Source organism: Corylus avellana, chromosome 11 (assembly GCF_965113065.1).
Source record: "Corylus avellana chromosome 11, dhCorAvel1.hap1.2, whole genome shotgun sequence".
Classification (NCBI taxonomy): Eukaryota; Viridiplantae; Streptophyta; class Magnoliopsida; order Fagales; family Betulaceae; genus Corylus; species Corylus avellana.
Window position 1 is genome coordinate 18,780,490 of NC_142500.1, and position 285,860 is coordinate 19,066,349.

General features: G+C 35.5%; 25 protein-coding genes, 1 long non-coding RNA gene and 8 pseudogenes across 47 annotated transcripts; 13 read left to right on the top strand and 21 right to left on the bottom strand.

Moving 5' to 3' along the window:
* Nucleotides 1–5,036: 5,036 nt before the first annotated feature.
* On the top strand, nt 5,037–7,857 carry MUR3 (Exostosin family protein). Of its 2 annotated transcripts, none has more exons than XM_059576344.2 (2): nt 5,037–5,268; nt 5,388–7,857. In XM_059576344.2, the coding sequence occupies exon 2, from the start codon at nt 5,719–5,721 to the stop codon at nt 7,516–7,518; it is 1,800 nt and encodes a 599-aa protein (XP_059432327.2). In that variant the 5' UTR covers nt 5,037–5,268; nt 5,388–5,718; the 3' UTR covers nt 7,519–7,857. The 2 variants fall into 2 exon arrangements, with proteins under 2 accessions (XP_059432327.2, XP_059432328.2); XM_059576345.2 differs by having other exon boundaries at nt 5,391–7,857.
* A 3,787-nt stretch (nt 7,858–11,644) lies between these two features.
* LOC148583184 (uncharacterized) lies at nt 11,645–14,080 on the top strand (annotated as a pseudogene).
* Nucleotides 14,081–16,928: 2,848 nt separating this feature from the next.
* LOC132166610 ((-)-germacrene D synthase-like) lies at nt 16,929–19,188 on the top strand (annotated as a pseudogene).
* A 3,096-nt stretch (nt 19,189–22,284) lies between these two features.
* SDD1 (Subtilase family protein) lies at nt 22,285–24,896 on the top strand. The gene has a single exon (XM_059577130.2). The coding sequence runs from the start codon at nt 22,593–22,595 to the stop codon at nt 24,894–24,896; it is 2,304 nt and encodes a 767-aa protein (XP_059433113.2). The 5' UTR covers nt 22,285–22,592.
* A 539-nt stretch (nt 24,897–25,435) lies between these two features.
* PSB28 (photosystem II reaction center PSB28 protein) lies at nt 25,436–27,263 on the bottom strand. The gene is made up of 2 exons (XM_059576971.2): nt 27,123–27,263; nt 25,436–26,166 (listed from the first exon to the last, which is right to left on the bottom strand). The coding sequence occupies exons 1-2, from the start codon at nt 27,193–27,195 to the stop codon at nt 25,688–25,690; spliced, it is 552 nt and encodes a 183-aa protein (XP_059432954.1). The 5' UTR covers nt 27,196–27,263; the 3' UTR covers nt 25,436–25,687.
* Nucleotides 27,264–32,818: 5,555 nt separating this feature from the next.
* On the top strand, nt 32,819–37,211 carry LOC132166120 (bifunctional TH2 protein, mitochondrial). Its single transcript, XM_059576885.2, has 6 exons — nt 32,819–33,245; nt 33,371–33,479; nt 34,539–34,829; nt 34,961–35,420; nt 35,558–35,824; nt 36,456–37,211. Exons 1-6 carry the CDS (start codon nt 33,073–33,075, stop codon nt 36,890–36,892), a joined length of 1,737 nt encoding a protein of 578 aa, XP_059432868.2. The 5' UTR covers nt 32,819–33,072; the 3' UTR covers nt 36,893–37,211.
* A 3,263-nt stretch (nt 37,212–40,474) lies between these two features.
* On the top strand, nt 40,475–44,227 carry LOC132166446 (Leucine-rich repeat transmembrane protein kinase family protein). Its single transcript, XM_059577262.2, has 2 exons — nt 40,475–43,172; nt 43,675–44,227. Exons 1-2 carry the CDS (start codon nt 40,502–40,504, stop codon nt 44,079–44,081), a joined length of 3,078 nt encoding a protein of 1,025 aa, XP_059433245.2. The 5' UTR covers nt 40,475–40,501; the 3' UTR covers nt 44,082–44,227.
* Nucleotides 44,228–44,527: 300 nt separating this feature from the next.
* IAA11 (indole-3-acetic acid inducible 11) lies at nt 44,528–49,476 on the bottom strand. 2 transcript variants are annotated; one of them, XM_059576418.2, is made up of 5 exons: nt 48,840–49,476; nt 46,398–46,735; nt 45,769–45,886; nt 45,062–45,123; nt 44,528–44,970 (listed from the first exon to the last, which is right to left on the bottom strand). In XM_059576418.2, the coding sequence occupies exons 1-5, from the start codon at nt 49,226–49,228 to the stop codon at nt 44,921–44,923; spliced, it is 957 nt and encodes a 318-aa protein (XP_059432401.1). In that variant the 5' UTR covers nt 49,229–49,476; the 3' UTR covers nt 44,528–44,920. The 2 variants fall into 2 exon arrangements, with proteins under 2 accessions (XP_059432401.1, XP_059432402.1); XM_059576419.2 differs by having other exon boundaries at nt 46,398–46,732; nt 48,840–49,474.
* Nucleotides 49,477–54,694: 5,218 nt separating this feature from the next.
* On the bottom strand, nt 54,695–58,529 carry LOC132165725 (cytochrome oxidase complex assembly protein). The gene is made up of 4 exons (XM_059576398.2): nt 58,373–58,529; nt 57,550–57,684; nt 55,340–55,527; nt 54,695–55,126 (listed from the first exon to the last, which is right to left on the bottom strand). Exons 1-4 carry the CDS (start codon nt 58,429–58,431, stop codon nt 54,936–54,938), a joined length of 573 nt encoding a protein of 190 aa, XP_059432381.2. The 5' UTR covers nt 58,432–58,529; the 3' UTR covers nt 54,695–54,935.
* A 1,412-nt stretch (nt 58,530–59,941) lies between these two features.
* LOC132166469 (hypothetical protein At1g04090) lies at nt 59,942–63,495 on the bottom strand. Its single transcript, XM_059577285.2, has 2 exons — nt 63,167–63,495; nt 59,942–61,907 (listed from the first exon to the last, which is right to left on the bottom strand). The coding sequence occupies exons 1-2, from the start codon at nt 63,387–63,389 to the stop codon at nt 60,301–60,303; spliced, it is 1,830 nt and encodes a 609-aa protein (XP_059433268.2). The 5' UTR covers nt 63,390–63,495; the 3' UTR covers nt 59,942–60,300.
* A 2,029-nt stretch (nt 63,496–65,524) lies between these two features.
* LOC132166612 (uncharacterized) lies at nt 65,525–69,142 on the top strand. 2 transcript variants are annotated; one of them, XM_059577458.2, is made up of 4 exons: nt 65,525–65,727; nt 67,212–68,115; nt 68,418–68,590; nt 68,703–69,142. In XM_059577458.2, exons 2-4 carry the CDS (start codon nt 67,318–67,320, stop codon nt 68,830–68,832), a joined length of 1,101 nt encoding a protein of 366 aa, XP_059433441.1. In that variant the 5' UTR covers nt 65,525–65,727; nt 67,212–67,317; the 3' UTR covers nt 68,833–69,142. The 2 variants fall into 2 exon arrangements, with proteins under 2 accessions (XP_059433441.1, XP_059433440.1); XM_059577457.2 differs by having other exon boundaries at nt 67,262–68,115.
* A 738-nt stretch (nt 69,143–69,880) lies between these two features.
* On the bottom strand, nt 69,881–82,007 carry LOC132165372 (Nuclear transport factor 2 (NTF2) family protein with RNA binding (RRM-RBD-RNP motifs) domain-containing protein). Of its 4 annotated transcripts, none has more exons than XM_088511685.1 (9): nt 81,641–82,007; nt 81,413–81,547; nt 77,153–77,462; nt 76,350–76,606; nt 75,419–75,620; nt 74,926–75,047; nt 74,779–74,844; nt 73,225–73,306; nt 69,881–70,487 (listed from the first exon to the last, which is right to left on the bottom strand). In XM_088511685.1, the coding sequence occupies exons 1-9, from the start codon at nt 81,677–81,679 to the stop codon at nt 70,309–70,311; spliced, it is 1,392 nt and encodes a 463-aa protein (XP_088367811.1). In that variant the 5' UTR covers nt 81,680–82,007; the 3' UTR covers nt 69,881–70,308. The 4 variants fall into 4 exon arrangements, with proteins under 4 accessions (XP_088367811.1, XP_059431887.1, XP_059431886.1 ...); XM_059575904.2 differs by having other exon boundaries at nt 69,881–70,422; nt 76,350–76,600; nt 81,641–82,006; XM_059575903.2 differs by having other exon boundaries at nt 69,881–70,422; nt 81,641–82,006.
* A 2,206-nt stretch (nt 82,008–84,213) lies between these two features.
* PRP39 (Tetratricopeptide repeat (TPR)-like superfamily protein) lies at nt 84,214–97,981 on the bottom strand. Of its 4 annotated transcripts, none has more exons than XM_059575756.2 (14): nt 97,897–97,981; nt 95,391–95,890; nt 94,869–94,972; nt 93,327–93,556; nt 92,503–92,670; nt 91,627–91,990; nt 90,995–91,138; nt 89,140–89,292; nt 88,931–89,047; nt 88,216–88,296; nt 87,952–88,101; nt 86,460–86,759; nt 85,679–85,792; nt 84,214–84,612 (listed from the first exon to the last, which is right to left on the bottom strand). In XM_059575756.2, exons 2-14 carry the CDS (start codon nt 95,854–95,856, stop codon nt 84,499–84,501), a joined length of 2,505 nt encoding a protein of 834 aa, XP_059431739.1. In that variant the 5' UTR covers nt 95,857–95,890; nt 97,897–97,981; the 3' UTR covers nt 84,214–84,498. The 4 variants fall into 4 exon arrangements, with proteins under 4 accessions (XP_059431739.1, XP_059431738.1, XP_059431736.1 ...); XM_059575755.2 differs by having other exon boundaries at nt 84,214–84,609; nt 94,869–94,978; XM_059575753.2 differs by having other exon boundaries at nt 94,869–94,978.
* Nucleotides 97,982–100,320: 2,339 nt separating this feature from the next.
* Nucleotides 100,321–102,076, bottom strand: LOC132166798 (uncharacterized). The gene is made up of 5 exons (XM_059577684.2): nt 102,014–102,076; nt 101,452–101,562; nt 101,188–101,277; nt 100,860–100,955; nt 100,321–100,669 (listed from the first exon to the last, which is right to left on the bottom strand). Coding segments are annotated over exons 1-5 (528 nt in total). The 5' UTR covers nt 102,015–102,076; the 3' UTR covers nt 100,321–100,439.
* A 3,271-nt stretch (nt 102,077–105,347) lies between these two features.
* On the top strand, nt 105,348–106,017 carry LOC132166326 (mitochondrial import receptor subunit TOM9-2). The gene has a single exon (XM_059577129.2). The coding sequence runs from the start codon at nt 105,411–105,413 to the stop codon at nt 105,726–105,728; it is 318 nt and encodes a 105-aa protein (XP_059433112.1). The 5' UTR covers nt 105,348–105,410; the 3' UTR covers nt 105,729–106,017.
* Nucleotides 106,018–110,813: 4,796 nt separating this feature from the next.
* On the bottom strand, nt 110,814–112,898 carry PDLP1 (plasmodesmata-located protein 1). The gene is made up of 3 exons (XM_059576878.2): nt 111,936–112,898; nt 111,264–111,413; nt 110,814–111,083 (listed from the first exon to the last, which is right to left on the bottom strand). The coding sequence occupies exons 1-2, from the start codon at nt 112,705–112,707 to the stop codon at nt 111,274–111,276; spliced, it is 912 nt and encodes a 303-aa protein (XP_059432861.1). The 5' UTR covers nt 112,708–112,898; the 3' UTR covers nt 110,814–111,083; nt 111,264–111,273.
* A 3,470-nt stretch (nt 112,899–116,368) lies between these two features.
* LOC132165822 (homeobox-leucine zipper protein ROC2-like) lies at nt 116,369–120,343 on the top strand. The gene is made up of 9 exons (XM_059576504.2): nt 116,369–116,461; nt 116,634–116,837; nt 116,947–117,264; nt 117,645–117,758; nt 117,865–118,077; nt 118,238–118,415; nt 119,474–119,721; nt 119,827–120,229; nt 120,324–120,343. Exons 1-9 carry the CDS (start codon nt 116,369–116,371, stop codon nt 120,341–120,343), a joined length of 1,791 nt encoding a protein of 596 aa, XP_059432487.2.
* Nucleotides 120,344–121,985: 1,642 nt separating this feature from the next.
* LOC132165890 (putative inactive histone-lysine N-methyltransferase SUVR2) lies at nt 121,986–131,648 on the top strand. 7 transcript variants are annotated; one of them, XM_059576584.2, is made up of 11 exons: nt 121,986–122,233; nt 122,366–122,459; nt 124,270–124,503; nt 124,608–124,643; nt 124,738–125,236; nt 127,079–128,313; nt 128,463–128,725; nt 129,530–129,596; nt 129,717–129,767; nt 130,351–130,447; nt 131,124–131,648. In XM_059576584.2, the coding sequence occupies exons 3-11, from the start codon at nt 124,321–124,323 to the stop codon at nt 131,150–131,152; spliced, it is 2,460 nt and encodes an 819-aa protein (XP_059432567.2). In that variant the 5' UTR covers nt 121,986–122,233; nt 122,366–122,459; nt 124,270–124,320; the 3' UTR covers nt 131,153–131,648. The 7 variants fall into 7 exon arrangements, with proteins under 7 accessions (XP_059432567.2, XP_059432566.2, XP_059432565.2 ...); XM_059576587.2 differs by having other exon boundaries at nt 121,987–122,459; nt 127,079–127,287; nt 127,492–128,313; XM_059576588.2 differs by having other exon boundaries at nt 121,987–122,459; nt 124,741–125,236; nt 127,079–127,287; nt 127,492–128,313.
* A 939-nt stretch (nt 131,649–132,587) lies between these two features.
* On the bottom strand, nt 132,588–138,045 carry CESA4 (cellulose synthase A4). The gene is made up of 12 exons (XM_059576581.2): nt 137,921–138,045; nt 137,064–137,262; nt 136,843–136,961; nt 136,548–136,605; nt 136,302–136,452; nt 135,483–136,095; nt 135,220–135,357; nt 134,798–134,923; nt 134,484–134,696; nt 133,883–134,395; nt 133,446–133,796; nt 132,588–133,357 (listed from the first exon to the last, which is right to left on the bottom strand). Exons 1-12 carry the CDS (start codon nt 138,002–138,004, stop codon nt 132,776–132,778), a joined length of 3,147 nt encoding a protein of 1,048 aa, XP_059432564.1. The 5' UTR covers nt 138,005–138,045; the 3' UTR covers nt 132,588–132,775.
* Nucleotides 138,046–141,836: 3,791 nt separating this feature from the next.
* On the bottom strand, nt 141,837–156,745 carry LOC132165545 (protein PHOSPHATE STARVATION RESPONSE 1). 4 transcript variants are annotated; one of them, XM_059576162.2, is made up of 9 exons: nt 150,004–150,202; nt 146,703–146,757; nt 145,948–146,589; nt 145,627–145,846; nt 145,465–145,541; nt 145,310–145,349; nt 144,481–144,538; nt 143,412–143,481; nt 141,837–142,566 (listed from the first exon to the last, which is right to left on the bottom strand). In XM_059576162.2, exons 3-9 carry the CDS (start codon nt 146,581–146,583, stop codon nt 142,216–142,218), a joined length of 1,452 nt encoding a protein of 483 aa, XP_059432145.2. In that variant the 5' UTR covers nt 146,584–146,589; nt 146,703–146,757; nt 150,004–150,202; the 3' UTR covers nt 141,837–142,215. The 4 variants fall into 4 exon arrangements, with proteins under 4 accessions (XP_059432145.2, XP_059432146.2, XP_088367778.1 ...); XM_059576163.2 differs by having other exon boundaries at nt 146,679–146,757; XM_088511652.1 differs by lacking the exons at nt 146,703–146,757; nt 150,004–150,202 and adding an exon at nt 156,714–156,745.
* An 8,363-nt stretch (nt 156,746–165,108) lies between these two features.
* On the bottom strand, nt 165,109–167,784 carry LOC132191324 (receptor-like protein EIX2). The gene has a single exon (XM_088511607.1). It carries the CDS (start codon nt 167,782–167,784, stop codon nt 165,109–165,111), a length of 2,676 nt encoding a protein of 891 aa, XP_088367733.1.
* Nucleotides 167,785–184,466: 16,682 nt separating this feature from the next.
* LOC148583185 (receptor-like protein EIX2) lies at nt 184,467–188,576 on the bottom strand. The gene is made up of 3 exons (XM_088511889.1): nt 187,646–188,576; nt 185,515–187,504; nt 184,467–184,835 (listed from the first exon to the last, which is right to left on the bottom strand). The coding sequence occupies exons 1-2, from the start codon at nt 188,451–188,453 to the stop codon at nt 185,520–185,522; spliced, it is 2,793 nt and encodes a 930-aa protein (XP_088368015.1). The 5' UTR covers nt 188,454–188,576; the 3' UTR covers nt 184,467–184,835; nt 185,515–185,519.
* Nucleotides 188,577–195,543: 6,967 nt separating this feature from the next.
* Nucleotides 195,544–197,010, bottom strand: LOC132165818 (acid phosphatase 1-like; annotated as a pseudogene). The gene is made up of 3 exons (XR_015909408.1): nt 196,638–197,010; nt 195,912–196,130; nt 195,544–195,783 (listed from the first exon to the last, which is right to left on the bottom strand). The product of XR_015909408.1 is annotated as an acid phosphatase 1-like (transcript).
* A 2,682-nt stretch (nt 197,011–199,692) lies between these two features.
* Nucleotides 199,693–202,795, bottom strand: LOC132165817 (uncharacterized). The gene is made up of 2 exons (XM_088511724.1): nt 200,620–202,795; nt 199,693–200,336 (listed from the first exon to the last, which is right to left on the bottom strand). The coding sequence occupies exons 1-2, from the start codon at nt 202,793–202,795 to the stop codon at nt 199,951–199,953; spliced, it is 2,562 nt and encodes an 853-aa protein (XP_088367850.1). The 3' UTR covers nt 199,693–199,950.
* A 300-nt stretch (nt 202,796–203,095) lies between these two features.
* LOC148583186 (receptor-like protein 41) lies at nt 203,096–203,999 on the bottom strand (annotated as a pseudogene).
* A 9,090-nt stretch (nt 204,000–213,089) lies between these two features.
* On the top strand, nt 213,090–214,688 carry LOC148583187 (uncharacterized; annotated as a pseudogene).
* An 8,630-nt stretch (nt 214,689–223,318) lies between these two features.
* Nucleotides 223,319–225,037, bottom strand: LOC132166335 (acid phosphatase 1). The gene is made up of 3 exons (XM_059577137.2): nt 224,582–225,037; nt 223,865–224,074; nt 223,319–223,719 (listed from the first exon to the last, which is right to left on the bottom strand). The coding sequence occupies exons 1-3, from the start codon at nt 224,968–224,970 to the stop codon at nt 223,542–223,544; spliced, it is 777 nt and encodes a 258-aa protein (XP_059433120.2). The 5' UTR covers nt 224,971–225,037; the 3' UTR covers nt 223,319–223,541.
* A 24,871-nt stretch (nt 225,038–249,908) lies between these two features.
* On the bottom strand, nt 249,909–253,508 carry LOC148583188 (uncharacterized; annotated as a pseudogene).
* A 1,658-nt stretch (nt 253,509–255,166) lies between these two features.
* LOC132166706 (uncharacterized) lies at nt 255,167–264,449 on the bottom strand. 3 transcript variants are annotated; one of them, XM_088511729.1, is made up of 4 exons: nt 263,654–264,422; nt 261,344–263,581; nt 260,846–261,113; nt 255,167–255,405 (listed from the first exon to the last, which is right to left on the bottom strand). In XM_088511729.1, the coding sequence occupies exons 1-4, from the start codon at nt 264,420–264,422 to the stop codon at nt 255,279–255,281; spliced, it is 3,402 nt and encodes a 1,133-aa protein (XP_088367855.1). In that variant the 3' UTR covers nt 255,167–255,278. The 3 variants fall into 3 exon arrangements, with proteins under 3 accessions (XP_088367855.1, XP_088367854.1, XP_059433558.2); XM_088511728.1 differs by having other exon boundaries at nt 261,344–264,449; XM_059577575.2 differs by lacking the exon at nt 260,846–261,113 and having other exon boundaries at nt 255,167–255,664; nt 261,344–264,449.
* On the bottom strand, nt 259,046–259,831 carry LOC148583189 (uncharacterized). Its single transcript, XR_015909448.1, has 3 exons — nt 259,759–259,831; nt 259,361–259,504; nt 259,046–259,240 (listed from the first exon to the last, which is right to left on the bottom strand). It is a non-coding gene; the product is annotated as an uncharacterized LOC148583189 (long non-coding RNA).
* A 7,459-nt stretch (nt 264,450–271,908) lies between the features above and the next one.
* LOC132165379 (uncharacterized) lies at nt 271,909–276,029 on the top strand. The gene is made up of 2 exons (XM_059575912.2): nt 271,909–275,228; nt 275,541–276,029. Exons 1-2 carry the CDS (start codon nt 271,940–271,942, stop codon nt 275,924–275,926), a joined length of 3,675 nt encoding a protein of 1,224 aa, XP_059431895.2. The 5' UTR covers nt 271,909–271,939; the 3' UTR covers nt 275,927–276,029.
* A 1,028-nt stretch (nt 276,030–277,057) lies between these two features.
* On the bottom strand, nt 277,058–280,309 carry LOC132165380 (uncharacterized). The gene is made up of 3 exons (XM_059575913.2): nt 279,477–280,309; nt 278,687–278,936; nt 277,058–277,865 (listed from the first exon to the last, which is right to left on the bottom strand). Exons 1-3 carry the CDS (start codon nt 280,277–280,279, stop codon nt 277,671–277,673), a joined length of 1,248 nt encoding a protein of 415 aa, XP_059431896.2. The 5' UTR covers nt 280,280–280,309; the 3' UTR covers nt 277,058–277,670.
* A 1,603-nt stretch (nt 280,310–281,912) lies between these two features.
* Nucleotides 281,913–283,895, top strand: LOC148583190 (uncharacterized; annotated as a pseudogene).
* Nucleotides 283,896–285,777: 1,882 nt separating this feature from the next.
* The window catches only part of LOC148583191 (MDIS1-interacting receptor like kinase 2 pseudogene), a 984-nt pseudogene continuing 901 nt past the window's right edge, over nt 285,778–285,860 (bottom strand).

Consider the following 285,860-nt stretch of genomic DNA (forward strand, 5'->3'; position numbering starts at 1 on the left):
ATTTCCACGGTCTCCACTTGCCTTGGTGCGTCCAGTCCTACACTTAAATTCTCACACAATAAAAAGTCACTACCCACTCTTGTCTCTTGCCATGCATGTGTGTGCCCATTTATTCTCATTTCCCAAATCACAAAACAAGTGAATAGTGGTCTTTTTTCTCTGATTCTAGAAATTTTGAAATACAGGTTTTGTATGAGTAAGGCCATAATGCCCAAAAAAAAAAAAAAAAAAAAAAAAAAAAAATTAATGGGTATGGCCCAAAAAATTTAAGAATAGGGCCAACAAAATTTAAAAATAGGGCCAAAATTTTTTGGGTAAGGGACAAATGAGTAAAATTAAAATTTTACTTTTTTTTTTTTTTTTACTTAATTATAATTTTTTTTTTTTCCTTATTTTTTTTTGGGGTGTTTTTCTCTGAGTTCATTGATTTAACCTGGAGATGGAGTCCTAATGCTAACCACAAAGTCCTAGGGGTAGTAAGCACATGGCAAACATCCATGGTCCTACGTGCTAAAATACAACAAAATAAGCACTTCATCCCTCTTCCACATGCATATGTATATATAATTATCAGCAAGAGTTATATATAGATATATATAGATGTTGATCAACAGAACTGCTATCCCACAATGTGTGTATGGAGTTAAACAGCTTAATTAGTGGCTCCCCACTTTCCCTACCTATCAATAAACTCTGATGCCCAACCCCCAAGCAGATAGCTGCTCACCCTGAAGGCTACCTGTAGGTTGGTACCACTACTGTCTAAGGTACATCAAATGTTAACTTCTCACCTCTTTTTTTTAGAAACCCTGTTTTTTTTTTTTTTTTTTTTGTCGATAGCTCAAAGTGTGGGGTCTACTTGCTCGGAGTAGATATATCATGCATCCACGCAATTCCGACAACGATATTGTAGGAGATTTCGATTCCTTGCTATATGGGTCTAAAACTTCTTATTTTTTTTATTTTTATTTGTTGTGTACACCAAATCGTGACCGACAATGTTTTTAAGGAAATTCTTTCAACTCAGTCTATAAAATTGGCATATATCCTATAGCATGTAAGAAAGAAACACATTTTTTTTTTCTTTTTTTCTTTTTTTCTTTTTTTTTAATAGAATTTCTTTCAATTATGTTAATGTTATTAAAAAAACATGTGTTTCTAACATGTTAAAAGGGACAAAACTTTTATAGACTAAATTTGAACAAAAAAAAAAAAAAAAATCCAATCCAATTTACAGGAAAAGTGGAAAACTCTTGGAAAATTTGGAATGGTGGCTTATGTAAAGAGGTTAGGGGAAACTTCATTTTGGCCACCTGATCTTCCAAATCTCTCATTTTGGACTCCTGAACTTTCAATTACTCTCAATGTGGACCCCTCCGTCAGATTTTAAACGTTACATGACGTTTATACTCCTAACTTTTGTATAAAATTTCAACTTTCAAAACGTTTTTTTTTATTTTAAAAAAAAATGAAAATCAAGGACATTTTGGTCTTTTTTGTATTTTTAACTGCTAAAATTAACGGAAGGGTTGAAAGTAATTGAAAGTTTTAAGGTTCAAAATAAGAGATTTGAAAGTTCAGGGAGATTGTAAAATCAGGTGAAAGTTCAGAAGACCAAAGCGAAGTTTCCCCAAGAGGTTATTATAGAATGCCTAAAATTAACACACTCTTTCTGCTAATTCAAAGGCTATTTATGTATGCATATAATAAACTAGAGGTCAAATTCAATAGAATAAAATAAAATAATACTACTTTTTGTCAATCCAGAAAGCTCATAATTTTCAAGCCCACATTAGTGAAATCATTTTACACTTTAGCACATAGAACTATCATTATTTTAGTATTGATGTCATTAAATTTTCAAAAGTGACATTTGGGCTTCTCAAATTATCACTTTGTGTCAAATAATGAACGTTTCACGTCACGTTTGGGTCACTTGATGCCATCAAAGTTGACAAAAAATTCAAAACCGCAGAGACTAAGTGAAAGTGCCTAATAATTTGAAGGATCAATTGTAACTTTTTAAATTTTAAGTGTAATTTTCACTAAATGATAATTCTAAAGTTACTGGGGACTTTTTGCCCATTCTTGAGCTAAGAGGCAAGGGGGGATGGTCTCATTTGGTCTTCAATTTTGCTTTCAATGATTATGAGCATAACACCTTCAATTAGTCACAAAAAGTTTGACTATAATAGTGCTGATTGCGCATTTGATTGTGGAAAAGGCATATACCAAAGAGATGGCATGATAATGAGGCAAAAGCATCTCAAAACAAGTGCATCAAGCCCTTTTGGCTTTAGGTGACATAAAGATGTGAAACTTGCCTAATTAATAAGGAAGAAAGTAACTAAAACGAGAAGAGATAAAATAGAATACAAGAAGAATGTTTAGGGAAAGATGCTTCTGTGAGGGGGTGACACTGACATATACATTAAAAAAAAAAAAAAAATTAAAAAGAAGGAACAAAAAATGCTTTTGTGGGGGGTGACACTAACATGCGTACCTTATTTTGATTCTTGAGGATGTTTGTTAATGTATTTTGAGAGTGTTTTTTTTTTTTTTTTTTTTGAAAAATAGTGTTTTGATATGATGTAAATGTGAACATAATTTTAACTGTTTTGTGTTTTAGTTTGTTTATTGATGATTTTGCTTTGACTTTAACAAACATCAAACTGGATTGAAGGCAATTCTTCTAATCAATCTATTGAACTGACATATGTCCTTAAAACATATAATTCTCACATGTATTTTTTTAAAAATATACGTGAAAATCACGTATTTTAAGAACAAATGTCAATTTAATAAACTGAATTGATAACGTAATTTGGAGAAAACCTTTTATCATAAAAAAGAAGAAGAAGATAGTAATACACATAAACAATTTGTTGGATTTTACTAGCTAGGCATGGGGTTCCATTGACCCCTTCAGATCATGGCCCTCACTAACCCTCTAGTTGACCTTAATCAAGGTATACTTTGCAGCATATGATTGGCCTAATGAACTACTACATTAGGGCTTGTGAAAAAGATGTACCCTTTTTTTTTATTTGAGTGGAATTTGAAGTCTTCATCATGTATTTTCATTTTATATCATCAACATAAGTCAATGGTTGCCTAGTTGGTACTAGAGTTTAGGTTTTCCTTCTCTTAAATTACCCTAATAAATTATTTATCTGCTAAAAAGTCAAAATAAAAATTAAAACTTATACATGACCATTTCTTCAAGGATTTGATTTTAGTCCTATTTTAGTGGGAATATGATGAAAGTTAAGAGAAATTTGATTCTATTACATATTACACTACGAGCATTTATGTCATAAAAGAAACAAAATCAATGAGACAAATAAGTCGTTTCGGTTGTAATTCGTTGCTTAATACATGTATCCTAAACTATTTTGAACTGGTAAACTACACACCTGCCCTCTTTATGAGATTATCTAACCTACATGCAATTCAAACAACGAATTGCATCTAATTCCGATTTAATTTTAGGGTTTGGGATTCAATCAATGGTGAGCATAGAAATAATGAGACCTAGCAATAAGAAAATTACCCTTTGTTTTCCTAGCGGTGGCCCTATTCCTATTGAGTATTCTTGTGTAGATGTAAAAAGGAAAGGTGTGTCTGCATTCACAATCCATATGATACGAGCATTTCGAATTTTTCCTCCTTATAAGGATCGTGCTCCTCACGTGCAATTACAAAATACAATGGTCACAAACCTCAAGATGGTGCCACGTTCGGCCAATAACTTTCTTCCTTGGAAAAAGAGCTGGCAATCACTGTCCCCTGCTGCCGTTATGATTGTTGTGTTTGGGTGATGAGAATTTGATGGTTGAATTTTAATCATGCAAATTTCCAATGTATTATTTCCTCCTAGGAAACACATTGTTTTCAACTTTTCATGCACAATAATTTTTTTAAAAAAAACATAATTTAAGTTAAATTGAGAAATATTATTCAATAAAAACCTCTCTTTGCTGCCTTTATTTCTTCTACAAGGGCCAAATGAAATGGCTAATGAAAGTTGGAGGCATTAAAGCACACAAATGATATTGAATTTTGGTTGTTAGGATATGAATTAAATTAATTATTTTTTTAAATAACATTCAAGTTAGAGTGCTAAATTCACATTGTGCACCGACAATGACGGACCCAGGGGGACTAGGAGTGGCCCTGGTCGCCCCCAAATCACAAGAAAAAAAAAATTTAGGCAAAAAAAATGTTTTTATTTGCTATTTGGTCCCTCTCCAAAAATATTTTAGCCCTTAGTCCCTCCCCAAATTGAAACCTGGGTCTGTCCTTGTGCACCAACTCCTTTATTTAACAAATAATTGTAGCTTTTGGGGCCAGAGCATATACAGAAATAACCCATTATACAAACAAAAGCAAAAATGAAGAATGTGAATGTTTTTGTAGTAAAGTAACCAGTATTCCTTTTCTTTCAATAAGTAATGAAAATGGCCAAGTCACCTAATTTTGTTACACACACTATGTAATAACTCATGAATCCACGCATTTCTTTAAGGTTGTTTTTGACATAACTTACGAATTTGACACAAATTAGCAGGTTAGAAATTGAAATATCTTATCTTTTTTAATTAAATAGGTCGTGTACTATTAAAGTTGCACTTTATCATACTAAGATTTGATTACATCGACAAGTCTTACCTGTTCGAATAAGTGTTCGGACAATTCAAACAAATAAGATTTACCATGCAAGTGATACTCTTACCTTGTCCAAATACTTGTCTGAGCACCTATCCGAACAAGTAAATCTTACCCATGCAATCGCATACTCGCGTCCTATTACACTGCCATACCATTACATGTTTGCACTATGAGAAATGATACACTTCTCAAAAAATTTTCTCGATTTCCAAATGATACATAAGTTATGACACATCATATTTTGAAGAAGAAAGAAAAAAAATTGAACACTTTTCTTTCAATATATATTTATCCCACTTTACCATCCATTTTCATTGGAGTGTCTAAATCTAACTCCTTAAGATTGACAAAGACCATTTTGTTCTCTTATTCCAACTCATGCAACGCAATTTCGGGGAACATCGGTTTCCTCACACCGACACGTCAACCCCACAAGTCCACGCGGCGCAATCTCACCGGCTACCGACAAGAGACAACTCCCGGCGCACGTTGCTAACGTGCGCATCCTCCGTCATCCCCTCTCCCATATACAGTACTGAGACTCTCCTCTCTCTCGCAGAGCAAAATTCTCGATCTTTCTCAGCAAATGAAATCTCAGTAAGTCTCTCTTTATCTCACTCTTTCACGTATCCTTTCGTTAAATCTTTCTTCAATGTTATATTTTCTGTGAATGTTGTGGGGGGTTCGATTTGTTAAAATCTTCAATTTTGTTCCAGAAGATCCGCAACTGTTCGAACGAACTCGGCGATTCCTCTTGATTCGTGCTCATTTTGTTTATAAGATTTTGTGTTAGATTGGCTCGTATAGTTTCGCTATAATCTGTCACATTATTCCTGATCCTGTACTTACTGTTTGAGCTCAAACAGTTGCAAGTTGGTGCTCAGAGTTTTCACCCAAAACTATTACTTGCATCAAATTTGAGGTTAGGGTTTGTGGATTTTGGTCAAAAGACTTGAAAGTGCTGGGTTATTGAATTGGGGGATTGGGTTTGTGTGGAAGTTTGACGAAATGGGTGTTTCTTGATTTTTTGATTGGGATTGGGAGGTAATGCGACGCCGTACGGCGTCGAGTGTTCCGTCGGAGCAAATGGAGAAGGGGACGGGGAAAAATCATAATACCAGGCTTTGTTTCTTGGTGTCTTTGTCTGCGTTCTTTTGGGTTGTGTTGTTGTACTTTCATTTTGTTGTGCTTGGAAGTAGTACTGTCGATGAATCAGTGAAATTGCAACCTGGTCCGGTTAATGATGAATTAATCCCTACCCTTGTGACCGATGCCCATCCAATTGACACCCATTTGGAAACAGCCCCAAGTCGTAGAATTGAGAATTACCCCGAATCGATCCCTACCCATGTAACCAATTCCGGTCATATGAACACGGATTTAGAATCTAGGCCTAGTCGTGAGGCGGAGAATTACCCATTTATAAGAGCATTGAGAACGGTGGAAAACAAGAGTGATCCATGTGGTGGGAGGTATATCTATGTTCACGACCTTCCTTCTAGGTTTAATGAGGATATGCTGAAGGAGTGTAGGAGTTTGAGCCTTTGGACAAATATGTGTAAGTTTACAACCAATGCGGGGCTTGGCCCGCCCCTTGAGAATGTTGAAGGGGTGTTCTCTGATACTGGTTGGTATGCGACAAATCAGTTTGCGGTTGATGTGATATTCAGTAATAGGATGAAGCAGTATGAGTGCTTGACACGAGATTCTTCTATTGCTTCGGCGATTTTTGTACCCTTTTATGCGGGATTTGATATTGCCCGGTATCTTTGGGGGTACAATATCTCGAGGAGGGATGCAGCTTCACTTGAACTGGTTGATTGGCTTATGAAGAGGCCGGAGTGGGGCATAATGGGTGGCAAAGACCATTTTCTTGTTGCAGGGAGGATCACGTGGGATTTTAGGAGACTAACAGATGAAGAAACAGATTGGGGTAACAAGCTTCTGTTCTTGCCTGCTGCAAAGAATATGTCCATGCTTGTGGTTGAATCGAGCCCATGGAATGCTAATGATTTTGGCATTCCATATCCGACGTACTTCCATCCAGCAAAGGATGCTGATGTGCTCATTTGGCAGGACCGGATGAGGAAATTAGAAAGGAAGTGGCTCTTCTCTTTTGCTGGTGCCCCACGTCCTGACAACCCCAAGTCGATTAGAGGGCAGATCATTGATCAGTGCAAGAAATCCAAGGTTGGCAAGTTGTTAGAATGTGATTTTGGGGAGAGCAAGTGTCATTCTCCAAGCAGTATAATGCAGATGTTCCAGAGCTCTCTTTTCTGCCTGCAACCTCAGGGTGATTCATACACGAGAAGATCTGCTTTTGACTCTATGTTGGCCGGTTGCATACCTGTCTTCTTCCATCCCGGGTCAGCATACACACAGTATACTTGGCATCTTCCAAAGAACTATACGAAGTATTCTGTGTTCATTCCAGAGGATGACATCCGTAAAAGGAATATTAGCATAGAGGAAAGGCTTCTTCAAATTTCTCCCGAGCAGGTGAAGATCATGAGGGAGGAGGTTATAAATCTCATTCCAAGGCTGGTATATGCAGATCCTCGCTCGAAACTGGAGACTCTCAAAGATGCCTTCGACGTAGCTGTACAAGCAGTTATTGACAAAGTTACAAAGTTGAGGAAGGACATCATTGAAGGTATTACAGATGATAACTTTATTGAGGAGAACAGTTGGAAATATGAATTACTGGAAGAGGGACAGCGTGAGGTGGGACCTCATGAATGGGATCCTTTCTTCTCGAAACCAAAGGATGGCAACGCGGATTCTGTCGATTCATCTGCAGAAGCTGCAAAAAATTCTTGGAAGAATGAGCATAGAGATCAATCATGACCGAGAGGCAATGATATGCCAGTATAATTTCCGGTAATGTCTCAAGCATATGGAGACTGCAGCTTAGAAGAACACCAGAAACCTTAAGAGAGTGCTTGTATGAAGCCTTATCCAGGCTTGTCAAGAACTCATTGTAGAGTTTATTATCACATATATCAGCCCATATCCTTGTTTAAAGCCAGAATATAGTCAACAAGCCAAAACACATAGTCTCTGCTTATATGTTTTTATATAGGACTTTTCACTTTCCGCATTTTTGAATCTGTTTAGTGATTCTTTTTAATGTATTGTAGCTGAGCTTTCATTATATCATCAACTTTATGTTATTTCTCCGATCAATGCATACCGGAAATAATCATGCATCAATTTTATTTCCAGAGCAATGTGTTAAAACCTAGTTACATCGAGTGATTACTTTATGCGTTTACAATTTTGCTGATGTTTGGAAGATCAGATTGAGTGCTGAGACCTCTAAAAGTTAAAAGTGTTGCTCCAGTTATTTCAACATTGCACTGCTTCAAAAGTTTCTATAGGCAGTGGTATTATTACAGTAGAATCTGTCATGCATTTTATTATTTTTGTTTTGACTGGAATCTCAAAAGATGTTAACCATTACGACTAAGTATAACTGAATGGAAGGAGCTATTGAGTTTGCTAGTGGATCTCCTTGCACATGATCATAATTCAGAATTGTTCTGTATTCTTTTTCTAGAGATGAAGCATCATCTTCAAAGATTTGCTAGCTTTTTTTTGATGTCTATTACCTGTTGGGCCTTATTTGTCCCACAAGAAGTTGTGTTACAATTTTCAATATGGTTGAGAAAGTAACGGGACAACTGGACATTAAGGGTGACAATTCATGTTCGTGTGTCGGGTCATGCCCTTAAACTCTAATCCACTTATTTCGTATTGAGATTTTATCAAAAATTGTCAGCTTTACTGTAGATGTTATGTAAAATCTCAGTGCTGAAATGGTCCTTATTTGTGAGTTTAACTATTAGGAAATGGATGTGCTTACTGCTCCATCAAGTTCTCATTTTTGGTTTGTGGTAAGTCTTGTTACTACTCTATCCTTCTGGTGCTAGAGCTGTTTTTTGGGCTTCTTAGTTGCGCCTTGATGTTGTTCCTAGTCCTTGAAACCCTTATCCCTCTGCAAAGTAACTGCACTGCAGTTTGCACCTGTCCTTGCAAAATGTTCCATATAGAACAAATGTTGTTTTAGTCAATACTTCATAGTATATTGAGCAAAATTATCTTCTGCTATTAGTGTTCTCTTTTAGTAGATGTAGCCAGAAACAAGAAAGAAGAAGAAAAACAACCAACCAACCAAACAAAGGTTTCGTTTCCTTAATTTTGCCTGACCACCAACTTTTAGGTCGCTTGTAGGTTCAGCTTAAGTTGGTGAGCATTTATATTTCGTTCATTTTAGCTAAAACGACTTTTTTTTTTTTTTTTTTTCTGCCTATTTAACTATCAACTTTTCAAAAATAACCCACTTCCGACTTTTAAAATCTTTCTCAATTCCATTTAAATATTTTTCTTTATTTTTATTTTTATTTTTATTTTTATTTTATTATTTCCTTACAAAATTACTTCAAATCCATTTGGCATAGAGGAGAGAGAATGGTAGATAAAAAAATCATATATTTTTTTATAACAATTATTTAGCATTGCTATGTCATTAGGTGTGATAGTAGTAAGGTAAAAGTATGGCTTTTAGCGTTACTTTATTTCTATGACAAGTGTGATTTCATGGTTACATAATATTAATGAACAGAGTACTATTATAAGTACTATAACTTTTACTATAAGTTTCTTACCAATTGACGTAGAAGTACACGTGACACTTATCATGTAAGCTTCAATTATTCGTTTATGAACCTTTTTTCTTTTTAATTATTTCCTAATTGGCACGGGCTTTCTTTATTTCGCATATGAGCTAAAGAGTCTCATATAACTGTTTTTTTTATGCCTGCTCAAAAAGCTGACTTTTTGACCGGTGGAAATGTTGCAAAAGTTTACTTTGAGTTTGATGTAGGGCGATATTTACTATATTTTCCGTAAAAACGAAAATAAGAAAAATATCTAAAATAATATTTGAGCACTCTTGATCAGAATTTTATCCGTTCTAAAACAATGAAAATACAAATGGAAAGATTGTCACGATTATCGCTGATTGTTAATTTTATATTAGGATTTTATTTTATTTTATTATGACTTTATTTCATTTTCTTAATAGGGTTAGATTTGCTTTAATTATTTTACTTTCCTTATTAGGATTATGTTTACTATTGCTACTAGAATTATGTTCATTTTCTCTACAAATATTTATTTTCTATAAATAGGCTAGCTTATAATGTAAAACTAACTTATTGAATCATTATCAAATCAGAGAATTTTCTTTCAAAACTCTCTGGAGTTTGTCTTCTTTTCTCAACCTGCAGGTTTGAGTTTATCTTTGAGTTGAAGACGAAGACGCTTCTCCTTACAGAATCAAAGAAGCTGCTATTTGAGTAGTTACTTTAGTCTTTCGCTACATCAGAGTCAATGAAATTCTTGGCTTAATTTGGATAACATACTTGCCAACTTCCGAGGATGGTTTCTGGAAATAAAGCATGCACAAGTCGTCGAGATGGGTGCTAGGAGGGTTGACACGGGACACCATCACCATATGTTGGGTGGGATGGCGCACATCACATGTGCTCTGGAGTCTGGAGTTATCATGCTTCAAGAATAAATGGTGTTGAATGTTGATGGCTAAGTCGAACGACCATTATTTGGTTATAAGGCTTTTTTATCTTTCTTTTCTTCCTACCTCGACTAGCTAGTTAGGCTAATGGGATCTTTGGAACCTTCAAGTCTTCTCTTTAATAATTGAAGATAACTAAGAGATTGGGCTCTTAAAGTACTCTTTCTCAACTCTTAAGAAAACATATCTAATGTTACAATATATATATATATATATATATATATAAGAAATTATTCAAATCCTTTTGTAAAACTCTATAAATAGAAGGGTACTTAATTACATTTTTAGTACCTAGATTTGTACATTTTTATTTTTTCCCATCCAAGTTTCAAATCATATATCAAATAGTACATGACTTACGGAAAAATACCAATTTAGTACTTCCGTTAGGTTCTGTTAGTCCAAATTAACAGAATGCCAGATGTCATCACATACAAATGCCAAGTGTCTTAAACCCTAAAATAATTTAAAAACTAAACCCTAATTTATTTTTTTGAAAAATATAGGATGGTCGGCCACCTCCATTTTGGCCATTGGGGGTGGCTCCAATGGCCAAAACATGTCATGTTATACAACTATGTCACACCTACTAACATGATGGATTTTAAGTAGTTTACATTTTTATTTTTTTATTTTTAAGTTGTTGAAATTGGAAGCTACTTAAAACATGTCACGTTAGTTAATGTGACATAAGTACGATAAATAGATATGAAGAGTTACTAAAGAACCCATATAAAATGAGTGTAAAGACTAATATTAGAGTATTCACAACAACCTAGCCAAAATGCTAAATGGGCTATAAATGTCTGTCCATCAACTGAAAATTTTCTTGAGCATGCATGAACTGTGATCTATGCATTTGGTGAATACTGTTTATTCGACAAATAAGATCTTATTGAATAAATATTAAATAAAATTATAATATTTAGCGTTTCTATTTTTAATTGGGACATATCATGACAGTGTCATAGGGGTGCATGATTTTCCACACAACATCCTCCAGTCCAGGTTGCAACATTTTTACCTTGAATTAGCCTTATAATTTAAGTTTTAACCGATGGAATTAACTAGAAGAAGAAAAAGTGTGGCCCGATGCTTACTGTTTTAAGATGAAATTAAGACAAGCTAATTAAATTGCTGAATCTTTATGGACAAAACACACAAAACACAAAACATGGTTGGTTACCACTTACCAGGAAAAGAAATGAAAGTGAAAGGCGATATACAAAGTTCGGCAGATCGAGGGACCATATTCTAATGTTGACAACCTTTGACTATGTTCACACTTCTTTACCAATCATGCAACATACATTTATGTTATAACTTATAACACTACGTATACTCTCCCTTCCTTTCTCTCCATCTGTGCTGTAAACAATGACATGTGAAACTCATAAGGCAGACATAGCAGTAAATCCCAAGCCTCCTCTTCTTTTACTTCACCTTCTCTTTCTCTCCATTCTTCCATTACCGATCACAGCATCACCAGCAACACAAGCTGAAGCTCTTGTCAAATGGATAAACACCCTTTCCCCTCTTCCCCCTCGTTCTCCTCTCACTTCATGGTCTCTCGCCAACCTCAACCACCTTTGTAACTGGAAAAGCATTGCCTGCGACTCAACTGGAGTAGTCTCCGAGATAACAGTCTCAGGTGCAAATCTCAGTGGAACACTAGCCCACTTCAACTTCACCCCATTCCTTAACCTCACCCGCTTCAACCTCAGCCACAACAATCTCAGCAGGTCAATACCTTCGGAGATAGGCCGGCTAACGGAGCTTCAGTACGTGAGTCTTCTCCACAACTATTTCGATGGGAAAATCCCATATTAGATTACCAATCTTCAAAAGGTACGTTACTTAGACCTTGGATCAAACCTCTTACTAAATCCTGACTGGTCTAAGTTTTCAGCCATGCCTTTGTTGACCCACCTTGCATTTAATCACAATTATGGACTCACTTCAGGCTTCCCAGGGTTTATACTTGATTGTCACAACTTGACCTTCTTTGGATTTGTCCCATAATAAGTTCAATGGAACAATACCAGAATCTTTATTTACCAATCTAGCCAAGCTTGATTGTCACCAAACATTTCCCACCTTTCCAAGCTCAAATATCTTCGTCTAGGATTCAACCAGTTAAGTGGTCGAATTCCGGAGGATATTGGAGCAATTTTAAATCTTCGAACTATAAGCTTGTACAACAATTCATTGGAAGGGAGAATTCCTTCTTCAATAGGCCAGCTCAAGGGCCTCTCGAGTCTCGATCTTAGCTGGAATCGCTTGAATTCTACAATTCCTTCTCAACTTGGGTTTTGTACAAACCTCACCTTCTTGGCCCTGGCTACAAATTCATTCACTGGGGAATTGCCTTTGTCCTTGACCAACATGACTAGAATTAAAGAGTTGGATTTATCTGGTAATTCTCTCTCTGGTGTGATCTCACCGTATTTTCTCTCCAATTGGACCGAGTTAATCTCTTTGCAACTTCAGAGGAATTGTTTCACTGGAGGAATTCCACCAGAAATAGGCCAATTGACAAAGCTCCAATTTCTTTTTCTGTTTAATAATAGCCTTTCTGGTTCAATTCCATCCGAGATTGGGAACTTGAAAGATTTGATTAAATTAGACCTTTTAGAAAACCACCTCTCTGGTTCGATTCCTCATACCGTTTGGAACCTCACAAACCTTCAACTCTTACAAGTGAATAAAAATGAGCTTTCTGGCTCAATTCCATCAGAGATTGGGAACTTGAAAGATTTGACCTTTTTAGCCCTTTCAGAAAACCACCTCTCTGGTTCGATTCCTCAGACAATTTGGAACCTCACAAACCTTCAACTCTTACAAGTGTTTAAAAATCAGCTTTCTGGCTCAATTCCACCCGAGATTGGGAACTTGAAAGATTTGAAGGATTTAGACCTTTCAAAAAACCAGCTCTCTGGTCCAATTCCAGTAGAGCTTGGAAAGTTGACTCAACTGCAGGTTTTACAATTGGCCTCCAACGAATTGTCCGGGAAAATTCCAACTGTAGTTGAAAATCTAAGGTTGCTGCTCTTGCTGGATCTGAGCAAGAACCATTTGATAGGAGAGATTCCTCGGAATCTAGTCAACTGTACAAGCTCAACTATACCTGAGAATTGTGAAAGCTTATTGAACAAAAACTTGAGAAACGACCACATGAACATGGTGGACCTCAGCAGCAATAGACTCTTAGGAAATATTCCTCAAGACCTTGCAAGGATTTCATCATTGAAGAGTCTTAATTTGTCACATAACCAACTTTCAGAGGAATTCCCATCATCATTTTCCGACATGGTTAGTCTAAGCAACATCTTTATCGATTTTTCCTACAACAATTTAACAGGTCCGATCCCAACTAATTCTATTTTCAAAGATGCACCTGCAACAGCTTATGTTGGAAACTCAGGTTTGTGTGGAGATGCAAAAGGACTAACTCCTTGTTACACACAATATTCCAGAATGAAAAAGCATTCTAATACGTCTCTATTAGTTATCCTCATTCCTATCTATGGCCTGTTACTATTAGTACTACTTGCAGCCATTGTTGCTGGACTCATAACATGTTACCGGAAGACCAAACTCTTGGAACAAGAAAGCAGAGCAATTTTAGAGTGTGAGGAGAAGGCCGAGTCATTGATATGGGGAAGAGATGGGAAATTCACATTCAGGGATATTGTGAAGGCCACTGAAAACTTCCATGAGAATTATTCTATTGGAAAAGGAGGATTTGGAAGCGTTTACAAGGCAGCATTGTCGACAGGCCAGATTGTTGCAGTTAAAAGATTTAATGGATGATGAATTTTGGCACTTCTTCTCGTCCGAACGGTAATTGAATGGATGATGAATTTTGGCACTTTTGGTCACCATTTTGCCTACCGAATTAAGCCAACAAGAACTTACACAATTGATTAGAAGTAAAACAATAGAGCAATTAAACCATTAAATTGGGAAATATTACATACATGAAACAAAGTTGCTAATCATAAGTGAGGCTTCATCTTTAACCTTAGTTGAAGGTTTAGCCTCTCATGTTATTGAAAGACAAAAACAAAATTGATTGAATTCATAATGTAAAATCGAGTACTTACAAGTTACAAATAAGAATCACAAAGTAGAGATCCAAAAGCTAGGAAAACCTTAAACTCTCTTCTTTCTCCTCTGCAATCTTCAAATTCGTAGCCCCCTCAACTAATTAGATAATTCCTTATTTATAGACCTAAAACTTAAGGTTTTACAAGTTGAAATCGGATAAAATTCGTCCAGGTACCCTTTTATTGCGGGACAATTTTAGAATAGTAAAATTCTGAATTAGGAAAATCTTATTTCACAATGAATTATATTATTTTGAGTTAGCTTTCCAATGCCACTTGAATCACCTCAATCGGATATGTGAACGAAAAGTTATTGTCAAAATACTGAGACATGTGCAGAATCTGAATTTGAATTCAATCCGAAATTTTATCCAATCTTATCTTTAATCCGATTTAACCATTTCTTGGATTTGGTTAAACTTAACCACATCATCTAGGTCTTCTCAAAGTATGTTTTCTTCCAAAAAGTAGTTTTTCTTCAACACCTACAAAATACTAAAGGCACAAAACTAACACAGAACATCAGATAATAACACAGCTAAAAGATTAACACAAGTAAATTAAGGGGTCAAAATATACAATATTTGGCACACATCATACATCATAGACAAAACCACCGGAGCCACTGTTTTGGTTGGTTTTGGAGACTCCGATATTGAGGGCTTGGAGGTTTCAGTGGTGGATGGTGGGTGTTGGGTGTTGGGTTAGAATGAGTAGAAAAGTTCATAAGATTGATTTGGATTAAAAATACGGTGTTTTCATTTCTATTGTATTTGGTGTTTTTATTTGATGTGTTAAATTTCTATTGAATGTTGTAAAAAATAGGTTTTATACCGCATCCCAATAGAAATGGCTCTCAATATTTAATCTTTACTTATTCATTTACCCTCTCTATATGATTTGTTTGATTTGCTTCTTATGGCTCGAACTCCAAGTTTGAGCCCATGTTATCCCACCATCAGACTCTTCTGATTTCTTTTGAAATTATAGATTCTAAAATTATAGGGATTCAGACAATTTCTTATGAGAATTGAATATATTTTTATCGGGTTCTTACTCTTTATTTAGTAGAAAACACACAATAAAAAGTAATTGGATGTTTAGCAAAAATTAAACAATTGCCCTCTATATTATATTTACTCAATGTATTACAATGAACTTTTATATTTCACTATATTCTATAACAAGCATTTTACTTTTAAGCAAAAACTAGCATATTTGCTGGAGTTGCCAACTACTTTTTTCGTGAGATGATACAAAATGTTTTATTATTAAAAAGTTGTGAATTGATTTGATTGCCGAATTGTTTAGCAATACCAAATATTAAATACTATACTTCCATCGCATTCTTATTTTATTGAGTTAATGTGGCACTTTGATCAACACTTGTTAAAAACAAAAAAATCTAAGAATTTATGAATGCAGCCACATCAACCTAATGAAATAAGAGATATGCTATTGGTTCTCCCCCATCCAACAATTGTAAATTTACTATTAAATTTGTGGGACCCACATGTGGGTCTCACAAATCCAATAATAGATTTGCAAGAGTTGGACGTGGGAAAAGACCAATGGGAAGGAAAAGAATTATCTCTCATGAAATGAATGTGAGATAGTGTAGCATATCTATGAATTTTTTTTTTTCCTATTCAAAAAAGGTTGGAGGGGGAGACTAATTGTGGTTATTCTACTTGACATGACCATAGTAGCACCAACCTGCAAGGGACTTCTTAAGAGGGACCTAGACAGCGGAAACTGCAGGCGCACCCTCAAGACCAGCCGAGCCATAACTTAACCACCCGCCCTACCAAGGTATCAATGGGAACCAAGGTGGTTAATACTAATCAGGCATGGAGATTCTCCATTACGGAGATTCGAACCCATACCCTAGTACTTACCTAACCACTTGGGGGATTACCTTGGGCCATTGAACCACCACCCTTGATGGCCATATCTATGAATTTAGTGTGCCCATCAAGGGTAGTGGTTCAATGCCCCAAAAAGTTTTTCTGGCTCCTTTCACTAATCGATTCTTTTTTGACACCAACTCCTTCAACGCTTCTTTTCTAGCGGCTACTCCTCCGGTATCTACTTTTCCGATCACACTTCCAGGTGAACATAAGCAATTGCATCAATTTTTTATGCTTTCACTTGTGTAGAACAACTCTCTGCAAAAATCATGGCATGCCTATCACAACTAGGATGAAGAGCAGACCTAAAAGAGCCTTCAATGATTGGCATGATAATGACATAAGACCTTATTTCAGGGTGAGATTCTGTGTTATCGTCTTAAGTCATTCTGGTGTTCTACGCTAATGTGTTTATCTTTGAATAGATGATACAAAAGACTTGATTTGTATCAGGTCCTATGAAAATTATTCTCAATACCTAGTCTTTCTCTTATTTCTTTAAAATTTAGAAAAAATAACTTCCAGAATGTGTGAAATGAGGTAGAAATTTTCTAGGAATGTTTTACGGTGGTTTGTTCAAAATACTTTTTCATATAACAATTTGTATTCTTCAATTTGCTCGTACAGGAAACCGCTGAGAAAATGAAGCAACAAGTTCAGGAATTGAAGGGAAACGTGAGGAAAATGCCAATGGCTCCACATGAAAAGTCTTCACAGAAACTGAAACTCGTTGATGCAATCCAACGTTTAGGCGTGTCTTACCATTTTGAAAATGAAATTCAAGAAATTTTGCAACAATTACACAACAATACACTTCGTGACTGTGATGACCATGAAGATGATGATGATGATGATAACCTTTACACTGTTGCTCTTCGGTTTCGGTTACTTTTTTTTTTTTTTTTTCTAATTTAAAAGGTGGGAAGGGGCGACCAGTGTAGTTTCCCTCCTTGGGCGTTACCATCGGGGTTCTCACCCGCTGTGGAATGTCCGGTTTGAACCATAGCTACTGCCTGGGAAGGCGAGCCCGTCACCACAACCCCACAAAGGTGTGAGCCAGTAGAGCCTCTTCAAAGTAGCATCTGGTTCACGCATCTACTACCGCAAGCGGATTCGAACACGCGACCACTAGGATGAAATGAATTCTTCTACAAACTCAACTACCACCCTTGTGGTGGTTTCGGTTACTTAGATAACATGGTTATTATATTTCTTGTGGTATTTTTTTTTTTTTTTTTCCATCACAAGTGCATGTTTCTTTTTATTGCACAAACGTTTACACTCTCTATATGCTTATATTGTGAAGCAGATATGTTCACCAAGTTCAAGAACAACAAAGGGAATTTCAAAGAATCACTTATCAATGATGCGCAAGGAATGTTAAGCTTGTATGAAGCCACACATCTGAGGGTGCATCGGGAAGATATACTTGATGAAGCTCTTGTGTTCACCGCCACACATCTTGAGTCGGTAGCATCCCACTTAAGCCCTCCTCTTGCAGCACAAGTAAGCCATGCCTTAAAGCAGCCTATCCACAAAGGACTACCAAGGTTAGAGGCAAGGAATTACTTTTCCATCTACCAAGAAGACGCTTCACATAATAAAGTCCTTCTTACCTTTGCAAAGTTGGATTTCAACCTATTGCAGAAATTGCACCAGAAAGAACTTTCTGAAATTGCAAGGCTAGTTATTAATTTGAATCATGTCAATGTACTTGAAAGTATGAAGTTTGTCCATAACTCTATGTTAACAATATGATTATGCTAAATTATGTTTATAGGTGGTGGAAAGACTTGAATTTTTCAAAGAAACTGCCCTTTATAAGAGATAGAGTGGTTGAGGGCTACTTCTGGATATTGGGAGTGTACTTCGAGCCTGAATACGTTCTTGCTAGAAGAATGCTAACCAAAGTGATAGCCATGACCTTCATTGTTGATGACATTTATGATGTGTATGGCACACTTGAAGAACTTGAGCTCTTTAGTGAAGCAATCGAGAGGTTGATCAAATTTACACACTTCCTCAGTTTAGCTATCTTTGAGTAGAATTTTGCATGTTATTTCTACTGCTTTATTCTTCCCTTTAGTTACATTAAATGGAAAAGTCAATTCACAGAGTCTACATACTTTACAAGTGGGACATTGGTGCCATAGATCAACTCCCGGAGTACATGAAAATGTGTTACTGGGCCCTCTTAGACGTTTGCAGTGAAATGGATCAAACAATAGGTGTAGGAATATCATACCGTGTCATATATGCAAGAGAAGCAGTAAGCATCATCATACATACTACGAAAATACTTCTTACATTTAAGGATCCCCCTCTTCCCCTTCAATTCTCACCGGGAACCAAAAAAAAAAAAAAAAAAGACAGAAAGCAAGAAAATGCATGTTTGTTGTCTTGTAAAATTAAAATCTAATTGTTCTTGCTTGTTGTCTCAGATGAAGAATCAAGTTAGAGCTTACTTTCATGAAGCCAAAAAGTTCCACCAGAAATACACCCCCACAATGGATGAATATATGCACATTGCACTAGTTACCTCTGAATACTCGATGTTAGCAACCACATCCTTCGTTGGGATGGGAGACATCGTTACAAAAGATGTCTTCGAGTGGTTGCTCAACGACCCTAAAATAGTTAGAGCTTCAGTAGTGGTTTGCCGTTTGCCGACTCATGGATGACATTGTGTCACATCCGAAAAATTCACTTAATTACCACCCATGATTTTTTATCACTTTTACAATCATACCCTTAAACTTTAAAAAGTGTCAATTTCGGATTACCATCTTTTATAAGTTTGCAATGTCAACCCTTCTGTCATTGAAATTCAGAGTTAAATCTAATTGTTGATGAGTGAAATTCCCCAAATACCCCTAACATGTTTATAGAATTACAAAAATATATTAAATTTAGACGGATATTTTGGGGGATTTCACTTTCTCTATTAGGATTTAACGATGAACTTAGACGAGATGGTTGACATTGCAAACTTCTGAAAAATTGTAATCCTAAATTAATACTTTTAAAGTTTAAGAATATGATTACAAAAGTGACGATATATCAATGGTAGTAAGTAAAGTTTTTCCTCTGTTACATATGTTTAATAATATATAGTTGTAAGTTTAAATCCAACTTGATTGCTTTAGCCTTTAATATCCCAAAGTGCATGCGCAAGCCCAAGACTGCAATCTGCAGTTCATAAGAAGAAAGAAAAAGGACAATTACGGGCCAAAACTAAACGAAAAGAGACCTTTTTGGCCCATAATTGAAGCTTTAAAGGATTGGCCCATGGGAGAGAAAAGGATTGTCCCAATATGGGCCCATAGTTTTGTGCAATTGTTTTGCTTTATCTGATGTGGCAGCATATCATTGGAGGATGTAAAACAACCCTTTTACGCCTCATCCAAGCCCAAGGTTTTCTCGAAAAAAAAACTATATATATTCATAAATAATTAAATATAAAAAAAATTTATCAAGAATAACAATATAAATATTAAAATAATTAATTTAAAAGAAGAATCTAAGTCTAAATCTAAATATAAAAATTTAATTACACACTTCAATATGAATTTCACCAAGAATTTCTCCTATGTTAAATTCAATGTATGAATAAAGCTTATCTCCTTCTTCAACAATTTTTTGGACTTCAAAATCTGTAAAACCATGTACAGTGTGGAAACTAAGTTGTATATCTAAAACGTCTCTACTATTTCTCTCAAAATAAATCTCAGCATTCTTACTTTTTACATTATATTAACTATTTTATATTACTATTTAAATAAAAGAATTACTACAAATTTTTTTTTTATTTTTTTCACTTTTTGGAAATCAATTGAAGCCTCGAGGTCAAAAATAAGAAAATAAAAATGGATCACCTGGCAAATTCCCTGGGCTCCTGTTTGAAGAAATCAACTACGGGAATAAAGCCAACTTCTCCATCATTCCCAGTGATCTTTAACTTCAAGAAGTAGTCGATGATTTCCAATGGAAGGAAGACACATCAGCTAAAGCATAAAAATTGCACAAAAATACCCTAGAACAAATACAGCAGATTTCGGACTCAATAGAGAGAAAGTGTTTTTTTAAATTTTAATATAATTTAAATTTTTAATATTTTTAATTTTGTATATAAACACGTGTCAAGATTTTAGAGGTACTGACGTAGATTTCTATCAAAATTTTGGACGGAAGTTTGAAGGAGCCGTCTTTATGTAAACCCAATGTACCTCCTATGATAAAAACTAAACCCTAAGGGGCAAAAAATAAAGTTGTTAAACCGGCAAAAAGGTATTTAACCAAAAAAATAATAAAATATTATTTAAAGATTAAAAATAATAAAAAAATAATGGTGTGGCTGGCCACCCATATTTTTATTAGAGTATTCTCAGCATACTTCCTATAAGGGAGTCTATTCGCTATGTGTAGGGAATATGTCCAAAAAATTGCAAAAAATGTCCCACAGCAGACTCCCTAAATGAGCCTCAACCATGAGGATCGCTACAATGGAACCCAAAATATAGGGTTCCACTATTGCAATCTTTATGATTATTAAAATAAAAAAAAAATATTTCTCTCTCTTCTCTACTCTCTCCTCTCCTCTTTCCTCTTACAATTCTCTCTCCTGTCTCCTCTCATATATATAATACAATTAAAAAAATAAATATTTTAATAATATAGGGAATGATTAAGGGAAGCTATTGGGGTGTATTTTAACATAGGGAAGCAAAAAGTAGTTTGGATCCTTAAATGTAGCGAAAATGACGAGGAAGTTGCTGGAAATGCTTTTATGAAAAACATGTGTCTCATTTATGGCCATACCAACCATGAATTAGATATCCTCCAGTTTGGATCCGTTGCTTGGGGGGGGGGGGCATATGCCGCATAACATGGCATAGGGAGAAATTTTACCCTAGGTAAGGAGAATTTTTAGGAGTCGACCCCCCTCCCCCCCTCCCATGGTGGCATTAGAAGTTATGATGAGGCACTCAAGGGAGCTCTTATCTTCCCTATCATCATCCAAATCAACAAGTTTCAAAGAGTACATAATTTCTTCTTAAGGACGTGTTAGACCAAGGACTCCCACAACCCACATGCCTAATTGCGCAAGAGTTGGCATTTGTGGTGACTACAATGCGTGAGTAACACATTAGAGTCACGACCCACCATATGTTTTGTGACATAAGAATTGTCGACTCGGATCCAAGCTTGCAATTCCTATCCAATCGACATGATGACCATTAGAAGTTAGCAAGCTCACAAGCCTTTAGAAATAAAACAAATTGACACTCTGGTAGCAACTAGTAAATGAAATTGTTGGACCTCAAGGCTCCATATAATATATATGTATACTAATGTAATCTTTTGTATTTCTGAATAATCTCATTAAAAAGACATTCAATATGTTAATCTCTTCAATATACCCAAAGACTTTTTCTTCTACCTATTCTCTTTCACTCTCGGAAACTTCCTAACCATGTTCCCTCTAGTCATCACAATAAAAAATTAAATTTACTTTGTCAAATTTTGTTGGTTAATTTTTCTAGAGAAATCTTATATACCAAGCTTTTATCACACTTTCATAACGTGACACTGCCAATCGGTCCTTTTAAAAAAAATAAAAAATAAAATAAAATAAAATAAAATAAAAAAGAAAAGACTTAATGGATGATTGGTAGTACTACATCAGCAAAGTGTGATAAAATTATTGTATATAATATTATTGTCTTTTTTTTTTTTTAATCCTTTAATTATTGTCAAATAAGTTTGTAAGAAATTATAGTAAAAATAGTAGTAATTCACGTAAAGTGTAGTTTCTAGCCTTACACTTTTCCATAATAAACCATGAATGAAGTCAAAGGAGGAGTGACGCATGCACAAGGTGCAGGAGGAAAGGGAAGCCAAGAAGCAAACCAGAGAGCGTGTGCATTTATTGACAACCATTTTCATTCTTTTGTCAGTACACTTTTTCTCGCTGAAATTCCAAAAACATTAGGTGTGGAACAAAGATTAACAGAATTTGAATCTAACGGGCCTCATATTTAATGTATTAAAGCTAACCAAAACATCTCGTGAAGCTTATAAGCAAGCAGCTCTCTCAGCTCCTCCAAGAAACCAGAGCCTAGCTAGCTCTCTGTGTCTGATCCCCAACAAAGGATCCTCGTGATGGAGAGCTCTTATGTTTCACGAGTTTCATATTTCACACTCAGAAACCCAGATTTGAATCTTCTCCGATTCCTTCAAATACCTCACAATTCTTCCACAACATCATGCATCAAACTCCAAGCATCTTTGTCTTAATCTTTTACCATGGAAGCCAAAATCCAGCTCTGCTTTTCTGCCCTTTTACTCTGTCTTGTTTGCCTCAATGCCAGCCCTCTCCAAACCTACATAGTTCAGCTCCACCCACATGGTATAAGCAGCTCTTTGCTCACCTCCAACCTTTCATGGCATCTCTCATTTCTTGAACAAACCATTTCTTCCGAAGAAGACGCTTCTCACCGCCTTCTCTACTCTTACCATTCTGCCATGGAAGGTTTTGCAGCTCAGCTGTCTGAGTCCGAGGTGGAGTCCTTGAAAAAGTTGCCTGATGTCCTTGCAGTAAGACCTGACCGGCGGCTCCAGATTCACACTACATATTCTTACAAATTCTTAGGACTCAACCCCTCAAGAGGAAGTTCTTGGTATAACTCCGGATTCGGTCGAGGATCAATAATAGGGGTGCTCGATACCGGAGTTTGGCCTGAAAGTCCGAGCTTCGACGATCATGGAATGCCTCCAGTTCCCAAAAAATGGAGAGGCATTTGCCAAGAAGGGCAGAGCTTCAGTTCCTCAAATTGTAACCGGAAACTCATCGGTGCGAGGTTCTATACTAAGGGTCACCTAGTGGCTTCCATGTCGCCATCACCAAATATTGTTCAAGATTATGTGTCTCCAAGGGATGCCCACGGCCATGGAACGCACACATCCTCAACAGCTGGGGGAGCTGCAGTTGCAATGGCCAGTGTTTTAGGCAATGGAGCTGGTGTGGCTCGAGGGATGGCTCCCGGTGCCCACATTGCCATGTATAAGGTTTGCTGGTACAATGGCTGCTATAGTTCTGATATCCTGGCTGCAATGGATGCTGCTATTAGAGATGGAGTTGACATTCTCTCCCTCTCTCTAGGCGGCTTCCCACTGCCAATTTATGAGGATAGCATTGCAATTGGCAGTTTTCGAGCAATGGAGCATGGAATTTCAGTCATTTGTGCAGCAGGAAACAATGGACCAATTGAAAGCTCAGTTTCTAATGAAGCTCCTTGGATTGCAACCATTGGTGCAAGCACACTTGACAGGAGATTTCCAGGTATAGTTCGAATGGGTAATGGAGAAGCCCTCTATGGAGAATCCATGTACCCTGGGAACCGGTTTATGACCACTGGAAGAGAGCTGGAGCTGGTTTATCTGACAGGTGGAGACAAGGGAAGTGAGTTTTGCTTCCAAGGGTCTCTACCAAGAGAAAAAGTTCGAGGCAAAATGGTGATATGTGACCGAGGTGTCAATGGACGTGCTGAAAAAGGTCAAGTTGTGAAGGAAGCTGGTGCTGCTGCAATGATATTGACAAATACAGCCATCAATCTGGAGGAGGATTCAGTTGATGTCCATGTTTTGCCTGCAACACAGGTCGGTTTTGACGAATCTGTTCGCTTAAAGGCTTACATAAACTCTACAAGAAAGCCTACAGCTCGAATCGAATTCGGGGGAACTGTGATAGGGAAGTCCAGGGCTCCAGCAGTAGCTCAGTTTTCAGGAAGAGGACCAAGTTTTACAAACCCTTCAATCCTCAAACCAGACGTGATTGCTCCTGGTGTCAACATAATTGCTGCTTGGCCTCAAAACCTAGGCCCTACTGCCCTTCCAGAAGATCCTAGAAGAGTAAATTTCACTGTCATGTCCGGGACTTCCATGGCTTGTCCCCATGTCAGTGGCATTGCTGCTCTTATCCACTCAGCTCACCCCAAATGGACCCCTGCAGCTATTAAATCTGCAATTATGACAACTGCTGATATAACTGACCATTCAGGGAAACCTATAATGGATGGTGACAAGCCAGCAGGAGTTTTTGCCACTGGAGCTGGGCATGTGAATCCTGGAAAGGCCATTGATCCTGGGTTGATATATGACATCAGGCCAGATGAGTATATCATTCATCTATGCACACTTGGGTACACAAAATCAGAAATTTTCTCTATTACTCACATGAATGTGAGCTGCCATGAACTTTTGCAGATGAACAGAGGTTTTAGCCTTAATTACCCCTCCATTTCGGTAACCTTCAAGCGGGGAATGACAAGGAAGGTGATCAAAAGGCGACTAACGAATGTGGGGACTCCTAATTCCATTTATTCAGTGGAAGTGAGGCCACCAGAGGGAGTCAAAGTGATAGTTAAACCTCGAAAGCTAGTTTTTGAACACATAAATCAAAGTTTGAGCTATAGCGTATGGTTTATATCAAGCAAGAGAGCAGGAACACAGGGTGAGTTTGCACAGGGGGATTTGACTTGGGTGCAGTCCAGCAATAGTTTTTACAGGGTTAGAAGCCCCATTTCAGTAACTTGGAAGGCTAAGCAGTAGGGCTAATAACAGTAGTAGCATGACTATAAGTCTGCTCATTTAGGAAAAATAACCTATTGTTATTACTCGAGGATTTATGTTCATGAAGATTTGATGCAAGAGTTTGTTTTCTGAGTTTTTGTAGAAAAATTCAGAACAAACTCAAAAAGAAAGTGTCTTTCTGCCATCCCGCAGAGACAGATGAATTAATTATATGAACTTCTTGTTTTCTGAAAATCTGTTTGGAACTTTAATGTTTTCACTTTAAATGTCTCTTTATGGATCCCCTTTCTAATGAAGCAAATAGGCTGAATGAATGTGCATAAATCTGCAAAATTAAATCCACATATTCCTATCATCTTTATTCTCCATTCAGCAGAACAATCTATAAAATTCCACACACACACAAAGTTTAAAGAAAAATGAGACAGATACATATATAAGCTGATATATTGAGCATCAGGGCTGCAATTGGAAAGAAGAAGATGAGTTGACCATAAACGCTCTTGATCAAGTAGCTTAATCCGCAGAAATTTAACAAGCTAAAAGAGATTGACAAAAACCATGTCATTGACATAAAAGGCAATAACACATTAATTAATTTGAAATAAGAACTATCTCTTAAGTCGTGTAAGAAACAAAAAATGAATTAAACATCTCCCAGACAGTGCAATTTGTTAAATAAGGAGCATGCAGTATTTGAATATCCACATGAACCAAGTCCTCCCAAGCTTCACTTGATAATTTACAAAAATCAACATCATGACAGATGAAAGTGAAGATTACGACAAGAGAAAAGGATACAAGTTGCCTCATTTTTTGATGAACTGCAAGCCATTCTCATCCGAGTATCTCTCCATGAATCTCATGAATCTGTCCCACTCTCGCGGAGTCCGCATTATATACTTGGCTTCAATTCCTGCAGGCTTTCCGTTGACAAATTTGGCATTCACATCAACTGACTGAAGAACCCCTTCCTCATCAATCATGTAAAAGCCAGTGATATCACCAACTTCACCGGACGAATCGAAAACCGAGGGTTGTTCAAACCTGAAGATAGCCATACCATTTGTGCCATCTTTTGACTTGGTTAGCCTCACATCTGGAACCGTCTGTTCATCAGTTCCTTGGATGAACTGAATCTTCGGTTTGACCATCATTGTAACGGGCCCACGGGAGTTCCGTCTTAGCGTAGTTAGCCTCAGACGCGGCAGGTGAAGGCGAGGCAGGTGAAGAGATCGGCCATTGAATGAGGACTGTGCACTTTGATGAACAGCCCAAGATACTAGGCCTACAAACATTAAGTTATTGAGTTTAACCTGGAAGGATTGCCAATTTCTACTATTTCATATCTTCTAGTGCTATAATGACATGTCCAAATCTCCCACTTGAAACACACTCATTGACATAGATATATTACAAAAACCTCCAACATGGAATATGGGTGTAAAAGATGCTCCTCGTTTTAAAGGCTGAAAAGGTTCATATATTGAAAAGGTTCTATAAAAGAGTCCTAAAATTGGAGGGATCTTATAAGACAAAGAGTTCCATATCCCCTTCAATATTTTTTATGTCTTCTGTTGCTTCCTCAGATTGTGTAGTTTTTCCCCTGAGACAGAACCTTTCTTCTACACGTGTGATAATTATTTCTTTGTTAAATTCATTACCATAGTACATTTACATAGACACCTAAATACACGCCACCAAAACTCTTTAGAAGACAAAATATGTGTGTGAGACGAGCAACCTCCTCCTTGCAGGCCTGTTTAGTGCCAAATCTTCCAACAGAAGTGAATATTTTGATGTTTCACCAGTAATTTTGGAGTAAACTGATGTTGTTCTTTCTATGATAGAAAAGTGGATGAATTTCCGTACTACAACATTATAATTTGTTAGATATTTATTGAGTTTAAATCATAAGGAACCCATATCTGATAAACCATTAGTTTCTCATACTACATTCTCATCCACTAAGACACCATCAAATTCTTGAACAATTTCAAGCAAAACCGACAAACCCATTTCACCTATACATGTTCCTTCACCTCTGGCTCCCTCCATCCCCCCAAAAAGTGGAAAAAAAATTGCATTAAAAGAGTTCAAACCATGCCAAATTTAGCAGAGAAGCAACATAAAATGCAGCATCAATCTTAAAAACCCAAAAGTGAGGATCACTTAATTTTCCATCTATACATACCAGAAGAAGATAATGTCAAAAAAAATATAATCTTTCTTGAAGGGAAGTACCTGAGGAAGAGCGTGGCTGCTGCAAATGGTGTGAGACTGGAGATGCCATTGCAAGAGATTGCAGGGTTGCCATTGTCTGAGTGAGAGAGAGAGAGAGAGAGAGAGAGAGAGAGAGAGGGTTATAAAGGAAGAGAGTTGGTGTGGAACTGTGGATTGTAGGCAGTGTGGTGTGTAAAAACGACAGCCATTCGCTTGGATACATTCTGAGCTTTGCAAAATGGATTGGTCGGAGAGAGAAAGGCACTGAGCTTATTTCGGGTACGCGCCATGCATAGTCAGTCAAACCACTATAACTGGACACGTGGCACATTACTATGTGTTGCCTCAAATTATATATATATATATATATAAGATTTAAATTATTTAATTAAAAATAATGATTAAGATTGTCTTTAGCCCCCACAATTTCGTAAGTCAAAAGCGCATTTTTAAATAAAATTGTAGAAAATATTTTGTTTGAGACTGAATACAAGGAAGATTTGAAAATGTAGATTTTTGACACGTTCAAAAAGCAGGCAATGTGGTGTGTTTTTTTTTTTAAATAAAATAAAGCCTGCACGATTTTAAATTTTATCATCTTAATATTTATCAAAATTAATATATCAAATAATAAGATTTAAATTATTTAATTAAAAATAATGATTAAGATTGTGTTTGGCACCTCCATTTTCTAGGCCAAAAACACATTTTTAAACAAAATCGTTAAAAAAATGTCTCATTTGAGAGTGTATTTGAAAACAATGACAGTTTGAAAATGTAAAATTTTCACACATTCAAAAAGCGCAAGCACAATTTTAAATATTGAACTGCGATTTTTAAATTTAATTTGAACCATGATTTTATCAAATACATAATTATGTTTTTATTAGCGGAATTTTGAAATCTTTATTTTTCTAAACCGCACATTTTAAAACCGTTAAACCAAACGGTCACTAATTTAATACTATATATTTTATTTTATTTACCTTGATTCGGATTAGGTAAATCAACCTAAAAAATCATAGAAAATGCTAGGTATTCTTCTAGTGTTTTTATTGTGTTCTCTCAACTGTGATGTGGCTTTTAAAATTACCAATAAATTAAAAATCAATAATGATAATTTCAAATTGAATTATAATTTTAAAAGTCACATTACAGTTAGGAGAACACATAGCATTTTCCAAAAATCATTGCTTCAATGGTATAAAGATTTGGGCACCAACAAAAAGGCCTAGTCGATGGCCCAACTTTATTTGTCCCTTGTATTTTATTTTTTTATTTTTACCTATTCTATTAAATTTGTACTTTAGCTTAAGGGCAATGATGTTATGCACTAATGAAGAAATCCTAGCACTATGTTTGAGAAACATGATTAGTCTAATCTAATACATGGGATGATGTGATCCTTCCTCCTAACCCCAATTGCTCATTCATTATTTTATTCTTTCTTTTCTTTTCCTTTTTCACTTTTCACTTTTCTTCTTTTTACACTCATTGATGATGATATTATTCAAAGCAATTATTGATGGTGACATAAACATTGTTTAAGAAAGTAATTAAGGTGAGGCATCTCTATATTTATCTTTTAATTACAACCGTAAATCCCTTGTTCATAGCATAGATATCCAAGTGGGTGACATCAACTTTACTCACTCTTTTGTATACTTAACAAAAGTCCACTTACTAGATTATGAACAAATGACAATTGAGACAAGATTCGGCATTTTTAAATCACCGCTCGGCTAATCAACTAGCTAATTATTAAGTAATTAAGAAGACCGGTGAATTTTGAGGCATAATAAGGAGATAACTTTAAATAAGACATATTTTTATATATATTATAATTTATATATTTTTTTCCTTTAAAATCAATTCTTCTTATTTTACTAATTAAGCATTCTCTACATTATAACTGCTATTGGAAAAGTTAGCTCAGCCGGCATCAGATACTGCAAGGAAGGTGGGCTAAGGGTTATGTTGGTAATTTTACTTATACTTCCAAAGTAACAAATCCTTTTTATCATACCATCAAGAAAAGATCCTTTGCTAGTCATACTAATCAATGGCTATTGTCTTTCTTCTTTTTTTTCTTTTTTTCTAATTAAAAAAAAGGTTGGAGGGGGAGACCAATTGTGGCTATTCTACCTGAGCATGACCATAGTAGCACCAACTCGTGGGGGACTGCTCAGGAGGGACCTAGATGACGGAAACCGTAGGTGCACCCTCAAGACCAGCCAAGCCATAGCTTAACCGCCCGCCCCACCAAGACATCTTGTCATTGATTACAGACTTAACATAATCATAACCTTTCATTCATTTCTCTTGAACATAACTTTTGAGACAACTAGTTATTTTTAACATAACAGTGATTTTGAATGTGAATTCTGACTCAATAATTTATCTCAATTTTAGTTAAATATATTCCGTGTTGAACCTTATTTGTTCAATAAGAGTTTAAACCCATACGTGAGAATTTGAAGACGCGGTCGGAACCAGAGAACCCTGAGAAAAGGTTGGGACTAGAAAACCTAGAGAAACGGTCAGGACCGTCTCGGATTTGTAAAGATAAAGGCTGCATGGTGTAGAGGTTATTGGTTGATGTACCGAAAGGAAGAGAGGAAACGTATTAAGCCTTACTTGTTGAAGAAGAGTTTTATTCTACACGTGAGAGAGAGAACTGTTTTCAGGGTTTAATTTATGTTAACCATTTGATTAACAATGTGAGATAAATGGACCATCAACTTCAGTTGGCAGCTTCCAATTTCAAAGCTTGCTAACTTTTGAAAGTTCCATCTCATCTTATGTGTAGAGTGTACTGTTTACACCCCAGTAGATGGGGCATTTTTTTATGAGAAGAGTAGCTCCATATATATATTCTTGACATAAATTATTACCATAAAGAACACATGAATTATACTGCTGTTGACATAATGTCAGTCACAAGCTAATTGGGCAGAAAATGTGATGGAGAGTGGGGTTTGCTGGGGCTCTTTTCTGTTTGGGCAGAGATTCCTTGCTCGAATTGGGGGCTCTAGTCCAAACAACTTGCGTATGCAGTGAGCAAGGAGCCCTCTTTCACATGATTGCTGCAATTCTTCTGTCCCGTCTTCTTTGGAATAGGATTCTCTTCATTTCATTTGAAATTAAGAGTATTCATTTAGTGTAAAATGAGGAGTAATTAATTCTAAATAGATTGTTGTTACCGAACACAACAATGATGAATAATATGAAATCGAAAAAGAGAGAGATCAAAAGATAGTCAAAATACAGATTTACGTGGTTCGACAAAATGCTTACGTCCACAAAGTGCTTATTCTTTTACGACAAGAATCCCCGTGCTTGCTTACATACAAAGATAAATCCTAAACACTTGACTAGATCCTAATTAACCCATGTATATGACATAAATTTGAAAATTTAAAAATTTAAAACGACACAAACAATATGGGGAGCACGACAACTTGCTGACTCAACCATTCTAACCGATTTATATGAGATAAATTTAAAAACTTAAAACGACACCAACATATGAGGAGTACGACAACTTGCTGACTCAACCGGTCTCTTCAGGCTATATAATATATATATACACATAGATATATATAGTATACACAATATTACAAAAGAGGACATTTTTTTATATGAATACAAAAAAGTACATTTTACAAAGGCGGATCCTTTTCGCTATCAAGAGATATTATAAATATAATGAAAAATTTCTTTCATCCAAATTTTATTTATGTTTTGTTAACTCTTTGAATGTCATTGTCCAAATTAATTTACAGATCTGCAGCATAGTCTGACAGATCACGTCTCTAGCTGTTGTTCGGTCGATCACAACGAACGCAATTCCTTTCTCTTCCATATGTCTGATAATTCATCGGTCAGTGATTTACTCCCATAAAAGAACCAGAGAAAAAACAAAAGATAAATCGAAAATCTAAGGTCGTTACTCTTAAAAGTTTTGTGTAAACAAACCCTTAAAAAACGGCTAAAAAAAATCGAAATCCAAACCACACCTGTCAATTGCTGCGGAAAGCAAATCTTAAAACAAACAAACAAAAAAAAAAGAGTGAAATTGGTACAGAGCTTTATCATCAACAGACTCGCAACTTCTTGCGCTTCCATGATTGAGTCAAGTGGCACCAAAACCTTCTTTTACCACGTGTAATCTGGAAGCAGTTGAATGAAGTTTGACTCTAGAAGCCGACGATGAGCTTGTAATACATACGGCCATGGAAAAGTTCAAAAAAGATTCAATTCAGGGCTAACAGTGGACCATTCTGTATGGTCTAGACTCTAGAAATTAACCGAAAGAAGTACGTTTTGATAACTTTATTAGGACGGTCAAGATTGCTTCAGCAGCCATGAACTCAAGTGAAGCTGACTCATTGATGACGATTTTTAGGAGCGAAAAGGCCGGCAATAATAATCGCTCGTTAATTGCTAATCGCTAATTGTATAAATTGTATTAATGGCTAACTACTTTTAAAGGGGATTATGAAAAAATGCTAACCGCTTAGGCAGTTGCAGTTAGCAATTTTAGGTTTTAAAAAAACCGTTAACCGCTAACCACTAACCACTTTTATGTATATTATATTATATATTAAAATACATTAAATGAGGTTTTTGTGTTTATATATATATATATATATATATATATATATAAATGATCTCGTATGTAGTAGGGTATTATCATATTACCATAAAAACGACGTCGTTTTTTTTTTTTTTTAAAAAAAAATAACTTTTTAAAATTTTATTTAAAAAGCGGTTAATGGTTATTCGGGTTATTAACTGCTAACCGCCAGTTAACTGCATAGGCGGTTAGTAACCGCCTAAGCAGTTACGGTTAGTGGGTTACGGGTGATAATTTGTGTTTGCGTATCAAGTTTGTCTTGTGTTGAGGCAATGATAGAAGGTTATGTAAGTCAATCAAAATTCGACTTATTTCATTAATTATGTGTTGGGTTTATGAGTCATGTAAAAAATTGTTAGCTTATATATTGTGTGCCGAGCAATGAGACTATAATAGAACCATCCTTAAAAGCGCTCTTAGAGTGACACATGATAGACACAAAAATCATTTCTAAAATTACTCAGCAGAAAATGTCTTTAACATGTAAAGCTTATCAGAAATCTTAGACCTTAATCCTAAATAATACTTAATCTTAATACCCCTAAAAGATTCTAATTTATTCTTTCTTTACACCCTTTAACCTTGATATAAAATCTGTATCTATCAAAATATTAAAGTTTGATAAATAGCATGATTTAAGTAAATAAAAATAATAATTTCAAAGATATCCTTGGTTGGAATATGGAAAATGTAACAACAATATTTGGAATTTTCTTGTATTAGTATTTATTATTTTATAAATTATGATAAATATATTAGGGCTAAATCCTTTTATGTTTAATTTTCCTTTAAACAGCAAGTATTAGAAAACTAATTAATCCAAATATTGAAGTAATAAAAAATAATAAAATGTTTCGTAGTCATACCCTTTCTACGCCCAGCAATGCATGGGGGACCACGTAATGGCCATCGTTGACATCGGGCACCGCGGATGCGCACTTTATCCGAGTCAGCAGTCCCAGTGGAGCCTCCTACATGACATACGGTCACACGTATCGTACCCCTGAAAAAACTCCCATATCCCCAATATACCCTTCCCTTTAACACTCGTCTTCTTCTTCCACCGCGGTCAGTCCCATTGGTTGACCGCCGGCCCGAGAGTCTCATTTTTCCCGCAAATTTGGACTCTTATAAAACCCAAACGTGAACCACAATCCAATCCACCAAACTCTTTCCCTCTCTCCTTTTCTCTCTCTCCGTCTCTCTCTCTGTGAGATCCTGTGTTGTGTTTGTTAGTTAACGAGTCTATTCTCGCTTCTTGGCGATTTCTTGGAGGATTTTGGAATTTTCGGAAGATCGGCCGGCGAAACGACGTCGTGGAGGGGGATCGCGATGGTGGAGGAAGAAGGAACGGCGAGGCGGCTCTGGATCAAGTTCCGAAATGACTCCGTTTTCGTCCTCTACACGCCCTTCTTCGTGTGTCTGGCCTCCGGCCACCTCCACTCTCAGTCCTTTTGCCGTTGCGTCTCTCAGGACGTCTATTTCCTCAAGGCCTTTGCTCAGGCGTAAGCCCCTTGATCGATCATAGATAACATGCATACATATATACATATTATGCATATATCCATACATCATACATACATGTATGGACGTGTGGTGAAATCGGAATCTGAGGATTCTTGGATTGTAGGTACCAAATGGCGGAGGACTGCGCAGACGATGATGATGACAAGAGCGCAATACGCGACTTGAGGAAACGCGTGGTGCACAGGCTTAAGGCGCACGATACTCTCGTCCGAGTAAGCTTTACTATCTTTCTAATTCTTAATTTTCTTTTTCTTTTTCTTTTATTTTTTAATCTTTTAAAGTTAAATTCACTAATTTTCTGCTTTTTTTTTTCTTTGTTTCTTTATTTTTTAAAAAGTAAATTTATGATTTTTGTGTTTATTTTCGTGATTTGAATTCGGTTTGTCTGTTATCCAATTGTGACAGAATCTTTTTAAGTAGGCCCTGTTTGGCTCCCGAGAAAACTGAACCGAAAGAACGAAACTAAAGTTCCAAGACTGAAACCTTTTCTTTTTTTAATACAATACTGAATTTTTTTTTTTTTTTTTTGGGCACTTGATCAGAGAAAAGAAAATGGAGGATTAGGAAAGCAATCGGAGATTTCTAGATCCTCCTGATACTTCTTTAACTACCCAAATCTTGGAATTCGGCTCGTTGTTACACATTTCTGACGATTTTGTTTTCGTTGTTCATGTTTCTTTCTTGAATCTTGATGCTTAGTTTGTTACTCTTCTGCATTCTCACTCCCAGGGGTTTAATGAACCATCAATTGGCTTATGTTTAACATTCGGCAAGATTTCTATATTCGATCATATGTGTGCTTCTTAGATATGGTGTTGTGACATATAAGCAATGTTATCTTTTAAGACTGTGAAATGTAAGCAATAAAATGATAGATTTGATCATGATTATTATTGTCATTGCCATCATATTCTGATTAATGAAGAGAATCAGTGCCAGTAATGTCATAGGAGTATATGTATTTCTAGCCATACATTGTGTCAACTACTCAATGGATGGAAGTGTTATTTTGGCATTGGTCTCTGCCACATTGTCCGTTTGTAGTTATTATGAACCCATTGTCCTAGATTTCATTGACCATGGTGATGGAATTACTGTGATTAGTTTTATGTTGATTAGCCAATGTCTGTGGGAACCATAACCAGTCTATCTCGCATGGGCTTACTTACCACTAGGGTTGAGAAATGCTGAACTTCATTCGTACATGCTTCCTTTCTGCCTATAGTTTTGGCTATCAGCTTCAGTATAATATTTACAAGATTACCATGCAGGAATGGGGCTTTGAACTCCCAGATGAGAGCATTTTCGACAATGCAAGAGTAAAATACATAGAGTTCTTATTGGCTGCAGCCTCAGGAAGAGTCGAAGGAGAAACAGTTCCTGGTAAAATTGCAACTCCTTTTGAGATGACAAAAGTTGCTTCTTATACTCTTGGTGCTATGGCACCTTGTATGAGGCTCTATTCCTTTATAAGTAGGGAGATCCAGGCTCTTATACATCCAGATGATAGCAGTCACATTTACAAGAAATGGATTGAAAGTTATTCTTCTCAAACTTTTGAGGTCCGTCTTATTATCAGCTGCATTTACCTTTTCGTTCAAACCTTTGGCCAATCAGAAAAAAAAAATATGTTGTTGAAGTTGTCGCTGAAATATTTGTCATTAGTACTTAGTAATCTTCTTTCTGAATTCAGGCATTTGCTTTGCAAATTGAAGACATGCTGGATAAACTTAGCATTTCTTTGACAGGCGAAGAGCTTGAAGTCATAGAAAAGCTTTATCATCAAGCTCTTAAACTTGAAGTAGATTTTTTCGCTACTCAACCAATTAGTCAGCAGACCATAGTCCCTTTGGCTCGTGTGCATGACCCTGCAGAACATCGTCTTAACATATTTTGTGACTTTGACTTAACATGCACTGCTTTTGATTCCGCTGCTGTATTAGCAGAGATTGCAATTATAACAGCACCACCAAAGGCTATAGTAGCAGAGATTGCAATTATAACACCACCACCAAAGGCTGATTCTGATGAATCTGAAACCCAACTTGTTCGAATGTCATCAGCTGACTTGAGGAGCACATGGGGTGCTCTTTCCACCCAGTATACTGAAGAGTATGAACAATGCATAGAAAGCATGATGGATGGCACAAAAGGTTTGATAACTGATTTGTAGGATTACTTCTCGATTTATTTATGCCTTATACTTTGAGTGTAATATGCTGAAACATTTTGAAAGTTATCAATCGAGATATTTGGTGAATAATGACTATACTGTTGTATGTATTTCTAGCGGAAAATTTTGATTATGAAGGTCTGCATAAAGCCCTTGAACAAGTTGCAGATTTTGAGAAAAGAGCAAATACAAGAGTGATTAACTCAGGAGTACTTAAAGGTTTAAATCTAGACGATCTAAAGCGGGCTGGCCAGAGTCTCATTCTTCAAGAAGGTTGTAGAGAGTTCTTTCAGAAGGTTGTGAATAATGATACTCTGAAGACTGAAGTTCATGTTCTCTCATACTGTTGGTGCGGTGATCTCATTAGGTCAGCCTTTTCATCAGGTATAATTTTCAAACATACATGTAGATTTTACTGTGTAGAGATATTTCTATGCATGACACATGCAAAGAAACATAATGTCAAAAGAACCCCAAAAGAAAATATTTATTAATGTCCTTGATTCATTTGTACATGAGGGTTATTGCTGGCAATATTTAGCTTGATGTATAGTTTTTTATCTGGATATGCTCTTCTGAGCTAAGATGACACCTGATATCTTCTTCATTATCCTCATAGGATCACTGCCCTTACACACTACATGAGCTATTCGACCCTTACAGAAAGGTGCTTTGGGAGTTCTTGAATAGTGAATGATGCTTTCTTGATCAATAATGTGCTGATTGACAAGTTCAAGATAAAAATTTTATTCATGAAATTGATAAAATGAAAACATTTATCGACCTTGATAATTAGAGTAGGAATGGTGATGATGATGATGGAACAACAATAATAATCATGAAGCCTATGACCTGGTTTGATGCACATATTCATATTCATTAGTTGTTGCTACATATTCATATTCATACTCTCTTTTCTTTTTTTTTAGGTTCTTTTTTTTTTTTTTTTCTTGTCTCTCTTCTTCTTACGTGTTGGCTTAGAATGATTTAAGTTTCGTTCTATTTCATTGAACAGGAGATCTAGATGAGCTAAATGTCCATTCAAACGAGCTTAGTTTTGAAGAATCTGTCTCTACAGGTGACATTGCTATGAAAATTGAGTCTCCCCTGGATAAGCTTCAAGCCTACAGTGGCATTCTAAATGATTCCAACAGCGAAGGGAAGCGCTTGACAGTTTACATCGGTGGCGATGTGGGGGACTTCCTTTGCCTGCTTCAAGCAGATGTGGGCATTGTAATTGGCTCAAGTTCAAGCCTAAGGAGACTTGGGGAACACTTTGGCGTTTCTTTTGTCCCATTGTTCTCTGGTTTGGTGAAGAAACAGAGAGAATTGGTTGAAGATGGCTCCTGTATTTGGAAAGGGCTATCTGGCATTCTTTATACAGTCTCAAGTTGGGCTGAGATACACGCATTCCTTTTGGGCTCAGACATAGAGCAAGTTGGGCTGAGATAAAAACCTCTCTTTCGTGTCTTGTTATTGTTAGAAAAATCCCCAAGTGAATTCATTACACCGTAGGACATACATAGAGTAGAAATGGTGGCTACTTTTATCCAAGGACCACAGGTCGGCCCTTAAGTCTTTTTTTCTTCAGGGGCTACCACCCAGAAATATACAGAAGCTTTCCTAGAGTAAAAAAAAAAAAAAAAAAAAAAAAAAAAAAAAATTATAGGTATAAAATAGAGTCAGATTACTCATAAGAATCTCTCTTTTTTTGTTCATTCATCTCCTGTATTCACCTTCATTGTTGTATGTGACTTTCGAAGTTTCAAACTGTTCATCATGATAAAGATTTCAGTAGCAACTTGTTTGTCTGATTAGCTTTTTTTATACTGATAGATGTTATGATCTGCTGCGACAAATGAGCCAGCAGATTCAACTGCCTAGAGGCCTCAAAGATTGGCAAATAGAATTAAGCTTCCAATCTCTGAGGTCCCTGGCTCATGAGATAGGAGGAGAATTCACCCTTTTATTAGTCTTTTTTTGTGGTCACTTTCTATGAGTTTATGGCAATTAGACATTGTTACAAATGCATTCCAATCTTGCAATAGCCAGTCTTAAGGCTTGAGATTGATCCTTCATTTTAACCTACTGGAGATATTTTCCCCCTCAGAAAACAAAAAAAAGATTCAATTTCAGTAGGACTCAAAAGACATGGTAAATTAGCAGAATGAATATGACATTTTTCTTTAGGAAAAAAATTTCTTCAACTCAGTCTATTAAATTGATATTTATCTTAGCAATTTTAAAAACTACAAGTGAGAATCATATACTCTTTAAGGACATATGTCATTTTAATATATCTGGTTGTCCTATGACTACTCAATGGCAATGATAAGGTCTTCAACGAAAAATGGAAACTCTAGTTGGGACTCAAAGGAAAAGTTACATTTTGAAGAAAAACTATCAAGCAATTTGCAATATTTCTTTGAACTTTCAGTTTGTGCAATGTCTTCCCTAAATTATTATCGGGGTTGCAATGTCCCCTTTATGCAAGAAAAATGACCAAAATACTATTTTTATGAGGGATATTGCAACCTAATGTGGTTTGGAGGGAGGGAAACATTACACAAATTAAATCGGGTTGATGGAGTTGATTTTTCATAATTCTAAACTATAGACTCTCTGGCCCAACATTTCTTAAGAATGAGCCCAGAAAATGATCGACTCCATCGGGCCATAAGCCCACCAATCCTTAACACCCAACAAAAAATTAAAAAATAAAATAAAAAGAAGTATTCTTTGATCCATGATCAGATTTGTCTTTTTAACGTGGGTCCCAGGTACATGCACGTGGCACATGTGCAATCACCACCAAAATGATCCCATTTTCACCATCCTCGTCTCCAACTCTTCACAACTATGGAAAGAGTGGGGCTTGGCATAAAGCCATGTGGACGCACGTAGGCCTTCAACCCCCCTCCAAATCCAATCATAGGGAAGGAGGTACTTCCCGAGGAAGCTGCTGTTTCACATGGCTGCCTCTCCATATGTTCTTAACAGGTAATATTAAAAAAATGCACCCATTTTCACTCTGTTTTTTTTTAATTTTTTTTTTTAAATCCAGCAGCTCCATAGTCCACATGGTGTGCATGTGAAAATGGCATGGAAGAGGAAATGGCAGTTGGTGGGCTCAGACCATGATTGATAATGGGGCATCACTTTCTCCCATTTCCTCCTCTCTTTGCTGCTCCCTTTCTCTGTCTTTTTTTATTCTGCTTTTGATTTTTGCACACCCCCATTTTTCTCTCTTACATGCCCTCAAATTAAAAGGTCAAAATTTATATTCCTTCAAGCTCGTAGTGATTTATATAATACCGGCATGCATAGTGTTATAATATTATAAAATATAATTAAAATAATATTTAAACAATAAAAAAATAATATATATATATATATATATATATATATAACAACGGCATGCATACGGTTCATGCACGCATGTGTTATATAAAGTACTACTCACATTTTTAATAAGACTAACAGAATCGAAGCAAGATGAAACATTTCGGGTTCGTTCCTTTTTATTTCACTTGAAATTGAGAGGATCGTATTTCATAAGAACACGTGCTCTAAGAATAAGGTCAATTTGATAGACCTATTTAGAAGAATTTCCACTAACTTAAATTAATTTGAAAGAAAACTGTCTTATCTCTCTTCCTCTAAAATACTCATTTTGATATAGGACCATTAACAATTTTATAATGTTTTTAGATTATGGGTAAATGAATCTTTTTTTCTTTTTTTTTTTTCAGTTTTGAATGAATGGAAATGCTTTATTCAATATGGAAAAAGAAACCAAAGAAAAAGAAAAAGGAAAAAACAACTTTTGTTATATATTAAGGGCAATTGTAAACCATTAGGATGCCTCACATATAAACATTTGATGTGGCCCACATCAATTCATCTTTTGACAAAGAGAAGAGTTTTGTTTTTGTTTTCTGTCTGCTTCACCCTATAACATGGAAAGATTCCTTTCTCTTAATCATAACTAATAACTAACCTGCTCATTGAGCGATCAAGGCCAATTAACTATTAAGTGGATGATGTGTCTGATCTAGTGGTGCTCTTAAAATATTTCCAGGATAACGTGTATTTTTCCATTTATGATGTCTACAATAGTGGTGTATTTTATTTTTGGTTTGGAAAAGTGTTCTGATGTGATATAAAAGTGAAAACAGTTTTCGTGTTTTGATGAGCGTTTTATATTTTGGGTTGTTTGCTAATGTATTTGACTTAATAACAGAAAATAAAGTCGTTTACAAACATCTTGGGGCTAGTTTAATCAAATAATTCTCATCATCACATGGTTTTGATTTTGATGTTAGGTTTGATCACATGTACATCAATGTTCTTTGTTGGATCCCAACTTTTGATCTTTATGCTTCATAATGTGATTGTGGGTCCATCTTATGCATCATTTCTGAATCTTTGTCATACTTAGAAGTTACCCTTTACCAGTGGGCTAACCTAAGATGAAATCTAAATCATTTGAGCATGCAGGGCTTTGAGCTCCACTTCCACACTCGTGTAAGATGCTTAAAGATAGCTTTTTTCACAATAATCTATTCCATTTACTAGGTGAAAAGCCATAAGTCCCTTTTTTTTTTTTTTCTCTTTCGTTTTCTCTTTCTTTTTCTAAATGTGGAAGAAAAGAAAATAAATGCTGGCTATTAACCCTTTAACTAGATGGGACCCTTTGTAGAATAGGGCATAGGCATTGGATCGGGATTGGCCAGTTGACCATGATAAGAGAAACAGTGGAAGCAAAAACAATAATGCACTGTTTCTAAGGACACATTCCCTCCCCATGTTTAATGTCGGAGAAGCTTCCAATAAGTCCAAACTTCCCCCTCATTAGTTGCTGATTAACAGCTGTTGCAGAGCGCAAGACCTCACGAGCTAATCATTTAGTTTTGTTAATATTTATATACCAACTCCTATGCATTAATCAACTTCTTTCCACCCTTCCTCATAAAACAAACACTCACAGTACTGGGTTCTTTCAATCTATCTAGCTGTTTCAGCTAGTGGAAATGGTGGCAAACTGAGAAATTAAGAGAAATGAAGAAGAACAACATGCAACTGAAAACCCAGTTGTGGTTCTTCATCTTCTGTTTCCTCTACTGTTACATTGGTTGTTATTTTTTCGGTTCTGTTGCTGCAGTTGATGATGAAGTAACAGTTCTACTTTCCATAAAAGCGGGTCTTGTTGATCCATTAGACAGCCTCCAGGATTGGAAATTGCCAGAGAATGCAGCCCCGAAGTATGCAGCTCACTGTAACTGGACTGGTGTGTGGTGCAACTCCAATGGGGCTGTTGAGAAGCTTGATCTCTCCTACATGAATCTCAGTGGCCTCGTGTCGGATGATATCCAACGGCTGCAAAGTCTCACTTCTCTCAACTTGTGCTGCAATGCATTTTCTTCTTCATTGCCAAAATCAATTTCCAATCTCACAGCATTGAAGAGCCTTGATATCAGCAATAATTCTTTTGTTGGAGCTTTTCCAGGAGGAGGCCTAGGAAGGCTAACAACCTTGAATGCTTCAAGCAACGATTTCTCGGGTTTTCTTCCTGAGAATTTTGGAAATGCTACTTCCCTGGAGAGCCTGGATCTCAGAGGGAATTTCTTCCAAGGCTCAATTCCAAAGTCCTTCAAGAACTTGCAGAAGTTGAAGTTTCTTGGCCTTGCTGGTAATAACCTCACAGGCAACATCCCGGGAGAGCTTGGGCAGCTTTCATCACTGGAGAAGATTATTCTTGGGTACAATGAATTTGAAGGTGAAATCCCTGCAGAGTTTGGGAATCTCACTAATCTCAAGTATCTTGATTTGTCGCCGGGCAATCTTAGCGGCAAGATTCCAGCTGAATTGGGGAGGTTAAAGCTACTAGAGACTGTATACTTGTACAAGAACAATTTTGAAGGCAGTATTCCACCAGCTATTGGCAACATAACTGCATTAATTTTGCTGGATCTCTCTGATAACATGTTATCAGGGAAAATTCCAGCAGAGATGGCTGAGCTGAAGAACTTGCAGCTCTTGGATCTAAAGTGCAACCAGTTGTCAGGTCCAGTTCCTATTGGACTAGGAGGTTTGACTCAATTACGGGTTCTTGAGCTGTGGAACAATTCTTTTTCAGGTCCATTGCCAAGTGATCTAGGCGAGAATTCACCATTGCAGTTGTTGGATGTATCATCCAATGCATTCTCTGGGGAGATTCCAGCAACCTTGTGCAATGGGGGCAATCTCACAAAGCTCATTCTTTTCAACAATGCCTTCTCGGGGCCGATTCCAGTTGGCTTATCAACATGTCTCTCACTTATCCGTGTTCGAATGCAGAATAATCTTCTTTCTGGGACAATTCCTCGGGGCCTTGGCCAACTAGGGAAGCTTGACAGGTTAGAATTGGCAAATAATAGTCTCACTGGTCAGATCCCAGATGATATGGGTTCTTCTACATCGCTTTCTTTTATTGATTTCTCTAGAAACCGCCTCCAGTCTTCTCTTCCTTCCACCATTCTTTCCATTCCAAAACTGCAAACCTTCATGGCCTCAAACAATAACTTAGAAGGTGAAATCCCTGACCAATTCCAGGACTGTCCTTCACTTTCTGTTCTTGATCTCTCATTGAACCATTTCTCTGGAAGCATTCCAGCAAGCATTGCTTCATGTCAGAGATTGGTTTTTTTAAATCTCAGGAACAACCAACTGACTGGACAAATCCCAAAGCCAATTGCGATGATGCCCACATTGGCCACTCTTGATCTATCCAATAACTCTCTTACTGGTGGAATACCAGAAAATTTTGGAATTTCTCCAGCCTTAGAAATGCTCAATGTTGCATACAACAAGCTAGAAGGTCCTGTTCCAACAAATGGTGTGCTAAGAACTATAAACCCAGATGATCTTGTGGGCAATGCTGGTCTCTGTGGTGGTGTACTCCCTCCATGCCATGGAAATTTGGCATTCAAAGCAAGCCATGGGAGCTTGCGCGCAAAGCACATAATTGCTGGATGGATCATTGGAATTTCATCTTTTTTAGCAATTATGTTTGCTCTTTTTGGTGCTCTGACTCTGTATAAAAGGTGGTATTCAAATGGAAGCTGCTTTGAAGAAAAATATGAAACAGGCAATGGGGAGTGGCCATGGAGATTGATGGCATTCCAAAGGCTTGGCTTCACAACTGCTGACATTCTAGCTTGCATCAAGGAATCAAATGTAATTGGCATGGGAGCAACTGGGACTGTGTATAAGGCTGAGATGCCTCGACTGAATACAACTGTGGCAGTCAAAAAGTTATGGAGATCAGAAGCTGATATTGAAACCGGAAGCGGAAATGATCTTGTTGGAGAGGTGAATCTCCTGGGAAGGCTAAGGCATCGGAATATTGTTCGGTTATTAGGATGTATTCATAATGACACCAATGTGATGATAATCTATGAGTTTATGCAAAATGGGAACCTTGGGGAAGCCTTGCATGGCAAGCAAGCAGGAAAGTTGCTTGTAGACTGGGTTTCTCGGTATAACATAGCACTTGGAGTCGCGCAGGGGCTTTCTTATCTCCACCATGATTGTCACCCACCAGTCATCCATCGAGACATCAAGTCGAATAACATACTGCTTGATGCAAATCTTGAGGCAAGGATTGCAGATTTTGGGTTGGCAAGGATGATGATCAGGAAGAATGAGACAGTTTCAATGGTTGCAGGATCCTATGGATATATTGCTCCAGGTCAGTTACTACTTTTCAATCAAATTGTCTCTGATTTTATTTGCAACAGTTAGAAACTGGTTAATTGGTCATGCTGCTAGAGATATGAAACTAGTGAGATTCAAAAACATTTCCTTGAGCCCTATTGATCTGTGAATTTCTCAGCACATCAAGATGAGGAGCTAGATTGAAGGGTCACCATAGATAAGGCACCAAAGTTATTAGAATATTAGTGAAATGATTAAATTCACTATTTTTTAGTAACTGAAATTTTTAGAAGAGTAGTGATTTAATATGGTATCAAAACAAAAGTTTTGAGTTTAAACCTTGTTTCCCTATTTCGCCTTTCATTTTAATTGAATATTCCACGTGTTAGAGGAGTTTGAGCCTCTACACGAGGGAAATTTACCATTTTCTATCCGTTAAAGTTTTTATGATAAATGGTAATTTAATAAAAAAAAAAAAAAAAACTTTTACTTGTCTGACAGCTAACAATTTTGAAATTTTTGTGATTCCTCTGCAGAATATGGATACACCTTGAAGGTAGATGAAAAGATTGACATATATAGTTTTGGAGTTGTTCTACTGGAGCTTCTCACAGGAAAGAGGCCTTTAGATCCTCAGTTTGGAGAGTCTGTTGACATTGTGGAGTGGATACGATGGAAAATTAGAGACAATAAATCATTAGAAGAAGCCCTAGACCCCATTGCAGGAAATTGCAAGCATGTTCAGGAAGAGATGCTCTTAGTCCTCAGAATAGCACTTCTTTGCACTGCCAAGCTCCCAAGGGACAGGCCCTCAATGAGGGATGTCATCACAATGCTAGGAGAGGCAAAGCCTCGGAGAAAAAGCAGCAGCAATAACGATGGACTTACCTCTAACAAGGAGAAACCAGTATTTAGCACATCACCTGTAAATGGCCTTCTCTAGGAACTAAATTGTGTTCCTTCCCAGTTCCCCCTCGGCTGTCATTTTGTTAAATTTGTTCTTTTGTATGTAGATTTGTCTGTTAATGTTTGTAATCACCGTTTCATATTGGTGTCTAAAAATTAACGGGTATTTGAAATTAGATTTTCCTTGCAAATAAAGCACCATTTTGTGTTCATCTCTTGTATAATTGTTGGTATATTGATTCAATATTAAATTTACCATTTTCTATTAATTTAAACAAGCTTTTTAAATAAGTAGTAACGCATTGTCTCTGTAATTTGTCTAGCATATTAATTGAATATTTTACATGTATATTGGGTCTCATTGATGGCGTTTCCCAATATCCTTCAATAGTTATTGTCCAGCTCCTCCATAATGAATAGAGTTTTTACAAGCACCCGGAACCCAGTTTTTACTGGCACAAGACAAAATCAAGAGATCCTCTATGCTAAATGCAGCCCATCATTCATTCATTCTTTCCTTCAAGCACAATCTAGTGCGCAGAAAACTTAAAACAAAAGCATCAACACTGTATTTTCAGCATCAACAAACAATATTTACTGGACTATGCATGTGTATAACACAGTAAGACACTGAAAACTACCATTCCTGTGGCTTCCAAAAAAGCAGGGAGAGATCTCTCCCAGGGCAAAATAGTGTAACAAAAACAACTGAATGAAAAAATATACATATTTGACAAAAGAACAACCCAAAACAAACTAAGAGCCGTGGATTAATCATTACTTTGGAAAATGCTTTGACTATGCAGTATCCTTTTATCTCTTTCGTATATTACTTTCAAGCCATATATTGGGTGCTTCTAGTTCCGAAAACCGGGTCTAGATGGGGTTGGTTCTTTGCCTCCCATTCCTTTCTTCTGACCTTGGAGCTGCAAATTAGGAGTTATCTTAACAGCATGAGATCAAGTAAATGTGCAGCTTCAAAAGATGAATCCTAATGTTGAATGCAAATCTACTTACCAAGTCCATTAGCTTCAGATGTCCTCATAATTCTTAGCCTCCTCACAGAGCTAATAAACATCCTGAATACAATTAGAAAAGCATTATACAACCAGACCAGATAATATGACCTATAACAAAGACCAAACAGTAAGAGGATAAAATCACCAAGTGAAAATAAAACTTACTAAAAGAAGACACATACTTGGCTCATAGTTCATTTCTCTGCCTCTAGATTATTTATTGAGTAATACTTATCAAAAAAAAGAATTATTTATTGAGTAATGCTACATACTATCCCTCCATCTCACCCCATCCACTAGACTGATGTGACAGTATCCATCAGCTCTTGGAAATTTTTTTTTTTTTTAAGCAAGGGTTGATCTAAGAACTGATGGGCATTGTCACATCAGCTCAGTGGGATGGGGGTGGAACGAAGGTGTAGTATTTAGCATTACTCTTATTTTTTTATCAATTTTTTAGCTATCATATGTCTCAACATTTTCTATTCTTCCATTTGTGATGGAACATAAATCCTAGAACAAAACCGAGAATGTCCACTCAAAGTCGATGACCCCAAGGATTATGGTTGTGGTAATCAGGCGATGCCAAGGCAACGCCTAAGTAACAAATAAGGTACCAGTTGGACATGACAGAATCATAGTAGTCAGAACCCTATCCACATGAATGAAATTATTTAGGCTGATGATGAAACATATTATTCATACCCCCAAGGAACATCTCCAACGAGCATCCAGTCTCCGTCTTTGTCTTCATATGTAAGCACAAACTCAGATGATCCATCCAGCAACTTTGATGGTATGTCATCTTCCTCTCTGCTTGATCCTAATCACAGATTGATGCCACCACCACTCAGAAAAAATAAAATAAAATAAAATAAAAAAGCTACCACGTCATAACTAACTACAAACACAAACTCCAGAATCTAGATCAAATCAATGGAGGACTTGATTTAATGGAATTTCTTAGATTTGACATTTTGCTTCTATTTTAAATAACAGATTTTACTGTTTCAAGGTTTATAAAACTTTCAGCTGTTCAGAAATGAAATTAAAAAGGAAAGGGTGCAAAATTTAGGAATCTGCTTTTGATTGGGGAAAAAAAAAAACTAACGCCAAAGTGTAACACTCCGCTGCTTAATTTACGTTAAGGTATAGTAATAACACTATAGGTTATCTTTTAGCTGGATAATTTTGGGGGCATTTACATACCCAATCCAGCTAGGGCACGATGACACAAAAGTTAGGAGACCTGGCTTTAGAGACCATAAATAGTTGTTGAAGGGGTTCTTAACTCCATTCTGAAATTCAAAATATAAGGTATAAAAAGCACTCACGTATTGAATTCATTATTGTGGTGGATGTCTGGAACATATCCTCCAGTTTTTGCGATAAGGCTTCATAGCAACTGTGTGCACTCAGATCAACCTTCCTTCCTATAGGAATTCCATCCATATTCACCTTCACAAACAGAGTACTCCTTAACTGCCCCCTTTCTTTAGAATTACCATTGTTCTTGTCACTGCCATTGCTAGTTCCCTTTCCAACAACAGTGTTGCTGTTTTTACTTTTCCCAATCAGTGGGTTGAATACTTCAGCGGCTGGTAATTTTGCTTGGTTGACCAAGCTATTCATTCTATATGCCCTTATAGGAGGCCATCCCACAACCTGACTGCTTTAAGAATTTAACATGAACAATCCCATCAGTGAAGAAACAGAAACTAAGATAAATAGGTTCCTGAAATGCAATCACCAAATTCAATAATATGTAATACAAGTAGAAAGATCCAACATCAACAAAACATCAATACCAGAAGAATTAAGAAAAATAACTGTTTTGTATAAGACAAGATTTTTCTGATTCATAAAGACAAGCTATTAGATCCTGAAAAGTGATGGCAGAAATTGATGGGCCCTGGAACCAGAAGCAAGAGGGCTCCTATAGAATAGGCATAATCTCCCAACAATCTACCATACATAAAACTATCCCAAACAACAAAAATCTGATACTCAAAAAAAATTCAGATGTTGCCAGATAACTTTTCAAACATATGTTGGCTGGCCACTCTTGATGCTATCAAAATCACATACAATGCCACTTTTGGACTAGATCAGGAAAGCCATCAGTTCTGCTCCCTAACAGTTGCAATTTTTTTTTTTTTTTTTTTTGATAAGTAGTAATCATGTTTTATTAAAAGCGTAAGACGCCCCTAAGTACACTGGATATATATACAATAGAGAACATCTAGCTAGAATAAGAAAAGCGGATAAGAAAGTCGGCATAAGTAATCGACAATGGGGCAAGATATGCCTCAGTCCATATGTACAAAGTATGCAGCAAGGAGTCAAGAATAGCTGTCACGGTGCAATGAAAGACATGAATGCAACAACTCCAGCCAGGACTTGTACTGGCCAATTATACACTATTGGTCTAGAAGGCTAACTGTCTACATGCTAATAGTATACGCTTGACGGGAAATAGAAAGGGCAAAGTGCTAGTTTGGTCATATACCAACAAGAGGACAAATCAGTGACACCAAGTTGCTCAAAAGTTCAGCACTAACTGCTGATTAAGGAAGCTCCAGGCAAGGTTGCAGTTGAAAGCAAGACCTTGCCAGATCCAATTGCAAGTCATTATCGGTGGAGGCTGAGGGGTAACTTCCCCTGAATTTTTTGAAATTGTTATGCAATGAATATTCCAATGTGAAAGATAAGAAGATCTAAACCCCTGGCTGATTATTCAAATTTAATATATTTTTAAAAAAAAAAATAGATCAAAAAAACAACATAACTGCAAAAACATTCCCAAACTTTTTATGCCTTTGAAATACTCTGTTGCTGTTTAATTCTACGTGATGCATCTACTTATTGGATCAATTAAATGATTCGATTTGATACATAAAGTAAATGAGTAGATGTTAAATCAAGATATACAGCTACCTAAGAAGTGTCAAGTCCAATAGCTTACACAGTAACATGCACTTGCGCCTTGATTTCATGAGGCCAAGCATGTATTATAATGGAGGTGACTATTTATTGGATTACTCACTTTTTTAGCCCAATAAAGAGAAATCTTGGGTCCTCCACTGGGAAAAAAAATACAGCAAAGATACAAGCCACATTGTTTCCATAGCCTAAGTCTTAAGATACATGCACAGCAAAGACTTTCAAATGGCCAAATGGCAAAACAAATAATATTTGCCAAAAGACACATTATCGTTCTAACAATTAAGGCCTATTAAATAGAATCAATATGTTGTGTAGTAGGAGGAGATGTAGAGATCATTGCAAAACAAGTGAAAAGGGAATGGGAAATTTTTCAAGCTTCCTCTGGGATAGATGCCCAAATATAATGTCATTTGGGCTAATTAGAATTGCAAATTCAACCTCAGATAAGCGAATTCAATTATTTATCGGTATAAACCTCAAATCAAAGGTAAGCACAAGCCCCATATGTTTTTGAGCATCAGATCCATCAAAATCAACTAATACATAATCACACATCACAAAATTAATATGTGGCAGATAAACAAAGCCAGAAAAGAGGACTGGAGAAAAAACAAAGGGGAGATCAAAGTTACGAAATGGCAAGCTGAGTAAAATAATTTTGATTAAAGGCACATAAATCAGTTAGTTTGAAACTACAAAAAGAATAGAACAAGGCATTAAAACCCTTAAACAAAAACACTAAAAATACCAAGAGCCTAGACAATCGTGGGTTAAAAAAAAAAAAAGTTAATGAACAAAAGGCATATCCTATAATCCTAAGATCTTATTACCTGGCACCATTAGCAACAGCAACAGAATCAGCACTTCTCTTTGTCCCAGCTGTAACATTAGCTCTGCTCAATGAAGAATTAGAACAAGAAGAAGAGGATGGTGATGATGCAGATGAAGATGAAGAAGCTGAAGCTAAAGAACCCAGATAAGGAAAGTCCTTGGCCGTCAAAATCCTCGCATATTGACCCCGTGGACCTTGTTGGGTCCGGCAAGCACCACCAAGACTCAACCCAAGACCCAGCTCAAGCTCAGACTCATCTGGGCAAGAAGAAGAATCCTCGGATGACAAGACAAGGTTGTCCTCCTTCGACACGGTGGACATCGACCCACCACTCGTAATAGACCCTCCTCCTCCAGACACAGCTCCACCACCACCAACACCCTGCATTGAAATCTTCCTAGTTTGCGAATATCTCTCAGACCCAGAAGAGATTTTCAAGAACAGAGACCAAGATCGAGGCAGATTATAGACAAAGAGCCAAGGTTGGGAGGGTTTAAGAGAAAAAAGGGGAAGGAGACAAGCAGCAGAAAGAAGAGAAACGTGGGGGCTTTGTTTGGTGGGTATTGGGAAAGGAAGGGAAGCAAAAAAGCAGAAAAAAGGTTGGTGTGGTGGTGGTGGTGGAAAAGGCTTGGGGTACTGATTGCTGTATGGCCCCACCTGTCTGGTTTATGCGCCTCCATCAACACTTGTTCTAGATCTTCTCCTACCATTTTTTTTTTTTTTTTTTTTTGTTCTTTTCACTTGGCTTATTACTCTTCAACTCTCTCGTCCTTTTAGTAGAGATATTTTCAATTTCTAAAAAAATAAATAAATAATTTAAGGGGATAAAAAAAAAAATTAATTTTTTTTTTTATATATGTAGATGAGAGAAATAAAGACAAAAATTGCATGAACCCTTTCCTAGTGTAGGAAATATACAATTGGAAATGATTAAAAAAATAAAATTATTTAGTATATTATCATACAACTTGATAACGTGTAAAAATTAATTATTGAATTAGTAGTTATTAAAAAAAAAAATCAAACATTGATTTTATAGTCATGTTATTCTAATTATAAATCAGTTCTATAACAGTCTACTAAATAGTATTATTCAAAAAAAATTAATTAAAACTACCCATTTTATTATATTATGAGCACAAAATCAAGTATTTCACCTAAGTGGATCTATTTTTCATATTGTTGGTGCTATTTGAAATCCTCAAGGTCATATGATGCTTTGTTAGAGACCAAAGTGGCTAGAATTTATGCATGCATGGGACTCATTGTCATACAAAAATAAAGATTAGGATTTAAGTTATCTATGGTTAAGCCCCCACACTAGAGAACTGTCATTATGACATTTGAGTTTATTAAAGCAAGCCTATATTGAGCAAAGGAATATTTGAGCCTAATCTATGTGCCTAATTTTACCTAACATTACCTAATCTTTTATTAAATGGTTTAAGCAAATTATTTAAGCTATATATATATAGTCTTAAATCCAATCTAAAAATAAAATTACTATCAATCTAGTTCTGAAACTTTTTAAAATTAATGATTAAGTCCTTAACATATGTCTAGATTTTTCGAAGTTTCATGATTATATGAATAGTACAATATTCCTAAACTTATAATTATTACGGGGAAAAAATAATGTTAAAAATTATATTTTATCCCACTTCAATGTTAAGTCATAATTAGTACTTAAATAAAACTCAATTACTTCTTGAAGAGCAAAGGAATAATCATGAAAGAAGACCTTTTTTTTTCTTTTTATTATTATTATTATTATTATTATTATTATGGGAAACTTCACTTTGACCCTATGAACTTCTATCCGATTCTACAAACCTTTGAACTTCCAAATCTCTCATTTTAGATTCTTGAACTTTCAATTAGAACTCTTCCATTAATTTTAGCCGTTAAAAATACAAAAAATACCAAAATATCCTTAATTTTTATTTTTTTTAAATTAAAAAAAAAAAAAAAAAAAAAAAAAAAACTATTGGAAGTTGAAATTTTTTACAAAAATCAGGGGTATAAATGTTATGTAACGTTTAAAATCTAACGGAGGGGTTCATATTGATAGTAATTAAAAGTTTAAGAATCCAAAATGAGAGATTTAAAAGTTTAAAAGATTTGTAAAATTAAGTGAAAGCTAATTGAGTTAAAGTGAAGTTTTCCTCATTATTATTATTATTATTATTATTATTATTATTATTTGTTTTTTTTGTTTTGTTTTGTATACAAAGCAAGCCCAAAAGTCTTCTTCACTATCAAACGGGGAGAAAAACTAAAAAACCTTCGAAGAAGGACCGAAGCTCCAAACGACAACCCGACAAGGTGGGGGCCCATACGACACACGGCTCAACAAGTCGGAGGTAGGACCACCTGGGCCCCGCTTCATAATCACGAACCCAGTGACACGTGGGGGACCACCGACCATCGGATTTAATGTAGACAGCTCAACGAACGACCAAAAAAAAAACGTTAGGCCACCCTTTCAAGTCCGCCAGAAAAAAAAAAAAAAAAAAAAAAAGGCTTTGAATTCCGTAGTTGCCCTGTCCGCCCGCGTCTTGCCACGTGTCGACTCGATCTAGACGTGCGCACGGCGCTGTCGTTCTCCTGGGGGACAGAGTCCACAGTTGCCTCAAGTGAGGGCCCACGAGAAAAGAGACTTGTACCCTCGCTGTGACGATATTTTCCACCACCCCCGTTGATCCTTTGACACGTTGAAAATTAGATTAAGCAAATAGAGAAAAAAAACAAAGAAAAATCAACGGATTTAAGTAATATTAATGGACATGATTAGAACACAAGCCCGGTCAGAATAGCAGGCTTAAGCGTTCTATTTTGAACGTGTAAAAGCAGTTTAAGGACAAAAAGAGCACACTGGTTGTATTCTGAAATTCAACTTTTGCGTGTAGCTGATGTTGATTTGTTGCCTGCTCTTTAATGAGTAGTGTCGGGTTCGTTTGTTAATCTGTATATTTTTTATTTTTTATTTAAAAAAATTGTTTTGATGTTTTATATTTTAAGTTATTTATTAATATTTTTGTTTTGAATAATGACAAAAAATAAAATAAAATTTGTTATCAGCTTCCACATAACTGTTTTGATCGTTAGCATGGTTGTTAAACTCTATAGATCTTTCTTTATCGATTTAAATTTTTCGTGATATTTGTTGATTTAAACACAAGAAAAACAAAAATACAGAGGAGGGAAGAACGGCTTCGCCCCCTTGCTTATCCCTCTCCCTCTTCTTCTCCTAGTAGTAGTGCTCTGTCTTTTTTGCAGTCTCTTCCTATCTCCGTTTTGGTGTCTTTGTTTTATATGATAGCCTCAAAAAAGCATGTTGAAGCTTTGATATTATAAACAAATAATAATATTTTTCTTAAAGCATGTTGAAAGTCTTTATGCAAATTTTTTTTGACCTTATTAAAAAATATTTTTGGCCTTAATTTTTTTTTTTTTGGGTCTTACAAATCTGAGGCTCTAGACGCCAGCCTAACTCACCTAGCGGTTGGGCCAGCCCTGTTTATATCAAATTTTTAGATCTAAATATAGTTTTTCATACTTAGATCTATTTGACTCGGCTGACTTCTCTATTTTCCGTTGCTTATGCGCCGATCAACCAATTGAGTCTTGCATGTCGGAGCGTGTTTCTCGTGTATCGACGCTTGGATCTCACAAGTCAAGTCATGTCTTCACCGGGATGTCTACAATGTCGTACTCTTCTGCTGCAGCTTCTGGTGGGGTTTTGTTGTTTTTAGTTTTTGCTTTGATTTTTTTTTTTTTTTTTTGTTCTTTTTGTCGTGACCCTTGGGTCGAGGACGTGAGTTGTCTTATGACCTTTGGGCCGATGTGGATTAGATCGGTGTGAGGATTGTCTCTCACGGCCGAAAAATAAGTTTTGGAAATTTGAACTACCAATGTCTTACATTTAGTTTACCCGGAGCAGATTTGTTTCATAACTGAAGTTGTACATGGGTTAGCAGAAGCTAATATCATAGATAAAATTTGATTGTAATAATTTTGTGATTATATCTATGACTTCGTAATTTTATAACACTTGGATATGTTTTATCAGAGCTTTATACTCTGTGATGTAAAAGTTAATTATGCTCTTAATCTTTTATTAATGGAATATGAAAATTCTCCATTAAAAAAGAAAAAAAAAATTCAAAAAGTATCGAATAATTGGCCTCTTGCTCTATGCATTTAGTTTCGCTTATTGAAAGGTAATTTAAATTCAAGGGAAATGAAAAAAAATATATATATATTATTATTATTATTATTTGAGATGATTAGTGTTTTAACATCAATCATTGAGATTTAGATTTGTTGAAATTTCGTATTCCAATTTCAAAGAACTTGGACAAGAAATAAGAGAGCATATAAGACCTAGCAAGTTCCTAATTGCTCAAGAAGTGGAGCCTACTTGGTCGACATTCTAAAAATTTGCACCACTCTTTCTTTGTTTCTCATATTTTGACCCAATTTTAATAAATTCCAAGAAAAATGTGAGTGGTGATAATTGGATATTGGAAAAGAGTAGCTTGGGAGGAAGGGAGGGAGGGTGTGTTTAAATTAATTGGACAGAAAATGTTGGTATTAAATGTGAAATGGACATTTACTACTACTTAGTAGATGATGTAAACATTTGTCGGGTCTACACCTGCCATTCCCTCAATCAAAGCTTGGTCATATCAAACCTCATTTTGTGGCTGCTGATTTATGTAATTTTTGTTTTTCTTTTTAATGATGCTATTGTGACGTAGAACTATGCTCACTGTGAAGTATAAATTTTTAACAATTTTATTTTTCGAGTCGTTAATAATTTAGATAACAAATATGAAAAAATTAATGTAAAATTTACTTGTTCAAGTGAGTGGTGGGTTCTGTAAGGATTAATAATCCGAAAAGCAAATTATTGGAGATTCAAATCTATTCATTGTTGCTTATATATTTTAGAGATACATATAAAATGATTAACCAAAAGGCTAAAAAAACATGTTTATCTAATTCAATCAAATGCATTTTTCATTTTAGTCAAGTGTTTCTCCAAATGTGGAGAAGCACTGTAGAGCAATGTATAAGGGTTTTGTATTTCTCTCTCTCGACTCTCTTTTCGTTCTCATTTTTTTTTTTTAAAAAAAAAAAGGCTATTTTCGGGATCATTTTTGACGAATTCAGATCGGGCGCAATGAAACTGCTCACTGTATATTATGTAAGAGTATTCTCAAGCCCCATTTGCTTGAACAGGTAAAAATTTAAATTGTCCGAACATTTGTCTAAACAAGATGAAACATCCTCATCGCAGCCAATCTCTCCTCCAATCTTGGCAGCTTTGTTCAAAGTCGGCCAAATCAGTGCCTAAATTACATCGTGCAAATTTTCGTCTTTATTGAAATGTCAAATGGTCCCAGACTCCCAATGCCATTTGTTTCTTTTTGTCATTTGTGTAGTTTTGTTTGTTTTCCTTTTCTGGGTTGGTTTCCGCTTGTGCAAAGCATATACCATAAACATAATCTCGTTGGCTGCACACGGTGAAGCTAAAAAGGCACACATTTTTTCATTGTAAACCATCCCATAGATATAACACTATATAGATCAATTTTAAAGCGACCCATTTAATTAAACGAGTTAGACTCGTCAACCCCAATTCACTAATTTCGTGTTAGATTTGTGGGTCATGTCAAAAATTATCGGCACTGCATAAAAGATTAACAAAGGAAACTTTTTTGCAGAATGCGATTAAACCAGTAAACCACAAAGCTAATCATTTGTAACACTTGATGCTTTGAGTCCCTCTGGGAATGGGCAACTACATTTTCTAACCAAATATACTGAGTCATTGGTATGGAGAAGAAAATAAAACAATACAAAAAAAATTGGATCTTTCATTTATTTTTGTTGCACTACATGCCACAACTGATCTCACCAAATTTTGCACTAACATATGACAAAAATTTCACAAAACTTAATTCATAAACATATCAAGTATGAAGCCCCACTCAGTTTGGTTTACCAATCTTGGAGTGGAGGAAACTTATGTGAGCAAAGAATTCAAATGGGGAAATGTGTTACCATAATCAGCAGAATATGACTTTCATTTCTGCTCTGGATCCTGTGACTCTTGAGGTTTGCAATCGGTGCACGCCGTAAAAGCTGGAGGAGGGAAGTCAGAAAGAGTAACCCTCAATGTTTGATGCTTCTCATCATTGGCAGGAACATGGAGCAGAGCATCCATGATTAGGATGTCCCAATCACGAGGCCTGAGAAATGAAAACCAGGAGCCGTCTGTGGAAGAAACCCAATGGCTCTGTTAATGAAGTAAACAATCAAGGAAATTCAAGCGATATAAGCAGCTGAAATCATGAATTGTACAGAAGAGTCGGGATAACTTCCAAACAAAAGCTTTTGCTAGCACAAACTTTTATTAAACAGTAAGGAAAAGGTCATCAGCACTAGTAAAAAAAAAACAAAAACATTATTTTGAAGGGGACTACAAACCTCCATCACGAACTGCCTTCACATGGAAGACTCCCGAGCCTTGCGGTCCAGACACGGGAAATGTGCAAGACACAGAATGCCGTTTATGAGCTACAGCGAGTGATGCATTGTACCATGGACCCCTTAAAATAGGTTCCCCAATGGCATCTATGACTGCCTGGTTCTTACTGGCTTTCTCCAAGGCCTTGCTGCAAAAATTTTAGGCAAATGATTAGCAACCTTGCCTTATTGTCAACCTTTATTTCCTCACACCTTTATCACTTGAGCAGAAAGTATTAATATTATGTAATGTGCATCTCAAGCCTGTACTTTAGTTCCAACTAAATTTGGGTCAACTTCATGTAACCTTTTTCAGTAAATTGGGGTTGTTACATATGTCTTTTTCCACCATTCTGCCATACTAAAGATCATACTCTCCCTCACCTCCTCCTTTATCTAGCCTTCAGTCTAATCAGTGCTCCAGTACCAGACTCATCAATACCAAGCCCTAGTTCTAGGATCTTCCCCAGGTTGTCAAAAGACCTTGGTATATATATATATATATATTCTTTTTTTTTTCCTGATGAGTGGTAAATATATCTGAGCCTAAAATTTAACGACGAATATGTCACCATCTGTCAAAATGATTTAACATTTTAAAGTGCTCAAGTCTAAGGATGACTAAATCATTAGTACAATATAGTCTCTTACTAGCGCAGAGAAATTTTCATCACAGCAGCACCTAAAACAATTGGGTACACCTTGCACAGGTGAATGACTGTAAGTCTTCATCATTTCTCCATTTTTTGAGCCTCTTGTTACCAATAAATGCTATATCCCAAATCAATTGCTAATGTCTATCATAAAGGTACCTGAAGCTCTTAAAGACATCTCAATCACAGTACAAATCCTTAATAGATTCTTTAGTACATTATTCAGTACACAAGTTCAATCAAGAAACTCAAGAGAATTTTGTTTCTTTTTCTCTATTTGGAGGATATGAGGAGGAGAAAGAGTGAGGAACTGATGACACCAATAAATAATATAAAGGTATTTTTGAGATAAATCCGTGAGTCAATGTGCCAAATCAGATCATACCTTAATTTTATTTATTATTATTTTTTTTAACTGCATAAGTTCTTCAAAAATGTGAAATAGATCCTTCCGTTGGTTTTCGGTCCGAAATAGTGCCGTCCGTTAGTGTCACGTCAACAATTTTTTTTTTTTTTTTTTTTCACATCACATTAAAATAATATTTTTTAAATAATTTAACTAAAAAATCAAATCTTAAAAAAAAAAAAAAAATTAAAATTAAAAAAGAAAAAGAAAAAAGGGTGGCCACCAGTAGGGCTGCCACCCCCAACCCCCCTGGGGTGGCTTGCAGGCCACCCAAACACCCATGGGGTTATGGGCTGAAACCCATGTGGACAGGTGGATAGCGGATGCGGAGCGGTTTTTAACCGCCTACTTAAACACCCCTAGCCACCAGCAAAGGCTCATGCATACAGAATCCATGGTAGAATTATTGACCAATATGCTCAAACATTCACAACACAACTTTGTGATTTCAAAATGGGAAGCTTATAAAGCTGCGGAAAACATGGGCAAAGAAAATAATGCAACGTCTTCATATGAGGCCCTCCTATGTCCATAGCACCTCATTGGTATGCTATAAAACCCAAATAAGATGGGTTCCTATGAGTGAGCAGCAGGTCATATAAGCACCATCATAAGATTATTAACAATGTGATTTGCATTTCTACTCTCTTCTGACAATGTTCTAACAAATTTTATTCCAATGTCAACAGATATTCAATTGCTGGATATAATTGACCAACCAAGGAAACAAGTACACCAGTCATCTAAACGTTTATAACGCTAGCAAAAAGCCCCTTCTAGTTAAATGGCTTAAAAGAATCCCAAGTCCTGATTTCAAATGTTCAATATCTCCACCCTCATGTGCACATGGTTTCAGGTTGGGAAAAAAAAGGGGAATGGGTTTGTAGAAAGATAGAAATAAACACTGAACATATGAATAGCAAGCTTTTCGGGTCTTTATATCACTAAATAGCCTAAATTTATGAAAGATAAAAGCAAAAAATTCACAGAAGAAACATTTTTTTACTAAAATATCTAATGCAAACCATGTCTAGTTTGATATTAACCATTTAATCAACAAAACTCCTAGTTTCTTAGATGCAAAAGACACGCCTAAATACAATGTCACATACCTGCTACAGCTACTATATATAACAAGGTCATCCAAAGCACTCAAACCAACGCCACCCGTTACAGTAAACAAAACAAAAGTCACTGCCTTTCGACCCAACGACTTGCTCTTCCCTTCATGGTCAGACTTTGCTGAGCTGCAGCACAAAATCTTATTAGTTATGTATCATTGAGCTAAACTTCCCAATTCAAATAATTGAGTAAGTATGAAACCTTGATTTCTTTGAACTTACAATTCATCTTACATGATCTCAAGACAATTATACAGAAAATGGGTCTCTTCTCACAAAATTCAACCTCTCAACTCTTCAAATGCACCCTCCTCTTCCCATTTTCCATTTATCTTAAGTTAAAACCTATCATTGGTTACTCGGGGACAATAAGACACTAAATTTAAATAGTATAAATGCCTTTTTAAAAAATAAAATAAAATTCCTCATTTAAAAAAGAAAGAGAGAATAAAACACCCTCCACTCAACTGAGCCTAACAGAGAAACATCAAACCTCTTTCCTTCATTTTTCCCTAATCAAAACAAAAAAAATAATAATAATAGGCCCATAATAAAAAAGAAAACATAAAAAAGGCACAAAATCATCATTCCCTAGCCTTTTTTCTCCCTATTCTCTGCTACCAAACAGAGTGACGGTAAAAATCTAGTTGGAAAGCTGTCAAAGAAAGAAACTTGAAGAACCCAGATCAAAATAATTCCACAAAAGAGGTTCAAATACAGTAAAAACTCTTAATTTGATCTATTAGTACATGATATTCACAACTAATCTACACCCAGCGAAAAACAATAAGAGGGCTGGCAAAGTATTGTGTACCTGGAAAGCTGTGACGTTGGGGAGCTTTTGAACAAGGAAATTAGTCTCCTCCCTAACATTTCCCTGCTTTTCTCGCACCCTGTTTGCTGCCCTAAACCCTTCCTCTTCTTGTTACGTGGTGCACCGCTTGCCCAACCAAAAGCGGCAAAACCCGGTTCAGGTTTTGTTGGACAAGTAACAAGTTACTCTTTTTTTATTTATTTTTATTTTTTATTATTTTGTGAATATTTTGTGAAGATGAATTTGATATAAAGTGATATGGAAGACTGTATTTGAGTGGAGTCATGCCACGGACAATGTTTTTCTCTAAATTAGGTTGAATGAATTTTTTTTAATTTAATCTATAAAAGTGATATGTGTCCCTTGAACATGTGAGATGCACATTTTTTTTAATAGTAAGGACAAAGTTAGAATGACTTTTATTAAAAACACATATTACATGTTATTAAAAAAAAAGATACATGTCACTTTTATAGACTAGATTGTGTCCATGTTTAACTTTTGATTTGTTTAATTTATTTTGAATATGAATCAATTTTGAGTGTATTTTTTAGCTAAATAATATGTTCAGACTATTTTTTTTTAAATAAAACTTAAACTTGTTTACGAGAATTAATTTATTCATTCTTTGTATAAAATAAATATAATTATTGTTTATATTTTCCATAAATCCATACCAATAATTAGTAACTTCATTCTTAGATAAATAATTTGTATTTATAAACTTGTAAAAATTAGCATCACCAACCTTATATTTGTAATAAATCATATAATTTTTTATTTTTTTGTTTTTATCATGAAATCTCCTAGAGAAATTAAATCTTATAAAACCTTAAACAATTCAATATTGAGTTTATATGTATATATACTTTCATTATATACACTAATACACATAACACACACTCTAAAAAAGATTTTGTTTTTCTTCTTGTTAAAATACTTACAATGTTCTCGTTACAAAGTTAAAAATAATGTAGAAAAATTATACAAGTTAGAGCCAAATTTGTATCTCTGTTCTTAAAGCACGAACAGTAGATGCTCTATATGTCATTTTCTTATGTTTAAGGAAAATTTTAAAAAATTCACTCATATCAAATTCCCTACATCAAGGGTTTGCTAATTTTCCAATGTCTTTTCTAAACATTATTTTAATATAAGAATTTCTCTTTCCTCTTTCATCTTTCATATTTTTGTTTTTAATTGAGAATTGTATTGAAATTTTGTAAAAAAGTGAGGGTAGATAGAGAACTTGTATTTTGTGAAGAAACAATATTTTAATAGTATAAGAAAAGGTAAAGAAAACTATTGTAAAATATATTTTCATAGAGAAACAAAGAATAGTTTTGTACCATAAACTTAAAGAAAATCAAAGAGAAACTGCTGCGCTCTTACAACCCCCCCCCCCCCCCACAGACTTCGGACTTGTCATGGGCTAGTATAGGGCTTATAGCTCTGTTTTCAAGACACTGGATTCATTTATGCTAACAAAGCTCACAGAAATCAGGTGATTTGGTCCCTGCCAATCCAGACAAGTAAGACTCGGTGCAAAAATCTCTTAGAACACTGATAATTCCGATATACATAGTGGCAAAATTTGCACAATTTGAAACTCATTCAATATTGATTCTGATATATATATATATATATATAACATCCACATCTCACCATTATACAAATCTACATCTTGGAGACAAACCCAATAAAATACTCTGCTTCATCCACCCCTCCTCCCTTCTCCTTCCAAGGATCCTTAGCTCAAATTAGAGCGCCACTCAAGTCTATCTAAGAATACATATACAAAAAATGACAAATATACAGAGTTTAACAAGACCAGCCTCCAAACAATTCTCACTAACCATGTATGTATATGACCATGAACAGCAGCAGATGAAGAAGAACAACCATCAAGGTGGTTCTGAGACAAATCTCTAGCTTCTTTCATCTCCCACCCAGTTGTTCTTCTCCTTCGGCCCAGTAGGACCTTCCTCCCCATATAGCTCCACTGGAAACTTGTCAAATATGTTCTCCACTGAATATCGAAGCGTCACAGGCAATACATTGATTATCTTATCCAGCTCGGTTCTTGAATCGTAGACAATAGTCGGACCCCACTCTCTCATAAACTGCAACCAAAATGGTTCTGTAACAACCTCATCTCCAAGATACTCTGATGAAACAAGGTCATAATGGATGCTTGAATCCACATAAAAGTCACTTCGAGCACAATCATTTCTCACTCCAACTCCAAGCTTTGAGGACCCCTGGATATAGGTTCCTGGATGAGGGTAACTTGCATGCCCACTTTTTGATGAGTAAACAATAGCTTTATTTCCCTCTATGTACTCTAAATCATAAGCATCCACCCAAACACCACCGCTGTGCTGTGAGAAGTATATACTCCAAAGCTCACCCGTGAAGTTGCAAATGCGGAGTGTGAAATGCTCCCAGTCACCCACATGCTGTCCGATCTTGCTAAGAGCAATATTCACTAACCCAACTTTAAGTGTAACCGGCCCATTGAAGGGGCAGAAAACCCACATTGCAATGTCAGTAAAAGTACCACCTAGAGCTGGCTTTACATGAACATAAAGTTTTGCACTTTCCAAGTTACCATGTTTGACAAGCTCTCTCTGATCACCACCCGGCAAGTCAATCCAAAACTCCCCATCATTTGTTCCCCCGACTGGCAAATTTGAGCCGCTTGCATCAATAGCCTCACCATATAAAATGCCAGCTCTGAACAACAGTGCTCCATTTTTGAAAAACCATGAGAGGGAAGACGGCAAGAAGAGCTCTTCAGGATGAAAAAATACAGTGGGTCCATAGTGGTGGATTAGTGCATGAATCTGATCATTGTTTGGCATTGCAGGTAAAATAGGATTTAGATTCTTCAAGCAAGCAATATGCAGATCTTCTCTAGTGTCCCAGTAGCCACTGCAGAAAAATGTCCCTACAGAAACTCCTCTCCCGAGCATTCCCCGGTGCAAGGGCCTCGTTTCCCAAACTTGAAATGGAAAATTTGGAAATTTAGGACTAGCATCAAATATGAGGCGGTTACTTTCGCATTTGTCTGTTAGGTCAGCTCGAATACATCTTACTTCATCCAACTCAGGCTTGTCTGGCTTATTCGTAACCAAATATCCCACAGGCTTGTAACCCTCAGGTGGCTGAGGTAGCCAAACATAACCACAGCCATCATACTTTCCATCACTCCCCTCATCAGAAGTCCATACTAAGGCATAATCAAGGGGCTTTTGAAGAGCTGGTGACTTATCAGGGTCAAACGCATTGAAAGTTTCTGGCAGATAAGTACCTACTTCCCTAGCCACAAGAACAAATCCGCGTAAAGGCTGGCTGTTAAGTTGGCAGTAGTGGCCAAGGCAATAGAATCCATCAGGTATACCCACTGGTTTATAAAATGAAATACCCTTCTTATTGTCTTGCATCAGATCATAGCCCCAAATGTATTCAATCCTGGTAATTTTCATAACTTCTAATTCTCCAAGACTTATTCTTCCAGAAGCAAAACTTCCACCTAAGAAGGCAAGCAAACAGTCAAATAGATTAACAAAGCAAGCTCAATTTCCGTAGTGAAAAGAGATTAAAATGCACAATAACCTTGAAACATGAAATCAATAGATATGTGTTTGAGCATTTGTGTGTGAAACAACGCCAATCAAGTACAAAGGATTCAGAAGTGCCAGCCAACTATCATGATGGATGTTTCTGGGTTTAACCAACTTGAAAAATAGAAAGAGGTTATGGCACAACTAACAGACAAAAGCCAAAGTGCTGGAACAATCATGTTCTAAGAATAAATTTACAAAACAAAGAACACAAATCCAAAGTCCAAATTCATAGCATGTAGGAATATACCAAAGAGTTTACAGTTCCCAAAAGGACACCTTCTCCACTAGTTTCGATAGACCAAAATGTACCCATCAAGGAACATAAAAAAAAAAATTAAAAAAAAAAAAAAAAAAAAACTCATAAGGAAAAGAGATAATGAAAAAAAGAAAGAAAAAAAATCGTAAGATCATTTCGATTTTATAGAACCTTCATAACTAAGAATAATCATTGCACGGTACCAAAAGTACAACTTGCATGAGAAAAAAGAACAGATCAAAAACCGCTTTCCATTATTATGTATATAATCAACTTTGAATATCTTTTCCACAAAAGCACACAAGTCAACAACGATATAAGTTTAAACATGTTCAAGTACGCAAGTAGCATACCGAGTACATGAGTTGGCATTTTCCTTTTTCTTTTTAACCCTCAGGTAAGCTCAACTACAAAGATAGCCTACGGACAAAATTATACGAACTGCCTTGCCAAAGGAAAGAAATACAGCTGGAAAATGAACAATGAACAAGGCAAGGCAAAAGGCCAAAGGGAAACATTACTAATCAAGCTCAAGCTCAAACAATCAATAAAACTTCAGATTGACCCCTCATATAGCAATTCAAAGAAATTGCACGGTTTTGATCATTCGATCCATTTGAGCAGTAGAAATCTGATGAAGCAAACAGTAAAGTCGAAAACATTGACAAACCACTGTTACCAGAAGAAACAAATGTCACCAGGAAACAACTTCAACCCATGATCCACTCCCACAAGCAAGCCATAATCTAACGAAATCCAGAAACACCCATTAACCAGAAAAGCGAAACCCACAACCGCAACTGACCCAAAACACATATCCATGATTTACCAGAAAACTAAGCAAAACCCACATTTTATTTCACAAAACAAATCAACGCTAACAAAAAAATTTGACCCAAAAGCTCGTACCTTCCGGCCATTTGGGAATCGGAGCTGGCAGCGAGAAAGGTTCGGGCTCAGCAGGCGGTGAGAAATCGGTGACTGTGTTCCAAGAAAAGCACTTGCACCCAAACATCATCGCCAAAAGCTCTCTCGCATACAAAAGAACCTTAAATAAGATGGCTTTCAAAGCTTTGATCTTTAAGGCCTCTAAACCTGATCGGAGTATATGGGTGCGTGGAACTCCCAGCATATTCCAAAATACTTAATGTGATTGGAGATTTGGAGGGTCAGATCATTTAGTGGGACCCTTTTCTGTATAAAACAGAGAGATGTTTCCTTTTCCCTTTCAAACTCTGTTTTTTTTTAGGCTTGGGGATTGGCTTTGTTAGGTAATTGGGTTCAATATAATACATTCATTGGTTGCCCAGGGAAGACAAAAAAAAAAAAATCAATCACGTTGGGGAGTTTAGGTTGGGTTGGCCCTTGGCTCTTTGATGGGTGGCGTATAGCCTGTAGGCTGTTGGTATTGGTGGGTGATTGTAAATGATGAGGGGAATGATTTTTAAAGCTTCAAGTGGACACCTTTCCATCCACTCATAAGATGCCTGCACTAAATTCAACGTTTCTACACTACTTTGTCCCGTGAATTATTATTTTGGGGGAGAGAGATGTTTTGTAAGTTTTAGTTTTGTTATGGAATTTTAAAGATTAATAAACTCAATTTGCTTATTTTTGGCAGACATCAAATCAGGAAAAAAGTGACTTATCCAAAAATAAATAAAAGATGGAATAGGATCTTCTATTTTGTTACTTAAAATCTAATTTTGTTGCATCATTTAATGATAATGTCATATTATTTATAATTTTAAATTGCATGACAAAATAAATATCATTGAATTTATAAAATTTAATTTGGACCAATAAATTGATCTCTCTAAATATGCCATTAGACACAATTTGGAGAAAAGGGAAGCACAAGATTATATTCTTTCCCAGACTGGCATACAAGCTTCCATTAGCTTTGAAAATATTTGGGTCTTCATGCATGGTGGGGAAGTCAAAAACTACTATTTTCAAAGGAATAAAAAAGAGAATTTGGGAACGTATTAATGGGTGGAAAAAAAAAAAAAATCGTGTCACAAGTTGGAAAAGTAGTTTTCATGCAGCCTAAAGCTTTATGTTGGGATATTAGTTTTCTAATGCTTCGGTTTTGGTGGGGTCATAAGGAGAATGTTTCAAAAATTGCTTGGACGAGCTTAGAAAATTTGGGAAAATCTAAATTGATGGGTGGTATGTGGTTTTGAGAGCTTGAGTGTTTTAATAAAGCTTTTTTTTGGCTAAACAATGGTGGAGGTTGATCCAACAACCAAATTAAATGGTAGCCCAAGTTATTCAAGAAAAATGCTACCCACATGACGATTTTTCGGCCTCAGCTTTGGGAAATAGGCATTTTTATGCCTGGCGAAGTATTTGGCAAGCAAATAAATTGTTGGAGTCAAGTTTGGTGTGGCGCGTGGGAGACGGCTCAAAAATAAAAATTTGAGAGGATATATGGCTACTCAATCACACATCCTTCACATTGCAATAGTCAGTTAAAGGATTGGGAAGAGAGGCATCAGTTAAAGAACTTATTGATGAAGACACAGGGTGATAGAATATATCTTAAGTAAAGAACATTTTTAATGTGGAAGAGGTGAAAAAAATATATAATATGTCAATTAGTTCTCATGGAAAAAATAAAATCCCTAATCCGACACATAATATAATAGATAGCATATTTGAATGAGAATTGATACAAATCATTATTTTAACTATCTCCGTATGTTAAATAAGTGAATTTATTATTAAATTTTTGTGCGACCTATATGAATTTATAAATTCAATGATAAATTTATTAAATTTACAAAAAAAAAATAGTTCAAAAAATAATACGTAATATGTCTCTATTTATATTAAAGTTTGTTTCTTTTAGACTATCCTTTTGCTTTTATTTTCCTTATTTTTCCCAAAATAGGGAATCTATCTCGTTTTTCACGTGCATGCGCACACCCCACACAAAAAATATCTGTATCTCTGCAATCCTGCATTGAATAGTCCAAATCAAGAGAAAAAGTTTGAGCCACTTGTACAGTCTAAGATTCAAGGACAAGCAGATCCAACTACCAAACAAACAACACGTGTTGATGAATAGTCCCTCGAGTGATGACCCACACGATGTTTCATCAGCAATACAGAGCATTCAACGGAGCATATGCGTTAATGGCCCATCGTGAAAGCGCGTGTGAGCCACGTGGGTCAATTTAGAATGGGAAGATTACAGGCTGTCAGGGTGCTTCTGTGGCCCTTCTTGAAGCAAAACAAACAAGTTGATATTTTTTCCTCTAGATCAGTTTCTTTCTCCACCATACACATCTTTTTCCTTGTATAATTTTTCACAGAACAAATCAAAGTTAAATACATTCATCTTCCTCTTATAAGAGGGGATTCTGCAGAGGACTCATTGGTTTGAGTTTCTATAGATTCTTTTAGTTTTCCTTCTTTTTCTTTTTCTGGGTAACTTTTTATATTGCTCTGGGATCTCAAAAGAGGTAAACTTTCTTCTTGTTTTTGCCTCGTTAATTTCCATTTCTCTGCAAGTATGAAGCTTTTATGAGATTCATTAAACATGTCACATTTGTATATCACTTTGTGAGTGCAATACATTGAAAACTAGTAATATGTTTGCAATACGCTACTAGAAATGGCTTATGCTATTGTAATATTATTATTATTGTTATTATTTTTTCTTTACGCCATGAATTCTGTTCTCTTTAGGAACCGACACCCCCATATGTTGTTTTCATTGTATTAACAATTTCAGTTGGTAGGACCGGATTGAGATTCCATGTAACACGGGTGCAATAGCTCTTATTTGGGCCGTTTATTTAAAATGAACGCTCAAAACGCAGTAACACATACGAAAGAAGAGGGGAGAGGTGACTTGCACCGTAAGGGGTGGCTGAAGGGGTAGTGCAGCCACCCAAACTGACCAGAAGGGGTGATTTGGCCACCCAATGGCTGGGTTGGGGCAGTAGAACCACCCCTTTTCGCTACGGGGATGGTTCAACTACCCCAACCCGATCTTTGGGGATGATTGATCATTTTTTTTGTTACCGGGTTTGGAAATCCCAACCTAGCTTATTAGGAGAGGCTCAACCATCCCAATAACCAAAAGGGGTGGTTTGGCTACTCCAACTACATGGCTTGCATCGCTCTCTCACCTATTTGCATCGATCTTTGGGGATGATTGATCATTTTTTTTGTTACCAGGTTTGGAAATCCCAACCTAGCTTATTAGGAGAGGCTCAACCATCCCAATAACCAAAAGGGGTGGTTCGGCTACTCTAACTATCGCTCTCTCACCTATTTACCATCGTGATTTTGGCAATTTATTTTAAATAAACTACCCATAATCGATGCACAATGCCCTAGGTATAACGGACGATCTCAATCTGGTAGCACCACTTTGAATGGAGCCGGTTTTTACGGTAGAGGATCTATGTGTCATTAAAGCTATTGCTTGGTTAATGGGAGAATTTCTTCAAGGAGATAAGCACAACAAGTGTTTGTAAAATTGTGTTGCTCACTTCACTTTGAGTTGTTGGGTTGCATACGGCATTTATAATATGTGTACAAGATAGATACAAATAAACAGAGATTACATTTGAACGAAATACAAGTACTATTGTTGCAAAGTTCCATGTGAATGAATGACTTTATCTTGGGATAGAGTTTTATTTTTAGTATGCAACTGGTGTTGCATTCTACGAGTAATACTATAAATTCATCTTGTATTACTATTATGTCTCTTTAAGAATTATGTGGCTTTTAAAATCACTATTGGTCTTATGATTGATCATTATTGAATTTTGTTCAAATTGTGATTTTAAAAGTTCTCATTTTTTGAAGGATACAAGATTGATACAAAATGGACTTGTTTACATTCTATATGATTCTATATCTGTTGAATAATAGGTTAACTCTACTAATTATGTAATCAACCTAATTGTACTATTTCTTTTGCCTCGTATAGCGTAAAGATTAGCCTTCTCAACCTCACTCAACCTCTCCTTTTCTCCACAGGATTTGATATCCAAATCAAAAGACAGCCATTGAAGCTATTTTGTCGAAGAAGAGAGATGCTGCTCAGAAGCTCTTCAACACCAGTTCTTGGATCCCTCCTCCCCTCCTACTCAGACAGCCCCAACAACAACAGCTATCACTATGAAACCAATACCACCATCAAGCACCCACCAAACATCATTCACCCAAACCACAACAAGCTATCCTCACTCCACCCAACTGGGTCTCTCAAGCTATCCTCATGCAGCTCCTCTCCAATCTCTCCCTCTATTGCTGACCTCGACCGCAATAAAGGCTTTCGAAGAGCTCAGTCTGAAGGAAACTTGGAAGAACTAGCCTATATTTCTTGCAACAGCAATGAAGACCAATTCTGTGAAATGAACCTACCCAAGAAGTTTCTCGGCAGACACATGTGCTCCATGTTGCAAACTATACCGTCTTTCCAAGGTGGACGTGAAGAAGATGAAGAAGAAAGTGATTTAGAGGATGACGAAGAGAGAACAGAGTTGGAGGAAAATGAAGAACTGTTAGAGAGGATCATGGCTGTGGAAGCACAAACTTCCAATTCGGAGAACAAAACGAAAAACATGAATTTGACAGAGGTGAATGCTAAGAACGAAAGTTGGAATCTGGGTTTTGGAGATGTAGAGCTTCTTGGTCAAGAGATGTTCCTTGCAAGAGGGCTAGGCATTGGTGGTGGTGGTGGCAGTGGTGGCGGCAGAGAGTTCAACTCAGCAGGCTCTGGTGGCGATGGCGGGGACAATCCAGATGTTGAGGGGCATTATAAGAAACTGGTGGAGGAAAATCCTGGCAACCCTTTATTTCTGAGGAATTATGCTCAATTTTTGTACCAGGTTAGTTTTGTTATCTCTCTCTGTTTACCTGCTTGTTTCTTTTCATGTTCATCAACGCTGTGGCTGTTTTTTCAATTTGTCAAAATGATCAACATTTTACCTCTTTATGCGCATATTGCTTTCTCAATCTATGCAATGATAAGGCATATCAATTTTATTAAATTTTTTTTTCAAATTTTTCAATGATGGATAATCGGATACTAAATAAACAATTGTCAAAATGATTCCACTGCTTTAATTTCCTGAGTGGAACTCAGCTTCATTTGGGCATTATTGGTTGCTTACATTCATGATTTTGACAGACAAAGAGAGACCTTCAGGGGGCCGAGGAGAACTACTCTCGTGCTATCCTAGCAGACCCCAAGGATGGTGAAATTCTATCTCAGTATGCTAAGCTAGTATGGGAGCTACATCATGACCAAGATAGGGCTTCAAGCTACTTTGAACGAGCAGTTCAAGCTTCTCCTGAAGATAGGTATGTATTCCTTAAGAGTACCAAAATTTTATATGCTAAAATGGAACTTCTTGGTCAAGTAGTTGTCATGCATATGCCAAACACTATTTAACTTTCGAGTCTTTGTTTGCAGCCATGTTCAGGCAGCATATGCTAATTTCCTCTGGGAATCGGAGGACTATGAGGATGGCTGTGATGTGTCGAAAGATCTTGAAGCCGTGCCACCACATTTTCATGCAGCTGTGGCGTCTGCAAGTGCTTAAATTGTGGGAGCTCTAGTGAACAAAGCAAGTAGATTGTGAACACATTAGAGCATCAAGCTGTTGAAACCATGTCAGGGGGGTTAGAGAGAGAAGGGAGGGAGAGGGTTTCCTTTTCCAGAATGACTTTTATTAGATGATAGCAACTCGCTTTTGATTCCTCCATTCATACGTATTTCAAACATTACATATATGGAGTTAGGTAAAATTTCATGTGATGTACTATGTAGGTAAAGTGAAAATGCATGCTCATGCAAATTTTACTCATAACTTAGAAATTCAGATAAAATAACAGAGTTAATTTTCTCCAGTATTTTACCACATTCACAAATCAGTACACTAGCTGGAGAGGTAATTTGTTGCGGCAAAAATACAACTCCAAATATAACTGAATATTATTCAGAAATAAACTGGAGAGAAACTTAATTCGCACCGGCGTTTTCTGCATTACTTGCCATTAAACATGCAGTGGTGGAAGGCCTCAACTATATCAAATTTTCAGGGGATTTGCAAATCGTAGGGCTTGTTTGAGAAGATGATTCTTTCCAATTCTTCTCCAACTTTTTTCTCTTTTTTTTTGTTGATTTGACTTTACTAACACTCAACTCAAAAATTTTCAACTTTATTCAAAATTTTATATTCTTTGAACAACTCAAACATAACTCTTTTTTCTCATTTTCAACTTTATTCAAAAATTTTATAATCTTTGAACAACTCAGACGTAACTCTTTTTTTTCATTGATGTTCATAATTTTTGAATTCAATTCAGTAGAATAGAAAAAAATTGCAAATCTAAACGAGCCCGTAGTTTCTGCTATTCTCAACAAGGATGGTCTTCCAAATTGGCAATTGGATCCATTTATCGCCAAAGCCCACCAACTCTCCCAAGTCTCACTCCTGTTGGGTCTATTTGAATTGCCAATTGAACTCGGAATAATTTTATTTTTTTTCTTTTTTCTTTTTGTTGTAGTTGTTTGGTTCCTGCTTTTGTTGTGCTGTATTTGCCTAGGAAAAAACAAAACAAAAAGTACGACCATCATAGAGAACAATATTGAAATAAGTGAATTCAGAAAAGTATGAATGATCAAGTCTCATATACTAACCCATTAGACAAGCATCTTGTTTTCCTGAAAACATGGGGCCAAAAAAATAAAATTCCCCACTTGAATTGCATGATAAAACTCATTCAAGGGGAAAAGTAACATAGCTATACCCAAACAAGAAACAACACAAACAAGTCTCTCACCAATTCCATTCATGTAAAATGACACCTCAAAAAGTAGACCATACTTTCCTGAAACCATCATCACAAGGAAAAAAGTTTGATTGGCAAAACTAAAGAGCCTAAATGGCTCAAATCACCCTCAGATCAAAAAACTAAGTTTTGACCCACAAATATTTCTGCCCATCTGTAGATGCTTGATTGCTTAAGGCCGTTTTTGTCTCATCGTGAACCACGCTGATAAAAATCATTGCCTCTTATTCTGCTGTAGTCACCACTATCCTGATTGCTTCCCCTGCCCAAGCTTCGTCCGCCAAAACGCCCCCTTGGGGCCTCTGTTTGATAACTTCCTCTTCCTCTTCCACCCCTTCCTGGTGAAGACAATTCAAAAGAGATGTCAAGAGACCACAAATTGAGACAAATTCATTTTCCAAGTCTACAACAAAACAGAAGAAAGGCAAATTGGTTACTCCAACCACATCATGCCAAATGGAAAATAAAAGTTATCAAGTATTGAATTAGGTGCATACAATTGTAAGAGGTAGCTCTTTTTTTTTCTTTTTTTTTTTTTTTTGAATCAATCAATCCTGTTGTTACCATTTGGTTTGACATGAATCATAAAACAAATCCTAGGCAGACACAGCAGTCATTGTTTATTGAGTCTGAAAGCAAGAAGTGTCCTTATTCTTCTCACTACAATAACCACCATGACTCATAATCATCACTACAAGTCTACAACAAAGTAGAGATCAAGGGCCAGCACAATTGCCATAGCCACTACAGTAGTTGCCATTGTGTCCAAGAACACCAATGATCCTACTGTGGCAACATGCCGCCATCAAAAGTTCCATCTTCCACTCCAAAAGCACTCATGCTTTCTATTTCTTGCTTCTAGTAATATTAATTGTTGTGTACAACAGTACTTTCATTCATTATGGGGTCCCAACTATTTATAAAAATGTACCCATTTTTTTAATAAGTAATTAAAATATTATTAAAAAGTGCAAAAGGCGCAACTCAGGTACCCATGAAGTATATAGGAGAATACCTAACTAGAAAGAAAAAAGGGTCAATAAAATCATGAAAAGAAAGCAAATAAGGAAAGCCTAAAGAAGTTGCCTAGTAGAAAAGAGTATTGAAGGACTTTAAATCCACCACTCACTCTTGCGGCCATCAAAACTCCTATCATTTTTTCCCTTCCATACACACCACGAAAGACCGGACGGGACCATCTTTTATATTGTTGCAGCGATTGCCACTCAACCCTCTCCAATAGCAAAAAGGTCAACCACTCTTCTAAGTATTACCAAAGTTAATCCAGCAAGACTAAAAATAGTACTCTGTAAGGCACTAGCAATCTCACAGTGAAGAAAAAGATGATCCACAAACTCCCCACATCTCTTAAGCATACTTTCCCAAGAGAGCACGATTGAAGAGGAGCAAATTACAAACCTCCAACCTCCCTTCAGAAAGAAGAGAACTAACCTTGGACTACTTTACTAGGTGAACTCTTCACCAAGTCCACCCCACAAACTTTCTTCGGATTGAGAGCAATGAATGTGGAACTTTTTTCAAACTTACTTCTGGCATGAAAATCATGGAACACCCCCATAATATCTTCTTTAATCGCTTCCCATCAAGCTAGGAAAAAAGCTATAGAAAAACTATCAAGATCTGGAGCCTTGTCACTGATCATAATGCCTCTCATCACTTGAAGCACCTCACTCTCTTCAAACAGCCACTCCAACCAAAATTTTGCCTCCTCCTCAACAGAATCAAACGCAAGGTTGTCCTACTTAGGCCACCAACAAAACTATTCGGAGAACAATCTATCATATAAACGCACAATCTGTTCCCTAATCTCAGTTTGATATGAAGAAACCGAGCCATTGACCAACTAAATGGAATTGTTTCTCCTATTCGAGTTAACCACTTGATGGAAAAACTTCATACATTTGGCCCCTCTCTCTTAACCAAAGCAATTTCCAAATTACTAGTAACTTCTTTTTTTGATAAGTATTGTCGTATCACTAATAACTTCTTTCAGTTTCTCTTCAACATTTAAAGCTCTCTCTTCCTCCAAACCATCAAGAATGCATAGCTCATCCAACAGATTCTTTCTTTGGCACTCCACATTAACAAAAACCTGCTCATTCCAGAGTCCTAAATCAACTTTCAAGCCAAAATGAAGCTCAGGGAGCCATTATCTTACCTTGTCCACAAAGACTTCGGCCATCGGCCTTCAACCACATATTTTCGAACGTAAAAAATCTTCTACCACCTTGAATGCGCCACAATGAAGCAGGATAGGGAAATGGCCCAAGGAAAATATAGGCAACCTTTTTTTGAGACAAACTAGGAAAGTGGGCTTCCCATTCTGGACACACAAGAAACCTAATTATTATTGACCAAGAGGGAGGATTCCACTTGTTTGATCACGTAAAAGACCCTCCTACAAGGGGAATAGTCATGAGGCCCTGATTAAAAATAAAGTTCTCTAAACTTCACTATAGCTGGGTAAAGACAAGCATCACCCAATCTTTCAGTAGGGAATCAAGTGACGTTAAAGTCTCCCCCAATGCACTACAGCATGTTCCACCAACTAATCAACCTAGCCAAATCTTCCCATAAATTTTCTATCACAATCAGAATTAGGCCCATATACACCCACAAAAGCCCAAGAGAAACTATCTTCGATGTTGCAGAACAAGCACGCAATAGTAAACTCCCCACACTCTTCAGTTTTCTCCACAACCCTCATATCCCACATAAGCAAGATACCACCGGAGGTCCTCTAGGAGCTGAATAACACCAGTCCCGTTTAGTTACTCGTGTTTAATTCCAAAGATTTTTGGCAAGTTTTACATTCCAAAGATACAATTCCAGCCAAAACTACCATAAAGCAATCTGCAATTCAACATTAAAACTAAAGACAGCATATAATTAAAGAATAAATGACGGGACCGGAGTTTACTCTGCAGGGGTGGGTCCGTAGGGCCCTGCCTTGGAGAGGTTTCCCGACATAAAAAAAAAAAAAAAAAAATTAAAAATTAAAAATTAAAAAAATAAAAGAATAAGAAGAATACAACTGCTGGAGTACATTTTCTAAGACATCTCCAACCATGCCTGAGTTATAAATACTTCTAATTAGAGGAAAAGATTAAGGCACATACTTCCACCTCGATAACTAATGCCGCTGTTTGGTCTCCTCTCTTCGATGTAGACTTGCCTTCCAGCCAACTGTATTGGAGATGCCTGCAGAGGAAACCATTTTAGACCTGGCTAAAATTATTTTACAGTATTGACATTTAAAATAGAAATCATTCCAAAATTTCAGCAGATCATTAAAGCCATTAATTACAACATAAGGCAGCTGGTTCTTTTAGGCACCATGAAAAACAAGACAAACATACAAAATACTCGATCAATCCCAAAAACATTATCCCGTCTGACCCAAAACACATTTGAAGGAAAGAATACTAAATGATATCCATCCATGAACCATATTTACTTTTGATGAAAAGTGAAAAAGTATCAAAAGTCGAAATTGTATGAACATGATAAAAGGGGTATTATAGGAAAGTGAACATGGACAAATAACATGGGGCATCCGCCGCATCCCAAAATGGCAATGTTTACTATACATATGGGACAGAAAGGGTAACATATTAATGCAGCTTCCAGGAAATAATAATTAAAATATAAATATACTATACAATCATATTCACATTAATGAGATAATAATAATAATCAATTCACAAAATCTGGTAACTACCAGAAACATAGCTTTGTTATTTTTCATAAGCTTCGATGAATAGGGTACCTGTCTGTGCTTAGGCAAGGGCAAAATCCCCGACACCCAACACCAACCCAACTGTTCCAACCAACCCAGATCCGAAATGGTCAGTTTCCACGATTGGCCAGCAGTGATTGGTAATGGAAACCTATTTCTGCCAGGGTTTGCCCCAACCAACCCCTGCCACCTAAATCCGGCGGCAGATGTGCGAGATCTCTGTCAGCAATCTAGCTGCAGGGTGCAAATTCTCGCACCTCTGTCGCCAGATTTCACAGCGATCCTGCTGTGGAATGCAAGATCTTGCACCCAGTTACAATCTTGACAGCCATCAATGTCAGCTCGGTTCAGACGGCCCGAAGCCGTCAGTCAGTTCAGGTGGTCTTCTTGAGCTTTTGACCACAGTCAGTTTGGTTACCAGGGGTGCCCACCCCTATCCATGTTACATTCAACTTGTAACACAAATATCAATTAAGTGTACTGACATTAAATAAATAAATAATAATGATGATGTAGGCTCAATCAAACGCCACTTTCTTTCCTACCCATACTTTTGGTTGGACCAAATAAATGATTAAATAACAAAATCCAGAAAATATGAGCAATTAAGAACTCCAATGCAACTAGGCCTTTAAGGTTTTAAATAGTAAACAAAATAGAACGAATTACAAGCATATATTTCTATTCACATTCACAAAAGACGCTAATGAGAAAAGCAAATAATGCCACCAAAGTTACAAAAGAACCCAATTAACATATATTTGACAGAATAAAAAAAATCATGTCACAGGATTGGGTAGGTAAATGGTAGAGGACCAGAGGTAAAATGACAATCATCAAACAATGAGATATTTGCCTCAATTCCTTGAAATTTTTTTGAGCAGAATTGAAAATATTAGGGAAAAAAAAAAATAAGGAAAAGAGAAATACAAACCTTGAGTGAATTTTGAACACCAATAAGGTCTTCAAACTCAACAAAAGCATAGCAAACTCCAATTTCCTGTATAAATAAATTCCTATTTTAGCTTCTCTCAAGGTTACATACTAAGAAACTGGATCAAAAGTACAAAGAGAAGCTCACCTTGCGTAACCTAACAAAGATACCATCAGGTATAATTGTGCCAAAGTTCTTGAATTCCTGCTCGATTTCTGCTTCAGTAACAGTAGGGGGCAAGTTTCTCACATAGACAGATTTTGGTTCACCTGGAAGGATGACCAAGGAAAAGATCAACTTAAAACTTAAAACATGAAAATGCTCAAATGTTTCAACTTAATTGCATGAGCTAACCTTCTCTAAGTCTCAAACTTAATTAAATGTAGTATCTCATAAATGGAATGTCAACAAGTACATGTAAACTGTATATTGGCACATACCATACTAAATGTCAACAAATGTTTGGACCCATCACATAGTAACGAAAAACATCAGTAAAATTTTCAAATATTCTAGGATGCAAAACAAGGGGAAGATTAAACACTACAGTCAGCCAAAGACCAACAATAAATTTAATGCTATAATGTCATCAATCAAGTCATGAAAGACAAACTTGTAGAACATGAATCAAGAACTCAACCTTCTTCTTCCAGTGGCAGACTCTCCTCAGCTGCCTCTACCCCAGATTCAGGCACATATGAAAATGCAGAGTTTGAAGGCTGAGCAGGAGGCAGTGGCGTATGATTCCACTCTGAAGTAGCTGGAGTAATAATTGGAGCATTTCTGTAGACAGGTAGCTGGATAGCAACTGACGATGCAGGCTGCCCTCTCGAAACTCGCAGCTAGCAAGTTCCAACCATTGAAAACAACACAGGTAATAAATAAGTCAATTAATCCAACACAAACTAGTAAATTCCAATTTTTTAACTATCAACAAGAAATCCAGCACTATTCATTAAAAAAAAACAACAACAACAAATTCAGCACTAGTAAAATAAAGGATATATACTACATAAATACAAATAAATACATACAAATACATATAAATACAGGTTCCACTCCTGCATTAATCTGTTTCTGTAATAACCAATGGCAAACACCCAACCCCTCCTATGTTGACTCACAAGCATGTTTCTGTTCCTGCAATTCATTTATGTTCAATTTGCGAAAAAAGCTTCTACGACCCCAATTTCTTTCTCACATAGATGGGTTTGTCCCCATCAATTATGCCCAGCACTTCAAATTATTAACGCATCCAACAACGTTTGATGAGACTCAAAAGGGTTGTGTAGCTCAAACAAAAAACATCTTTTGACCATTTCATGTAACGTGCTAAGACTGAATCAAATAAAGAACAAATATACAAGTTAAAAGCCAAATGGAATAGAGCTTCAATCAGGGAAAATAGCACATGCAAAGGCACAAGTGAAACCACACATGCTCACACACACGCAGAGGCACATTAGCCAAAGACATGTGCAGCAGTACATTTGAAAATGCACACAAAGAGGGGCACAGGTAAACAAACCCCCAAGCCACCCACACACTCTTGTAATGGAAGAGGTGCATACAATAGAAGCATAAGTTTTCTTTGGTGCCTCTCCCACAGGTTCCTCCACAGCTGCAGCTGGAGCTTCATGCAAAGTGTTTACCACGCTTTGAAGTGAAATAGACGTCTCCTCTGCAGGAGTTTCCTCCACAACAACTTCACTCTCATAGTCCTCTTGCAGCTGTTGCTCTGGGAGACTATACTTATCAACTGGATCGTCTTCTATATGGATTGAATTCACGTACTCCCGAGCCTCGTCCTCCAAAACATAGTCTGAAACTGCTAAAACCATGGGGTTAAAAGAAAACAACGAAAAGAAACGAGAACGGCAAAAAGGAAATATTTTCTCCCATTAGAGAATCTAGAAGAGCTAGATGCAAATAACTGCGAAAAAAAAGGAATTTTCATAGAGATTAGGATTGGTTGTATAGTTCAACCAATTATGAATATGTCTACCTTCCATATTACTATTCTAACAAAACGGAAAAAATTAAATGCTTGCCCACAGTTGACAAGAAAAAACATACCACCTCAACTAAAAATATTAGTCATGACTTTGATAGTTAAGTTATGCCTTACATTAGTAAAGGCAAAAAGAACTCATGATCCTATTAGACTAAACACATGCAAAACTATTAAACATGGCCTAGAGCTGGGAAAACTTGGTAACTGAGTTGAAAGGCCAAAGACTAGGTGCCTAGGGCACTCAAAACTTGTGGACTAGTTTAAATGGACATCTGCATCATAGACTTAGGTTAAGCAATGCAATTACAATATCTTGCACAATAGTAATTAACCAACCTCACAGGAAAGTGCAGGCATTACCTGGTGGCTCTGGAAGAGGGCTAGAAGCATCCAGTTGGGTGTCAAATTTGCTTTCTGATGGAATGGGTACTTGATGTTGGCATGTTATTCCCTCATCAATGAACTGAAAGATGTCATTGAGAACAAAGTAACCTTTCTCTTGAGGAGCAAGAAAAAAGGTCTGAACAAATTTTCTCCTTCCACTGAAATCCCTGGTTTTAACCAATCCTGAAACCATCACCAGCACACCTCCATTCCAAGATTCAAGAGAGTTGAGTGTCTTGATCTCAATTGCAGCAAAATTTAGTGACAGTATAAGTGTGTGAATTTCCTGCAGAACAGAAAAAACCAATATTAATTAACATGGAGAAAATATAAAGCGCAGATTAATAAACATATTAGTTCATGAAGCAAAAGACACAAGGAGAGCAAAAGATGACAAAATTAAAATTCTAAGGAACAGCTATGGTTGCTACTCAACATCCAAAAGGTATTATACCACAACTCCATTTCCACTAGATATATAACCAGCCCAGTTCATCACAAATTAGTGACAAGAAAATTAGAATCAACTGGTGATGTGAAAGCCTTTTAATTGTAGGTGCGAAAGCATATGGATGACACATTGGAATATTGGGTCATCAATGAAACCAGCTGGGCGACTACATACAAGGCAATAAGATCTAAATTTACACATGCAGACAGGTACATGCACAAGCAGACACACACAACAAATATAAACTCAGAAATATCACAATATAAATCAGAAAACCACCATAATAATGATACTAACAATTACAGTGTCTTTAACAAAGCTTAAATATAGTCACATTAGTGCATAAACAAATAAGCGTGCACTTAATTTATGTAAAAGCGCATTGTATATGCAATAGGGTTTGAGAAAATAATGCTAGCTTTTGAAGAGAAGGCCATTAATTCAAAGGCTCATGCAGATACCGATTACGTAGAGTGTAGATATTTAATTTAAGTCACATATCGCAAGCATAGCCAAGCATAGGAACCCCTTGCAATCTTAATTATGGCAAGCAAGAACCATTTGTAGTAACAAGCTCAAGTGGAGGTCGCATGTCTAAAGTACACACAAAAGCCTGACCAGTTGGGGAACCAGATGACCACCTTAACACTTGACCCAGTGCATTCAAGATATGTGAATAACTGGTTCAACAGTTACGTTTTCAGCCAATAATAGAATTCTCTTTAATATTTGCAAAAAATCTATATTAAAAATGACTCCACAAAAGGGAGAGTCTCAGAAATTTTAAAGCATTGAGAAGGTGATTCTAGCAAGTACAGGTGGATACTTGAGGGATTTGAGGCCAGAAAGGAGCCCCTTAATTGAGGAACATGATCCTCTCCAATTCAAATGAACTGTATTTGTCTTTTTGCTTTTTGATGGGACAAAAATACCCCTCCAATATAACTAACTGGGTATTCTCCAATTCAAATGAACTAGAGAGGATCCTAATTCCTTAATTGACTCATGTTCAGCTTCCTAATAAATCTCCTCTACTTACCGATGCTACTCGCACTAAGTCAAACATTTAATTATATACTCCAACAATATGATGCAACTTATGTCTTGAAAGCATATATAAGCTAAAAAAGACAATAGGAGATGTGGGCATGCCGAAGTCTGATGATCTAACTGCTGACTATAGATACCGCGACAATTCTTATGGGAGGAGGAGGTACCATTTGAGCCAAAGCTCATTGGCGTACAAATTGCATATCAAGATTCCTCTCACTACAAGTTATGTTCTCCTTAGTTACCCCTATGGACAAAATGAAAAGGTATGGAAGAAAATTGCATACATAGAAAAATTGTTTTTTAGCAAAAAGCAGGAAACTATAATGAAACATGCTATTTCTAAAAGCCTATCTATTTTCTCTCTTTTGGCTTTTTCTACGTCTACAATTGCAAAGATGATTGTAACAGATCCATAGAGACAGTCTTCAAACAGGTAAGAGAGTAGATATAGTTCCTAGGAGCAACTTGGAATGTGGTATGTAATGTAAAAAGAGAGCAGACAAGGGGCATTGGACCAATCGAGAAGTTCCACTCAGACTCTTCTGTAATAATGGATATGAAGATTTAGTCAATTGCACCTCTTGTCACAATAAATGAATCGCTCACAGGTTGGGGTGGGCAATAATAGATTGCAGCAATTGGAATCAAGTATTCCCTTCATCTCACAATAGATGAAAATTTACAAATTGCACAGTACTTTTACGAAAACCCTTTTCTTAAAATGCCCTTAGAAGGACCAAGAAGTGTGGGTTTAAATTTGGAAAAAAGAAAAAGTAAGATCAAATTTTAAGGGTAACAAAGAAAATTTTTGATAAGGATAATATAGAAAATTAAAAAGATAAATGCTTTCATTTTTGGAAACTTTCATCTAATGAAACAACCCAAAATGGAAGCACGCCATCTATTATTATGAGACAAAGGGAGTACTAATTTTGGGAAGATACCTGCTATGAAAACTTTCCTTTTAAGTTCCAATACACAAGTACCATTGCACAACTATAGAGAAAGAGGAATACTGAGAGGAACTGTAATGCATAGATTGAATTAACTAGACATTGACAAGTTTGCTAGTTAATATCATTGAAGGTAACTGATTTTGGAGCCGACCTCATAGCTTAATAACTTCATTTCAGGGAACTAATTCCCCAAAGGATGAGTGTTATGAAACTAGCCTATACAATAATCACTTCTACCATTCTCACTAACATATCGGCATGAAACCCTGAGGCAAATCCAGCATTAGGAGTTGGTTGAAAGCTGGACGGAAATGCTTGGAGTTTGAATATTCAGATAAAGAGGGAACATTTTTCATTGTGGGTCTTTAAGAAATTCAGCAAGAAAGCAGGACTTGCTCAGGAGATGAAGCAATATACTTTATCTAAATAAGAGGAAGAAGAATAGTATCAACAGCCTCTATCTCTTCCAAATCCAAATTTATTTAGAGATACTGTGACATTAGAAATGTTTTCTTAAGAAATCAAATCTCAAGTGCCATGGCTTAAGCGAATTAATGAATGCTAATAACTTCTTAGTGAAAATTATGCTTCCAATTCTTCTGGACTGCTGACGTGGCTTGATGACACCGATGTAAGGAACACCAAAGAGGCAAAGATGCTCATATATCATTTGTCCCCGTTAATACTATCTTTCATCTCAAATCCATCCAAAGGGAAAAATCCAGCATAGCCTTTGTAGTAAAAACAAGTGCCAAAAGGTCAAGATACACACATCATTGCACACTCCTCTCCAAAACCACATCCTACTTTGCCCCATAATTACACAGCAACAAGAAAAAGTTGTAGAATCAAGAGAATCTTCACATATTTTTAATTAAACACATGCATATAGAGCCCAAGCCCACAGTTGGGCATCACTTGGAAAATATAAAATCTGAACAAACTGTACAGAAAATTTGAGTTGGACAACCTGTGGACATGACACTCATGTTGACCCATTTCAGAAGCTTGTATGGATGCTAATAAGACTTTCCTATAAACAAGTTTAAAACAACAGGAGTGTAAATTGTTTTTTTCAATACTCAAGAAACCTACAACATCTACTATATTCATCATTGTTTTTCTAACTGTCAATCTCACGCATCTAAACCTCATATAGTCATGCCCCAACAAGTTGTCTCCAACACCGTAGGAGAACGTTTTTCAAGTTATCTCATATAAGAGAAGTGCATATTTTGTTATTGGCGATCAAAAGAAAACCCCTCTCCTACAAAAACATAATCTTGCAATACCAAAAGAATCAAAATTGATAACCACAAAACAAAAATAGAAACAACTCAACAACAATTTACCATAAAAGAAAATTAGAAAATCAATCTATACCCATAACATGATTAATTACTGCTATATAAAATTCTTTCTCAATTTACGAGACCATAAGATGATTATTACTTCCAACATACAATAATTTTATCATCGTTTTATTATTCAATTAGCAGAGGATAGAATTCAAACCACTATAAAAAAGAAAACAGATTCATCTTTAAAAAATTTAAATAAAAACCATAAAAAGAATCCACCTTAAAAACGCATGGACACATAAAACACAAGTGATAACACCTTACCAAATCTGGTTCCTCGAACAAAATAAAAAAAAAATAAAAAAAGGAACAACCAAACCTCACCCAGAAAGCACACCAAGACATTCACATAATACACGCGCGAGCATACAACATAAACACATTCATATACATATAAACACACATATATATATACCAGCATTGCAGAGGCAGTGTCGATTGATTCGCCATCGACCCGAGTCATGGTGCTGGATTCGGAGTAGAACTGATGGACAACATCAGGATTTTGCTGAAGAACCTGATAGTACTGTCCCACAAAGTACGAGCCCACCTGCAAAACACAACACAACCCCATATACCCATTAACATCAAAACGTACAGAAACACATATAAACTCACATATATATATGGACATGTACAGTACCTGAATGGCACTGACACCGCCGGGATATGAAGAGGCCATTCTCAGAGTGTCTCTCGGTCGCTCTCTTTGTTTAGAAAAGCATGCAGTAGTGGAAAAGCTATGATTTTTGGTCACAGATCCACCCAGAGGCAGAGTACCCACAACCCTAATCTTCGAGAACCAGGGTTTTGAATGAAAGTTTTTTGTGTCAAAGAAAACCCAGTTCAGAGAAACAGTCCTTGAAGATTAAAACTTTAGAGAGAGAGTTTAGAGAAGAAAACAGAGGAAAAAAAAATATTAAGGAGAATGAGAGAACTTGATGATAGATCTGTGACCACCGAGAGAGAGAGAGAGAGATAGAGAGAGAGCTTTGTCTGCTGCACTGGTGCTTTCTTTGTAGACCTTCTGATTCACAGGTTTTATACCATGTTGCTGGGGAATGCCACACAAAACCAGAGCCGTCGGATCAGGTGGTGGCTCTTAGTTAGAGCTGCCAAATCGAGACCGTCCAATGTAAAGCAAAAGAATTTTGTCATCATCAACGGCTGTGATCATTTCATTTGAAATGGGTCGTCAGTTAAATCAAAGGCTGAGATTTGATCAAGGGGAAAAAACTGAAAAAAAGTAAAAGTGGTAAGCATATGATTCTTCTCTCATCTCAGAGTTGCAACCTAGGAGTAGGAACTGTGTGTGTACTTTACCAAATGGACTAAAAAAGTAATTTGGATTCCATTTTACGTGTGGCAGAAGTGGCTGAGTTTTGCTGAGCAGGGAGAAGTCAGAATTTATGTTGAGGTTGGGGGGAAGTGGAGTTTGGGGTTTCCTGATTTGGAAACGAAATAGAAAGGAAAGTGAATGTTTGTTTCAAAGACATCTCACATAAGTTAATCAAAAGGGGAAATGTGGTTTTTAGTGAATGTTTTTGTGGCTTCCAATGTTGATGTTTCACAATCAATCATATAGAGGATTACTTCAAATTGGCCTCCCAAATTGGGCACTTGAATTTACAGTTACCAAACAAGACAATGACAATTTTCAGCAACCAATTGTAGCAACAAACATGTTGGTTATTCATTTAATATATATGAAAACAGGATTGTAAACCAATTAAGGTAATATAACGGTATACAAGAATACTACCTCATTTAACTTTATAGGGATAAGTGCATTTTTTTGTTATCGTGGTTTCGAGTTATGACACATAGCTCTACAAATTTTAAAAAGTAATTAAATACTATTTGAGATAGCCAGATAGGCAAAGAAAAATAAATTACTCTCTCTCACTAGAAAAGTTGACAGAATTCGTTAATATGATAAATAGAGGTGGTCGAACCAATTCCAATGGCCATGATGATGGTTTGGCCAGCCTGATTCGTGCTGATATGGTACATTAACGGGTTCTATCAAGTTTTTTACCAATATGGACTAATTTATTCTTTTTTGCTTCCCTTAGAAAGTAATTACTCACTTTTTAAAACTTAGTGAGCTATTTGTTAAAACTCCAACCCACAAGGACCAAAAATACATTTATTCCAAACATTTATGGTTGAGATTTGTTTTGTTGCAAATCACAGTGCACATAATGCCAAGTATGGAAGGAATCATGAATCCCCCCCCTTAATACCTTTTAACATTTTATAGTAATGTATTGAAGTAAAGACTAAGGATGCTACCAAAGGCAAGAAGCTTCATCAATTCTATTTCATTTTTTCTTAAAAAAAAAAAAAAAATTATTTTGTAAATTTTGACAGGAGTAATATAAAACTCTCAAACTACAGCAAAGTCAAGCTTGGTGTCTTTTGCAGCAAAGTGATGAAACATTTTCCCAAAAAAAACCTTTTTTAAAATTTATTTTTCTTCACACTTCAAAAAAATTTTATATATAGGTTTTCGGGGAAATGATTTTTTAAAGTTAGGAAATTTGATTAAATTCTAGTGAAAAAAAATTGGCCATTACTATGTTGACTGACACCAAACAAATAAATAAGTGGTCATTCCATTCCGGCTTCTTATTTCTTAGTAATACCCATTCATATTCCTAAATAATCATCATTTCCATATACCGAATGTACCCTTAGTCTAACGAGATTAAGTTTGTTCAAACAAGAAATAGGATTTCACAGTTTTGAATGTCACATTTGCACAAACTCCAGTGGGACTCCAACCAAAGCAATTTGTGATCCTTTCATTCGTATGAACTCTAAACGAGCTTTAGAACGAAGCTCTTTAGAACACCTTCTGATCTTTTGTTCAGTCGAAGTGCGACCAGAATAGCAATAGAAGCATTCTGAAACTTATCACAATATTTCATTCAAACCAACATGAACTCTTGGATTTTCTTTCTTTTTTTAACTCCAAAAATGTATTGGCTCAATCCTAAACCTAGAAAAATATTTTGACATTGAATTTGCCACCTAAAAACCTAACAAGTGGTCGCTAAACTCTTTATACCTTCCCTCACGTCCGTTCACTGAAAAAGGAAACAGGAGAACGGTTCAGGCTGGTAAAGAGGAAAAGACATGGCTCAGGCTTGAATCAAGGGCCTGGCAAACACTAAGCCAACTGATCCTTAGCTGTTCGACTTTAAACCCTAATGAGGAAGGCACGTCTATATATATATAAAGAGAGTTGAGTATAAAAGGTCACAACACAAGCACATATTTCTCCAGAGAATACATGGAAAAAAAAAAAATTAATACAACTAAAATACAATTGCTAGTATCACAACTAAAACAGAGACCTCTCTCCCCTTAGTCTTGTTAGCTACACCATACCCATGTCTGAAAAAACTCATGGCACGGTCAGGTCTGTGAAGAGACCAAAAAGTTAAAAAGAATAGAATACAGCCGGCAAAACAGTGCAAGAAGAGTCTTGCCATTTCAGTAGTAACTCCCATAATAGGCCTGAGGAACTGAAGCAGGTTGCTGGGCTGGGGCCGCCATTGTTACCGCTGCTGCAGTGGGTTGTGCATAACTTTGTTGTGGGAAGGCCTGCTGAAAATTATAAGCAAACTATCAGCTTTAGAGATAACGAGGGGAAAACCAATAGTTTTCAAAGTCGAACTGCCTTTTTTTCCTTACTGTTACAAAGATTAACATGCACCAAGGGGTTAAGGGTGTAATTGTTACATATGAAACATTTTGGAATAATATCCTCTTCATTTCACTTGAAATTGAGATGAGTAATTTCATGGTCATCATTTAGCGTTGTTGCATCTAACGGTATAAATGATGCACATGATAAATATGTTGGCACACCATTCAAAAACTTTAAATGATGTGTCATCATTTATACAATTAGATGCAACATTAAATCCTCCTCTCCATTTCAAATGGAAAGGATTCTTGTCCAAACAGTTCTTAATCCCACAAACGTCCAAAATCATAGCAGGGTCCCAAAATTGGCTATGCAGACCAACCGTAAACATACTGCATAATCAGTAGAGAGGTCCCAGAATTGACAATGTGCAAAGTACCAACTAGAATAAAAAAATGGAAATTCCTCTCTGAAACATACGAGAAAAAAAAAAAACCCCCCATTTTATGTGGTTCCACATATATCATCATGCTGTTTTTTTTTTTTTTTTGGGGTCGCGATAAGAGGTGCAACTCCTGTTAAACAAACTATAGAAGACAGAAGGTTAAATAGAACTATAGAAGACAGAAGGTTAAATGGTGATGACTCCAACGCCGGCAAACCTAAAGGCTGTTGGCCGACACCTGTCCAAAGGATACAAGGCTATAACCCTAATTCCCGTGTATTTTCTTGGCAAACAGTAGACTGCATATTCTCTCTAGAATAAAGAATTTTAAAGACCATAAAGCAGTTCCAACGTGCCTAGCAAATAAACCATCAAAAGAGAAGAGAATAAAGGACAAACAAAAAGAAGGAAAAATGAAAATTCAGACCAAAAATAAAAACAGTTCCAATGTAGTATCACAAAAGAGATCGTCAATGAGTAACTTAACTCCAAAAAGTGATCATTAAGCAGCTTGCAAAAAAATAAAACATTAGAAAAATTTGAACCACAACAAATAAATGACAAACAATACTAGGTACCTGTGCAGGATATGTAGTAGGATAAGTCCCATAAGCGGCACTTTGTGGTGCTGATGTTGCTACTTGCGGATTGGTGTAGCTGCTTCCATAACCACCATATGCACTGTATGCAGCCTGTTGCAAGATGATATTTTAGGAAGAACATCCATGACAAAGGAAGGTCTTTCAAAATGTTTTGTGCTAGTTTAAACAGCCTGCCTTATGCACATGCAATTGGAAAGCTATCAAAACATTATCAGCACGTTTAATCTTGAAAAGGGGGAAATGTTGTCATTATTCATGATAGCAGATTATCTTGGGAAAACCAAATTCACAGTTAGGAGTCTCTTGTTTATTATGAGTGAAAATAACATCCTGAAGGACCTGAACTACCAAAATTCTTGATTCATTCAGGACATGGAAACAACACTTAGCACAATGGCTATTGAAGATAAGGGCATAGTCGAGGTCAGTTGTTTTGAGCACAATAATAAGCTTTTTCGGGAGTTCTAAAATAAATACTTTTGCAGCGACTAGAGAAACACAAAAAGAAATAAATTCTCCCCAATATAAATGCATTAACGCTTTTACCCCTTTGATACATTACTTGGCAAACTATTTAACCAACAAAACGCAATAATGGGAAACAGCTAACACTAACTATGACACAAAAATCCATGTAATGTGGAAACTCTAGGCTCTAGCAAACTAGAAAAAGATTTTCCTCAGCCAGCCCATGTCAAACAAGTATAATTTGTACAAATAGATGTAAACAAGTTAGTATTGAGAAATAACAATCTACCTGTTGGGTATAGCCAGGGGCCCACTGTTGTCCCTGTGCTTGCGTAACTGGTGGCCAAGCTTGAGGCTGTGCACCATAACCAGCTGTCCACTGGTTTTGTGCACTAGGATATGCGCCCATCAAGGACTGTGCAGGTGAAGGAACAGAATAAGGCTTGGCCATCTTGGTTTTATCTGACGCTAGAAAATCCTCTGCATGGCGCTTTTTCAACTCTGAGGTGCTTCTATGGGGTAAGAAAAGCTTGGCATGCCGATCCTCGGCCTTCTTGATAGATTGTACATCTCCATAGACGTTCAGAAACTGAAAAGTCCATTTAAGCACATGAGATCTCGAAGCAAGTATAATTCCTTGAAGGAAAAAAGAATATCAACACAAGGGAAATGGGTGTTTGCCATTCTCGAAGATGTTCAACTTAGATGCATATTAATTCCTAAACTACGCACTTATCGTTAAAGAGTGACAATTATGGACAAAAAAAATGTATAAACTCCATTATAACAATATGGGAAATTACTCAACGGAACAAAAATAATTATGATGCATTGAACATTAAAAAGAAAGAAATGTTATACATCACTCCATTATTCCCCTTCCATCCCCTAGAGTTGATGTGGCATGGTACCCATAGCATTTGATGCATGGGGATTGGTTTTTGGTTGAGAGGACCATGCCACATCAACTTTGGGGGGATTGGAGGGGGATAATGGGGAGATGAATAGAAGCACTCTTAAAAAGACTTCAGCCTAAAGAACAAACAAGTTACCATCCAGCCCAAACCAATCCCATCAGACCCAAACAATAACTCCTTACGTAAGGAAAAAACATAGAAAGCCTAAATCAAAAATCAAAGACTTTTTTTTCATTTTTTTTATTTTTTTTATTTTTAAAAAAGTCTTTGATCAAAAATCAAAGACTTTTTAAAAAATAAAAAAAATGAAAAAAAATAAGAAGTTGAACAAAACATTGGAAATGCTTATTGAAATTCCACACAACTGAGGATCTTCTGTTAACTGCCACAATGCCAAGATAGAAGACAAGAAAAAAGAGCTAACTTTAACTAAAGAAGTGCACAAATTTACAGCTATTGATTTGCTTGGAGCAACTATCAAATCTCAAACATACAATTCTCAAACGGAATTAGTAGAATAGGAGCAAATAGTTTTCAGTAGATAGTCTGAAATTACTTCAATGGAAAATTGTGGATGAAACTGAACCAACAACTTCACCCTCCATTCTGTTCTTACAAGGAGAGGAAGTGTTATTAGAGGTAGAGCTCCAAGTTCACCCTCCCCTCTATTATTCAAATTCAATTTCTTTAAAAATAATAATAATTAATTAATTAATTAATTTAAAAAAAGAAAAAAAAAAAAAGAAAAAAAGGATGCTGAAGAATTGCCCACCAAATCGTCAACAGAAAACTAACTCATAATACTCCTATATTTTCCACTCAAAAAGCCATGTAATCATAAAGCTTCACTGCTAAGCAATTTACCTCCAAAAAAATGCATGATAACTCTTCCCTATCAGCTGGACTAGCAACATTGGAGCTCTCCAGGTCAGAAACTATGAACTTAACAACCAAAGACTCTAAATAATCGATTCGCTTTGGTAAGGTCTGAATTGCCTCAAAATGTATTAAAGCCTGCAGGTTACGGAAGCAAAAGCGACATGTTAGCTGAAAGAACATCATCGGGATGATATTTGAAAAAACAAAAAGTGTCTGCAAGCATGCACACAGAGAGAGAGAGAGTGAGACCTCAAGCAGTGGTTTTGAAAGTTGTACGTGCTCAAGTGCTTGAACTAGAATTTCCCTAGCTTTTTCTGCATTACCAGAAACCTGCCAACAAAATCAAAAGGAATGAGAGACATCAGCTACAACATATTGATATCAAAACAAAGATTAATCACCAATAATCATATCACTAAAATGTCCAAGGGGAAGTACCAATGGATGAATACAGTAATAGGCTTAAGGGGGGCAATATCAAGAAATTCAGTTCATTTGAATTTCATGTCATCATAGAAACTCTTTATTTTGTTTTCATTCACAGCAAGACAAAGAAGAAACAACCAACATCTAAAAGAATCAAAAACAAAAGGTTATTCAGATTGAAACATCTAAAATAAGGCAAAAACAAAAGGTTATTCAGATTGAAACACTCGTGCAGCAAGTCCAGGTACTTTTCCCTAAAGCTGAATCTGGTAAGTGTATTTTAGCCATGTTCACCTTGAAAATGACTCAAAGAAAAGAAAAGAAAAAAGTAATAAGAAACAAAAACAACCGCAAAATCTTTGAAGTTTAAACATGCATAAGTTGTAAGGAGTGAAAAGATTGAAAAAAAAAAACAAAAACAAAACAAAAGACGGAATAGCAGAAATACAGTTAGGTCTTGAGAATCAAACCAAACAAAAATCATTATATCTATAAGCTACACCAAACACACAACAGACAAAAATGTTGCCCAACCTACCATGTAGACAAACCGAGAGTATTGTGCATACAACATTGGTAACGTTTGTGAATGTTCTTTTCCCTTTTCAATTGCAATCGCCTGTTCATACAAAGAGCAAGCATCTTCCAGATTCCCCTGCCATAAAAGAGAAAAGATTTGAGTGGTAAAAAAAAAAAACCTATTTGTGGGAAATTGGAACCTTAAATAGCATTCTTTGTCCAACATACCAGCCGATGTTCCATATTTGCATGCTTAATAATTGCTTCAATAAGACCAGGTGAGATTTCACCATTTACTAGTTGATAGGCAGCTCGAGCACCAGGTGTATCCCCATTTTGTTCTTTAAACCGAGCAGAAAAGAGGTGAATCTCCGGATGTCTCTGTTATAAATTTGGTGAAATAAAAATATCACATACAAGGGAATTCAATTAAAAAATAGAGACAGAATATAACTGTCTGTCAAATCTCATGGCTGAACGCTAACATAGGAAGATGAAAATACATACGCTTCATTAGCAGACAACATTGATGGTTCAAATATACCGTGTTTCTTTTATAAAAAAATCTTGATAATATGACCAGAAAATATGAAGGAAGCAAATTAAATTATCTATAATTAAAAGAAGAACAATTCTTGGAAGGCTAAGAACTATATGATGGTTGAAAGAGTCTTCCAACCCATAATCTATTTAACTAACAAAGAAAGGGAAAAAGAACACAAGATGCCCACCCTTTATAATCTTTGATTGGCAGAATTGGGGGGATGGAGAAGGGGAAAAGTGAAGAGAAGGGAAACCCTTCACTTGGTAGGTGGGAGACGCACAAACCCTTTGCGCCCACCAAACCACTTCATCCAACGGTGGGAGAGCTGGCTTCCTATAAAAGTTTGTGACATTTCTTCTTTACCATCAGTTTAAACTATTTAAACAGTGGAAAAGTGAAAAATTATTTCTGAGAAGCATTTTGGGTTTTAATAAAGGTAAAAATTGAGAATTGATCTAGTGGGACTACATTTGAAAAAAGTGTTGTATATGAAATCCATTAACGAATCGTTTGGTAAAATTTTGAGAAGCATTTTTGAAAAATAAAAAAATTGAAAATGTGTTCCCCCAAAATAAAAGAAAAAAAAAACTATTGCAGTTTACACTCCATGGTAGCTACCACAGCATCTGTACCAGACAGTCCCAGCAGCCACTGTAGGGATGCCGAAAGTTCATGGTGGCCACCGCAAGGCATTAGAAGTTCATGGCGGCAACAGTAAGACCACCAGACAATCATTGTGGTCATTGTGGGGCCGCCAAACATTAATGGTGGCCACTATACGCCACCAGAAATTAATGGTAGCCACAGTGGGGCCGCCGGACATTAATGGAAGCCACTATGGGGCCACCAAAAGTTCATGGCGGCCACTGCCGGGCAGCCGGAAGTTTATGGTAATTATTTTTTAATTTTGGTACATTTAACCAACATCCTCCACAGCTGAAAAAAAAAATTTGTACATTGATAATCCATACACATGGAAATAATATATATTGAGAAATGTTGTGTTTTGGAAAGAATTTTGTGTTTTGTTTTGAAAAGTGTGTTAGTGATAAGGTCACATCTGAAAATCCGCTTGGATAACTAATATTTGAGAAGTGAAAAGAGTTTTGGAAAAGTTTTCCAAACAGAAATATTTGAGAAGAGTTTTTTGCATTTGAGAAGCGAAAGCCAATTCTGAAAATTTTGCCAAACACATGCAGCTATACTCCTTTTCTTTACCCTTCCCTTCTGCCAAACAACATTAAGGAAACTAAACTTCCCTTACTTGTCACTCCTCTCCTTTTCCCCATCCCTCCTACCACAAAGAGTGTTAACACTAGGCCCTTATCTGCAAAAGAATGATAGCCAGAAGAGAAGTAGGAAAATTATTGTCCTAATCTTCAATTCAACACAGCCAGCAAGGCATGTTGCTTCCTCTTCATTTCCTCTGGCTCAAATAGACCCATCCCAGACTTTATTTTCCAGTCTCCTGCTGCCCTTTACTTCTCTATCTCTATCCCACTGTACCAATTAAGAATATTCTGATAAAGAATTTCCTACCTTGACAAAGACTTGGGTTGCACGAGCAAGTGCATTATTTGCAAGATCCAAGCAACTACTAGCCTCCATGCATAAAACATATCGTATCCAATACTCAGGATAATTGGCACAAGCAATCAGGCATCTTTCATATAACTTGACCACCTGATTCACATTAAAGAAAAATGACATCACATTATACAGCCATCTTCATTAAATTAATTAAAGGGATATCACAAAGCACAAAGGAGATATGCATAAGATATACTCCGTTAGCGGAACAGAGGGGCCCCTCAAATACGAAGGGAGGGACCCTCCTTGCCTGACAGACAGATGGTTAGGAAGATAAGAAGACACCTGCATGCATAACATTGGAACTTTAAAAAGAATAAAATTTACTATACAAACACATCATCAACCTGGAACGTCCACTGACAAATGAGGGTTTGAAGTACTTAGCCTTAAAGAAACCAAATCGAAGGCCCATGCTTTAAGTCTCAGTTCAATTTCCCGTTTAAAAAGTTGCTTCATCCAACGGTTTAGCCAATAAAGGATATCGGGCAGCAGATATTACTTAACTGTGAGTCAATTGTAACAAGGAGGACAACTAAAAACTACAAAACAGAGAAACAGAAAACAAACAACTCAAATACCTTGTTAAAGTCACCTTCCCTTTCCATAAAATCCAAATAGCTATGCCAATTTTCAAGCTCTGCAACATTGAGGGGTCGCACATGAAAGTATGGCCTCCTAATAGCTGTTTCAAAACCAATGATCTTAGAATCGAACTCTTTAGCTTTCCTATACATCTCTTCTCTAATGGCGATATACTTCTGCAACTCCTCTGCTTCTGTTAAGCCAGCACTTACAGGTTTAGGAGATTGTTCCTCAGCATCAGGATGAACCTCTCCCTCGTTTTCTTGGACACTAGCGTCTGAAAGTGCAGCTGCTGCTGCAGAAGCTTCCTCAGCAGTCCGTAATTCAGACAAAGGTCGACTTGCAGCTAACTCTTTGAAGCTGTAGAACCATAGGCACCAGGGATGTATATAATTATTCAAAAAGGAAATATTATGCAAAATAACAAAGAAGTGGTGCACATCACCTTATTTCAATAAACAAGACATGAAACCACACAAAAATATAAAAAATAAGACTCAAATCTTGAAGACATCAGGGGCTCTTTGGAGAGACAAAGATGTTGTAATTGATGACATATACGGAAGATTACAAAATCAGCAAATTGCAAACTGGCAGGATATGTTCATAAATCCAAGGATATCAAGCTTAGTACAAAAATTTTCTCTCAAAGTTAGTGAACCAGCAAAGATCACAATTAGGAGTGAGGAAAACATCCAACCATACTAATTCCAAAACCTGCCACAAAGACCTTCAACCAACCCACAGGTGCTCAATGCAACACTGTAAGTTTACAGGAAACAGAGCTACGATAAGAAACCTACGCCCACAACTAAGGAGTATGAGGCTAACAAATAGATGTATGGGCAAAGTAAAAGGAGTCAAGGAATTACCTGTTAAAATAGCGATCCAACTGTTGATTTGGATACTCCAAAATCCTGGTGTAAATCATAGCAAGGCGGCCCCATTCCTGCTGCATGTATTCATATTCAATATATTTATCCCAAAGAGCGAAAGACAGGTAATCTGTTCCAACATAAGCTAACCCTCGTTCAAAGAGCCTGAAACACCATAAAAATAAAAGGTACTGTGATTCTATAAGTAAAAGCATCAGCTCAGTTAACACAAGCACATCCATAAATGGGTGACAGTGACACTATGACAAGGAGAAGAAACAATTCATTGTAACAGCATATCACTTCCAAACGCTGCATTTACCTTCCTGAAAAAAAACCATACTATGTCCGAGAAATGGAGCAGTGAAAGAGGCCATCTTAGCCCTTAACCTGACGAGATCTTCCCAGCAGCAAATTGCATATTGATGCACCTCAGAGTGTCAAAGTTAAAGATAGCCATACTTCAAAGATAACTACATTACTATTGCACAAGCCTTTGGAGAAAAAGGCAAGAAGAGAAGGGGTATAACGAGAGACAAAAGAATTGAAAATGATCCTAAAAACAGCTACCCCGTACAGTAGCATCAAATCAAGGGTTTGCACATCAGAAACAAAGCATTTCTGAAGTGCATTCCCATCAAATCTTTCCGCCATAAATGTGAAGAATCACTGTTGCAGGCATACTGAAATGATGTTAGCAGCAAAAAATACTATAGCCTTGTGACTGAGGAAACCATGCAATCATGATCTCCCAACGCCGATTAACAAATAACAATAATAATAATAAATAAATAAATAAAAGCTAAATCAACATCTATTACCTTCGGACAGTGTCTGGATCTCCATATGTGCTTATGGCAAATATGCAATAATGCAACCACATGTCCACCGAATAGGTCACTCCTTGAACTGCCCGTTCATAAACCTCCACAACTTTATCAACTGAGCCTAGGTGAGCCTCGTGGTCTGCATACTTTTTCCAATAACCATAACACAAAGGAAATTCTGCCAGAAAAGCATCATAAACTTTTCGTATTTTCAATATGTTCTCCTGCACGAGGGATATAGAGGAATATGTTAGTTCAACCGGGATCGGTCCTCCAAAGCGCAGAGACAAAAAATTATATTAAAATAATAATAACACCAACCACATAAATCAAGGGGCAGGAATCTAGAAAGCAGAAGTCTGAAGAAAAAAACTAGAAAAAGCAAATATCGAGGGAATTCTCATTGGAAGGATACTAAATTTTTTATTAACAAAAAAAAAAAAAAAATACACATTACAAAATTTCCAAAAGAAACCATGTTTGTTACACATTTACTAGTACACCATATTACACAAACCCAAAAAAAGGAATCCATCTAAACAAAGAAAATCCAGATTTTTGCAAAAGCAACAGCCCAAAATACTTGACATATTATTTTCACATATGCTCACAATGGCACTCTAGGAAAAAAATTCTTCTCAGGGAACACAGAACTATATGGCTATAGGGCCTCTACATTCAAAAAAATTGAAACTCATATATAACAAAACTTGACATGTTATTTTCAGATTTTTTTTGGGGAAATTATAAGAATTTATTAGGAAAATTACAAACCTCAAGTACATGCACGACAGAAATCGGGAAAGTTTAAAAATAAATTATGTTTTGAATTCAATGGACCTTATTGCAAATTCGTAGTCACTATCTGCAAAGTTAATATCCCCATTCACAAGACAGATTAATAGAAATTTTTTTCCAACAAAAGGGTGAGAACATATTAACACCTAGGTATAAAAATAAGCTAGTGGTGTTTCAGACAGCCATAATGTACATATAAACTAAAGTATCAGAAAGCTAAAGAGAGGTACAATACAGGCCATCTTTGAAATTGCATGCCATCCTGCCAATTTGTAGTCACCATCTAAAAAGGTGATATTCCCTTTCACAAGACATGTAAATAGAGATTTTTTCCAAACAAAAGGGCAAGAATATACTAACACATAAGCATGTTATTAGACATGTAGATTGACCTGCAACAACTAGCTCATGTAAGTTATTGGAAGTAATACTATACATCACCCGCACCCCCAATTTCCCAAAGCATACATGGTGTGGTCCCCCCAACCAAAAAACCAATTTTCATGCACCAAACGCTACGGCAGACTACACCACATAGGCTTGGAGAGGATAAGGAGTGATGTATAGCATTACTCAAGGTATCAAATAGATAAAGAGATACAACACATGCGATCTAGCATGTAAATAGATAAGCACATCAAAACCACATAGCCAATTTGTTGAGAACCTTCCTCACCATAAGAGATTGGCAAAATCAACCAAATGATTCATCATACATCTGAATTAATGATCACATACCTGCGCCACCTTCTCAGTCTCTTCAATCAGGGAAGTCCATGCATTAAAATCTAAAGAATTAGCCCTCACAATGTTCCACAGTCGATCTTCTTCAGCGGACATAGCTGGTACTACAAATAAAAATGAAACGGGTTTAAAACAAGATCAATCAAACCAAGACAATAAATCCATGGAACAAAAATCATGAAGTTCAATATCAGATGCATCTGTCTAAAACTTGTTTTTTCTATAAACAAAGATCAATTAAATGCTATTTAAGCAAAGAGGTTGATTTATTGGCAAATTTAGCACTTACAAGAAAAATAAAATGTACGTAAAATATAATTCCAATGAAGGAAGATATAATAAGTAGTGCTGGAACTGGCTTTTCTAGTTATTTAACAAAAACTTTAAAGATTTCCACATCGTGTGCTTAGTATCATGTGCTCGTGATTTATGATGAATATAACAAATAAAAAATAAAAACCGCCTTGCCCATCACAAATCCATATAACAAAAATTGCAGAGGAAAGAAAAACACACCAAAACCATCAAACTGTTGCTCATCAACAGCTCTCCCCACAATATCTGAAGCATTTCCGTTCTCAACTGCCAGATTTCCCGCTTCACCAACACTAGCATTAACGGAATAATTAGTACCAGCTACTTGAGACAACTTTGTTGCTGCGTTTTCTGGATCAGTAACTTTCTCACTACTAACAGTTGGCTCAGTTTCAAATGTTGTATTCGCATGAGCTTCTTGCATGACAGGATTAGGTTCTGTACCATATACATTCCCGTCTCCTAAATCAGAACCACCGGGAAGAGTTGAATTTGCATCAGCTTGAGCAGCAGAAGCAGCAAAATCTCCAGTAGCCTCGGAGGGGGAAGCATCAGTATTGGGAACAACATTTGAGCTTGCATCAGTGTAGCCAGTGGAAGTATAGCTTGCAGGTTCATAGCCCATGGCAGCAGACGTTTCAGAAACTACTGTTTCACTGTCTCCCATACTTGATGAACAGATTATTACTCGGTAGTATACCCTGCAAAGCTAAAAATATTACAACTGTAACTTTTGATAAATTCAGGAAAAGCATGCATAACATCAGAGCAATAAGCATTCAAATGCACTCCTACTGCATGTTTTTGCATCAATTCTTTTCAAACAAAAACGATTGCAATGGCAATCCAAAAAATATTTATCAACCACTTTCAGATTTAATTTGGAAAGGAACAAGAAGGATATTGGGGGAGGGAGGCAGCCAGGCAGCTGAGGGGCTAACATATTTGATGCATGTGATGTGTAGAGTAGCAAATCAAATGAAGAGTAACACAAACAAGAGTTGCTTTTTTATTCTGTTTGCTAAGCCAAGCAAACAGAGCTCAAGCTAGAATTTTAGGCTAGTAAAAAAGGCAAGCCAAGCCCTAGAAAATTTTTCCTCGGTAAGAGGAGCAGGCAAGCATGATAAACGATTATATGCTAAAAAGTCCAATTGGAAAGCAACAGTCATGTTATTAGGTCCCCAGGGTCTCTCAGGATCATAAATGACTGGACGCACACCGTTGTCAAGTGAGGAACTCGTTAATACACATCATGATATCAGGGTGGTGAATGAAAAGTATGAACTTGCCCAAAATGTCAAAAGTTGATACTTTTCTTTTTTTTAACCAATGTTAGTCTTAATTTGCATATAAAAGAGGTCAAGAATAAAAGAACAACTAAAAAAATAGATGTTGGTAGAACACGTATCACAAGCACGTTCTATTATCAGATGTCTATTACTTATTAAAAGCAACAGTATCTTGTGACAATGATCTATAACTTCTCTTCGCACTAGGAAATCATGTTCCCATGTGATTCATGTACAATGAAAATGACCCACTTTTTCCAAACAATTGGACTTTTGTAAACCCGAACTTATACCACTCCTTTTTTACAAGTAACGCATTTCATCAAAAGCACATAGGGGTGTAACCCTAGTACACAAGAAACATACAAGAGAAAACTCCCTTAATGAGAAAAAGAATAACAAAAATCTTATACCACTCCCATGTTATGCTCAGCTGGTATCGTTTCCATCCCCAGAAATGTAGTGGGACCAAATCACAGCAATAGAGGTCAAGGTGTTGCAACCAATGGTATGGCAGCAGTAAAGGGAGGAAAAGAGGTGCCACATGTTACATGGTTAAAACTTAAAAATGGAGCTCAATTAGTTGCAGTGCTGGGATGGCAGTCATGATGCAATTGAGGAGCTGCAGTGGTAGTTCAGTGGTCGCAGGCAGCAGCAACAACTACTTAGATGTGTTGCAGCAGTGGTGGTGCTGCGGCAACAGATAGAGGTATTGCTTTGGTGGTGGGGGAATTCTTGTTAACTTTTTTTTTATATATAAGTAATTCAATTTCATTAGAAGCGTAGAGGGGGCGCAACCCAAGTACACATAAAAATTATACCTCTAATTAGGAAGAATTCTGATCAGTTTTGCACCATTCATAAAGTCCAATAAAGTTTTTACATTAGAGTCACAATTTCCTAATTAAGTTTTCACGAATATGATGTACCAAACAAGCCCCATGAACAAGCCAAAAATACAGAAATTTACCCTATATCTAGCCAAATGCATAACCCAATCATCTTTTTTCCTGGGCTATAACCCAATCATCAAAAACAGTAAGTTTACTTGTTCAGCACAGTAAGTATTCAGCATTTGACATAATCTCACTGTTCCTATACATTGGAGCAGGATTAAAACATGAAATTAAGGACCACTGAAACATTTCTCAGCTGTAAATATTGCTGTGAACATTGTGAACTAAAAGTTAACAAATGCTCCCAGTCTACAAAAACATTAACCACCAAAGCTACACAAAACAAGCAATAATTTCACAAAAACAAAACGCGCGGTTCAGATCCGTACACAGAATCACAGACCAATGTTTTCAGAGCTACACAATAAACCTAGGGTTTCGTTTCGCACTCTAAACCCTAATTCGTACTGCGAGTATCCGAGACCGAAACAAAGGGGACAAAGAAATGCTTAAGGGGAGTACCTGAGGAAAAGGCAAAACGGCGTCGTTTGCAGAGAGCTCTGGATTTCGCTTCGAAGGTTTTTGGTTTTGGCTTGAGGTTTTGTAAATTGTGTAGTGGCAGTAGTAGGGTATGGAATATGGGAGAAGATTTTATATCGTGGATGGCGGGGTGTGGGCGGGACTATGGTACCTGATGCTGGTGTGGGATCTGGGCCGTTTGAAAAAACGGACGGTTTGATTTGGGCCGTGAGGATAAAGACGAAGAAAATGCACTTAACAGCAAAAGTCATCGACTCATGGGTTGTAGCTAGGGCCACACAACCGATTGCGGTTTGCGGTTATTTATAGCAGAAAGTCATAGACTCATTGTATCTAGAGCTGCACAAGTAGTCACGATTGGTGGTTATTGCCTATAACCACTGTTAGTGATATAAATCCTTTTGATTAATGAGGATTTGATTTGTGATTATCCTTTTGATTTCACAAAAGGATAATCACAAATCAAATCCTCATTAATCAAAAGGATTTATATCATCAACTGCCTTTGGCAGTTAATGGTAATTCAAATTAATAACCGACAGTTTTATAACCACTTTTTTTATCTCGGCTTTTGGGTTTTCTATGTTTTAAGCCTAAGTGTTCTCAAAAAGATGAAAAGAACATGTTGTTTTTTGGGGACGGGCAATATTTTTGAATAAGGCTTGGCCCAAAACATAATGTACCACATTATATTTTACATGCATACAATAATATACGGCCAAAACGACGCCATTTTTTAATGTTATATATATATACTCCTAAAACCATTAACCGCAACCACCCTAAACGAGTAGCGATTGGTGGGACAATTATAACTACTCCGTTTGAACACCCCTAGTTGTGGCCCCGTTGATTTGTTGGGTTTTCAAATTTCAAATAGTTGAAAAATTCTTCTCCAATAAAAAATCACAAAATTCTTTTAAAACAAAATATTTTTTAATAAATAAACACGAAATGTTTTTCATTAGCTTTATTTTTTCAAATGTGGAGACTGTCTATATAATTTTTTAAGATGTAAAGGTTATCTTTCCACACCGCTTTAATTTGTTTTGGGTTTATTGTTGGAGAGCCTACCCTTTTTTCGTTTTTAGGATTGTCCCTCCTTCTTCCTTTTGGATCATGAGTGGAAAGGAACCATTCTTTATTCAACTGGAAAAAAAAAAAAAAAAAAAAAAAATGAAGGCTATCTTAATTTTTTTATTCTGTTCAATACTATTTCATAAACACTTCTGACAATTTTATCATACACTTTTTTTAAACATGAGCCCCACTAAAATAATGCTCAATATTGACCTATTGTTGTTGTCATTGCTCTATTATTATAGTGGCAACTATCACTATTAATGCTACAATTATAATACCATTGCCATTACTATAACCATTATTTCATTATTATAATAGTATTGTTTTTATAATTTTTAAATATACTCTTCCAAACAACGAAACTAATTAAATTGATGGATCTATCGTTGTTTTGAATATTCTAAGAGGTTTTCATATTCTTCAAACAAATGTTTTTTTAAATGAATATTGATTTTTTCATCAAGGGAATAAAGTATGATCACATATGGAGAATTTCCAAATCACAATTCGGGGTAGCAATTAAAACCGGTTCAATAAAATAGGGTTGCCCGCTCATTCCTTATAAACATGTCCAAGATCTTGTCCACAAGCAATATGAGATTATTTCTCAACACCCTCCCTCACGTGTAAGCCAATATTTTTCCTGGTCATTGTTACGGGGTAAATAGTGTGGGCTCTCATTCTTCCTATGTTAGTCTCCGATACAATGAAGAAATTCGTAGGCCTAACTCATCTCATAAAACCAGTTTAATAAGAGAGAGTTGCTCATTCCTTGTAAACATGCCCAAAATCTTGTCCACATGCAATATGAGACTATTTCTCAACATTAATTATAATGAGTATTTTGTTAATAAAAAACTCACTTGAGATTTAAGCATTACTTGCATTTACTACAATTTCTTTATTAATTTACTGTAACACTCATATGAGTGCCATATAGAATATCACGAGCGAAAAAATTAAGTAATAAATTTTGACAAGTAAATTTAATTTAACATGGTATATATTAAAGTTAAGGTCATAAGTTCGAATATCGATTCTACAATTTATTTATTATTTCAATTAAATATTTTACGTGTTAGGTCTCACGTATGAATTAAAAGTTTGAGCCCACATGTAAGGAGAAACGTTAAAATATTAGTTAAATGATTAAATTCGTTATTTGATATAAACTTATACTTTTACGGCAAATAGTAATTTAACGTGTATCGGAAAAAAAACCCTTAGTTCAAACATTATCACTGTTATTTACCTTTCATTTTCAATAACAGAAGTAATGAGTTCCATCTCTAAATTTCACTCCATTTCAATTGAATATTCCCAATACAATTCAAAAAACATTGCACTTTAAAAAGTTTAAAACCAAGCATCAAGAAGCCACCCAAGGCATTTGGCATATTCAAAATTAAGCATGAAGTTTCTGAAACTGCATAAAAGCAAAATCATATAGCATTGGGGCTTGATTTTCCTTCTCTGAGATGTGGCTTCTGTTCATGAAGTTTCCTTTGCTTAAGGCTACTCTTATTATCTGATACTTCCTTGGAGCCCTTTTTCTTGCTCAGAGGCCTTGCTGCCTTCACCTTATTTTGGCCTTGCATCTTCCCATTTGTACTAGAATGCCAAGATTTCTCTTCCATCAATTTGTTTCTACTTCCAATCATCCCATCATTGTCTGCAAACAGAATACTGTCAAATTTTAGTGTGGAAGAAGCTTTTACGGGTCAAAAAAAGACCGCACGGAATTGCTGCCAATTCAGACAACCTTAAAAGGAAGACAGATGAGCCTCGCACCTCGAACTGTCCGGGACCTCACTTACTCTCTCTGTGGTGATTGTTCAAATTGACCAAAATGTAAATATTACCTGGACTGGACAAGACAGCTCGTGGGGGTGGAACTGAATTAGCTGTAATATTCGATTTGGTATTTGTATGACTTTGTCCATTGTTCTTCACTGTTCCTGAGAAGAAGGATGTTTTATTTGATAAATAAACACCAAAACATCTCATCTGATGTACATTCTACATCACCCTTTCTTCCATTAAATTGCTTAGTAGTAAGAAGAAAAAAGAAAGCAAGGCATATGTGTGAACATTACTGAACACTCCTGATTTTAGCTTTCTTTAATAACACTTTTTTATTCTCCATTTTATTTGTTATTTTCAATACAAAATAGTCGAAACTACTTTTACCTTTGGAGGTATATATAGATTGAGCTCCGAGCTTTGGGACGTGAGCCTTTGTGATTCTGGCAAGAGATGGTGGAGAATGGCTCTGATTGTCTGTGAAAAAAACACATATTAGAGTTGATTCGTTTAATCCAATTTAGAATAAAACTTTGTTTGATATTGATATATTACATATACAGCCTTCCAAAGAAAAAAATATTACTATAAATTAGAAGTTCATAACTACAATTTGAATGTTAATGGATGATAAAGCAGGGCAACATATACCTCTAATGGATAGGGAGTCCTTAATCCTCAAAATCAGCAATGATTCACCATCATTTGGGAGAGAAAATTGATCATCTTGTTTGTTTGCCCTCACCTTCGCACTTGCATACACTTTAAAACCCCAAAACAAAAGGCTTAATTAAGTATATCATTCTACTAAATAGCATTACTCTAACGATTATCATATATGAGATCACAAATTTACAGCAACTATAATCGAAAGAATATACTAATATATCACTATATCATAATAAAACAAGGAAAAAGTGAATAACCGGGCTATTTGGAAAAGATTCACTTTTCACATGATAAGTAACAAGTTCAAACCTCTATATATATATATATATATATATATATATATAATTTACCCCCTTTTCTTATTAACTTACGATTATGACAACGAAGTAAGAATTGAGTTTGAATCTTATTTCCGTTATTCACCTTAAAAAAAAAACATACCCGCTTGTTTTATGTTTTGTATAAAACATATCATTTAGAGAGAAAAATAAAAGAATAAACACTAAAATGGAAGATGAATAGATAGGTAAAGGAGGGAACTCACTTACGAGGTTTCTTTTCTAGAGAAGATGAAATCAGAAAACCACTTGTTCTTCTTGAAGCATTGATGCCTACGTATAAGGAAGTATATATCAATATATGTATACTTTAGGAAGAGTGTAGACTAAGGCAGAAGTAATTAACAGGCACGTGGAACGTCTGAAAAGGTGCCATTTCCATTTCTTGGCTTGGAAACCAAGAAGAAAGGATTCTCGGGCTCAGATTTGCAGCGAGGGCCCTTTAGAACACGTAACTAGGCATTGTATATGGGGGCTGCAGAGATCATTTTATATTGTGGAGGATTGGGTGTGAATGGTTTTATGGTATATATATATATGGTGTTGGTGTTGAATCTGTACCCTAGCCTTTTGATGATGGAAGATGGTTTGATATGGGCTTTTGATTTCGAAGGTGATGATAATATTGGCCATCCTCATAGGGGGTGGCTAAATGGGGGTGGTCGGGGCCAAGAGATGTACTTTTTAGTCATTTTCATTTGGCTATCTGGGATGGTTCAACCACTTCTAAACCGATTATAGAGAGTGATCAAGCCGACTATAGAGGGTGGTCGAACCATCCCTAATTTTTTTGAATTTTACTTATTATTATTATTTTTGTTATTAAAATAATATTAATGTTGCATATGAGAGATATGGAGCCCACTAATAGGTTTAACATGATAGGCCATTAAGTTTTGTTGATAGAATTTAACACAAGTACCAATTGTGTTTATAAGATGCCCACATGTACTGTTTGTGACATTTTTGCAAATTGAGGTGTTTATTCAATAACGAGCCAAAAGCGCATGTAGTAAACAAGTATTTAACCCCCCCCTTTTTTTTAATAAAAATGTTTGGGCTATTACAACTTTTACTTTAATATTCTTATAAATTCTTGGTTAAGTTGGTATTCTTCATCCATTATTGGTATTTTTTTTCTTTACCTTTTTAGTTAAAGGTGGATAGAGCATACCAACTCACCTGGGAATGTTGAGAGAATGCTAAATAGCCGTTGTCTTTCAAAAGAAAAATAATAATATTACATTTTTATTTTAGAATTATCTCACAATGTTAATATGACAATCATAACCAATCGTTGGATTTTTTTGTTAACAATGACGAATCATAGGGTTTATTGGAAGTGTCACGTCAACATTGTGAAAAGTATTGTTATACACCAATTTTGTATCCAACAACTATACGGCGTGACAACTTCAACTAACCTTTACATATCTCATTTAAAAAATAAGAATAAACTGATCCAAAGTTGAATGGAATTGTCAAGTTAACATTGTGAGATAAAAATGAGATTGTTAACATTACTCATTGTGAAAAGAGTACTGTTAGAATTTACATTTGTATCACACAATGTCAACATGATAGTCCAAACTACCCCCTTGATCACTCGACAATCATCATTGAAAACATAAAAATTTATAGGGTTTGTTGGAATTTTGACATCGATATTGTGGGGTATTTGTAAAATGTGTGTGTTGTATCATGTGTGTAGCATTACTCTTGATAATTTCTTAACTATTTCTTTTAAATAATTGGATTAGTTATTGTTTTTGGAGTAACCCTACAAATTATAGTTTTAATTTACAAATGTCAACAATGTTAATGGGCAATTTCGAGATTATCAAGCAACTTTTAGACCAATTATTGTTAAAAATAATGAAAGTAATGCTATTTAGTAATTACTATACAACTCGGATAGTAAGGACTTTAATATCCAAGGGTAGCTCAATCGGGATCACGCCTCATGAAGTTAAGATCACTGCACTTTAAATAAAAATAAATATTAGTTAATTTTTATTGTCACATCATTTTAATTATAGGATAATTATATGACAGTCGAATAATAGTTTATATACCTTAATGGTACTCAATTTTCAAACTCTTTAAATTAAAAATAAGGGTTAATAACCTTTTTAGTACCTGAATTTTAATGTTTTTATTTCTCTCTCCCCCCCCCCCACCCCTTAATTTTTAAAACATGACAAATCTAGTACATCAGATTTTGGAAAAGACCGAATCACCACCTTCGTTAATTTCCGTTAACCCCCCACTAACAGAAGACCACGCTATCTCCACGTAATCACGTAATATCGTGACACGTGTCCACCTTAGAAAAAAAAAAAAAAAACTAAACGGTAAATCCTCGTCAATATAACATTAAACAAAAAAAGTGAAATAATTTGACATTTTTCCCCTTTATCCCATTTTTCCCGTTCGTGTTTTCCCCCAAATTTGATGCGATTGCGATTTAGGGTTGTTGGATTCTCGTGTCGGTCTAGGTTTACCTTATTAATCGCTGTTGTCGTCCCAACTCTTCCACCCTATCCAAGAAAACCTTTTAACCTGTGCGAGAATCAAAGAGCTTGCAGGGAGATCAATGGCGTACGTGGACCACGCGTTCTCGATAACGGACGAGGACATAATGATGGAGACATCTTATGTGGTGAACAACAAGCCTCCCATCAAGGAGATCGCTCTCACCGTCGCGCTCCTCGTCTTCGGTGCCGTCGGCATCATGAAATAGGGTTTTAGATTGTGGTTCTGCTTTGTTCATTTGATGCGAGATTAGTGGACAATGGAAATGATAAAATAAGAAAACTGGGAAATTGGCCACTCGATTTTGAGCTTAAAGCCTACTAATTTGGGTTTGATTTGCTGAAAGGAAGAAAAGAAAAACAAAATTTGAGAGTTTTTGCAGCGAAATCGATCCCAAAGCGAAGTAGTGCCTTTTGTGGAGGTTCTTGTGTAATTTTGATATGTTGGGTTTAGAGCTCGTGGTCTACGGTTCATGCTTTTATTGGCCGCAAATGGAGAAGGAAGCTTCGGTTTGAAGAAGAAGGAGATTAAATCATTCCACTTTTTTAGTTTAATGTTATATCGACGTGGATTTACCGTTTAGTTGTTGTTGTTTTATTTTTATTTTTTGAAGGTAGATACGTGTCGTGATATTACATGATTATGTAGTGATGACGTGGACTTCCATTAGTGGCAATGTGGCATCGAGCTTACATGCTATTATTAAAATAACAGCATGTATGCTATAGTTTAATTAACGGTTAAGATTGAATTTTAAAGTTAACTTACTTTTAGAAACTTTTAATAGGAGAAAAAATGAAGAGAGATTTTGAAAAATTTAATTTTGACCGTTGATTAAACTATAACATATATGCTGTTATTAAAATAACAGCATGTAAGCCGAATCCCTATTAACAGGGGATTGATGAAAATAAACGGAGGTGGTGATTCAATATTTTTCAAAATCTAAAATACTAGATTTGTCATCTCTTAAAACATTGAATGAAAAAATAAAAACATTGTACCAAAAATAAAAACTCTTTGTAGAGTTAAAAACCCTCGTGTTCAGCAGCCACCTACTCTCTCGCTATGGCGTCCCAACCCCGAAGAGGCGGAGTGTCCCTGCCAGAGAGACGGGGCGCGAAGAGCGGCGAGAACAGCAGCAGCGTGATCGCAAGGCTGAGGGAGTCGCCTATCGTATTGCGGGGCAGGCAGGCGGCGTGCGACGCCGCGTTCGTGACGAAGAAGCTCCTGAAGAGCACTGGAAAGGCAGCGTGGATCGCCGGCACCACCTTCCTCGTCCTGGTGGTGCCTCTCATCATCGAGATGGACCGCGAGCAGCAGCTCAACGAGCTCGAGCTCCAACAGGCCAGCCTCCTGGGCACCCCATCCCAGCCCCCGAAGTGAACCCAGAACAACCACGTTGGTACCGCTCTTCAATTTGATATGTGAGTCTGGATTTGATATGGTTGTGTACTTCTAGGGTTTGGGGTTTTGCAATTATTTACATTATGTTAGTCTTAGGGTTTCTCTTCCGGGTTAAAAAGGCGGGATTTAACTGCTTAACCAATAACCATGTATTTTTCTCAGATAAATTCTCTGTGATGTATTTTGAGAAGTTAAAACGAGGAGTCGAATTAGGAATTTATGTAATTCTACAATTTATGCCAAAACTTCAAGGTTAAAATTGTTTTCATTATATGAATGCTGTTTAGGGTTACAAGAGACCATGAATTACTTCAGCATTGCAGTATGAGATGATTTAGCGATGATGAATTGTGTAGTCAATTAAAATTTTGCTAGTATGCTTTGATTTTTTTTTCCTTTTTTTGGGTTCAGGAATTGGAATCATATTATGATGATTACTATGTCACTAATAGAAATTTTGGTTGATATTCAAGGAATTTTTGAATGTAGGTCATCGTTGTAATGTAGTAATTTCTATGCAGAGTCCATAGTCAGTTCGTTTTCTTCTTGATTTGTAATCAATTGCATGCTCCGGTTATTACAGTTTGTCCAAAGTCATTGATTGTTGCCATCATTATTGAATTGATTAGATTTTGAAGTACAAGGAATTATGGACTTCAGGGAGTTGAGAGGTAGGGGGACACAAGTTTTTAGGATTAATGCTTTGTTGTGTTAAATTGATAGAGGGTGAGACTTGAGAGTCATTGAGAGACTTAGGTGTTAGTGGAGTTTATTAAAACCGAACTATTCATCCCACAGGCTGTGAGGTCGATTTCTTTAGGTTTGGACTGATGGGTTGAATTGGTGAAATCAGAAAATTCAGTTCATTTCTTAATGTTGTAATCAGTTGCTGTAATTATACATAATGGAAACTTGCATTGAAATTGAGGTTTATGATATAGTTCTCCTTAAGGTGTACTTTTTTTTTGAAGAATAATAATTTGTAAGAAGAAGAAGAAAAGCTCATGTAAACGAAAAATATGCAAAAAAAGCAACCCACTTTATTGGGGTTGAAAATCTAAAAAGTTAACAAAGCCTATAAGATTTGGAGGAAGAGAAATTAGAAACAGACGTTGCACAGCCCAATATGAAAAGGAACTCATGAAGGAGGATTTTAATTGTAGCACATTAGATTTGCGGTCCTTGAAAAGACGTCAATTTCTCTCTCTAAATGTTCCCTGTTAGTAAAGTAGGGATGACTTTCTATATGGCCTCTTTGGATTGTCTCCTCCCTTGTGTCTTCGAACATTGAAGTAGATCTAGAATATTGCTAGGCATGACCCGCGAGACTCCAAATAAGATGAGAACTAAGTGCCATATCTCGCTAGTAAACTCACAATGGATGGGAAGGCATGCAACATTTATATACAAACCAATTAGCCTCAAGCTTAGTTTATAGTGGTTTTCATGTAATGTGTATGATACCACCCTATATTATTACCCATTTCAAAGATCTTTAAATAATTGTCGGATAGTTTCTTATTGTCCTTCGCAAAGTTTGAAAGTCTGTCTTCTTTAATTTTAGTCTTAAGATCCTTGATTTTTGTTCGTACTCATAACAATTGTCATCTGCTACGCCTTCTTGTAAGATCACTAGCAGCAGATTTCTTATATCCCATTCTCTTCTCTATGTTTAGGAAAAATTTCAAAAAAACACCCACATCAAAGGGCATTTATAGTGTTTCTCAATGCATTGAAAAATACTGTAGAGTCTTTATGCATTATTAAATTATAAAATATCTCATTCTCTTTCCTTTCTCCTCTCTCATTGGTTGTAATGATAAAAAGAAATAGTATTTAATTCATTTAGGAAAAAATAAGGGAGTTTATTGTGAAGTGTTTTTTTTATAAGGAATCAAAAAGTAGTTTTATTTCCTAAATTGAAGAAAAATGGTTGAAAAGCTGCTGCTAGTGCTCTAAGGACCAGCGACCTGTGTTTGATTCTCAAACATTGTTAATGGTGAATAATGCAATGGTATACGTGCAACCAAAAAAGAATGGCCGAGAAATACTATTGTTAATCATGATTTCTTGCCATTATGTCAATTTACTACCACAGAGATCTAAATTGTGTGAGAATTCTAGGGGAATGAGTGGGTAAAAGATGGGGATGAGAAGTAGACTAATTTCACATGCAAATGCTTTTTTCGACCCTCTGCTTTTTGTGCTTGTTCTTTCTCCTCCTTTTTTTTTATCTATTCTCTTTTACTTTCTTTTTTCTTGGGTTGGTACAGAAATCAAAAGTACGTCTTAAACGTAGGTGATGCTTGAGGTTTGAGGTACTTAGAGTGAAAAAAAAAACCTTGGTTGGCCGGAAATTATAACCTCTTTGGCAGAGATCGTTTTGGAAACCTGAATGTATTACTGTGTTCTCTGAACTCACTAGAAACTTGAGTTTCTAATGAATATACCCGTAAAAGGCTTTTCATGCGGATCATTCAGGGGGTGTTTTTGTACGTACTGTACATACAATATAAACATTCCTCACGATTGGTTTGGAACTTCCATTTGTGTCTTTGATAGCGTTGGAAGGAATATAATCATATATCCAATTAGTGGAATAAGATCACTTTACAAAGAGGTTTATTTACTTTTGTCAAATGCTTCAATAGAGGATAGATTTATATTTTTTAAAGTCCTATGTTATAGATAACTCAGGAATAACATATCCACACAACCTTCAAAACTACAATTTTAGTCTCTCCACGACATATAGTAATATTCGATGCTTCCGAAGTTTGAGAAGGCTGAGAAGCTATGGGATGAGGATTCTTCTTATTAAGAGAGAGAGAGAGGGGATTGTAGGGCTCACCTGTCCCCAACAACCTAGGATGCGAGACTCACTTATATGGAGTAGGTAAGTTTTGTAATTTTCCTCTCATAGGTTGCCCAAGAAGTAGGTGGGTTTCACAATTTTCTTCTTTTAGGTTGCCCAAATTTTTATGTAAAGAAATGCTATTTTTTTCTTCTCTTGTCTAATTTCTGTCCAATTAATTCTATCCAATTTTTTTTTTTCAAATATATTATTGAATTTGTAGTCCTACAGATTCAATGGTAGATTTGAAAAAAGAGTTGGACAAGAGATGGAAGAATAAAAGGTCTCTTGTGACGTGGGAGCTTATAATCATCAAAAGCCTTTCTTGTACTTCTGGACTCACATAGTAAGCGTTGTTTGAACATGTGAGAATGATATACTTTTTAATAGCATTAACAAGGTTTGAGGAAATTCTATTAAAAAAGTTTGTGCTTCTCACATGCTATTAAAATAACGTATAAAATCGCATACTAAGAGACACATGACAATTTTATAGACATTTTACCCATATAATATAAAGCATATTATAATAATAAAAGACTGGTCTTGAAATGTCTAATTGACCGGATAAAATAGACTAGAGGACATTCTTTGCTTTGGGCTTAGATGCTCATGTATCATGAATGAAAAGGAGATGAAACTTATCAAAGTGAACAGTAAGTTAATGTTGTACACTAGTTGATTTTGGATCAAATAGAAAGCTTGGTAGTGGCCCTAATAGACTTGATGGCTTTTATGGTAATTACGAAGATGAGACAGCTGGCTAGCGGCCTGCTTCTCCTTTAATTACCAAGTGGCCTCTATGTGAGCATACTTTTTATTGATTAAGACTTTAGGGTAATGACTTTTTATTGATCAAGTAAAGTAGAAAAATAATGACTTTCTAGTATGAAATGGGAAATGGATCTTTGAAATGGAGGGCAGCCATTTTGATAAATTTGTGGGATAAAGTTGTCATAATTGTAAAAGATGAGGACAATATAGTTTTATTTCTTCATCCTTTTGCCTAAATGGCTCACCTCAATTTCAAATTGAAAGAATCTATTTCTTATAAAATGCATACTTATCCTGAGTTGTCATTTACATCAAACCGCGTTTTGAGATATTTTAATTTTTATTATAAATTTATGTGATCATTTATATTTTAATAATTTGCGTGTTAATCTGTATTTTAATGACTTATGTATAAGCGTCACATCAGTTTATAAAAAAATCATAATAAAAGCTATAATGCTGTAACAACGCTCCTACTTAAGTCCAACAAAGTTGGTTCTAAGAGTAGTGGTGATTGTGATGTTCTTATTTTCTTCTTTTTTGGAAGAAATGCAAAAGGTCTCAATCATTGCCAACACACAAAGACAAGAAAAATGAAAGAAAAAGATCATGCATATGGCCCATCTCATTTCTTAATTATGAAGGGATGAGGTAACAATCTTGCTTAAAAAAAAAAAACATCCTAGAATCTAATAACAAATTGCCAACCAAGCATGGAAAATATTGAATATTCAATGAATCAATGGTTTGTATACTTGGCCAGAGAGTAGGCAATCTTAGCATGTACTTTCTCGAAATATTAGGCAGCCCTTTGGGTCAAAATTGACTATATTGATTCACAAACATCTTAGTTGATTGTAAACAAAGAAAAAGAGAAGGTGACACATCAATTGATGGGACCCCAAAACCCTAAGATTGGATACAAAATTATGAAAGAGAAATATTCAGTGACATATTCAAAGTCTACTTACTACACCTTTACTTACTATAATTTGCCCACCATGCAATGTGTGTTATAACTTGTGGCTGAGGGAACAAACCAATAGATGCTTTCTAACTCATTCTCATACTTGGCTGGAGTTTAATTTAAGAGAACTTAGTCAAAAGAAAGTGTTATTGGTAGTGCGATTATAAGTCTCTTAAACTGATATGACAATTCATGCGATATTGATCATGTAAATCAATAATATATAAATTGACATATGACAAATCATCTGACACTTATTACCATTACAAATTAATATAGTAGTTCATGTGACACTTATTATGTCAATTACTAAAACGAAAATTGCCACATGATGGCTCAAGTGATATTCATTTTCATAAAATATGAATTGTAATAAAAACTATAGGACCAAGCATTTTCCCACAAAAGAACACTTGGCACAAAAACTTGCAGCAGTATGAATCATGAAGCAATATATACTCTATATTAAAAAAAAAATGTAAAGTTTCCTTTATGGATATACATCCAAGTAGAGAGCAAATTAGCAACTAAAACTGGATTCACATTCAGTATAGCTCAAAATCCTTCGTACATGAGAACAAACTGCTGCTAAAGTTAGTAGTATCTTATCCCTTTCACATTCCCCAATAAAATTCTGCCTAACTTTACTTTCTGTTCTCTCATATAAAAGCTACTGTCAAAAAATTAGACCCACCGATCTCATAAAGCATTGCAAACTTCAACGCCCTCCTCTCACCATCTGCATGTAATTACATAATTATCAAACAAATGTTATTTAGTAGGCAATTACACGCCTGTATTACGATTAAAATGACGTTGTAAGCTTTTATTAATATTCAAAGACCACTAACACGTCATTTTGGTTATATAACAGTGACTTAGTAATATAATTAAGGGCAAGAGAGACAGGAATACTGACATATGAGCAATCAAACAAAGCCTCCATGCTTACCACCTCGTTTCTTAATCAGTGATTTAAGAAACAACAGGCAAACAATAACAAAGGCAAAAGCTGCCAAACCTCCTACCGCAATAGCTACTGTCCTCTGTGTTGGTTTTTGCCCAGTCCCTACACCAACCAAACATGTCACAGGCATTAAAGCTTTGACTCAAATATGTCACCACAAGAGTAAATATAGAACTCGAGGACCACCAATACCAATCACACATAAAGACCCAGATCATCAGTTGGTTTTTAATTTTCAGAATAATTAAAAAAAAAAGAATATTTTTATTATTTTGATGAATGAAAATTCTATAACCACAAAACACTGAAAACACCACAATCCAGCAAGCAAGCTGGAACAACAACCTTTACAAATCAAACAAAAGAACAACCAGAACCCATAAACACATCAATATCTAACCCATCAACAAAGCTTCTGTCAAGATACAAAGACAGAAAGCCAACAGAGAGCTACCTCATTAAAACAAAACATTATGTACTTTATATTTACTTCAATTCTAGAAAAAATGAAAGGTGAGGATCCCCCTCCCCCCTCTGAAGGTATTTTCTGGCCTTCCAATCATGAATATCAACTTTATCTGTAAAAAGAGTATATGATAAAGATTTTTGTCTATCTGACTTTACCTGATGCTGAAGATATGCTTGGGACGCCACTTGGGTAATAGCTATAGCTAATATAGCACTTTTGGAGATACACTTTGGCAGAAATTGAATAACCACACTCAGCTTTTGACCTCTCTGCAGCACTCTTCACACAATCCACACAACTGTCGGTGCCCAAATCACCCTCACACTGCCCCAACACATACACCGACTCATAACTTCCTGTGTAAAACAAACCCCCAGAAGCACCACCACCATCGCTCTTAACCCCACTCTCCACCATATCAAAAGCTGTGTCCCTTTTCTGCTCAAACCCATTTTCACTTGATTGAGTTGGTCCACACGCCTTGTACAACAGCTCTGTATCAGAAACTTGTTTGAACCCAACAACCTCGTACCGCAGGTAACACCCGTACAGTTGAATCCTAGCAGCTATGGCTTTGCCACAGAGGTTGTCAGCCATGGCTGATACCTTGCTCACACAGTTGTTGCAGTCAGAGACAGTGAGGTCCCCTCTGCATTGGTACAGACCCAAAATGTCATTTTGGCCTCCACCAGAGGTGGCGTTGGAGAAAGGTTTCTGTGAAGATTGGGAAACCAGAGAAGACAAAAGGGTCTTGAGGTTTTGAGAGTAAATCCCAGTTGAGTCTTGGAATTTTTGATCTGCACAGCCCTTGTAGACCAAGTTTGTGTCGTCTGCAGCAATTATAGCAGAGGGAAAGAACAGGAAAATTGTGATGAAGAAAAGGGAAGAAATAGAAAAGAGAGAGAGAGCTTTCGGTGGCAAGCCCATTTGGAAATTTGTTTGGAAATATTCGGGCGTTTCTAGAGAAGGATTTGGTTGAAAACAAGGGACACAGGGTTTTTCTATATAGACTGTTGGCTTGTGGGGTTTTGGGAACTTTTTGGGCAAGTTTTTGTCTTGGTTGCTTTCAGTGTCTTTAAATGTTTTGCTAGCTCCACCTCAACGGTTATATTAATGGGTGAAGATCAATAATAGTATTTGATAAGCATATTACTCTCACTGTATAAAAATTGTATGAAGATCAATAATAATAATAATATTCTGATCTTGTTGTGGCCAAGGATTAGTTTAGTATGGGGTAGGTCATGGGCTATAGATTCAATGATTAGAAAAAGCAATATACCGGAGTCTGGAGATATACAGAAAATGCACTCGTCGCAGCATTGTTTTATATAATTGAAACTTTAGTGAAGTTAGGTCAGATTATGGTAAAATTCTTACGACTCTTTTCGTGTAAACCCTTCAAGGGCATTAATTCTCTAAATGATAAGAATTAGAATGATTGCACTCAAAATAATGTCTCTTTGACCTATCATCTCTCCGTTTGCACGAAAATTTATTCACTTACTATTCATTAATCAATCTTTTCTCAGTTTTCAAAGTGCACTTAATTGAACTCTAGACCATGGTGTTACCATAAACAATGGCTTTAATTCTCTAAGCAATAAAATTACTTCTAATATAGGGTTGCTTCAGGCAACTCTTACGATAAATTTCTTATAAACTTTACATGTCACTTATTACATTAGTCGTTAAAATGTGAACTAATGGTCCATATAACACATATTTTAATGAAATATGAATTACCAAATAAGTTTTTGCAGTATTGTAGTTGACATAACTTTTTGAAGAGGCAACTTGTTGATTAAGATAACAATAAAAGAAGAATCACAAAAGGAAAGTTTTCAAACACGTGCTATGAAAGCAATCTATTATGCAAAAGCCTTAGCAATTTAATTGATCAAAGCACCTATGGTTTGAAAGAAAATGGTATGATTTAAGACAAAAAGCAGATATTATAAGGCCTTGTTTGGTAATGGGTATGTATAGTGGGTTTTTTTGTTTGAAGGTGATTGATGTGACATAAAGTAGATAGAAGTTTTGAAAATTTTTGTATGAAAAAGCAAAAAAGTTTTGTTTTATAGTAAGTTTTTTTGTTTAAATAATAAAAAAATAATTGATTTGATATAAAAAGTAAGAATGTTGAGAAATTATATATATATTTTAAAAAAAATTTAAATTTGTGAAGTCTTTTGTAATTTTTGTAAGAATGTATTTTTTTTTTTGTATATATATTTTAAAATAGAGATTGTGGCCATCCTCAAACAATAGAGGAGAAGGATGGCTATGCCTCCACCACTACATCTGGCCTGGTAGGGTGGTCGCACAGCCACTCCTGTTTTCTGTTGAATGTGACCATTCAACGCCTTTTTTATTTTATTTTTTATTTTTTATAATTTATAATTTTTGTTTAATAATAAGTGATTCCCCACACCCACATTATCAAATATAGCAAAAAATATATTTGCAATTGCTAAATATTCATCTTTAGTAGGTAATGATGACTTCTCTTATATGCTAAGTTTATGAAAATCTCATATAATAGCAAATAAGGTGTTATGGCTCATAATCCCTAGAACTAGAAACATGGCTAATGCCAAAAAAAGAAAGGAAAAAAAAAAAAGAAAAAAAGAGAGGACACTTACAAAATGGTATTTTTTATTTTTTTATTTTTTAAGGGTGTTGAAAATTAAAATTTTATTTTATCCCCTCTTAAAATACAAATCACGTGCCACTCACGTGATCTCCCAACTCCCAAAACTATATATATAACCAGAAGCAACGTACATGAAAAAGCTCAAGGCGGGAAATAAATCAAGCAAACAGAAAGGAAAAGAAAAAAACCCAGACACCGATTTCCCTCTCTCAAAATTTAGATTGAGCAGTCACTCGGAGGTACTCTAACAATTTTTTTTTTAATATCTTTCAATTCTCTTTCTTTTTTAGCATCATAATCTGCTTTGAAAAGTTGATTCTTCTCTTCTCATTTTTTTTTTCTTTGAAAATAGTTTTTTTTTTTGTTTCTTGTTACTCTAAGAGTTTGCTGTAGTTTTAAGATTCTTGAAGTTTCTGTTTGAGTTCTAAAGTTCAGAATTAGTGTTATTCACCAAGAAAGACTGCGTCTTTGTATTGTATTAATCAGTTTGATTATGGTGGTTTTCTAGACAACTTCTTATTCTGACTTTGTGCATGAGATTTTGTAATTCTTGTTTATCAAGAAAACTGATTCTATGCCTTACTCTGAGTATTGGGTTAGTTTTAAATGGTGGGGTTTTGTAAAAATGTAAAAATGGTTTCTCAAAGAATTGGTGCGTTGGAGGATTTTCGAGGTAGGATTTCATTTTCAAAAGAATTGGGTTTCTTTTTCATTTCATTTTTTGTTTTTTTTTGGAAAAATTAAAATAATTCACCACATGCTTCTTATTCTGATTAATGGGTTTGAGTTAAACATGGGCTTTCATTTTTGATATAAATATCTCAGTTTTCATGAATTTCTTTGTTTTCAGGGTATAATCTGTTAGTTTGAAAGATTGGTCTCCAAAATATGTGTGTGCGTGTTTGAGTGTCAGCACGCACGCATGCATGTATATGTTTCTCTGCATAAATTGTTTCTTTGATTTTTTCTTGAACTAGTTTCAACTGTCAATAATTCACAATCAGATGTGATGAAAAGCTGTTCAATTATGAAATATTTGAATACTCCAACAATAGGATGCAACACAATTAAGATGAGCAATCTTGTTTGAAGTGAAAAAGATCATTCTCTGCTTTATAGTTTCCAATTTATCTCACTTTCATTATCTGTTCTTGGATTCACCAGTTTACATTTTGAATTCTATTCTTTTCTTTTTTCACTTTGTCTATCACTCATTATGTTAATACCATAAGATGAGAGTGATGGTTTTAGGTAATTTAGATTCGCTACAAATGAATAATTGATAATTTCGAATCTTGACTAAACCTCACCTCTGGGTTTCTGTTCATATATTTGGTCTTATATGGAGCTTCCATTATTTGCTTCTTATACACCACATTCTTAGTGGTGAAAACAAGAAAAGTACCTCTGATTAATTGTCATTAGTTTGAGTGCAAATTACATTGCCATCATTCATATTACTGTATATTTATAGGTTATATCATTTTGATCTCTCTCAATTTGGAACTTATTAATTGTCATGATTAGTGTATCAGTGGAAAAAAAAGGGCTTCCATCCATATATCAAGCACACACCTTGTGGTTCTCAAATAATCATGTTCTACTTTTGTATGACTGCAGAAAACTTTGGTCTTTTTGTGTCCCTCAGGTTCTTACTTCATGCAAGTGGTGGAGATCTAATCATCTAAGATGGAATCAGGAGAGGTACAGTATGTGATCAATTGGCAACTATCTTCTTTCTATGAATGCCTGCTACATTCAACAATGTATGCTCATTTGGAAATCAAATTTGTTTTGTCCTGGATCCACTGCTGCTGCATGAGCCTTTTAATTTGTTCATAACAGATATATTTAAAGTGACAGTGGAAGTTTATGATTTGTTATAAAAGTGGTATGAAGCTATGACAAACATGTGTAATCGTTAATGGAGAAATGTTTGCATGTCCTGTCCCAAGAAGTCAGGATATGCTACTATATAAGCATCAAAAGTACAACTGCTACAGCTCTGTTTCGGTTGTGCTTGAGGTAGTATGTTCATTAAAGTATTGCTTGGTTGTCACATTGGGAGTTCTCAAGCTCTGCAATTTACACCAAAAATTAGGGTCTATAAAAACTGCAATTGTCAATAAAGGAAATTTTACTTTTGTTGTATGATTGACATGGAAGTTTATTTAATTATTATCTTTGTTCTTTACAGTTGACAAATTCTGATATAGAGTGGTTGGGGGATGAAAACTCGGGAGAGGGGGTTGAGTCGGAAGACGGGCTGCTACACAGGATAAATTCGTGGGATCGTCAAGACTTAAATATTCAAGTTCCTAACCATGAGCAGTTTCATTATAGAGAAGAAGATTATGCACAATGCTCCTGGAGTAGTGCTCCAGACAGAAGCAGAGGACTGGTCTGAACAAACCAGTTGAAGATTTTTCTAAATTGCAGCTCATTTGTCTTGCCCAGTGTAATTGGTTTGACACTAGTAACTCTGACATGAATTTATACTTATGTGGCAGGCTTTTGGACAATCTTCTAGTTGGCATCCAGTTCAAGCATCCATAGATAGAGACATCGTCTATAACTCTAGGGAGAGTAGTGAGTTCCTAGAACTGCAAGAGGCAAATAACATCTCCAAGGCAGCTTTCAAGGAAATCATGTCGATGGCTTTAGAAGCAAACACTTGGGTTGTTGGCACTCCAGCATTTGGTTCAATTGAGGAATTGCAACAAAGGTTCAGGAGTCCACCTCCGCCTGGAATGAGAGTTGAATGTTCCATTGAGACTGCATTTGTTCCAATTGCCCCTAAGAGTCTGCATTCTACCTTCATGGATGCGGTGAGATTTCTTAACCCTGGGATTAAGATAGTTACAGTCTGGCATGACCTGTCTGCCAAACAAGACTTATGACTGGAATTACAGAATGGGATGACCTCCAAATCCACCACTTATGGTTCATCCAATTTCCTATGAAGCTTAAACTCCTAATATACTGAAAAGATTAGTTTAGTAATTCAGCTACATTTTTCTCTTACTCCCAATGAAATGATTTGTGCAATTCTTTGTATACAACATGAAAGCATAACTAAGCATGGTAATGTCAATGTTAATATAGATTTATTCAGGGAAAATAAATACCAGCTAAAGATTTGAATTTCTTCGTCCTTCTTCTTTCTCCTCCATATATGTTTCATTCTTGCTTCTTTTTTCCCCTTTAGGATGTATGGGCTTCAACATTTTCTGGCATTGTCCATGATGGATCTAGCCATTTGCCAACTGGTGTTTTGTCGCAGTTGATTGATACTGATCGGACAATCATTGATATAGTAGTGGTAAGCTTTCTGGGCCTCTCATTTGGAGGTTATAATGCCTGATCCATTTTGTTTAACCCTTGTATCCATTGTAAGCTCTAATAATACTTATTAATATGTTTCCTAGGTCAATGCTGAATGTCAATTGCCCACACCATTGGTGCCAATACGGAAATTCCGTTTCTTGAGGTCCCTAAGAGAGATCGCACCAGATATATGGGCCATAGTTGATGTGTCGAATGATTATTTCCACCATGAACCTTCTGATTCTACATCGGCAGTGAAGTGTCGGCGAAGGCCTTCTGGGGTGATAATCAGAAAGCGTGGCAATGGCTCTGAGGTTAGTGAAAAGGCACCAATATTTTGCCACAAAAAAAAAAAAAATTGTGTTATTGAGCATAGAATTTAAGATGTGATAGAAGGGTCCTTCTGATTATATTGATTAGTGTTTAATACTCTAAAGGGTTTTTTTATCCAATTCTGGGTCTCTACTGGAGCAGGTTATATGGATTGAGAATGTGGAAGTGTATGAGCACCAAGTCCAAGAAAATATGTACTCAAAAATAGTCAACTCGAACCTCGCATTCTGTGCAAACCGTTGGGTTAGGCTATTGTTGCAGAAGTTTAAGCGAAACAAAAGTACATTTTTCCATCCTCAGATGCCACTGGGATGGCGAGGTATGCTGTTCTATAATCCAAGTTGGGATGTGATATTTGGGTATATAATGCATTTGCTTAAGAGTAATAATAGATGTTACCCTTGTGTTTCCTTTGTATCAACCCAAAATTTATGTGACTTTTAAAACTACAATTGAATCAAAATTCAGTAATGATATATTACAAATCTAATGGTAATTTTAAAAGCCACGTTAATTTTGAGTGGACACAAATAGACATAAGGGTGATGCCTATCATTACTCTTTACTAACTGCACAATTATGCATAATATGCATTGATTTGTTATATTTTTGAACTCATGTTACTTCCATAACATTTACATGAATATAAACTTTGTTAATGCTGTTTCTAATTGTTAAGAATAAGAGATTTGTACATAGTACATTCTGGCCCTCACCCTAAGTTACTTTCATGGAAGCAAACTACATCATTCTAGAGGAAAGGAGAGCTGGTACAATAGGGCCACCTCATGGTGACAACTCATAGGGACTGCTGGTCCTTTCTTTTTTTTTTTTTTTTTACTACAATATTACCGTCATTCTCTAACACTTCCTTTCAAGTTAGAGCATATGTATTACGAGACTGGGGCGAACCATTAATCGCCCATGTGGGACATAGCACTTCATAAATGTCTTTGTAAATCACCCATTCTATGTGAGCTACTTAACTTCTTAATATGAAACTTGAGGTGTTATATTAACATTTTGAGCTTTTGACTCCTGTTCAATCTATTTCCATTTTTTCACATGGAACCTTTGGTTTAGAAGTTAAGTACTGCGGAGGTGATTAAATACTGGAGGTTAGGAAGCGCTCATGCAATGGTTGTAATGTTTATCTGTTTTTACAACATAGAAATTAGAGCTTGGAAGCATGGTTATAAGTGGGAAGTATCATACATTTGTCTCATCTCTTATGTGTTTGTTTGATAATATTGGTCGATATATCTCTCATGCATGTTCAGATACTTTCAAGTGGAGCTGGATGCTTTCTAATGTTCCATGTGTTATGATTTCTCCAAAACAAATATTTGACTACTGATATTATCACGGGTTTCACAGCTCATGTATATCTGCTGAATTTAATCAAGTGCATGGAGAAGGAGTACTTTGACTGCATTAGTGAGGCTCCTAACAGAAGGAAATGGGAAATTCTGGCTGATGAAGGAATAAGGGTTTTGAGGGATGTGACTGTTAATCATGTTGAAACACTGGGCTCAAATAATTATATTGCCTTGACTAGCTTCCATGTTCAAGCAGCACCTCTCTTACTTTTCCACTTTCTTGTGAAAAGGAATTTCCAATTACAGGTTCACTGCTATCTTTACAAATATGCTAAATTAAGTTGCTTGCATGTCAATCTCCTAATGTATCCATTTATGTAGAAAGCTAACATTTTAGTATGTTGCATGCAGTGGCCAAGCCTTCAGGAAGAGTCTGAAGAGCTTTTTACATGTGCCACAGAAGATGATAGTATCTGCATCACTTTACATAAGAAAGTAGTTTCACAGAACAATTCCACAGAATATCTGTTGCAAGAGGATTCAGACGATGAATTTTGCCACTTCATTATATCATCACCAATGACCAAATTAGCTGTTGACGCTGCTCTTTTCTCTGGAATATGGAAAAATGATTTCTTAAAGCCGTCAGGGTTTGCTATAATGCCTGATGGCTCTGGTGGCCTCCAATCTGATGGCTCCCTAGTAACCATTGCCATGCAACAAGAGCTTGATGTCCTGGACTTGGAGGAGGGTCCAGCCATTCAAACCATGAGCAATATTATCAGGGGAATTGTTGGAGAGATAAAGGAAGCAAGTAAGTGCCTCTAGACTTCTAATGGGTAAAATATAGTAGTATTCATGTTATCATCTATTATTCTAATATTTTTTTCCTGTCCTTTTTAAGTCAGATTTGGAGAAGAAAGAGTGAGATTTTGAAATCAACTTATCTTGGAAATCAAAATGGTTCTTGTATATATAGTCTTTGATCTGTTTTGTGTATTCTTCCACAACCTCATTCGTTTAGCATATATTGAATTTCAATTCATTGATATAAAATTTGTATATTACTGGTTATTCACTTTTGATATGAATAAAATGTCACAATGAATCTTAGAGAGTTATATGTGGCCTCTGGCTGCCTCTTTGGTAGGGTTCTCAAAGCTAGGATTCTTCAATGATGATGGGTTGTTTGGTGGTACAATTCAAAGACTTCAATGATTAATGTATAATATGTATTTCATAGAGGCTATAACATGAAGGTACAGAATGCATCATCTTTCATGGATCTTTAACAAAGAGGAAATAATAAGAAAAGGAATTAGTGATTCATGTAGATCAACATCTTCACAAAATCAACCTCTATTAATTTTTAACCTAAATAGTCCCAAAATTGAAGAGCCATTTCAGGTTTCAGTGCAATAGAGTCAATTTGTTTGTTAGTTGTAGCGAATAGAAAAATATTTGGGGTATCACAGTTTTTTGTTACAACCCTTTACAAACTCATGTGGCAATTCATACGAGTGCCACGTGATACAACACGAGTGAAAAATTGGAAAATACTCGGGGTACTTACTACAATTTTCTTACAATATCACACGGTAGTATCTTAACGGTTAAAAAATTAAAGCAACAAAATCTGACAAGTAAAATTTAATTATTTAGTAGCTGACGTAGTAAGTGTCACATGAACTGTCACATCAATTTGTAAGAAACTTATAACTGTAGTGCTCTCTTCTAGTATTCTATGGAATAAACCAGTCTAATTAGTCTAGGTCTGTTACCAACCTAAGCCCTAGGTTGAATATTGCCTCAAATTATGGCATCAAATTTAACTTTGGATAAGGTCTAGGTTTTTTTTTTTTTTTTTTTTTTGTTCTTCTAATTGAATTAGGTCTAGTTAGTAGGAGTCTAATTCATACCAGACTGACTCTCAACATTGCAGCCCACTAATCCAATTATGGGCTTCAAAAGATCCAATCTCATATCAACCATGGATCAAAGACTCAATCAGCCCAGGAGGGCTTGAAAGTGGCCTGCATTTACATCTGATTGTTCAAACTTCAAAACTTTCTTCAAATTATGAAGAACAATTCCATTTTTTCTATTTTGAAAAATCATTTTTGCTGCATAAAAATAAATTTTTTATGAAGAGAGATCAGAGTAGGAGGATTTTTTTCTATTAGGCTTAAAAAGAGAAAAATTAATAAAATATAAGATGAAGCGTTTACAATGATTTTTCATATACGAAGCATCGTTAATGAAGGATATGGAATAACCCGAATGTAAGGAAATTTTAAGGTGTGATTCTGTAAAATTTAATGTAATTATGGCCGTGACATATATAATAACTTAATGAGTCAAAACGAGTTTAATTGAATAAATTATATAATTCATAGGAGTGTATCTTATTTAATAATTAAATATATTTTTATGTCCATAGTTTTCTTATTTATTAAATAAATTGAGACCGAATGAGTTATCCGGGCCGGACCCAAGCATATTCGTTTAACAGCTCCGGCAGTAAGTGCAGCCCGTTGCATCACGCTCTTGACGAGGCCGTCTCTCATCCCAACGCATCACGCTCTTACGTAGACGCGTCAATACACGCTCCCGCGCGCAACAGTCCCTCACCTGCCCAGCACTTGTGCTCTTCACGCCCTTCCTTGCGCGTGACATATATTTTCCCCCGACTATTTAAACCTCCGGGAGCTCATTCTCCTTTCCTCTTCCTATGTTTCTCTCCCCCCCCCCCCTCTCTACAAAATCGATTTCAGTTCAGAATCTGCTCTCCGAAATCACCCTTTAATGCTGGTGGCCGGTAAGTTTTGCTTTCAAAATCAGATTCTATAGCCGATTCTGTTTTTGGAACGCAAAATGTACGTTTCGTTTTTGTCTTTTCCACTTCTTTATGGGCGAGAAAAAGTCCTTTTTTTTGTTTTTTTGAATGTAGTGCTTGTTTGGAGAGAATCTATCACTTCGGCTCTGTTTGGTTACTGCGAAAGTTCTGGAAAAGGGAAGAATATTGTTGCATTTAGAGATTAGAAGTGAGTTGGTTTCTTCTATGTTGTAAATAGTGCTTTTCTGCTTGTGTTTCTCAACTGAGTTGTGTTTCTTTTTTGTTTTGGGACTTTGGTTAGGGTAAGTTTTAGGTTTCAGTGGCTTCTTTCTTTTTTCACTTCTTTATCGACGAGAAATTCTCGGTTTTTTGTCTTTTCCGAAATGTTGTACTTGTTTTGAGAGAATCTATCAGTTCGAAGGCTCTGTTTGGTTGTTGAGAAATTTCTGGAAAAAGGAAAGAAGTGTTGGTTTCTTCTGTGTTGTAAAGAGTGTTTTTGTGCTTGTGTTTCTCAACTGAGTTGTGTTTCTTTTTTCCTTCTTGGGGGCGTAAGGTAAGTTTTAGGTTTTAATAGCTTGAGATTGAACTTCGATAATTTGGTTTGGCGAGATTGTTGTTGATTGATAACTGTTTTTGCGTTAGCATTTTGAGCGAGTGTGTACGGTTGTTAGAGCATTTCCAATGGAGAAGCTTTATGTAAAATGACTTTTCAAAACTCACTTTTATTTAGTTTAGCTAAGTTATTTTTAAATGTCTCTACGTCCGATTAGCTATATTTCTATTAATTCTATTAAAATATTATTAAAAGTAAGAAAAGTTTTGAAAAAAATAAAACATGTGAGAGGAAAAATGAGAAAAATTTTGGAAAAAAGAGAACCTGCAAAGAAAAAGTAGGAAAATATTTGGAAAAAAGAGAAAACAAGTGAGAGAAACAATGAAAAATAAAATAGCTCCCTTGAAAAGTGCTGCTACATTTAGTTTTTATTTTAGCTCTTCCAATCAAATATCTATTTTACATTTTTTTTGGGCTAATCCAATGTATGAGCTTTTTTAAACATTTGATGAGCTATTTTTAGATAAAAGTAACATTTGGCTTTTCCATTGAGAATGCTCTTAATTGATAGCTCCTTTGCATTTAACATTGTGAGTGTGTGTGAATGCTGACCGTACTTTCTGTTGTTGTTTAAAACTTACCAAAAAAGAAAAAAGGTTAAAGCCTCTATGCTGTTGTACTTTCTTCTTGCGTTTCTTTCTTGATGTGTTTTTTCCCCTTATTGCCTGAAACTTTATAACCTTTTAAGTTTCAATTTATTATCATTAATATTGCATCCTAATATTTAAATATATGGGAAAATTTAAGGAATGCTAGGTTTTTGGAGAAAATAGTATCATGTTGCTTATTGTGCGATCACAATTTGCATTATTTACATGACAAATCTATGGGATTACTATCATTATGTGAAGCTTGAAATAAACGTGGCTTTCCAACAGGCATAGATAGCAAGATTTAGCTATAATTGCTCTGTCTTCTCTATGGCTATGGCTGTTTATAAACCTGGCTAAGTAACAAGGTGGGTGTAAGTGGCTTGGTGTACCAAACTATATCACCAGTTAATCTGCTGTTGCATTCAACTTTGGCCTAATAGAAGAGTTTTTTTTTTTTTTTTTGGTGTTGTTTTTCTTTCAGTTTAGTGTGAGAAACTGATACAAAGAAGATTTTGAAGAAGTAAGAAGTTTTGGGTCTCGACATATCTCAAAGGGAATGCTGTTTTAGGGTCAATATTAAATCTGCTGAGGCAAAATTCAATATTTTCTTTTAGTTGGGAGTTTACTTCTTATAATATATATTTTTTTATTCTCTATGATTATCGCCCATCTTTGAGTGCCCTGACATGTGTTTAGAACTGTTGTTTCTTTGTTCTACATTTTAGTAATTGACTTGAAAAATATGCTGATGAACTTGTACATGTACTTTAAGACTCTTATCCTGACACTCTTTTATATATTGGAAAGTTTAGGTGTACTCTGCATTTGAGTCTCTTGTATAAGTAGCTGGTGAATGATCATTGATGGCACCGAATCCAAGAGTTGCAGCAGCCTTCCGGGCAATGAGGGACATTGGAATTAAAGAAGATAAAGTGAAACCAGTATTAAAAAGACTTCTAAAATTGTATGAAAAAAACTGGGAACTTATTGAAGAAGAGAATTATAGAGCTCTTGCAGATGCTATATTTGAGGAGGAGGACAATGTGGTACAATTTTCCCTTTTGTTACTTAGAATTTAATTGGGTGCTGTTTTACCCTTTTTCCCTTTGTCTAGCTTATATGTTTATCTAACATTGATACTATCAATCAGGTTGTAGAACAGAAGAAGAAATGTAAGAGTACTGATGTATGTCACTAATTTCTCTTCTTTGCATTGTTGTTCCTTTATATTTGTTTGTGTTCTCGATTTTCTGCCCATGCTGACTTGCCTTTCAAACTAGCAGGAGGATGATTTGGAGGAAGAAGCTCAGACACAGGATGAGCCTGAACGTCCCCTAAAGAGGTTGCGCAGAGGCCAAGGTGGTCCGGGTTCGTCATCTGTCAATGCATGCAACAACAGTTTGGGTGGAAGTCCGTTGAAAAGGCCTAAAGTGGAGGAGGGTGAACCACTGGATCCTTGTTTGCAACAGCGGCCTCAGGAAATGACTGAGAAACCTCAGTCCATACTGAAACCCATTGCACCCCAGCATGGTACTGTTAACAAGGGCAAGCAACCTCTCTTACCTCAAATTGCTTCCCCCGGGAAAAGATCTATGTCCGAGAGAGCATCTCATGTGTGCATTAGAGAGCCGATAGTTGAACAAGGCATTGTTCTTCTGCCCAAGCAGAAGGTTCCTGATACTCATTTATTGATCAAACCAAAAGATGAGCCTTTCACTGATGACATGCTTACTGCAGATGTTCCAGACTATGAGGTTCCAATTGCAGTGATCCATCCAGGTGCATATTCATTCCTCTGGGTCAATATGTCTGGACTAACATAGCTCATGTGTGCAAATACTTTTTAGTGTTCGGAATTTTTAAAACTTGGATGTCTTTATCATCTGTGTTCTGTTTTTATTATCCCCTGTTTCCACATTTTTTCCTTTTCCCTTTCTGCTCCTGGGTTCCACTACATGTCTTATGATATAGTCTATATTTGTAACATCTCATTAGCAAAAAAGGCACTTTCTTTGTATTAAATTTACCATTTTCCTAAGCTTTTGGTACAATATCTTTCATCATATCATAGCAATAATCCTTTAGAGATTGTAGTCTCAAGAGTAAAAAGCTTGGCACTTTTCATCTTTCCTGTTTATCTTTCTGTGCCAATCTGGGCTTTATCATGACTCCACGTCCTTGGAAGCCTTCAACTATGTTTATGGAGTCAAGGGCTTCACCGTTGATGTGCTTGATTTGGTCTCTAGGCCTTCTCTTTAAGGCGATCTAGTGGTTTGTATCTCCACCGCCTATATAAAAAGGCAAGCCCTTTGCATCTCTGTTTAGAGTAGAGTGTGGTAGTGGCAGCTTTTACTGGAAAAGTTATTGCCGTTGGTTGTGTGGTTGGGATTTTCTTGCAGTGTGTGATTTCATTAGATAGGTTGTTTTGGTTTGATGGTTCATAGATTTGGATCCTTGGTAAACATTGGTGATTATGCTGGTGTAATCTGTTTTTCTTGAAAACGTTGGTGGAATAATGGCTATTTTGTTGTGTGGAAGAAGGGGGAAGATGTTAATATAATGGTTAAACGATGAAATTTATCATTTCCTATAAATTTAGATTTTTGAGATAAATGGTAATTTATCACCATATCATTTTCTGTGTTAGGCCCACTCATGAGAGCTATAATATAGGCCTACACTTTTTTTTTTTTTTTTTGATAAATATTGTTGTATATATCAAAAAAAGCGCAAAGCGCCTCTAAGGACACGAGGAAGTATACATCAGGCCTACACTTGAGATGTTAATGTGATGGTTAAACGATTAAATTTATCATTTCCTATGAATTTATATTTTTGAGATAAATGGTAATTTATCACCATATCATTTTCTGTGTTAGGCCTACTCATGAGAGCTAATATAGGCCTACACTTGAGGAGGAGCATTAGAATGTTGACTAAGTGGTTAAATTCATACTTTTTGTTTAGCTAAGGCTTTTCGGACAATTAATACTTTATTAAAGTTGTTCATAATTTCTTATCATCTAATGTTTTATTGCAACTTTTGCTAATTTATTGTTGCATTTAATAAAATGTATGGCATACAATTGATATCCATATTTTCTCCAACTTATTGGTCACCCTACTCTCTTAGGAAAATTTTGTACTCTTTAGGTTTGGGCCACTTGGGCTTTTCCAGGACTGGGTTAATCTGATTTACTTAATCCTATGTGTGGCAGTAACATAATTAATTTTGGACATAAGTTGATTATTACTTATCAAAAAAAAAAAAAAAATTGGACGTAAATGTATGTGTGCTTTATTCTATCTATAATGTGACCCCTATTGGTCTAATTAGGAAATCAAGGCATAATGAACATTTTGGGGTTTTCCTATGAAATATTTGTTTATTTTAGTTAACAGTGGATATATGACGTGTATATAGTCACTTCTAAGATTTATCATGCTTTGGTTGTTTCTGTCAGTTGGACCAAGAATAATCTCAGTAACATGCCTAACCATGAATGATACATTTAAATGACTGCGAAGCATTGATATAAAAGGCTTGGTGCTGTCCAATAAATTTCGTTTAATATTAAAACCGCAATTCATGCTCTTCTAACCGACTGGTGTTGCTTATAGCTCCACCAAGCAAGGTGGGTTCTTCAGTTGGAAATGATTCAGTTGAAAACCATGGTCCAGAAATTCCAGCATCCCAACGTCTAGCTGAAGGAAATGGAATTGATGGTATTCTAGCTTCATCGAGTGAGAGGGGAACCAACTGCAAGCTTGCAACCATCCCGGAGGAATCTCCTCCTGCTTTAGAGATTGCCTCCTCGCCCTTAGGAGAGGTAAAAATTTCTCTGAGCTGCGACTCCACTCTTGGAAGACCAGATTTCCATATGCCTAGTCGCGATGAGGTTATAAAACTGATGGAGGATAAGTGTTTGCGGACATATAAAATCATTGACACAAATTTTTCTGTCAAGAAACTGTTGAATGATATGTGTGAGTGCTTCTTGGAACTGGGAACTTACTCCACTGATGAATCGCAGGAAGGATCAATAAATATAAGTCCAACTCTTGATGTGTTGAAGGAATCTTCTGTGCAAGACGCTGGAGGCAATGAACTAGGTTTGTGCATGCCATCTTCAAATGGATCAGTCAATATTCAATGCTCTGCTGAAGTGGCTGAACCTCTTTCAAGACTTCCCACATCTCTGAATGGACTTGATGAACACATACAAGCCAGTAAGAAGATTATTCCAAATGGCTATGCTGAAAGTGAACACGAAAAGGAATTGGAAGACCCTGAATCAACAAATTCGTGTTGTTTGGTGGTTGTCCCGCAGCAAAAAAATCCTCCTAGTGATTTAAGGTCTCTTCATGATGTTAATGACATAACAAAAGGAGAGGAAAGGGTCAGAATTTCATGGGTCAACGAAATCAACAGTGAATGTCTACCATGCTTTAAGTACATACCTCGAAACCTTATTTTCCAAAATGCTAATGTTAACTTCACCCTCTCTCGGATTGGAGATGAGGATTGTTGTTCAGCTTGTTTGGGTGATTGCCTGTCCTTATCTACACTTTGTCATTGTGCAAACACAACTGGAGGCCAGTTTGCATACGCAAAAGGCGATCTTCTTAGGGAAGAATTTTTGGAAGAGTGTATCTCTATGACTCGTGACCCGCAAAGACACCAGCACTTATATTGTAGAGAATGTCCACTTGAAAGACTGAGGATTGATGATTGTTTAGAACCATGCAAAGGCCACTTAAGGAGGAAGTTTATCAAAGAATGCTGGAGCAAATGCAGCTGTAGTAAAAACTGTGGCAATCGAGTGGTGCAGCGAGGTATATCTTGCAAGTTGCAGGTGGGGACTGTACCTTGGTCTTTCTGGTAGAATGTGGAGTTATATTGTTGTTTTCCTATGTTCACTAATAGTTATTCTTGAATTTGCTTTTGAAATATCCTGTAGTTTGTTCTCATGTAGCTTCCGTGATTGTTTTGCTCTGTATTTAGGTGTTTTGCACTCCTGAAGGAAAAGGGTGGGGTCTCCAAACCCTAGAGGACCTGCCAAAAGGTGCATTTGTATGTGAATATGTTGGAGAAATTCTAACCAGCTCAGAGTTATACGAGAGGAACTTGGAAAGCAACAAAAGTGGGAAACGCACTTACTCAGTGCTGCTGGATGCAGACTGGGGTTCAGGAGCTCTGAAGAGTGAAGAAGCTCTCTGTTTGGATGCTACATTTTTTGGCAATGTTGCTAGGTTTATTAATCATAGGTACTTGATGGCAAGATTACCACGCATGTTAAGTTTGTTGCATTGCCATAGAATTTCATGCATACTGATTTTGATGCACAGTGATATTGCCAGAACTTGCTGTAGATGAGACTTATATAGTAGTTAGCACCCAATGATTATTTATATTACATACAAACTATTATAGCAGGGCCATCAAAAGCATGGCATAAAAGCAGGCTGTGCTGATGCACTAGTAACATAAGAGAGGACCTAGCTATCGGCTGGAGAGATTTTGAGGATGTCAAGCCTGAGTGTTTGGATGCTTGCACCAAGAAGAAAAGTGGACATGACATAGAGCTGGAATCTGAAGCTTTCCATCTGAAAATGGGTCCGTTTGAACAATCAAAGGCAGGAGAGTAACTGAAGAAAATAATCAAAATGCTCCACCTACATCTTCTCTTCCCTCCCTCCATCTTCTCCCCCCTTGGTGGCGTAATGAGACAACTAAATGAAATCTTTGTGTTGCTTCACACACATCAATGATTAGTCCATAGGAGAAATGTTTTTTTGGAATGATTATGATGTGTGAATGCCTAGGTGAACTAATTATCCAAACAACATATGAGAAGACTGCATGCAAACCTGTCTACTCAAGTCTCTTTATTGCAATAAATTTTTATTTATCACGGAAAAAGAAAAAAAAGAGAGAAAGAGAGACTGTATTGCTATCTGTATGCAATAGATGGTGACAAATTGTGGCTTGTGCCTCAACTAGCTAGATAACTGTTTTACCCGTGATTCCATTTGCAGAACATCTGATCAATTCATTCTTTATTTCACTAGGTGTTTGGATGCGAACTTGGTTGAGATCCCTGTTAAAGTGGAGACCCCTGATCACACCTACTACCATGTATGGAATCTTTGAAGCTTTTATTTGTATTTTCTGCAATTTCCTTGCTTGCTGATAGCAGACTTAGTTATATTTAATAGCAAGTCTAATGGAGCATTTATTTGTCTATTTCTAATGTAGTTTGCCTTCTTCACTACAAGAGTGGTGGCTGCCTTGGAAGAGCTTACGTGGGTGAGCAGAGTTTGTTATTAGATTGTTCATGGTTGTGCATATAGCATGATTTGGTTTATATTGTTATTATGTATACTGCTGCCAAATGAAGAACATAGATAGCATGAATGAAACAAAATACAGTTCCATGTATGGTACAAAGTGTGTCAACACATCCTACGGGATTTTTTTTTTATTTTTTATTTTTATTTTTATTTATTTTTTTTTTTTTTTGGGGTATAGGCTGGAGAATCAACTAAATAAAGGATGGAAGCCTTTAGCTTTAGAGAGCTACTATTTGTCCTCCCATACAACTTTTTTGAAAATCAGCCATTGGATAAAGAGAGGACATTTAGACTTTCTCTTAACTTTATATCTTTTGGTACATGTGCTTGCACGCTTGAGTTTGTACATGCAGTTGCGCATAAACTTGGCCCTGTTTTCTTTTTGGATATATAGATTCAGTTGTATCATGCTGTCTTGTCATTAGAGAACATTTCATATTAGAAGTAATAAAAGCCAACGTTGAACTTAGTTTATGTATGCAACAAATCTTGATTCTCTATTTGCCCTCTGTTAAGCTGCTATACATGATGTGTTGCAGGATTATGGGATCGATTTTGACGACCATGATCAGCCTGTCAAGGCGTTCCGGTGTCTATGTGGTAGCAAATTCTGTAGAAACATGAAGCGATCAATTAGTAAGTATATTTTATCAACTTTCTGATATGCAGTGGTCACGTATCTTTCTCTATGGAAGCATCATCTTATTGACCTTTATTTTCCTTGTTAATGATTTTGTGCACTTGTGGTAGCTTGAGTTCATTGCTTGTGATTCTGAGCTAATTTTTATGCTTATGCACATTATGAAATTATTAAAGTGTCAGAGGAAGCTTTCATATTGGAAGTCAGACTATATCTTTTGTTTAGATGATGTCATCATTAAATTAATTGCAAGCTTTAATGTCAATGATATTTTTCATGTCCCTTTTAAGAAGGTGATATTTAATTAAGAAAAAAAGAGTATAGGATTCAAATGAAACACTATATTGAACTTTAAAATTACATTAACCAAATCTTGCAATTTTTTTAAATGGTTTGAGGAAATATGGCCAATATTTGCAGAAAAAGATCCTCTCCATTTCAAAATCCATCAATTTCCTCCATTTAGTGCATTTTGAAAGATAGTGTTGTCCAAAAGTTTTAATGATGGTAGTGCATTAAATGCAATACCCTTCAAAATGCACTAAATGAAGGAAATAGAGGGATTTTGAAATGGAGAGGATCCTTTTCCAATATTTGCTTCAATTCTTGATTGTCCTGATTACTGTTGCTGCTACTGCAGTTATCGATGACGTTTGTGTTTTCATGGCACAGGATCTAGATCTGCAACTATTGCAAGATGAATAATGGCGAAGGGGGATTGTCTACCTGCGACATTTGTTGATGTAATAGCCTTCCCACAAATGAAGAAATTTTGATGAAGCAGATTTTACCCTACTGAATTTGCTCCTTCTAATTATGTCTAGTGGCCGAGTATCAGGATATTGGCAATCTTGTCAATCAGTTGAACGCTGGGATTGAAGTGTGAAGCAAAAGGGTAGTTTTTTAAGATGCATTTGTACAGGGATTTGTAGATAGACCATAGGTGATCCAAAGCCGTTGGCCATCCATGCAAAAATCTTGCCACTAAATCTCAGGCTATTGTACTGCTGGAACCATAGGGCTTTGTATTTCGGCTGCTGCTTTAGAAGGGGTGTAGATAATGTAAAAACAGAAAAAAAAGCATCTAGTGTGCTCTTTTAATTAAAGCTATAGCGGGCCTAAATGTTTATTTATGCCCCTCTCCCAGTTAGCAAATTCTAGTGGCTCATAATATAAGACTAGGTTGTGTTCTTTTAATTGAAGTTGCTGTTTGAGGAATGTGGAGAAAAAGGTACAATTTGAAGAATTCTGAATTGAAGATGATTTTTTGCAACAATTTCATGAAAAGGCCGAAGAGGGAAACATAGATGATTGTGGAGATAATTGAAGTTCTTACTGTCGCAAAGATCGGGAGATAGAAAATGTAGAGGAAATTGTAGAAAATCCAAATTGAGATTGATGTGTGGTGAACCCATAACCTAAAAAGATTGGAAGATCAATTCGGATTTTGTGCTCAGAATATTTTTAAAAGAGTGATATGAGTACTTGGATTTTATGCTCTAATCCGAAGTGATTCATGCTAATCATGCAACACTCTCAAGGAGCTAATGAATTTCAGCTTAAAATTCATGTCTTTTATCCAGTGTGATTCATTATTAGAATCAAATTTAACTAAATATCCTCAATCAAAATTCTAATACAAGTTTTCTTGTATATTGTGTTGTGTCTAACTGACCAATTTACTACGGTTTGGTACTTTAAACCTCTAATACAATTTTTATTTTCTTTTCTATTTTCGGTCCCTGCTTTTACTTAATTTCTTTCAAGTAGTTACGTTAACTTGTTTCTTTTATGATGCAAGATCTAGCTACCACTTTCATAGCTGCAGAGCAAATATTTCAAATTTGGAAAATGCTTGGAGTAGAATAATTTTTACTATAACTTTTTATAAACTCGGTTAGCGTGGTAAGTGTTGCAAGTGTAAGAAATTTATAGTAGAAGTTGTAATACACCTAGCAACACTCTTAAAATTCAAATGTTATGAGACTACCAAAACATGTTTCAATAGGCAAGGCAACCCAATATGTATGTGTCTAGGAAATGTGCATGATTCAGGATTATAATACATAAATGTATGGTAGCCACAAAATGCAATTCACAGCACAGGAAGGAAGAAAGAAACTTTTGTCATGATAAAAGTGTTTCTTATAATATTTGTAAGTGAATATGCCAGGGGCTCCCCTCTTGTACATTACCAACAAAATCTCTCTGAAATGACTATTCACAACAAACTCTCTTTGGAAGCTTAGGAAGATTGGAACAAACAACAAGAGGCATAAACTATAATGGGAATCATGTAAAGGGAAAGGCGAATCAAAGCATGTCTAGCAGTCCACCCCACATTGTTTAAGGGTTGGTCCGGTTTGCTTAGGCAAGAAAGGATCAATTCGAACCCAAATCAATGAGAAAATTGATGCAAGCAGTACAGACCAAAGTACTACTATGGTAGGAGTCCTGTTTTGCCTTCCCATTAGACCTTTGAGGAAAGGATAAAGATGCACAATGACCCAGAAGGCGAAAAACAGCTTCCCGAATAACGGACCCCATGAGCCATAGCCGTTGTTAATGGCGTCGGAAACTCCGGCCACGACTCCCACCATGTTCAAAATTATAAGAGTGGTTGGTGGGATGAGAAGGGTTGTCCATTTGAATAGGTAGAGCTCCCCAAACTCTGCATCATCAGCTGACTTGGATGTCACAGTGAAGTTGGTGTCAACTCCAGCAAGGACCTTGAGGAGGCCTTGAAAGACAGCAAAGAGATGCGCTGAGACGCCACCGATCACCCAGAATTGCTCATTACGCCACAAGTCTTCAATGCTCACGCCGCTCCATCTGAGCTCAAGAATGCCCGTTGCTATGATGGAGAGGAAAAGAGCCATAAAATATATGCTAGCAAGGTTTGTCAGCTGAAGAACAAATAAGTTATCTGGTTAGAGCTTGTGTGCATGGCTAGATGGGAAGAATACAAATCAAAATATTTTTAGTGCTACTTACAGTCGGGATGATGAATTTTCCAGTCAGAAGGCAGACTGCTGGAAGGGTGCAGTATGCAAGCAGAGGGATGGAAGTGAAAGGGTAAACAATGGTGTTAATGTAAGCCAATCTCTCCAGACATTTCAGCTTTCCTCCATAAGCATACCATAGAGGGCAATGGCGACTAAGGAAAATTTCAACAGAGCCGAGAGCCCATCTCAGAACTTGGTGCAAACGATCTGATAGATTGATTGGAGCTGACCCCTTGAAAGCTGGTCTCTTTGGCATGCAGTACACTGACTTCCATCCTCTGCAGTGCATCTTGAAGCCTGTCAAAATATCTTCTGTGACAGAACCATATATCCACCCAATCTGCAAGGGAAAGAAATTAATCATTTTGTGATCTTACAAGTCATAAACTCCTATAAATCATGTAATGGAGCTAAGAGCTAATATACCTCTTTGCCCCATTCCGTTTTCTCTTCATAGCCACAGCTGATAACATGAATGGCCTCCTTAATAAGTGATGTTGGACTAGTTCCTTCAGGAAGGCCACCCTCTTCCATAAGAGTGGAAGCAATGAACACTGGTGATTGTCCAAAACGTTTCTCAAAATTCTTTTGTGACATAAGTGATGATTTCTCCAACTCATCATAGCCTTCAAGCCCTTCTTCAATATCTTCAAGATCAAACATGGATCCTGACCCTTTCCTCACATAGTTCTTCCCCATCATTTTTTTCTTCTTGTTGTAGATTCTCCCAAGCAGGCCTCTTTCATCTTTCTTCTTTGGCTTTGACTTCCTTGAACCACCACAACAGCAGCAGCACCACGAAGGCAAGCAGTCACATGTCATCTTCGGCCGCTTCTCAGACACCGGTGGATCATAGCCATACAATGCCGGTCTGTTGAAGACAGTTCCAGTGCCGACGTACACTGGACCTTGGATGCCATCTAAGCCTTTCATGTTAACCTGTAACCAAAGAACAATGAAAGTCTTGGTCAGACATTTGTGGAAATTGTTATGCAGATCAACAGATGACAAAGCATTTAAGACTTACATCGAAGAACACAATATTGCGATTAGCATATCTATCGTGTCGATCAATGCCATCGAATCTTTGAGGAAACTGGACATAGCAGAGTTTCTTTCCGAGCTGGGGATCCATCAAAAAGCACATGGCTTCCCTTACAGCCTTGCTATTGTTGATGTAGTGATCACAATCCAGATTCAACATGAAAGGTGCATTGGTAAGCACTGCAGAAACTCGAACCTATTGATCACATACACAACAATATCCAAGTTATAAGAATTGGTAGATATATATCAACTGCACCACCCAGCTTGACATTGTTTGAATAACGAGCTACCCACCATAGCATTCATGGCACCAGCTTTCTTGTGGTGTTGATAGCCTGGACGTTTCTCACGGGAAACATATACTAGCCGTGGCAACTCCTTACCTTCCACATCTAGTGCACCCTCACTTCCAAGATATACCTGCAAAGCAGAGTTTTAGCAGTTTTAGGCAATAGACCCTCTCAACTAATTAAAGTAGCATAGTGTTTGGTTGTTGAAAAGAATAAGGGAAAATTTGGAAAGGTTAAAAAAAAGAGTCAGCAAATTCTTCAAAAATGAAGATTCCAAGAACCAAACAGAGGCTAAATGTCAATTAGGAGTCGCATTTTGATGACATATAGTTATCCTAGAAAAAAAGTGTTAAATCACTTGTTGTCCCAAAAGCTTAAGATGATAGAAAATGATAAATTTAATCATTTAATCAATATTTGTTTAACCTGAATCATGCCGGGATGATCGCGAGTGTTGTTTCCTGGCCACGGGGTACCGTCCTGCATCACCCATCCTTCTTCTGGTTTCTTAGTAGCCTTTGCCACCAATGCATTAATCCTTACTTTGAACTCTTCATACTCTCTCTGCAATACACAACACAAACACACTTCCTTAAGCCTCATTTGGTTTATGGGGAAGTACTGTTGCAAGAAAGCTGATCATTAGCAAAGAAAATTTTTCAGTTTCCTTAATCTGTTGAATTGCTTACTTTCATAGCCCTGCGGTCCTTTACAAAGCTGGGCAGCACCTTGTCTTTCAAGTAGTCAATCTTCTGAGAGAAGTAAAACTCAGGGGCTCTTGGCTCAACACTATATTTCTTGCAAAATGGCACCCATCTTCTTGCAAACTCAGCAGTTTCTGATAGTGTATCAAAAAGGAGCATTGATGCACCATCATCCGACACATAACAGCTCACCTTCTCAACAGGGTAATCGACAGACAAGATGGAAAGAACAGTGTTTGCAGTTATGATTGGCGGTTCCTTAAGAGGGTCGACAGTACTCACAAAAACATCAACTGGGGATAAACGGTTTGGTTCTCCCTCACGCTCAAACCTCATGGTCAAGCGGTCCAAGTAAGTCTCTCGGGTGATGGGGAACCACTTAGGGAATTGGTCAAGAATCCAAGAGAAGGCAAACCATATCTCGCAGATTACAGAGATGAGCCACAGGGGATAAGCATCATATGCTGGAGTCATAACTCGAAAGCGGAGGAAGAAAACAAGAATGAAGAGCCGGAGAACAATGACTATGCGGTATGGACTGATTTGACTTGAGGCAATTGGTATTTTCCTCCACAGCGGTTGCCTGGCCTCAGCCAAACTGCAAAAGGAAGCTGTCATTGTTGGTGCATGGTTTGAACAACATAATCTTCAATATCTTTTATGGGTTTGTGATTTCAAGACACGCAATTTGAAAATGTGGTTTTTAAAAACGCAGTTTAACCTTTGGTAAAATCTCAGTTTAGCCGATTTATAAACGCACCCAAATAATACATTTTTTGTGATTCGGTTTATAATCACACTTACAGGTAGTCATCTTCTTCGCCTTGATCATTATTTCCATCATCTTTGTTCACCAAACCTCTCTTTTCTTGCCTGACTTTCCACTTCTCTATTCTTTCTTTCCATTCTGCATTGCTGTAGGCATCTTTCTCGCCTTCAAAATCCTTACCAGTAACTACACATCCAATTCAACACCACCCAAAAATGCATAGATCAATAAATGATCATGGAAGAAATAAATTAACCCCTTTATGTTAAAACATCTCTTACCACTTCCCGCAAAAGAACCAGTAGGATGCCACTGCGGGTGATTGTAGTCCCCATTTTCCTGCAAAACTCACCACCTTAAGTCCTTTCCTACAGTTTGAATTCCCTTGAATCTTTTTAATGGACTGCTATATATATAATTTCTATACAACCGGGATAACATGACATAAAAATTAGCTTTTCAATCAACAAGGAATTATAAAAAAGAAAAATCGAGGGCTAATTTTCGCTATCTCATCATCCACAATTTATAACAGTATGCTAAATAATATTTCTCATATAATTTATATGATATTACCGAATGGACGGTGACATGCTGCCTATCGGAATCATCATGGCGATTCTTAAGCTGAAACTCATCATCAAAATCATCTGCATCGAAGTTGTCGTCGTCGTCTCCAGCAACTCTAGGGCATCCTGGAGGGAGAGAAAATCAGAAAACCTTATGTTTTGAGTCCCATTTCCATTGAAAGTCTGAAGTTTATAGGGTTAAAATGATGAGAGCTTAATTAAGCTAACCCTTATGGCGCTTATAGCGAGTGTTGCACTGAGGACAGCTCTGGTTCCCTTCACTCCTTTCATAGTCATAACATGGCCTGCAAACGGGGAAGCCGCACACATGACACGCCACAAACAACTCACCATCTTCTTTGTATCCAATCTCATCGCCACAAACTCTGCAAATTTTTGATGCCGACTGACGGGTTGGAGGCCGTTGCTGCCATCAAGAACATTCGTAAGAAAAATCTTGACATAAACTTATTTCACACTATCTTTCTCATCATGCTTTCAAAGTAACATGGTTGTTCAAAAGAAAAGAAAAAAAAAAAAAAAAAAAAAAAAAAAAAAAAACGCCTAAGAGAAGTGAAAATTCGAGTCCGTTTGCCTTGCGATTTTGCCGGCAAAAAGTGTTTTTGAAAAAAATGACAGCTTTCAAATTGCAGATCTACAAGCGGGTTGTGTTTTTTTTTTTTTTTTAAAAAAAAGGTCCAACTGTAATTTTACTAAATGTTTAATTGCGTTTTTAAAAATCGTATTTTCATTAATGGTCCGTTTAGGTTAGTGATTTTAAAACGTGCGACTTGAAAAATGTCATTAAACGTTTTTTTTTTTTTTAGTAAATGACAGTTTAGCCCTATTGTCTGACGTTTTCAAATCAAATCTTTTATTTTATTTTTTTTAAGAGATACATTTTTTTTGCAAGTTGGTTTAAGATTGCATTTTTTTGTCCGTGAAATCTCAGTACCAATTAAACACATTCTTAGTATGCTTTAAAATCTCTATTTTTTTAAACTACATGTTTTGAAACCGCTAAACCAAACCGACAAAAAGAAATGTACGTAATGAAAGAGATAAAGAAGAAGCTTAATAATTACCTCGTCACCACTGGGCAAAACATGGAGTTCGTTTCGGGTGTGAGAACCAGCAACAAGGCCGCCGGTCATGGCGTTGGAGGCCATGACAAGCAAAAGGGAGATGAAAGCAGGAAAAAGAATGTGGAGTGGGAGCTGGTGAGAAGAGAGAAGTGGGTTGAAGGAGATATTATAGCGAAGAAGAGGTTGGAGGTTAACATGTGTGGGGGTTCGAGAGTCTCTACCAACTGTGAGTTGGGAAGTCATATGTTTGAGTCTAAGAGACGTTAGCGAGCGATAGGTAGGGGGGATCGAGTTGGTTTTCCTTGCTTTCTCTGCTGCATAGCTAGCTTGGACTCAAAGCCTTTTAAGCCTGACGCTACCCTCTACAACCCAACTACCATATATTATCACAAAAGTGTTACATGCACACTTTGCATGTGTCACAATTAGGGGTCGCAATTTTTGTTTGAATTCAAGCTTGCATCGAAGAGTACATGTTAGGTATAATATTGTATAGGTTAATTATAATTTGATTCATTTGATTAAACGGATTAGACTTGGCCTTAATCCGAATTTGCGAATTTCGTGTCAGGTTTGTGGGTCGTGTCAAAAATTGCCAGCCTTAAATATGGCACGTTGGGTTCGTGTCGAGACATGGGTATAATTAAAAGGGTTAGCGTGGATCTTACTCACAGACACGTGTCATTTTCTATGCTCTCCTCTATTCGTGGCTTCTCTGGTGCTCCCCGCTGTTGCCTCCCTCCGCTGCTACTGGTGTTTTGTGGTTTTTTAATTTTCTGCTTTGTATTTCTTTTGTGTTTGTTGTGTTATCTTTGCTTTAGTTTTCTTGTATTTCTGTGTTGTTTTGTGGGTTATTTGGGCTCTTGTCTCCCTGTTAGGTTTTATTTTGGAGACTTTTGTGCTTAAATTTAGGGGTGTTCTCTCCTCTCCAACGGCTCCTGATGGAAATGTAATGCCTCTTCAAACAGTTGGTCAGCTTCTTCAAACATCCTTTGTGGTGCCCTTTCTTGGGTTTTCAACCAAGATCTAGAGGACCGGGCTAATTTTTGGCCTATTTCTTATTATTTGCTTGTATTTCCTGCAATATATTTTTATTTTGGGACTTTTGTTGAGGAGCCCACCCTTGTTTTGATTTTAGGATTGTCCACTTTTTTCTTCATTTTGGATCTGGAGCGGAAAAGATCCTCTCCTTATTTGATTGAAAAAAAAAAAAAATTATGTTAAATTATCAATTATCTTGAAAACTTAATATGATAAGAAATTGTGAATTTAATTATTTAATTAATATAATAGCAATTTTATTTTTCTATATTATTTTAATTAAAGAATAATATAGTAGGGTGAGTAGCATTGACTGCACTCTTTCCTTCAAATCAAAGATATTCCAATATTACACCAAAATGTGAACCTTGACAAACTGGAAATAAATGAAAAGAAAAAGAAACAGAAGCATTAACATCATCGGACAATTACTCACCAAAAAAAACCAAAAAAAAAAAAAAAAAAAAAAACATCATCGGACAAGAACCTGCCAACAACAATGAGAACCACAAAACTTCATTAATTTCTGCGTTTGTTGTGGTGACTGCAAACTACCCTCTTTAATTAGAAGGCCATAATGCTTATTAATTTTTCCTCAGTCCTATATATATATATTGACCAATTAGTAGCCTCCATGGAAGTAGGAATATTGAACTGTGAAATCTGACTTCGTCACAGCATTGGTTTCAAATGGCTGGCTGAGATTATATATATTCAAAACCCATGAAGATCATCGACGAAGGAAAGCCCTTTTGGCCTTAATTTCCAAGATATCCTCCTCAGCTGCTATGAATGAAGGTATATTTTTACTCTAGAGTCTAGACCAACAGATCGATGATCAGCAAGCTCTTGGAAGTAGGAAAGTGCTTCAGCTCAGCAAGCTCCTTCTAGCATCTTCGCACTTGAAGGAGCTTTGACCTGCTGATCCTCTTGCAATGTCACAAATCTGTCAAGCCTTTTTAGCTACCTGCGAACAACAAATTTGAGAAACCACTTGTACGTGAATGAAACAATTGCATGCACTTGTCCAATCCAAATAGTGAGATTCATAATTAACGTGGTTGCATGCAGATTGTGTAGAACAATTCAGGCAATGGATCTCCTAGCCATCTAGCGATATCATAACCCATAATTCAGATTATATATATAAATTCTTTCAACAGGATCATATCCAATTGTATAATCCACTTGAGTTGTTACTTCTTAATTATGATCAACATTAACGTGACATCCCAAAAGTTAGTCCCACGTATGGTAGGCGGATTGCCCATATTGAGTAATAGGATTAATTATAGAAGTGCTTATGGGTACTAAGTTTCACATTGATTTTTTAATATGTGAGACTAAGTAATTTTAGAGAGTTCAAATTGCAAGTACTTGATTATTTATTTTTAAGTGATAACACAAATGTGATTAACTTTTTATGACAAGGTTTAGTCAAGTAAAATACAAAATAATAAGCATATATATATATATATATATATATATATATATATATATATATATCAGTAAGGAAAATAATAATAATTGTATATGCATAAATAGCCCATAACACTTAAGGGGTAAGGTTAGACACAACAAGAGAATATGCTAAGATCCCCCTCTCCTGCATTAATTAGAAAAAAAGAATAAAGAAAAAAAGAAGAGAACATGCTAAGATTAAGGTCGCATATTCTAAACATATGTTAGTTAAATAGACTGGATTGAAGAAAATTTTATCATCCTCGATACATTTTTTCTGACCGCTCGAATATGTTCACCCGTATGGGTGATGGGCGGATTTTAGGCCCCTTACCCTTGGGGTGGGCCCCCTTTTCACTATCCCCTCATTTAATGTAATAAACTTTTCTTTCAAAATCTTTAAATTTAGTCTGTTAAACTGTCATAATGCATGTAAAAAATCACATTCTAAGTACACATGTCAGTTTAAATAGACTAAGTTAAAAAAAATCTTACTCGGTCTAACCGCTCGAATCCACCCCCTCATAAGGGTAATGGATGGATTTTTGACACATTACCTCGGGCAGATAACAGTATATGGGCATGTGGGGGTGGATAATATCCACCCAACCGCATGCCCATTATTTTATATGCATGTATATTTAGTTTTTGTATTTTGATGATTTGGGTATCGGGTTTGGCGTTGTTGATATTATATTTTGATGAACCAAAGGAGGATTTGGCGATTTGTATTTTGATGAATTTTTTGGGCGTTCTAGAGCTTGAAGCGTGGAAGAAAAGATGATTAACAAGAATGGATAATCACAAATTATTCGTTTGTTGTGGGTGAATAATAGATTTCACCCCTATGGATGGGCTGCCGAATAGTGAAAACCAACCCCTGCTGAGAGCCGACATGGAGGTAGATTGGGGCTAAAATTAACATTTGTTCATAGAGCATGTGATGTGATGCTCACGTACATTTTTAGTATAACATGTAAAATTTACATACATTTTAGTATATTAAATTGACATGGGCCTAATGTAAATGTTCACATGCTTTTTTTTTTTTTTACTTGCTTTTAAGACTAATTTCAGTTCAATAGTCTACGTGAAAAAATGTCATGCAACCCGAGGAAAACTTTGTTCCTTCGGAAATCACCGGAAAAAAATATTTTTGTGGGTTTCATTAGAATTGAAAGCATGCAAACATATCACATGCCAACGAACGCCATACTACGGAAAAATAATTCTCTCCATTTCAAATGAAATGTAGAGTATTCGGTCAGTGTTTTTTAAAGAGATAAAATTGTCAAAAAAATTAAAATGACAATTTTACCCCTCTAAAAATATTAGCTATATATTGTCGATTTCAAATGAAATGAAGACGATCCTATTCCCCGAAGAACAAATGATAAATGAGAACATTATAACAGAGTGAAATGATTCTTGATTCTTGATAGCTTAAAACTGAGGCCACAGATTTTTACAGCAAAATAGACTCCCATGCAGGCATAATCAGCAGGATTCTTGCAACAATTCTTTATGCGTCTTCATCCTTGCTTAACTTAAAGCGTACAAATGAGAGGATTTGTACGGTTGAAGAAAATTATGATCAAAACTTGACTCAACTTTGTTACTGCACATGCAAATTGTCCTTGAGAATCATATGATATAATAGAAAGACAAGAGAGGAACCCCAGCTCCAGTTCCAAAGCTCTATCCATCAGTCAGCTATGTCTCTCAAGAATAATATTTTCCATTAATAAGTAACCTCTTCTCAGTCCAATGCTGATTTGGCCGATGAATATGGGCTATTCATCCTTTCTTGGACGCTTTGAGGGTTGAGAATTAGCTTCACAAGCATCGGGCTCAGAATTCTGAGGAGCTTTAGTTTCAGGTGCCTTTTGCTCCGGCGAACTTTCTTCCATCCTAGTGTTGGCACTGCCTGGATCAGTTATTGTTTTACCGTGGTCTACCTGGGAGGCTTCCGGTTCGCTTTTGTCAGTGGAACCCGGTACTGCATCGGAAGACGCAGCAGAGGGGTTCTCCAAAGTGGATGCTGGTGCCTTTAGCTTGTCAATACCAGACTTGCATTGCTTCTCAAACATCATTTGGAGGCATCTTCCTTGTTCTTCTATTCGCAACTGTAGATTTCTTTGAATCTGCTCAGAGCTTAAAGATAGCAATATTAACACCACAAATTACATAAACAGCAACACCGAAACTAACCGAAAATATGTAGAACCGAGAAAAAGAAGGGGTGGGATTACAGCATGATGGATACGGCCTCAAAATATTCATAGTAATCAATGCTCACAAGAAACAACCTTACGTTTTATCCATGATTCAATGAGCAATCAAGCCAGTAAAAGGATAGCAGCAACCAACAAAAATTGCCAAGTAAATGTTGCAATGAAAATGTCCAAATAAACAATGCAGCCCCAATATTTCCCATGTCAGGTATATCAGTATTACCCGGTCCCAACATTAAACCTGCAGACTAATAAAAGTGGGGCAAATTAATCTTCCACTGTCAACACTAACCCGACAAATGCCATTTGAAAAAAAAAAAAAAAAAAAAAAAAGGAAAGAAAGAAAGAAAGAAAAATATCATAGCTACACTATACTTGAAGTGCAGTGCTACTTCTCTAAAATGAGGAAAAAGCTAAAATGGTAGATCTCCGATTCCTTTTAGTGCATCTTAGGACTTCCCATGAAAATCAACCGCTTCATGTGAACAAATTATACGCAACTTCCTTTACATATCAATGATTTGACTAGGGCCATTATCAATATTGCAGCACTCATGACAAAGAACAATAATAATAATAATAATAAATCCTGAAACTAATTCCCCCCCCAAACAAAAAGAAAGAAAGAAAGAAAGAAAAAACGGACCGTGCCATTACAGTTTCCTTTCTTTTTTACAAGTCTATTATAAAAATGCCAACAAGGTGCAATCCTCTATACATCTAGTAGAAAAGAGACCACCTAGACAAATTCATACCTCGAGCTGTTCGTGAAGCCGCTTCTGAACTTCCATCTGCAACCGCAGAGCTTCAGTAATCTCAATACCTCTGTAACAAAGCAGAGTTCATAGATCAATTTAAATTTAGAATAGTAATTCAATAGCTAATGTGAGAGATTACAAGCCAAAACATGTATAAGCTCGAATTATTTGAAACTTGGGCCCCCTTTGGACCTAATCCAGGCCCATTGAATCATCCTCAAAAACAGCCTACCCAGCCTGTAATCTTAACGCATTATGGAAGCCCATAACCATATGTCTGGCTTACAGAGCCACTTCGGCTGAAAACATCAATCATAAAGGCTTGCCAATAGTGACTGCACAGAACACGTTCAAGGGGCTAAAGTTGCTATAGAATTTACAAACAAGTTTTGCTCTTGCTGGATTCAGTCTTAAAAAATGAAAGAGCTGGCTAGAAAAATTGTACATACAACTTTCCTCTCCTCACGAAATAGAATTACCGCAGAAAAGGCATGAGAACTTACCGATGGTACAACTTACAACTTAAAGCACAACATGAATGTATGAGAAATATCCATCTACTTATAGGAACAGTATTAATAGATTTCAACCTTGTCGATTTCTACAACCTTCCTTGTGGTTCTGGGCTCATGCATACTATTAGCAGAGCCTTAGATGGCTTAAAGGTTTGGAGCATAAACAATTTTCAAATTTCACCAAATTCATTAAGAAAAGGAGGTATTCATTTTTTTAATATTTTTATAAAATCATATCTCCCATCAGGAAAAAAAAAAATCCTATGAAAAGGAGAACCCCCAAGCTATACCATTGCAGTGTCTCGTATAACTGGAAACTGCCTATCAACACCCACAGCATCCCTCTACTCTATTAAACATGAAGGCCAAAGTCAAGTCACCCATGTGGAAACATAGTGAGCGATATATAATAAACCATGTTGTGCATTACGTGTTGTAATAAATTTCTCAGACAAGACAAAATTATGCAATCCCGCAAGCCAAAGAGTAAATGTAATGCACCAAATGATACAACAGAAATTCCTCCAGCTATTAACCAATAGTTGACTTACGTTTTCAAGTCAAGAGATGACATTTCTTCTATAGGAGTCAATTTTTTCTCAGAGGATCCTGTAAATAGAATTTAACAACCCATTGCATTAAATATTTTAGAAGTAATTTGTAAATAGTAAAACAAGTCAACATCTCTGCACCAACCACAAAAAACATCAGTAATGAACTAGCATAAGCTGGAGCAAACAATAAGCAAGAAAGGATTAGTAAGAAAACTTTTACTTCCGTTTATGGCATAATTATGTTGAGTTGAGTCAAGAAATTAGTGAAGAAATGTTCATTTGATGGTATAAGAGAGTGGAATAATATTTTAGGGACGTTTCTTAAACACAAATTATCTCCAGCAATAAAGCACACGATACCCTGCTAATAACAACTTCAATAATCCTCCAGATTATAACAAGTGAGTCTCATTTTATATTTGGGACAGAAAGTTTTGTCCAACACTATATGTTTCTCTCTTTACTTTCACATAATGCAAAAGCCTCAAAAACATAACAGACATTATAATATGCATTTACCAAAAACATGTCCTTTTCAAGACTTAAAGATTTCCATGCAAGCATAAATAGGGGCTAAATGCATACTTAAACATCCCACCCCCTTCTTCCCAGCAAAGGAAAAAAATCCAAACAGAAAGGTACTGATACAGTAAGGTATAACACCCCACCCCCTATTCTTCCCAGCAGAGGAAAACATTTAAATGAAAAGGAACTAATACATTGAGGTCAAATGAAAGCAGCACAAACATAACAAAAAACAGGAACAAGCATGTATACTCATACACAGGAACAAGCATGCATACTCATACACCCACACATTATATACCTTCTACCGACTCTGGTCTGTATCTGGCTGTCCTATATTTCTGCAATTAATGGAGCAAGATCTCCAGTTAAAAGTGAACACACATGCAAAAACACACTCACACATTGTTTTAGCAGGAAACTAATCTCACGGTAAAATAAGTAAATCATAAATACCTGCAAATGGCTTTTCACATGATAGATTGTTAACCCTTCAACTTTCATGATCTTCAGCACACCCTTTGGAGTAGCTCCTGTAAAATGAAAATAATAAACAATTGAAGAAAAAGTTACATAATTTTACGCTAAGAGTGCAGTGAGAGCATCAGTGTTACATACTTTCACTACCACCAAGTTGATTGACTGCCTCCACAAAGGCTTCATGAAGTTCTGGTGTCCAACGCATGCGTGGCTTTGCAGGGGCTGAGGAAGAGGCAGGGGCTGAGGAAGAGGGGGCAGCAACAGCATGAATTTCTCCAGATGGAGCAGGAAACTGCAGATGAACTTGGGACTGGTGCGATTGAAAATTTGGAGATAGTTTGGGCACCTGGTATGCCATCTAAAGAAACAAACCCAAAGCATTTGAAAATTAATTCTACTAGAAATTATCCATTTCACTTGTGGGTGTATATTAATCATCATGTCTTATGAGGATCAAACCTTTGGTTCCAACTCTGCAACATTGGTGTCAGCAAGAAGCTCATTCCAATTAGAAGCCAAAGCATCTTCATCGGTGATTAGCTGGTCTGCCCATTTACTAAATTCCTCAGATGCCAGGACAGCACTACAATTACTGTTTTCTACCTGACCATTCTCAATAGAGGTATTTACAGGAAAATCAAGAAAACTTGGAAGTGAATCAGTATGCCAGGAAGCAGTGTTTTCTTTAGGATAATGACTTGACGTTGTAGATTCAAGAGGTTCTGAATGAGAAGAATGTGTGAATGGTAAAGATGCCCCATTAGTTGATGACTGAGAAATAAAAGGACTGTTTCTTGAAAGCTTTTCATGGGGTGAATGAGATGAGTAATGAAGATCTGAAGAAAATCCCGAGGATGATGAAAACATGTGACCAACTACTCCACTGTTCGAGGATAAATGACTCACATGGGTAAGAGGCCTTGTTACAAGTTCTCTTTCCATGGAAACCTGTTGAGAGTCTGGTAGCTTAGGATATGTTTCTTCCAAAGGGGTTGGAAGGACTGGTAAAGATGAAGACAGTGTTCCAGAAATCCCCATGCTACTGAGCTGATTTGCACCTGATCTTCGAATGGATACAGCAGGGCGTGCCTCCATTTTGTCCTTAAATCAGAAAAGAAGAATGTGTCAGTTATATAGTCAATTATTAGTTTAGTTTGTGCGGTCCACACTAACATGGTAGAAATACTCGCCAACTAAAAACCTAGAGAACGCACCCTGGTTGCTCGTTCTTGATACTCACACCAAGGAAAATTTCATCAAATTTTACATCTGCAAGCAGAAGCAGTACATTAATGTAAACTACGAACAAAAAGGAAGCACATTGTAATTAGTGTTTCTTGGTGGAGAAGAAGATGAGAAGCTTTCAGTCAAGATTGGGAATTTGATTCAGTCATCTGAACTCTAATATTATTTCGTCTTTACATCTAAACAGGCATTCAGATTCCAGTTCCACAATCAACAAAAGCAGCAGTCAATAAGCAAATTTGATTCTTATGGAGGATGTATGGGACATATATATGGGATCAGCCCCTTGAAACTATGGTGAGTGAAGAATTGATGATCATAAATATCATCATCTTGTATAAAGAAATATGTAGGGTGTTAACTCTGGATCAGATCCTGGTACTCATTAGACATGAATAATATTCTAAGCCAGACACTAAGCATGCTTGACAATCCTTCAGATGTTGTACCCAGAGAATAGTTGAATGAAAAGCTCCTGATGCAAGACATTCAAAAAGATACTAGTCCTAAAACAACCAAGTCCAAGTCACCAGATTATACTAGGGATCCAAGCTCGCCAAACTAGGATATCCAGGATATCTAACAAATAATCCAAAGGGAGATGCCTAAGCTTGTCACTATCAGCTTTACTTACTCCAATGAAGAACCAGAATTTAGATTCATGAGTCCTTAGACCATGAACAACACAATATAGTCAAAGAAAATACTAGGCATATATCCATAGTCACATCTATCTTTCATTTTATACATTATATTCTATCAACCTATACGTCAGCTATATCAAAATACAAATCTAAGAAAGTCCAAAATATACCCTCGAAGCTTTAACCTACGGTTCCCATGTTTGCTCGTCCTTTGCCTCAATATTGACAATTTTTGTAAAACAATGTTTTACAAGTGGAACTATGAGTCCATGGCTCAGTAAGTGAAACATATCCAATCAATTGTGTGTGATGAGAGCTCTTATTTGATAAAAAATCCTCTCTCTCTCTCTCTCTCTCTCTCTTGTTTTAATGAAAGCCTTAAAACATCATGTTGTTTTTCGAAAGGTCGTTAAAACTTTTCCTTTAACACGTGTTCTGTCTTTCAAAATACAAAGGTATCGCACCAAGATTCTTTTAAGGTAAACACCAATGCTTCACATTTCTTTAGAACCAGAGAGAGACTTTCTTTTAACTTTGAACATTAAAACTGTGCATATAACTAGGTTTTCCAATCTCATGCATAAAACAAAATACCATACATTGCAGTGATTGAAAACTAGCACATAACTATAGCAATATTTAAATCAACCGTGCTTCACAACTAATCATAGTTACTTAAGCATATTTCCTTTAACTTCTATAATACTTTTATTTTTCTTGACCTTCCCTTTAACTGCTTTGTTAACATTCATTTGATTTCAAAATTAATCAAACCCCCAAGGATGCACTCTCATGTTAACTCTCGGCTCAAGGGATGAAGGAAAACAAGAAACCAACATTTGGCTCTCGGTCTAGATGCTTAAATTGACAATTTTATGTGGTTACTGTTCATCATGCTTGAACAAGATTAAAGTTTGTTCAAACAAACTTGCATTAAATGTACGTAGGTGTCTCGTCTCACCTAATTCCATATGCTAAATGGCACGTGGAGATGCGATGTTGTTCGAATGAGATTGTGTCTGTTCGCTTTTTTCCTGTACTTTTTTAATTGACATGTGGAAGATGCAATGTCGTTCGAATGAGATGTTACCTCATTCGAATTTCCGCACATTCTCAACTGGCATGTGGAAGATGCCATTTTGTTTGAACAAAACCTCACAGTTTCGAATTTCTTTTGTGTTTCCATCTCTTTTTTCACATTGTATAGATCTAACGCTTACAGAATTTTCCGTGTCTAACCTATTGTTGCTCGTGACAAGTATTCTATTTGTTTTCTTGTTAAGTTTTTAGGACTCCAAAAATTCTTATTTTATTCCTGGGTGTTATAATCATGGTAATCAGACTCAAATCTCCAAAGACCTACAAATGAGAAAACAGAGGATGAATAGGAATATTTCTCAAAGAACATGAGACAGAAAAGTATACACAACACTGGCCAACCTAGTTGGCAAGTCTTGCAAGTCACAGGTGCTAATTCTGCCACAAAATCAATGTCAGCACTAACCAACACCTAGGTAGACGATAACATCATACTTGCCTGAACAAAGTATACTTTTAGACTACATCATGGATTCTTTAAGTTAAAGTTGCACATATTGATTCAATTCACTATGATTAAAAGCAAATAAAGTAAAAAAACTGTTTCCTAGCACTGGATGAGGCACTGTATCAATGTGATTCTAGTCCCGCAACACTATTCTACCAAAGATTTTGCACAACGTTACAGGTTTTCCAGTGCCATTTCCAGAATCAACTTTTTCTCAAACACTTAATGGAGCCGTTAAATTCAGACTTTATGAGTCCAACTTGATCTGAATGGCTCTCATAAATATCTGAAGACTAGCAACTCCATTAAGGCTGTCACATACTTTTACATCCTGTTCACCAATACCAATCAAAGTAAGAGCAAGAGACCATGATATCATTACTTCCCAACCATATCAGACCAAAAGTTCACATTGTGGATCATCATTAAAGCACTAGTAAGTCTCACTTCAAAACAACGCAGAGGATATCTCTCAAATGTCAACAAAAGACACCCTTAGTCCACATATTTCTGGTTGGCCAAACATAATTTCCAGTCAAACATTCCACCTTATCTGGAGCCAATTCTTACTTAATCATACACAAAACATATGGGTTTCACAAGATAAAAGCTTTCGCCATTTACTCCATATGGGTTTAGCTCTATCATAAGCTATCATCTATTGAACCCAAAAAAATCACAAAAAAGAAAAGGAAAAAACGTCCAGAAAAAAGTGGTAACTAGCTCCAAGAATCAAATATCACCAGCACACCTAATCCACCCAAAACCTGAAATTCACCAAAAAATAGCCACGTACCCCACCATGCAAATCAATACATATCACAAACAGTGTATAGGCATAAAAAACGATGGAAGTAACAACACATTATCTACCGACACACCAAAACAACATCAAATACCCATGGAAGAGAGAGATGACCCAATTCAATTTGCCACAAAACAGATTGAGAAACACCAAAATTGAATCAAACTCGAAATGGGTATCCCAAACTGCACAATAGCAACCAACACAGCCTTCAAATTTCACCAAAAAAACACAAAATTGTACAAAATCATCAAAAGGGTACACCGAATTCTCACCTAAAAATTCATAGAAAGCTCGGAAAGTAGGACACGAAAGGCTCAGAATCGATTCGAAACCGAGAATTTGAGCTCAGAAAATGGAGATAGTGCTGTAGAGACAGACGGGTGTTTTAAATTCCGTCACCGGCGTGCCCAAGGAAGTGAACGGTGACGAGTGCGCTTTGCGCTCTCTCTCTCTTGGCCTGGGCAGGCTATTGGCCACTGCGATATAAGGAACAGTAGATGGTCCACGCTCCACAACAGCGCGTGTTGGAAAGTGTCAGGGAAGAGTTCAGTTCATATGTGGTGGGCCCACGCTTGGAAGTTCCTTATTGGTGGGCGGTGGTAATATCTGATGGGGTGCACGTGGGGCTTATGATTTTGCCGTTTGCACCGTACGATTAGAGAAATGCTCTTTCATCGCCTTAAAAGGCCCATAGGGCTTTCTTCTTTTCCTTTCAGACACAAACATGGTCCATAGGAATTTTGCCTGGACGCGTGTCAATATGTGGATGGATAATTTTCTTGGTGGACTTCCGTGCAGGCCAGAAAAAGAAAAAAGACAAAAAGTATATGAGATAGTATATTATATTTTCTCATCTTAGGTTGCAGATAAGGCAGTGGGTCGACTTGAATTTGATATAGAGCTTGTTTGATACTGTGTTTAAGAAATAGAGCTTTTAAGTTAAAAATAATTTTTGGGTAAAAGCTTTATCTTCCTTGCAATAATTTGGGAGCATTTTGCGAGAATTTGACGATTATATTTTGTCAAGTGGCTGATAAAGATGAAGATAAGGGAGAGTTACGCACGAGGTAAAATTTTGGGGATATAAAAGATTAGGTTAATTTACTGTAGCTGTATGACGTGGAGTGAGAGCTGGTGTGTAATCTTAGTTGGCGTCGTAAAATAATGTAAAAAATCTTAATTGTCATTTTTGAAAGTCAGAAATTAATAATAACATGTGTCACATTTTTATTGGGTATAACGTGACAAAGTAACAGATTAAACTGTTATTTTGGCATACCTTGAAAACCTATAAATTATTTTTTATACCATAAAGAGTACATGATTTGTAATTTAGGCCAACTACATTACTATAATGACCTATAAATTATTTTTTATACCACAATGAGTGATTTGTAATTTAGGCCAACCACAATGATCAATTTAGCATTCTATCAATTATTTAAAAAAAATTAAACTGCTAAAACAAATATAGACTCAATCATTTAAATTAATATTCTTCCACCCATAAATTGTTTTTGTCACTCGACCAACACAATGACATGGACCTCATGCTACATGCCTTGTTTTTTACATGCCCAAAATATTTTAAAAAGAAAGGAAAGACAAAAAAGTACATGAATGATTTGTTTATTGTAAACATGAGGTGTTAAGTTGATAAAGAATGCTTGCTATGAGTTCCACAAATATAAAGAAGTACACAAAATTGATGGGAGATGGAGGGGAGGGGGGAAAAAGGTAAAGATTAAAGAAGTGATCAAAACTTTTCTGCACCAAATATTAATTAATATATAAACAAAAGCTGATTTTGGGTATGAACACCAAGTGGAACTGCTCAAACTTTTCACAAGATATAACCTCATAATTTGTGATCTTTAATGCCTAAAACTAGATATTCTTTTGGTGAGCTTCCACAAAGTCGCATCTAATTTTATATATGTATCAACTTGCCGCTATGTAAAGCTGACAAGTAGATTCTATTATTAAAGCTTTGTTTGGCAGGAAGAAGTAGAAAGAGAGAGAGGATAAAAGACCTGATAAATTGTGATTTGTTTACATTAATATTAAGGGATTTGTTTACATTTACACAATCAAATCAATGAAGAAAAGATGTAGCCTTTAAAAACTTTGATCATGATGTTTATTTGTGCAGAAAAGAGAGAGAAAAGAAGAAGAAGAAAGAGAGCATAATATGGCATGGTTTGGTTTGGGCAAGTATCAAATTCTTTGTGTTTAACCACCATCTCTCAACCAATATTCTTAAGAAATGTAAGGATAAAGCTATCTTTCTAAGTTGGCTTGGCCTAAATTCTTCACATTCAATGTATTAAATTAATGTGTTTCCTTACTGCGTGTGATTCTTATATGTATATTTAAAATGCAAATGATTTGTTAATACTATTAAAAATGCACGTAAGATTCACATGTTTTAAAAACAGATGTCATTGAGTGTTCTTTCTGGACCTGGAAAGTCTCCCTAGAACTGCTCCACTTATCAGACGTTGCCTTCTATGTGTCTTTTGTCAACTAAATTATTTTCCTAATTTCCAACCTTAATATAATCTGTGTTCTTTTTCTTCTCTTTGGTTGCTGATGTACATCATTGAAATTCAGATTGTTTTGTTAATCAAATTGCTCGGTGAAGTAAATCAACTGTTGATTACATTAGAACAACTGAAAAAAGTAGTTGGAAAATTTATCATAATCATATTTACGAAGAGGAAACAAGAAAAATCAACCTTGAACTTGAGTAAGAGGAAGGTTTTATCACAAGCCTTGAGTAAGGGCAAGGCTTGTGTCCGGTCTCTTGTGTGCACAAGATGCAAAGTAGGGTTGTCACCTTAGCAATTGAGGACGCGTGACACCTCAACTTATGTATTGTGTGTGGCTCAGAACACAAACTAAAGTCCTGAATAACTTGAAAGAATTATCCTAAGATCTCGGATTCTTTTCTTAAAGGAGATGATCAATCGGATTCTTCTTAGAGGGGATGGAGATGGCTTTAGAATCATATATATATATATATACCCGCAGGCCACAGTACAGGAATAGATGCATATTTTGGAGACATTAGACAAGAACATTTTCTGATATCTGAACTGTACAATGTAGAAACAGACTTTCTATATCATAAAACCAGACACTTTGACCTAGATATATAGACAATTGGTTAGAATAAATGTCTTTCCAAATTGTATGGATGGCATCTCCAACTTTCTATTTGATAAGATTAGACAACTCCCACTAGAGTGGACAATCTGTTGGGTCTAATCCAAATACAACTTTTTTTTTTTTTTTTTTTTAGATGAAGATATATTACATAGTGGGAACTAGTCAAAATCTAGCTAAATTTTAGTCAGAAAATCAATTTATTATTATTATTATTATTATTTAATTTAGCTAGCCACTTTCCAAAAGTACCAAACATCAAATTCTCTAAATATATCGCTACTTTATTTAAATATTCTTTTTTATTGGTTTTAGTTGGTTGAACTCAACTGCCATGAAGAGGAATAAATGAAGTCCTCTGTTTCCTCCAAACAGTTGCACTTTGCTTCTCATTAAACCCACACAGAATTCTCTCAATATATGGTTGCATTCTTAGTTATGATAGTCAATTTCTCCCCAAATAAGCAGGGCCTCTTATTGTGTCAGGCAGCCATTCAATTTGATCCATCAACTTGTTCTGAAGATTGAGATCTTGAGTGCCTTTTTTTGAAGACACTTCAATTAAACTAGCAAGCTTTATCAAACTCGATTATATTTTGTAAAGAGATAATCTTATAAAACCCTTGCTTCAATCGTATTACACTGAGATTCGGATTAAATTGTTTAGTGAGATAATCTCATAAAACCCATGTTTAGTGAGCGATATATAATAAACCATGTTGTGCATTACATGTTACCTTAAATTTCTCATACAAGACAAGATTATGCTATCCTGCAAGCCAAAGAGTAAATGTAGTGCACCAGATGATACAACAGAAATTCCTCCAGGTATTCACAAACAGTTGACTTACGTTTTCAAGTCAGGAGATAAAATTTCTTCTATTGGAGTCAGTTTTTTCTCAGAGGAGAATTTAACAACCCATCACAGTAAATTTTTTAGAAGTAATCTGTAAATAGTAAAACAAGTCAACATCTCTGTGCCAACCACAAAAAACATCAGTAACGAACGAGCATAAACTAAAGCAAACAACTAAGCCAAAAAAGATTAGTAAAAAACCTTTTTTAGCTGCATGCTTGAATCAAAGGCAGTGCCTTCAATGACTGAAGCCGATATGTGTTAGTCACACCAAATAGGTGGAGTGAGAATCTTTTAAATATGTGAGAAGGAAATCAAAGAAGAAGAAGACCCAATTCACTTCGGATTATGGCTTAGTTAAGTTGAGTTGAGTCAAGAAATTAGTGAAGAAATGATCATTTGATGGTATTTCACCATAACAAACTACTAAGAGAATGGCATAAGACTTTAGGGACGTTTCTTTAGCACAAATTATCTCTAGCAATAAAGCACAGAACACCCTGCTAATAACAAGTTCCATAATCCTCCAGACAATAACAAGTGAGTCTCATTTTATATTTGGGACAGAAAGTTTTGTCAAACACTATTTGTTTGTCTCTCTTTACTTTCACATCATGCAAAAGCTTCAACAATTTCTTGACATTATAATATGCATTTACCCAAAACCTGTCCTCCTTTTTGAGACTTAAAAATTTCCATGCCAACATAAACAAATAGGGGCTAAATGCATACTTAAACATCCCACCCCTGTTCTTCCAAGCAAAGGAAAACATTTGAACAGAAAGGAAAACATCCCACCCCTGTTCTTCCCACCCCCACATTTTTCCCAGAATAGGAAAACATTCAGACATAAAGGAACTGATACATTGAGGTCAAATGAAAGCAGCACAACAATAACAAATAAAGGAACAAACACATATACTCATACACGCACGCACGCACGCATGCTAAACACACATAGGGTACTTGATAATTGATATATACCTTTTGCTGACTCTGGTCTGTATCTAGCTGTCCTATATTTCTGCAATTAATGGAGCAAGATCTCCAGTTAAAAGTAAACACACGAAAAAACATACTCACGCATTATTTTAGCAGGAAACTAATCTCACGGTAAAAGAAGTAAGGCATAAATACCTGCAAATGGCTTTTAAAATCATTGATTGTTAACCCTTCAACTTTAATGAGCTTCAGCACACCCTTTGGAGTAGCTCCTGTAAAATGAAAATAATAAATCAATTGAAGCAAAAGACTAAAAGTTACATAATTTTACAATAAGACTGCAGTGAGAGAGTTACGCACTTTCATTACCACCAAGTTGATTGACAGCCTCCACAAAGGCTTCATGAAGTTCTGGCGTCCAATGCATGCTTGGCTTTGCTGGGGCTGAGGAAGAGTGGGTAGCCATCGTGTGAATTTATCCTATATTAGGAGAGAACAATGAACAAATTGAAGTTCAAAATATCTTCATGATTCATAGTAACTGTATTGCCACATAATGCAACAAGAATATAGAAGATCAACAGGGAAAATACTGAATAATAACCATTCGGGTTCTGGTGACCTCACCCCTTTAAAACAGCAAACACTCTGAATCAGAAAATAAGAACAAGCATAGCAATGCATCAACGCCCGCCAAAATAGATGCAGTAATTTGCGTGAGAAAACATTTAAAAAAAAAAAGAAAAAGAAAAAAATTTGCAGGAGAAATGCGGGGGATACTAAATTGTTTACCAAGAGAGGCTTACCAAACTAATGTGTAGCTCATTCATTGGAGATGAGTAAAATAATTAATTAAGAAAAATGTAATAGGTACTAATGAATCAGCTACACATTAGTTTGGTAAGCCTATCTTGGTAAAAAATTTAGTACCCCTAGCGTTTCTCAATTTGCATTTATCCTTGTTGCGCTACTTCTATTACCTTACAATATTAGAGCGGAAAATGCCATCTTTAAAAAAAAAAAAAAAAAACTAATTACTACCTGGCATAAATAATAAGTTACCAGAACACTATTCACCTTCTCTGGAGCCAATTCCTACTTAATCATACACAAAATATATGGGTTCCACAAGATAAAAGCTTTCGCCATTTTACATCATATAGGTTTAGCTCTATCATAACCTATCATCTTATGTAAAGCATTTTTCAACTTGTAACGTACGTATGTCTCCGTAATGGTGGGAACTGAATGGTTATGGGTTATGAGTGTTGGGTAAGATGAATGATGTTGAATGGATTATGGATCATGAATTGTAAAAGATGGATTATAAAGGAAATGGGCACTTCAAGAAGCCCAAGATTCTCCACAGTTGATTTGAGAACAGCTTGTCTCCAAGAACCTCTTATGAATATTTCTTTATGTGATCATTACAGAAGTGGGCTTGGGTTGGGTTTATATTCACCCAAAACTAACCAACCATTGTCTACCGGCCTATCATTCGGTTACCCAAAACCCACCCTAACTAAAACATCCAATTCTAGACCCATTACATTTTATATGGATCTTACCAACAATTATATGGATCCTATTAGATCCATTACACAAAAAACCCAAAAAAGAAAAAGAAAAAAGGTGGTAACTACTAACTAGCTCCAAGAATCAAATATCACCACCAGCACGCCTAATCCACCCAAAACCCGAAATGCACCAAAAAAAATAGCCACGTACTCCACCATGCAAATCAATACGTATCACAAACAGTTTAGAGGCATCAAAGACGATGGAAATAACAACACATTATCTACCAGCAAACCAAAACAACATCAAATACCCATGGAAGAGAGAGATGACCCAATTCAATTTTCCACAAAACAGATTGAGAAACACCGAAATTGAATCAAACTTTAAATATATGGGTATCCCAAATTGCACAACGGCTTCCAACACAGCCTTCAAATTTAACCAAAAGAACACAAAATTGTACAAAATCATCAAATGGGTGCACCGAATTCTCACCTAAAAATTCATAGAAATCTCGGAAAGTAGGACACGAAAGGCTCAGAATCGATTCGGAACTAAGAATTTGGGCTCAGAAAATGGAGATAGTACTGCTGTAGAGACAGACGGATGTTTTAAATTCCGTCGCTGGAGTGCCCAAGGAAGTGGACGTCATGAGTGCGCTTTGCGCTCTCTCTCCCTCTCTCTGGGCCTATTGGGCACTGCAATACAGGTGAACGTCATGAAGAGTGCGCATGCAGTTAGTGTTGGATTGTTGCTTTGTGTAGTGTTGTTTGGGCCTCAGCATAACAAAAGAGTCTCGCATGTTATTTTCATCACAAGTTTTTCTTTGTTTCTTTGTGTAGTGTTGTATTTTTCTTTTTGTTTCTTTGCTGTTTCCCTTCTGTTTGTAATCTCTTTTGATGTTGAATGAGAGCAGTTTCTTACAAAATAATAATAATAATAATAATAATAACAATAATAAAAATAAAGGAAGACTTTCACACACCATTGTTATATCATTAATTATTTTAAAAGTTAATTATGAATTTAATAATTTAAATTAATATAAAATATTAAATTAGATGAAAAGTAAAGTGTAACGTTAAGGTTTAAATTCATGAAATATCTACTTTAATTACTGCATGTGTTAAATCATAAATTATCTCAAAATGTTAAACTGCATCAAATAAACTATGCTCGACCAACACGAGGACATGGACCTCATGCTACATGCCTTGTTTTTTGCGTGCCCAAAATATTTAAAAAGGAGGAAAAGACGAGAAAAAAAAAATGGTACATATATATGATTTGTATTATATATAAACATGAGGTGTTAAGTTGACAAAGAATGGATTCTTGCTATGAGTTCCACAAATATAAACAAGTATACAAAATTGGAGGGAGATGGAGAGGAGGGGGAAAAGGTAAAAATTCAAGAAGTGATCAAGACTTTCTGCACCAAATATTAATTATTTGTGTGCACAAAACACAAATAAGAATCTTGAATAGCTTGAAAGAATTATCATAAGAGCTCAGATTCTTCTTTTGTTAGAGGGGATAAAGATGGCTTTAGAATCATATAGAATGCCATATATATATTTGGAGACAATGCTAACCTAGTTAAAGATTATCACATAGCTAACCTAGCTAGATTTGAAGTCTATTTGTATTCAACATGATTCTTCTATAAATAAGGAGTATGTTATATTATAAATATTACTCAGAAAAATAAGAACTTAATGCAGCCTTAGGGCTTGAGCTTGTGGATGTAGGTCATAGACCGAACCATGTAAATCTCTGTGTCACTATCTTATTATTATTTCCGCATTATGAAATCTTATATGGTATTAGAGCAAATATGCTAACACCAATTGTTAGATTCTGGATTGCAATTTTCTTTTATGTTTCTTATCATTTTTTTTTTCGATTGATTTCACAATCACGAAACCCTTTTATCTATAATGTTTTATTTTTGTTGAAAAAAAAAAAAATGTCGTCAGTTAGATCCACGCAGAGTCAACCCACTTCCTCTAGCCGACCCTTACATGGCCATTGCCGGTGTTGTTCTCAGCCCTTATGTTCTCACGGCTCATTCACCGGCAGCCCTCACAACCTTACATACTTAGAAAAATAAGAGCTTAATGCAGCCTTAAGGCTTGATCTTGTGGTTGTAGATCATAGACCAAATCACATAAATCTCTGTCACTATCTTATTATTATTTCCTCATTATGAAATCTTGTAGTTAGCATGTGAAATATATAATGAGATAGACCGCGCATGTAATGTAATTAGTGGTCCGATCCCCAATTTTCCAAAAAAAAAAGAATTGCTAGGCATATGTGTCCAATTTTCCATGCACATTCCACTTCATTTTACAACAACTTTTACTTCAAGAGGATTTAAACAATTATTTTCTGCCGAAATTTGTTTACTTGAATCAAGACAATTATTATAATTCTCTACTACTTACCCTCTTGGTTTTTAACATTTTAATCTTCCGGCATCACAGGATAACACACTGTAGACAATTAAGCAATCGAATAAGTAGTGATGGGTTTTTTTTTTTTTTTTTTTCCCTGATATTTATAGAAGGATATTCACAATGTTAAATTTTAATTATTGGGGAGGTAATATTATTAATTACACTGCACTATATGACAAAATTTTTTTTTTTTTTTTTTTTTTTTTTTTTTCTGCTTATAATTAATTAGTATCATTGGAATATTTGGGTTTCAACAACTTAACCACTTATATATACTCGGATGATCATTTCGACCAGCTATCTTCTTGGAGCAGTGAGGAGAAAGAATATTGTTGCAATTAAATGGGAATTAAGGAATTGAATGCAGCAATCGAACAGGTCATGTTGTCACCCTTGATCTAAGTAATAAAGTTTATCAGGTGATCGAAATAATCTCTTCATTACTTGGTTTGCAACATTTGACTTATTTGGACTTAAGTTTCATTAATGAATATATCATCCTCCCAAAGTTCAATGCATGCATGGTTCCTTCGTTAAATTACAATATATCTCAATCTTTCCAACAACTGGATGATCGCGTGGAAACATTCCCCCGCAACTTGGAAATCTCTCAAGCTTGATTTCTCTTAATCTCGGTTGGACTACAATCTTGATTGGCTCTTTCATCTCTCCTATTTAAGACACTTAGACATGAGCCAAGTGAACCTTAGCAAGGTAGTCAATTGGCTGGGTAAGGTTAATATATATGCTCCCTTCTTTATCATACTTGCGTCTAGGTACTTGTCACCTTCCCATGCCGGATTCTCATGCACTTTCCAATGCTAGTTCTTCACCAATTTCATTTCTTGATCTCTCTTACAATTATCCTAATCTCAACTCCTCAATATCTCCGGCAACCAAATCTCGGGTACCATACCTTTTCAATGGTTTTTGGCAAGATTTATTGCTCCTTGTGCAATAGATTTGAGTTATATATAATGGCTTCAATGGTCCACTGCCACAAATTAATTCTAATGCATTAGTGTTGAATCTCTCCAATAATTTGTTCCAAGGAACTATTACATTCATATGTAAGACAAATGGATCCTTGGAATACCTTGATCTTTCGAATAACTTCTTATCTGGAGAGCTCCCCAAGTGTTGGCCAAGTATGACGACATTGAGATTCCTTAATTTGGCAAACAATAATCTCTCCGGGAGAATACCTAAATCTCTTGTTGGAATTTGTGTGCAAAATCCTCTTTTCACGTTGCATTTCCAGAATAACAATTTCATTGGAGAACTGCTTGTCTCATTGATGAACTGCTTAGGAAAGTCTCCCTAGAACTGCTCCACTTATCAGATGTTGCCTTCTATGTGTCTTTGGTCAACTAAATTATTTTCCTAACTTCCAACCTTAATTAATATAATCTGTGTTCTTTTTCTTCTCTTTGGTTGCTGATATACGTCATTGCAATTCAGATTGTTTTGTTAATCAAATTGCTCGGTGTAGTAAATCAACTGTTGATTACATTAGAACAACCGAAAAAAGTAGTTAGAAAATTTATCATAATCATATTTACAAGGAGGAAACAAGAAAAATCAACCTTGAACATGAGTAAGAGCAAGGCTTGTGTCCGGTCTCTTGTGCGCACAAGATGCAAAGTAGGGCTGTCACCTCAGCAATTGAGGACGCGTGACACCTCAACTTATGTCTTGTGTGTGGCACAGAACACAGACCAAAGTCCTGAATAACTTGAAAGAATTATCCTATGATCTCAAATTATTTTCTTAAAGGAGATGATCAGTCGAATTCTTCTTAGAGGGGATGGAGGTGGCTTTAGAATCCATGTATATATATATATATATATACCCACAGTACAGGAATAGATGCATATTTTGGAGACATCAGACAAGAACATTTTCTGATATCTGAACTGTACATGTAGAAACAGACTTTCTATATCATAAAAGCAGACACTTTGACCTAGATAGGCAATTGGTTAGAATAAATGTCTTTCCAAATTGTATGGGTGGTATCTCCAACTTTCTATTTGAAAAGATTAGACAACTCCCACTAGAGTCGACAATCTGTTGGGTCTAATCCAAATACAACTTTCTTTTTTTTATTTTTTTTTTTTTCCCTTTTTTTCTTTTTAGATGAAGATACATTACATAGCAAAGAACTAGTTAAAATCTAGCTAAATTTTAGTCAGAAAATTCATTTTTTTTTAGCTCGCCACTTTCCAAAAGTACCAAACATCAAATTCTCTAAATATATCGCTACTTTATTTAAATATTCTTTTTTGTTGGTTTTAGTTGGTTGAACTCAACTGTCATGAAGAGGAATAAATGAAGTCCTCTGTTTCCTCCAAACTGTTGCAAAAACAGTTGCACTTTGCTCATCATTAAACGCACACAGAATTCTCTCAATATATGGTTGTATTCTTAGTTATGATAGTCAATTAAACTATAAAGTTTTATCAAACTCAATTATATTTTGTAAAGAGATAATCTTATAAAACCCTTGCTTCAATCGTATCACACAGCGATTCGGATTAAATTGTTTTTTTAGAGAGAAATGATCATGTTTTGTCTCTACAACATGGAGTAATTGATAATCTTTTTTTTTTTTTTGAAAAGTTCAATCTCATTCATTGATAAACGAGTATAAAGCTCAAACAATACAGAGAAAAGTTCTGAAGCAACCATAGTTGAAGCTACAAGTTTACAAGCGTCAAAGATGACGTATTACATTCCAGACTCATACAAAATTCCTAACCCATGACTAATTTTCAAGTTAAACAGCAGATCTATGCCAAACAGACTCAAACTAATGCATAAATAACTCTTATTCTTCGGCATTGAGGGCAGAGAATCCCAAGCCAAAACTCATCCTCCACTACCCGAAAGCCAGGATAACGTTTATATCCACAACCCAAAGGTTTGGACCAAATCAACTACCCTGAAGGGCATTAGGTGGGCAGATCGAGAGAGAGGACTGATCATTATTACAAGCAAAAACAAAACAAGACAGAAAGAACAAAAAGATGAAAGCTAGACAAAATTATAGGAAAATAACCAACAGAAAAAGCACACTAAGAAGTTGACAACAGCCAGAAAGAAGAGCCGATCGCGCTCGTCGGAAACCGAAAACGGAAGGGGGTGTTGGAAGCTCATCGTAGTGGGGGGCGCGAGAAAAAGGCCTAGCAGAGGACAGTGGGCGGCGGAGCAAGCACGGAGAAGATCGACGGCGCACTCAAACGGAGGGGGAAGTTTGAGTGAAAGCCCATGAGCATCACTCACAAAGAGTACCTAAACAAGTAGAAACAACAAAAGCAAAAATAGAAAGAAATAAACACAAACTCTAGCAAAAAACAAGAAAAGGAGAAAATATAAGAAAATAAAACAAAGAAACAAGAAACCCAAAATAGAAACCACATCGGGGAGGAAGGTTGCCAAGGGAAAATTGCTGGAATGTAAAGAACTTGGACGGAGCCGAAGAGGACAGGTGGAGGGGATGTGGGTTCAGCAAGGATAGTAGATCGTGCACAGAATGGCCGATCCAAAAGCCTAGAGCAAAAAAAGGGGACCAAAGGAGGGGGAAGAGGTGGAGAGGAAGGAAAAGGAAAAAATCGCCCAAAGAGCTAGGGGCATCAGATAAATAGGCTAGCTCTCTAAGAGAAGGAGGGCGATGGGAGGGGATGGGGGAGGCAGAAGAGGGAGAGAGGAGGAGGGCCAGAGGGGGAGAACAAAGGTTCTCCCCCTCCTATGGTGCTCTCTGCTAGAAATGAAACCCTAGCAGAGATGAGAAATTAATTGTTGAAAGATGGTTGAGAGAATGATTTTTATCAACTGTTAATTGATAATTTTGGATGTAGTTCTTAATAAACGTTATGTTAGGATAATTTGAGTGCCTGTCTAATTAATGATTTACTAGTCAAGGATATGCAGAAAAGGAAAGTAATCGCTAGTGGTTTTCCCTCTAAGGAAAGCCAAACACGAGCTTTAAAGGACTTGCCTTTGAGTAATGCTACATATATATACTACATTCTCATTTCACTACATTGATTCATTAGCTTTTGATCAGCTATTGTTTTGTTTTGTCTTGTTTTTTTTTTTTTTTTTTTAAAAAAAAAAAAAAATTGAAGGGTTAATAGACATTGCCACATTAGCCAAGTGAGATAAGGGTGAAACGAGAGTGTAGTATTTAGCATTATTTTTTAAATTTTTGCTATGTCATGTCAATTAATTACATATGCCTCAATAACAACACAAGAAAACCAAAAGAAATATTTAAAAAAAATATGAGTAACATGTTTAGTTTTTTAGATATGAATTAAACATCATGGATATGATGGTCTACCTGGGAGGTTTCTGTTTCGGTTTTGTCCGGAGACAGAACTAATTACTGTGAATTTCAATCCCCAAACTACCCATAACAAAGCAGCAGCCAGCAGTGGTACATAAAGTTGAACACACACCAAAGTGGCCATGTATGATGTAACAGTCTGCAATTGAAGCTGTCTTTATTTACAATAATATATAGTCATACATTCCATTCTTGTGTTCCCTAACCCTTTTATTTATATGATATTCCAAAAGCCACAAATGCTATGTTTGGGCTTTTGTTCAAATTTTCTCATCACTTGCAGCCATTCTCGATCCGCTTCAAACTCATCTCAGACGACCCCTCATAGCAGCTGCAATAACATAGTAAAAATTGCAAGTTATTTGCATCAAAATTTGATTTGATATTATGTAATATGTGTCATGTGTGTGCATTTATATATACACGAGACAAAGTAAAATATTTGTAGACAAAAAAAATCATATATTATTCTAAAAATAATATTCAAATATTAAGTCTAATTCTTTCCATTCTAGTGCTAATTTTATTTTGTCAATATATTTCAATTTAGTTGTGATCCCAGCATGGGCCGATCACATATAGGAGTCATGGATCTAGGACACGTTGCAATAAGAGAGTCTCCAATGAAAGTGTGACATGTGGCGGACGGTTACAACAAATTTGTTATAAAGTGTGGCAGACACCAAGTAAAAAGAGACTTTCGTCTCCTTAGTTTCATATTGGAAATATGAGTAGTTTATATAGACCGGATGGATTATAAAAAACACACGAATGCTAAAAGCATTCTTATTGAGATCTTTAAATTTGGCTTTTCTTTAAAAAATTTAAAAAACTTATAAAAATAGTCATTTAATAAGCTTTTTACTCTATTTCAAGTTTAACTTTGATCAATAAGGCTCTCTAAATACCAAGTGCCAATAAGTGAAAGTTATTTAGTTTTTTAAGCTTATATATTCACTTTCCTTTTCTCTGTCATCTACCAAGAACAAAAAAATAATTAAAAAGTAATAAAATAATAATATTTAACTAAAATAGAGGAAGATATAGTGAGTTTGATATTTTGTTCATTTTAAAAATAGCTCTCTAAATTTAAAATGTAAATTTTTTCTCTTCAAATTTAACTTTTATATGAAGAACTCAATAGGGATCCTCTAAGTCCTATATTGATTCTTAATTATGTAATACTGAACTTTATAAGTAGTTTTAGGAAATTTTAAATTAACTAATTCTTTTGAAGTAATAGCTTAAATGTGGCTATCATTTTCCCTAATCATTACATAAAATGTTTTGCCCTGTTGCCTTCAATGAAAATATGCTAATTGACATTGGATTTTGAAGTATGAAAAGCATCAGTAATGCATCTTAGCATGTGCAGCTAATAAAAAAAATGGCAAATATTAGAGATCTTCGAAAATTAAGTATGAACCGTTGAAAAAATTATAAGAAATTTCTAAAGTTTTTTATTTTTTATTTTTTATTTATTTTTTTTAAAATGTACCACATCTCAACCAGATCCTCACAAACCACATGTACGCGTTCGAGGTGGCATTTGGTAAGGATTGAGCATCTCTTGGAACTAGGTTTTTCTTTTTTTTTTGGTATATATAAGATGAGACCAATTCTTTAAAACTTTGGTTGCATTTTGTTGGGTTCCAGTTTGATTGTTTTGAACAATTATTGGTGGAATGACTAAAGTAAATTCTAGACTAGTTATTGATAGCTTAGAAAAACAGACTAGTAATGGACAACAGCATTGGGTTTAGACGAGAGGCAATTAACAATGTTTTTCTTGGGCAGCATTGATGAAGTAAACGGACAAAAAACGTAAAACATTTTTTCCATGCATGTATTCAAAAAGTATACTTTTTTTTTTTTAAAAAAAAAAAAAATTATATGAAGAAGGTTTTTTTTTTTTAAAGGAATTTTTTTTTTTTTTTAAAAAAAAATTAAATAGAGCAAAGCAAAAGTTAAAAGCTACAAAGACCGGAATTTGTACTATTTTCTTAAAAGACAATGAATGGTCAAACATAATTATTTTAAGACAAGGGAACAACTGAAAATAACATGCCTACCTCTGCTAAATGTTTTCATGGTAGCACCGAGTTTTGAAGTTCCTCAGTAGTGTGGTCATGTTGATAGCTATTGTTACGTAAATTCTGTCTCCCATTCTTTCCAAAAACTGGAAATAGGCATGCCTCCAAGAACTCTTCAGTATTAACGATCCACAAACTCCCCAAAATCCAACAATGAATCCAATTGCAATGCTCGTATAAAACCATAGATGTTCATGGGAACTTGCACGTTCTTGAATATTGCCTTCTCCATGTGCGCTACTAATTGGAGGACCTTGAGCTGCTTCATCTCTCAAACACATTTTTAGAAGAGGCAAGCCACAAAGATCTCGGTTACTTGCATATGAAGAAGGATTGAAGCCCTGGAGTTGAGTACCTGTTGGGATTCTACCTGACAAGTTGTTGTTTGACGTATTCAAAAAGCTCAAAAAGCTCAAATTAGCTAGGCTCGGGGGAATTCCGCCAAAAAGGTGATTGTTTGACAGGTCCAGAGACTCTAATCTCTCAAGGCTGCCAATACTCTGAGGGATGATGCCACTCAACAAATTTTTAGATAGGTTTAACCCAATCATTCCAGATAGGCTTGTTATTTCGATTGGAAGTCCTCCTCTCAATTTATTACTAGAAAGATCAATGACTTTAACTAGTCCAAGAATTTTTAAATAGTATTCGAGATGCATTCCTTTTGTATTCACTGATACATGCTCAATGTAGGGAACAAAACTATGATAATATTGTTCTCGGGAAACATAAGGAGCATAATAATAATCATCAAATTCTCTTGTTTTTAAACTTTGTTTTTGAACCATAGCAGTGAAGTTATTGAGGCAGCGAGGTATAGTCCCTGAAATACTGTTCTGAGAGAGGTCCAAGATTTGAAGATATGTTAGTTGACATAATTGTAATGGTATGCTACCAACGAACATGTTTGATGGTAGGCGAAGAACCACCAAATGCAATAGGCTTGTGCCTATCCATGTTGGTATACTCCCAGAGAGTATGTTTTCTCCAAAATCTAATACTCTCAATGAAGAGCAGTTCATCAATGACACAGGCAATTCTCCAATCAAACTATTGTTCTGGAAATGCAATGTGAGAGTACTTTTATCCCAACAAATTCTTCCAAAAGATTCAGGAATTCTTCCAGAGAGATTGTTGTTTGCCAAATTAAGGAATTTCAGTGTCGCCATATTTGTCCAACACTTGGGGAGCTCTCCAAATAACAAGTTATTTGAAAGATCAAGGTAACTCAATGATGATCTATTTATCTCACATATAAATGTAAGGATTCCTTGGAACAAATTATTGGAGAGATCCAACACAGATGCTTCAGAACTAATTTGTGGTAATGGACCGTTGAAGAGGTTATAACTCAAATCTATTACATAAGAATCAATAAATTTTGCCAAAAACCACTGAAGAGGTATGGTACCAGTGATCTGGTTGTGGGAGATATTTAAGAGCTTTATATTGGAAGAAAGGTCCCAAAACCAGTTGGGGATGGTGTCTATAATTCCTACACCAGACATTTCGAGCCATGAAAAATTCTTTTGTGTTTGAAGCCACTGAGGAAAAGCTGGCCTCAATATGCAAGAGCTCAATCCTATGGTATCAAGATGAAATGGTGGAACCCAATTTGGACTAAACTTCAAAGACATAGAATTAGAAGAGAAGTACAAATGGCGTAGGGTGGAAAGATTCGAAAAATGTGCTTCAGTGACAACACCTTTGAAAGAATTTAAAGACACGTCCAGAAGTTGAAGCTTGGAAAGTTTTCCTAGAACATTGCTTAAACTCCCATTTAACTTATTGCCGGACAGACGCAACTCTCTCAACAGAGATAATTTTGTTAGATCCGGTATCTCACCTTCTAGGTTGTTGGAAGAGAGGTCAAGTTGAACAAGGGTATTGGTATATTTGAATAGCCAAGGAAATATTGAGGAGTTGAGACGATTTCCAGAGAGATCAAGGAATGAAAGTGGTGAAGATGAATTAGCATTTGAAAGCACATGAAGAACCGGCATGGAGAGGTCACAATTACTTAGACTTAAGTCTTCTAACAAAGAAGGGAGCATATTAACCTTATCTGGCCAATTGACTACCTTGCTAAGGCTCACATAGCTCATATATAAGTGTCTTAAAGAGGAGAGACGAAAGAGCCAGTCAAGATTGTGGTCCTCAATCAGCTCAAAATGGTTCCAACTGAGACCAAGATAAATCAAGCTTGAGAGATTGCCAAGATGCGGTGGAATGGTTCCAGAGAGATTGCAAAAGGAAAGATCGAGATATTGTAATTTAGTGAGTGAACCAATGAACTTTGGGAGGATGGAAAAGTTATTAAGAGCTAAGTCGAGGTAAGTCAAATTTTGCAATCCAAGTAATGAAGAGCTTATCTCACCTGATAAAAGTTTAGCGCTTAGATCAAGGGTGACAACATGACTTGTTCGGTTGCTGCATTTGATTCCTTCCCATTTGCAACAATCTTCCTCATCACTGCCCCAAGAAGACAGCCCACCATCATCATCTATAAGGCCCTGTTTGAATTTGAGGAGTGCTTGTCTTTCTTCCTCTATGCATCTCATGACATCAGAATCACTCAAATTGAAAGCGAAACAAATTGTAGTTGCAGTTGCAGTACATAGAAGTAGAAGCACCAATTCAGCATAATTAGGGCCTCTCATTATTATTTCACCTTCTCGATCTTTGAGATAAAAAAAGGTTTTAGGAGATGCCACTACTACTAGTGCTGGTTTTGTATTTATATTGGTGTTGGCTACTTTGATATAATTGTAACACTAGTTTGAAAACTCTGAAACAAACTCAGGCGACGCTAAAGCAAAGCAAGATTCACACCAAAGGGCATTCACACAATTGAGTCGTGCCACAATAATTGAGGCGGCGGGAAATGAAAAACGTGTCGATAACAGTTCGCTTTCCAGTGATTTCTGAGAAGCTCCCATGTCAAGAGTGAAAACGCTGGAGAGAAACTTTAGCGAAGACTTGACAATCAACTAGGCTCTGTCCAACAACGTCCTTTTCATCACTTGCTGGGGATGGGGGCTATTCAACACTACAATCAATGAGTTTGTGGAAAAATTGAATGAAATGTTGGAACCACGTGTGCAAAGCCTGTTATGTTTTTATTTTAAAGAATAAGTATACTTTAGCCCTTAAACTAACATCTATTTTTTATTTTGTCTCATAAATTGACAGTTGTAACATTTAGATACATCAAACTATAATTTTGTTGTTTTGATGCAAAGCTTTGAATAAGCTTTTTAAACTAAACTTTCGAGGAAGACATTGATATTAAGATGACCCCTAATTTACTTTTATATTAAAGTTTACTGATTTCTTCTAATGGATTACAAGGAATTGCTTAAAAGATTGGGTTAATAACTTTTTTGGTACCTGGGTTTTAAGGTTTTTCATTTTTTCCCACTAGGTTTTAAAACATTACTAATCTAGTACCTCACTTATGGGAAAAGACGGAATTAATACCTCCGTTATTTTTCGTCAGTCCCAACTAACGGAATTCCATGTGTCACTCACACAATACGCCACGTGTCCTAAAAATTAAAAATAATAAAAATAATAAAATAATATATATATATAAAGCACTCTCCGGCCTCCTTTCTCCTTCTCCCTCGTCGTCTACCCAACCCTCCTCCACCTCCTCACCGATCCTTTCCCCAAAAACACCCAAGTCCTCCTTTGTGCCCACCCTTTTGATTTCCATACGCACCACGATTATTTACAAATAGTGGCACTAAAATAAAGCATTCAGACCGAATTGCAGCTAAGAATTACAAAAAAAAAAATCTAGAGAGAGAACAAATCGGATCAGAATTTTGCTTTGTATTTAGTTTATAGAAATTTTTCCAGATCTGAAGATTATTGTAAGCCTTCGATTTTCTCGGCGACAACTTCGGATCCGATCCGAAATCCAAAATGCACTGGATCAAAATTCCATTTCAAACCGGAATTTGAACCCGTTTTCTTCTATTCCGACCAGGTTTCAGCTGAAAGCTGAAATTATTTAGGTTTTGTTTGATTCTGCATTGAATGCGGTTTTGATTCTGCATAGAAGTCGTGGTAGACATTGAAGGTGATGGAGCTGACGACGAGTAAAGAGAAGTCGCAGATGAAGAGGGAGTAGAAGAGAGAAAGGAGTTCGTTGTTGGAGAAGATGGGTTCTTGTTGATGATGACGATTGTGGTGGGCATGGAAATCAAAAAGGGTAGGCACGAAGGAGGACTTCGGTGTTTTTGGGGAAAGGATCGGTGAGGAGGTGGAGGAGGGTTGGGTAGATGACGAGGGAGAAGGAGAAAGGAGGCAGGAGAGTGCCTTTTTTTATATTATTTTATATTATTTTAAATTTTTAGGACACATGGCGTATTGTGAGAGTGACACGTGGAATTCTGTTAGTTGAGACTGACGGAAAATAACAGAGGTATTGATTCTGTCTTTTCCCATGGGTGAGGTACTAGATTAGTAATGTTTAAAAAACCTAGAGGGGAAAAATGAAAAACCTTAAAATCAAAGTACCAAAAACATTACTAACCCTAAAAGATTAAAAAGATACTATGAGTGCCTGTGCGCGTGTGAGAGAGAGAGAGAGAGAGAGAGCTTGACTTGGAAAGTGCCATTTTGGTTCTAACATAGAAATAGTAGAATCTTTTACAAAATTCAAAATACACATGATCTCTCCTTAAACATTGCCAATAATGATGTTTTTGGGGTTTTGTTGGAGATGAAATGATAATTGAATGAATGTCGGTAAGTTGTACATTTCTTACCACTTAATTTCTAAGAGTAAGCAAGTGAAGAAAGATCATGAAAAATGCTTAATAGATAATTATCACAGTTTATGCGGAATTAACGGATATTTAAATCTAAGCAAACAATCATAAAAAATATGAACAATCACACACAAGGATTTTGGTGACGAAGATGAAACCTTTTAGAAAACATTCTAAAAGTAAAACTTCTTTGGAGCAGCCAAACCTAGGAAATCACTATCAAAAGATGTTAAGAGAATACAGACACTAGGAACACTTACAAACCGATGCAAGACCTTGACTCTGTAAAATCGACAAGCCTCCAACTCGTCTCCTCGCTTACAACCTTCTTTAACGTGATTCTCCTTTACCGGATCCTTCCCATAGACTTCTCAATGAAGTGCACAATCAAACAAACAAAATCCTCCACGAGAAACAATTTGGCTCTCGACAAATATTCTCTCTTAGTACAGCCTCTCACGAAACCTAGCATCAAATTTCGTACCTCTCTCTCATAAATGAGATGTATATATATTGCACACCAAAACCCTAGACACCGACACACTTAAAATCACGTTTTGGGGTGTAAAACTTACGGGGTGTTCGGACAGGTTAATGGCTGTCCAGACAGGGCTTTGCGAGACAGAAACTGAGTTTCTGGACCTGCTGTCCGGACAGGGGGAAGGCCTGTCCGGATAAGGCTTGCAAAGAGTGAAAACAGCATTCTATCGGGCCTTGATCAGTAGCTCCGATTGATGAGCGTTTGTGGTCCGATTGAGAGGAATATTCATGACACGTGAATCCTCATTATGAACGGTGGAGATTGGATTATGAACATTCTATATCAGTGTTTGAGCCCGTGGACAGTAGTTTCTGCACTTTGGAACTGAATTAAGCTAACACAAATACTAACAAACTCCTCCTTTGGCAATTTGGTGACAAAACCTAGCAGAATCCAAAGACAACCAAAATGTAGGATATACAAGATAAACAGTTGTTGTCGATCCAATTTTCTCCCCCTTTTTTTCACAAATTGACAAAAGGATTCTTGAAACACTTCACAAAATACATCAAACATATGGAGAACAATAATAAAAGTGTCACCAACACAAAAATACTCATGATCAAAACTTAGAAAAATACAAGAAGTATAAAATGCAAGATCATGAAAGACATAAAAAAAATTCTCCTTCAATGCATGGCTTAATAACAACAAGAAACTTGAAATGAACAAGGTTTCTCTCCCTCAATAAGTCAAATGAACACACATGATACACACATCAAAGACTCATGTATTTTAGCAATGAATATCTCAAACATGCTCCAAATATGCAAAATATACATGAGACTTAAAATGACAAGAAAATCATTTTGTTTAACCCAAGTAAAAAAAAATGTTTCATTCAACCCATGCTTATGTGTTGTGTGTGTAAGCCATCCAATGAGAAAACTTACCAACTTACAAAATGAGGAGAAAGTTTCACCACCATGAGGTTTTGACAAGTATATCAAATCAAAAGTCAAACCTTATCATACTTGGGCTTAGCCACTCTCATCATATACATTTCTCTTTGTAAAACAATTTGCACAAGTTTGACACAGTGAAATAAATTCCTTTTGGAATATGATCTTTTGATTTTTATGTTTCACTATTTTGTTTCTTTTCCTTTTTGAGAAAGTGTCCTTAAACTTTTGGTGCTTATCACAAAAGAGAAAGCATGAATTTATAAGCTCTAGATTCAACTAGCATATGGTCAATTTGAAAAAAATATGACTAGTCAAAAAACTTATATGGTTACCTAACAAACCTCACAAATAAAGTTAAACAAAACCTCAATTTAAGCTTAAATGTGCATAAAAAATAAAGCATAGGCAAAACATACCACATAAGCTCAGGCTTTAGATAACCATAAGAACAAGTCCATTGAACAAGTTTTATCTCATGCATATTAAGAATATTCCAAGACGCAAGGAATTAAATCCATGAAAGCAACAAGAGAAATTAATGGACTATTTAGGTGCATAAGACGAGAAAAAAAAAAACAACCTAAGTAAAATATTTTTGTCTTTTTGATTTTTTTTTTTTATAAAAAAAATGCACACAAAAGAAAACAAATGAAAAAGAGAAGAAAAAAAATAGCATGCTCTAGGATATGCAAAGATATGCAAGAAAACAATCATAGGTGTTGTGCAAATTTATTTAACTCGCAAGTGCACAAATCAATTGTAGTTAATGGATTGCAAGTGCGAGGTCGAACCCACAGGGAATTGTATTCTTGAAAGCAATTTTAAATCTAAATTAATTAAACCCTAATCTAGTTCCAAATGGGTTTTGATTTTTGAGTTTTAAAAATTAAAGGATAAACATAAACTAAATAAAATAAGTAAATCTAAGGATAGAGGTACTAAGGTTTGAGAATTCACACTCACCAAATCATAACAACATACTTTATGTTCATCAATATTAATCCGAAGTTCTCACAAATTAAATCATAGATATGTTTTACTATGCTTCAAAGAATTAATCAAAACCATCTCATGTATCCATTCATTGACCAAATCACAAAAGGAATCCAAATTCAATTGAAATACCAGATATATCCGTAGAACAAATCACAAGGGATATCCAATTTTTATGAGTTAAAAGCCAAGCAATCAATCATATGAAATTATCTCAAATCATCACATGTATCCTTGAATCACAAGAGATATCCAAGAATCACTCCATACAATTGATTAAAAGTAAAACAATTGAAATATAAAACCCAATAAAATCAGAATAATAAAAACTTACATAAAAGTGATGTTGTTCTTCATCGGTGAGGCTTCATCCCCAACCTTAGTTGAGAATTTAGCTCCACATAAAAATAAAATCTAAACCTAAACCTAAACCTAAAGAAAAACTAAACAAAAGAATTTTGCTCTCTGGGATTGTGTCCCTTTTCTTGAATGCAAAGAAGTCTATTTATAGGCTTAGGGAAGTCCTAGAAGCCCAAGTAAACCTAGATAATTCGGAGGTCTGTCTCCCAGTCAAAATAGAAGTCTGAAATCGGAATAGGATTCGTCCAGATTTGTGTCCTTTAATTGCGGGGCGATTTTGGCATAAAAAATGTCCGAATTAGGAAACTCCTATTTCATAAAAAATTGTAGTATTTTGAGTTAGCTTTCCAATGCAGTTTGAATCACTTCAATCCAATATTTGAGAAGAAAGTTACGGTCAAAATACTGAGATGTGTGTAGAATTTGAATTTGAATCCGATCCGAAATCTTATCAAATCTGATCTTTTATCCAATTTAATCTGATTTAACCTATTTCTTGGATTTGGTTAGACTTAACCACATCATCTAGGTCTTCTCAAAGTATTCTTTCTTCCAAACTTTTCATTTTTCCCTTTAAAGTTATAGTTTTTCTTCAATGACCTATAAAATACTAAAAACACAAAACTAACACAAAATATTAAATAATGACACAGCTAAAGGATTAACTAATGTAAATAAAGGGGTCCAAATATACAATATTTGGCACTTATCACTAGGCATGTGGGTGACTCACCTATCATAAGGTGAGATCACTACCACTCTCCTTCAAGGGGTGAATGGTATCATCCTTCCTAACCCACACTTGAGAAATCTTAGGTCTAGACTTATGACTTTGCTCAAACTTATCTAGCCTAGATATCAATTCTCTCATCATTATAATCAAACCCTCACTTTCTTTTCTAAAATAGGAGCTTTCATTTAAATGCACATGAGGTTTTAAATTAAAATAGTGAGGTCGAATGTGACCCACTTTTCCATAGTGATGACATGTAGGGACAAACCTTTGATAAGGTAATTTCCTAGGAGGATGCACTACTCTATGCTTAGGGTAAGATGTATGAGGCTCAAAGGAAATTTTTTTACCTTTCTTACCTTGGAGAGTCGGAGCAATTGCTTGCTTTCCTTCACTTGAAGATTCTTCTACTTTCACTGGTTTAACAAAAACAGTCTTTGAAGTAGAAGCACGGTTAGAAGACAAAGAAGCAGTTTTATCAAATCCTAAACCAGATCTGTCACTAAAGCTTCTAAACATGCAACATTTTATTTAGCTTTTCACTAGAGAAGTGAGTTCTAGATTCAATCAGATCATTTTGAAGGGATTTATTCTTAGCAATTAACACATATTTTTCAGATTTGAGAGTATTACAAAAAACATGTGAACCACTCAAAGATTTCAACAAATTATCAATTTCAAGCTCAAGATTCTTAACATCCTTAAAAATTTTCAAGTTAGTATTACTAAGCATAGAAATTTTTTCCATCAAATTGTTAAAGGAGTTTTGAAGATCACTAACCCCTTTTGATTTATTATCAGATGCAGACTGAACATCTGATTAATTAGAATCATCAGAATCATAAGAAGCAACAAAAGCCATATAATTAGGAGTTTCTTCTTCATCAGTGTCACTCAAGGTAATATTGAAAGCCTTTTGATCTTTTGGCTTATTACTCTTGAGGTTAGCACAATCCTTGCAAATTTGACCATAGCCAGAACACTCATAATATTTTGGATCACGTGGGTTTCTTTCATTTCTATCCTGAGTAATCTCCTTTTGTTTTCCAAATCTCTTGGAAATTCTATGTTCATTCTTAAAATACCTCCTAGCTATAAAAGAAAGTTCTTCATCATTTGGTGATTCCTCATCAGAGTTTTTCCTAAGAGTTCTAAGGGCAAGATCTTTATTTTTCTTAGGTTGAGGTAAATAAAACTCATAAGTCTGAATAGCACCAACTAACTCTTCTATCTTCATGGTATTAAGATTAGTGCATGACTCAATAGAAGTTACCTTGATTCGGAATCTTTCAGGGAGTGATCTCATAACCTTTCTAACTATCTTAGTGTTAGAAACTTTCTTTCGTAGATTTATCATGGAATTTCTAATTTTACTAAGTTTACAAAAAAAAAAATCATTAAACGTCTTATCCTCTAACATTTTAATTTCCTCAAACTGAGAAACTAACATTTGAAGTTTTGAAGCTTTAACAAAATTAGTTCCTTCATAAGTAGTTTCTAGGATCTCTCATGCATCTTTGGCACTATCACAATTTGAAATTCTAGAGAACTCAGTTTGTGAAATTGCCAAGCATAGAGCATTCATAGCTCTGTCATTCGCCATACAAGATTCTTTTTCAACATTAGACCATTCGGTTGTCAGCTTATCTGGAGCGTTAAATTCAAATTCAATGACAGACCAAACGTCTATTGATTTTAAGAAAAATCTCATACAGGACTTCCAGTAGCCATAATTTGATCCATTAAAATTAGGCACGGTGTTAAGGGTTCGAGATATCTAAAACAAGAAACAAAGATCACACTCAGAAATTTAATTCTTCACGGAGTGAACCCGCTTTGATACCAATTGACAAACGCTTAACAAATAATTATCACAGTTTATGTGAAATTAACGGATATTTAAATCTAAGCAAACAATCACAAAAAATAAGAACAATAACACACAAGGATTTTGGTGACGAAGATGAAACCTTTTAGAAAATAATCTAAAAGTAAAACCTCTCTGGAGCAGCCAAACCCAGGAAATCATTATCAAAAGATGTTTAGAGATTACAGACACTAGGAATACTTACAAACCGATGCAAGATCTTGGCTCTGTAAGATCGACAAGCCTACAACTCGTCTTCTCACTCACAACCTTCTTTAACGTGATTCTCTTTTACCAGATCCTTCCGATAGACTTCTCAATGAAGGGCACAATCAAACTAACAAAATCTTCTACGAGGAACAATTTGGCTCTCGAAAAATATTCTCTCTCAGTACAGCTTCTCACGAAACCTAGCCTCTAATTTCGTACACTTAAAATCACGTTTTGGGGAGTAAAACTTATGAGGTGTTCGGATAGGTTAATAGGCTGTTTGGATAGGGCTTTGCAGGATAGAAATTGAGCTTTTGGACCTGCTGTCCGGACAGGAGGAAGGTTCCTCCTGTCCGGACAGAGCCTGTAAAGGGTGACAACAGCATTCTGGAATTTCTGTCGGCCCTTGATCAGCAGGTTCGATTGTTGAGCGTTTGTGGTTCGATTGAGCTGAAACTTTACAAGAATGTTCATGACATGTGAATCCTCATTATGAACGGTGGAGATTGAATTTTGAGCATTATATATTAGTGTTTGAGCCTATGGACAGTAGCCACTACACTTTGAAACCGAATTAAGCCAACAAAAATACTAACATATCAGTTTTGTTTGAGATCACCTTTTTGGAATAAGATCCTCTCCATTTCAAATGAAATGGAGTAGTGCCATTTAGGTAATATGGTGGGATCAAATTGTCCAACCTTTTAAATTTGAGGACAATTTTGTCATAATTTTATCACCATTTTGCCTAAATGGATACTCTCCATTTCATTTGAAATGGAGAGGATCCCTTTCCCGCCTTTTTGGTATGTTTTTTTGTTTTATTTTTTTATTTTTTACTGCAGCCAAAATAGCTATATTGGTTAGGCAAATGTGAATGCTCAGTCTGTTTGGCCTTTTGATTTTGCAAGTCAAAAGTGTGCTTTTAAACAAAATTACAAAAAATGTATTACTTAGAAGTGCATTTTTTTTTTTTTTTAAATATCTGTTTTATATTATAAAAAAATATATGTTTTCAAATCGTAAAGGATGTGTTTTGAAAAATGCATGATTTTAAAATCTAAACTACAATTTTAAGCTAAGCCATATCACTAATAACCACCAATGAAATGACGTATACTCGAATGTCAAATCCAAACGTTAAACATCTAAAACACGATAAAACAAAGATAGATCCTCATGTTTGGTAGGGGTGCTCAAACGGTTATAACCGGCAGTTTTTGGCTATAACTACAACCGCAACCGCCTAGGTGGTTAGTGGTTATTTTTTAACTGGCGGTTAACGGTTATTCAATCCAATAACCGCTTTTTTTATATGAACTTTTGGGCTTTTTAAGTGTTTTGATCCTCTAATTCACCTATTTTTTAGGCTTATTTTAAGGGTTTAAGGCCAAAATGTTCCAAAAAAGATGGAAAAAAAACATGTTTTTAGGCTAGCCAATGTTTGGGATTTTTATTTTATATATATATAAGACGGTTAGTGGTTATAACCGCCTTGTTCTACACCCTAAAACTGCTAACTGCAACTGGCCTAGGCGGTTAGCGGGGCGGTTATAACCGCCTCGTTTGAGCAGCCTTAATGTTTGGCATAAATTATTAAAAAAAATACGTTAAACTTGTAGTTTAACGTTCAACTCAAACTTTAAAACACACACACTCTCGAACCAAATGGTGGCAATGGAGTCACACCAAAGCCTCAATAGAAGACTCATCTCTAAAGAAACACTTTTGAAGAAGGAGAGTTATAATTGCATAATTTGTTTAACATCAATACCACCATCTTATAGTAATGCACGGAAATGAGATAAATACTAATGCTCTGTTTGTTTTGCCGTAAAATGATTTACAGAAAATGTTTTTCGAATTTTCGAGTGTTTGGTGCAATATAAATTAATAGTCAACAGAAAATATTTTTCCTTTGACCGAAAATTCTTCTTTAATTTTTGAAAATTTTTCGAGTTTGACCATCTCATTCTCAAATCGACAGACCCTGCCAAGACTCGCCCAAGACCCTGCCGGGACTTGACTGGGACCTGCCCGAGACCCGACTGAACCTGCTCGGGACCCTGCCCAGACTTGCTTGGGATCCAACCGGACTTGCCCCGAACTCCATCGGGACTCGCCAAGGACCTGTCCAAGACCTGCCCGAGACCCTGCCAAGACTTGATGGAGTTGACATCTGAAAATATTTTCGACGTAAAAAATTTTACTCGAAAATGATTTCTTAGAAAACATTTTTTGGTATTTGGCATGTATGGAAAATCATGCGGGGTCCAGGTTGGGTCCCTGACGTCGGAAAATGTTTTGCTGAAAACATTTTCTAGTATTTAGTGTGTACGAAAAATCATATTAAACTCTAAATTACAAAAATGTCCTTGTTGGGTCCTAGGCAGGTCCCAGGTTGATCCCAATGGGTCCCGGGTTGATCCCAGCGGGTCCCAATAGGGTCTAGGTGGGGTTCTGGCAGGTCCTGGGCGAGTCCCAGTGGGGTCCTTGCGGGACTCAGTTAGGACACTTCTAAGACTTGGTCGGGACATTTTTGTAATATATATATTGATTTCCCGTATGCGCCAAATACCTTAAAATATTATCCAGAAAATCATTTTTCAGTCAAATATTTTATGTTGAAAATATTTTCCAACGAAAGCAATTTACGTCAAAACAAACTGAGCCTAAAAGACTAAAGATAAAGATGACACGATAAAGATAAAGTTGATAAGATTCTTAACGAAATCAATTACAAAATTCTATATAATTGAATTTATATAGTAGGGAGATATAAATCTTCCTTCCTAGTTTATATAGTTTGATAGAGATGGCCTCAAATAACTTTCACTAGGTATTGATGCTTTTAAGGGACTCTATTGCAATTTTAATCCTATATAATTGACCCTTATACTTTTATAAACTTTATAAAATTACAAAATTACCCTAACTTACAAATTTTTTTTTATAAAAAAAAAAAAATTGGTATTTTAGGAATTTTAACAGCTTCCGTTAGGATGTAACAAAAAATTCTAATGGATGGGTGATATTGAAATTGTTTTAAAGTTTGATACACTAAATTGTGAGTTTTTAAACTTTAGGAATGTAATTGTGAAACTATTTAAAGTTCAAGGAGTTAAGTAATTTTTTTTTTGTTTTTTTTTTTATTTATTTTTTTTTTAAATTAATGATCAATTCAAAGTAAACATCATCTTGATGTAAAGTTTGTGATATATTGTGAATAAGCCCTGTTTGGCAAGCTTTTTTTGAAATTGATTTTTTTTTTCCCGAAGAATCAAGAAAGTGAAACATGTTTATCTGCAGGCAGGGACGGAGCCAGGAAATTTTATGGGAGGGGGCCAGCCAAATTTTTTTTTCGGTTCTTTTGAATTTTTTTATTAAAAAAAAAAATTATTTTGGTTGTTTTTTATGAACTAAAGACTACCGTAAGAGCCACAAAAAGTGGACATTTGAAAGTAAGGGCAAAAAAAAAAAAAAAAAACTTAGTGGGTATGGGTCAACAAAATTAAAAATAGTGCCAACTTTTTTTTTTTTTTGGAGGGGCCAAATGACTAAAATTAAAACTTTAACTTTACTTTTTTTTATTTTATTATTTTTTTTACTTATAATATTTTTTTTCCTTATTTTGGGGGGGACCATGGCCCACCCCGGTCCCCCCCTCCCTCCGTCTCTGTCTGCAGGTTTGGTATGCAGAATATACTCTTGGAATAAAATATGTGTTGTTATGCGGAATAAGAATAACTATTTTCTTGTACGAATTTTTATTTTCAATAATAACTAACCAAATTCTTAAAACAACTGAAAACAAAAACACCCCAAAAAAAAAAAAAAAATGAAAACCGAAATGTGGAAACAGATCAGAGGTATTTCTGAAAACAGATATCATAGACAGGATGAAAACATGCGGGTAACTGTTTTGAGAATAAGAGCATTTTATTGCTTCTCAATTCATTTCTCCCATCACTACCAGCTTGCTTCAGAGCTCCCTTCTTCTACATCTCTTTAATTCCCTGCATTCATTCCCTCAACTGCTTCTCAGAACCCATTACTCATTCCTCCAACTGCACGACAGTGAAAAAAGGCCTGGAAGAAAACTTCAAACAAGACTAGACAATCAACTTTAATAATTGAGAGTGAAAGGACGGGAGAGAAACTTCAGCCAAGACTTGAAGATCAACTTGGTTCTACAGGAATGCTCCTTCTTTTCATTAATCTCTGTACCAACTCTATAATCCATGAGTTTGTGGAAAAAATTAAATTAAATGTTGGACAAATCAGTTTTGCCGTAGCTGAAAATTATTGATGTAATATAAAGTGGGGAAAAATATAAAAAAGCCCCCAAACTACAAACCGTTTGCAATATAACCCTCAAATGTTTAAAATGCACTAAAGTAGCACCCAAACTACCAAAATGTATCAAAAATGCCACTAATTTTTTTTTACATACTTTTAATACCCCTATTCTTTTAACAAATAAAATAATAAAATAATTATAAAGAAAAAAACCCAAACAATTTTTTAAAAACACAAAAAAAATGTTTTTTTTTTGGAATAAATAAATAATTTAGGCCAACTACAGTGACTATTCATGTCGTATTAAAGTGAAATCAAAGGTACAATTTTTGAGATATTCAAAAAAAAAAAAAAAATTAGTCCCTAGAGTCAAATTCTGTTAAAAATTGTTTTTATTTGCCCATTGATTTTACTTTAATACGACATGAAGCAATTTGTAATTTAGACCAACTACAATGACTAATTATTTATTTATTCCATTTTTTTTTTTTGTATTTTTAAAAAATTGTTTTACAATTATTTTATTATTTTATTTGTTAAAAGAATAGGGGTATTATAGGAATATAAAAAAATAAGTGGCCTTGTTGATACATTTTGGTAGTTTGGGGCTACTTTAGTACTTTTTGAACATTGAGGGGTTATATTGCAAACGGCTGGTAGTTTGAGAGACTTTTTTATTTTTTTTCCCATAAAGTTTTGAATTGTTTGTATGAAAAAGTAAAACAATTTTGTTTTGTAGTAATTTTTTTATTTGAATAGTAATAGAAAGTAATTGAAGTAATAGAAAAAGTAAAAAAAGTAAAAATGTTTTGATGTTGATTTTTTTAAGAAAAAGTGAGGTGAGTAGTAAAAAAAAAAAAAAGAAAAAAAAAAGAAGGCTTTAACAAACTTGAATGCTTGAGAGTGAACAATCGATGAGTTTGTGGAAAAATTGAATGAAATGTTGGAAGGAAGTGATGGTTGTAACATGTGCAAAGCATGTAAAAATTATTTTTGTAACAGAAGTGAATTTTCCAATTGGAAGAAAACTTCAAACAAGACTAGATCGACAATCAACTTTTTCAACAATCTTTAGTGCTTTTGAGAGTGAAATATGCCATCTTCTGTGAAAAGGAGAGAAACTTCAGCGAAGACCTTGACAATCAACTTAATTGGCTCCTTCTTTTATAATTGAGAGTGAAAGATAAAGATAAAGTTGATACAAAACAAAACTTCAAACAAGACTAGACAATCAACTTTAATAATTGAGAGTGAAAGGACTGGAGAGAAACTTCAGCAAAGACTTAGACGATCAACTTGGCTCTATCCAGGAAACTTCAGCCAAGACTTAGACGATCAACTTGGCTCTGTCCAGGAAACTTTAGCGCCAAGACTTAGACGATCAACTTGGCTCTGTCCAGGAATGCTCCTTCTTTTCATTAATCTCTGTACCAACACTACAATCCACGAGTTTGTGGAAAAAATTGAATTGAATGTTGGACAAATCTGTTTTGCCGTAGCTAAAAATGATTGATCTAATATAAAGTTCTGATTTTTTTTTGTATGGAAAAGTGAAACAATTTTATTTCGTAGTAATTTTTTTATTTGAATAGTAATATGATGTGATATAAAAAGAAAAAAAAAAGAAAATTAAAATATTTTGATGGTGATTTTTTTAAGAAAAAGTGCAAAAAGGTGCAAAGGCTTTGCCAAACGGGATAACTTTTCTTTTTTTTTTTTTTGGAAGAAAAGATTGTTGGAGTGATTAAGATGTTCAGGTACACCATTATTCCGTACACAGACGAATTTAACTACCAAAAAGCTGTAGGACGTAGAAAAGACGTTTTTATTAATGGTAAGCTGTTACCGAACCTGAATATCAAGTCCGTAACCGGGTAATTTAGGATAAGTTCTTAAAGGAAACCTAAACCTTCTTTAAACCAAGGGCTTGGAAATAAACTAATTACAATCGTAGCAATCGACAGTTACTACAAAACAACTCAAAGACTCCAAATATAAAACAATTTACAATTAAAGACTCCTACTTGTACCTTAAATATTTGAGAAGCAGAGAAATAAATGGATATCTGTGCAATCACCCTAAAACTAGTCAATTTGCATTCATTTATGGGGTAAAACCTCTGTGCAAAAATAAGATTCTAGTTAGCTGAGCGTGTAAAATCTTCGGAGTTTTAATGGGTTCGGTTCACAATACAAAAGCAGGATTATTAATTAATGGGTTCATTGTTTCAACTACACCTCTGTTTTCCCCTGTTTTTAAGTCTCTGTTTGGGGCCTTAAAGAAACATAGCCCAACACATGCTTCTTTTCATCCAAAACCAAAGTTCACAATCAGTTTGTATCAAAGGGATTGCTTTGATGCAGAGCTTTGAATAAGCTTTTGAAACTAAACTTTCGAGGAAGACATTGATATTAAGATGATCCCTAATCTACTTTTATATTAAAGTTTACTGATTTCTTCTGATGGATTACAAGGAATTGCTTAAAAGATTAAAAAGATACTATGAGTGCCTGTGTGTGTGCGAGAGACAGAGCTTGACTTGGATAGTGTCATTTTGGTTATAATGTAGAATCTTTGTGTTTATTCTTGTCAAAGAAAAAAGGTAGAATCTTTGTTGTTTTTTTGGTTTAGGATAGCAGTAATTCTCTAAGATGCTTGGCACCTGAAGTTATCAGTAGTTTCCCTAAGGTGCTTGGCATATGAATTTGTCTAAATGATTCACTCTTTTGGAGAAGTTAGGAGGCATTGAATCAACCCGATTGATGGCTCTTAATGCAGGTTGATTCAATTTTATAAAATAACAGTATGATTTTGTCTGTAATTGGCCCTGACTTTTCTTTAATTTCAGTTCATCAGAATTTTTTTATTCAATTTTGTGATGATCTACTGCCTTTTATTTTAAAAGACGATTCTTTAAATTCGCCTGTCTTCTATTTTTAGTGTAGATCGACTGCTGAGTTGTGTGTGTTTTTTTTTAAAAAAACTTTTATGACAGAAAACCCTCCTAAGCAAGGCCACTTCGTATACCTACCTTTGTCGGGCAAATCTGGAATCGTGAAAAGTGTCACTTCCACACGGATCGAGTAAGACTCCACCTTGACCTGCGGACGTGGCCACAAAAAAATTGTTTGTATCCAAAGAGATTTTAACTTTATACTTGATGGGAATGTTACCAAGACCAAGACAATTACTTGCATGCATATAATAATTATATATGCTATTTAGAGATCTAACTCTACCTTCATTTATGAGTGCAGGCTTTAATTTTCTTTATGGGTCGAGTCATTTATTTGACAAATTTTTGCTGGTTATCACCTGATTTGGATAGCACCCACCTCATTTCACTTCTATCAATAAAGGAGAGCTTACTCTGAATATCTACAAGGTCTGATCTAGCAGGAGGCCAAAACCAGTCCCCATTCTTCATGACGCTATCCAACCGATAATGTAAATTGCTTTCAGCATCATACACCACATAGTAACCATAAGTATCTGTTGAGGTTCAACAATGCCGTTGCTTTGCTCACTTGGACGGCTCTTACATACCTTGTGGGGTACGATTTCGAATGCCATAAAAGGATTTGGCTACCCTCACTGGACACCAATTAGTTTTTAGATGAGTTGGTCAAAGGCCTGATCCAACAAGTGGTATCAGAGCCAGGGTCATGGGTTTGAGTCGTGGGAGCGTCATGTTGAGGGAGGAATTGTTGAGGTTCAACAATGCTGCTGCTTTGCTCACTTGGACGGCTCTTAGGTACCTCGCGGGGTGCGATTCGAATGCCATAAAAGAATTTGGCTTCTCTCACTGGACACCAATTGGTTTTTAGATGAGATGGTCAAAGACTCGATCCAACAGTATCTATTAACATTGCATCTAGATGCCACCAATCAGCCCAAATATGAATAGATTTACCATCACCTACATTAAATCTGATGAAAGACTTAGCTACCTCTCTTAACTCGAGGAGTTTCCTCTAACTCCGCCGGTGGATGTAGGATTGTTAAGTCGAACCACTTAAATCTTTGTGTCGTGTGTGATTGCCTAATCTTTGTTATTCCGCATTTTTCTTATTTTTCGCATCTCACGGGTCTTAGGTAATAGAATTAATTTTCTAACAGTGTGTGGCACAGAACACATACCAAAGTCCTGAATAACTTGAAAGAATTATCCTAAGATCTCAGATTCTTTTCTTAAAGGAGATGATCAGTCGGATTCTTCTTAGAGGGGATGGAGATGGCTTTAGAATCATATATATATATATATACCCACAGTACAAGAATAGATGCATATTTTGGAGACATCAGACAAGAACATTTTCTGAAATCTGAACTGTACATGTAGAAACAGCCTTTCTATATCATAAAACCAGACACTTTGACCTAGATAGACAATTGGAAATTCATGGATTTACTCTGTATATCGTTGTTAACATATTATTTTGGAGATTGTTTTGGATTTAGATACATAATGGATGGATTATTACTGTGTTATTTAAGCTATATCAAGAGACTAGTACTTTGCTCGGAATATTTTTTGTATCCGATTTGTCTCAACTTGGTTATCTACTTGGTAAATTAGTTTTAAAAAGCGCATTGAATTAATTACTAGTTAAGTAATTTTAGGAACGTTACACAACTTCCCCACGAATAACAGAAATATTATAGATAATGAACTCCAATTAAGATTGAAGACAAACCGCAAGGTAAACTTAATCAATTCTGAATACCCTTTTCCCATACATTTTTCCCTTTTATTTAATACTGCAAACAACCACGACTAAACAACTAATTATGAAATAAGATAACAGTAGCGATAATAGATAAAGATAGAAACATAACAAGAAAAGAAATACAACAACATTAAAGAGTTATTGCTGCCATGCGTGAGTTGGTCTCTCAAAATAGAACAAGTCATGTAGACTCCCTCTGCATTCTTCTGCCGCTTTGCTTACTTTGATTCTTGCTTATCCTCTCCTGCAATGACCATGCATCTTGGATTAGGCTGATGTGGCCTCTTGGTCCTACGTGACAATGATCAGTTGCTATCATATGGTATGATTATAGTTTTTATAAGAGTAATGTTAAAATGAAGACTAAAATCTTCATTGTGTTCTCTTAAATGTGATGTACTTTTAAAATTACTATTGAATTTGAGATGATCATTATTGAAATTTGATCTATTGATGATTTTAAAAGTACATCACATTTAAGAAGACATGAGACTCAGAAACTTTGGAATTTTCCCAAACACAAATGTTGCTAGCGAAATTCAAGATGACTACAGAAGAAATTTGGTTTAATTGTTGCAAGATCTGTATGGAATGTAATTATCGATTTGAGGAAAAATTTAAGTTTATTATATTAAACGACTTTTTGGGCCATGATAAACAACAAGCAGTTAATCATATGCTTTCAAAATAAGCATATAACTTCCTCGGGAGCTTTTGGCACATGTCCAAGTTGGTAAGATATATAAAATATATATGTGGATAAAGAAAAAGAACAAAATACATAAAATATTTTAGCCATGAATTCAAAAAGTACAATTTTCTTGTATATGAAAAAGGTTTTTAATTAAATAGAGGCAAAGTAAAAGTTAATAGTACAAAGAGCAACATTTGTACTATTTTCTTGAAAGAAAATGAATGGTAAAACATAATTATTTGAAGATAGTGGAACAACCGTAAATAATGTGCGTACCTCCGCTAAACATTTTCTTGGTAGCACCAAGTCTTGAAGTTCCGCAACAGCTTGGCCATGTTGACAACTATAGTAACGTAGAGCCTGTCTCTCATTCTATCCAAAAACTGAAAATAGGCATGCCTCCAAGAACTCTTTAGGATTAACGATCCACAGACCCCCCAAAATCCGACAATAAATCCAATTACAATGCTCGTATAAAACCATAGGTGTTCATGGGAGTTTTCATGCTCTTCAATATTGCCATCTTCATGTGTGCTACCAATTGGAGGACCTTGAGTTGCTTCATCTCCGAGACACTTTTTTGGAAGAGGCAAGCCACAAAGATCTCGATTGCCTGCATATGAAGAAGCATTGAAGCCCTGGAGCTGGGTACCTGTTGGAACCCTACCTGACAAGTTGTTGTTTGACAAATTCAAATAGCTCAAAAAGCTCAAAGTAGTGAGGCTTGAGGGAATTATGTATGAAACGCGATTGCTTGACAAGTCCAGAGACTCCAACTTTTTCAGGTCACCAATATTCTGAGGGATGATGCCAGTCAACAAGTTTCTAGATAGGTTCAGCCCAATCAATTCCAAGAGACTTGTTACTTCACTTGGAATTTGTCCTTCCAATCTATTACTTGAAAGATCAATGACTTTTAGTAAGTCAAGAATTTTTTTATACTCGAGATGCATTCCTTTTGTATTCACCCATTCTTTCTCAATGTATTCCGGTTCAGAATGCAAAAAATCATCGAAAAAACTAATAGAATACTCAAGACTGCTTGTGAAATTTTCTCTTTGAGCCATGGCAGTGAAGTTATTAAGGCACCGAGGTATAGTCCCTGAAAGACTATTGTGAGAGATGTCCAAGATATGAAGAGATGTTAGTTGACATAATTGTAATGGCATGCTACCAACAAACTCGTTTGATGTTAGGCGAAGAATATTCAATTGCGGTAGGCATGTGCCGATCCATGTTGGTATCCTCCCAGATAGTTTGTTTTCTCCAAAATCTATTACCCTCAGTGAAGAGCAGTTCATCAATGACACAGGTAATTCTCCAATGAAACTGTTGTTTTGGAAATGCAATGACGAGAGACTACAAGTTTCTTCAAAGAACTCAGGAATACTCCCAGAGAGATTATTGTTTGCCAAATTAAGGAATTGCAGAAACGACACCTTTGGCCAACACTTGGGGAGCTCTCCAGATAATAAGTTATTCGAAAGATCAAGGTAAATCAAGGAAAATCTATCTAACTCACATGATATGAATGTTATAGTTCCATGGAACAAATTATTGGAGAGATTCAACACGCCTAAATGAAAAGTAAGTTGTGGTAGTTGAGCACTGAAACGGTTATAACTCAAATTTATTACATGAGAATCCTGAAGTCCCAAAAACCAATCAAAAGGTATGGTACCAGTGATTTGGTTGGCTGAGATATCTAACAACTTTATATTGAAAGAAAGATCCCAAAACCAATTGGGAATGGTGTCTGAAATTCTTGCATCATGTATATCAAGCACTGAAAAATTATTTTGTGTTTGAATCCATTGGGGAAAAGTTGGGCCCAATTTGCAAGATCTCAATTGTATGTAATTGAGATGAAATGGTGGAACCCAGTCTGGACTAAACTTCAAAGACAGATCATAATTATTAGACAAGTCCAAGCGATTTAAGCTGGAAAGATTCGACAAATGTGTTTCAGTGATGACGCCTTCGAGAGAATTGAAGGACAAATCCAAAACTTGAAGCTTGGAAAGTTTTCCTAGAACATTGTCTAAACTTCCATTTAGTTGATTGTTGAACAGATGCAACTCTCTCAACAAAGATAATTTTGAAAGATTCGGTATCGCCCCTTCAAGGTTGTTGGAAGAGAGATCAAGATGAACTAGAGCCACCATATTCCCAAAAGCTTTTGGAATAAGACCTTCTATTTCATTATAAGAGAGGTCAAGATGAACTAGAGCCACCATATTCCCAAAAGCTTTTGGAATAAGACCTTCTATTTCATTATGAGAGAGGTCAAGATGAACTAGAGCCACCATATTCCCAAAAGCTTTTGGAATAAGACCTTTTATTTCATTATAAGAGAGGTCAAGATGAACTAGAGCCACCATATTCCCAAAAGCTTTTGGAATAAGACCTATTTCATCATAAGAGAGGTCAAGATGAACAAGGCTATTAGTGTATTTGAAAAGCCAAGGGAATATTGAGGAGTTGAGATTATAATTGTGAGAGAGATCAAGGAATGAAAGTGGTGAAGAGGAATTAGCATTGGAAAGCACGGGAGGAACTGACATGGAGAGCTCACAACGGCTTAGATCTAAGTGTTCTAACGAAGAAGGGAGCAAATTAACCGTATCTCGCCAATTGAGTACCTTGCTAAGGTTCAGACTGCTCATATCTAAGTATCTTAAAGAGGAGAGATGAAAGAGCCAATCAAGATTATGGTCCTCAATCAGCAGCCCAGAGTTGCGGAGATCAAGAGAAATCAAGCTCGAGAGATTTCCAAGCTGCGGTGGAATGGTTCCATGAAAAGAGTTGTCGGAAAGATTGAGATACTGTAATTTAGTGAGTGAACCAATAAACTTTGGGAGGATGGAGAAAGAATTGAAACTTAAGTCGAGGTAAGTCAAATGTTGCAATCCAAGTAATGAAGACCTTATCTCACCTGATAAAGATTTATTCCTTAGATCAAGCGCTTCAACATGACCTGTTTGGTTGCTGCATTTAATTCCTTCCCATTTGCAACAATCTTCCTCATCACTGCCCCAAGAATACAGCATACTGGAATTATCTTCAAGGCCTTGCTTGAATTTGAAGAGTGCTTGTCTTTCTTCCTCTATACATCTCACGACCTCAGAATTAATACGCAAATTGAAAGCAAAACAAATTGTAGTTGCAGTACATAGAAATAGAAGCAGGAATTCAGAATAATTAGGGCCTCTCATTATTTGATCTGCTCTTTGGGAGGGTGGGTCTGGTTTTGATGTCTCGGAAAGTGAAGCACATGGATTGTATTTATATTGGTATTGGCAACTCTACCGTGTCTACTTTGATAAGCAAGATTTTCACCAAAAACACGTTAATTTCTGAGAGTGACTTTAATGCATATATGAGAGAGAAACAATAGCAACCAGTGATTTCTGTGAAGCTCCCATACTCCCATGTCATGTGAATGCATGAGAGTGAACAAAGGGCTGGGATGGAAGAAAACTTCAAACAAGACTAGACAATCAACTTTAATAATTGAGAGTGAAAGCCTTCTTTTGACTTTTGTAAAACCAACTTTAATAATTGAGGGTGAAAGGACTGGAGAGAAACTTCAGCCAAGACTAAGACGATCAACTTGGCTCTGTCCAGGAAACTTCAGCCAAGACTTAGACGATCAACTTGGCTCTGTCCAGGAAACTTCAGACAAGACTTAGACGATCAACCTGGCTCTGTCCAGGAATGCTCCTTCTTTTCATTAATCTCTGTACCAACTCTATAAAGTTGTGGAAAAAATTGAATTAAATGTTGGACAAATCAGTTTTTCGTAGATGAAAATGATTGATGTAATATAAAGTTTTTAATTTTTGTATGAAAAAGTGAAACAATTTTGTTTTGTAATAATTTTTTTTATTTGAATAGTAATAAAAAGTAATTGATATAATATAAAAAGTAAAAAGGTAAAAATGTTTTAATGTTGATTTTTTTTTTTTTAAAAAAAAGTGACGTGAAAAAAAAAAAAAAAAAAAATTTCAGAAGAAAAAAATGTTGGAGTGATTAAGATGTTCAGGTATACCATTAACATCTTCCCACAAACTTAATTTAATGCTTAAGAATGTTGAATGCCATCTTCCAACAAACTTAATTTAATGCTTGAGATCGACTGAATGCCATCTTCCTGGAAACAAACTTCAATAAAATGAGAGTAAAATTGGAGAGAAACTTCAGCGTAGACTTGACAATCAACTGTTGGTGACAGGCTATTTAACACTACAGTAAATGAGTTCGTGGAAAAATAGAATCAAATGTTGGAATAGCGTACTGATGTTCGGAACATGAGATAAACACTAAAAGACTAAAAATCAAGATAAAGTTGATATATATATATATATATATATATATATATATATATACACAAAATTCTATATAATTGAATTTATATAGTAGGGAGATATAAATCTTCCTTCATATTTTATATAGTTTGATAGAGATCACCTCAAATATATAACTTTCACTGGGTATTGATGCTTGTAAGGGATTCTATTGCAATTTTAATCCTATATAATTGACCCTTATACCTCTATAAATTTTATAAAATTACCTTTAAATTACAATTTTTTTTTTTTTTTTTTTTTTTGTATAAAAAAATAATGGTATTTTAAGAATTTCAACTGATGTAACACAAAATCCTAATGGAGGTGTGAGATTGAAATTGTTTTAAAGTTTAATATACTAAATTGTGAGTTTTTAAACTTTATGGGGTAATTTTATGAAAGTTCAGGGAGTTAATTAAGTGAAGTTTCTTCTTTAAGTTAATGATCAATTCAAAGTAAACATTATCTTTATGTAAAGTTTGTGATATATTGTGAATAAGCCCCGTTTGGCTAGCTGTTTTTAAAATTGATTTTTTTTTTCCTTTCAAAGAATCAAGACTAATAAAACATGTTTATCTGCCCGTTGGTATGCAGAATAGAGTCAATAGACTCTTGAAATAAAATATGTGTTGTCACCAAATTACGGAATAAGAATAACTATTTCATTCTACCATCTTTTATTTTTAGTAATAACAATTCATTTTTCTAATGAGCTTCTCAAAACAAACCCCCCGCCCCCCCAAAAAAAAAAAAAAAAAAAACCTTTATTGCTTCACAGCTCCCCTCTTCTACATCTCTTTCCCTGCATTCATTCCTCCAACTGCATGAGAGTGAACAAAGGGCTGGAAGAAAACTTCCAGGAAGACATTCAATTTTTCCAACAAACTTTAATACTTGGGAGTTAATGCCATCTTCTGTAAAACAAACTGAGAGTGAACAAAGGGCTGGAAGAAAACTTCCAAGAAGACATTCGATTTTTCCAACAAACTTTAATACTTGGGAGTTAATGCCATCTTCTATAAAACAAACTGAGAGTGAACAAAGGGCTGGAAGAAAACTTCCAAGAAGACATTCGATTTTTCCAACAAACTTTAATACTTGGGAGTTAATGCCATCTTCTGTAAAACAAACTGAGAGTGAACAAAGGGCTGGAAGAAAACTTCCAAGAAGACATTCAATTTTTCCAACAAACTTTAATACTTGGGAGTTAATGCCATCTTCTGTAAAACAAACTGAGAGTGAACAAAGGGCTGGAAGAAAACTTCCAAGAAGACATTCGATTTTTCCAACAAACTTTAATACTTGGGAGTTAATGCCATCTTCTGTAAAACAAATTGAGAGTGAACAAAGGGCCGGAAGAAAACTTCCAAGAAGACATTCGATTTTTCCAACAAACTTTAATACTTGGGAGTTAATGCCATCTTCTGTAAAACAAACTGAGAGTGAACAAAGGGCTGGAAGAAAACTTCCAAGAAGACATTCGATTTTTCCAACAAACTTTAATACTTGGGAGTTAATGCCATCTTCTGTAAAACAAACTGAGGGTGAACAAAGGGCTGGAAGAAAACTTCCAAGAAGACATTCGATTTTTCCAACAAACTTTAATACTTGGGAGTTAATGCCATCTTCTGTAAAACAAACTGAGGGTGAACAAAGGGCTGGAAGAAAACTTCCAAGAAGACATTCGATTTTTCCAACAAACTTTAATACTTGGGAGTTAATGCCATCTTCTGTAAAACAAACTTCAATAAATGAGAGTGAAACGACTGGAGAGAAACTTCAGCGAAGACTTGACCATCAACTTGGCTCTGTCCAGGAATGCTCCTTTTCATTAATGTCTGTACCAAAACTATGTTATAGTGCTGTTATGAATTAACACTGTAAATGGAACTAAGTAAGAAAAGAATGAAAGAATGGCAGAGAAGAAATGGAAAGATGAGAAGAAGTGAAGAACTTTATTGAACAAATGAGTAACTTTGAGGGCTACTCAATCTCCTAAGCATGTTCGAGCATGCCAAACTCCATGTTCATGAAAGAACTACAATCAACAAGCTGCCCAATACATTCTGCCCTCAAGGCTATTAATAGCTCTCTCTACAACTAACAAACTGAATTAACTAACTTCACAACTACTAACTGAATTGATCTTAGAGAATGGCTAACCACAATCCGGTTGCTCTTCCTCTGATACCTTTTAGTTACAAGCTAAGAGAACTAATTAATCTTCAAGTCTCTTCCACCTTGCCACATGGATGCTTGTGCAGCTCCCACCTCAATCTCTTCTTTCATTGCATGTTACACTTTGCATAGCATGTTACAAACTACAATCCATGAGTTTGTGGAAAAAATTGAATGAAATGTTGGGCAAAGCATTTTTGCTTTCGTTACTGTAGCTAAAAATTCTAAAAATTTATTATATTAGAATTACTGATATTAATTGTTGGTTGCATTGAAATTTAGCTTTGGTTTTGGTGGATATTGCTGTAGATATGTTGTAATAGGTCAGAGAAAAGCGTTAATCATGTTTATGCTATCACCCTAAAATGACTAGTCAACTTACTTTCATTTATGGGGTAAAACCTTTGTGTAAAAATAAGATTCTAGTTAGCTCAGCGTGTAAAATCTTACAGAGTTTTAATGGGTTCAGTTCACAATACAAAAGCAGGATTATTAATGGGTTCATTGTTCAACTACACCTCTGTTTTCCCCTGTTTTTTAAATCTCAGTTTTGGGCCTTAAAAAAACATAGTCCAACACATGCTTCTTTTCATCCAAAATCAAAAGTTCACCATCAGTTTCTACAAAAGGGATTGCTTTGATGCAGATCTGGAATAAGCTTTTGAAACTAAACTTTCGAGGAAGACATTGATATTAAGATGACCCCTAATCTACTTTTATATTAAAGTTTACTTAATTCATCTAATGGATTACAAGGAATTGCTTAAAAGATTAAAAAGATACTATAAGTATCTGTGTGCGTGAGAGAGAACTTGACTTGGAAAGGGCCATTTTGAAGAAATTCGTGGGTCTAATTCATCTCATAAAATCAGTTCAATAAGAGAGGATTATCTATTCCTTATAAACATGCCCAAGATCTTGTCCACAGTCAATATGAAATCATCCCTCAACACTCTCCCTCACATGCAGGCTAGTATTTTTCCTACTCCTTGTCACGGGGTAAGTAGTGTGGGCCTCGTTCGTCTTGTGGAAGGCTTTGATACCAAGAAGAAATTTCAAAGCCTAACTCATCTCATAAAACCGGTTCAATAAGAAAGGGTTGTACATTCCGTATAAACATCCAAAAATCTTGTCCACAGTCAATATGAGATCATTCCTTAACACATTTTGGTTCTAGTGTAAATCTTTTACAAAATTCAAAATACAAATGATCTCTCCTAAAATTTTGTATTGTAGAAGACATTGCCAATAATGATGTTGTTGAGAGAGAACACGATAAAACAAAGATAGATCATCATGCTTGGCATTAATTATTTTTTTTTAAAAAGTTAATGCTACGTATTATACTTCCATTTCAGCTTCATCACACTGGGCTGATTTTGTAGTACCCATTAACCCATTAACCTTTATATATGTATATATATATATATATATATATATATATATATATATATATAAAATTCTCCACTTGATTTTTGGGGTTTTTTTGGAGATGAAATGATAATTGAACGAATGTCGGTAAGTTGTACATTTCTTACCACTTGATTTCTAAGAGTAAGCAAGTGAAGAAAGATCAGTTTTGTTTGAGATGGCCTTTCGGTATGTTTTTTGTTTGATTTTTTTAACCGTAGCGAAAATAGATATTTTGGTTAGGCAAACATGAATGCTCAGTCTGTTTGGCCTTTTTATTTTGCAGGTCAAAAGTGTGCTTTAAAACAAAATTACAAAAAAGTATTATTTAGAAGTGCATTTTTTTAGAGTAGCGGTTTGATAATGTTAAAAAATATATGTTTTTAAATCGTAACAGATGTGTTTTGAAAAATGCATTTTTAAAATCTAAACTACATTGTTAAGCTAAGCCACACCACTAAGAACCACCAATGAAATGACGTATACTCGAATGTCAAATCCAAACGTTAAACATCTAAAACACAATAAAACAAAGATAGATCCTCATGTTTGGCATTAATTATTAAAAAAAAATAAAAATTAATGCTACGTATTATACCTCCATTTCATCTCTCGTCAAATCCAAACGTTAAACTACATGTTTAAGTTAGAGCGCCGCACAGGTAAGGTAAACTTGCCCGGGACCTCGCCTAGACCTGTTCGGGACCCGCCTGGGATCCGACTGGACCTGCCTTGGACTTCACAGGGACTCACCAGGGACCTATCTAGGACCCGCTCAGGACACCACCGGAACCCTGCCAAGACTTGATGGACCTGACGTCGGAAAATATTTTTGATGTAAAACATTTTCCTAAAAAAATGATTTCTTAGAAAACATTTTCCGACATTTGGCATGTACGAAAAATAATGTTTCCGGTATTTCGTGTGTATAGAAAATCATATTAAACTCTAAATAAATTAAAAAAAAAAACAAAAAAAGTCCATGTCTGGTCGTGGGGGGGTTCGAGCTTGGTCCTGGGCTGATCACGGCGGGTCCCAACAGGGTCTAGGTGGGCTGCAGGCAGGTCCCGAGCAAATCGCAGTGGGGTCCCTGCTGGATTCTATTAGGACACCTCTAAGACTTGGTCGAGACATTTTTGTAATTTAGAGTTTAATATGATTTAATGAAAATATATATATATATATATATATATATATATATAAAATTGTGATTTTTTGTATGCGCCAAACACAGTAAAATATTTTCTAGCAAATCATTTTTTAGGAAAATATTTAATGTTGAAAATATTTTTCGACAAAAAACATTTTATGTCGAAACAAACGGAGCCTAAAAGACTAAAGATAAAGACGACATGATAAAGATAAAGTTGATAAATTAAGATTTTTAACGAAATCAATTACAAAATTCTATATAATTGAATTTATATAGTAGGGATATACAAATCTTCCTTCCTATTTTATATAGTTTGATAGAGATCACCTCTAATAACTTTCACCGGGTATTGATGCTTGTAAGGGACTCTATTGCAATTTTAATCCTATATAATTGACCCTTATACTTTTATATACTTTATAAAATTACAAAATTACTCTTAACTTTGATATTGTAAGAGCAGTTTGAAAACTCTGAAACAAACTCAGGCGACGCATGATTCACACCAGAGTCGTGCGGTAATAATTGAGGAGGGGAAAAAAGGTGTCAAATGTCAACAATGGTTTGCTTTCCAATGATTTTCGAGAAGCTCCCATGCCAAGTTCATCAATTCCTGGGGATGAGTTTGTGGAAAAATTGAATCAAATGTCGGAAGAGCGTGATGTTGGGAATCGGAACATGTAAATGTTTTTTAGGTAAAAGACTGCAGAGCACTTATTGGATTCTGCAGAAACCAAAACCAACAAAATTCCTCTGCTTCCAGCAGTTCTTTCCAAATACGGAAGCTTCAACTACATTCAAAAAACACAAATATAGGGTAGTGCATCAAATCATTTTCAATTAATTACTTGAATAACAAATTCCTTTTTGAGTCCACTGAATTCTGAAACCCACTTCTCTCTGCACTGAATTTTCAACATCTTTGAAAAATGGGTATTGACATCCGTTCTTAGAACACGTGATCTTACGTGCATTTTCAATATAAAGAAATAATTCTTCCCTTCGTTTCATGTTAATCTCATTTTATATTAGTGATGCTAATTGAAATCTGTGAACAAATCAATTTGTCCTTCAGAAAATGTTCTTTGTCAATTTTAAGAGTTTAATTAATTTGCAGCCACAGCATCCAGCACATTGCAATACAGCAGCAAATATTTAAAAAATTCATAGCCTTGATGAACAAGTAGGAAGATATAGGATCGGGTGGAGGCAATCTAGAAGAAGAACACCATAGCTTTTACTTAAATGAAGATGCATGCTCTTATAGCTTGAGATTTCTATGCCAGATAGTAAATGGAATTGGGTAGCTTGAATGTCCTTTCTGCACTGGGAGTGCCCTCAAAACTGCTCCACTGATCGCCAATAATGCCCCATATACGATGCCCTTCATCAACCAGATGTTGCCTTGCCTTGGATTTGTATCTTTGCACTTCCATAAATTCATCTTCAAGACCCCTGTACATATATAGAGAGAATATTCTTTCATGATATAGTCAAGCTTTTATCAACAAAATATATTCTAAAACCTTCTTTCTTTCTTCTTTTGGTTCAATGAGGATGAACATGTTAAATTACATATATACCTTAGTATTAGAGTCTTCCATCCATGGTAACCAACCTTGATGAGGTTGTCAACAGTGGAAGATCGAAGTGTTTCCTTTCTTGAAGAAACCAGGAAGATCTTAAACCCTACATCTTTGATCTCATGGAAGAGCTTCAATGTGTGCTCTAGAGCTGGTGCCTTGCTCTCTTTCATCCATTCTTCCAAAAAGGTTGAGTTCAGCAGCTTCAGCTTCTCCCGCCTGATAATTAATTTGAGATTTATGAGAACAATTTTTTTTTTTTTAATTGTATGAGGGAAAGGGACTGCACGTGAGGATCTTTACCATTTTGATCGGGATGGAAGAGAAAATAGGAGATTCTATAGGAATGTTTCCAAAAACAAGATCGGAAGCGACGCATTTGGCTAAATTACGAGACACTTTCAAAGCATTCCTGTTTTTGAAAGTTCGAAAGATAGAACTAAAAGTTTTATGAGACCAATTACTTGGCGCATTAGAAAACTAAAACATAGAACTTAAGAGTATAATTTTCCTGCGAATTTGCTAAGTAAAAATGTGATTTTAAACAAAATTGCGAAAAATGTGTTGTTTGAAAATGCATTTTTTTAAAAAATTATGCTTTAAAAACATTAAAAAAAATAAAATAAAATCATATTTTCAATGCACTTGAGTTGGAAGCTCCTAAAAACAAAAGTATCTTAAAATTTTCAATGATCTATGAAAGATGCCATATAACATTGTACATACCCAAAACCATGTTTCTTGTAGTAAGGCACTGTGGAGAGAAGGGTATCATAAACATCAAAGATCCATGTATTTACCATCACCTTTCAGAGTGCAGCAGCTGCTCAGGTAAAGCTTGGCCTCTTCAATGGCTCTCTCGGAGTCAGCTTTGTATTGGGATGATGTCATGTATTTCTTGATGTACTCAACGCATTCTTGTGGCACAAGGCACAACATCAAATCCCCTGATGTTGTTTACCTCCACATTGATCCTCCAACTCTCACGGTAGTTCTTCAAGCTAGAAGAAGATCCCACCCCATTTCTCCTTCTCTGGTTCAAAATGTTCCAATCTGCAGCAGCCACCAAGGCAATGAAGCGGCTTGAGAAGATCAGTAGAAATCACATGGGTGTCATGGCCTGTTTTTGAAAATCTCATGAACCGGGTAATTGATTAAAGTGGAGTGGATTAACGAATACATTATGAACAAACAGACAAAAGGGCAAACTATTGCTTCACAACTCATAAATGATGTCCCCTATGTAGTTATGTCTCTTTTTCGTAGATTAGATCCCATGGCACCGTTTGGCAACCCCTTTCCCTCTTTTTGATGCTGTTTATGTTTCCCTTCTACAAATAGATCGATCAACTGCAAATTAATTAACTTATTCACATATGACACAGTGGTTGTTTTAATTTGTTTACGGACTCCAATCTACAATAAAATATAATAATAATAAGGACAAAAATTTCTTATAAATCAGTCTGTAGAAAATATTTTCAAACTCATTTGAAAATAGTACCAAGTGTTTATAAACATTTGAAAGACACATTAAATTCTTAATGTCATTAATAACAGTTTACTAACTTAGACTAAATTTAGTCTGAAAAACTCTAAACAGATAAATATCACAATTTTATGCGGAATTAACGGATATTTATCAAAGCAAACAATCACCAAAATATGAACAATCACACACAAAGATTTTGGTGACGAAGAGGAAACCTTTTAGAAAACGTTCTAAAAGTAAAACCTCTCCGGGGCAGCCAAACCCAGGAAATCACTATCAAAAGATTATCTAGAGATTACAGACACTAGGAACACTTACAACCCTTTGCAAGACCTTGACTCTGTAAGATCGACAAGCCTCCAACTTGTCTCTACGCTCACAATCTTCTTCAACGTGATTCTCCTTTATCGAACCCTTCCGATAGACTTCAATTAAGCACACAATCAATACTAACAAAAATCCTCTAAGAGGAATCAATTTGGCTCACAACAAAATAATCACTCAAGCACAGCCTCACACGAACTCTCTGGGGGTGAAAAATTCATACTTCTATCTTCTATAATGATGTATATATACCCCCGACAAAACCCTAGACTTAAACCACTTAAAATCACGTTTTTGGGCCTCAAACTTACGGGGTGTCCGGACATGTTAATGGGCTGTCCGGACACAGCTTTGCGGAGCAAAATTTGAGTTTCTGGAAATGAGGTCCGGACCCGGGGAAGGCATGTCCGGACATGGGTGAAACAGCATTCTGGAAATGCTGTCCAGTCTTGATCAACAGCCCCGATCGATGGGCGTTTGTGGTCCGATTGAGCTGAAATTTTGCAGGGACGTTCATAACACATGAATCTACATTATGAACGGTGGAGATTGGATTCTGAGCATTCTATATCAGTGTTTGAGCTCGTGAACAGTAGCCTCTGCATTTTTGAACTGAATTAAGCCAACACAAGAACTAACATAGTCTATAAGTAATTTTAAAATGTGTGGAGTTTTGTAAAGCTTTTTTTTTTTTTTTTTTTTTAAAAAAAAATCAATGAAATTGACTAGGTGAGACGTCGTCCGTAGTATCAAATTGGGGCCAAGCATGACTCTTTTGGTTTAGTTGGGCCTGGGGATAGAAACTTGGTGTGAAGTGTATTGACTATGTATGAAGTTTTGCTCAGAAAAAAAAAAAAAAAAAAAAGATTATGTATGTATGAAGTTTTGTTAGAAAATCAGCTACCGTATGCGCCCTTTTATTGATGTTCTTAGAAAGTACTCGCTATTAAATTCTCTAATCTATAGTCCAATTCACTAGCGTCCCAAAGCATCGACTTGGAGAAGGAACCTCTCCATTTCAAATGAAATGGAGGGGATCCATTTAGTTACTTTTAGGGGGCATTTTTGTCCAAAAAATGTAAAATGACAAAATTGTCCCTCCAAAACAAAAATAACTAAATGGATCCCTTCAATTTCATTTGAAATAGAGAGGATCTTTTACAAGGTTTTCTTCATGGGGGTACTTAGTTAAGTCTCGGATAGTATGAGCTTGAAAGTATGGCTTCAACTTTCTTGTTGATGTTATTTAGGGGTGAAAAAGGGCCTGTTAATAATCGCTCGTTAACTATTAATCACTTTTGAAGACGGTTAAGAAAAATCGCTAACTACTTAGGCGGTTATGGTTAATGGTTTTAGATTTTTTCAAAACCGCTAGCCGCCTATATATATATATATATAAGTGAAGTTTCTCCTTAAATTATTAAGTTTATGCTTTTGTATCCGATTAAATTTTAAAATAATTCATGATTCAGCATTGCGATAAGTGTCATTTGGCCTTCCTTCCACTGGTGTTCTAATATTAGCCACTAGTTCTAACAACCATCGAAGAAAAATTGCAAGCTTTGTCTTAATGTAACTTTTTTTTTTTTAATAAATAATGTAACTCTTTAATTGTACGCTAATATGGAAAACTGGAAGTTGTATTTCCTTCATCTATCAAAATTGTGTTTATTTTGTTTTCATTTTTCTATGTGGTTGGGACACCTCTCAGGGTCCATATTTTATTTTGTTGTATCTAAAATTATAAGTATATGACAATGTATATATAATTAGATCTGTGAAATCCATTTTGTATCATGAAATAGTTTTTTCTCCATTTTAAAGTTTAAATGTAATGTCATAGTAACTACTCATATGCTTATAAAAAAATAAAATAAAATAATAATAATAATAAAAAAAAAACCCTCTATATTCCAATAGGGTACTTGCTAGCTGAACTTCAAACAATCACAAAATTTGGCTGATTATGGATGGTGAAATTATTTATAGTAAACATTATATTCTGTACATGAAACACTATGGAAGAAACATACAAGTCATAGGGAGCAGTTATATGGCAAAAGAGTACCACTATTAGGGTTTAAGATTGTTGTCACTAGTGCTCAACCGAACATCAACCCTAGAGATTATTCAAAAATACAAAAGATAATACTAGCATATATACATGGAGCCTCAAGGTCCAACATTTTTATTTACTGGATGCCACCAGAATGCCAATTTGTTCTATTTCTGAAAGCTAGTGAGCTTGCTAATGGTCATCGTGTCCATTGGGTAGGAATTGCAAGCTTGGGTTCGAGTTGACAGTTTTTGTGCCACAAAACATATGGTGGGTCGGGACTCTGGCGTGTCACTCACGCAATGTAAGGCCATTGTAACCACAAATGCCACATCATGCGCAATTTGGCCGGTTGGTTGTGGGAGTTTTTGGTCTACCACATCCTCTAGAAGAAATTCTGCACTGCCTGAAATTGGTGCTGCTTTTGTTGATTTGGACGATGACAGGGAATATAAGAGCTCCCTTGGGTGCCTGCCCATCATAGCTTCTAATGCCACCACTCCAAAGCTATAAATGTCACATTTATCTGTTACTCGCATCGTGAATGCAAGCTCTGCGCATCCATAAAACAAAATCGACATTCGTATAAGGATAAGATAAACACTTCCTGATACGAGAAACACTTTCATCTTTGAAGAGTTTCTCATACTCTAATGAATGAGGATCCCCTGAAATTTCTTGTCCGGATCCTACTCCATTACTCAAACAATTACCTTTTTTTAAAAAAAAAAAAAAAAAAAAAAAATTCTCATAATTATTATAGGAAAGTGGTCTATCCTAAGACAAATACCTGAAATGATCAATACAAAAATGTAGTAACTAGATTAATAGCTTACCTGGAGCCATGTAGCCATAAGACCCAACAATTGTTGTCCAGTTAGTTGTATTTGAACTCAACAATCTTGCAATTCCAAAATCTGAGAGCCGTGGTTCGAACTCTGACTCCAACAATATGTTGTTCATTGTAATGTCTCGGTGCACAATTGGAGGAGTGCAATCATGGTGCAAGTATGCAATTGCATGAGCCACACCTTGCACGATGTTCACCCTTCTACCCCAGTCCAATTTTGCTTTCCCTTCCACCCCATACAATACATTTCCCAAACTGCCTTTCTCCACATATTCATAAACCAAGTACATGCATCCCTTAATGGAACGGAACCCATAAAGCCTAATGATATTGCGGTGCCTGACTTCTGTCAACATACGAATCTCATTCTCAAAACTCTTGCGATTGGCTGCTGAGATGTCACTGGAGTCTGACATATTAAGCCTTTTAACTGCAACAATCCGACCTGTTTTCAATGCAGCTTTGTAAACGCTTCCAAATCCTCCTTTTCCAATGCAGTACTTCTGATGGAAGTTTTCTGTGGCCTTCACGATATCCCCAAATGTGAATTTACCTTCTCTTTCCCATATAAGTGACTCAGCCTTCTCATCATACTCTCCAAGTGTTTTGCTTTCTTCAAGGGGTTTTGTCTTCCGGTAACATATTATGATTCCAGCAACAATGATTGCAAGCAGCAATAGGCCACAAACAGGAATGAGGACAACCACTAGAGTTGTATTATAATGCTTTTTCTTTCTGGAATTTGTGTAGCAAGGAGTTAGTCCTTCCACATCTCCACACAAACCTGAGTTTTCAACATAAGCTTTTGTTGGTGCATCTTTGAAAACTGTACCCATCGGGATCGGACCTGTTAAATGGTTGTAGGAAAAATCGATGGAGCTATTGCGTAGACTTACCATGCCGGTGGTAAATGATGATGGGATTTCCCCTGAAAGTTGGTTATGTGACACATTAAGACTCTCCAATTTTGAAAGCTTTGCAAGGTTTTGAGGAATATTTCCCGAGAGTCTATTGCTGTTGAGGTCCAACAGCAACTGCAATACTATTAAGTTACCAAGCTCGGATGGTATTTCCCCTGACAGGCTATTGTTGCTCAAGTCCAAGCTCAATAATTTACCACAATTCCCAAGTTCTTTTGGTATGTTCCCAATCAAACTGTTTCTAGACAAATCAAGATTGCTAAGCTCACTCAAACTGCCTAGAATCTGAGGAATCTCTCTTGTCAAATGGTTCATGCTTAGATTGAGCTTGTACAACAGCTTTAGATTTCCAAGTACAGATGAAATTTCCCCGAACAATTTGTTGGAGCCCAAATTTAAAACGCCCAGTTGAGTCAACTTTCCAAGCTCTACTTGGATTTTTCCAGAAATTCTGTTTCTGTCCATCTGCAAATCGGTGAGAGATTGACATTCTCCCCATTCCGCTGAGATTTCACCAACAAATTGATTGTCACTAAGATAAATGACACTCAGATTTGGATGAACTCCAAAAGCATTTGTAATGTTTCCATTGAATCGGTTCCCATCAAGCCGCACTCTCTTTAGTTGCGAGCAATTTCTCAAGCAGTCTGGCAATGGCCCTGTGAAGTTATTGCTATTCACTGTGAACTCATCAAGAGCAAAGCCGCTGCACAGTTCAAGAGGCAATTCTCCAGAGAAACTGTTGTTGGAAAAGCTAACATATCTCAGAGCACTATACTTCCCAAAGTCACTCGGAATAGTGCCAAAGAATTTATTTGAGAAAAGAGAGAGTGCTGTTAAATTACCGAGCCGAGAAATGGTGTCCGGCAACTCCCCTTCAAGTTGGTTAGTATTGAGATCAAGAATTTGCAGAGATGCCGGTGGGATTGTGCCAGTGAGATTGTTGGAGTAAAGTTTAAAGACTTGAAGGTTTGTGAGGTTCCTAACTGTGTGAGGAATCAAACCAGAGAGGTGGTTTTCTGAAAGGTCTAATTCAATCAAATCTTTAAAGTTCCCAATCTCAGATGGAATTGAGCCAGAAAGTTGATTTTTAGACACTTGTAAGAATTGAAGGTTTGTGAGGTTCCCGACTGTCAAAGGAATCAGACCAAAAAGATGGTTTTCTGAAAGGTATAATTCCATCAAATCTTTCAAGCTCCCAAGCTCAGAGGGAATTGAGCCAGAAAGGCTATTATTAAACATAAAAAGAAATTGGAGCTTTGTCAATAGGCCTATTTCCGGTGGAATTCCTCCAGTGAAACGATTCCCCTGAAGTTGCAAAGAGATTAACTCGGTCCAATTGGAGAGAAAATACGGTGAGCTGACACCAGAGAGAGAATTATCAGATAAACCCAACTCTGTAATTTTAGTCAGGTTGGCCAAAGACAAAGGCAATTCCCCAGTTAACGAATTTGTAGCCAAAGCCAAGAAGGTGAGGTTAGCACAATTCCCAAGCTGAGAAGGAATTGTAGAATTCAAGTGATTCAAGCTAAGATCGAGACTCTAGAGGCCCTTGAGCTGGCCTATTGAAGAAGGAATTCTCCCTTCCAATGAATTATTGTACAAATCTATAGTTTGAAGATTGAACAATACTCCAATATCCTTAGGAATTAGACCACTGAACTGGTTTACTCCTAGAAAAAGATATTTGAGCTTGGAAAGGTTGGAAATGTTTGGAGACAATGATCCTTGGAATGAATTATCAAAAAGATTGAGGAATTCAAGCTTGCCCAGATTGGTAAATAAAGATTCTGGTATTGTTCCATTGAACTTATTATAGGACAAATCCAAGAAGGTCAAGTTGTGACAATCAAGTATAAATACTGGGAACTCTGAAGCTAGTTGATTGTAATTAAAGGCAAGGTGTGTCAACAAAGGCATGCATGGCTGAAAACTTAGACCAATCAGGATTTAGTAAGAGGTTTGTTCCAAGGTCTAAGTAGCGTACCTTTTGTAGATTGGTAATCTGATATGGGATTTTCCCATCAAGATAGTTGTTGAGAAGACTCACGTACTGAAGCTCCGTTAGCCGGCCTATCTCCGAAGGTATTGGTCCGCTGAGATGGTTGTGGCTAAGGTCGAAGCGGGTGAGATTAAGGAATGGAGTGAAGTTGAAGTGGGCCAGTGTTCCATTGAGCTTTGGCTGTGTTCCATTGAGGTTTATCTCGGAGACTGTTCCGGTTGAGTCGCAGGCAATGCTTTTCCAGTTACAAAGGTGGTTGAGATTGGCGAGAGACCATGAAGTGAGAGGAGAGGGAGGGGGAAGAGGGGAGAGAGTGTTTATCCATTTGACAAGAGCTTTAGCTTGTGTTCTTGGTGATGCTGTGATCTGTAATGGAAGAATGGAGATCAAAAGAAGGTGAAGTAAAAGAAGAGAAGGAGGCTTGGGGTGAGTTTCACATGTCATTGTTTTTTGATCTGATTTCAATCTATTACAGCACAGATGGAGAGAAAGGAAGGGAGAGTAGTAGTGTTATAACATAAATGTATGTTGCATGATTGGTAAAGAAGTGTGAACATAGTCAAAGGTTGTCAACATTAGAATATGGTCCCTAGCTCTGCCGAACTTGTATATCTCCTTTCCCTTTCATTTCTTTTCCTGGTAGTGGTAAGTGGTAACCAACCATGTTTTGTGTTTTGTCCATAAAGGTTCAGGAATTTAATTAACTTGTCTTAATTTCATCTTAAAATAGTAAGTATCGGGTCACGTACACTTTTTCTTCTTCTAGTTAATTCCATCGGTTAAAACTTAAATTATAAGGCTAATTCAAGGTAAAAATGTTGTAACCTGGACTGGAAGATGTTGTGTGGAAAATCATGCACCCCAATGACATTGTCATGATGATATGTCCCAATTAAAAAGAAAAACGCTAAATATTATAATTTTATTTAATATTTATTTAATAAGATCTTATTTGTCGAATAAACAGCATTTAGCAAATACGCAGATCACAGTTAATGCTGATCAAGAAACCCGGATGGGAAAAAATAAAAATGTACAAATCTAGGTATTAAAAATGTAATTAACCCTTCTATTTATAGAGTTTTACAAAAGGATTTGAATAATTTCTAATATAATTTTTTTTTTGGTAACATTAGATATATATGTTTTCTTAAGAGCCAATAGCTTAGTTATCTTCAATTATTAAAGAGAAGACTTGAAGGTCCCAAAGATCCCATTAGCCTAAGTAGCTAGTCCATGTAGGAAGAAAAGAAAGATTAAAAGCCTTATAACCAAATAGTGGTCGATCGACTTAGCCATCAACATTCAACACCGTTTATTCTTGAAGCATGATCTTATCTCCAGTGCACATGTGATGTGCATGATCCCACCCAACATATGGTGATGGTGTCCTGTGCCAACCCTACTGGCACCCATCTTGACTTCGACGACTTGTGCATGCTTTATTTCCAGAAACCATCCTCGGAAGTTGGCAAGTATGTTATCCAAAGCCAAAAATTTCACTGACTCTAATTAGCGAAAGGCTAAAGTAACTAATCAAATAGTAGCGTCTTTGATCCTGTAAGGAGAAGTGTCTTCGTCTTCAACCCAAAGGTAAACTCAAACCCGCAGGTTGAGAAAAGAAAACAAACTCCACAGAGTTTTGAAAGAAAATTATCTGATTTGCTAATGATTCAATAAGTTAGTTTTACATTATAAGCTAACTTATTTATAGAAGAGAAATATTTGTAAAGAAAACAAACATAATCCTAGTACCAATAGTAAACCTAATCCTAATAAGGAAAATAAAATAATTAAAGCAAATCTAACCATATTAAGGAAATGAAATAAAGTCATAATAAAATAAAATCCTAATATAAAATTGACAATAAGCGATAATCGTGAGAATATTTCCTTTTGTACTTTCATTGTCTGAAAACGGATAAAATTCTGATCAAGCGTGCTCAAATATTATTTTTGATATTTTTGATATTTTCTTTTTTACCAAAAATATAGTAAATATCGCTCTACATCAAACTCAAAGTAAACTTTTGCAATATTTCCACCCGTCAAAAGTCAGCTTTTTGAGCAGGCATAGAAAAAAACAGTTATATGAGACTCTTTAGCTCATATGCTAAATAAAGAAAGTCTGTGCCAATTAGGAAATAATTAAAAAGAAAAAAGGTTCATAAACAAATAATTGAATATTGTGATGACTAGAGGGAAAATGGTTAGGAAGTTTCTGAAAGCGAAAGAGAATAGGTAGAAGAAAAAGTCTTTGGGTATATTGAAGAGATTAACATATTGAAAGTTTTTTTAATGAGATTATTCAGAAATACAAAAGATTACATTAGTATACATATATATTATATGGAGCCTCAAGGTCCAACAATTTCATTTACTAGATGCTACCAAAGTGTCAATTTATTTTATTTCTAAAGGCTTGTGAGCTTGCTAACTTCTAATGGGCATCATGTTGATTGGATAGGAATTGCAAGCTTGGATTCGAGCCAACAATTCTTAGTTGTTTTCAATTAAATTAATGTATTATTTACTCTCCTAATTCTCATATGTTACATATTTATTATATAACTCTCATCATTTTCATAAGCTACATATTGATTATGTGAATCTCTTAATTTTCATATATTACATATTGATTATGTACTTATTGTGTTCTTGAGAAGCCCAAATAGAAGCAGCAATTCAGCATAATTAGCGCCTCTGATTGTTTGACCTTCTCTTTAAGTGAACCACATGGATTTTTATTTATATTGGTATTGGCTCTACCATATATGTCTTCAGTGAAAACTCTGAACAAACTCACGTGAAAGGGCATTCACATTTCAAACAAGAGTCGTACCACAATAATTGAGTGGGAGAAGAAAAATGTGTCAATAATGGATCGCTATTCAGTGATTTCTGAGAAGCTCCCATGTCAAGTTCATCATTAGCTAAAATGCTTGAGAGTGAAACAAATTAAGGGCTCTGTCCAAGAATTTCCTCCGTTTCATTAATTGCTGGAGACAGGCTATTAAACACTACAATCGATCCCAATTGGTTTCTTCAATAAATATCTCCCAGTCCCACCATGCCAGACAAAGGGGGCACAATAATTAAGTAGCTTTCCATTTGCATGGTGTTTTCGTGCATGCAAACTTTTGGATTGTCGACAAGTTAAAGGGGAAGTTATGTCGTCAGTTAGCATGTGAAATATATAATTGATTGAGAGATTGAGACAGACCACGCATATATGTGATGTAATTAGTGGTCCGATCCCCAAGTGATCATGCAAATCCTCTACAATGCTGTAATTTCTCTTAAACACTACTAACAATCTCTACTCCTTGTCTTCATGATGTGCACCTAAAAGAACTCTGTTTCATTTTTTTTTTTTAAAAAAAAAAAAAAAAAAAAAATCCGTTTCCTTGAGCTATTATCCTTAAGTTATTATATGCTTAATATTGCCATATACTGTTGATATATGTCACCAGGCATATACTTACCAAATAAAAGAATTGAATATGTGTCCAATTTTCCATGCACATTCCACTTCATTTTACAAAAACTTTTACTTCAAGAGGATTTAAACAATTATTTTCTGCTGAATTTGTTTGCTTGAATCAAGACAATTATTATAATTCTCGACTACTTATCCTCTTGCTTTTTACACTTTAATCTTCCGGCATCATCCTGTAACTCCATGGTAAAAACTTCTCATTGGTTAATGCAACACAATTAATATTACTGTGCGTATAATTTGAAAATGAAAAGAGCATTTTAGCTAGCTCCACCTGCATAGCTAAACTGAGGAAGTGTGTAAATTTGATCAACTTCTCGATTGCTTTGCTAAAGAGCTCAAGTTCTTCAAGTGTGCTCATACTTTCAAGTACTTTGACATGATTCAAATAACTAACCTTGCAATTTCAAAAAGTTCTTTCTGGTGCAATTTCTGCAATAGGTTGAAATCCAACTTTGCGAAGGTAAGGGACTTTATTATGTGAAGCGTCTTCTTGAGGGTGCGTCTATGGTTTCCGCCGTCTAGGTTCCTCCTGAGCAGTCCCCCGTGAGTTGGTATTACTATGGTCACGTCTAAGTAGAATAGCCATAACTGGTCTCCCCCTCCAACCTTTTTTGAACAGGAAAAAAAAAATCATAGATATGCTACACTATCTCACATTCATTTCATGAGAGATAATTCTTTTCCTTCCCATTGGACTTTTCCCACGTCTAACTCTTGCAAATCTATTATTGGATTTGTAAGACCCACATGTGGGTCCCACAAATTTAATAGTAAATTTACAATTGTTGGATGGGGGAGAACCAATAGTATATCTCTTATTTCATTAGGTTGATGTAGCTATATTCATAAATTCTTTGAATTTTTTTTTTTTTTAGCAAGTGTTGATCAAAGTGCCACATCAACTCAATAAAATAAAAATGCGATGGAAGTATAGTATTTAATATTTGGTATTGCTAAACAATTCTGCAATCAAATCAATTCACAACTTTTTAATAATAAAATATTTTGTATCATCTCACGAAAAAAGTAGTTGGCATCTCCAGCAGATATGCTAGTTTTTGCTTAAAAGTAAAATGTTTGTTATAGACTATAGTGAAATATAAAAGTTCACTGTAACACATTGAGTAAGTATAATATAGAGGGCAATTGTTTACTTTTTGCTAAACATCCAATTGTTTTTATTCTGTGTTTTCTACTACATAAATAGTAAGAACCTAATAAAAATATATTCAATTCTCATAAGAAATTGTCTGAATTACTATAATTTTAGAATCTATAATTTCAAAAGAAATCAGAAGAGTCTGATGGTGGGATAACATAGGCTCAAACTTGGAGTTGGAACCATAAGAAACAAATCAAACAAATCATATAGAGAGGGGAAATGAATACGTAAAGATTAAATATTGAGAGCCATTTCTATTAGGATGTAGTATAAAACCACTTTTTTACAACATTCAATAGAAATTTAACACATCAGATAAAAACACCAAATACAATGGAAATGAAAACACTGTATTTTAATCCAAATCAATCTTTTAAACTTTTCTACTCATTATAACCCAACACCCACCATCCACCACCGAAACCTCCAAGCCCCCAATATCGAAGTCTCTAAAACCAACCAAAACAGTGGCTCTGGTGGTTTTGTCTATGATGTATTTTCTCAAGAGAATGATTATATTACTTTTTGGTGTTTTAAGTTGAGGTGTTGGCTTCTTATTGAAAGATGCAAAACACTTAATTTACACCACGACCTAATTAGAGTTATTCTCTTAAATATTTATTGTTGATCACCAGAAGGATAGAAGAACGTAGAAGGTTAATATTTTTGCCATTTCTAATGTAAGATGCTTATGTGATGCTCTATCAGGATTTTATAGTGTAAGGTATAGATTTCCTCGGAAGGTTTTACTATGGATTAGTCAAAATTCTAACAATTTATTTTTAGTTAATTTGTCAATTTTTCCAACTCAACCAACAACTTGAAAAAATTAGCAAATTAACTAAAAATAGATTTTAGAATTTAGAACATCCCACCACAAAACATTCCTAAAAATATCATATCTCTATCTCCGGGAAGTTATATTTTCTAAAGAAAGAAAATAATGAAAAACTTTATCCATCTTAAGAGTCTCAATTATAACATTATTTGTTTAAATATGAAGAAATAGCTATAAGAAATTGTTAGAATATAAATTAAATTATTAAATTTATCTATTCGTATGAACTTCATGAAGTATGGTATAAAAAAATGGACATCCTTAAATTGGGAGCTTCTCAAACATGAACAATCCAAAACGAAGATAGATTATCATCCTTTTTAGGATCCAAATAAACCCAAGAAAAAAAAATATATAATTTCATTTTTGGGTTTTAAAAATTATATTCTTCATAAATTGGTGAGTTGGGTTCCAATACAAGTTGACGAAGTTTTTGAGTGCATTAGGCTTTATTTTATGGGGAATTAGGATTTTTTTTTTTAATTGAAATATTGATTAATGTTTGGGATAAATGGTGATCTAGTATGGTATGAAAACAAATATCATGAATTTGAACCTTGTTTAATTTTGTCATTCACCTTATATTTTAATATACATTTACAGTCATATATATATATATATATATATATATATATATATATATAGATAGATAGAGAGAGAGAGAGAGAGAGAGAGAGAGATCTAGAGAGAGTTTTGATATTATTGATTTTGGTTTTATTTAGTCCCAAGGTTAAGTAGGGAGCCAAAAACATAATTGGTAAACTAGTAAGGATAAATACAATTGCACGAAATCCCACTGTAAACTAGAATATAGTGAAATATAAAAGTTCACTGTAACACATTGAGTAAATATAATATAGAGGGCAATTGTTTAATTTTTGCTAAAACAACCAATTACTTTTTATTGTGTGTTTTCTACTACATAAAGAGTAAGAATCTTATAAAAATATATTCAATTCTCATAAGAAATTGTCTGAATCCCTGTAATTTTAGAATCTATAATTTCAAAAGAAATCAGAAGAGTCTGATGGTGGGATAACATGGGCTCAAACTTGAAGTTGGAGCCATAAGAAACAAATCAAACAAATCATATAGAGAGGGTAAATGAATAAGTAAAGATTAAATATTGAGAGCCATTTCTATTAGGATGTGGTATAAAACCTCCTTTTTACAACATTCAATAGAAATTTAACACATCAAATAAAAACATCAAATACAATGAAATTGAAAACACCGTATTTTTAATCAAAATCAATCTTATGAACTTTTCTACTCATTCTAACCCAACACCCACCATCCACCACCGAAACCTCCAAGCCCTCAACATCGGAGTTTCCAAAACCAATCAAAACAGTGGCTCCGGTGGTTTTGTCTATGATGTATTTTCTCAAGAGAATGATTATATTACTTTTTGGTGTTTTAAGTTGAGATGTTGGCTTCTTATTGAAATATGCAAAACACTTAATTCACACCACAATCTAATTAGAGTTATTTTCTTAAATATTTATTGTTGATCACCAGAAGGACAAGAAGAAAGTAGAAGGTTAATATTTTTGCCATTTCTAATGTAAGATGCTTATGTGATGCTCTATCAAGATTTTATAGTGTAAGGTACAGATTTCCTTGGAAGGTTTTACTACGGATTAGTCAAAATTCTAACAATTTATTTTTAGTTAGTTTGTTAATTTTTCCACTCAACCTACGACTTGGAAAAATTAGCAAATTAACTAAAAATAAATGTTAGAATTTTTAAGATCCCACCACAAAACATTCCTAGAAAATCTATCTCTGGGAAGTTATATTTTCTAAAGAAAGTAAAGAATGAAAACTATTTATCCATCTTAAGAGTCTCAATAACATTATTTGTTTAAATATGAAGAAATAGCTAGGAAATTGTTAGAATATAAATTAAATTATTAAATTTATCCATTCATATCAACTTCATGCAGTATTGTATAAAAAAACGGACATCCAAAATGAACAATCCAAAATGAAGATCGATTATCATCTTCTTATGGATCCAAATAAACCCAAGAAATTTTTTTTTTTTTTTCATTTTTGGGTTTTAAAAATTATATTCTTCATAAATTGGTGAGTTGGGTTCCAATTACAATTTGACGAAGTTTTTGAGTGCATTAGGCTTTATTTTATGGGGAATTAGGATTTTTTTTTTTGTTAAATTGAAATATTGATTAATGTTTGGGATAAATGATGATCTAGTATGGTATCAAAACAAATATCATGAATTTGAACTTTGTTTAATTTTGTCATTCACCTTATATTTTAATATACATTTACAGTTCAAAACTTCATATATATATATATATATATATATAGAGAGAGAGAGAGAGAGAGAGAGAGAGAGAGAGTTTTGATATTATTGATATTGGTTTTATTTAGTCCCAAGGTTAAGTAGGGAGCCAAAAACATAATTGGTAAACTAGCAAGGATAATGACAAGTGCAATCAATCCCACCGAGGATTGCTTGTCTGCGAATTCCCCCGCCATATTGTTTTTTGATATTATTGATTTTGGTTTTATTTAGTCCCAAGGTTAAGTAGGGAGCCAAAAACATAATTGGTAAACTAGCAAGGATAATGACAAGTGCAATCATTCCCACTGAGGATTGCTTGTCTGCGAATTCCCCCGCCATATTGTTTTTCACAAAACTGTTCGCATGTCTGCTGGTTGGCGCCAGTACCCAACCGCTCCCGGTGGAAACAGCGACGGCCTATAGACTTTCCCATCTCCTGGGCCTCACTGCCTGCGTAAACAAAACTATCTTATGCTTATTAGTTATTACTATTTTTTATCAATCACTCCAAACAATCTTATGCTTATATATTGTCAAGTTATTTAAAAATTTTAAATGATATGACATTATGTACATCATTAAATAAAAAAAAAAAAAAAAAAAAAAAAATCTAGAGAGTTTTCACGCTCTATATTATTTTTTCTGATGATAAATGAAGTTCAAAATGTTAAAAAAAAAAAAAAAAAAAAAAAAAAAATTCTTGATCATAAAATGATTTGTGTTCATTTCACTTGAATTGAAAGTCCTCGTCCCACAGAAAAGGGCCTATGATGCCCACCTTTCCTGGACAGTCTAAGTACAAGTTTCACGTCCTTCTTGGTCAGTTTAGAACACGAGACCCAACTCCTCAGAATAGGTTGGCTTTGCAATCCTCCCTCTCTATGGATCCCGATACCTAATTTCTCGGGCTCAAAGACCTTACAATATGGTTAAAATTCTTGGCTACAATTTCATTGGTTCTTCACTTCTTCTCAACTATTAGCTAAATTGCAATAATAAGAATCTTAATACAACTAATCAAAAATATCACATTAAATCAAAATAGTTTAATAAAATTATGCTAATTTTTTTTTTCTTTTTTTCTTTTGAGGAAGCTAATTGTTTTTCTATGGGATGAGATACTTTTTTTTTTTTTGCTTGGATTTTACATCCCGAATTTGGTTTAGTGTGCATCTACTATTGCGCTTTCGTAAATTAAAAGTGCGATTTTAAACCAATCACAAAAAATATATGTTTTGGGAGTGCATTTTTTTTAAAAAAAAAAAAAAAAATGAAAAATATTCAATTATCATTGATAACATGCTATATTTTTTAATAAATGACATTTTTCAAGCTGTTGATGCAAGAAATTACCTGAATTCTACAACTTTAAAAGAAAATTATAAGAAATCCTTAAAAGTATTTCAACTTGGCAGTTGGAACCATAAGTTGAGCATCTTTTCTGACAGTATATAAGAAGCAAATCAAACAAATCATATGGAGAGGGTAAATGAATAAGGATTAAATATTTACCGCAGCAGCTGATTGCTAGAAGGGCAAGAAGAAAGTAGAAGGTTAAGACTTTTGCCATTTCTAACGTATGATGCTAATGGGATGCTCTATAGGATTTTATAGAGTAAGATAGAGACTTAATTCCACGAAAGGTTTTACTATGCATTAATAGTCAAAATTCTAACAATTTATTTTTAGTTACGTTGTGCAACGGTTTTCACGCTAGCATGCTCGCAAATTCAACAGTATCCTCAGCTTGAGTCATGTTTGTTAGAATTTTGAACAAACCACCGTAAAACACTCATAGAAAATCTCTACCTTGTTTCACGCATGTGAGAATTATCTTTTCTAAGGAAATAAGAGAAAGAATAGGTATTGAGAATAATTTCCGTAGGACTTGGTACAAATCAAGTCTTTTGTATCATCCACTCAAAGATAAACACATCAGCGTCGAGCACCAAAATGACTTAAGATGATAACACTGGATCTCACCCTATTATTTCTATGAATCGACAAAATTTGAATCTCGTTTGTTAGAATTTTGAACAAACCACCGTAAAACATTCCTATAAAATCTCTACCTGATTTCACACATTTTGGAAGTTATCTTTTCTAAATTCTAAAGAAATAAGAGAAAGAATAGGTAATGAGAATAATTTCCATAAGACTTGGAACAAATCAAGTCTTTTGTATCATCCACTGAAAGATAAACACATCAGCATAGAGCACCAAAATGACTTAAGACGACAAAATTGGATCTCACCCTATTATTTCTATGAATCGACAAAATTTGAATATCCTTTGTTAGAATTTTGAACAAACCACCGTAAAACATTCCTAGAATTTTGAAGAAAAGTATTTTCTTTAAGTTTCCTTATTGGTCAACATTGAAACTATAACACAATTTAGATGTCATGCACATTGAGAAGAACATATGTGATAGTATCTTGGGTACATTGATGAATATTCCTGGGAAGAAAAAGGACACAGCCAACGCACGAAGAGATTTACGTGAGATGAGTATACATAAAGAATTGTACTTGCAGACAAATGGTGCAACCACCAAGATGCCACTTGCGGCGTACACTTTGACAAGAGATGAGAAGAACTGGTTATGTGAGTGGTTGAAATGTGTGATATTTTCTGACGGGTATGCGTCTAACATTTGTCGATGTGTGAACAAGCTTTCTGGCAAGATATTGGGAATGAAAAGTTACGATTGTCATGTCTTCTTACAACGCTTACTTCCTGTTGCAATTCGTAGAAAATTAACGCCCGAAATAGAAACAACAGTGATTGAGATGAGTAATTTTTTTATGCAGTTGTGTGCACGGACATTAAAAGTAAATATCTTGAAGCAAATGAAGGTCGACATTATCGTGATTCTATGCAATATGGAACAAATATTTTCACCAGCATTTTTTGATGTTATGGTCCATCTAGCGGTTCATTTACCTCAAAAGGCTGAGCTTGGGGGACTAGTACAAAACCGTTGGATGTATCCAATGGAAAGGACGCTTGGTAAACATAAGAGGAAGGTGCGAAACAAAGCGTGACCGGAGGCTTCAATTGCTGAGGCTTATTTAGTTGATGAGTGTTTGACGTTTTGCTCTATGTATCTTCCTGGGATTGAGACAAGATGGAGCCGTGAAAGGCGAAATGTTGACGGCTGTCTGGAAGAAACGGAACAAGGCCTTGATGCGTTCTTTCAGCGAGTTCAACCATTGGATGCGGCAAAATATGTGACACTTTATGAGAACATTTTTGCGAGGGCTCGATGGTATGTACTTAGCAATTGTAAGGAAACAACTTCATACTTGCAGTAAGTGTATAATTATGGGTTCCTTATCCAATTCTCTTTTGTTTAATCATGACACTAAATGATTACTAACAACATATACTTTTCTATGCAATGAACACTATCAGATGATCGAAAGGGGAGGTGGCCATGACATTGAGAAGAAGCATGAGGCCACATTCGAGTGCTGGTTTCGAGATAATATATACAATGGTGGGCGTAATGCAGAAAATGTCCCAGAACAATTATATCATCTTTCACTCATGCCTAATCGTCAAGTTAGATCGTATAGAGGTTGCATTGTGAATGGGGTTAGGTTCCACACAAAAGAATGCGCAAAAACTCGTACTACCCAGAGCAGTGGTATTGTTGTTAAAGGTGGGTACAACACGTCAGATGATGAGTACTATGGTGAGTTGAAGAACATTTTTTAGTTATATTACCCTAGCCGAAATCGGGTGTATCAATTTGAATGCGATTGGTGGGACACTGGGAGTAATACGCGGGGAATAAGAAAGGAACAAGGTTTTACAATTGTGAATACCTCTCGTAAATGGTATGACTCCGACCCGTTCATATTAGCATGCCAAGCTGCACAAGTGTTTTACTTGAGTGATCCTAAATTGGGTGGTAGTTGGAAAGTAGCGCAGATGCTGACCAATAGAAACACATACTATAATCCAATAGTGGTAGGGGAAGATAATGAGAATGATGACCAAGGAACCAACAATGAGGAATACCAGGAAAATGAATGTGTTGGGAGTAATATTGCAATTGTTGAAAACTCTACTATGTTACGTAGAGATGATTCGACAATACCTATTGATGAATTATACGTGCAACTTGATGCAAGCATGTTCATTGACGATAAGCCTTCGATTGAGGAGCATAATACTAACTTCGATAATGAGGAAGAGTTAAGTAGCAACTATGATACAAAATCTAAAACTCTGAACACGAACAGTCATCCTCAAGCAACAATGATACAGACTATGGTACAAAATGACCAAGTTGGAATTGGATTAACAAATTGTATGATGCTTTGCTACTAATATTTTATTTTTGGTTCTTCTTTTTCTACAAATTGACCACTTATGTGCAATTAACTAAATTAAGTATATGAACAATTATTTTTGTCCAAACCATATAACATGCAATATTATGGTTATATGACTGATCCACATTTGTTTTGTGTTGTTTGCAGATCTATCAAAGCAACTAGAAATGGTGATAGGCCAAAGCCAAGGTTGTGGCCAAGTCCAAGGTCGTGGTCAAGTCCGAGAACGAGGCCGAGGCCTCTGTCATGTCGAGGGTCGTGATAGGCCGACTCTCGTTGATGAAGGTGACAATACGGGTGTGCTATCACCGTCGCTCCCAGTGGCGGCGGAGGGCCATCCTTCCCAAGAGCCGTTTAATGACATACACTCATTAGGAGTCGCACCCACCGCAAACTGTAAGTGAATATATGGTCTTTTTCTTATTAGTTTGTTGTATACACTTTGCAAACTACTTTGCCAAATACAACTAACTACGTCTCCATATTTTGATTAATCGCTAGTACATCCGTTAGACGGCCAAGGGGAAGCAACAAGAATTTGAGGTGGAATGCTATGATAGATAAGGATGGTCCAATCACTTTGGAATGGGATGATAAATGTAAAGTACCTGTTGGCGAAAATGCCGAGGCGTGGTCGAGGATAATTTCTATGATTGTGTTCGATCATTGCGACCTCCATTATCAAAGTTGGAGCGAGGTCCTAGATTCAATGGTCAAGATTTTGGAATCTTCAATTATTAAAGAGAATACTTGAAGGTCTCAACTATCCCATTAGCCTAACTAGCTAGTCGAGGTAGGAAGAAAAGAACGATAAAAAAGCCTTATAACCAAATAGTGGTCGATCGACTTAGCCATCAACATTCAACATCGTTTATTCTTGAAGCCTGATCTCTCCAGTGCACATGTGATGTGCGCGATCCCACCCAACATATGGTGATGGTGTCCTGTGTCAACCCTATTAGCACCCATCTCGACTTCGACAACTTGTGCATGCTTTATTTCCAGGAACCATCCTCGAAAGTTGGCAAGTATGTTATCCAAACAACCAAAGCTTAAAATTTCACTAACTCTGACATAGCGAAAGACTAAAGTAGCCAATTAAATAGATTTTGCAAGAAGAAGCGTCTTCGTCAGAAAAAATTCTTTGATTTGATAATGATTCAATAAGTTAGTTCTACATTATAAGCTAGCCTATTTATAGAAGAGAAATATTTGCAGAGAAAATAGACATAATCCTAGTAGCAATAGTAAACCTAATCCTAATAAGGAAAGTAAAATAATTAAAGCAAATCTAAACCTATTAAGGAAATGAAATAAAGTCATAATAAAATAAAATAAAATCCTAATATAAAATTGACAATTAGCGATAATTGTGACAATCTTTCCTTTTGTACTTCAATTGTGTGAGAACGGATAAAATTCTGATCAAGCGTGCTCAAATATCATTTTTGATATTTTTCTTATTTTCAATTTTACTGAAAATATGGTAAATATTGCTCTACATCAAACTCAAAGTAAACTTTTGCAATATTTCCACCTGTCAAAAGTCAGCTTTTTGAGCAGGCATAGAAAAAACAGTTATATGAGACTCTTTAGCTCATATGCTAAATAAAGAAAGTCCGTGCCAATTAGGAAATAATTAAAAAGAAAAAAGTTTCATAAACAAATAATTGAATATTGTGATGACTAGTGGGAAAATGGTTAGGAAGTTTCCGAGAGCGAAAGAGAATAGGTAGAAGAAAAAGTCTTTGGGTATATTGAAGAGATTAACATATTGAAAGTCTTTTTAATGAGATTATTCAGAAATACAAAAGATTATATTAGTATACATATATATTATATGGAGCCTCGAGGTCCAACAATTTCATTTACGAGATGCTACCAGAGTGTCAATTTATTTTGTTTCTGAAGGCTTGTGAGCTTGCTAACTTCTAATGGTTGTCATGTTGATTGGATAGGAATTGCAATCTTGGATTCGAGTCGACAATGCTTAGTTGTTTTGAATTAAATTAATGTATTATTTACTCTGCTAATTCTCATATGTTACATAGTTATTATGTAACTCTCATCATTTTCGTAAGCTACATATTGATTATATGACTCTCTTAATTCTCATTTGTTACATATTTGTTAGGTTGTGGATCAATCACATAAAGCCTGATGGGCCCAATGCCCAAAACTCCGTAAATATGCTAGGTTGCTAAGCTCTCGGTCAACTTAGCCCGAGGAGGTCTCAGACTCCCAGTCTGAGATATAACTCATGGGCCAAGATAGTCAAAGGTTGAAGGGTACATTGGTCATTCCACCATGGAGATATAATCATATCATCTAATATCCAGATCATCTATATCAATCAAGATACGTCATTTAGCACCTAAGTTAATATGCGAGTGACCGAGTCCTACTCGGATACTCTGACTTAACATTGCGGAAGCTGCAAATTTGTTCCATGATCCTAGGATACTAGGATCACGGGGCAGCTAACAAACCTCATCCCTTTTTCAAATATTTGCACAGCAGATATCAAGGGATAAGGTCCCTAAACGTGTGGGAGATCAAACTCCTCTCATGCCTATAAATACAAGTCACTTGTCAATGTTAAAGTAATCGCAACTCTTGCTATCTTGGCTTATTGTTGCTTACATCTTTTTTCTCTCTCATCATTGACTTAGGCATCAGAGTATCCCTCCTGGGAGACCATCGGGGACTCTAATCCTTCTGTTTGTTCTTGTGTGCAAGGCCGACGCATCCTCGGACATCGTTATACTTCCCGGAGATTGTGCCACGCATCCTCGGAAAATTGTGCATTAACAATATTGATTATGTAACTCTCATAATTTTCATATATTACATATTGATTATGTACTTATTATGTTCTTGAGAAGCCCAAATAGAAGCAGCAATTCACCATAATTAGGGCCTCTGATTTTTTGACCTTCTCTTTAAGTGAACCACATGGATTGTATTTATATTGGTATTGGCTCTACCATATATGTCTTCAGTGAAAACTCTGAAACAAACTCACGTGAAAGGGCATTCACATTTCAAAAGAGTCGTACCACAATAATTGAGTGGGAGAAGAAAAATGTGTCAATAATGGATCGCTATTCAGTGATTTCTGAGAAGCTCCCATGTCAAGTTCATCATTAGCTAAAATGCTTGAGAGTGAAACAAATTAAGGGCTGTGTCCAAGAATTTCCTCCGTTTCATTAATTGCTGGAGACAGGCTATTAAACACTACAATCGATCCCAATTGGTTTCTTCAATAAATATCTCCCAGTCCCACCATGCCAGACAAAGGGGGCACAATAATTAAGTAGCTTTCCATTTGCATGGTGTTTTCGTGCATGCAAACTTTTGGATTGTCGACAAGTTAAAGGGGAAGTTATGTCGTCAGTTAGCATGTGAAATATATAATTGATTGAGAGATTTTGACAGACCACGCATATATGTGATGTAATTAGTGGTCCGATCCCCAAGTGACCATGCAAATCCTCTACAATGCTGTAATTTCTCTTAAACACTACTAACAATCTCTACTCCTTGTCTTCATGATGTGCACCTAAGAGAACTCTGTTTCATTTTTTTTTTTTTAAATAAAAAAAAAAGTAAATATATCTTAAGTTGTTGGGTCAACACGCCAAAATTTTTATCTCCCTAGGTTTTTTTTTTTTTCAAAAATTTATTCTCTGCGTCAATGAAATGCCAATAAAATCGCTACTGTCAAAATTTTTTAACAGCCATTAGTCCCGATCAAAACGCACAGCTTCACCTCATTAAAATATTAATTTTTTTATTACTTTAAATTAAAAATTAAATCTAAAAAAAATTCTAGAGAGAGAGAGCATCGACGCTCTCATCGAAGCTCATGGATGCAGACAAGGAAGAGTTCCTCAAGGAATTCGGTGCGCATTACGGGTACCCAAACGGTCCCAAGACCATCGATGAAATCCGAGCTATCGAGTTCAAAAGATTAGACGGTCAAAATTTCCCTTTTACTCTTGTTTGGAAAGAATTCAAAGTCGCTCTCTGTTTTAGATTTTCTGCACTTTTGGATTTTGTTGGTGCTCTGAATTTTCCCTTGAACCTTGATTTTGAATGGTCTTGATTAAGAACAATTCGAAATTTAGCTGTTTTACATTTTTTTATGAATCTGATTTATATAATTTCTCACAACCAAAACAAATTTAGAGCACGACACAACAACGAGACTTCAAACTAATTCTCAATGCAAATCTCAATGTTAGGTAAGCACTACCAAAAATTCATCGATGCAATAGGATGATCAACCAGGAAAGGCGTGTACCGAATTGACCCAGTGTACCCAACTGACTCATCTTTCTTTTGGTGCAAAACTGTTGCCTTTACATGTATGAATAGGGATCACTAATTAATGGGCCTATAGTGTCTGTGGAATTATGACTGGTTTTGAAGTTTTTTTATATTTGTTTTCCGAATTATATTGGAAATAATTAAGCAATTGAGTATTGAATCTTATGCTCTGTTTACCTCTGTTTTCATGTTGTAAAGTAGAGGAAGTGTTGTCCATACTTGTAAAGCTAACCGTAGGGAGAATGATGGCATTCTGTTCTGATGAATATACAACGAATCCTTTGATGTTATCATTTTTTTTTTGGGTAAATACGGTCTACTTCTTTCTCTCGTTTGAGTAGAAGCAGCACCAAAGTCTTGAAGATTGTGGCATGTGGGTCATCTTCAAAATACAACAAGTTTGCTGCATTTGAGTTTGCTTCCATCAGGTCCAAGTATACAAGAGCTAAAATTCCAAAAATTTAACCCAAAACGACCAACAGGATTCTCAGCTAAAATTTGTCATTTTGTGAGAACCAAACAGAGAGCAACTTTGAATTCTTTCCAAACGAGAGTAGAAGGGAAAATTCTGACCGTCTAATCTTTTGAACTCGGTAGCTCGGATTTCATCGATGGTCTTGGGACCGTTTTAGTACCCGTAATCCGCTTCGAATTCCTTGAGGAAATCTTCCTTGTCTGTATCCATGAGCTTCGATGAGAGCGTTGATGCTCTCTCTCTCTCTCTGGATTTTTTTTTTTTTTTTTTTTAAAAAAAAAAAGATTTAATTTTAAAATTAAATTAATAAAAAAATTAATATTTAAAGGAGGTGAAACGGTGCGTTTTGATTGGAACTAACTGCTGTTAAAAAATTTTGACGGTAAGGATTTTAGTGGCATTTCGATTGACCCAAAGAGTAAATTTTCAAAAAAAAAAACTTAGGGAGATAAAAATTTTAGCGTGTTGACCCAAGGACTTACAATATATTTACCCTAAAAAAAACTCCGTTCCCTTGAGCTATTATCCTTATGTTATATGCTTCATATTGCCATATATACTGTTGATATATGTCACCAGGCATATACTTATAATTACCAAATAAAAGAAATTGAATATGTGTCTAATTTTCCATGCACATTCCACTTCATTTAACAAAAACTTTTACTTCAAGGGGATTTAAACAATTATTTTCTGTTGAATTTGTTCGCTTGAATCAAGACAATTATTATAATTCTCTACTACTTATCCTCTTACTTTTTACACTTTAATCTTCCGGCATCGATCATCCTGCAACTCCATGGTGAAAACTTCTCATTGGTTAATGCAACACAAATATTACTGTACGCATAATTTGAAAATGAAAAGAGCATTTTAGCTAGCTCCACCAGCATAAACACGGGAGGAGATTAACAGGATAACACACTGTAGACAATATTTAAGCTATCAAATAAGTAGTGAAGGTTTATTTTTTATTTTTTCCTGATATTTATAGAAGGATACTCACAATGTTAAATTTTAATTATTGGGGAGGTAATATTATTAATTATACTGCACTCTTTGACAATTTGTTTTCTGCTTATTATTATCATTGGAATATTTGGGTTTCAACAACCACTTATAAATACTTTCTTTGAAGAAAAATAAAATTGAAATTTATCATTTTCAAGACCCGCACAATCTTTTTAGAGTAATATGTGGGGCTCCATTAGTTTATTGATCAATTTATTCTATTTCCTTTATCCTTCTAGGTCCCTGCTTACAAGGGCACATGATCAACGAGCAAGGAAGGTACAAAATTTTTGAGCACATTTCCAGCATGTGTGTACCCATCTCCATCCTTGGATATATACAACATCCACCACGTTACTTTTGTGATCATACTCTTAAACTTTAAAAAGTTCAAATTTTTCATAAGTTTACAATGTCAACCCTCTCGTCCAAGTAATTCAGCGTTAAATCCTAACAGAGAAAGTGAAATTTCCAAAATACCCGTCCAAATTCAAGATATTTTTGTAATTCCATAAACATGTTTGGAGGTATTTTGGAGATTTCACTCATCAACAATTTGATTTAACTCTGAATTTTGATGACAGAAAGTCCACCAAATAAGGGAGCATATATATTAACCTTATCCAACCAATTGGCCACCTCGCTAAGGTTCACATTGTTCATATCTTCTAAGTGTCTCCGGGAGGAGAGATAAAAGAGCCAGTCAAGATTATGGTGCCCATTCAACCCATTGTTCCAGTTGAGATCAAGAGATTGAAATCAAGCTCGAGAGATTTCAAAGCTGGGGTGGGATAGTTCCAGAAATTACATTGTCGGTAAGATTGAGATATTGCAATTTAGTGAGTGAACCAAAAAACTTTGGGAGGATGGAGAAATAATTGAAACTTAAGTCGAGGTAAGTCAAATGTTGCAATCCAAGTAATGAAGAGCAGTTTGAAAACTCTGAAACAAACTCAGGCGACGCATGATTCACGTACACCAGAGTCGTGCCGTTATAATAATTGAGCGGGAAATGAAAAGTGTATCAAATGTCAACAATGGTTTGCTTTCCAATGTTCTTCGAGAATTCCTGGGGATGAGTTTGTGGAAAAAAAATTCAATCAAATGTCCGAAGAGCGTGATGTTCGGAACATGTAAATGTTTTTTTGGTTTTGGATTCTGCAGAAACCAAAACCAACAAAATTCCTTTGCTTCCAACAGTGCTTTCCAAATACGAAAGCTTCAACTACATTAAAAAAACAAACAGGCTAGTGAATCAAATCATTTTCAATTAATTACTTGAATAACAAATTCCTTTTTGGTTCCACTGAATTTTGAAACCCACTTCTCTCTGCACTGAATTGTCAGAGTCTTTCCAGCCAGCCTTGGACAGTTGAGTAGTTTGGACGTTACATGCAAATTTTTTTTTTTTTTTTTTTTTTTTGTAACATTCACATTCGATTAACACACCCAATGGATTAATTGGGCTGATTAAAAAATCTTATTTTAGTTATAACTCAAATACTTGAGAGGTACAGAGACTGTAAGTCTGTAACATAAGCAAATCATTAGGATTAGATTTGCCATTACAGAGACAAAGTATGTTGGATGCATTGACACATATCGGACTTCCTTTTAATTTGGAGCCTTGGAAAATGGATAAAGTTTTCCTTTGAATTGGAATTGACATTTGTTCTTAGAACACGTGATTTTTATGTGCACTTTCAATATAAAGAAATAATTCTTCCTTTCGTTTCGTGTCAATCTCATTAATTTTATATTAATGATGCAATTAGAAATCTGTGAAATTCAATTTGTCCTTCAGAAAATGTTCTTTGTCAATTTCAAGAGTTTAATTAATTTGCAGCCACAGCATCCAGCACATTGCATTACAGCAGCAAATATTTCAAAAATTCATAGCCTTGATGAACAAGTACGAAGATATAGGATTGGGTGGAGGCAATCTAGAAGAAGAACACTAAAGCTTTTACTTAAATGAAGATGCATTCTCTTATAGCTTGAGACTTCTATGCCAGATAGTAAATGGAATTGGGTAGCTTGAATGTCCTTTCTGCCCTGGGAGTGCCCTCAAAACTGCTCCACTGATCTCCAATAATGCCCCATATGTGATACCCTTCATTAATCATATTCTGCCTCGCCTTGGATTTGTATCTTTGCACTTCCATAAATTCATCTTCAAGACCCCTGTACGTAAGTATAGTTGATAATATATATAGAGAGAATATTCTTCCATGATATAGTCAAGCTCTTATCAACAAAATATATTCTAAAACCTTCTTTCTTTCTTCTTTTGGTTCAATGAGGATGAACATGTTAAATACATATATACCTTAGTATTAGAGTCTTCCATCCATGGTAACCAACCTTGATGAGGTTGTCAACAGTGGAAGATCGAAGTGTTTCCTTTCTTGAAGAAACCAGGAAGATCTTAAACCCTCCATCTTTGATCTCATGGAAGAGCTTCAATGTGTGCTCAAGAGCTGGTGCCTTACTCTCTTTCATCCATGCTTCCAAAGAGGTTGAGTTCAGCTTCTCCCCCCTGATAATTAATTTGAGATTTATGAGACCAATTTTTTTTTTTTTTTAATTGAACGAGGGAAAGAGACTACAGATGATAATCTTTCTCATTTTTGATCCAAATAGAAGAGAGAATATGTGGGAATGCTTTCAAAAACAAGATGAAAAGTGGCCCATTTGACTAAAGTATATGCCCGAAAGTTGACACTACAAGATACTTTCGAAGTATTCCCGCTTTGAAAGTTCAAAAGATAAAACTAAAAGTTTTATGAGACCAAGTACTTAGCGCATTAGAAAACTAAAACATAGAACTAAGAGTTTAATTGCCCTGCAAATTTGCTAAGTAAAAATGTGAATTTAAACAAAATCACGAAAAATGTATTGTTTGAAAATGCATTTTTTTTAAAATTACGCTTTAAAAACATAAAAAATATATAAAAAATAAAAAAATAAAAATAAAAATTCAATGACAAAAGGATCTTAACATTTTCAATGGTCTATCAAAGATGCCATGTAACTTTGCACATACCCAAAACCATGTTTCTTGTAATAAGGCACCGTGGAGAGAAGGGTATCATCAACATCAAAGATCCATGCATCTTTACCATCACCTTTCAGAGTGCAGCAGCTGCTCAGGTAAAGCTTGATCTCTTCAATGGCTCTCTCGGAGTCAGCTTTGTATTGGGAAGACGTCATGTATTTCTTGATGTACTCAACGCATTCTTGGGGCACAACATCGAATCCCCTGATGTTGTTTACCTCCACATTGATCCTCCAACTCACACAATAATTCTTCAAGCTAGAAGAAGATCCCACCCCATGCCTCCTTTTCTGGTTCAAAATGTTCCAATCTGCAGCAGCCACTAAGGCAATGAAGAGGCTTGAGAAGATCAGTAGAAATCCTAGGAAGTTTCCCATTTGCAGACTCTCACAAAAGAGGGGGAGGGAGAGGAGGAGGAATTGGTGGAATTATTGAGAGACGAGGCCTGTGAGGGCACATAAAGGGTGGATCACATGGGCGTGTGGGCCATTGTGTCATGGCCTGCTTTTGAAAATCTCATGGATAATTGATTAAAGTGGATTAACGAATACATTATGAACAAACAGACAAAAGGGCAAACTATTGCTTCACAACTCATAAATGTTGTTCCCTATGTAGTTATGTCTCTTTTTCCTAGATTTGATCTCCTCAAATTATGGCACCATCTCGCAACCCATTCTTTTCTCTATGTTGGTTAGGTTTTTTTTTTTTTACAAAAGAATCAACATAAAAATATTTTTATTTTTTATATCACATCATTCACTTTTTATTATTATTCAAATAAAAAAATTACTATAAAACTAAATTTTTCACTTTTCAATAAAAAAAAAAAATCAAATTTTTATACCACATCAATCCACTTGAGCTACAGTAACAAAGGCAAAAAGATTTGCCAAACACACCCTATACTTTGCACCGGGTGCAATGCATTTCTTATTAGATTTGACTTAGGTCTTGTAAAAAAAAAAAAAAAATTTTAAAAAAAAATTACAGTACATTTTTTGGAGGGTTTGGCCGTAGTTGTCCCTTGTCTTTGTCTTTGTGAACCGACAAACTTGGGTGTTGTCAATACCGTACGTGTTGATGTAGTTTGAAACTTCCATCAATGAATCTTCACAGTTTGGATTTAAGGGGTTATTGTGGGCTTGACGAGGAGGGCCCAGAACAACTGGATTTAAAGGTAAGTTGTAGATTTTGGCCCATATTGGAAAGGCAATAGTACTATTTTAATGGAGTTGAAATTTTCGGCTGCCTCAAGCGTCAGACATACCTTGTTTAAACAAAAAAATTAAAATTCATAAAAAATAATTTCCCATTCATAGTTAAACCAATATACAGACTCCAATTTACAAAACAACCACTGTACAGACTCCAATTCACAAAACAAGCTGCAAATTGGCAATTGCCATACATTAATATAAGATGAGCAACTGCAAATTAATTAAACTATACACATGTGGCACAGTGGTTGTTTTCATTTATACACAGACTCAATTTACAAAACAACCACTGTACAGACTCCAATTCACAAAACAAGCTGCAATTGCCATACATTAATATAAGATGAGCAACTGCAAATTAATTAAACAATACACATATGACACAGTGGTTGTTTTCATTTATATACAGACTCCAATCCACAATAAGAAGAAGAAGAAGAAGAAGAAGGGATAGTATTCACATATATTCTACATATTAGGCTTCTGGTTTGCTTCAATCAAATTGTTGAGCTACTTTCAATAACCCTGCAAAATAATAGAAAATCAATTTAAATCAACAGAAGAGGTACAACTATTAGCGGCTCTCTCTAATTCTTGAGGGTACACATTGGCAATTTAAAGAGGCAGAGGAGGGGGAGGGGAGAAATTTACATAGATTGAGAAGGAGGAGGAAAGACGCACGCGGGGGGGGGGGGGGGGGGGGAGGGGGATGGGACATAATTATGAGATGCACATGAGTTTTTAATAAAATTTATTCAAACATTGTCACTTTTATTAAAAAAAAAGTATGTTTTTCACATGTTCAAGGGACACACATATCATTTTTATAGATTTAGTTGGAAGAATTTCCTCAAACCCAGTTCAGATGAAAACTTTGTCCAAAGGGGAGGGGTAGTGAGTGTTGCTGGTAACATTTTATAATTTGTGAAATAATTATTTTTCTAATGTCGTTAAATATTATTTTTTGGGAAAATTACAGTTTACACCCTCAAAGTTGACAGCGTTTTTCAATTTGAGCACTAAAGTTTCAATTTTTGCAATCCACCCCCTCAAAGTTTCAATTTTTTTCAATTCGACCAATATTATTCAAAAATTCCCATATTGCCCCTAATTTTTTATTTTTTATTTTTTATTTTTATTAAAAAAAAAACTAAATTTGGAGGGGTGCAAAAATGGCCAGATGGCCATAGCCACTCCAATTTTTTTTTTTTTTTTTTTTTTAATTTTTTATAAAAAATAAAAAATAAAAAAAAGTAGGGGCAATATGGGAAGTTTTGGATACAATTGGTTAAATTGCAAAAATTTAGAACTTTTGGGGGTGGATTGCAAAAATTGAAATTTTAGTGTTCAAATTAAAAAATGCTATCAACTTTGAGGATGTAAACTGTAATTTTTCCGTATTTTTTATTAGTTTTAGAGTGTGTTAGAGCAACATTTAAAGTTGAAAGAGGTTCTTACACCTGTAATTTGGGTTTATGAACTTCTTGAAGTTTGTGATCCTTCCCGTGTTTATTTTGCCTTTAAAACCGTTTTATGTGGCCCTTTTGAGAGGACCAGGCTATTTATTTGGCTTATTTCCTATTTTGTTACGTTTACTTGCATAATTGTTTTTCAAGTTTGGATCTTTTTTTTTTTTGATAGAAGGAGACTTTATTGATGATCATTAATCAGGATTACAAATCCAAATTCCAACATAGAACAAATCTGCTTCATTCTAAACCACCCTCCTGTTCCCTGGGTTTTCAAGTTTGGATCTATTGTAGAGGAGCCCACCCATTTTCGGTTTTTTATCCCTTGTACCACTTTCCCAATTTGATTATAAAAATTAAAAAAAAAAGTTGAAAGAGAGAATTTTGTTGCATTAAAGTTGAGTGAGAGAATGAGAGGATATAACATAAAAATGAAATGGAGTGATTTTGGCACTTCAAATGTGGGGAGGTTTCTTACAAAACTAAAATTAGGGAGGGGAGTATCGAGTTTGATGGAATATGTTTTTCTTGTAAATTAGCCTAAATTTGACTGAAAGTGATATTTAGAGAGCTCATTATAAATGTTCTTACCAGTTCAAATCGGATTTATTTCAATGTCATTGGCTCTTTCCTTCTTGCACAAAATGTTGCAGATAATTTGAGAAGCTCCCACAATAATCCCAATTGCGTTAGGTGTCTAAGCACAAACGAATGAAAATAAATTACATCCAAACAAATAAAATATATTATTTGATTTAAGGAAAAACTTCACTTACACCTATGATTTCTCATTACTTTTGCAATTATACCCTAAAATTTTAAAAAGTATAGTGTATATATATTTCAATTTTACTAATTCATTAGGATTTTTCGTTAAAGATTGTCAAAATTTTCAAAATACCCATTTTTTATTTATAAATAAAAAAAAGTTTAAAATTTTTTCTAAAATTTAGGCGTAAAAAGTTAAGTGTACGTATTTTCTTATAATTATATTTAATGAAGAGTAATAGTAGCTAGTATTAATTACTGCGATTATGACGTCTTTAAGCAGCACCCCATTGCACAACCAAATTATTGCATTCACGGTGAAGATCAATGACGAACCACGTGAAATCGAATATTCCACATTTTTTGTCATTACGGCCTGTATCTACAGAAAGCCAAAAAAACAGAAAAAGACAGCCTTTATTAGTAAAACTTGTTAATTTAAATTAGAATAAAAAAATTACGAGCTCAATGGTGATTTTAATAGTTACATTATTTTTAATAAAACATAAATAGATCTCCTAAAATTACTCTTGGAGTAGTGTTATACACTATACCAGCGTCAATAAACAATATTCATGTTGGTTGATAAGGCATTCAAGATTTTTTTTAATATATATATATATAGAGACGGAGGGATGGGGGGACCGGAGTAGGCCATGGTCCCCCCCAAAATAAAGGGAAAAAAATATATAAGTTAAAAAAAATAAATAAATAAATTTAAAAAAAAAGGGTAAAGTAACGTAAAGTTTTAAGTTTAGTCATTTGGGCCCCCTCAAAAAAAAAAAAAAAATTGGCCCTATTTTTAGATTTTTTTGTTATATCCAATAAAAAACTTTTGGCCATATTCTTAATTTTTTTGGGCTATACTCATTAAGTTTTTTTATTTTTGGCCCTTACTTTCAAATGTCCATTTTTTTTTTGGCCCTACGGTAGTCTTTATTTCATAAAAAACAATCAAAATAATTTTTTTTTTTTAATAAAAAAAATTTTGGCTGGTCCCTTCCCATAAAATTTCCTGTTTCCTGGCTCTGTCCCTATATATATATTGAAAACAGTGATTTGTTTTAAACTGTGCATACTGACATACTGTTCACCGGACATAAATATAGGAATAGATAAATTTAAACATTTAATCAGTATTTTAATATTTTTCTTATGTGTGAGCTCAAATCACACACTAATATTTCACAATTATCTCATTAATTATATAATGTTACAGTGTCAATTTACCCCAAATAGGCTAAATTGCCTCTGATAGACTGATATATAAAAATAACGAGATACTTGTGAGACCATCACTCGAAATTCGAATGGCTTTTTTAGTTTACAAGTTTATCATGTGGCTTTTTTTTGCAACATAAGCATCTCCTCCTTCGAGGCAAAAAAAAAAAAAAAAAAAAATGTAAGCTGACGATTGACTGTGGGGAGGAGGCAGCGGGAGTTGGGGTCCCTACGACCGACCTCCACCCCAGCCCCATCATATCGTTGGTGGTGGTGGTCCCGAGGAGACCTCCTACCCTTTACAGAAAAAATAATAATAATAATAATAATAATAAGTGGGCATTGAATCCGCCAAGACCTGAATGTTACTTTCGGAAAACGAAGTAGCTTTCAGCATCATCGTGTCCAACCACTTGGGTGTAAAGGTGTTACCAACTTCAGACAATTCTGCATATGTTGTAAACATCATCTCCATCCTCAGATAGTTTGCTTATTTTTACTTAGAAGAAACTTTAATTTAGATCTTTAAACTGTTGGGTGTTTTGAGAAGACTCATCTATATTTTAAAAATTCTCAATTTCACCCCATGAACTTTCAATTTGATGCAATATACTTAAAAGTGATCAAATGACTATTATACTCCTAACTTTTTTAAAAAATTTCTAAATTTACCCTTAATTTCAAATTAAGAATTAGAAAAAAAAAAAAAAAAAAAAAGTTATTATTAAAAAAGAAAATCACAATTAAGGTGACCCACGCTTGGGTCACCTTGTTTTCTTCATTTTTTATTATTATTATTATTTTTACATTTAAAAAAAAAATAAAAAATTGAAGGATAATTTGGTCTTTTAGAGGTTTTCGTTAGAGTTTAACGGAAAAAATTGACGGAATAGGTAAATTGCATCAAATTGACAGCTTGAAAGGTAAAATTGATTGTTTTTAAAATTTATAAGGATCTTCTCAAAACACATAATAATTTAAAAGTCCTGTGTGAAGTTTTCCCTCCACTTTTGTTTGTCTTTGCCGGTATGTTCACTTACAGCATCTAGGAATAGTCTGAAGTTGGTAACACTAACACCGTACATACGAGATTATCATACCATGTTGTTGGTATTCCAAGTCCACAAATGTTGAATGCGGCGGAAAGCCAACCAACAAACTTGCGCCGCTCATGAACTCCATGAATCTGTGATATTGTCAGACCAATTATAGAACCTGAAATGACTTCCATGCAAATCACTTGAAATATCCTAGAAACCTGCAAAGAAAGCCTTTGAGAAGAGACAGGAGTGCACGCATGTGTATGAGGCTCTCTTTGTTTTAACTTAAAATATTTATCGTCGGAAAATATTTTCTGATATTTGGCGCATATGGTAATGAGCAATAGAGAAAAACAGCCCGCAGGTTTCGGCAACGTTCGGAAAATTTCGGTGAGTTGACAAGTTTGAATTCGAAAAATGGTTTAAGATTTTTTTTTTTTTTTTTAAAAAAAAAAGATCGTTTTTCAAAAATTAAAAAGTATTTCCAGCCAACCGAAAATGTTTTCGGTTTGACTGCCACGACCATTGGTCCTACCGAACACCGAATTGAAAATATTTTATGAAAATTGCTAAAAAATATTTTACATCGAAACAAAGGGAGCCTTATAATGAAAAACAAAAATATACCTTGTTAGTCTTTGGTGAAAAAAAAATGAAAGTGACAACATAAAATGATTGAATCAGAACCCCGACAGCGTTGATTGAGATTAGAACCTGTCCTCCTTTGGCCTTTAAAATGGCATAATAGAGGAAGACTGTTGTATTGAACAACGAGATCACATGAGGTGCCCATTCCAACCCTTCTGTTGATTTTTTCTTGCGAATCTCGTTAAAGCTTGGCCTACAAATTAATAATACAAAACAAATTAGCAAAAACTATTCGTACGTACGTGACTTTAATGCATGTCATATCATTAGTGCAATAGGGCTAAGTATCAGTTAAATTGGTATAGGTAGGAGTATTTTAGCCTACCAAACCAAAAAAGTCAGTTAAGTTGGTTAATTAACCAACATCGTACTGCCAGTACTTGTGAGATTTTTATATTGGGCCAAGCCATATTTTATGGGTAAAAATAAATTTTTGTTGGGCTAAACAAGTGTTTAATATTGGACTTGTTTTTTTTGCTAAACAAGCGATGCAAAAAACTATTGAGAGCCAAAGTTAGTTAAGTCAGTTAACTGACAAAATAAACGGATATCAAAATAGTTTTCTTATTCCAACTATATACGTACCGACAGTCGATAAGCGGCAATCGAATATTTTGTGCACCCCTACAACATGCATAAAGAGAGAAAGAAAAAACAAAGATAGAGAAAGCTCACAAGGGCGCCAGAAACATGACGAGGGAGACGATAGCACCAAGAACTTCAAAGACGACGTGAAGGATTTGCTCTGAATTCATGTCTGCCATAATATTTATTCGATCATTCAGCAAATTTCTAGTTTATATAGACTTATTAGGACTGGAATTTTATACAGTAAGCTGCCGTGCCGTGGTGCATTGGACAGCCTCATATATCCACACAAAATATAAATTATAGTCAAACTGGAGATATTATAGGCCTCGATCGTTTGATCGGGAAGTTTTTGTTTTTTTTAGGACAAAATCTTTCTCATTCCCCACCACTGCCTTCTGGATTCATTGCGTGGCAGTCCAACGTTGAGGGAATCTAATTAAGAGTACTGTCGTCATGCATGATATATAGACCATTAGACCAATTTCCTTTCTGTCGTTTTTTTATATCAGGAACTCGGAGCCTCTCCTAGGTGAATTGTGTTAAGGAAGCCCACATAATCTTTTTCTTTTTAACCCAAAAAAAATAAAAAATAAAAATTCAATATCTGTACAGATTGTTGTGGCATCTCATGATAGAAAACTGTCATTTAAGAGGCCCCCCTTGGCCGTTATAGCCCTTAATTTGTCCACAAAAGCAAAAGGAATAGAGAAAGAGGTCCACTTATCATGGAACAACAGAACAAGGACTTATTTAAGTATTTTGAGAAACATATATATATATATATATATATATATATATATGCTATACACACTTCCGTTTCCACATTATTCGAAGTGCACACTGGTGATTTTTAGTGACACGTCATGGATCGTGTGCACTTGAGAATATAAGAATAGGAGTATGTATAACATTTTTCAATTATTTTAAGTTTTTGAGATGCCACAACCTACTAATTTTGCTTTGTTCATCTCATGTCCTAGTTGTCCATATTGTTAATTTGTAAGAGTAATATTAACACTACATTTAAAAGCATTAATGTATTTTAGAGCAGTAAGTAAAATGGCTAACTGAAAGCCCTAAAAATAAATGCGCTTAGGCTTCTCTCTAAAAACTACATTTTACACATTTTGTAAATGAATTCGTTAATTTCTTTTTAGGGAAAACTTCACTTAACAACTCTTATTTTTTATCACTTTTGCAATTATATATATATATATATTGATGTAAAGTAGCTTATCTGCAATCATACTATTAAACTTTAAAAAATGTCGGTTAGTGTATCCATTTTTTACATAATAATTAACGGATGGGTGTCAAAATTCTCAAAATACTCCTCACATTTTTTAGGAAAAAAAAAAAGAAAAAACAAATAATACTCATTTAGGCATTGGTTAGAATTTAATGAAATTTGCAAAAAATCACACGCCAAAATCTTTGAAAAAAAAAATTAATTTCTTTTTTTTTAAAATGAGATATTTTGGAAATTTTGACCGGGTTTAATAGAAAATCCAAATGAAGTGCTGAAACTAAAAACAATTGAAAGATAGATACACTAAACTGATACTTTTTAAAGTTTAAGAGTACGATTGTAAAAGTGATGAAACATCAAGGGTGGGTAATGAAGTTTTCCTTTTTCTTATGTTTTTTTTTTCTTCTCTCATTTTCTCTCTCTCTCTCTCTCTCTCTCTATCATTTCTTTTTCTCCTTCTTTTAATATGGTAATTAATGTTGTATTAATTAACTTTCCTGCATATACTGGACAATAACAGCTACTAATTAAGTCAATTTGATAAATGAAACAACTATGGGCTGTTTGATGAAATTTAAAGAATTTGATCAAGCATCAGAGCATGCATGTCAAAAATTGGTCGGTTGGTTGTACACTTGCTGGTTTGGTTTCATCCACAATAATCATGTGTACAATCATTCTTAGAGAGAGAGAGAGAGAGAGAGAGAGAGAGAGGTTATGATCTTGCAGGGAAGGTGGCGTTGACTTGGAGGGAAGGTGGTGTTGACATGGGTGGTTCTTGTTCGCCCTTTAGGTTGTGCAGTGGACTCCTGAGAAATGGGCCACAGATAAAATTTCATTAGTAGAATAGTCTAAGATTCTGTAGCTTGGATTATAGCATCTTCTGAGTCAGATCGACGACTATAGCTCTGATGGCCATTACACATGTTGTGTTTTTGGATGCTCTCCGCTTATTATTAAAGGTGATTCCTTGGTATCTTAGTCATTAATCATCCTCATCTCTTTTCTGACCGAGCACAAAGTCGGTTTTTGCGCTCTCTCCATCTTGAAATGAAAGGCTTTGAAAATGTGATAAAGTGCTAACTTTGATCCACGTCATGTAGGTAGATATATATGCCGTTTTTCACCATGCATGTGTTTGAAAGCATTTTTATTTTTTATTATTATTTTTTTCTTCAATTTGAATTAGAGGTGGCAAAAACCTGGCCACTTTTCTAATCCTCATACATCTTTCCTTTATTTTAATAGGAAAAATAAAATAACCCTTTTCCCTGTACATCTTTCCTCATACATCCCATGTAACCCTTTTCCCTAATCAATTAGAATATATATATATATATATATATATATATATGAAAAATAAATACATAAATAAGTGAAACAGCTGCATGATCGCATATATGCTAGTTGCAGCTTGGTGATCACGTTTCCTTCATATATATATACAAAAGGTAGTGACCATGCAACTTGAAGGGTTCACATCAAAAGTGTCGACATTTGGTGACATCAATCCATCAACTTGAATAAAAAATATATAAAATATATAAAAAAAGAAAAAGATAAAAAAAAAAAAAGAAAAAGAAAAAAAAAGATTCCATCAACTTGGTCGGATCCACTGATTTGTCTCATTCTCCAAGTAGTTAGGAGAGTTTTATTTTTTGAGAATGAGATGATGACACATTTTTCAAAATAATAGAGATATCATACACGATGATACGTCATTTAGGAATTAATTTTTTTTTAAAAAAAAATCATTTAAAATTGGCCTAAATTATTTTTAAAATCATTTAAAATAGGCCATAATAGACACCTAAATGACCAAGAGACTACAATAGGGTCATTACCTAATAAGTGGATAGCGAATAATAATCGCCATTTCGCGCGAATGCGGTTAGTAAAAACATGATACAACTGTGAATATTGCAAATAACCGTATCGACATATACACCCCTAATTTGTGTTTAGAAGTTAATGCTTTTTCTTTATTGCTAAAAGGCAAATATTCAAACAATGCCCTCATTTCTCTTTGGTTTTTGACTTGTTGCATGAGTGTAAAGACAAAAAGAGTGTGTTTAATTAGCACAATGATTTAACATATCAAAAGTGTGATTTTAAATCAAATTGTCGAAAATATATGGTTTAGGATTACGTTTTTTAAAAAAATTACAATATTTGAAAACATAGATAAATCATTGAATATCGTAGTAAGTCTTTCATTTCTCCATATTAAATATTAAATATTAAATTACAATATTTAATATGGATAATAATGTGGTAAATTAATGAATAGTAGTAATTAAGTCTTTCATTTCTAAAACAAAAACAAAAAAGTCAACCTTACTTAAGAAGCAGTGATCAATATTAATGAATGAATATCGTAGCTTGTCTAGTGCGTGGAAGAGAGTCGAGGCACGTTGGCACGTAAACCCCATCCACAAAAGAAGTGGCCGGCACGTGGCGCGTGTGGCAGAATCGGTAGCTTCGTCAGGTGGTATGTCAAGGAGCATGCAGGCTGCAACCGTGGGTCGGACTAAAACTGCACATGATCCACCAATCTAAAACTAAAAATTACGACCAAATTCAATAACTATTTACATGGACATACTACCAAAATTTTGCGGTTGAAGTTGTATGTCGTAATAAACAGAACCTTATTCCGTTGAGTGGTCCACGTTGTTTCTTAGTGATTCACGTAAATATTTTTGAATTGTGATGATCAAACGAGAAGGAAGCAAAGTACAACTCTTCCATTTGGGTTGACAAACAAAGGCTGAGCCCTAGTAAGGACCGAGTGAGACCCTAGTTATTTTTTTTATTTTTTTTCTAATTAAAAAGGTAGAAGGGGGGCGGGCGATCAACTGTGACTACTTTCCTAAGACATTATTACATACAACCAAATTAAACCTCACTATAAGAAAATGACATTGTTTATTTGGAGGATTGTGAATATTCCATAAATTTGCATTCACATGTAATTGAAAACGACACAGCGAAAATGGTTTTTTATTTTTTTCGGCACAGGAAAAGAAACAAACAATGAAATTAATTAAACACAGAAAAAGAGTTGGGCAACCTAATAATAAGGCCGATACAACCTATTTCGGCAGAGCGGAGGCCCCAACCAGGTGTACGGAAGATGCAACAAAAATGTTGAAGGCGGAGGAAAGCCAACCGACAAACTTGCGCCGTTCATGAAGTACTGCATGCATGAATCCGAGATGTTAGAATCCGAAATTAAATGACTTCCATTAAAATCAGTCGAGATTTTAGTCCGAGTGTAATAACCTCAATTATGGGATCCAGTCATGTACCAGATGTCCAGTGGACACGTAGACTAGACCCCACAAAAGTTTGAAAAGGAATGGTCAAAAGATGCTCGATCGAACAATTGGAAATATCGTTGGCCCTTATGTGTCATGAACTTATATTAAATACAGTCAATATAAATTTCGTCCCCAATTGAAAGAAGACATTAATAGAAGATTAACAAAGAAAAAAAAAAAAAAACGGCTCTAAGCAAATTAATTACTGGATTTCGATAGGATAGATTTGGATCCCCTCAATATTTTAAAATTTGAGACATCTATTTTATCTAACGGTTTTAACAAATGTAAAAGTTTGTATTATCGAAGTAAGTGAATTTGACATATTGAAAACTAAAATGAATTACTTCGGTAACACACAAAATTCTGCTTTGATTTAATGAAATTGAGAGCTCAGATTTTAAAATATGAGGAGATCTCAATCCAAAAACATGAGAAATTACAAGGATATAAATTCTTTGAGCTATAATAATAAACATTAGATTACTCTAAATTTAGGGATTTAGAAATGAATTGATAAGATTGAATCACTCTGAATTAAGGGATTTAATTATGATTATATTCGATTCAGCTATATAAATAAAGTACTTTCTATTGTAAACTTATAAAAGAAAGATGTAGCAAAAAGACTTGAACATGTGGACATAGGTCATAGGCCGAACCACTTAAAATCTGTAAAATGCTTATTCATTTATATTTTAAATCATGTTTATCATATTTTTAGTATATAGTAAAAAACATGGTATAAAAAAATAAATAAAATAAAATAAAATAAAATAAAAATTATCTTATCATTACATTTTACTATGACCCTCCCAAATATATAGTAAAAACATAGTATAAAATAATAATAATAATAATAATAATAATAAAAATAAAAAAATTATCTAATCATTACATTTTACTGTGGCCATCCCAAATATTCCCAGATAGCTGCCACTATACATGCCTAAAACATTGTAGCTAGTTTGAACCAATGTACAATGTAGATTGATTCAATGGCAGCACTCTATCAATAATCGATTACATGCAACTCATTTGATCTTATACTCGACTCGACGCACATATTCTACATGGCGGTTGATTTTAATATCAAATGGTATAAACCTCATCTAAAACTTACCATTAAAAATCTATTTACAAGAAAAGAGTGCTTAAAAGCATATATAGATATAACGTAAGACACTTAAATGGAATCCTCGAGTTAATTTTTCAAACAAGTGAGTAAGTGGAACTTGGAAATGAATTCTCTCTATTTCAGTTGAAAGGGAGAGGAGCCGTCCTCTATGGTCGAGGTATAAAATTGTTCACAAAAAGTAAAATAACAATTTTATCCCTCAAAAAACAATGGACTTCCATTTCCGCGGAACATCCAGTTATCCATTGATTTCAAGGATGTGACCATGGCAAAGCGAAGAGCTTTTAGACAAGGAGCCTAGCCCTATGGCTCTTGGTGTGCCTTCTAGTCGTCTAGAAGTGCTATTATTCTCTCCTCTTATCTTTCTACAATCCTTTCACTTTTCAAAATTATCATTGAATTTGTGAGATCCATGCGAGTCCTACACATATTCAATATTGATGATTTTAATAAATTGAAGAAAGACCAAGGAAAAAAATGAAGTATTATCCCCTTCCTAGTGGCTTAATTAGAAAATCTAACAGGACAAAAACAGCATAACCTCTAGGGGTTGTAGTCATGGCCTTTTTTTATTTTATTTTATTATTATATATATATATTTTTTATGTGACAGAAATAAGTGTTATATTATATATATTTTCAAGATTTTCATTATCCTTCTCCATGCTATGGAGAAAATTACCAGGAAACTAATATATATATATATATATAGCCAAAGCAAAAAGATATTCAAATTAATATTTTAATTTTTGAGGTTTTCAAATTTCAATTGTTTTCAATATGCTGATTAATGTAGCTGTGGAATTTGGCTTTCGATCACTGTCGCTCTCTTATCTATTCCAAAGTACATCCAAGAAATGAAGAAATAGATGCCTTAGCGCGAGGAAGCTATAGCACTCTGGTATCAACGCGTAAATTACGTTCATTGTATGTTCTCGAAGGTTTGCTTACCATATAATTATCTAGTAAATATTTTTTGAAAAAAAAAAAAAAATTGTATTTTTTAGTGTTTAGTATGGCTTAAAATATTGATCAACTTGAAAATGTTTTTAGCTAAACAAAATAAAAAAACTTTCATGAGGCGTAAAATGCTTTACGCTTCTCATTTGCTTAAACCATTTTATGCTTTTCTCCTATACCTTTGGCCGGGCTATTTTGAGAGGGCCTCTTATGAGGCCTACCTGCTAGGACAAGTAAGTCTCACAAGGACTCCCTTATAATTGTCTGTGTAAATTTGCAAGTAATATGGACAGATAATTGCATTAGATCTCAATCTCACCATTCGAAGACTGTATACTCTCGTACACTCTATTCATCTACAATTTGTTTTCCCTGTTTCTCTCTTTTTCTTGCAACTCCTCATATTATATTAGAGTATAAGAAATATTTATTGATTTGTAGTATGAACCAAACACAATATATATATAGCATTGGACTACGCTCTACAACAAGTCATCTTTGGACCCAAGTTCTTGGGCCCCGAACACACACACTCTCTCTCCCTTGGGCCAACCCTTTAAAGCTTACATTATGGCCCAAAATATAAGGCCTCTTTTAGTTTAGTTTCTTGTCCTGTTTCTTTCTTCTTATGAACAGCTGTAGTCTTCGGTGTGCGTGCAGATTGTGAGTTGTGAGGGAATATGTTTTCTGTTTTCTATTGTTTTTATAAACAACAGAGCATAGAGAAAGTGAACCCACCCGTTTTTGTTTTCTACAAAAGAAGTCATTTGACAAACAGGAAATAATTAAGAGAAAAAGAAGAAGCCACACCACTATTTACTATACCTTTTGTAGTGATTTTAGTTAGCTTCTTACTCCACATGCTTTCTAGTCAGAAGAAAAATTTTCAACTTGTTCCATAATGGAGCTGATAAGGAGCGGAGGGAGACGGGGTCGAGAGCGGTTAAATGCTCCACTTCAACCCTTAAAAATTTTCTTTACTCTTGTTAGAAATCCTGTTAGAATATATGAAAAATATATTATATTTTTCATATATTCCATAATTATGCTGATATTGAAATATTCTCTATTTATGGGTTGATTGTAATCATATATTGGGATTGTAATCAAATCAAGGGGATTTGATTACCAAACTTGTATTTAGACATTACCCTATAAATAGGGACATTTGTATTGTAGACAAATCAAGTTAATAAGTACAATGTAGCTCTTAGGGGTATTCCGAGTGGTGGACGTAGGTGTCTAACACCGAACCACCCGTAAAATTCTTTGTGTTCATTCTCTCTCTTGCTTCCGCTTATATTCCCTCATATTTATTATTTCAACATGGTATCAGAGCCTTTCGGCTAACGCCCGTGTTTGAATCCTAGATTGCAATTTTAATTTTGTTCCTTTTGTTTTGTTTTGGAATTGTTTTTCAATCACGGTCACTAAACATTTGTTTCTGTTCTCTATTCCCATTTGAGATTATGTTAAAAAAAAAAAAAAAAAAAAAAGTGTGTTCAAAGATTGGGATTTTGTGCGGTTGTTTGTCTGACTCGTCATTGTAGATCCACGATAGTATGGAAGTGAAACCCAGTTCCAGCAGTCGTCAGACTTCAAGTGCAGTCAACCGGATCCTCCAGTTTCCGACAACGGCAGTCCACCGTCCAATCCCTCCAGTTTCCAATGACGGCATCCCATCGTCCATAACGCGCCGCTCATCAAAGCCGTTCGCAACCCATGCCCCGCGGTCCTGCCTTTGCCGGACCCACCTTGCCGCACCGCACGATAAGTCATTGGCGTGGAGTGAGGAGAGAGAAAAGAAAGAAAAGAAAAGGAAGAAAAGAGATGGTGTCAGCCAAGTGAACAAAAAAAAAAAAAAAAAAAGAGAAAAGAGAAGGTGTCGGCCAAGTGTAAAAAAAAAAAAAAAAAAAAACAGGTGCTGCATGTGGCGTGGAGTGAGGAGAGAGAAAAGAAAGAAAAGAAAAGGGAGAAAAGAGAAGGTGTCAGCCAAGTGTAAAAGAAAAAAAATAAAAATAAAAATAAAAATAAAAAAATCGAAGGAAGAAAAAGCAGTCCAAGTGGACACATCATGCGCGTAATGCGCCGGTCAGATTCGGTGCGCCGATCTGATAATCGCCCAAGTGAGCTCATTTTTTTTTTATTTTTGGCCCAAGTCGGCCCCTTTTATTTTTGGCTCATAGTCAGCCTTGGCCCGTAGTCGGCCCCTTTTTATTTTTGGCTCGTTGTCAGCCTTGGCCCGTTGTCGACCCTTTTTTATTTTTGGCTCGTTGTCAGCCTTAGCCCGTTGTCGGCCCCTTTTTTATTTTTGGCTCATTGTCAGCCCTGGCCCGTTGTCGGCCCCTTTTGAAGTTTGGCTCGTTGTCAGCCTTGGCCCGTTGTCGGCCCTTTTTGGAGTTTGGCCAATTGTTGGCACTTTTTGAATCTGCATTCACCAACCACTTGCCGCTGTCACTGGCAGCCTGCCAGCCTCTATCTCCTCCAGCAGTCGCCACCATCTACGGCTTGTTCTCGGCCTCCGCCACCACCTTCATCATTGTTTTCGAATTTCAAACTCAAGGTTCTAGAATATTCCACCTTGAGTTTGAGGGGGGATGTTAGAATATATGGAAAATATATTATATTTTTCATATATTCCATAATTATGCTGATATTGAAATATTCTCTATTTATGGGTTGATTGTAATCATATATTGGGATTGTAATCAAATCAAGGGGATTTGATTACCAAACTTGTATTTAGACATTACCCTATAAATAGGGACATTTGTATTGTAGACAAATCAAGTTAATAAGTACAATGTAGCTCTTAGGGGTATTCCGAGTGGTGGACGTAGGTGTCTAACACCGAACCACCCGTAAAGTTCTTTGTGTTCATTCTCTCTCTTGCTTCCGCTTATATTCCCTCATATTTATTATTTCAACAGTCTGGATGCTTTAGTTGCCCACCCTCACTCACTTTATCAAAGGCATTGATAATTTTCAAGAAGGACCGTCAGACACCGGTTAAATGCTTTGTATTTCTATTATACTATTACTATTTTCGAAGACTTTTAATATTACACCCATAGTATCTATTATACTGTTACTATTACACCCGGTTACAGGGAAGAAGACAACTTCTCGTGTATTTGAGTTATATGCCCAAAACGACGTGTTTAAATTATATGCCAAACGACTGAAACAAGCCATTTAATATGTGGGTCTACACTTTCTTTTTAACTAACCGACTTGGACTTGAATAAACATGTTGGCTTAGATGTCTAAGAGAGTCATGCTAGAAACTACATTTTGTTTCTACATTAATCTTTAATTGCAAAATTTGTGAAATAATAACAAAAAAAAAAAAAAAGTTTGGATGTTCAGCAATTTTCTTGCAATAACGCATTATTCAAATAAAGTTTAGACGGTTGGCCACCTATTTGGACAAGTCGATCCCACTTTCTCATCAACAATTTGGGTAGAAAATTAGTGAAAGTCCTTATCCCCTAAACAATTTATGTTTATTCCAAAAAGCTGTGCAGGATGGCAGTGAAATTTTTTTTTTCTTTTTTTTAAAAAAAAAGGAAAAAATATGCCACAAAATTCTTTATTTTTAGCGAAACTAACTGAATCTACTAAATTAATACCTTATAAAGTTTATAGAGATGATTATAAAAGTAGTGAAAGAATTTTTTTTTTTTTTTTTTTTTTTTTTTTTTTTTTCTAATTGTTGCATAAGCTTCTGATCTTTCGATAGTGGTGGAGCCAAGATTTGGGTTTAGGGGTGTCAATAATTTTTTTTTTTTTTAATTTTTATGAAGACAAAAACAAAAACAAAACAAAAAATTCCAAATTGTGTTTTTGGAAAATTATGGTTAACTGGTTGACAATGTCTTTTTTGTAGATATGCTCTTCGAATTTGATCTCTATAACTAGGATGGTAATCAAAAAAAAAATTTCTTAAGCAAGGACTTGCTTTCAAATTTACTAAATTTACCTCGACATGAGCTCGTTTAAAATTTGATTGGAATTTAATAGAATCATTGTTGTTCTCCATAATCTCAGGTAACTACAATTATATAGTTCATAATATTAAAATATGTAACAAAAATTATATATTTATAAACAATTAATTTAAAGATCAATCTAAATATAAAAGCTCAATCATACCTCTCGGTCTCCAAAAAAAAAAAAGGCTAAAAAATTGATTTTGTTGTAAAATTAAAGAAAATAACAAGACAAGATAAAAGATTGCAATACGTGAAACTAGTTCTTCAGGAACTATGTATTATTCTTCTATATTATTGTGTGCTTTACATACAACTCAATACTCCCTTTTATAGGCATAGAATCATAATGGGAGGTTAAGGAATATGAAACAAAATGGTTAATCAATTTATTACATGGATGTTATAGGAATTCTAAAAGATGACATGAATGTGTAGAATTCCAAGAAATGGAACTAAATGGTCATCCACCAAATGCATGAATGCATTCTTAACACTCCTCCTTGGATGACCATACACTAAGAATATGCCTCGTTAAAACTTTGCCAAGGAAAACCCAGTGGGAAAAAACCTGTGGCGAAGGAAAAAGAGTACAATATTCTTGTGTGCCTTCGTATGCTTTAGGATTGCCTCATTAAAACCTTGCAAAGGAAAACCCTGTGGGAAAAACCTTAGCGAAGGAAAAAGAGTACAATCAGCATAATCATTTTACTCCCCCTCATTAGCATGAAGAGTTTCAATTGTTTATGATGAAAGATCCTTCAGTCGGCGCATTATAATGTTATTCACCAACTTCTTAAATGTTGCAGTTGGTAATGCTTTGGTAAATAAATCTGCCAAATTGTCACTTGATCGTATTTGTTTGACATCAATATCACCACTCTTCTGGAGTTCATGTGTATAAAAGAACTTCGGTGAAATGTGTTTGGTTCTATCACCTTTGATATATCCTCCTCTGATCTGTGTGATACAAGCAGCATTATCTTCATATAATATTGTCGGGCTATCATTGATTGTGGATAAACCGCACTTTTCTCGAATGTGTTGAATTACTGATCTTAGCCATATGCATTTCCGACTTGCTTCATGAATTGCAATAATCTCTGAGTGATTTGAAGAAGTAGCAACAAGTGTTTGCTTAACAGATCTCCATGAAATAGGAGTACTTCAACATGTAAATAGATATTCTGTTTGAGATCTACCTTTATGCGGATCAGAAAGAAAACCCGCATCTGCATATCCAACTAATTGTGAATTTGAACCTCTTGAATAAAATAATCTCATGTCAGTTGTTCCACGAAGATAATGTAGAACATGTTTGACCCCATTCCAATGCCTTCGAGTTGGTGCAGAACTGTATCTTGCTACTAAATTAACTGAAAATACAATATCAGGTCGTGTGCAATTCGCAAGATACATCAGAGCACCAACTGCACTAAGATATGGTACATCAGGACCAAGAATTTTTTCATCATCTTCTCGAGGACGAAAAGGGTCTTTTTTCACATCAAGTGATCGAACAACCATTGGAGTGCTCAAAGGATGAGCTTTCTCCATGTAAAAGTGTTTCAGGACTTTTTCTATGTATGTTGACTGATGAACAAGAATTCCATTTGGAAAATGTTCAATTTGTAAACCAAGGCAAAATTTTGTCTTTCCAAGATCTTTCATCTCAAACTCATTTTTTAAATACGTGGCAGTTTTTATGAGCTCTTCTGGAGTCCCAACAAGATTTAAATCATCTACATAAACTGCAATGATAGCAAATCCGGATTCTGATTTCTTAATGAAAACGCATGGACAAATTGGATTATTCTCAAATCCTTCTTTCAATAGATATTCACTAAGACGATTGTACCACATGCGTCGGATTGCTTTAACCCGTATAAAGATCTTTGTAGCTTGATAGAATAAATACTTCGGGATTTCAAATTATATGCTTCAGGCATTTTATATCCTTCAGGGATTTTCATGTATATATCATTATCAAGTGATCCATATAAATATGCTGTAACCACATCCATTAGATGCATATCCAAACTTTCTGTAACTACCAAGCTAATCAAAAATCTAAATGTAACTGCATCCACTACAGGGGAATATGTTTCTTCATAATCAATACCAGGTTTTTGCAGGAAACCTTGTGCAACAAGTCTTGCTTTGTATCTCACAATTTCATTTTTCTCATTTCGTTTTCGTATAAATACCTACTTGTATCCAACAGGCTATACAACTTCAGGTGTTTGGACTACAGGTCCAAATACTTCACGTTTTGCTAGTGAGTTCAATTCTGCCTGAATTGCTTCCTTCCACATTGGCCAATCATTTCTACGTCGACATTCTTCGACGGTTTGTGGTTCAATATCATCATTACTTCTGGTAATGTCAAATGCAACTTCAAATGAAAATATGTTGTCGACAACAATTTTGTTTCTATCCAATATTTCTCCTGTACTTACATAATTTATTGAGATCTCATTATTTTCAGGTACCTGTTCCTCTTCAGGAGGTAACTCTTCAGGAGATTCCTCTTCAAGAGGCTCCTCTTCGGGGGATTCATTTCCAGGAGAATTTTGTACAGAAAGTTTGGATGGATCAATTTTCGTTGCCTGTTTTGTGGGTAAGGCCTCTTCAGGAGCGCCGATTTCATTTCCTTGTGCTTTTCTCTTCCGAGAAATCTTATCTTTTGCACCAATAGGTCTTCCACGCTTCAGGCGTGCTTTAAACTCATTTGCTGCTGTATTAATTAATGGTCCTACAGGGACTTCTATCTTCGCTGGAGTATTAGTAGCTGGAATGTGAGACTTAATTATTTTCTTGTTGTCAGTAAATGCATCTGGCAATTGATTTGCAATACTCTGCAAATGAATGATCTTCTGAACTTCTAATTCACATTGATTTGTACGAGGATCAAAATGAGATAACGTCGAATTATTCCAAGTGATTTCTTGTCGTGCTTCTGGCAACGACTTTTCTCTCCCTAGTGATGGGAATATGTTTTCATCAAAATGACAATCTTCAAAACGTGCTTTAAAAACATCACCAGTTAAAGGCTCAAGATATCTAATGATAGAAGGAGAATCAAAACCAACATAAATTCCAAGTCTACGTTGAGGTCCCATCTTAGTGAGGGTGTAATATTGCATGTCCCCAAGCAGAAACAAGTAATTTTGTTTTCATAAGCAAAGGTCGAGTAATTAACTGAAGTCGTTTAATAAACGATTCAGCTAAACCATTTTGAGTATGAGTATGATCAACAGGATATTCAACATTAATTCCAATTGACATGCAATAATCATAAAATGCTTGAGATGTAAATTCACCCGCATTATCCATCCGAATAGATTGAATTGGATAATCATGAAATTGTGCTCGTAATCTAATTATTTGTGAAAGAAGTCTAGCAAATGCAACATTACGAGTAGAAAGCAAGTAAACGTGTGACCACCTAGATGATGCATCTATTAAAACCATAAAATATCTAAATGGCCCACATGGAGGGTGAATCGGCCCACATATATCCCCTTGAGTCCTTTGTAAAAATGATGGAGATTCAACAATTACCTTAGAAGGGGATGGTTTGATAACAAGTTTACCTTGAGAACATGCAGCACAAGGATAATCACTTGGTAAAAGAATCTTATGGTTCTTTAAGGGATGCCCATGAGAGTTCTCAATTATTCGACGCATCATAATTGTTCCCGGATGTCCAAGACGATCATGCCAAAGCATAAACATCTTTGGATTAGAGCACTTCTGGTGCATCACAACATGTGATTCAATTGTTCTTATTGTTGTATAATACAACCCGGAAGAAAAAGCAGGCAGTTTTTCCAATATGAACTTCTGGCCCGAAATTGTTGAAGTAATATAAATATATTCATCACTACCTTCATTAGTGGTTTCAACATGATAACCATTTAGACGAATATCCTTAAAACTGATTACATTTCTTCTAGATTTAGAAGAATACAAAGCATCGTCAATACAAAATTTTGTTCCTTTTGACAATATGATATTCGCTCTTCCAGAGCCTTCGATTAGGTTTGATGAACCTGATATTGTATTGATACTAGCTTTGTTTAATATCAAATATTGAAAATATTTTTTATCTCTAAGAATTGTGTGCGTTGTACAACTGTCTGCTAGACACAAATCTTCACCAATCATCTTGGAATTAATCATTCCATCAATATGACTCATGCCTCCATATATAAACAAAATATATATTAAATTTCATTAATCAAAAAGAAAATAACAAACTATAATTAAATTTGACAATGTAAACATATTGTGATTAAGACACGATGAAAGCATTTTAATTGTTGTAGACATATTTATCACCAATCAAAAGATCAGTTTTTGTGTTAGAGTCTACAAAGAAATCAGAAACATCAAGATAAATGTTACCCTTTTCATTTAGAGTATTAAGAAAAATTGAAGAATCTTCAGGATTACTGTGATTAGCAAAATTCATTTCAATCTCCTTTTCTTTTATGGAAGCTTGATATAGGTCTACCAGATGTTTAGGCGTACAACAGGTACGTGACCAATATCTTTTCATACACACATGTAACATTTATCTTCATAGTTCTTTGTAGGTTTATTCTATAAACCTTTGTTTTCATTTTGTTTCGCCTAAGTATGGTTCCACTTCTGGTGGTATGGAGCATTTCTTTTGTAAGAATTATGAGTACGTTCCCCTTGACCTCTATAATTTTTTTTTTTTTTACCACGTCTACGTCCACGACCATGGTTTCCTTTATTACCATGAAATGAGGTTCCATTTGCTTCAGGAAATGGTGTAGAACCCGTTGGACGAGATTGATAATTTTTCATTAATAGCTCGTTGTTTTGCTCAGTCACTAGAAGACAAGATATCAGTTTAGAATATCTTGTGAAATTACGCTCTCGATATTGCTACTGCAGGAGCACATTTGAGGCATGAAATTTGGTATATGTTTTTTCTAACATATCCATATCAGTGACTTTTTCTCCATACAATTTTAATTGTGGGCTGATTTTAAAGAGTTCAGAGTTAGTCACTGACACTCTTGAAATCTTGCAACTTCAGGTGCATCAAGTCATAACGAGCTTTTGGGAGGATAACTGTCTTCTGGTGTTCGTATCACTCCCTTAAATTATTCCACAAGGTCAAGGGATCATTTACCGTAAGGTACTTAGTTTTTATATGCTTCAGGCATATAAAATTATAATATATCATATTCATAGCATTAGTATGATAACATTCTAGTTCATATAAATCTCACATGAATCATAATATGCAAATGCTATAATATGATTCTTAAAACACTAAAAATTTCTAAGTATATGTTAGAATGTTAATTAACAAAATGGATAATAAGATTACTAAATGTTAAAGAAACTTACAATGAATTGAGAATACCTCACATATGGCTTTTAATGTTGAAGATTAAAAGAACACAATAATTGGCTAGAGCTTCGTGCTGATAACGTGTTGTAAAATTAAAGAAAATAACAAGACAAGATAAAAGATTGCAATATGTGAAACTAGTTCTTCAGGAACTATGTATTATTCTTCTATATTATTGTGTGCTTTACATACAATTCAATACTCCCTTTTATAGGTATAGAATCATAATGGGAGGTTAAGGAATATGAAACAAAATGGTTAATCAATTTATTACATGGATGTTATAGAAATTCTAAAAGATGACATGAATGTGTATAATTCTAAGAGATGGAACTAAATGGTCATCCACCAAATGTATGAATGCATTCATAACAGATTTGATTTGTTGAAGGCTTCGAATAGAAAGAAATACTGTAAAAAAAAAAATAAATAAATCTCAAATTGCAAATTGTTAAACGGCTAATCACAATTGTAAAAAATATATACTATACCTATTTAAAGACTTAAAGTGGGCTAGGGTTTTTTTTTTTTTTAAATTAATTAATTAATTACGAGAGACTCGTCAAATCCCAAGGTTTCAACATCATTAAAAGCTACACAGCCTACACTTATTGTCCTATTCTTCTCTTTTTTACCTCCTTTTTTTTTTTCTTTTTTTTTTTCTTGACTTGCGTGCATGACTTCATTGACTTGCCCCATTTTCTTTTTTTTTTTAAAGGCACCCCAAAAACGGTGCGTTTTTTAGTCATCTTCGACTTGCGTTTTTGCCTTTCTGTATCCCTAACAGTAAACCTAATTTTGAAAAAAACTATTAAAACTATGGTAAAACTTCCACGTGAGTTATAGTAGCTAATTCTTTTGAAAAAAAAAAAAAAAAAACTTGCCCTTGATGTGCTTTTAAGAGAGGGAAACCAAAAATTTCAAAAAAAAATTTCAAGAGAAAAATAATATTTGGGAGATGAAGGGGACATTTGATCCCTAAACTGTTGATGCACGCCAGGCGTGGTCAATATCTTTACCCATTGAGAGAAAGACTTGAAGGTACCAAAGATCCTATAGCCCAGTCGTGTTTACACAGAAGAAAGATAAAAGAGAAAAGAAAAAAATAAAAAACAAATACTAAACTCTTTTTATGCACTTGAGGAAATGCAAGGCCTTGTTTGGTAAAAGGGTTGGAGTTGGCTTAAATACTGTTTATCATTATTTTTCAAAAAAATTAACATTAAAATATTTTCACTTTTTATATTACATCATTCACTTTTTATTATTATTTAAATAAAAAAATCACTACAAAACAAAAATTTTTCACTTTTTCATACTACTTTTTTACTTTTTTATATAAAATATTCTTACTTTTTTTCACATCAATTTTTATCAATTACAGTATCTAGGTCAATTATTTACCAAGCACCACCTAATTGAAGTGTCCCTACTAGCTGCCATGTCGACTTGTGCATGCATTATCTACAGGAATCATCCAGGGAAGCTGGCAAAAATTCCACTTAGTCAATGTAAACGTGTCCGACATTTCCACTTGGTCAAAAGTCACCTTTTGAGCAGCCATCACAAAAAAAGAGAAAAAAAAGAAAAAAGAAAAAGGTAATATGATCTCATATGCTTACTTATAAAGTAATATTATGATGACTAGAGGGAAAAATGGTTAGGAAGTTTCCGAGGGTGAAAGAGAATAGGTAGAAGAAAAAGTCTTTGGATATATTGAAGAGATTGAAATATTGAAAGTCTTTTTAATGAGATTATTATTTTTTTTTTATAAACTTTTAATGAGATTATAATATAGCATATTAGAATAATTCTCATGGTTCATATTTTATTTTGTTATATCTAAAATTATAAATATATGGCATCATATATATCATTAAATTTGAAAAATGTATTTTGTATCATGAAATGGTTTCTCTCAATTTTAAGTAAAATGGAAACAACATGAACCATAGTGTCATAATAACCACTCATATATATGTGATCTTTTCAATATAGGACCTTTTTTTTTTTTTTTTTTTTAACTGAAGTATATTCCAATAGGGTACTTGCTGAAACGTAGACAATCACAAAATTTGGCTGATTATGGATGGTGAAATTATTTATAGTAAACATTAGATTATGTAAGTGAAATACTGTGGAAGAAACATACAAATCATAATAATTAAGGAGAAGTTATATGGCAAAAGAGTGCCCCACTAATAGGGTTCAAGATTGTTATCACTAGTGCTCAACCAGACGTTGGCCTAGAGATTATTCAAAAACACAAAAGATTATACTAGCATAGATGGAGCCTCAAGATCCAACAATTTCATTAACTAGATGCTACTAGAATGCCAATTTATTTTATTTCTGAAGGATTGTGAGCTTGCTAACTTCCAATGGTCATCATGTCAATTGGATAGGAATTGCAAGCTTGGATTCGAGTTGACAGTTCTTGTGCCACAAAACGCATGGTGGGTCGTGACTCTGGCATGTCACTCACGCATTGTAAGGCTATAGTCACCACAAATGCAATCTCTTGTGCAATTTGGCCCGTGGGTTGTGGAAGTCCTTGGTCTAGCACATCCTTAAGAAGAAATTTTGTACTCTCTAAAATTGGCATTGTTTTTGTTGATTTGGATGATGACAGGGAAGATAGGAGTTCCCTTGGGTGCATTCCCATCATAACTTCTAATGCTACTACTCCAAAGCTATAAACATCACATTTATCAGTTATCCTCATCATGAATGCGAGCTCTGCACATCAATAAAACAAAATCAACATCCTTTTAATTATAGAATATGATCATGAAAACTCATACATTGGATTCAAGATAAGATAAACACTTCCTAATATGAGAAGCCAATTCTTCTATCAAGGGAACTTTTTTTAGGCTTTAAAATTGTACTCTTTTGTACTTCTCATATCCCATACTCCACTGGATGAGAATTACCTAGAAGAGTTTACCTAAAATTTTTTGTCCTATTCAAATTCTAAAGAATTTCAGGGAACCTTGATCCTACTTTGTTAGTCTCAAACAGTTGCTTTTTTTACTCTTTTAATTAATAATTAATGTAGGAAAGTAGTTGGTCCATCCTAAGACAAGTACCTTAAATGAGCAGTACAATCATGCAAATTAAAGACTAGATTGTTAGCTTACCCGGAGCCATGTAACCATAAGACCCAACAACTGTTGTTGTTTCTGAACTCAACAATCTTGCCATGCCAAAATCCGAGAGCCGCGGTTCGAAGTCTGACTCCAACAATATGTTGTTCACAGTTATGTCTCGGTGCACAATTGGAGGAGTGCAATCATGGTGCAAATAAGCAATTGCATGAGCCACACCTTGCACGATTTTCACCCTTTTTCCTCAATTCAGTTCTGCTTTCCCTCCCACCCCATACAATACGTTTCTCAAACTGCTTTTCTCCACATATTCATAAACCAAGTACATGCACCAGCGAGTGGCGCGGAACCCATAAAGCTTAGTGATATTGCGATGCTTGACTTCTGTCAACATGCGAATCTCATTCTCAAAACTCTTGTGGCTGGCTACTAGGTTGCCACTGGATTGTGACATGTTAAATCTTTTAACTGCAACAATCTGGCCTGTCATCAATGCAGCTTTGTAAACGCTTCCAAATCCTCCTTTTCCAATACAGTAATTCTCATGGAAATTTTCAGTGGCCTTCACGATATCCCTGAATGTGAATTTCCCATCTCTTCCCCATATCAATGACTCAGCCTTCTCCTCACACTCTAAAATTGCTCTGCTTTCTTGTTCTAGGAGTTTGGTCTTTCGGTAACATATTATGAGTCCACCAACAATGGTTGTAAGTAGTACTAATAGGCCGCAAATAGGAATGAGGACAACTAATAGAGACGTATTAGAATGCTTTTTCATTCTAGAATGTGTGTTAGTGTAACAAGGAGTTAGTCCTTCTGCATCCCCACACAAACCTGAGTTTCCAACATAAGTTGTTGCAGGTGCATCTTTGAAAATAGAACTAGTTGGGATTGGACCTGTTAAATTGTTGTAGGAAAAATCGATAGAGATGTTGCTTAGACTAACCATGCTGGAAAATGATGATGGGAATTCCCCTGAAAGTTTGTTATGTGACAGATTAAGACTCTTCAACGCTGAAAGCCTTGCAAGGTCTTGAGGAATATTTCCTGAGAGTCTATTGCTGCTAAGGTCCACCATGTACACGTAGTCGTTTGTCAAGTTCTTGTTCAATAAGCTTTCACAATTCTCAGGTACAGTTGAGCTTGTACAACTGACTAGATTCCGAGGAATCTCTCCTGTAAAATGGTTCCTGCTCAAATTGAGCGAGTTTAGCAGCCTTAGATTTCCAAGTACAGTTGGAATTTCTCCAGACAATTCGTTGGAGGCCAATTGTAAAGCCTCCAGTTCAGTCAACTTTCCAAGCTCTATTGGAATCGGACCAGAGAGCTGGTTTTGTGAAAGGTCTATTCTAAGCAAATTTTCCAGCCTCCCAACCTCGGAGGGAATTGAGCCAGAAAGCGAATTGGAGGCCAATTGTAAATCCTGCAGTAGAGCCAACTTTCCAAGCTCTACTGGAATCGGACCAGAGAGCTGGTTTTCTGAAAGGTCTAATGTCCCCAAATCTTTCAACCTCCCAACCCCAGAGGGAATTGAACCAGAAAGGCTATTATTAAACAAAAAAAGTATTTGGAGCTTTGTCAATAGGCCTATTTCCGGTGGAATTCCTCCAGTGAAACGATTCCCCTGAAGTTGCAAAGAGATTAACTCGGTCCAATTGGAGAGAAAATACGGTGAGATCACACCAGAGAGAGAATTATTAGATAAACCCAACTGTTTAATTTTAGTTAGGTTGGTCAAGGACAAAGGCAATTCCCCTGTGAATGAATTTGAACTCAGGGCCAAGAAGGTGAGGTTTGTACAAAACCCAAGCTCATGAGGAATTGTAGAATTCAAGCTATTCATTCCAAGATCGAGCCTCCCGAGCTCCTTAAGTCGGCCTATTGAAGAAGGAATTCTCCCTTCCAATGAATTGTTGTACATTTCTATCATTTGAAGATTGAAAATTGCTCCAATATCCTCAGGAATAAGGCCACTGAAATGGTTTCGTCCTAGACGAAGATCTTTGAGCTTGGAAAGGTGGGAAATGTTTGGTGACAATGGTCCTTGGAATGAATTATCAGTAAGATCAAGGAATTCAAGCTTGCCCAGATTGGTAAATAAAGATTCTAGTATTGTTCCATTGAACTTATTCTGGGACAAATCCAAGAAAGACAAGTTGTGACAATCAAGTATAAATCCTGGGAACTCTGAAGTGAGTTCATTGTAATTGAAGGCAAGATGGGTCAGCAAAGGCATGGTAGAAAATTTAGACCAATCAGGATTTACTAGGAGATTTGATCCAAGGTCCAAGTACCATACCTTTTGAAGATTGGTAATCTGATATGGGATTTTCCCATCGAGATAGTTGTCGAGAAGACTCACGTACTGAAGCTCCGTTAGCTGGCCAATCTCCGACGGTATTGGTCCGCTAAGATTGTTGTGGCTGAGGTCGAAGCAAGTGAGGTTAAGGAATGGAGTGAAGTTGAACTGGGCCAGCGTTCCATTGAGCTTTACTTGTGTTCCATTGAACTCAGCACCGCCTGCGAGGTTTATCTCGGAGACTGTTCCGGTTGAGTCGCAGACAATACTTGTCCAGTTGCAGAGGTTTTTGAGGTTGGAGAAGGACCATGAAGTGAGAAGAGGGAGAGGGGTGAGGCTGTTTTTCCATTTGACAAGAGCTTCTGCTTGCGTTGTTGGTGATGCTCTGATCTGTAATGAAAGTGTTGAGAGCAAGATCAGAAGGTGAAGGAAAAGTAGAGGAGGCTTGGGATTTGCTGCCATGCCTGCCTTTTGATGACTTTCACGTCTCATTGTTTTTTGATTCAATCTATTATAGCAGAGAGAGAGAGAGAGAGTGGGAGAGTGTTACAAAATAAGAAAAATGCTCCACCTAATTCTAATTGTTCACTTTTAAATGCATGCTTTTTGACCTGCTGAAAAAATAATCATTAAATTTTAAATTTAATAATAATTTTACTATTACGTCAAAAATATGAACTCAAATTTAACATGACAGAAACAATCATTCAAAAAGTGATCACAGTGGTCGTCAATATGTTGACTATGACTTTCACTTTCATCAAGTCACGGTGGGTCACATGTATTTAGAGTGGAAGACCGACTTGAAGCCGTCGATGAAACGACATTTAGATGGATACCACTCAATTTGCAAGGGAAATCATTTCAGTATCTTTTTCCCACGAAAATTATAAACCCTCATAGCTATACATGATAAATTACATTCTACAAAAAAAATCACACTTTATCAGATTCCATGCTTAGATTCTCTAACTTAATTGGTGCTTGTGCCGTGCCTCTATCATCAATTCCATCAGCTCTTATCACTTATCAGTTTCATTTTATACCCAAGACAATAATAAAAAGACATTATACCAAATTCCAATCGAGAAATATTTTCTCCGAATTATGTTTGAGAAAAAATATATTTAATTCAGTTATTAAATTCATATCTTGTAGCTTAGAAAATGAAAATCATATCTTGTGATTCACTCATAAATTTTTAGTAGGAGTAACAAAGCATGTGAAAACTACATGCTCTAAGAACATGTCAATTTAATAATAGCAAGTAAAAAAAAAAAAAAAAAAACCTTTATCCAATTCCAACCAACTCACACGGTTTGTCTTTGTCACTGACAAGTACTAGAGTGTCAAGGTTCGTGGAAATAATGCACGGCCTAGACTTTTTGGTTAGAATTTGAAAATCAATTAATTATTAGCTTCGTGGAAATAAACTGAGTTTGGAAATTGGAAATTTGCTTACAAAAGCAACAGAAGTTCTTTCCACGCAAGAATTAAATTAATGGTTGGGGACAAAGTGGAAGAACGTGCCTGTTACGATCCATGGGGATGTCTATATCTATTTAATCAAGAAAGAATTGTAGCAAATATATTAATTGGCCATATTTGATAACACCATTGAAGAAAAATTGCAAGCTTTTCTTAATGTAACTCTTTAATTGTATGCTAAAATGGCAAATTGGAAGTTGTATTTCCTTCATCTATCTAAATTGTGTTTATGTTGTTTTTTACTTTTCTATGTGGTTGGGACATCTCTCATGGTTCAAATTTCATTTTGTTGTATCTAAAATTATAAGTACATGGCAATATATATACAATTAGATCGGTGAAATCTATTTTGTATCATGAAATAGTTTTTCTCAATTTTAAGTGAAATGAATAGGACAAGTTTAAATCTAACATCATAGTAACTATTCATATTTATGAGATATTTTCAATATATGACTTAAAAAAAATAAAAAATAAAAAACTCTATATTCGAATAGGGTACTTGCTGAAACTAAGAAAACTTCAAATTTGACTGATTATGGATGGTGAAATTATTTACAGTAAACATATATTAGATTGTATACGTGAAACACACAAGTCATAAGGAGAAGTTATATGGCAAAAGAGTACCACTATTAGGGTTGAAGTCACTAGTCCTCAACTTGACATCAGCCCTAGAGATTATTCAAAAATACAAAAGATAATACTAGCATACATGGAGCCTCAAGGTCCAACATTTTTATTTACTAGATGCCACTAGAATGCCAATTTGTTCTATTTCTGAAAGCTTGTGAGCACGCTAATGGTCATCGCATTCATTGGGTAGGAATTGCAAGCTTGGGTTCGAGCTGACAGTTCTTGTGCCACAAAACGGATTGTGGGTCGTGATTCTGGCATGTCACTCATGCAACATGAGGCCATTGTCACCACAGATGCCACAACCTGTGCAATTTGACCTATGGGTTGTGGGAGTCTTTGATCTAGCATATCCTTTAGAAGAAATTCTGCATTGTCTGAAATTGGTGTTGCTTTTGTTGATTTGGATGATGACAAAGAAGATAAGAGCTCCCTTGGGTGCCTACCCATCATAACTTCTAATGCCACCACTCTAAAGCTATAAACGTCACATTTATTCATTACTCGTATTGTGAATGCAAGCTCTGCGCATCTGTAAAACAAAATCAACATTCATACGAGGATAAGATAAACACTTCCTAATATGAGAAACCCTTTCTTCTTTGAAGGGTTTCTCATATCCCCTGAAATTTCTTGTGTGGATTCTAAGGAATTCAAGCAGCGAATTTCAGGGACCCCATCCTACTCCATTACTCAAAGAGCTACCTTTTCTTTTAAAAACTATTTTCATAATTATTATAAGAAAGTACATAGTCTATCTTAAAACAAAAATCTAGAAACTAGATTGTTAGCTTACCTGGAGCCATGTAGCCATAAGACCGACCAATTGTAAATTTGAATTTTTAGGAAGAGCTAGATTGGGATTGCCCACTAGAGGAAATGCTAATTAATTGAGGTGTCCCGTGTCCCTATACCACCCATGTCGACTTGTGCATATATGCTTTATTTCCAGGAACCATTTTCCTCGGAAGCCGGCAAGTACGTTATTTAGAAGCCAAAAATTTCACTAACTTTGACGTAGTAGAAGATTAAAATAACTAATAAAGTGTTTTTATCTTCTACCCAAAAATAAGCTCAAACCCGCAGGTTGAGAAAAGAATACAAACTCCAGAGAGTTTTAAGAGAAAATTATCTGATTTGATAATGATTCAATGAGTTATCTAGTTTTACATTATAAGTTAGCCTATTTATAAAAAATAAATACTTGTAAAGAAAGTAAACCTAAATCTAGCTCGTAGCAATAGTAAATCTAATCCTAATAAGGAAAGGAAAATAATTAAAGCAAATATAACCCTATTAAAGAAATAATATAAAATTGACAATCAGCAAGAATCTTGACAATCTTTCTTTTTGTACTTCGATTGTTTGAAAACGGGTAAAATTCTTATCAAGCAATTTATTGAAAGTCCTTGTCCTCTAAACAATTTATGTTTATTTCAAAAAGCTATGCAGGATGGCCGTGAAATTTAAGAAAAAACATGCAACAAAATTCTTTATTTTTAGCGAAATCAACTGAATTTACTAAATTAATATTTCATAAAATTTAAAGAGAGAATTTTAAAAGTGATGAAAGAAGTCCTCCACTACCCCTGTGAAAATTAATGGTGATCCCGTTTTCCTTTATTAATTGATAGACAAAGAAATCGCGCCAAAAGAGAATTAGCAAAAGGATATGCACGAAAGAAGTCTTCCACTTACCAGAAGTCCTCCATGTTTTTTGGTAAGTGGAGGACTTCTTTCGTGCATATCCTTTTGCTAATTCTCTTTTGGCGAGATTTCTTTTGTCTATCAATTAATAAAGGAAAGCGGGATCACCACTAATTTTCACAGGGGTAGCGGAGGACTTCTTTCGTAAAAGTTATGTCCAATAATAATCATCACCTCTTGAATATGCATGTTAATAATATGAACGGGATCACCATTAATTTTCACAGGGGTATAGTGGAGGACTTCTTTTGTAAAAGTCGTCCAATACTTATCATCACCTTTTTAAATATGCTAATATAATATGAAGGGGTATGATTGGAATAATTTTAGAAGTCATCTTGTATTCTTTTTGTGTCACTCTAAAAATGAGATGGCTTTTAAAATTATCATTTAATCAAAATTTAATAATAATCAATCACAAGCCTCAAAGGCCTTTGCCAAACGAAGCCTTAGGGGTTGTTTGTTATCAATCAGGTACTATACACGTTTTTTGTGAAAAAAAAAAAAAAAGAATAATAATTAGTATAGAAAAGTGAAAAAGTAGTATTGAAAATTGAAAAAAATTTGTTTTGAAATGATTTGTTTATTTAAATAATAGTAAAAACTAAATTATGTGATATAAAAAGTGAATGATATTATATAAAAATGGAGAGAAAGTTGTTAACAAACAACCTTGATCTCTAATTGTTGAGAGTGCGAAGTATGGTGCATAACAGAAACTTCATAAAGAATTGACCACTTGCAACTTTTTAATTGGAATAGACTATTGAACATTTTTAAGACTTCGTTTATTTTGACATGAAATGATTTTTAGAAAATGTTTGATATAATTTTTGGGTATTTGGTGCGATGGAGAATATTAATCAACATAAAATATTATTCATTTGATCTAAAAAGCTTTTTTAATTTTTGTAAAATAGTTTCCATTTTTGAACACCATAAACCATTTTTGAGTTTGAGCTTCTTATTCTCAAATATAAGGACCCAGCCTGAGACGTCGCTGGGACTTCGTCGCCCCACCGTCGGGACTTAGTTACGACTTGCTGAGGCCTAGCCGGGCCACTGTCGAGACTCGCTAGGACCTAGTCTGAACACAGCGTTGACCTAGTCAAAACACGCCAGGACGCAACCGAGCCACTGCCCGAACCCTATCAGGTCATTATCTTAATTTAAATTTTAATAGTATTGAATGAAAATATATATGTAAAAAAAATACTTGTGATTTTCTGTATGCACCAAACGCTAGAAAATGTTTTCAAAGAAATCAGTTTTCAAAAAAATATTTTCCTTCGAAAATATTTTTCGATGAAAAACATTTTACATTGAAACAAACGAAGCCTTATACAGATTATAGGAATTCATTTAAGAAAATTGTGTCAAGTTAAAAGATATTGATGAAATGTTGGGACAATAACGAGTCCACTACTTTCCTCTGCTTTCTTGCTTATCCTGTCCTTGAATGACCCTATATCTTTGATGAGATTGCTCAGTTAACTAAGTCCCATCTACGACCCAACTTTTGTGAACATATGTTTTGATTTTTGTCTCTTTTTTAAAATTTTAATTTTGAACCTGACACAACTCTTATGTGACTTTATACCAGGTTCAAAATTAAAATTTTTAAAAAGGAAACAAAAATTAAAACATATGTCCACAAAAGTTAAGTCTTAGATAGGGCTCAGTTGAACCCCTATTCATCTTCGATTAGGCTGATGAGGCCTCTTGGTCCTATGTGGCAATGACGATTTGCTTTCATATTATTATAGTTTCTAGACTAGTAATTGACAGTACGTCTTAGCTAAAAAAAAGGGGGGGTTAAATACTTTATTAGTACATTTGTAGTCTTTTTTTTTTTTTTTTTCAACTAGTGTTCAAAAATATTTTTTGAACTTTTTTTTTTTTTCTTATTTTTGAGTGTTTTGTACCGCTTAAAATATTAATCAACTTGAAAATGTTTTTAGTTGAACAAAGAAAATAACTTTTTTGAGGCGTAAAATGATTTACACTTCTCATCTGCGTAAACCATTTTCTGCTACTCTCCCATGCCTTTGGGCAGGCTTAGTGGCGGAGCCAAACAATTCATATTGAGAGTGCCGCTAAAATTTTTTTGGCATCCTAAAAATTTTCTCTTCCCTAAAAATTTGGTAATTCACACAATATATGCATCACAAAAAAATATCTATAAAAGTTCATAAATATGTGCTCAAATTGATATATTAGAAATGTAACGTGTCGGTACTATATCAAAAAGACAAAATAAATAAAAATAAAAAATAAAATTATGGGTAATGAAATAATAATTTGGTACCTTGCACAAGAGATTTTAGAATGGAAACACTAGAGGCCACCCTTTTGACATCGACATCATTCTGAAAAAATTTCACCACAAGTTTCTGCAAGAATAAATCAATATACACCAAAAGATCTAATTCAAGTTTCTGCAAGAATAAATCAATATTCACCAAAAGATCTAAAACAAAAAGAATTAGAGCATTGAAGTTATATTTATATACCCCTAGGAAAGGGGTTGTTCTTCACAGCTTTTTGACCGTACTATCTCCACCTGTAGCCATCTTCGATGATCAACCTCGCTCTTTGTCATGAAGGCGAATCTTGGCTCTCTCCGTCTCTTCTGATTTGTCTTCTTGGGTTTCAACCTAAAACCACACAAACACAAAGACCAAACCCAAAAAAAAATCTATCCACTTCAAAATTGCTTACATATAATGATATAATAGAAGTTAAAACTAAAAACCCCCTTTTTTTCTTCCATTATTATTCCACAAGATTATTTATTCTAAAAATGACAAAGCAAAAAAAACCCATTTTTTGTATCAACATGTTTTCGGATGGGTGTTTGCCAAAACACGAAATCGAAAAGCAGAAAAGTAAGAAAAAAAAAAAAACTCACTTTTTTTTGGTCTTTTCTTGTTGCTCTTCTTCCTCCTCGTCAACAGCTTTGGTCTGTTCGTGATCATTCACTGTCTCACTCGATGCAGAGGAAATAGAGGACGAGTAAGGTGTCGCCAAAGGTTAACGTGCCGTGGGTAGGGGAAAAAAAAATTTTAAATCACAGCACCCAAAAGGTTAACGTGGCTCTGCCACTGGGCAGGCTATTATAAGAGGGCCTCTTATAAGACTTACCTGCCAAAACAAGTAAGTCTCACAAAGGCCTTCTCATAATTGTCTATGTAAATTTGATAATAATTTGGATAGACAATTGCATTGGATCTCAACCTTACCCCCCAGAAGACCATTTACTCTCATATGCTCTATTCATTCACAACTTGTTTTCTTTGTTTCTTTCTTTTTCTTGCATCTCTTCATATTATATGATAATATAATAAATATTTATTGATTTTTCGTGGGAACCAAACACAATATATACATATTTCAGCTTAAAATATTTTTCGCGGGCATAAAGGGGGCCATTGTCTGCTTAGATTTTGGAATTGATTTCGTCTCCATTTTTTTGGTTTTCTATGAACTGAAAATTTAGGCATTTCAATTAATATAGCATTGGACTACGCTCTACAACAAAAGTCATCTTTCGACCCAAGTTCTTGGGCCCCGAACACACACACACTCTCTCTCTTGGGCCAACCCTTTAAAGCTTACATTATGGCCCAAAATATAAGGCCTCTTTCGTTTAGTTTCTTGACCTGTTTCTTTCTTATTATGAACTGCAGTAGTCTTCGGTGTACGATCCAAATACTTTTTCAAACAAAAATAAAAAAAAAATAAATAAATAAAAAAGCATAATCTAGAAAGCATTACCGCGGGGGGGGGGGGGTGAATATTGCAAAAATAATACATTATAGACCTTGCTACAGCTCTACATCCTAATCAGAGCGCACCCCACAATGCCAATTTGTTCTATTTCTTAAGGCTTGTGAGCTAGCTAAATTCTAATGGTCATCGTGTTGATTGGGTAGGAATTGCAAGCTTGGATTCGAGCTGATAGTTTTTGTGCCACAAAATGCATGGTAGGTCGTGACTCTGGCGTGTCACTTACACATTGCAAGGCTACAGCCACCACAAATGCCAACTCTTGCGCAATTTGGCCTGTGGGTTGTGGGAGTCCTTGGTCCAAAACATCCTTTAGAGGAAATTCTAGATTGTCTGAAGTTGGCGTTGTTGTTGATTTGGATGATGACAAAGAAGATAGGAGCTCCCTTGGGTGCCTTCCCATCATAACTTCTAATGCCACTACACCAAAACTATAAACGTCACATTTATCCGTTATCCTTGTCATGAATGCTAGCTCTGCACATCCATAAAAAAAAAATTCAACATCCTTTTAATAACATAACATGATCATGAAAACTCATACATTGGCTGCTAGATAAGATAAACACTTCCTTGTAATGTTTACAAAAAAAAAAAAGTACTTTTTTTAGGTTTTAATAATTAATATAGGAAAGTAGTCAGTCCATCGTAAGACAAGTACCTTAAACGAGTAGTACAAGCATGCAAAGACTAGATTGTTAGCTTACCCGGAGCCATGTAACCATAAGACCCAGCAACTGTTGTTGTTTCTGAACTCAACAATCTTGCAATGCCAAAATCTGAGAGTCGTGGTTCGAAATCTGACTCCAGTAAGATGTTGTTCACAGTTATGTCTCGGTGCACAATTGGAGGAGTGCAATCATTGTGCAAGTATGCAATTGCATGAGCCACGCCTTGCACAATTTTCACCCTTCTTCCCCAATCCAGTTCTGCTTTCCCTCCTACCCCATACAATACGTTTCCCAAACTACTTTTCTCCACATATTCATAAACCAAGTACATACACCACCGAGTGGCACGAAACCCATAAAGCTTAATGATATTGCGGTGCTTGACTTCTGTCAACATGCGAATTTCATTCTCAAAACTCTTGTGACCGGCTACAAGGATGTCATTGGAGTCTGACATGTTAAATCTTTTAACTGCAACAATTTGACCTGCTGGCAATGCTGCTTTGTAAACGCTTCCAAATCCTCCTTTTCCAATACAGTAATTCTCATGGAAGTTTTCGGTGACCTTCACGATATCCCTGAATGTGAATTTACCGTCTCTTCCCCATATCAGTGACTCGGCCTTGTCCTCACACTCTAAAATTGCTCTGTTTTCTTCATCCAGGAGTTTCATCATCCGGTAACATATTATGAGTCCAGTAACAATGGTTGTAAGCAGTAATAATAGGCCGCAGACAGGAATGAGGACAACTAACAGAGTCGTATTAGAATGCTTTTTCTTTCTGGAATCTGTGTAACAATGAGTTAGTCCTTTTGCATCTCCACACAAACCTGAGTTTTCAACATAAGCTTTTGCAGGTGCATATTCAAAAATGGTACTAGTTGGGATGGGACCTGTTAATTTGTTGTAGGAAAAATCGATGGAGCTGTTACGTAGACTAACCATGCTGGTAAATGATGATGGGATTTTGCCTGAAAGTTGGTTATGTGACACATTAAGACTCTCCAATGATGAAAGCTTTGCAAGGTCTTCAGGAATTTTTCCTGAGAGTCTATTGCTGCTGAGGTCCAACAAGTACATGAATGAGTTTAAGTAACCAAGCTGGTATGGTATTTCACCTGATAGGTTGTTGTTGCTCAAGTCCAAGCTCAATAAGTTATCACAATTCACAAGTACAGATGGAATTTTCCCGGACAATTCGTTGGAGTCCAGATTTAAAACGCTCAGTTGAGTCAACTTTCCAAGCTCTACTGGGATTTTTCCAGAAATTCTGTTTCTGCCCATCTGCAAATTGGTGAGAGATTTGCATTCTCCCCATTCCGTTGAGATTTCACCAACAAATTGATTGTCACTAAGAGAAATGAAACCAAGATTTGGATGAACTCCAAAAGCATTCGTAATATTTCCATTAAATTGGTTCCCATCAAACCGCGCCCTTATTAGTTGCGAGCAATTTCTCAAGCACTTTGGCAATGGCCCTGTGAAGTTGTTGCTATTCACTGTAAAATCTATAAGAGCAAAGCTGCTGCACAATTCAGGTGGCAATGCTCCATAGAATTTGTTGTTGGAAAAGCTAACATTGCTCAGAGAACTATTCTTCCCAAAGTCACTAGGAATAGGGCCAAAGAATTGATTGGTGAAAAGAACGATTATTGTTAAATTACCGAGCCGAGAAATGGTATTCGGCAACTCCCCATAGAGTTGGTTAGTGTTGAGATCAAGACCTTGCAGTGATGTCATATTTCCAATCTCTGGTGGGATTGTGCCATTGAGATTGTTGGAGAAAAGTTGTAAGACTTGAAGGTTTGTGAGGTTCCAAACTGTCGGAGGAATCGGACCAGAGAGCTGGTTTTGTGAAAGGTCTATTTCCAGCAAATCTTTCAAGTTCCCAATCTCAAATGGAATTGAGCCAGAAAGCGAATTATTAGACAGAAAAAGATATTGGAGCTTTGTCAATAGGCCTATTTCCGCTGGAATTTCTCCAGAGAAACGATTATCCTGAAGTTGTAAAAAGGTTAACTCGGTCCAACTGGAGAGAAAATACGGTGAGATCCTACCAGAGAGAGAATTACCACTTAAACCCAAGTCTATAATTTTAGTCAGGTTGGCCAAGGACAAAGGCAATTCCCCAGTGAATGAATTTGTAGCCAGGGCCAAGAAGGTGAGGTTTGTACAAAACCCAAGCTCATAAGGAATTGTAGAATTCAAGCTATTCATTCTAAGATGGAGTATCGAGAGGTGCTTGAGCTGGCCTATTGAAGAAGGAATTCTCCCTTCCAATGAATTGTTGTACATTTCTATCATTTGAAGATTGAAAATTGCTCCAATATCCTCAGGAATAAGGCCACTAAAATGGTTTCGTCCTAGACGAAGATCTTTGAGCTTGGAAAGGTGGGAAATGTTTGGTGACAATGGTCCTTGGAATGAATTATCAGTAAGATTAAGGAATTCAAGCTTGCTCAGATTGGTAAATAAAGATTCTGGTATTGTTCCATTGAACTTATTCTGGGACAAATCCAAGAAGGTCAAGTTGCGACAATCAAGTATAAATCCTGGGAACTCTAAATTGAGTTCATTGTAATTGAAGGCAAGATGGGTCAACAAAGGCATGGTAGAAAATTTAGACCAATCAGGATTTACTAAAAGATTTGATCCAAGGTCCAAGTACCATACCTTTTGAAGATTGTTAATCTGATATGGGATTTTCCCATCGAGATAGTTGTCGAAAAGACTCACGTACTGAAGCTCCGTTAGCCGGCCTATCTCCGGAGGTATTGGCCCACTGAGATTGTTGTGGCTGAGGTCGAAGCGAGTGAGGTTATAGAATGGAGTGAAGTTGAAGTGGGCTAGTGTTCCATTGAGCCTGGCACCTGAGACGGTTATCTCGGAGACTGTTTTGGTTGAGTCGCAGACAATGCTTGTCCATTTACAAAGGTTGTTGAGGTTCCGGAGGGACCATGAAGCGAGAGGAGAACGAGGGGGAAGAGGGGAGAGAGTGTTTATCCATTTGACAAGAGCTTCTGCTTGTGTTGCTGGTGATGCTGTGATCTGTAATGAAAGTATGCAGAGCAAGAGAAGGTGAAGTAAAAGAAGAGGCTTGGGATTTGATGCCATGCCTGCCTTTTGACTTTCACGTGTCATTGTTTTTTTACCTGAATTCAATCTATTGCAGCACAGAGAGAGAGAGAGAGATGGAAAGAAAGGGAGGGAGGGAGAGTGATATAACATAAATGTATCTTGCATGATAAAAACGAACCACTGTTCTGTTAAGTATGAGCTTAATAAGAATGCTTTAATCTCATAGAGACTTAACATGACAAAAGCAATCATTCAAAAACCACTGTTAATTGTGAACATTGTCAAAGTGGTCAACATTAGAACATGTCTTTCACTCTCGTCAACCATTTGAACTCTGAAGTTTGTGGTCCCTCTGAGTCTGCCGCACTTGTATATCGCCTTTCACTTTGGTGTGTTTTGGTAAAGGAGTGGACCAAACCGGACCCAAAATTCTAAACAATTCATTTCAAAATCAATTTTAACATTCTTATTTTTTATATCACATCAATTATTTTTTATTACTATTCAAATAAAAAAATCAGTACAAAATAAATTTTTTTCACTTTTTTATACAAAACATTCTTACTTTTTTTTCACATCAATCAAATCTGCTATAATTCCGGTCTACTTTCTCAAGTCCGCTCCTTTGCCAAACATAGCCAACCATGTTTTGTCCTTTGTGTCTTTTGTCCATAAAGGTTCAAAAATTATATCTACCAAATCTTATAAATATGTGACAAAATTGATAATAATAATAATAAAAAGTTGAATAGAACGGCAAAGTATGCAAAACAACCTTTTAAAAAAACATCCTAGAGAAAGAGACTAACAAAAAAAGCTAAAAAGGTCATTGCCCGGTCTATCACAATTTTTTCAACTAGATAGTAATTTTTTTGGCTTTTTCATCTCCGCTACAAATGTATTTTCAAACGCAATTCCCTTCACTGCCTCTACCATCAGTGACAATTCTTACATATGCCTGATAATTCATCAGTCACCAGAAAGTGATTTACTCCAAAAAAGAAACAAAAGAAAAAACAAAAGATAGACCAGATATCTGAAATCATTACCCTTAAGGTTTTGTTTACACTAAAGGAAATCCCAAAAAAAAAAAAAATTCACTCCTTAAATTACTCCTGAAAACAAACTTAGAAAAAAGAATAGCAAAAACCGATGCAAGCTTAAACATCAGCAAACTCACCACGATATTATTCAGAAAAAATGAAGAGTCAAGGCCTAGAATAATTCTATGGCGGCTATGGAAAAAATGCACTTAAAAATAAATATGAGCTAACGTTAAAGCTTAGCTCGTACTTTTACTCTTCTATTCAGATTTGGAGACTAGTATTTTGGATTTGTAGAAGACTTGAGGTCGTCTATAAAAGGACATGTTTAGATGGATCCCACTCGATCAACTTGCAAGGAAAATAATCTCACTATCTTTTTCCCATGAAAATTATACACTCAACAAGAAAATTTACAAAATCTACGAGAATGCAGTCTGGGCTGCTAACCAAGACATGCCAATCTTTCTATTTTGCATTGTGTTTATCATAATTTAGGTGTATAGTAGAAATATGGTATATAAAGAGAACAAATATATCATTACATTCTACTATGGCCCCCCAAATATGAATTATAATGCCACTCCTCGAAACATTGTTGCTAGATTGACCCAATGTACAATTTAATTGATTTAATGGTAGCCCTCTATCAATATTCAATAAATTAATTAACATTATAGCCATACATAGTATCAAGATGTTTCAATTCAGCTTAAAAATTGTTCTCACCATAACTTAACTACAAAGTCACCATTCATTTGATTTCATATTAAATGAGTTACGTCCGATCCTTTACTTGACATAGTGACTAGCTCTGCTAACTAATTTTACAAATCTCAAATACAGCTCAATCTTTAAAATCAACTTGCAAAAAAATTGTTGAAAAACTTATATACATATAATTAAAATTATAATTAAACTATGGTCGATACATAAGATAAGATCGTGGAACCATATATAGTGGGACAACCCCTCTCGCTCTCTCTTGGGCCAACCCTTTTAAGCTTCAATTATGGGCCAAAAGCTAAGGTCTCTTTTCATTTAGTTTTGGCCCGTAGTTGTCCTTTTTCTTTCTTCTTATGAACTGCAGTCTTGGGCTTGCTCTTGCAATTTGATCAATGAATCTTAGCCGTTGGATTTAAGGGCTTCTTGCTGGATTGACGAGAAGGGCCTGGAACAACTGGATGTATGTTTTTTGTTTTCTATATGTTTCCTCACAAACAGTCTCTTTTTTTCTTTTTTTTTTCTTTTTTCTAAAATACAAATTACAAAGCATAAAGAAAAAAAAAAAAAAAATCTACTGATTAGGCTGCATATTTCCTACGAAATAAGAAGAGAACCATCAGAGTATAAAGCGGTGGAGAGCCTCTTATAATTAAGTCAGTATTTTTGCTATAATGAAAGAAAAAAGGTGGCGAAAATTCTTTTAAGTGAGCTCTGTAGATAAACATTTAACCCAATAAGTTTTTTTTTTTATTATTATTATGTTATCCAAGATCCTACATAATTGGTTGAGAGGGATATTTTGTTATATGTAGTCAGAGATGAACTGGGTAATCTTCTGTTTTAATAATTTTCTGGGTCAATTTTAAATCTTAAGGTATTTGCTTGGCTTCCCCCCCCCCCCCCCCACATGTTTTGAATATATTTTAGTGGTACGTAGTGGATTGCAATTTAATAGCCATCCTTTCGAAAAGGATATGCCAATGGATGGTGGATGATTCCACAATGAAACCATCACTTCTCAGTTCGATTGGATGATGGGAAGCAATCATAGCAGCATTTCTTTTTTTCTTTTCTACGCATTAATAAGAGAGTGGGTCTTGACCCTTTCCTATTTTCAAGTAGTGGACATTAGCAATTGTATTTGCAATTTCAAAATATGCAATTTAAATAAAATTGTAGTCTAGCCTATATGATAGTATGTTTTTAAAAAACATACTTTTATTACTTTCTTACTTACAGTTTGAAAATATAATTTTTTTTTTTTTTTTTTAACGTTTTCAAACCGCAATTTTATAAAAAAATTACTCTCAAATGATACAATTTTTTTGATTTTGTTTAAAATCGCACTTTTAATATGCGGAATTGTAAGGCCAAACGGACTCAAAGAGAAAGAACAAACTGGGCATTGCTTATAGTCAATTAAAAATTAATATATTTTGAAAACTGATCACCCACCTAACTTTAGTGGCCATTTTATTCTTTAATGACCTGGAAAATTAAATGAAATGGGGTTCTCTCTATTTCAAAACAAATAAAAATCAAGGATTCTAATTCATATGAGTTTGGCTTGTCTCGAGTGAAAAAAAATTGCTGCAGATTATCGAGTTAAAAAAAATAAACGATTAAGATTGTCTTTAATAATTAAAAAAAAAAATACTGAAATTTTCCCTTAATCTTTCGATCTTAACGGTTCATTTTTTATAAGAGATTTTCAGTAATCTTTTCACCTAGCAACCTAGGCAAGCCAAACTTAACCCATATAAATTCAAATAATAACTTCGTGGTCTTTTATTTTGAGTCACCAATATTAATTAACAAATATATATTAGTCAATTATCATCAGTACTGAACCTTGACAAATCTATTCATTAAATGCATGCATGATGTTTTTGTCAATTGTTGAAGAAATTTTGTGGATTCACATCAAGTAGTGCAATATGTACAAATCCAAATCAAAGAAAATAATGGATCTTGCACAAAAGTCTAAAGGCATAAATCATGGAAAAAGACTGCACAAATCAAGATATATGATTCCTCATAATAAATATTTTCTCTTAAAAAATATTTCCCGTTGAAAATTTATTAATATATTAATATAATTCATCATCTTGTCTCCGCAGCATGTGAAAGCGTGAGAGAAAGTTCTCATGTTCGCTATAGCTCTACCAAATCGTAATCAAAACACATCCTACAGTGCCAATTTGTTCTATTTCTGAAGGCTTGTGAGCTTGCTACATTCTAATGGTCATCGTGTTGATTGGGTAGGAATTACAAGCTTGAATTCGGGCTCATAGTTCTTGTGCCACAAAATGCATGGCAATTTAATAGCCATCCTTTCGAAAAGGATATGCCAATAGATGCAAGGCCGGCTCAAGCCCTAGGCAAGTTAGGCCCTCGCCTAGGGCCCCCAATTTAATAAGGCCCAAAAAAAAAAAATTAAGGCCAAATATTTTTTTTTTTAATAAGGCTCTTTTTTTTTCTTCATAAAAACTTAAGGCCTCTAATCATATTAAGTAAGTACTATAAATAAGGCCTCAATTTAAAAAGGCCAAAAAAACAAAAAGAAAAGTTCAAAAAAAATTTAAGGCCCATTTTTTTTTTTTTAATAAGACGCAAAAAAAAAAAAAAAAAAAAAAAAAATCATCAAAATTTAAGGCTTCAATTTAATAAGGCCCCAACTAATAAGCCTATTATAAATTCTAGAAATAATTCAAAAAAAAAAAACGATTTATTTTAAATGATGAGAATTTGGTGAGAAATTCTCATCATTACAAATAAAATATTATTGATTTATTTCCTATTTTATTATCTAGGGATAGGCAACGGCTAAAAACATAGACTCCATAAAGTATAATGCTGGCTACCAGGGACATTTTAAATACCACTCTCTGTCCGTCTGCCTCTCCACTTTCTAATCATAGAAAGTGCTCCAATTAACATATTAAATTAAAAAAAAAAAAAAAAAATACTAGATTCTTTTCCAAATGCATGCATCACTTATAGAATTTTATTGACAATACTTGTTACAGTTGCTTCTGCAGAAAGAAGTTTTTAAAACTTAAAATTGATAAAATCCTACCCAAGATCAACAATGTCACAAGAGAGATTAAATAGATTAACCATATTATCAATTGAAAAATAGATGTTGAAAATCTTGAATATAAAAACTTAATCAGTAATTTTCCATCTCAAAAAGCGAGAAAGAATAATTTTTAAATAAAAATATAATATTAAAATTATTATTATTATTATTATTTACTTTAAAAGAAAAAAAAAATAAGGCTCAATTTTAAAGTTTCGCCTAAAGTTTTAAAATACATTGAGCCGGCCTTAATGGATGGCGGAGGATTCCACAATGAAACCATCACTTCTCAGTTAGATTAGATGATGGGAAGCAACTTTATTCTAAGGATAAGTAGTGGAAAAGAGTGGGCTTTTTTTTTCTTTTCTAAGCATTAAGAGAGTGGAAAAGACCCGTCTTGATCCTTTCCTATTTCCAAGTAGTGGACATTTGACAACACCAGAGCAATTGTATTTGCAGTTTCAAAATATGCAATTTAAAAAACAGTAATTTTAATAGTATGTAAAATTGTAGTCTAGCCTATATGATAGTATGTTTTAAAAAAACATACTTTTATTACTTTCTTACTTATAGTTTGAAAATATAATTTTTTATTTTTTATTATTATTATTATTATTTTTTTTACGTTTTCAAACTGCAATTTTATAAAAAAAAATTACTCCCAAATGATACAATTTTTTCCATTTTGTTTAAAATCCCACTTTTAATATGCAGAATTGTAAGCCCAAAAGGACTCAAAGAGAAAGAACAAACTGGGCATTACTTAGTCAGTTAAATATTAATATATTTTGAAAACTGATCACCCACCTAACATTAGTGACCATTTTATTGTTTAATGACCTGGGAAATTAAATGAAATGGGGTTCTCTCTATTTCAAAACAAATAAAAATCAAGGATTCTAAGTCATATGAGTTTGGCTTGTCTCGAGTGAAAAAAAGTACTGCAGATTATCTAGTAAAAATAAATAAACGATTAAGATTGTCTTTAATAATAATAATTTAAAAAAAATACTGAAATTTTTCCATAATCTTTCAATCTTAACCGTTCATTTTTTATAAGAGATTTTCAGTAATCTTTTCACCTAGCCGCCTAGGCAAGCCAAACTTAACCCATATAAATTCAAATAAAAACTTCATAGTCTTTTATTTTGAGTCACCAATATATTAATTAAGAAATACATATTAGTCAGCTATCATCAGTACTGAACCTTGACAAATCTATTCATTAAATGCATTCATGGTGTTTTTGTCAATTGTTGAAGAAATTTTGTGGATTCACATCAAGTAGTCCAATATGTACAAATCCAAATCAAAGAAAATAATGGATCTTGCACAAAAGTCTAAAGGCATAAATCAAGGAAAAAGACTGCACAAATCAAGATATATGACTTTTTGTAATAAATATTTTCTCTTAAAAAACATTTCCTGTTGGAAATTTATTAATATATTAATATAATTCATCATCTTGTCTCCGCAGCATGTGAAAGCAGCATGTGAAAGCATGACAGAAAGTTCTCATGTTCTGCAAATTTTCTCTCTTTATCTCCATCTAACATTTATATTCTAAGGTTGACCTTTGATTATATCTGTGGGTTATTTTTCTCACACAATTAATTGGATCCCTACCAACCATGCAACTTCCGGATAGGTATGAGAGAGTGGGAGAAGAGTCAGCAATCAGCATAATTAAGGAGTTTATTTATTTATTTTAATGCCATGCAGAGTGGGAATGGGGCTAGCCTTCTTGTTTGGTAGCTAGGAAAGTTACCCATATCTCGTTTTTTAGGAAGAAAAGTTATCCATAAATTTACATTAATTAAGAAGCAGCATAAGTGCTTGCAATATGTTAATCAATTGAAAACAAGGTTTAAAGCAAAACAACAAATGTTTAGGTGGTTGATTTAGTAAGTGTTTGGTGACTAATTAAAATCAACCCAAAGTCAGCTGAAGGGAGTGATGAAACCATCCACTTTGAATGGTTCAGCCAACAAACAACCCCTTAATTAAAAAAACCAGACAGTCCTTTTTTATTTTTTGCCTTGTTGTCACCTGTGACTAATTATGTCTCAGCCATTTATAAATGAAAGGCCACCAAAAAATATTCCACTTCATGGAATACGTTGGGTTCTAAAAAGTCCTAGGAAAATGGCAGCATGTCTAACAAGACTGGTAAAACTACCTTTTTAGGAAGAAACGCAGAAACTCTATAAGAGGCCGCCTTACTTGAACTTACTTTTGGTGGAAGGAATTTTATTCACATACAATAAAAATAGGTTAAATTATACTTACCAGCATTATTTTTTTATTTTTTTTCTTAAACGGTGCAATTTTGCACTAAGGTAAATTAATAGCTTTAATATAACTGAGACCCCTCACGCGCATTTTCTGTAATATTAACGGTTAAATCTAATTCAGACCGCTAACTTGAAACAAAATGATAAGTTACATGAAATTGTAAGTGCAAAAAGACTGTAGTTTTAGAGGCAAAGTATAATTTACAGTAGAGATATTGATGACAATACTGAGATGCTAAGCCAAATTCAAGATATTAGAAGAACAAGATCTGAACGGTTAGAAAAATTATTGTAATTTTTTTTAACAAAGTCTTGGTCAAATCCAAATTATACCATTTGACTTTCTTGGCTCTCCCTTTCTCTTACTCTCTCTGCTATAATAGAAATTGAATTGCAGATCAAAAAAACATGGAAGAGTGGATGAGACGTGAAAGTCAAAAGGCGGGCATGGCAGCAAATCCCAAGCCGCCTCTTATTTTCCTTCACCTTCTCTTGCTCTCCATACTTCCATTACAGATTACAGCATCACCAGCAACGCAAGCAGAAGCTCTTGTCAAATGGAAAAACAGCCTCACCCCTCCCCCTCCTCTCACTTCATGGTCCCTCTCCAACCTCAAAAACCTCTGCAACTGGACAAGTATTGTTTGCGACTCAACCGGAACAGTCTCCGAGATAAACCTCTCAGGCGGTGCTGAGTTCAATGGAACACAAGTAAAGCTCAATGGAACGCTGGCCCAGTTCAACTTCACTCCATTCCTTAACCTCACCAGCTTCGACCTCAGCCACAACAACCTCAGCGGACCAATACCGTCGGAGATTGGCCGGCTAACGGAGCTTCAGTACGTGAGTCTACTCGACAACTATCTCGATGGGCAAATCCCATATCAGATTAACAATCTTCGAAAGGTATGGTACTTAGACCTTGGATCAAACCTCTTACTAAGTCCTGACTGGTCTAAGTTTTCTGCCAAGCCTTTATTGACCCATCTTGCCTTTAATTACAATGAACTCGCTTCAGAGTTCCCAGGATTTATACTTGATTGTCACAACTTGACCTTCTTGGATTTGTCCCAAAATAAGTTCAATGGAACTATACCAGAATCTTTATTTACCAATTTGGCCAAGCTTGAATTCCTTAATCTTACTGATAATTTATTCCAAGGATCATTGTCACCAAAAATTTCCCACCTTTCCAAGCTCAAAGATCTTCGTCTAGGACGAAACCATTTCAGTGGCCCTATTCCTGAGGATATTGGAGCAATTTTCAATCTTCAAATGATAGAAATGTACAACAATTCATTGGAAGGGAGAATTCCTTCTTCAATAGGCCAGCTCAAGCACCTCTCGATACTTGATCTTAGAATGAATAGCTTGAATTCTAAAATTCCTTCTGAGCTTGGGTTTTGTACAAACCTCACCTTCTTGGCCCTGGCTGAAAATTCATTCACTGGGGAATTGCCTTTGTCCTTGACCAACCTGACTAAAATTACTGACTTGGGTTTATCTGGTAATTCTCTCTCTGGTGTGATCTCACCGGATTTTCTCTCCAATTGGACCGAGTTAATCTCTTTGCAACTTCAGGGGAATCATTTCACTGGAAAAATTCCATCGGAAATAGGCCTATTGACAAAGCTCCAAATACTTTTTCTGTTTAATAATTCGCTTTTTGACTCAATTCCATCCGAGGTTGGGAACTTGAAAGATTTGCCGCAAATAGACCTTTCACAAAACCAGCTCTCTGGTTCGATTCCTCCGACAATTTGGAACCTCACAAACCTTCAAGTCTTACAACTTTTCTCCAACAAACTCACTGGCACAATCCCACCAAATATTGGAAATATGATATCTCTGCAAACTCTTGATCTCAATTCTAACCAACTTGAAGGGGAGTTGCCAGACACCATTTCTCAGCTCGGTAGTTTAACGACAATCTCTCTTTTCAACAATAACTTCTCGGGCACTATTCCGAGTGACTTTGGGAAGTATAGTCCTCTGATTAGTGTTAGCTTCTCCAACAACAGCTTCTCTGGAGAATTGCCACCTAAATTGTGCAGCAGCTTTGCTCTTGAAGTTTTCACAGTGAATAGCAACAACTTCACAGGGCCATTGCCAGAGTGCTTGAGAAATTGCTCAAAACTAAATAGAGCACGGTTTGATGGGAACCGATTCAATGGAAACATTACAAATGCTTTTGGAGTTCATCCAAATCTGAGTGTCATTTATCTTAGTGACAATCAATTTGTTGGTGAAATCTCAGCGGAATGGGGAGAATGTGAATCTCTCACCGATTTGCAGATGTACAGAAATAGAATTTCAGGAAAAATCCCAGTAGAGCTTGGAAAGTTGACTAAACTGCAGGTTTTAAATCTGGACTCCAACCAATTGTTCGGGGAAATTCCAACTGTACTTGGAAATCTAAGCCTGCTGTTGAAGCTCAATCTGAGTAGGAACCATTTGATGGGAGAGATCCCTCAAAGTCTAGGCAATTTGAGTGAGCTTAGCAATCTTGATTTGTCTAGAAACAGTCTGATTGGGAACATACCAAAAGAACTTGGGAATTGTGGTAAATTATTGAGCTTGGACTTGAGCAACAACAACCTGTTAGGTGAAATACCATCCGAGCTTGGTAACTTAATGGAATTGCAGTTGTTGTTGGACCTCAGCAGCAATAGACTCTCAGGAAACATTCCTCAAAACCTTGCAAAGCTTTCAAAATTGGAGAGTCTTAATGTGTCACATAACCAACTTTCAGGGGAAATCCCTTCATCATTTAGCACCAGCATGGTTAGTCTACGCAATAGCTCCATCGATTTTTCCTACAACAATTTAACAGGTCCGATCCCGACGGGTATAGTTTTTGAAGATGCACCTGCAAAAGCTTATGTTGGAAACTCAGGTTTGTGTGGAAAGGCAGAAGGACTAACTCCTTGTTACACAGATTCTAGAAAGAAAAAGCATTCTAATAGAACGCTATTGGTTGTCCTCATTCCTATTTGTGGCCTATTACTGCTTGCAACCATTGTTGTCAGAATCATAATATGTTACTGGAAGACGAAACCCCTTGATGAAGAATGCAGAACACTTAGAGAGTATGATGAGAAGTCTGAGTCACTGATATGGGAAAGAGAAGGTAAATTTACATTCGGGGATATCGTGAAGGCCACAGAAAACTTCCATGAGAAGTACTGCATCGGAAAAGGAGGATTTGGAAGTGTATACAAAGCTGAATTGAAAACAGGTCAAATTGTTGCAGTTAAAAGGCTCAACATGTCAGACTCCAATGACATCTCAGCAGCCAGTCGCAAGAGTTTTGAGAATGAGATTCGTATGTTGACAGAAGTCAGGCACCGCAATATCATTAGGCTTTATGGGTTCTGTTCCATTAGGGGATGCATGTACTTGGTTTATGAATATGTAGAGAAAGGCAGTTTGGGAAATGTATTGTATGGGGTGGAAGGGAAAGCAAAACTGGACTGGGGTAGAAGGGTGAACATCGTGCAAGGTATGGCTCATGCAATTGCATACTTGCACCATGATTGCACTCCTCCAATTGTGCACCGAGACATAACTGTGAACAACATCTTGTTGGAGTCAGAGTTCGAACCGCGACTCGCAGATTTTGGCATTGCAAGATTGTTGAGTTCAAATACAACTAATTGGACAACAATTGCTGGGTCTTATGGCTACATGGCTCCAGGTAAGTTAACAATCTAGTTTCTGCATTTTTTTGTACTGCTCATTTCAGATTTTTGTCTTAGGATAGACATCTTTCCTATAATAATTATGAAAATAGTTTTTCTTTTTTTTTTTTTTTATTAGATTGAGTAATGGGTAGGATTGGGGTCCCTAAAATTCCCTGCCTGAATTTCTTAGAATTATGATAAGAAATTTCAGAGGATCCTCATTCAGTAGAGTATGAGAAACCCTTTAAAGGAGAAATAATTTCTCATTTTAGGAAGTGTTTATCTTATCCTTAAACGGATGTTTATTTTGTTTAATGGTTGTGTAGAGCTTGCGTTTACGATGCGAATAACAGACAAATGCGACATTTATAGCTTCGGAGTGGTGGCATTAGAAGTTATGATGGGCAGGCACCCAAGGGAGCTCCTATCTTCCCTGTCATCGTCCAAATCAACAAAAGCAACACCAATTGCAGATGGTGCAGAATTTCTTCTAAAGGATGTGCTAGACCAAGGACTCCCACAACCCAAAGGCCAAATTGCGCAGGAGGTTGCATTTGTGGTGACAATGGCCTTACATTGCGTGAGTGACACACCAGAATCACGACCCACCATGCGTTTTGTGGCACAAGAACTCTCAGCTCGGACCCAAGCTTGCAATTCCTACCCAATGGACACGATGACCATTAGCAAGCTCACAAGCTTTCAGAAATAGAACAAATTGGCATTCTAGTAGCACCTAGTAAATAAAAATGTTGGACCTTGAGGTTCCAAGTATACTAATAGTGTAATATAATCTTTTATATTTCTGAATAATCTTTAGGGTTGATGTCTAGTTGAGGACTAGTAACAACAATCTTTAACCCTAATAGTAGTACTCTTTTGCCATATGAGTTCCTTCTTATGACTCGTATATTTCTTTTGTGAGTAATTAAAAACCATATTTTTATCTCATTACAATCTTACCCGCTGACATGGTAGTGCCAATCAACCCCAATATATCAATATGGCGAAATAATGGTGAGATAAAAGTTTATTTATAGTATTACTCTCATTCCATAGTATTTCATGTACATAATCTAATTTTTACTATAAATATTTTCACCTGTCATTATCAGCCGAGTTTTAAGATTGTCTAAGTTTTAGCAAGTAGCCTATTAGAATATACTCGAGTAAAGAGAAAACTAAGTCCTATATTGAAAATATATCATAGATATGATTGGTTAATATGACATCGTATTTAAACCCGTCATTTCCATTTCAAGTAGAATAGAAAGTAATTATCTCATGGTATAAAATAAATTTTACCTCATGGTATAAAATAAATTTTACAAATTTAATTGTATATATGTTGTTACAAGATGAATACATTGCCACATATTTACAATCTTACAGTGTTTGATACAATGAAATAAAATTTAGACCAAGAGAGATGTTTCAATATGTTAATATTATAATCTCATTAAAATACTTCCAATATGTTAATCTCTTCAATATAACCGAAGACTTTTTTTCTTCTACCCAACCATTTTCCCTCCAGTACTCAATCATATTAAATTAATTGTTTATGAACCTTCTTTCTTTTTTCCTTGGCACTGACTTTCTTTATCATGCTGTCGTCCTTTTCTTTTTCACCTTTTCTCCGGCTGCTCAAAACCTGACCTTTGAGTACGTGGAAATGTTGGAAAGTTGACTTTGACTAGTGGAATTTTTGGCTTCTACATAACTTGCCAGCTTCCCAGGATGGTTCCTGGAAAGCATGCACAAGCCGACATGGCTGCTAGTGGGGACACTTCAATTAATTTGCATTTCCTCCAGTGACAATCAATTAACAAGTGACCACCAATCAAAACAACATAAACACAATTTAGATAGATGGAGGAGATACAACTTCTAATATGCCATATTAGCATACAATCAAGAGTTACATTAATTTGCTCTGTCTTATCAAATATGGCCAATATATTTGCTACAATTCTTGTTTGTCCTCGTTACTTTTGCTGCTACTGCACAGGATCTAGATCTGCATCAATTGTGAGATGAACTACAACAGGATCGTCTACCTAAATGAAGAAATATTTACGAAAGATTTCACTGAACTGGATTTGCTCCTTCCAACTATACAGTCTAGTGGTCGAGTATCAGGGTACTAACTCAGAGGATATCGAACTGCTGAAACCATAGGGCTTTATAGTTCTTTCTGGCTGCAACTTTAGAAGGGGTATAAATGTTTTTTTTTTGGATTTGTTCAGTAATCTGTGTAGTGCATGGTGCATAGAACGGAAAGGCAGAATTTTTTTTTTTTGATTGTGCTAGTTTAGTTAAAGCTATATGCAAGGGGGACAGGATCTTTAACCCCCACCTCCAAGTTAGCAGATGTGGTTGTATGACTAAAAACCAAGGAAATTCATATAACTAAAAACCAACAACATCATACTGAACTGTGTTAGAACCAGCTTCTATGAAACTTGAACCTGCATAGATTTACTCCCTGCAAATGAAATTGATTCTCTGTCATGAGGCCTGGAGAGGGCTTCGTGCTCGCAACCTGAAGGCATGACAGGTTGAATGCTGCCTGGATTCAGTGGAAAAAGCGTTTTGTAGTAACCATCCATAATGGCCGTAAAATTGCAAGTTTCTGCAACCTTAGGAATCTGTTCATAATAGACATGCAACACTTAGGATACAGAAAAATTAAATCTTTAAGCTAGAGGAGTAACATACTTGAACAAAATTTTGGGCAGCAAAATCCTGTATCAGTAGACTATATAGTACAATTACAGTCTCATCTGAGAGGTGTTTGCAACTAGTATTTCCCTGTTAGTCCATTGTTGCAAAAGTAAAGGCATAATCTTTCTGCCTTCAATTTAAATAGTATTTCCCCTTTCTAATGGATAACAATTTGCCACCAATGGCAAATTCATTCCAGAGGGTATGTTTTTTTACTACCTTTCTTCAAAAGCAGTATGCCACTTATGACAAAGAACAACCCAAGAATTTATTTGTTTAACCACCTACAGACACTACAATCTATTATATATTCTCCCCATGGCCTCTCTACCTCAAAGTTTTTAATAGAGTTGCTATTCCATCTGGACAATTTTTTTCTCCAAATTAGGTTAAAGGAAACTCTTTCAACCTAGTCTATTAAACTAACATCAATTCTTAGAGCATGTAATTCTCCCATGCATTTTTAATAGAGCATGTGATTCTCATGTGCATTTTAAAAATAAATGGGAAAAATCACACGTTCTAAGGTCATATCCAACCCAGTTTGAAGGAAAAGTTTGTCGATTCTCACTTCCAAAGCAATAAAAATATAAATTCAAGTTTTAGAGAAACATTTTACTTTGTTCCCCCAAAACTATACCCAATTATCCCATGAATTCTAAGTCATTGAAGTAGAAGACAATACAATAGTTCTCGTTAGCAATTTCAACAAACAACGAAAGAGACACTTGGCAAAAGTGGGTACCTGGTAAATGTCACGCATATAAGCATGAAGATTGGGATACTCAAGTAGCTTCTTCTTGGTGCACTTGAAGAGGACATTGTACACAATATCGAACCGAATCAAAGTAGTAAACAGGCATATATCTGCAAGGGTCAATGCATCTCCACACAAGTAGCGGAAACTACCCAAGTGATCATCTAACATCTCCAATGTACTGAACAACTCATTCACCGCCGTATTGTATGCCCCTTGGCTTTGAGCAAACCCACATCTGCCAAATGCAATATCATAACACATTTACACATCACACTAATCCAAGTACGTGACCATTCTCTTCCATCTAAAGAAAATTCCAATAGGACCTAAATAAATCAAGAATAATGCTACTCTTCACACTAATTTCATTCATTTTAAATGACTTCTTTTTTTTCTTAAGTAGCTCATGGAAAAACTGCTTAAAACATGTTATATCCGTCGGAATAAACTGAGTATGATAAATGAGTGTGAAAAGTAGTATTATTCATAAATCAATGAAAAATGCTTGGTACTTGCTTTTACCACAATCCCTTACAATCTTAAACGACAACCCCTTACAAGCTCACGCCACAATATCTTAATAGTAAAAAATTAAGCAACAAAATTTGACATCATCTTAATTGTAAAAAACTCAAGCAACAAAATTTGACCCGTACATATCACATGGACTGCTACATCAGTTTGTATGGAGACTTTATAACAAAAGCTGCAGTATCATATCAGTTTGAAATGAGACTGTAGTAAAAGCTGGAATAGCTCTGGCAACGTTTCTTACCTATAAACCCCATTATTGACAGTGGGGTAAATTATGCGATTCCATTCCTCAATCTTTCCCTTCAATGGCTCCGGGGATAGATTTACACCTGGATTGCCCGCTATCCCGTTTAGTCCCGAATTGAACAATTCAATTATATCGTAACTCTCATTGCAGACCACCTCTTTCCTTTGTGCATCCCACAGCATTGGCACAGTGGACCGCCCATCATACCCTCCACTCCTGAGCTTATAAACCTCTCTCAGATTCCGGCACCCATTGGCATAGTCCCGAGTGGGGACGAGGATATCCCCATCCGCATATGGGACATCCTTGAATTCCCACGAGCCGTCAAGGCCCGGGGAGGCTATTGAGACGGTCACGGCCTCTTCGAGGCCCTTGAGGGCCCGGACTATGAGGGTCCGGTGAGCCCATGGGCACGGGAGGCCTACGTAGAGGTGAAGGGCGGTTGGGCTTTGGCGGGTAAAGCTGCTTGCACGGAATCTGGAGGCGGGTCTAGAGTAACTGCCGGAGGGATCGGAGGGGGCGTGCTGGGACATCATGAGCTGCCACGCGGAGTGCCAGGCGGTGCGGACGGTGGAGATTAGGAGTCCCGGCGGGAGGGATGGGCCCCAGAGGAGGTTGGTTATGGAGGTGAGGAGGGAAGGGTTAGAGGGTGGGGGTGGGGGTTTTTGGTTCAGGGACATTCTGGTGGCGCTGACGTGGCATGAGGTGGCAAGTTTGGGATTGGAGAGGTTGGTGGATTTCTTGGGTGGCGGTGGGATGGGAAGGAGGTGGGGGATGAGGAGGGAAGTGTTGGGCATTTTAGTGGGTTCCTTCGGTTCGCCTTGAGAGTGGAGATGAACCAAAAAAAAAAATGTAAAAGATTTAGTTCAGCTATTTGTGTTATTTTTAAAAATAAAATAATTGATCTACATAAGAATTTAGTTATAATTAATTGTATTATGGAGAAATATAAAGTATTTTTTTATAAATTTACATTTCTTTTTTTTTCGTAGAAATTTTTTTTGTCGCAAAATATATGCTTAACTTTTGTAAATGTAAGAGTTAATTTATCATTTTAAAAATTAATAATAAAAAAAAAAAAAAAAAAAAAAGAATTAAGATGGTTAATGGAGGCTAGGAGGAGTGTCCTACAGACTAACACTCCTTCACTTTTATTCTCACCTTCTTTTAAGTAGTTTTACAATTAAGGAACATATTTACTTTGTAAAGACTAGATCTATAATATGAATAGCCCAAATACAAAAACAAAAATAAAAAATAATTAGAAACTAAAAATTCAGTCATAAAAGTTAAGACTCCACACCGATCTACTCTATCCTCAACTCGCAGGCCAAGACAAACAAAATAAAAAACAACAACCCCACAAGCATAAGCGAAAGAGCACGGCATTTCGGAAGACACGCCTTGGCCGAAAAAAACGATCGGATCTAAGGTTGAACAAAACAAAAATAAAAAACAACTAAAAACTAAAAATTCGGCTATGAGAGTTAAGTCCCTACACCGATCTATTATATCATCAACCCGAAGGCTAGAACAATAAATCCATCATCAACCCAAAGACCAGGACAAACAAAATAAAGAGAAAAAAAATCCCACAAGCAACAGCGGAAGAGCATGGCATTTCGGAAGACATGCCTTCGCCGAAAAAGACGATCAGATCTAAAGTTGAACAAAAACAAAAATAAAAAACAACTAGAAACTAAAAATTTGACCATGAGAATTAAGCCCCCACACCGATCTACTCCATCCTCAACCGAAGGCCAGGACAACAAATCAATCATCAACCCAAAGGACAGGACAAACAAAATAAAAAACAAAAACCCCACAAGCAGTAGTGGAAGAGCACGACATCGTAGACATCCTTAAGAAGATACGCTTTGGTCGAAGAAGACGATCAGATTTAAAGTTGAAGACACTAGATCTAGATCTACAAACTAATTCTAAAGCAACTCACCAGAAAACGGAGACCAGTAGGGCCTATAGAGAAGACATCAAGTACTACTACTGTGCAAAAGGAAGAGAGAAGATCTACATCTAGACCTTCCCTACTCTTGAAGTTCTTCTTAATGTTGTCTAGAAGAAAAGAGAGGATAAATCAACTTTAGTTAAAAAATAGTAATGTTACAGAGTTATATGTTACATTTTTATCTAATAATCATCTCGTAATGTTGATGTAACAGTTTTAATTAACTTTTAAATTTTATTTTCTCCGTTGAACACGGGAAAACCATTGTTGAGGGCGGGAAAACCAGGAAGCCTACAGCAAGCACCTTCTATTTTCTCTGTGCGTTTTTTCTCAACAACTGCTTTACTTTCCAAATCCAACCGATCATCCAGACTCAGACTGGGCCTTTCTTCACTGTTCCACTAGTTTGAGGTAATTTTTGCGCGTATCAGAGAATCTAAAACCAAGTATTATGACTGGGGAAGATGGGCTAGAACCACCCGGACATTACCTTGGAGGAAATGGTGAAACTGACAAAAGGGTTCGTAGATATACTGATTCTGGCATCTGGGTATCAATCCTCTGGTCGTCTTGCCCACTGGGATCCCCAAAACATCAAGAAAGCCTTTCAGTGGGGCCTCTTCTTTGAAAATGTCAGTATATATATGCGTGAGTGATTGCCTGTGGGTGTGTTTATGTTGTTGGATTGTTGGTTCTATGGAATATCACTAGGAATCTCTTAGATATTGATGCTCTCCTCATTTTATAAACCCTTTTTTGGTTTCTCGGTGATTGGATACTTGCTATAGATTGCTGATTTTTAAGTAGGGTACATAGTGTTTATTGTATCGATCATGGGGTGTACGTGTGTGTGTCTGATTTTTCTGCTGCCACTAATAGCATAATGTGTTCACATATGTTATCTCTTTTCCAATTGAACTTGATATTTCGTTTTGATTTTTACATAAGAATATGCATCAATGCCTTTGCTTTTAGCTGGGGTAGCATAATTGAAGTTTTGTTTTTTTTTTTTTTCCTGGTAATAATGGGTAACCTTCTTAACAATATTAATACTAATAAATAAAAAAATGTCCAGTTGTTTAGCCGCTTGAGAAGCTCAGATTTTTACCAGGAGTCAGTGGAGGAACTTGATGCAGCTCTATCTGAAATGACTTCCAATGCTCCTTTCCCTCAGGTTGTGGATAGTATTTTGTTCGGGAAAGTCCACGTAACCCTCTTAAACTACCACTTAATTAACAATGTCCTTCCCAAACTTTCAATTGTGACAATATTTTTCCCAAACTACAAAAAAATTGTCAATGTTCCCCCGAATGACGAAATTATCTTTAGTAAAATAAAAACAAAAATACTAAAACTTCTAGAAAAAGCTTTTTTTTTTAAAAAAAATCAATTTTATAAGGAAAAAAAATCGATTTTTTTTTTTTTTTTTTTTATAAAAATTGAAAATTTTCGTTTTTTTATTTTATTTTTGTTTTATAATTTTATTTAAATAAAAATTTACGTTTAAAAAAATAAAATTTTCCTTTAATAAAATGAAATTTTTTGTTTTTAAAAACTAAATTAAAAAAATAGTTTTTTTTTTTTAAAAAAATAAAAATTTCCGTTTTAAAAAAATTAAAAATTAAAAATTTTCGTTTAAAAAATATTACTTTTACATTAAAATTTTTCGTTTTTTTAAAAAATTAAATTTTTTTTTTTTTTGAATTTATAGGAATATTTTTGTCTTATTGAGAAATCTATAAGGGCATTTTTGTCTTATTGCTAGTCTTGGGGGGAGGGGAGGGGACATTGACAATGTTTTAGTAGTTTTGAAGGAACATTGTCACAATTGAAAGTTTGGAGGAGACATTATCAATTGTATGGTAATTTGAATGGGTATATAAACTTTACCTTTATGTACCTTGATTTTAGAACTAATCAGATTACTTGTGACAATGTGATTGCTTTGTTGTATAAAAACAGGGTCTTCTGCTACTCTTACCAAGGCACGAGGATTTGTATTAGCACATTTTATCCAAACTTTACCTTTGAGGGATTCACATCTTAGAGCTTTTCTGGCTGCAGTCATTGAAATGAAGCTTGATGAACTATCAGAAACAGAGCATGATTGCTTTCTAAATGCATATCTGAACAAGTTGACTCTGCAGAATACATCACTTATCTCGATTCCAGATGACAGGGGTTTCAGGAAGGATTTAGTTATTCAATCCCCATTCCCAAGCATTGCTTCAATTAACAAGATTGAAAAATGCATTGGTGATGATTTTACAAAGTATGCTGTTCTAGAGATCTTGAAGAGGCGGTGTGCAGTGTCTTGCATATCAACTGTTGAGACAGGCTTAAATATTCTCTCAAATGCCATCAGACATGGCAGTCAGTCTGATAATAATTTACTCAATGAACAACTAAAGAAAGAAAATGCTTTCAGCGCTGAAAATGCCCTTTAGTCCATTGCTAAGCCTTTTTCTTTTTGTTTTTTATGTTGCTATGAAGTACACTAAACTTTCATAATAAATTCTATGTGGTGCTCGGGTCCGTAGACCTATAAAATCAATTTGATTATTGCAAATTTCAAGTTGTGATACAAAAAGTCAATTTTCTGTTCCTCCTCAACCAAATTCTTAAAACGACAACCTTATCTCTCGCTAGTTTAGTTAGTGCTTCAGTTTAGAAGCATTTAAATAGGTGTTTAAGAAAATGCCTCCATTTGCTAGGTCTATAGAAATGGGAATTACTTGGAGCTTGTAATTAGTATGTAGACAAGGATTTTAATGTTTGGTTTAAATATGTTGGGAGTTAATATGTTTGTAACAAATGTTTTCTCATGTATCAGATCTTTGTTTAGCAGGGCAATACTCAATACATAGTAATTTTCTGGGCTGAGTTTTTAACAACTATATGTTCAGACATAGCTACTGTAGCAGTTGCCACTCAAGAACATATTGTGGATCATGCTGTTCTCATTCATATCGCAGAATGTTGGCTTTCTTTACCATATTCTAGAAATAAAAGTTGATAAAATCTAAGATTTGTATATTGTTGTTTTCTTCTTGCAAGTAAATGTTGTAATCATCCAGCTTCTAACTCATCATTTTTCTTTGCTTATACGTGCTCTTATTGTTTGAGCTGTGCATTGGAGGCCACTGTTTACATCACTATTTATGGTTACTTCCGTGGTTTAAGCTAGGAAAGTGACATTCTTGACTATCTGACTGCACTGCTGGGTGGTCAACTGCATGAATTATGGAAAATGTCCCCTGTCCTTGCAGCCGCTGCAATTCCACTCTGGTAGTCCAATGATTCTTCTATGTAATGTTTGCATGCAAGATGAAATGTGTACCAGTTCATTTTATTTTTTTAAGAATTGAGTTGGAATTAGAGACAGATTTCCAATTAGAACAACTTTTTCAAAGGGCCTAATATTTAGAGTGTATTTTGATTGTGGTGATATTTTCATATTTGAGGAGACTCTAGTTCTCCATAGGATCCAGATACCTCTTCTAAAACAGCCCTGCAAACTTTTTTGAAACCTTCTAGTGTTTTCAGTTCACTTGCTTTGCATTTGAAGATGGTAATAACTAGCGTCGCAGGTCTCCCTTGTTAAGATTGTACTTGAGCGAAGTGGAGACTCAATTCAAAGGAGATTTTTCGACAATGAGGTTTTGTATTTGTGTATCTCTTTCCCTTATTGCAATGTGTTTCCATATGTTTGATCCCTGTGAAACAATACTTCCATTTCTTCGAGGAATTTGTATTTATTCTGTTATGTAGATGCTGCAATTGTACTCAAGATAGGAAGGAACACAACGCCTGTGAGTATATTCAATGACACCCACATTTTTTTTTTCCTCCCGCTGCTGTTCATAGAGATACATCTCGCTGTCCTCTGTAGTTTGTCATAGTTTAGGACTCTTGTAATGAATATCTATAAGATTGAACATCTCATCATGTGATTTAATGTGTGAGGAATCGAACCAGAGAGGTGAAATTATTGTTTGAGTGCTTGCTGGCTGAAACTCAAACAATCACAAAATTTGGCTGATTATGGATGGTGAAATTATTTATAGTAAACATTATATTCTGTACATGAAACGCTATGGAAGAAACATACAAGTCATAAGGAAAAGTTATATGGCAAAAGAGTACCACTGTTAGGGTTTAAGATTGTTGTCACTGGTGCTGAACCGAACATCAACCCTAGAGATTATTCCAAAATACAAAAGATAATACTAGCATACATAGAGCCTCAAGGTCCAACATTTGTATTTACCGGATGCTTCCAGACTGCCAATTTGTTCTGTTTCTAAAAGCTAGTGAGCTTGCTAATGGTCATCGTGTCCATTGGGTAGGAATTGCAAGCTTGGGTTTGAGTTGACAGTTTTTGTGCCACAAAACACATGGTGGGTTGGGAC

Bases quoted from the DNA above. Each gene is read 5' to 3' on its own strand.
- LOC132166612 (XM_059577458.2), top strand. From the start codon at position 67,318: ATGCTGCTCAGAAGCTCTTCAACACCAGTTCTTGGATCCCTCCTCCCC. The intron at 68,116-68,417 runs GTTAGTTTTGTT...TGATTTTGACAG, and splicing joins ATGCTCAATTTTTGTACCAG to ACAAAGAGAGACCTTCAGGG. The intron at 68,591-68,702 runs GTATGTATTCCT...CTTTGTTTGCAG, and splicing joins CAAGCTTCTCCTGAAGATAG to CCATGTTCAGGCAGCATATG.
- SDD1 (XM_059577130.2), top strand. From the start codon at position 22,593: ATGGAAGCCAAAATCCAGCTCTGCTTTTCTGCCCTTTTACTCTGTCTT.
- LOC132165372 (XM_088511685.1), bottom strand. From the start codon at position 81,679: ATGGCCTCTTCATATCCCGGCGGTGTCAGTGCCATTCAG. The intron at 76,607-77,152 runs GTAATGCCTGCA...TGGTTTTAGCAG, and splicing joins CCCTCTTCCAGAGCCACCAG to TTTCAGACTATGTTTTGGAG. The intron at 75,621-76,349 runs GTATGCACCTCT...GGAACTTGCTAG, and splicing joins AGAAAACTTATGCTTCTATT to CTGCGAGTTTCGAGAGGGCA.
- LOC132165890 (XM_059576583.2), top strand. From the start codon at position 124,321: ATGGCACCGAATCCAAGAGTTGCAGCAGCCTTCCGGGCAATGAGGGAC. The intron at 124,644-124,737 runs GTATGTCACTAA...CTTTCAAACTAG, and splicing joins AGAAATGTAAGAGTACTGAT to CAGGAGGATGATTTGGAGGA. The intron at 128,726-129,529 runs GTACTTGATGGC...TTATTTCACTAG, and splicing joins GCTAGGTTTATTAATCATAG to GTGTTTGGATGCGAACTTGG.
- LOC132166798 (XM_059577684.2), bottom strand. The intron at 101,278-101,451 runs GTATATGTTGCC...TTTTTTTCACAG, and splicing joins GGACTCCCTATCCATTAGAG to ACAATCAGAGCCATTCTCCA. The intron at 100,956-101,187 runs GTAAAAGTAGTT...CCTTCTTCTCAG, and splicing joins ATCTATATATACCTCCAAAG to GAACAGTGAAGAACAATGGA.
- LOC132166120 (XM_059576885.2), top strand. From the start codon at position 33,073: ATGGTGGAGGAAGAAGGAACGGCGAGGCGGCTCTGGATCAAGTTCCGA. The intron at 33,246-33,370 runs GTAAGCCCCTTG...CTTGGATTGTAG, and splicing joins CTCAAGGCCTTTGCTCAGGC to GTACCAAATGGCGGAGGACT. The intron at 33,480-34,538 runs GTAAGCTTTACT...ATTACCATGCAG, and splicing joins CGCACGATACTCTCGTCCGA to GAATGGGGCTTTGAACTCCC.
- LOC132166446 (XM_059577262.2), top strand. From the start codon at position 40,502: ATGAAGAAGAACAACATGCAACTGAAAACCCAGTTGTGGTTCTTCATC. The intron at 43,173-43,674 runs GTCAGTTACTAC...ATTCCTCTGCAG, and splicing joins CTATGGATATATTGCTCCAG to AATATGGATACACCTTGAAG.
- PDLP1 (XM_059576878.2), bottom strand. From the start codon at position 112,707: ATGGGCTTGCCACCGAAAGCTCTCTCTCTCTTTTCTATTTCTTCCCTT. The intron at 111,414-111,935 runs GTAAAGTCAGAT...TGGTTGGTGTAG, and splicing joins AAGCATATCTTCAGCATCAG to GGACTGGGCAAAAACCAACA.
- LOC132165545 (XM_088511652.1), bottom strand. From the start codon at position 146,583: ATGGAGGCACGCCCTGCTGTATCCATTCGAAGATCAGGTGCAAATCAG. The intron at 143,482-144,480 runs GTAAGTCAACTA...GCTTTGTTACAG, and splicing joins TCATCTCTTGACTTGAAAAC to AGGTATTGAGATTACTGAAG. The intron at 142,567-143,411 runs GTATGAATTTGT...AGCTCTGAGCAG, and splicing joins GGCTTCACGAACAGCTCGAG to ATTCAAAGAAATCTACAGTT.
- LOC132165822 (XM_059576504.2), top strand. From the start codon at position 116,369: ATGTTTGCATGTCCTGTCCCAAGAAGTCAGGATATGCTACTATATAAG. The intron at 116,838-116,946 runs GTCTGAACAAAC...CTTATGTGGCAG, and splicing joins CAGACAGAAGCAGAGGACTG to GCTTTTGGACAATCTTCTAG. The intron at 117,265-117,644 runs GTGAGATTTCTT...TTTCCCCTTTAG, and splicing joins ATTCTACCTTCATGGATGCG to GATGTATGGGCTTCAACATT.
- LOC132191324 (XM_088511607.1), bottom strand. From the start codon at position 167,784: ATGAGAGGCCCTAATTATGCTGAATTGGTGCTTCTACTTCTATGTACT.
- PRP39 (XM_059575753.2), bottom strand. From the start codon at position 95,856: ATGGGAGACAGTGAAACAGTAGTTTCTGAAACGTCTGCTGCCATGGGC. The intron at 86,760-87,951 runs GTAAATTGCTTA...TGGACTTTTCAG, and splicing joins TATCATGCATTTTTTTGGAG to TTTCTGAACGTCTATGGAGA. The intron at 85,793-86,459 runs GTAGATTGTTAT...ATCTTGCAACAG, and splicing joins CCCCTGGCTATACCCAACAG to GCTGCATACAGTGCATATGG.
- PSB28 (XM_059576971.2), bottom strand. From the start codon at position 27,195: ATGGCAACCCTGCAATCTCTTGCAATGGCATCTCCAGTCTCACACCAT. The intron at 26,167-27,122 runs GTACTTCCCTTC...TAATGTTTGTAG, and splicing joins GCAGCCACGCTCTTCCTCAG to GCCTAGTATCTTGGGCTGTT.
- CESA4 (XM_059576581.2), bottom strand. From the start codon at position 138,004: ATGGCCTCCAACGCCATGACCGGCGGCCTTGTTGCTGGTTCTCACACC. The intron at 134,924-135,219 runs GTTAAACAAATA...TCTGCTTTGCAG, and splicing joins ATCATCCCGGCATGATTCAG to GTATATCTTGGAAGTGAGGG. The intron at 133,358-133,445 runs GTAAGTAGCACT...TTTGTTCTTCAG, and splicing joins GAAAATTCATCATCCCGACT to CTGACAAACCTTGCTAGCAT.
- LOC132166326 (XM_059577129.2), top strand. From the start codon at position 105,411: ATGGCGTCCCAACCCCGAAGAGGCGGAGTGTCCCTGCCAGAGAGACGG.
- LOC132166335 (XM_059577137.2), bottom strand. From the start codon at position 224,970: ATGGGAAACTTCCTAGGATTTCTACTGATCTTCTCAAGCCTCTTCATT. The intron at 224,075-224,581 runs GTATGTGCAAAG...ATTAATTATCAG, and splicing joins TACAAGAAACATGGTTTTGG to GGGGGAGAAGCTGAACTCAA. The intron at 223,720-223,864 runs GTATATATGTAT...ACTTACGTACAG, and splicing joins TGGAAGACTCTAATACTAAG to GGGTCTTGAAGATGAATTTA.
- LOC132165379 (XM_059575912.2), top strand. From the start codon at position 271,940: ATGGAAGAGTGGATGAGACGTGAAAGTCAAAAGGCGGGCATGGCAGCA. The intron at 275,229-275,540 runs GTAAGTTAACAA...ATGGTTGTGTAG, and splicing joins TTATGGCTACATGGCTCCAG to AGCTTGCGTTTACGATGCGA.
- LOC132166469 (XM_059577285.2), bottom strand. From the start codon at position 63,389: ATGCTGGGAGTTCCACGCACCCATATACTCCGATCAGGTTTAGAGGCC. The intron at 61,908-63,166 runs GTACGAGCTTTT...TTGCCTTCTTAG, and splicing joins GATTCCCAAATGGCCGGAAG to GTGGAAGTTTTGCTTCTGGA.
- LOC148583185 (XM_088511889.1), bottom strand. From the start codon at position 188,453: ATGAGAGGCCCTAATTATTCTGAATTCCTGCTTCTATTTCTATGTACT. The intron at 187,505-187,645 runs GTCTTATTCCAA...ATAATGAAATAG, and splicing joins CCTCTCTTATGATGAAATAG to AAGGTCTTATTCCAAAAGCT.
- IAA11 (XM_059576418.2), bottom strand. From the start codon at position 49,228: ATGCAGGGTGTTGGTGGTGGTGGAGCTGTGTCTGGAGGAGGAGGGTCT. The intron at 46,736-48,839 runs GTAATAAGATCT...AAATTCTTAAAG, and splicing joins GCTGTTGCTAATGGTGCCAG to CAGTCAGGTTGTGGGATGGC. The intron at 45,887-46,397 runs GTGAGTGCTTTT...ATCTGTGATTAG, and splicing joins CACAATAATGAATTCAATAC to GATCAAGCAGAGAGGAAGAT.
- LOC132165817 (XM_088511724.1), bottom strand. From the start codon at position 202,795: ATGTTTAATAATAGCCTTTCTGGCTCAATTCCCTCTGAGCTTGGGAGC. The intron at 200,337-200,619 runs GTAAGCTATTAA...ATGGATGCGCAG, and splicing joins TTATGGCTACATGGCTCCAG to AGCTTGCATTCACGATGCGA.
- LOC132165380 (XM_059575913.2), bottom strand. From the start codon at position 280,279: ATGCCCAACACTTCCCTCCTCATCCCCCACCTCCTTCCCATCCCACCG. The intron at 278,937-279,476 runs GTAAGAAACGTT...TGCATTTGGCAG, and splicing joins GTCAATAATGGGGTTTATAG to ATGTGGGTTTGCTCAAAGCC. The intron at 277,866-278,686 runs GTACCCACTTTT...TATTATGAACAG, and splicing joins ATATGCGTGACATTTACCAG to ATTCCTAAGGTTGCAGAAAC.
- MUR3 (XM_059576344.2), top strand. From the start codon at position 5,719: ATGCGACGCCGTACGGCGTCGAGTGTTCCGTCGGAGCAAATGGAGAAG.
- LOC132165725 (XM_059576398.2), bottom strand. From the start codon at position 58,431: ATGTTAGGGAGGAGACTAATTTCCTTGTTCAAAAGCTCCCCAACGTCA. The intron at 57,685-58,372 runs GTACACAATACT...TTTGTGCTGCAG, and splicing joins CCAACGTCACAGCTTTCCAG to CTCAGCAAAGTCTGACCATG. The intron at 55,528-57,549 runs GTATGTGACATT...AAATTTTTGCAG, and splicing joins ATATATAGTAGCTGTAGCAG to CAAGGCCTTGGAGAAAGCCA.
- LOC132166706 (XM_088511728.1), bottom strand. From the start codon at position 264,449: ATGACACGTGAAAGTCAAAAGGCAGGCATGGCATCAAATCCCAAGCCT. The intron at 261,114-261,343 runs GTAAGCTAACAA...ATGGATGTGCAG, and splicing joins TTATGGTTACATGGCTCCGG to AGCTAGCATTCATGACAAGG. The intron at 255,406-260,845 runs GTCACGACCTAC...ATGTTGCATGAG, and splicing joins TGTGTAAGTGACACGCCAGA to TGACATGCCAGAATCACGAC.